General features: G+C 37.2%; 6 protein-coding genes, 2 non-coding genes and 1 pseudogene across 16 annotated transcripts; 5 read left to right on the forward strand and 4 right to left on the reverse strand.

Moving 5' to 3' along the window:
* Nucleotides 1-17,161: 17,161 nt before the first annotated feature.
* BBS5 (Bardet-Biedl syndrome 5) lies at nt 17,162-42,503 on the forward strand. Of its 5 annotated transcripts, none has more exons than XM_044242282.1 (12): nt 17,162-17,335; nt 19,463-19,545; nt 23,623-23,688; nt 24,552-24,601; nt 24,731-24,858; nt 28,765-28,900; nt 31,685-31,780; nt 34,442-34,504; nt 36,624-36,758; nt 40,694-40,777; nt 41,917-41,940; nt 42,092-42,503. In XM_044242282.1, exons 1-12 carry the CDS (start codon nt 17,277-17,279, stop codon nt 42,191-42,193), a joined length of 1,026 nt encoding a protein of 341 aa, XP_044098217.1. In that variant the 5' UTR covers nt 17,162-17,276; the 3' UTR covers nt 42,194-42,503. The 5 variants fall into 5 exon arrangements, with proteins under 5 accessions (XP_044098217.1, XP_044098219.1, XP_044098220.1 ...); XM_044242284.1 differs by having other exon boundaries at nt 17,253-17,335; nt 19,413-19,545; XM_044242285.1 differs by lacking the exon at nt 17,162-17,335 and adding an exon at nt 17,408-17,577.
* Nucleotides 25,956-26,060, reverse strand: LOC122903849. Its single transcript, XR_006384061.1, has one exon. It is a non-coding gene; the product is annotated as a U6 spliceosomal RNA (small nuclear RNA).
* A 3,218-nt stretch (nt 42,504-45,721) lies between the features above and the next one.
* KLHL41 (kelch like family member 41) lies at nt 45,722-62,165 on the forward strand. Its single transcript, XM_044242280.1, has 6 exons — nt 45,722-46,831; nt 50,267-50,424; nt 50,548-50,655; nt 55,284-55,469; nt 57,303-57,449; nt 61,941-62,165. The coding sequence occupies exons 1-6, from the start codon at nt 45,722-45,724 to the stop codon at nt 62,050-62,052; spliced, it is 1,821 nt and encodes a 606-aa protein (XP_044098215.1). The 3' UTR covers nt 62,053-62,165.
* Nucleotides 62,166-67,477: 5,312 nt separating this feature from the next.
* FASTKD1 (FAST kinase domains 1) lies at nt 67,478-117,490 on the reverse strand. Of its 2 annotated transcripts, none has more exons than XM_044242288.1 (15): nt 117,417-117,490; nt 114,837-115,347; nt 112,324-112,389; nt 98,385-98,510; nt 96,037-96,435; nt 93,363-93,473; nt 92,353-92,484; nt 81,705-82,191; nt 80,194-80,308; nt 77,257-77,385; nt 76,129-76,260; nt 75,604-75,717; nt 69,853-69,991; nt 68,905-69,019; nt 67,478-67,751 (listed from the first exon to the last, which is right to left on the reverse strand). In XM_044242288.1, exons 2-15 carry the CDS (start codon nt 115,169-115,171, stop codon nt 67,656-67,658), a joined length of 2,496 nt encoding a protein of 831 aa, XP_044098223.1. In that variant the 5' UTR covers nt 115,172-115,347; nt 117,417-117,490; the 3' UTR covers nt 67,478-67,655. The 2 variants fall into 2 exon arrangements, with proteins under 2 accessions (XP_044098223.1, XP_044098222.1); XM_044242287.1 differs by lacking the exon at nt 117,417-117,490 and adding an exon at nt 117,385-117,405.
* On the reverse strand, nt 108,553-110,380 carry LOC122902078 (annotated as a pseudogene).
* An 8,896-nt stretch (nt 117,491-126,386) lies between the features above and the next one.
* PPIG (peptidylprolyl isomerase G) lies at nt 126,387-179,574 on the forward strand. Of its 2 annotated transcripts, none has more exons than XM_044242289.1 (14): nt 126,387-126,513; nt 143,988-144,035; nt 144,333-144,410; nt 144,502-144,576; nt 145,578-145,685; nt 146,491-146,535; nt 147,551-147,638; nt 153,800-153,829; nt 153,917-154,056; nt 171,082-171,295; nt 172,128-172,295; nt 174,804-174,891; nt 177,908-178,044; nt 178,249-179,574. In XM_044242289.1, exons 3-14 carry the CDS (start codon nt 144,350-144,352, stop codon nt 179,354-179,356), a joined length of 2,262 nt encoding a protein of 753 aa, XP_044098224.1. In that variant the 5' UTR covers nt 126,387-126,513; nt 143,988-144,035; nt 144,333-144,349; the 3' UTR covers nt 179,357-179,574. The 2 variants fall into 2 exon arrangements, with proteins under 2 accessions (XP_044098224.1, XP_044098225.1); XM_044242290.1 differs by lacking the exon at nt 126,387-126,513 and adding an exon at nt 126,831-126,925.
* LOC122903791 lies at nt 175,409-175,512 on the forward strand. The gene has a single exon (XR_006384019.1). It is a non-coding gene; the product is annotated as a U6 spliceosomal RNA (small nuclear RNA).
* Nucleotides 179,575-186,028: 6,454 nt separating the features above from the next.
* CFAP210 (cilia and flagella associated protein 210) lies at nt 186,029-222,327 on the reverse strand. The gene is made up of 9 exons (XM_044242291.1): nt 222,179-222,327; nt 216,100-216,326; nt 212,864-213,037; nt 212,573-212,766; nt 203,249-203,405; nt 197,655-197,794; nt 193,764-193,956; nt 192,881-193,045; nt 186,029-186,389 (listed from the first exon to the last, which is right to left on the reverse strand). The coding sequence occupies exons 1-9, from the start codon at nt 222,225-222,227 to the stop codon at nt 186,045-186,047; spliced, it is 1,644 nt and encodes a 547-aa protein (XP_044098226.1). The 5' UTR covers nt 222,228-222,327; the 3' UTR covers nt 186,029-186,044.
* An 80-nt stretch (nt 222,328-222,407) lies between these two features.
* PHOSPHO2 (phosphatase, orphan 2) lies at nt 222,408-228,448 on the forward strand. Of its 3 annotated transcripts, XM_044242293.1 has the most exons (4): nt 222,408-222,656; nt 223,162-223,195; nt 224,907-225,081; nt 227,687-228,448. In XM_044242293.1, exon 4 carries the CDS (start codon nt 227,713-227,715, stop codon nt 228,436-228,438), a length of 726 nt encoding a protein of 241 aa, XP_044098228.1. In that variant the 5' UTR covers nt 222,408-222,656; nt 223,162-223,195; nt 224,907-225,081; nt 227,687-227,712; the 3' UTR covers nt 228,439-228,448. The 3 variants fall into 3 exon arrangements, with proteins under 3 accessions (XP_044098228.1, XP_044098227.1, XP_044098229.1); XM_044242292.1 differs by lacking the exon at nt 224,907-225,081; XM_044242294.1 differs by lacking the exon at nt 224,907-225,081 and having other exon boundaries at nt 222,408-222,540.
* Nucleotides 228,449-243,793: the final 15,345 nt, after the last annotated feature.

Here is a 243,793-nt window from a genome sequence, read left to right on the forward strand (position 1 = left end):
GTGCAATTTAGGAAACAAAACAGATGAACATGAGTTTAACAAAGAGGGAGAGAGGAAAACCTAGAAACACTCTTACTTACAGAGAAAAAGGGTTTCTGGAGGGGAAGTGGCCAAGGGGATGGGCTAAATGGGTGATGGGTATTAAGGAGGATACTTGTTGTGATGAGCTCTGGGTGTTGTATGTAAGTGATGAATCACTAAGTTCTACATCTGAAAATAATACTACAGTTTGTTAAATAATTGGAATTTAAATAAAAACTTGGAAGAAAAAATAAAATAATAAAAAATAAAATAAAATACTTTTTTAATTTTTTAACTTCAAAATATCAAAACTCACCCAAATGAAATAGATAAACTAAATTGCTTTATAACTAACAAAAGAATTGAAACTATAGTCAAAGTCTTCTGAAAAAAGATTTCCAGATGCAGATGGTTTTACTGGGGAATTCTGCCAAACATTTAAAAAAGATATTACACAAATTTTACACGATCTCTTCCAGAAAACAGAAGAGGAGGGAACACTTCTCAACTAATTTTTTATGAAGTTAGCATGACCTTGATGATAAAACCAGACAAAGACAGTATAAGAAAGCTATAGACTAATACCAAAATTAAAACCCAATACCACTTACAATAGCTCCAAAAAATGAAATATCAAGGTATACACCTAAGGAAACTTTTACAGGAACTGTATACTATAAACCTCAAAACCCGTTCTCTTGCTTTTTGTTTTCTTTGCCTTTCTTGCCTTTTCTCTTTAAGTTTTTTTTAACCTATGGTAAAAATGGTTTGCCAGAAGAGATGGTAACTTCCAGAGAAAAAGAGATTGATATAGCTGGTCCAAAGGTTATCAACAATGGTACTGATAGGGACATACTCTAGGGCACCTGGGTACTCAGTCCTTTAAGCATCTGTCTTCCACTAAGGTCATGATCCCAGGGTTCTGGAATTGAGATCTGCCTCATGCTCCCTGCTCAGTGGGGAGCCTGCTTCTCTCTCTTCCTCCCCGACCCCCACAGGCTTGTGCTCTTTCTCTCTCTTGCTCACTTTCTCTTTCTCTCAAATAAAAAAATAAAACCTTAAAAAAAAAAAAAGAAGGAAAGAAACATGCTCTAAGGTATCAGTGTTAAGTGTTGTGGAAGCTAAGGGCTCATTTCTCTAGAAATACACATAAACATATTTTGCTTACAACTTTAGGTATTCTGGATGCCATTGATGCTTTATGACATAGGTATAATTATTTTAGCACCTGGTCGTCTGGGAGACATATAAAATAACACAAATAAATAACAACTAGGATAGTTCTTGTGCATAGTAGGCACTCAATAAATTCTCATTTAATCTGAAGTCCGATTAATTTGGTTAATAGTACTTTTTGCCTTCAAATAGGGAATCTATACCCACTCGATTTAAAATAGTCTATTATAAGAATTTGCCACAGGGTGTCACTATTGTTCTAGAGAAAAAATTAAGAGCTTGCAAACCCCCTCCTCCTCGCACCTCCCATGCTGTGCCCCCACCCCCAACCTCCTTAATTTAAAAAACTAAGTAATTCCTTATGGAGTATTGTGCTTCCATCAGAAAGGATGAATACCCAACTTTTGTATCAACATGGACAGGACTGGAGATTATGCTGAGTGAAATAAAGCAAGCAGAGAGAGTCAATTCTATGGTTTCACTTCCTTGTGAAGCATAAGGAATAACACGGAGGACAATGGGAGATGGAGAGAAGTGAGCTGGGGGAAATCGGAGGGAAAGACAAACCAAGAGAGACTGTGGACTCAGAGATACAAACTGATGGTTTTGGAGGGGAGGGGAGTGGAGATTGGGTGAGGCTGGTGGTAGGTATTAAGGAGGGCACGTATTGCTTGGAGTACGGGGGTGGTGCATAAACAATGAATGCTGGAACACTGAAAAGATATAAAATAAAATGAAATGAAAAAAAATAAACAAAGTAATTTCTGTGTGGTGAGGAGGGGGTGGGGAAGGGCATTATTTTTGTATTCTAATAGCTTTTTAAAAATTTAATCTTAACATAATTCATTGAATTTGAATGTCATTATAAAAATGTTGCATTAACATATTTTGGGTTACTGGGCAGTTGTCCAGTGTGTAAAAAAAAATTAAAAAGCACTATTTGGGTTCAGAAAGTTTACTCCAACCCAGAGGATCCATGGAAAGTCTCAATCACTCATTTATTCATTCATTAAAGATTTATTACCAGCTATGTGATATGCATCATGTAATCATAATATGTCAAGAGGTTTGGGCATATCTGATCACTTTTACAATAGCTCGGGGTGATTAGACCCCTGCTTAGGGTAACGATAGGATAGGGATTTGGTTCAGGACACCTATAGAGAATTTGGTCACCCCAAACAGCCTCTCATAGTTACTCAACCTGAAATATGTCATAATAGTCCTACATCCTATAGTGCTTAGGGATAACATCCATCCATCACTGCTAAAATGAGCAGAGACACCAGAAAAATAACCACGTGACCCGTGCCTTCCTCCCTCTGGGCACCACTGACAGCACAAGAAACAAAGACACAACATTCTAATGAGCGGTTTTGTTTTGTTTGTTTTTTTAAGTAGGCTCCACACCCAACATAGGGCTTGAACTCAGGACCCTAAGATTGAGAGTGACTCAAGTCATGGTCCCAGGATCCTGGGATGGTGCCCCACATTGGGCTCCCTGCTCAGTGGGGAGCCTGCTTCTCCCTTTCCCTCTGCTGCTTCACCTGCTGCACCCTCTCTCTCTCTCAAATAAATAAATAAAATCTTCAAAAGGAAAAAGAAGATTCTCATGGCCTACTGACTGAGCCAGTCAGGCACCCTAAATTTTAAGCTTTCTTAATAAAATGTGTTATAGGGGCGCCTGGGTGGCTCAGTGGGTTAAGCCGCTGCCTTCGGCTCAGGTCATGATCTCAGGGTCCTGGGATCGAGTCCCACATGGGGCTCTCTGCTCAGCGGGGAGCCTGCTTCCTCCTCTCTCTGCCTGCCTGCCTCTCTGCCTGCTTGTGATCTCTGTCTGTCAAATAAATAAATAAAATCTTAAAATAAAATAAAATAAAATAAAATAAAATGTGTTATATCTTTATCTGTATATTTATTCTGCTTGCCTCTCTGGAATTTTTTTTTTTTGAGGTTGACTCTCTTAATTTTTTATTTTTTATAAACATATAATATATTTTTATCCCCAGGGGTACAGGTATGTGAATCGCCAGGTTTATACACTTCACAGCACTCACCATAGCACATACCCTCCCCAATGTCCATAATCCCACCCCCCTTCTCCCAACCCCCTCCCTTCAGCAACCCTCAGTTTGTTTTGTGAGATTAAGAGTCACTTATGGTTTGTCTCCCTCCCAATCCCATCTTGTTTCATTTATTCTTCTCCTACCCCCTTAAGCCCCCATGTTGCATCACCACTTCCTCATATCAGGGAGATCATATGATAGTTGTCTTTCTCCACTTAACTTATTTCACTAAGCATGATACCCTCTAGTTCCATCCATGTCATCGCAAATGGCAAGATTTCATTTCTTTTGATGGCTGTATAGTATTCCATTGTATATATATACCACATCTTCTTTTTTTTTTTTTTAAGATTTTATTTATTTATTTGACAGAGAGAAATCACAAGTAGATGGAGAGGCAGGCAGAGAGAGAGAGGGAAGCAGGCTCCCTGCCGAGCAGAGAGCCCGATGCGGGACTCGATCCCAGGACCCTGAGATCATGACCTGAGCTGAAGGCAGCGGCTTAACCCACTGAGCCACCCAGGCGCCCCATATACCACATCTTCTTTATCCATTCATCTGTTGATGGACATCTAGGTTCTTTCCATAGTTTGACTACTGTGGACATTGCTGCTATAAACACTCGGGTGCACACGCCCCTTTGGATCACTACGTTTGTATCTTTAGGTTCCTCAAAATGTTGAAAATAGAACTACCCTATGACCCAGCAATTGCACTCTCTGGAATCATTTTAAAGAAGATTTAATTGTCAGTAAATAAATAATTCCCTGCTGTTTGTAAACCAGGTTCTGCCTAGTGTGATCAAATGATAAAATTTCATTTCTTTTTTAAAAATTTTGTTACAGTAGAGATGCCTGGGTGGCTCAGTCAGTTAAGTATCTGCCTTTCCCTCAGTTCATGATCCCAAGGTCCTGAGATTGAGTCCTGTGTTGGGCTCCTTGGTGGGCCAGAATCCTGCTTCTCCCTCTGCTGCTCTGCCTGCCATTCCCCCTGCTTGTGCTCTCTCTGTCAGATAGATAGATAGATACTTTTATAATAGAAATGATAATCTACTTTTTAAAGTAGATTAAAGTATATTTAAAATGGTATTTTTTAATCAAAACTTGAAGATTCTTTTTTAGTCAATTCAACTTATTTTTCATTTTCATACAAACTGGTAAAATCTTATAGCTCGCTCACTAGTTACTTGGGTCCAGCCGTTGAGAGAAGCAGCTTTGATAAACTAGTTCCAGTTTATTCTGGGAACCCGGTTAAGTTATTTCTGGGACTTGGGATCAGGAATGGACAATACTAAAGAGTCAAAAAATCACTCGTATCATCTATAATAGGTGTTTGGTGTGGGCTGGCGAGGTACATGTAGAGCTCCAACTAATTACCCCAATTCCACCTTCACTGAGCTTAGACTGTGCCTCATACACAGCTCATCGCCCACCTGACTTTCATTTCATCAGAAGGCTGACATTAAAAACCAGTGACTCAGTGAGAGAGGAATGAGCAAGAAGCCAAAAACATAAATAGAATCCTATTACGCTTGCTCCTCTTTCACAGATGTCTCTCGAGTATATGAGTGAGTGAGTGAGTGAGTGAGTGAAAAAGCATTTGAACTTGAGTAACAAAATAATTAACTATAGTACTGTATTATAACTCAGAGTAAGTTAAATACCCATGAGTTCATACTGACTTGAATAAATGATTGAAAAAATAAATACATGGCAGAAAAGGGAAAACCTTTCTTACAGAATTCCAAATAATAAACATAGATATTTTCCCCCTTCAGGATATGTAGCCTAATCTTCCTACACTTAAGTGTAGGCTGGACTTAGTGGCTTCCAAAAATTGAGCAGGGAAAGAGAAAACAGTAACTTGACTGTGGAGAAACCTGGTGCAGACACCACCTTAACCAGGTGATCAAGGCTGGCATTATCCATGATGTCATGTTGATATCATCTACCCCTCCGATTTGATCCCTATATCACAGAACTCTCTAAATATATAATGAAATTTAATCTTAAAAATATATTTAAAATCTCTTTTGTTTCTTTACACACTTACCTCAATTTAGGGATAGGTATGTGTGTATGAGTATATTCAGGAATATACAAAAGTGGTTTGAGAGGAAATAGATAAAACTGTTAACAATGGCAACTTCCAGGGAGAAAAGTGTTCTTGGAGGAAAAGGGACAGATGAAGGAGCACTTTCACTCTTTATTCTACACATTTCTGTATGGTTTTAAAATTTTTCAAAATCACTTAATTAATTTTATGAATTTTAAAAAATAGAAATGGTCTAAAAGAAGAGCTCTAGGGAGAAATTTGCAATTTTACACTCCATAGCTCTGGTCTCCTTCCAGACACAAAGAAGTGTTGTCTTAAAGTATCTTATGAAGATCTTTTCTGATTTGTCCTTCTCTACTTTCATTTATTTTCAAAATACTTAATTCACAATAATATAATTAAATGCTACTCTTAAATTTGAACTCTCCTTTCTCAACACCAGACTTTAGTGTCTTTTCCAGCAGGAGTGTTAAGGCTTAGTTAGATGGTGAGTGCCTATATGTTTCTCGGTGTTTTATGTAAGTAATGAATCACTGAATTCTACTCCAGAAACCAATATTGCACTGTATGTTAACTACCCCAAATTTAAACTTAAAAAGAGTAGCTCCCAGGACTACTAATCTTTGCCCATTCCCAGCTAAGGCAAGTGGCAAGTGTATGAATAAGAGAATGCATGTTTTACACACCAAAGGATCACTGGAGTTAGAATATGAAGCCTATGAGAATGACTATAAGGAGGGGTAAGGGCAGGGTGCCCAGGTGGCTCAGTTGGTTGAGCTACTGCATTTGGCTCAAGTCATGACTCTGCAGTCCCAGGATCAAGTCCTGCCTTGGGCTCCCTACTCAGTGGGAAGTCTGCTTCTCCCTCTGCTCCTCCTCCCTCTCATGTTCTCTCTTTCTCAAATAAATAAAGAAGGGCAAAGAACATTACATCTTCATTGAATTCCCAAGATATCATTATTTTCATATGTTAAAACAGGCATTAATCAACATGAACCTCAGTTGTCAGCACTATCATCTTGATTCTAAGTAAGTAAGTTGATTGGGTAAAAAGTTGATTGGGTAAAACATCCACTCCACCTTCTACACAATATCCAAGATGTCTGATATCTCAAAGGGTTTGTCTTCTCATAGATACCTATAGCTCCAAGCTTTAACTTCCTCAGAATTAATTGGTTAAGATAACGGATGATCCCTTCTTCACAAACTTCCTGTCCCTGTTCTGAGCCATGAAATTTGACATCACTTTCTGATTTCTACTGTGGAAGAAATACTCACACAAAGCTTTGTGTTTTGTGAGATGAATGGGGTTTACACCACAATTCTACAGATAACTTAAAATCCAGAGTTAGATGTCCATGCCATTCAAATGACCTGCCATTATGTTGAAATTGCAATTTCTACTTCAGCCTCCCTCCAGGCTTCTCACTTTCTCTCCCGCTCATTCCTCCCCCCCACAATGTGAGTATCCTAAAGGTAAATAAGCTGACAGCCTTCTGGAAAGCATTTTTCATACTGTTAACTTTTTTATTGGTATAGATAATAGTATAGCTTACAAAAAGGATTTTTCTCAACTTCACTGGTTGTTATAATCAGCAGATAATAGAAATTCTAAGAAATAGGCAATGACTTTTTTCTTCATTCTATACCTTCTTTAATCGTTAAAATTAACCTGCTGTTTAATGTACTGTAAATAGCCCCAACGTCATCAGATTGTTTTTGTGTTTTGGATTTGCACGATAGAACAGTAACAATTAAACCCATTCCATTCATAACATTTATGTTTAATGCTGTGAGGAATTGCTATGTTATCAGTCCATTGAGCACTGAAGTTCAATTTGAGTGTACAGATCATATTGTAAAACAAAATAATAGCCTTCTAAATGTGTTACTATGTACTACTAATGGCATGCTATTAAAATAACTTTGGGTACCATAGTAAATCTACCTTGGAAGTATGAGTTTACAATGTTTGTAAAATGTTTTATAAATATGATCAATAACAAAATATAAATAATTAGACATTTTCCTTGTTCTTTTTTTTTTTTTTTTATTTGAGAGAGAGACAGTGAGAGAGAGAATGAGCGAGGAGAAGGTCAGAGAGTGAAGCAGACTCCCCATGGAGCTGGGAGCCTGATGCGGGACTCGATCCCGGGACTCCAGGATCACACCCTGAGCCGGAGGCAGTCGTCCAACCAACTGCGCCACCCAGGCGTCCCTTTCCTTGTTCTTTTTTATACAGAAGACAGGAATTATGATGTTGACCAACTGAGATCAAAGCCATGTATGTCTAATACAATTGTACTATTGAATGGTTATAAATGACTACTTAGTTTTGGTAAGGTGGCTGCCAAAGAAATGTCTATCATTTTGGCAATAATGGTCAATATATAGCGTTTTACCCAGTTTTTAGGGGAGGTTGTGGTAATATAAATAAATGAATTTTGGAGTATAACTTGATAGTCTGATAGATTTATTTTAGGAAGGACAGTGTAGGTGGGAAACAGCATAAAGAAAGTACAGGCACATACTGGTAATCAGTTCAGTGGTTCAGAATTCCTGGTCATCCGTAAATAATGAGATGTAATGCTAGAATTTGGGGGTAATCTGGCTTAATAACGATAATGATAAAGAACTCATCCTATTAAAGTTTAGGGAAAACACACTGAAGTACAGTAAATGGAAATAGAGGGATTCACTTCAGAATCACTGGTTTGTTTAAAATTTGACCAGATCAATGGGGCTGTTGACACTGGGAAGAGAAAAGGCCGGATACCTATTACTGGTAGCATCGAAATAGAGCGACTGTAACTATTACCATGAGAACTAGGTAGGAAGACACAAGATGAGGAGTACATAGCCTTCCTCTCTTCCCTACCCTACCATTTGTTGTCCCCATTAAAGCTGAGATTTGCCTCCTCTGCATAATCCATTGCCAACTTTTTACACTAAACTCAACTCAATCTACCTGGGCAAGAATACATCTACTTTGGATGCAATACGTTAAGAAAATGAACAAGTTTGGGGGTGCCTGGGTGGCTCACTCAGTTAAGTGCCTGCCTTCAGCTCAGGTCATGATCCCGGTGTCCTAGGATCTAGCCCCGCATCAGGCTCCCTGCTCAGAAGGAATCTGCTTCTCTCTCTCCCTCTGCTTCTCCCCCTGCTTGTGTGCACACTCTCTCTCTCTTGCTCACATGTTTTTGAGCATGGCATACTGTTCTTGACAGCATATACTAACTGCTGATAAATATTCACAAACTAAGAATTTTTGTGTTTCACCCAGTTGCTAAGCAGTTCTTTCATTCCTTTTCAGTGATATAAGGAAACCTCATTTCTTAATGCATCCCCTATGATGTCCATGCATTCCATAGACCATCTTATAAATAAACCATAATGTTTCATTTTATTTTGCATAAGCTTAAAATCTTTAAATGGATTCCACAACTTCTTTATAGTAAGAACATCTTTTTTCAACAAAAGAACAAAGGATTCCATAAATTCAACATTTCAGTATATACATTAATTCAAAATAAAAATTTATGGGAATATTAAAACCATCTAGTAACTCTTCTACATTTTAAAAGAGCTTACAGTAAATGCTACTCAGGGACTTGTGACATGTATTTAATGATTATCTTCACATAAAAGCTAAGGAATAGATCAGAGTTAAAGAACAGATCAAACACTTGGAAAAGCACGGATATAATTACATCTTCCTCTAAAGGCTTTTTGCTTAGTACCCATTTTCTACTAGTTAGACTTGGAAATTTGTTTCTAGGTGCAATAATTTTATTTTGATAGAAATATGTTTCAATCAATATTGATTGCCACCTAATTGAACAGAGTAACATATTTGTACTAATGCATAGTTAATGCTATATACATTCAAGTTTTCATATTTTTTAAATATTAAGATCATAAAATATTTTTGGCTTACTGAATGTCTTCCTAGTAAAATGTGTCTTCTTTTTTTTTTTTTTAAGATTTTATTTATTTATTTGACAGACAGAGATTACAAGTAGGCAGAGAGGCAGGCAGAGAGAGGAGGAAGCATGTTCCCTGCTGAGCAGAGAGCCCGACATGGGGCTCGATCCCAGGACCCTGGGATCATGACCTGAGCTGAAGGCAGAGGCTTTAACCCACTAAGCCACCCAGGTGCCCCGTAAAATGTGTCTTCTTGCCAGAAAGAATACTAACCACTGGGATATCCAATGTATTATGAACACACAATAAAAAGTAGAAGCTGGATTTAAGGTGCTCTGGGGGAAGGGCAAGATGGCAGATCAGTAGAGGCCTCCATTTCAACCGGTCCCCTGAATTTAGCTGGATATTTACCAAGCCAGTCTGAACAACCATGAAGTCTGCCTGAAATGTGAGATTATATATCTGGATCTTTACAGGGGCAGAGGCTCTTCAGTTCAAAGGCACAAAGGATGGAGTTGTAATTGCCAGGACAGATATCGGAGGCTAAACAGAAGAGGGAAGGGCCCACCAGAAGCTACCCTCTGGGAAGTAAAATAATACCCCAGTGCAAAAACGTCCTGCACTTGGGGACCAGCGATAGATGGGAAGCACCTGATAACAGCCATCAAACAGAATCCATGAGCTTAAGGGGCAAACACTGGACCCACTGGGCCCCTTGCATGGACTTGTGCCTGTGGGCCTTAAGGGTTGGCTGGTACCAGATCCTTCACAGTTTTGGAGGCACAGGGGTCAGACACAAGCAGGGGCCTGGGTAGACCACTGAGACAATTGATGGGGGCATGCAGTGCCTGTGGGAGGCTGCAGTTTTCAGTGGCGCTCACAGAGGGGGAGACTGTTCTGGAGGATTCAGAGAGAAGCAGATTGTGCCTTCTCCCCTCTGGGACAGAGGTCTGGCGCAACATTTTCCTTTGTCCTGACCCTCTGAAAAGGCACAAAAAGCCACTGAGGACAAAAGTCTAAAATACCAGTTTCCACTGAACCCAGCCCCTTGATAGGGGGCCGGCCAACTCCAAAGAAGCAAGGTTGCCTGAAAAACAGTGTGGCAGGCTCCACCGCAGAAGACAAGCTGGACGAACAAGAGGACAACAACCTGAGGGTCCCCATAAAACTGTAAAACCCCAACAACAGGGGAAAATAGTATACTGAACTCCTGGTATTGCCTCACAGCCTGTGTATTTCTTAGATATAACTTTTTTATGCTTTCTCATGCTTCTTCTCAGCTTTTTCTTTTTACCTACTTAGCATTTCAACTAGATGCTTAATACAACATATTCCATAGTAACTTTTTAACTTCTATTGTTTCACACACATACTTTTTTCTCTTTTTCTTTTTATACATATATAGATATAGATATAAGCTTCAATGCAGTCCTTTTTTACCTAATCAATACTATCTTTATATACACACCAGTTTTAATTTCCTATAACTCTGGGAAACAGTGTTCCCTAACAAAGAGACCAAAATACACACAGGAAGAACGAAAACGCCCAACCTCACCCACATTAAGAGTTTATAGCCCCCTCCCCTTGCCTCAACCCCTCTTTTTTCCCTAACTTTACAAATCTTATTCTTGGGTTTCATGTTGGCTGGATTTTTTTGGTGGTGGCCTCTGATCGCTCTGAACATTCCCAGGGTGCACCTTGCCTGGATTGTGGTTGATATTTTTGACATAAGCTACAGTAGGAGACCTCAACACTCCACTCCCAGCAATAGACGGAGGATTTAAGCAGAAAATCAGCAAAGAAACAAGAGCTTTGAATGACATACAGATGGACCTCATAGGTATACACAGAACATTCCACCTAAAACAACAGAATACTCATTCTCCTTGAGTACACATGGAACTTTCTCCAAAATAGACCACATACTGGGTCACAAATCAGGGCTCAACTGATATGATATTCTCAGACCACAATGCTTTGAACTGGAACTCAATCACAAGAAAAATTTGGAAGAAATTCAAACATTTGGAAGCTACCGACCATCCTGCTTAAGAATGTTTGGGTCGGGGCGCCTGGGTGGCTCAGTGGGTTAAACCGCTGCCTTCGGCTCAGGTCATGATCTCAGGGTCCTGGGATCGAGTCCCGCATCGGGCTCTCTGCTCAGCAGGGAGCCTGCTTCCCTCTCTTTCTCTCTCTCTCTCTGCCTGCCTCTCTGTCTACTTGTAATCTCTCTCTGTCAAATAAATAAATAAAATCTTTAAAAAAAAGAATGTTTGGGTCAACCAGGAAATCAAAGAAGAACTTAAACAATTCATGGAAAGCAACAAGAATGAAAACACATCTGTCCAAAATCTATGAGATACTGCAAAGATGGTCCTACGGAGAAATACAAAGCCATCCAAGACTCACTCAAAAAAACTGAAAAATCCTGAATACCACCAACTCTCTTCACACCTTAAAGAACTGGAAAATCAACAACAAATTAAGCCAACCACATGCACAAGAAGGGACATAATTAAGATTAGAGAGGAGATCAATGAGTTAGAAACTAGAGATACAGTAGAACACATCAGTGAAACTAGAAGGTGATTCTGAAAGAATTAATAAGATTAATAAACTACTGCCAAAACTAATCCAAAAGAAGAGAGGACCCAAATTTAATAAAATTATGAATGAAAGGGGAGAGATCATGACTAACACCAAAGTAATAGAAACAATCATCAGAAATTATTATCAACAGTTATATGCCAATAAGTTAAGCAATGTAGAAGAAATGGATACATTCCTGGAAACCTATAAACTTCCAAGACTGAAACAGAAAGAAATTGACAACTTGAATAGACCAATACCTAGTAACGAGATTGAAGCAGTGATCAAAAACCTCCCAAAAAACAAGAGTCAAGGACCTGATGGATTCCCTGAGGAATTCTACCAAACATTCAAAGAAGAAATAATACCTATTCTCCTGAAGCTGTTTCAAAAAATAGAAACAGAAGGAAAACTACCAGATTCTTTCTATAAAGTCAACATTATCTTGATCCCCAAACCAGGCACAAACCCCAGCAAAAAGGAGAACTTCAGACCAATATACCTGATGAATATGGATGCCAAGAATCTCAATAAGATCCTAGCTAATAGGATCCAACAGTACCTTAAAAGGATTATACACCACAACCAGGTGGGATTTATCCCTGGGATTCAAGGGTGGCTCAACATTACAAATCAATCAATGTGACAGGACACAATAAGAGGAGAGAGACGAACCATATGGTGTTGTGTCTCAATTGATGCAGAAAAAGCATCTGATAAAATATGGTATCATTTCCTGATTAAAACTCTTCAGAGTGTCTAGATAGAGGGAACATTCCTCAATTTCACAAAAACCATCTATGAAAATCCCACAGCAAATATCACTCACAATGGGAAAAGCTGAGAGCATTTCCCTTAAGATCAGGAGCATGACAAGGATAGGCACTCTCGCCATTATTGTTCAACATATTATTAGAAGTCCTAGTAACAGCAATCAGACAACAAAAAGAAATAAAAGGTATTCAAATTGGCAAAGAAGAAGTCAAACTCTCTCTCTTCACAGATGACATGAAACTTTATGTGGAAAATCCAAAAGACTCCACCCCTAAATTACTAGAACTCATACAGCAATCCAGTAATTTGACAAGATACAAAATCAATGCACAGAAATCAGTTGCTTTCCTATACACTAATAATGTAACTGTAGAAAGAGAGATTAGGGAATTGATTCTATTTACAGTAGCACCAAAAACCATAATCAAACCTAACCAAAGAGGTGAAGGATCTATACTCTAGAAACCACAGAACACTCATGAAAGAAACTGAAGAAGACACAGAAACATGGAAAAACATTCCACGGTCATAGATTGGAAAAATAAACATCATTAAAATGTCTATGCTTCCCAGAGCAATCAATACTTTCAATGCCCTCTTGATCAAAATACCAATGGCATTTTTCAAAGTGCTGGAACAAACAATCCTAAAATTTGTACATAATGAGAAAAGACCCCAAATCACCAAGGAAATGTTGAAAAAGAAAAACAAACCTGGGGGCATCACGTTGTCTGATTTTGAGCTATATTACAAAGCTGTGATCACCAAGACAGTTTGGTATTGGTACAAAAACAGACACATAGATCAATGGAACAGAACAGAGAGCCCAGATATGGACCTTCAACTGTATGGTCAAATAATCTTCCACAAAGCAGAAAAAAAAATATCCAATGAAGAAAAGACAGTCTCTTCAATAAATGGTGCTGGGGAAATTGGACAGTTATAAGTATGTCTTCATTTCAGTCTTCATTACAAAAATCTTACTGTAATTTCAGTGTATTAATTTAATATTGCTTCACAACAAATTTTCACAATCTTCAAAATTTAAAACAACACAAATTTATTGTCTCGGTTTCCATGGGTCAGGAGTCTGGGCTGAGTTCATTGCTTAGGGTCTTACCTGAAATCAAGGTGTCAGCAAGACATGATCCCATCTGAGGCTTGGGGTTCTCTTCCAGGCTCATTTGGGTTGGCAGAATTAGGTTCCTCATAATTAGATGGCTGCAGTTTGTTTTCTTGTTGGCTCTCTCAGCTCCTAGAGGCTATCCTCCGTTCCTAGCCATGTGGCTTTCTCATAACTTGGCTACTATTTCAACAAATCCTGCAGAAAAAAAATCCCCTTTAACAGTTCACCTGATAAGGTCAGGCCTACTACAGATAGCCTCCCTTCTTTTTTTTTTTTTTAAAGATTTTATTTATTTGACGGAGAGAGAGGAATCACAAGTAGGCAGAGAGGCAGGCAGAGAGAGAGAGGGGAGGAAGCAGGCTTCCCGCGGAGCAGAGAGCCCGATGCAGGGCTCGATCCCAGGACCCTGGGATCATGACCTGAGCCGAAGGCAGATGCTTTAACCCACTGAGCCACCCAGGCGCCCCAGATAGCCTCCCTTTTTGATGAATTTGAAGGACATTAATCACATCTGCAAAATCTCATTTTTGCCACATAACATAATTTCATGACAGGGCTGATATCTTCTTATTAATAGTCATAGATTCTTCCATGCTCGAGGGAAAGTGACTAGATAAGGTATGCACGTAAGGAGAACAAGAATCTTAGGGGTCATTCAGAATTCTGTCTCCATAGTCTGCACTTTGGCACTCAACAATTCATGCTCCACCCAAAGGAAAAAAATACTATTCGCTCCCTCCCAAGGTTCCTTTCGCAGCTCAAAATCCATCATCTCATCATCTAAATCATCTATATGTGGTGCAAATAATGTTCCGGGCTATAAACCATTAAGCACACTTCCTCGAAGCACAATTCCTCTTGACAGACTTGGGAAACTAAAGAGACCAGTTGTCTGTCCCCCACATTTCCATCACACAATGGTGGGCTAAGCACAGAAGAATAGTTAGAGATATTTCAGTTCGAAACTTCCATCCTTGCCTTTTCATGAAAGGTAAAACATACGTACAGGTATGAAATTTTATCAGCCTGCTTCCTACCGGAATTTTGCTGGGTCTTAGCCTCTGCTGTTTGTTCGAATAGCACCACCCTTGATTCTACAACCTGTCTTAGTTCTCTGTTGTTGCATATATCAAATTACCACCAATTCAGCAGCTTAAAACAACAGACATGTATTATCTCTCTGTTCTGTAGATCAGAACTACAAGCATGGTTTTTCTAGGTTTTCTGCTTATGGTCAAGCCAGGCTGCAAGCTAAATACTCCTGGAGCAAAGGGCTTATCAGAAGTTTTACTGGAGAAAGATCTGCTTCCAACCTCATTCAGGTTGCAAGCAAAGTCCCATTCCTTGCGCTTATATAACTGAGGCTACTGGCCCTAAAGGCCGCATCATAGCAACTGGCTTCTTCTTCTTCTTTTTTTTTTTAAGATTTTATTTATTCATTTGACACAGAGAGAGAGATCACAAGTACACAGAGAGGCAGGCAGAGAGAGAGAAGGAAGCAGGCTCCCCGCTGAGCAGAGAGCCCAATGCAGGGCTCGATCCCAGGACCTTGAGATCATGACCTGAGTCGAAGGCAGAAGCTTTAACCCACTGAGCCACCCAGGCGCCCCGCAACTGGCTTCTTTAAGGCAAGCAGGAGAGTCTTACTGCATTCAGCTAAGATCAAGTCTTACATAACAACATAATCATGGAAATGATACCCCACCACTTTCACATCCCATTACTTTTGCCATAGTCTATTGGCTAGAAGCAAGTCACAGGTTCTGCCCACACCCACAGTGAGAGGATTATTCAAGGGCCTGACTCATTGGGGGCCACTTAAGTATGTTCCTTTGTCTTCATTATTTTCTTCAACCTGAGAAAAACTCCTGTGGTCTTTCACATTTCTAGTATTTGGCACAGAGCCTACCACAGAGGTGCTCTAGATAATTTAAAACTGCAGTTATCAAACCTATGACTTCAGGATCCCTTTATATTCTTGTAAACATTATTGAGATTTAAAAAAAAAAATTACTGAGGACCTGAAAGAACTTTTGTTTATATGGGTTATATGTATTGATTTTTAGTAAGACATTTAAAATGTCGGGCGCCTGGGTGGCTCAGTGGGTTAAGCCGCTGCCTTCGGCTCAGGTCATGATCTCAGGGTCCTGGGATCGAGTCCCACATTGGGCTCTCTGCTCAGCAGGGAGCCTGCTTCCTCCTCTCTCTCTCTCTGCTTGCCTCTCTGTCAAATAAATAAATAAATAAATAAAAATCTTAAAAAAAAAAAAAAGACATTTAAAATGTCATTTACTGAGTCATTAAAGAGTAGTAAATTCATTATATGTTAACATACATAACATCTTTTAAAGATTTTATTTACTTACTTCAGAGAGAGAGGAGAGAGAGAGAATGTGCATAAGGGAAGAGAAGGAGACTCCCTGTTGAGCAGGGAGCCTGATGCAGGACTCAATCCCAGGATTCTGGGACCACAACTAGAGCAGAAGGCAGACACCCCAACCACAGAGCCACCCAGGTGCCCAAAGTGGATAACATTTTTTAAAAAATTATATTGCCCTCCCCCCCAAAATGTGAGAAGAGTAGCACTGTCTTACATTTTTGCAAGTCTTCTTCGTCTGGCTAATGGAAGACACCTGGACTCTCACACCTGCTTCCACATACAATTACACATCATATGGCTTCTGGAAAACTACACTGCACATTCAATGAATAAATAAGTTACAAAGGCAAAGAATGTCTTTGTATTATTGTGCATATAGTTTGACCTTCTAGGTGGCCTGAAAGGATCTTAAGAAACTCCAGAGATCCCCAGATCACACTTTAAAAACCACTACTTTAAAGAATTGTCATAAGTTGAGGGAAGGAAGGCATTTTAATTCATTCGAAAAGTTTTCCAGTGCCTACTCTGCGCCAGCTACTGTTCAAAGCAAACTAGATAGATCAAGTCCTGCCCTCCGGGTGCTCGGCGTATGTATGGGTGAAAGAAAGATCAGGGACAGCCTCTGTCGACATCTGAGCTGAGACTTAAGTGACAGAGGCCAGGCCATGCAGAGATCTGAGGAAAGAGAATTCCTGGCAGAGAACACCCACCCCCCCCACCCCCCCGCTCCCGCCCCGCGCCTCGCTGGAATGTACACAGAAAGACTGGGTTAGCAAGAGGTCGGACAGGTGGGCAGGACCAGATCCGGCGGGGCCAGGTAAAGAATTAAGAGTTCTTAAGTTTAAATTTCTTGACTGTAGCAAAATGGGGGAAGAGGGTGGAATGGCTTAAGAATGTCTGTTTGGAGGCCCGGAAAGTCATTCAGAGGTCAAGCACAAGCTCCTGGGCCGGGACCGCCCAACTCCGCCTGGAGCCTCAAATCCGCTTAACGACGCGACGCGGCGGAGGGGCGGGGCGGAGAGCGCGCACTCTACCTCAGGAAGCTTGGATCTCGGCGGCCGCCGTAGACGTTGTGACAGAGGTGGTCCGTTGCCTGGGAACCAGTGAGACGCCACTCGGCCTCCACCGCTGTGGAGAGTTCCCGTGTTGGGCCTCGGTCACCATGTCGGTGCTGGACGCGCTTTGGGAGGACCGGGATGTCCGCTTCGACGTCTCCTCGCAGTGAGTGGCTCCTGAGGCCTATAGAGGGCGCCGCGGCGCGGTTTCTGGAGGAGGCTGCGCCCCCACAGCTCACGGCCCTCGCGAGAGCGGGAAGAGGTTTAAGCCTGTGGTCCCCGGGAGACCCCAGATTGGCTTGGCCATTGAGGGAATTCATCTCAATGAAACCGTTTCAGAGATCTGGGGAAAGAGAATTCCTGGCAGAGAAAGGGGGTCCCGGGCACCGAGCGGGAAACTGAGCCCAAGTACGTCCGGGACCGTCTAGGACTTGGGCGTTCAGTACACCCAAGTGAGCTTGGGAGTGCTCCTCTTCTGTGATGGGGGACGTTTGGAAGGGACTCGGGAGACCAGGGTTCTGAAACTAGGTCTGGAATAGCGACACATATTGTAGACCCTTAGGCTTCGCCATTTTAAGCTCGAGTCTCTTTGTAAAACAAAGAAGGTGGGAATAAGCATTTTCCATAATGGCTAACCTCTTGAGAACTTGGTTTTCATGATAAGCTTCCATCTTGCCATTCATTTAAATCGCCAGTGGGAGGAAGGAGCTACTTTTTGGAACCTCTCAACAGAAACCCTGTTCTTTTTTTTTGTTTTTGTTTTTTAATGTCATACTTTAAAGAAAAAATACTTAAAACCTTCCTACCCAAAGACCAGGGGCGAAATGCCCATTGAGAAATTAACTGTTGGAAGACTGTGATGCTTCTCGGGTTAATGGTATGAAGCTTCTTAGCCACTTCCTATGATTCCCTATCATGACCAAAACCTTAGAAAATGAAATAATTTCCCAGGCTTAGTTGTGGCTTGGTATCTAATACTAACAGGGTCTTAGATCCTTTAAGAAGTTGTGAGGGAAGGGAATTTATAAACAATGGTTACAGACTGCACACATTCTATGAATTTTTCTATTATTCTCGGAGGGTTCTTAAACCAAGCAAAGGTCCATTTCATGAACATTTCCATTTTCTTGAATATTTATCAAATGCTTATTATGTTCTAGGTACTATGCTGATAGCTAGAGATAACAAAAATAATAGAAAATGATTACCTGCCACCCATTTTAGTGCAGGAGATACACATAGACAACTATTTTTTTAAATGTGGTAAATATCCATCCTGAAAAAAAATGAACAAAAAGCTGGGGTATCATAGGAACAGAATGGTCCATTTTGTCTGGAGAATGCCTTGAAGAAGAAATAATATTTGTGTTCAGCCCTGAAGACTAGGCAGGGCCTTGTCATGGTAGACAGGAGAGTATTCCAGAAAAAAAGAAAACAAAACACTGGGAGCAAAGTCTTGGAAGTACAAACGGCATTGGCTAGACGGCAAAGTCTGCAAGTGGAGGATGGAGGAACAAACAGGTAGATTAGCCAGATTATAAAATGTTTAGCTGAGGATTTTGGACATAATTTTTGAGGCAGTGGGATGACATGGAAGATTCTTAGGCAGAAAAGTTATATTATGATCATATCTGTATTTTGAGTAGGTAATTGGGTCAGCTGTATGGAGAATGTGTTAGAAGTTCCTACCACATATTCTACTAGGTTCTAGTTTGTTTGGGGACACTCTGGAATGCATTCTGTCTGACAGCAAACTATTCTTGCCTCTTTATTTCCTTTTATTCCCTGTATCTAATTGTTTACCGATTCCTAATGATGCTTTAACTTGCTCCTTCCATAACTGCCTAACCTCCTTTCCTCTACTCAGAAACCTCTGAGGGTTTTCCATTGTCCACAGGAGAAGGCCCATACCTATCTGACTAAGCATTCAGAGGTAGTGGCATGTATTTCTCACTACCTCTTAACATGGATCTTCTTCCCTAGCTAGGCCCATCTTTCCACATTCCACATATTATTTCTTTTTTCTGGTCTTTAATCACTCTCCTCCCTCTCTCTCTCATTTCTCCAAATCCTACCTCTCCTAGTTCTGGCTTTTCTACATGTCCCTGATTACTCCAGGCTCCATGGGTCTCCAGACTCTTAAAGTTCTTAAGCCCCTATTTTCAAATGCATGAGCATTTGGTACTGTATCATTTATACTGATGGTTGTTTTATATGCATATGTCTCTTCTCTCCCTAACTAGATTGTAAGTGGGGATAGTTGTAGCTATTAAAGCCTCGATATTTATTTTAGACAAATGAAAACAAGACCTGGAGAAGTCCTTATTGATTGTTTAGATTCAATTGAAGACACCAAAGGAAATAATGGGGATAGAGGTGAGTATATTTCCTAATATGTTTTATATTTCTGGTTTGATTTCCAAATGTTAAATCATATTAACTGGAGAGAAAGATATAAAAGAAATGTAATTGTGACAGTAAAAGAGTTAAATCCACATAAGAATTTTCTCAGACTTAAACAGGAGAAAGATGGCTATTAAACCTTTAGCCAGGGCCGCCTGGGTGGCTCAGTGGGTTAAGCTTCTACCTTTGGCTCAGGTCATGATCCCATGGTCATGGGATCAAGCTCCACATGAGGCAGGGGAGCCTGCTTCTCCCTCCCTCTTTGCCTGCCTCTCTGCCTACTTGTGATCTCTCTCTCTGTGTCAAATAAGTAAATAAAATCTTTAAAAAAAAAAAAAAAAAACCTTTAGCCAGGGAATACAGGTTCTTCCTCAGAAGTTTGGTCCCTTCAGTAAGTCTCAGTTTTGATATCAGCTTTCTCCAACATAACTGTTAAAACTCCAGGATCCCTGTTTGTAAGGGGCATGGGATAGTTCTGACTTTTGAATCTGCCTTCCCATGAAAAGAATGTGAGGTCGTGGAATATAAGTAGGTCATAGCTGTGCTATCTGGAGCCATGCTTCCTTTTAAGAAATCCAAGAGTAATTCATGATCCCTTGAGACTGACACCTGGAGATGGACATGTGGAGAGCAAATTTAGTGCTGTACTGTTAAGTCTAGTGTAGGTTAAGCAGTGAAAAGTCTTGTGAGACATCTGTGTATGTCACTGAGGAACAGCCAGAGTTGGACTCTAGAGTGCCCCCAAATCAAATTCCCCAAAGGCTAGAACTTTGAAAAGTCCAGGCTGCATACAACAGCTGTACATAAAACTAGCATCCAGTGACCAGTTCTTGTAAGCATCACTACTGTTGTTTTGGGTGTAAAAAAATAGGGGATGAGTGGGCAGTCTAGTATCTCTGAAAAGGTCTTTTAGAGAAAGGGAGGTTTAGGAGGATGGGTCATAAACCTATTATTGAAGAGAAGAGTAAATAGTAAAAAAGTAAGAGAGTAAATAGTAAGAGTAATTAGTAAAAAACCTCTTTCAGGTAAGAAGGATCAGTAAATCCTAGAGGCTACACAGTAAACTTTATTGGGAGTAAAGACCAGATTAAAGACCAGAAAGGCACTGCAGCCTTTCAAGCAGCCACTTGCTCTCTGGGTCTTTCCTCTGGTCTGCTCTGGGGTAGAATGTAAGCAGCACTTAGTTGCGGTCCTTTCTTCCCTGTGAAGGGCACCTATCATCACCACCAGCAATAGGCAGATCCTGTCAATGGTAAGGGTCCATCCTTAAAAGAATGCTTAGATCACATTTATGAAGTAATTCCTAGTATCAGGCCCAGGTGAGAGTGAGGTATGAAGGTTTAGCAGCAAACAAGAAGTCTTAGCTTGTGCCTTTGAGCCTTCGAGGGTGGAATAATCATCTCTAGGTACCTGGATCTTGACAAACCTAAATTAACTTAAGGAAGCCAAGAGAAAATTTGGTGGTTCTCATATAGACTGGCAGGAACTCTTATGTGACAGTCCATCTGTCATTCGAGACAGAGACTGTGAGTAATAGAACATTTTTTGGTTCATTGGGTATTCATTGAGTGCAGAATCTTATATTAGCACTTTGGAATAGAGAGGGCAAAACACCTCCCTGGCCAGAAGTGTCCATCACAGTGAGTGCCTGAAATCTTCCTATTCATAAAAATAACTGTATGTATACTCGCCTCAGAAACATTCCTCAGAAAATGAAATGTTACAGGTGGGTATAGAGCTTCTGGTAAATAAGAAGGTAGAAAAAAGAAGGGGAGTCCTGCCTTTTAGCCTTCTTCCTCTCCTTTGCAGCAGTTTGAAAATTGCTGAATTAAGGCATTCATTAAGTTCAGGAGACCAATGTTAAAACTATAAATACCCCCAAAAGATTAGCACTTTTAATCCACTTCAACTTTAAGCACCCTGACACGAAATTATCAGATTAGCTTTGCACTGAAGCTGTACGGGAAAGAAACAGCCATATTTCAGTGTACGAGATTAGGAAAAATAGAGACAATTATATTTTGGTGTTTGAAAACACAGAGAGAGACAAGTCCATGCCTAGGACACTGGGTTTGTAGCAATAGGATGGGGCCTTTCAGCAAGAAAGAGGCAACCTAAGAATGCTAGAGATTTATAGGAAATGTACCAAGATCAGAAAAATAGGTCATTAGAGTTGGTCAGTGGCTTTATTTACCACTCCATAATTTTTTCTGGAATCTTCTAATAGACAAATATCAAAAAGAATCAAAAGATATCCTAGGCTTATAGCCCAGTTGTGGAGACATAATGTTAGTTACATGAAATGTTGTAAGGAAAATATAAATCAATGTATCTATAATAACAGAATAGTTTGTCCATAATCTTTCTTGCTTGTGCCACTGGTTTACATTTGTCCCTCCAGGTCCAGCACCCATCACCCTTTCCCCCTTGCCCAGGGAAAATGAGTTGTATAGACCATGTCGAGGGGCTACTTGTGCACTCTAGCTTTGGGTTGGAAAAGCCAAGCCAGAAGATCAAAGGGAGTCAGGAGAGTTTGGTCTGGATATTTATTCCCCCAGTTCTTTCTTCTCAAGGTATTTAGCCATGCAGGACTTCCACATTTGCTTAACTGTTCCCTATCCTTGTCCCACTGGGCCTGGGGTGGTAACAGGTTTGCAGCACTCACTTACGGTTCCTGACACCCTACCCACACCTTTCTAATAAGTGACTTATTTATAAGTCCTTTTATAAATAAACCTCAGTTATTCTTATTTGAATGTGCCATCTGTTGTCCATTTGACCCCAACTGATAGATTCCGCGTCTACTCTTCTATGTCTTGAGTGAATCTTATAGTCTTGAAATGCTGGGTTATTTACTTTTTGTTAAACATACTATGGTCTACAGTTTCTCTTGAGAACACCTTCCTTTATTTTGGTATCCCATCTTACCCTAGCATTCATACAAGCTTAGTTTCTCTGATTTTGGATATTCTCAGGGTTTTCAGCGAGGAAGAAGTATTACCTGGCTATAGATGACTCATCAGTAGAATTCGCTGGGGAACGCCTGGGTGGATCAGTCATTAAGCATCTGCTTCAACTCAGGTCATGATACCAGAGTTCTGGGATCGAGCCCCATATGGAGCTCCAGTCCCGCATCAGGCTCCCTGCTCAGCAGGAAGCCTGCTTCTCCCTCTCCCCCTGCTTGTATGTCATCTCTTGTCTGTCTCTTTCTATCAAATAAATACATAAAATCTTTTAAAAAAAATTCTATGGTTATAATTTGTTGAAGAAATGTTAAAGTTAAGTGAATTTTATTCAGGATTATCACAAAACTATGCTAATATGTTAATTATATCATAATTCTGTAAGACACATAGTTTACCATACTCAGATTTACTTGACTTTTTTTTTCTAGAGCATTTATAGGTACTACTGTTTCATAAGATACACTTTGAGAAATGAAGTTTATCTAGCTCTGTATGTCAGTGTAAGAACATCAGTCTGAGGTTAGGAATGAAAAACATAAGGCCTTAAGGAGACTTCAGCTTGGCCATAACTTAATATGAGCAAAAAATTTTTTGCTTATTGCAAAAAAAGAGAAAAAGTATTTATAAGTGTGGCTCATATAAATGAGAACTGTTAAGAGATTAGTATATATATGAAAGTCCTTTGAGTAGTGTGATTTCACCAAATGGCTTTGTGATTATACCATCCCATACTCATTCTCAGTTGTGCACATATGACCTGCCAGAATTCCAGAACAGCTTCCACCAAGACAAAAATCCAGTACACAGTTCTCTCTATTAATTTGCGTCAAACTACGCTATTGGCATTGAAGACATGTATCCCGTCTGTAACTATCAGATTTTGTTTCTCTGGGATTCTGAGTCGTGCATTATATGCCTTATACTGGATATATAAGAGCAGTAAACATGTTCAGTTGATAAATGTCTGAGAACATCTGTGGGGATTACTGCTCTTCCTGAGCTAGAGGTTTCATGCCTGTCTCTCTCTACTGCAAAAATGGGTCCTTACTTAAGGTAACCTACTTTTTTGTCTGTTTGCTTTTAGGTAGACTCTTAGTAACAAATTTAAGAATTATCTGGCATTCTTTGGCATTACCCAGAGTCAATCTTTGTAAGTATCTTTGTTAGAGAACACTAAAGAAAAAAAAATACTTTGTCAGATGAACTTGCACAGTGGCTTTTGATAACCAAAAAAGCTGTACCATGAAATATGAAGAAAAATTGATAAAAAAAAATTTTATTTAGCAATCCTAGACTAACCACAGACTGTACCATTTTGCAAAGAAAGGTTTATCAGTCTATTTTGTCTCTTGGACACACACGAGATTAGTGCTTTTACACTGAATGGTTTTGTTCTTTGCATATCTTTGACAACTTCCTGTGTTTCAACTAATCCAGTAGAAGGGAGATCTAAATTCTAATATAAGTGCAACCTTCTGGGATGTGTGGGTGGCTCAGTTGGTTGGACAACTGCCTTCGGCTCAGGTCATGATCCCAGAGTCCTGAGATCGAGTCCCGCATCGGGCCCCCAGCTCCATGGGGAGTCTGCTTATCCCTCTGACCTTCTCCTTGCTCATGCTCACTCTCACTGTCTCTCTCTCAAATAAATAAATAAAATCTTAAAAAAAAAAAAGTGCAAACTTCCATTGTGTTAAATTTTGTTTTACTTATTTTTAAAAATTATTTTAGATTGTCCTGCTTATTGGTGCTAAGATGTTAGTAAATAATAATATATAGGTTTTAGAGAAGCAAACTTCCTTTCTTTCTTTCTTAGAGAAGCTAAGAATGTTTGCAAAGAAGCAGAATTTACTTGTTCTTTTAATTATTTAACTTAAATTTGTAGTAATATATTAAAATGTTTTAAAGTTTTACTTTATATTTAATTTTTAAAAAACTTAAAGTTCTACATATAGAGGTTTTTATCTTTCAGTTTATTATATCATGTTCTTGAAATTCTTTGCTTTTGAATTTTAGCTATCGGTTACAACTGCATATTGAGCATTACAACAAGGACTGCTAACTCTGTAAGTCTGAAAAATGTTATTGAAATATATATAGTGAAGAAGCATTAGATATTTGAGATTGGACTTATTTTCACTGTAAATGAGAAATTGCTCTTGAAATCTGAACTTTAAATAAATTTGTCCTTACAGAAATTACGAGGCCAAACTGAAGCTCTTTATATACTAACAAAATGTAACAGTACTCGTTTTGAGTTTATATTTACAAATTTGGTTCCTGGAAGTCCTAGACTTTTTACTTCTGTGATTGCAGTACACAGGTATGATAATACTTTATGGAATATTGAATAATTTTAAGGCCAATCTATGATTTAGAAGTTTGTAGAGTAAAGTGTATAAGTATGGTACCATCTTCCTCCAAGCTCAGAAAATTGGAGTATCCTGAAGATATATAGAAGAACATATTGCATTATCATTTAATAAGCACTTTTAAAGTATTTCTAAAACACATAAGACTACTGAAGATTCATAAAAATTTCTACTTGAAGATTCTATTAAATTAGCTACCAAGCTAGTTATAGTGAAACAGAGAGTTCATTCAATATAGATAATGAAGTTGGATAATTCAGTTAATGAATTAAAAAAGATTATTTTAGGGGAACCTGGGTGGCTCAGTTAGTTAAGCCTCCAGCTCTTGATTCTGGCGCAGGTCACGATCTCAGGATTATAAAATGAGCTCTAGCTAGGGCTCTGTGCTCAGTGCAGAGTCAGTGTGAGTTTCTCACTCCCTTTCCCTTCCTCCCCCACTCTGCTCTCTCTCTTTCTCTCTCTAAAATAAATAAGTAAATCTTAGGAAAAAAAAAAAAGGTTATTTTACAAGCAGTTGAAGGCATGTCTGGGTGTTTTCCCTTAAGAGTTTTGTTTTCTTTTGTGGCGGTTTGTTCATTTGTTTGCTAAATTCTTTACACTACCTTAGCCTTTTTTTTTGAAATTTATTTGTTTACTTGGGAGAGAGTGAGAGCACAGAGGACAGAAAGAGAGAGAGAAGCAGACTCCTTGCTGAATGAGGAGCCCAACACAGGGCTCTATCTCAGGACCCCGGGGTCATGACCTGAGCCAAAGGCAGCTACTTAAGTAACTGAGCCACCCAGGTGCCCTGCTCTTTTTTTTTTTTTTTAATTCTATAAGGAAATGCAAGTTGACATTTTCTCATTTCCAAGATATGTAGAAACAACATATTTGCACATAATTTTTCGGGTGAAACTCGGCCTTAATCCACATATCATAAATTGCTTTGAAGGAATATTTTTCTAATAAAACATCACAATTTAATTATTTAGTGCTGCACATTGTGCTCATATCATTTCCCCCCCCCCGAGTGAATCTACAAAGGGTGGCAATTAGTTGGGGAACTGCAGAAAATATGGAACACTTCACAAATTTGCATGTCATTGTTGTGTGGCGTCTATGCTAATCTCCGTTATCATTCCAGTTTTAGTATATGTGCTGCTGAAGTGAGCACCTTAGCTCTCTGTTTTTAACTAGCCTTAAATACAATGATCTTTTAAAAGCTTGGCTAAGATGACAGGCTATTATACATATACACAAATTTATGCTCACGCAGAGAAGTATATATACTTTTTTAAATTTGCATTTCTTTATTACTAGTGATGTAGACATTTTTCTCCCTTTTTTTGGTTATTTAGAGTTTTCTATTATAAATTTCTTAATTATGCCCTCATCTGTCATATATGTTGAAATTTATTTCTTAGTTTCCTAGTTACTTGATTTTTCATTTTATTGATGATTTCTAATCTATATAATCATATACATTTTTTGAGATGTAATTCATATAGTATAAAATACTATTTTATTTTATTTTATTTAAGATTTTATTTATTTATTTGATAGAGAGAGATTACAAGTAGGCAGAGAGGCAGGCAGAGAGAGAGAGGAGGAAGCAGGCTCCCTGCTGAGCAGAAAGCCCGATGCGGGACTCGATCCCAGGACCCTGAGATCATGACCTGAGCCGAAAGCAGCGGCTTAACCCACTGAGCCACCCAGGCGCCCCTAAAATACTATTTTAATGTTTACAGTTTGAGGGGTACCTGGGTGGCTCAGGTTAAGTGTCTGCCTTTGGCTCGTGATCCCAGAGTCCTGGGATCGAGTCCGGCATCTGGCTGCCTGTTGAGTGGAGAGCCTGCTTCTCCATCTGCCCCTCTCACCACACCCCTCCCACTCATGTGCTCTCTCTCTCTCTCTCTCTGCTCTCTCTCAAATAAATCTTTTTAAAAAATAAATAAGGTTTACAGTTTGATAGTTTTAGTTTTCACAAGATTGTGTAGCTGTCATTACTACCAATTCTGGAATATTTCTGTCACCCCAAAATGAAACCCTTGTAGCCCTGTAGTCCCCATAGTCCTTCCCTATCCTGTCCTCTTCATAGCTCCTGGCAACTGCTGATTTTCTTTCTTTCTGTATGGATCTGCCTATGTGGGACTTATAATATAAATGGAATCATACAATATAGTGACCTTTTATAGCTGACTTATTTCACTTACATAGTGTTTTCACTGATCATCTATGTTGTAGCATCTATCAGTACTTCATTCTTTCTATAAATGGTATTACATTGTGTAAACATATTTTGTTTTCTTACTAGTTGTTGATACACATTTGGATTGTTTCCACTTTTTAGCTACTATGAATGTTTTTCATTTGTGTTGGACATATTTCTAAACCTTAGCTCTTTATTTTACTTTACTTAGAAATATAATATGAAGAGGAGTATGAAAGGAGCTTATAAGCTGCTTTTCTTCAATAGAATAAAAATAAATGTTCCCCACAAGTAACTCACAGCATAAATAGTTTCCATTTTGTCCACTGGTTAAATGATGATTATAGCACTAAAGGAAATTAAGATTTATAGGCAAATGCTCAAATCTTCTTCTTTTACAATTTATATATTAGCTCAATTAAAGTTAAAATGACAGGTTTAACAATGAATATTATGATTTATGTAAATGACATTTAAAGTTATTCAGGCTAAGAAAATTCTTTAGTCTTATTAAATGAGTAAATGAGCCTATAATTTTGTGGGGTAAAATAATCATCAATCAAATGTTATAATAAAACTAATCCAAAAACTTATAATAAAACTAATCAGGGGCACCTGGGTGGCTCAGTTAAGCATCCTGAGTCTTGATTTTGGCTCAGGGTTGTGAGATTGAGCCCCATGATGGGGCTTCATACTCATCAGGAAATCTGCTTGAGATTCTCTCTATTCCTCTCCTTCTTCCTCTCCCTCTGCCCCTCTCCTGCTTGTGTGTGCTCTCTCTCAAATAAGTAAATCTTTAAAAAAAACTAATCAAAACTAATAATAAATACTGAAGAAAGTTTTGAATACAGAACTTTCTTCAGTATTTATTATTTATCAATAGGAAGACATGGAGAGAAAACAAAGAGGGATTTTATATATATTTAAAATATATATATAAATGTAAACACACACACACACAAACACTTGCACATGCATACACACTGTTCTAGGGTCCCTTTTGTGATTGGTACAGATTTATTCCAATTTTCTGTATAGAGGTAACTATGAGCATGTTTGCGGTTGCAATGAGAAAATTAATTGGACTCCCAATTGTGCCTTTGACTAAAAGGTGCCTTTGACTAAAACAGAAATGGAGAGAAGGATTTTAATAGGGAAAAATAATTTCCCAAGTCTATTATATGCAAGCATTGTTTTTCAGCTTAAAGAGAAAATGTTTCCTCTCATATGTGCTATATGATACATGTTGTCTTAAAAATTAGACCTCTAGGGGCACCTGGGTGGCTCAGTTGTTAAGCATCTGCCTTCAGCTCAGGTCATGATCCCAGGGTTCTGGGATTGAGTCCCACATAGGGCTCCGTGCTTGGCGGGAGGCCTGCTTCTCCCTTTTCTACTCCTTCTCTCGCTGTGTCTCTCTCTGTCAAATAAATAAAATCTTTAAAAAAAATTAGACCTCTAAAAACAGGTACTGAGATAAAATATGTAAATACTCCACTAAAATGATAGTCTATAAAAGACTGTGACACCAAAATTTATTGAAAAGTAAATTTGTTAAAATTATTTGAATGATATACATAAGTATTAACAGTTGTATATTTTGGTAGATAAGTAAACATAACCTAGGAAAACCACATTTTCAGTTTGGGTTGGTCTTTGTTCTTTTTTATAGAGCATATGAAACTTCTAAAATGTATCGTGATTTTAAATTGAGAAGTGCACTAATTCAAAATAAGCAACTACGATTATTACCACAAGAACATGTATATGATAAAGTCAATGGAGTATGGAATTTATCCAGTGATCAGGTATTGTGCAAAAAGCTAATGAACCTTTTGGGTCAGTGCTTTGGTAATCATTTTCCTATTTGTCATTGAGTTTGAATATTCACTTAATTCTATTAAAATATAGCATTATATCTCCTGATAAATTAGTATTGAAGCTCTTCATATAAAATAATTTTCTGATTTTCATATTTTTATGTTCTTTTTAGCAACATTTGTTGTACATAGAACTTATAGCTAGAGTGGTCTTTAGAGATTATCTAGTTCAGTTTCCATTCACTTATCGACTAAAAACTCAGGCCCCAAAGAATTAAGTGACTTCACACATCTAGTTCATCTGAGAGCTATGTTCTTCTCCTCATGCCACACTACTCTCATCATCTTGATAACTTACACTGATGGAGGATAGTCATGAGGTGGACAGTCAAGGAAGACTTTTAATCTGGTCTTTTGGGGATGCCTGGCTGGCTGGTTGGAAGAGCATGCAACCCAGGGTTGTTGTTAGTTCAAACCCCTTGTTTGGGTGTAGAGATTACTTAAAAATAAAATCTTTAGGGGTACCTGGGTGGGTCAGTGTGTTAAGCCTCTGCCTTCGGCTCAGGTCATGATCTCGGGGTCCTGGGATCGAGCCCCTCATCGGGCTCTCTGCTCGGCAGGGAGCCTGCTTCCCTCTCTCTCTCTGCCTGCCTCTCTGCCTACTTGTGATCTCTCTCTCTCTCTGTCAAATAAATAAAATTTTTAAAAATAATAATAATAAAAAAATAAAATCTTCAAAAAAAAGAAAATCTGATCCTTATGGAATTAAATGTATAACTCATTTGGTGATTCCTATATCCATTATCATGACTTCTCATTTGCTCTTGAAGTTATGACCATTTAAAACATCTATGTTGGAGTAAGTAACACATCAATTTCTAAAGAAAAATTTTCTCTTACATAAGAATAGTTTCTTTGGTTAGACCGATAACCACTGGGTAAATTTAGCATTTGAATGAAGAACTTCTTGCTAAACATTTTATCATAAACTTAAGTTGTAAATAAATTTTGCTCATTTGAAAAGTTCTAGTTTTAAACTCTGATGATGGTTCTGTAGTAAATAGCCAGCTCTACATCTGAATAAGTCCTCATCAGGAATCAGCAAGCTTTTTACTCTGACGGGCCAGATGGTGAATATTTTAGGCTTTGCAGGTCATACCATTTCTGTCATAACTTCTCAGACTTGCCATTGTAGTGTGAAGCCAGCCATAGACAACAAATGAGCATAGCTATGTTTCAAAAACACTTTGTTATGGATCCTGAAATTTGAATTTCATACAGTATTCACGTATCATGAGTTATTATTCTTTTGATTTTTTTCTAGCTATTTAAAAATCTAAAATTTGGTTTGTGGGGCCAAGAAACTTGGCTTCCTGGCTCATGGGCCATACAAAATGAGGCGAGAGGCCAGATTTGTCCCACAAACCATAGTTTACAGATCCCTACTTTAGGTCATAGCTTAGAAGTCACTTTCTATAAGGCTCCCTTCTGTGTGTTGCTTATGCAGTCTGTACTTAATTACTACTTTAAATTGTTCCTGATCTAAAATACAGAGCTTGTCTGTTCCCCAGCATTAGACTGTAGGCTTTATAAGGGTAGGAGTGGAATCACTCTGTTCATATTTAAATCTTTGCCATCTAGCACCGCACCTGGCATTTTAAATTGATTAATTAAGATCTCAGGATTATCAGAAATATTTTACTGAAAATAGGAATGTTATTGTTAACCTAACTTCTGTTTATTAAATATAAAATATGCCTTCCTATTCTTTTATTTAAAAAATCCTTAGGAGTTTTGCAAGTTGCTCTCTTCTAAAATAAGAGGAAAGAATGACATAAATAATTATTCTTTATAAAGTTAGACTTAGTACTGTTTAATGGGATGTTGGCCAGGAATAAGGGGGCTAAAATTCTTTGTATAACAATTTTTTGCAAGATGAGAGTAGAGGAGGGAAATCTATATACTTACATATGTTTATTAACTTAATTATAATTAAGAAATAGTTGGTCTTTTCTGTTGTTTCAAACCTGGTCATCCCAGGTTTTGGGTTTGTAAGTTAATATTTTATGCCCAACCTCAACATATAAAATAAATTCCTCTGGGAGTATTTGGTGGGGAGGAGGTAGAAATGGAGGTAGATAATGATATAGATAAATAGTAGAGGTGGCTAATTTGGGTGTCATGTACTAGGTATTAAAGTTTTTTTAGACCATTTAGTTACCATACTGGAGTAATTATGAGTAAATGTTGAGGGGCCATATAATTGGAAAACAGTTTTGATTCATAGTTAGTGTTGAAGAGCCATAAAGCATCTCTTGTGGACCAATGGATGTTATCACATATGTTTTGTCTTTCTCTTACCACAACTTCCTTGTCTTAACTTAATCCCACATTTTGAACAATAGCTGTAATAAGATCTAACACTTGCAGCATGCTTACTATGTGTCAGGCATTGTGATAAGGGCTTTATTTATAGGGGTTATTTAATCAAATTTCCACTTTACATTTGACACAATGCACCAAGAACAAATTTTCGCCCGTGGTCAGGCAACTGGTAAGTACTGATGGCATAATGATTATAGTCTAACTTCAGAATCCAGGCCCTCAGTCAGCTAATTGTTCTTCGATCCAGTGAATAATGAAGTCATTGATTCTCCATGATACTCAATTCTGGTATTCTCTGCTACTGTGATAATTAGAATTATCCCAGTGTTTAGAAAATAAAGAGTAAGTATTCAAACAAATGGTCACTCATGTATCTGTCTTTTACAGGGAAATTTAGGAACCTTTTTTATTACCAACGTGAGAATCGTGTGGCATGCAAATATGAATGAGAGTTTTAACGTCAGCATACCATATCTGCAAATTGTAAGTGCATGCATTTTGGTGATCTTATTTTAATGCAGAATAAATAATTTCTATTCATTCGTTAATGGAACTTTCAAGATCTGCAAATTGTAAGTGCATGCATTTTGGTGATCTTATTTTAATGCAGAATAAATAATTTCTATTCATTCGTTAATGGAACTTTCAAGATCTGCAAATTGTAAGTGCATGCATTTTGGTGATCTTATTTTAATGCAGAATAAATAATTTCTGTTCATTCGTTAATGGAACTTTCAAGACTAGATGAATTGTCTCCCTCTTTTTCAGTGGCGGCAGTATAGCTGACAACAGACTTTTAAAATGTTGATAATTTACAGTTTCAACATAGAAAAGACCCAACAGTACTTACATTCAAGGGATGCCCCACCATTATAAACTTACTATTAAGAGAAAAATATACTGGACTTAAAAATTTTAAATAGTTACCATACAGGGGCACTTGGGTGGCTAAGTCAGTTAAGCTTCTGCCTTCAGCACAGGTCATAGTCCTGGGGTCTTGGGATCGAGCCTCGCATTGGGCTCTCTGCTTAATGCAGATCCTGTTTCTCCCTCTCCCTCTGCTGCCTCTTGCTTGTTTTCTCTCTCACTGTCCATTAAATAAATAAAATCTTTAAAAAAAAATTCGCTATGCAGATTAAAATGTATCTTTCTTCTTCCTTTTCCTTTTCTTTTTTTCTTTCGTTTCTTTATTTCTTTCTCTCTTTCTTTTTTTTTAAGATGCGTCCTTCTTAGATTCCAGTCAGAGGACATTAGCTACTACAGTTTTCCATAATATTTTCATGAGGCATGTATACAGCGGTTCTTTCCTTGGCTTCAGCGCACTGATGCACACACATTGTTTTGGCTCTCTTGACACTTTGCTTTTTTTTTTTAAAGATTTTTTATTTATTTATTTGACAGAGAGAGATCACAGGTAGGTAGAGAGGCTGGCAGAGAGAGAGAGAGAGAGAAGCAGGCTCTCTGCTAAGCAGAGAGCCCGATGTGGGACTCGATCCCAGGACCCCGAGACCATGACCTGAGCCGAAGGCAGCGGCTTAACCCACTGAGCCACCCAGGCGCCCCGACACTTTGCTTTTAAAGCCAGAGGAATTCTTTTATTCTGTGAATGAATTGTTTTCACTGTATTCAGATACAGCATGTAATATAAGCTGGATTCATACTACAGTTTTGGTGAAAGGAATTAAGATGGTTTTTAGTAATAATGATTTTTTTTAAAAGATTTTATTTATTTATTTATTTGACACAGAAACTCAAAAATCAAACAATTGATTCTAAAGAAACTCAAAAATCAAACAATTCAGCAAACAATTGGCTTGGGAATAGTTAGCAAAGAATCATCCTTCTTGTAAACCAGGAAATCTTTTTAAAAATGACATCTTCCAGAGAGCGCATACATTGTGTCTATTCAATAAATATTTGTTAATGAAACTGCTCAGTATTAAGACTACTCATATCCCGCAATAAGTGTAATTATCATAGGAAAATCACACAGGATTATCTTTTCTTTTTTTTTTTTTTAAGATTTTATTTATTTGACAGGCAGAGATCACAAGTAGGCAGAGAGGCAGGCAGAGAGAGAGGAAGAAGCAGGCTCCCTGCTGAGCAGATAGCCCGATGCGGGGCTCGATCCCAGGACCCCGGGATCATGACCTGAGCCAAAGGCGGCTTTAACCCACTGAGCCACCCAGGCGCCCCCACACAGGATTTTCATTAACTATTTTTATGTTCCATCTAATTTGCACTAGAGTCCTATAAGTAATTTCCTTATGTAAACCGAAATACTTCAGTTTATTGGAGTTTATTATTTGTTTCACTGAATCACATAGTAGCAGCAGCAGAAGAGGTAAAAAGAACCACCTTTATTCTCAAAACAAATTGGTCTCAGATGCAGTTAGTTCCTGTTCTGGATTTTAACAGCTTTAGTTGAACTTAAGCTAAAATCATTATTACTGGGCACCTGGGTGGCTCAGTGGGTTAAGCCTCTGCCTTCGGCTTAGGTCATGATCTCAAGGTCCTGGGATCGAGCCCCGCATTATTGGGCTCTCTGCTTGGCAGGGAGCCTACTTCCTCCTCTCTCTCTCTGCCTGCCTCTCTGACTACTTGTGATCTCTCTCTGTCAAATAAATAAATAAAATCTTTAAAAAAAAAAAAAAAAAAAGAATACAGTTCCCAAGTATGGCCTCTGGAATGAATTCAGCTTTGTCCAAACAACTTGCAATCTGATATCATCACAGTCTGTCACTAGGACAGTCATATTCATGTGACTTTTAAAAACTAACCCAGCCTTGGGAACCACTCAAAACACTGGCTCTCTAGTACTAAAAGATTGCTGGCCCTTGGTTTAAAATACTCAGAAAATTTGTATACTCCCTGATTGTGGGGGATATTTGAGTCAGATAATTTGTGCATACTTCAGATACATCTCCTTCGTATTTCCTTACAAGTCTGATGGCTATTTCTAGTAAGAACATTTTCATTTACTTGATCTCTCTGGGAATATAATGAAGGAAAGAGGGAGAATTCTGTTCTTTAGATTATGAAAAGCAGTTACTGTGTAGAAGTTGAAAAATTTGTTTGTGCTAAAGAATCACTACTATCAGGTAATAAAAATATGCATTTTCTTCTTTTCCATTTTACATCTAGCGTTCCATAAAGATTAGAGATTCAAAATTTGGTTTAGCTCTTGTCATAGAAAGTTCTCAGCAGGTAAGATATTATATATCCATATTAATCTTTAATAGATTTTTTAAACTATGTGACAGTCTATATTTTTTGTTTTATTTATAAAGTAACCTGTGTACATTCAAGAATAATATTAGCTATAACATGTTGAATAGAGTTTAAAGTTGTATAGTAATTGTACTCATAGGAAAAATTGTTTCATGTTTCCTTGTTGGACAGACATAACCATTATTATCATTATGATTATTATTTTTAGTGACAGAGTTAAGTCACTGTATTTTTTATGCATTCCTGCAATCTTTACACAACCCTATGATACAGTTACTATTTTTCCCCATTTTACATTCAAGGAAACTGAGGCTTGGAGAAGTTAGGAACCTTGCCCACAGTCTCTCAACTGGTAACTGGTGGGGATAGGTTTTGATTCAGGTCTGACTGACTCACAAGAATATCAATGAGAAACACAGATATATACAAATATACACACACATGCAGGTTATACTGTATCTAATTATAATTCCTATGCCCCATTAGGCCAGATCTTTGCAGAAATACATTTAAATAAAACATATACTTATTTGTAAAATCAGTGCTCTTCTAAATTCTAACTGTAAATATGAATGTCTACTCATTCCTTTCCCCTGGCCTGCAGATTTGTAGCTTCCATTTACTGAGTGCTTACTATGTTCCAGGAACTGTACAAATATCATGTGTACATTATTTTATTTAATATAACAAGTTGATAACTGTTTCATGGTTAGAAAATTGAGGCTTGGATGGGGTGGCCAGGTGATGGGTATGAAGGAGGACATGTGGTGTGATGAGCACTGGGTATTATACACAACTAATGGATCATTGAATACTACATCAGAAACTAATGATGTATATGATCCCTCTGATGTGGGGAATTTCAGAGGCAGGGCAGGGAGTTGTTGGAGGTAGGGAGGGAAAAAGTGAAACAAGATGGAATTGGGAGGGAGACAAACCATAAGAGACTCTTAATCTCAGGAAACAAACTGAGGGTTGTTGAGGGGTGGGGAGGCTGGGTTATGAACATTGGAGAGGGTATGTGCTATAGTGAATGCTGTGAATTGTGTTAAGACTGATGATTCACAGACCTGTACCCTTGAAGCAAATAATGCATTATATGTTAATTTAAAAAAAAAAGGAAGGAAGGAAACACACAGAAGACCATTAAAAAAAGAACTAATGATGTACTATGTGTCAGCTAACTGAACATAAATGAATAAATTTATTTTAAAAAAAGAAAATTGAGGGGGTGGGAGGTTGGGGTACCAGGTGGTGGGTATTATAGAGGGCACGGCTTGCATGGAGCACTGGGTGTGGTGAAAAAATAATGAATACTGTTTTTCTGAAAATAAATAAATTGGAGAAAAAAAAATGAACACGTTACACTAAAAAAAAAAAAAAAGAAAGAAAGAAAATTGAGGCTTAAAAGACTAAGAAAAGTATGTTTCCCAGCATCATATAGCTGGCAAATTTGTTGTAAAACCTGAATTTAAACTCAAAAGTATATGCTGTCAACCTAAAGCATATGCTTTCACCATTTACAGTATGCTACTTAATTTTTTTTTTTTTGCTACTTAATGTTTTAACAGTTTTCAACAACAACCTGTCGTGTTAAGGTTTCTTTCCTAATTCTTCAAGGAATTAGCCTCAGTTGGACAATTCCCTTTCTTCTGATATATGGTCTTTTCCTTTTCAAGGTCTAGCTCAAGAAAAACTTAGTTCCATTGGCCTTCACAATCAATAGTGTATTTTCTTAAATCTTAAAATCTCATCTTTGATATTTATATATAGAAATGATGTGATATCTGGGTATGCTTCAAAATAATCCTAAGTGGGTGAGGGGAGGAGATTTGGGGAAAGGGGAGGTTAAAGATGGAAGAGAGTTGGCCATATATTGCTACTTATTGAAGCTGGTTGATGGCTACATGGACATTTACTGTACTTTTTTTTCCCTATTTTTGTATATTCTTTAAGTTTTTTATTACAAAAATTTTTAAAAAATCTATGTATGGAGCTGTGAGATAACAATAGACAATGGGGTATAGTTTATCATATAGTATAAATACCCATTCCTCAGGCTTGTTTTTTGTTTTTTCATTATTTTTTCTTACAGAGTGGAGGATATGTTCTTGGCTTTAAAATAGATCCTGTGGAAAAACTACAAGAATCAGTTAAGGAAATCAATTCACTTCACAAAGTCTATTCTGCCAGTCCTATATTTGGAGTGGATTATGAGATGGAAGAAAAGGTAATTTGTTCACTATGTAAAATACAGTTTGCTGAATTGCTTTCACACAGTCTATAAAATAAGGATATAAACACATTGTGAACAATTTAAGTTTGAACTATGTTTAAAATGATGGATATACAGACTCTGCTCAGAGAACATGATCCCTTGGCCATCACTAATTTGTTCCATCTACCTATCTTCTCACTGGTTGCTTCGTCATTCATTCCTGCCCTTTTAGGTGAGCAGTTTATCCAGAGAAGTGTCTATGTGCAAGGCTCCTGTGATGTGGACAGACTTCAGTCTCTCACTGTTTTTTTTTTATTCCACTTCTGCCTCCCATTAGCATTTGGGCAAACCTTACAGGCCTCACAGACACCAAACCCACCCTGTTTTCCAAGTCCCTCAGCTCTCCTTTGACTTTACTCTTCAGCCTCTCCAGCTGGAACACTTGTCATCTGGTGTGTCACTGGTGTCCTCACCAGCCACTCCACTCTATCTGCTCTATCAGCGGTACTCTGGCCAGAGGCTCTATCTCGGGTAGCCTCACCGACCACTCTTACCTCAGGTTCCCTTGCTGTCTATTCTTTTGCCGGCACCCTCACTGTACGCTATGATGGTGCCCTTGCCACCCACCCTTTAAACAGTGTCCCTGCTGGTGCTCAGCATGTTGAGCCCTATCACACAGCACATATATTATCTGTATCTCTTCTGCTCTTGGACTGCAGCATGTGACCCGAGAAGATCAGGAAGTAGGGCTGGACAGCTAAGTTCAAATTCACACCCTCTGACTTAAAACAGACCCTTGTTGCCTGGTAGCACTCCTTGCTAGTTTTTTTCTCTTCCTGCAATATTCTCTGTATATCCCCCTTCCCTTCAAGCTGAAACATCTCTTTGGGTTGCTGATACTGTATTAGACATACACTCATGTTTTTCACATCTTTAATCATCCTTTTCTGTTTTCCTCCCAACTTGCATTTCTTTCAACACTCTCCCTTTCATTCTGCCTTCTCTGTATATTCTTCAGGAATATCAGCTCTCTTCCAGTTTCCTCAACCTATACTTTTTTTTTTTTAAGATTTTATTTATTTATTTGACAGAGAGAGACATAGTGAGAGGGGAAACACAAGCAGGGGAAGAAGGAGAGGGAGAAGCAGGCTTCCTGCAGAGCAGGGAGTCCGATGCGGGTCTCGATCCCAGGACTCCAGGATCATGACCCAAGCTGAAGGCAGACGCTTAATGACTGAGCCCCCAGGAGCCCCTCAACTTAAACTTCTGTAGATGACTCCCACTTTAATTTGATCTTGACACATTCTCTCAGATGACCATGGTTCTAAATATTCTTGAATATCTTCACATAAATGAGCATTCCAAACAACATAAATTGAATTTCTCATTTAAAAGTTTGGCCTAGTAATTTAATTAAGTAAATAATTTTCCAAATCTGTAAGATACACTGGGACTTGAGTATCTCAAACGTGGCATACTTAAAATGCTATCATTTTGCTCAAAAGCACCTACTGATAGATTTATTTATTTTCTACTTACTTATTTTTAGCATTGGCAAAGTTAGCTGTGCTCAGAACCTCAGAGATTTCATTTTTTATTTTCCTGATTGTCTTATTTCATACATTCAATCATGAATGTCTCCTCCCTTTTCCTATCCCTTTCTTTTCACTCAAACCACAATTACCATTATTACTCTTGCTTGCATAATAATATTGTAGAACATACCTGGTTCTTGGAACCTGGCAAACCTGACTTTAGTCCCAATTTCACCATTTATTTGTGATTCTAGGTAGATTTGAGCTTCAATTTTCTCATTATAAAATAAAGATAATCTGGGTGTCCAGGTGGTTCAGTTGATTAAGCGTCTGCCTTCAGCTCAGATCATGATCCCAGGGCCCTGGGATCGAGACATGTGTTGGGCTCCCTGCTCAGCAAGGAGTCTATTTCTCCCTCTCCCTCTGTCCTTACCCCTGCTCATGCTCTCTCACTCCCTCTCTCTCTCACTCAAATAAAGAAATAAAACCTTTAAAAACATTTTTTTTTAATGAAGATCATCTGCCTCACAAACTTATTAATCATATCCATGAAATTCCTGGCACATGAGATACTTAGTATGTTAGTTCTCCTACCCATTCTCTCTCTATCTTTCATTTCTTTTCTTTTTTGGCCCCTAGTATGTAATAATAGTGGCCATAATAACCCACTCTGTCATCTCATGTAAGTCCCTATGCCAAGCCACCTCTTCAGGGAGGTCTTCCCTGAGCACCATCTAAAACAGCAGCCTCCATCATTTTATTGTTCCTTATCCCTGTTTGCTTGTTTGCTTTGTTTTTGATAACACTCATAAGTCTTCTCCACTATAAATAATCTCCATAAAGTCAGGGATTTTCATCTACTATCTTTAAACCCTGTATTTCCAGCAATTAGAACTAGCACATAATAGGTGCTTTAGTGAATATTCATAGATGTTGAATGACTGCATTGAACACCTGTTGTTCCCATTCACTGCTCTAAGAGCTTCATATGCATCATCCATCTCATTTAGTCCTCCCAACAGTACTATGAAGTATAACATTATTATTATTATCCTTATCTCACAGTTATGGAGACGGAGGCTTAGCTAGGGTAAGTTACTTGTACACAAAAGTTGTCACACAACTCTGAATGCAGTTGAAACACTTGAGGCTATCCTCAGATTAGCGGATCAGGTCACTTTTGTTGAGCACTATACTTCTACCCTATACACCCTCCCACCAGTTACCTATAGATAAAGTCTGAATTCTTTGGGCTGGTATTAAAGAATTTCAGTGGACACCAGCCTACATTTTCTACCTTATCTGCACAGCCACAGTGTCTGGTTGTTGTGCAGGCTGTGCACTGCTCAGCTATGAGAACATAGTAAACACAGACTTCAGTGTGAATGATGCTCCTTGGGATTGTTCAGTACAGTAGCCCTGCATAGCTTCTTCTATCTCATGGGACTCTCCTCTTCTGACCATACTGCATTATTCATCATTCTTCAGCCACATTCTGTGGTTTCTCTCCTTTGCTGATGCTGGTCCCCTCTGGCAGAAATACCTTTTCCCTTAGTCCTACCTATGGAAGTCATCGTCATTCTAAAAGGCCTAGATTACATGCCATTCTTTTCTTCATGAAAGTTTCTGGGATTTACAATCCAGAAGTTGTGCTGTCTCTAAACCTTTCTCTTATAATGGATAGTACATTCGTTAAAACTGCTATTCATAGGTTGAACCATATGATACTAATATTGATCATTTTTTACTAACAAAAATAGTAATTTCATATGTTCCAACCTAATATTTAGTTATCTGTAATTGTGTTTTATTCTTTCTCCACCCGCACTAGATTACAAACATTTTGTGGGTAGAGACAGGGAGTTTTTACTTGGTAGTGTTAGCATAGTGCCTAACACACCAAAAATACTAAAGCATTTGAATAAAGAATTAATATTGGTACCACATTTTATTCTGCTTTATCATTGGAATATTCTGTGCAACTCTTAGTTCTTTTACTTTTCACAAGTTCTATTTAATGACTGTTTTGAAGAAAATTGAAAATTTGCTATATCCAAACTTAGTTTTTTTAAACTGTGTGAAAGAAAATCAGATTAAGTCCATTGAGAGTTTTTCTTTAAGGATATCTCTAAGTATCATATTAAGTTTTTATAAATTTGTCATATTAATACTTTTGATGATACTTCAGATTTAAAAGCTTAGGTTTAACTGATTTATTACTCAGGTTAGTTTTAGTAGAATATAGATTATACAATGATTTTTCTAAGACTTGAATAGTTTTCAGTTGTTTTACCCATTTACAAGTATTTACAATTCTCACAGCATATTTTATTAAAACTATTTGTTTAATTAATATTGTCTCCTCGATGCATTTTTTTTCCTTGATGCATTTTAATATCTACTGATTTTTAGCCACAGCCCCTTGAAGCTCTAACAGTTGAACAGATTCAAGATGATGTAGAAATAGACTCTGATGATCACACGGACGCTTTTGTGGTGAGCATGACAAAGAAGAGCTACTAAATTTCTTATGATTTTTAAAAAATCTCAGTCATGTTTAAGTAATGGCTTAAGTGTATAAAACACCATAGAACTTGAGAGTTATCTTAAACATGAGTTATAAAGTAATTTTTTTTTAAGTTAAGGATTTTTTTCTTTGTTTGAAATTACTTTTAAATTACCAAACTGGGAGGGGCGCCTGGGTGGCTCAGTGGGTTAAGCCGCTGCCTTCGGCTCAGGTCATGATCTCGGGGTCCTGGGATCGAGTCCCGCATCAGGCTCTCTGCTCAGCAGGGAGCCTGCTTCCCTCTCTCTCTCTCTGCCTGCCTCTCCATCTACTTGTGATTTCTCTCTGTCAAATAAATTTTAAAAATCTTTAAAAAAAAAATAATAAATTACCAAACTGGGAAATAGTTTGAGAACATTATTTTTCAGAGGATTTCAGATCTGAAAAATTTTTCATACCTTAGAATAATAGAACAGGTTAAATAATTAATTAAATTAATGTAAAGTATATTTTTCATTATTAATCTTTACAAGATTACTTCCTTTCAACTTATTGGTATATTATATTAAAAACTGTATTTGAACTATGAGCTTTCCTATTTCCAAATTTGTATGATTTCATAGCCAAAATAATACTAATTCTTTATATATAGTGTAATGTATGGATCTGACCAGCATACCGCTCTGGGAATAAATATTTTTAAACAAGTGTGAAATTAGTATAAAATATTTAATTATAAACTACAGCATTTGCTGACACATTGAAGCACTGATTGCTTTGTTTTGTTTTGCCAGCACCTTCTCCTAAACCAAAAGTAGGGATGAAATTTCATAGCTTCTAAGTCATTCTTTTAATCTCCTTTCAAGTTAACAATGCTAATTGTATACTAAATTACAAAATACATTTTTTGGAGCTCAAAACATAACTCTTATAGTTGTTACTAATGATTAACAGAAGTGAAATCTGCTACTACCATAGTAAAGATAGGTGAGAAGACCATTAGACATACAGTAACAGAATGTAAAATACATTTAGTTACACAATTGTTCTGTAAATTAATTACTTGTTCCTTAGTTCACTGACCTGTTACATGTCCAGTATGTGAAATAGAATTTTCTTTGTCTTCTAGGCTTATTTTGCTGATGGCAATAAGGTAAGGACATTTTATCTATAGTATTTGAAAAAAAACTTTCTATATTCTAACATTTAGTATTCACAAAACTTATGTGAAACCTATTTTTTGTTTTTTCCTCTTCCTTGCCCACCTTCTCTATTCCCATCTTATCCTCTTATCTCCCAAAAAGCAACAAGATCGTGAACCTGTATTTTCAGAAGAACTGGGGCTTGCAATAGAGAAATTGAAGGATGGATTCACCCTACAGGGACTTTGGGAAGTAATGAGTTGATCTTGAGTTGAGCTGGATTTCTATTTAAAGATATCTCAAGATTAAAGATACTAGTTGCCTGCTATAAGGCATGGAATAGTTTTTACTTTTACAGAAAAAGCTTTTAAAAAAGAGTTTTTTAATGATTAAGGAAAAACTCATTATCTAAGATTTTATTGCCACTTTTCTAAAAATTGTATTTAAAATTGTAATCAAAATGTATCTGGTTTGTAAATATGTTTATTTTGTACCTAATGCTTGTAAATTACTAGTCTGCAGATGTTAAATGACTGTATCATGTTGGGTTTAATAAAGAATTTATGCAGCACCATTTAATGTTTGAAAGTATTATTTGAAAGAATAAGACTATTCTTATGGAGGGGTGCCTGGGTGGCTCAGTGGGTTAAAGCCTCTGCCTTCGGCTCAGGTTATGATCCCAGGGTCCTGGGATCGAGCCCCACATCGGGCTCTCTGCTCCGCAGGGAGCCTGCTTCCTCCTCTCTCTCTGCCTGCCTCTCTGCCTACTTGTGATCTCTGTCTGTCAAGTAAATAAATAACATCTTAAAAAAAAAAAGACTATTCTTATGGAGTAATCAAAGTACTGCCTTTTTGATTGTAAAAGTCTGGTTTAAATAAATTATCAAATAGCTCCAAATGTAAGCCAACTCTAATATAAATCATAACCCTTAAACTTGTCATGTGTAAGTGACCATTTCTATAAAACCTAAAAATTATAGTTAACTGTAGAGGATATCAACCCCTATGTAATGTTTTGGGCACTATCTTATAAGTAATTTCAATATAGTATTGGCAAGAATACATTTATTTTTTAAGGAAATAGTTTTAAATAGTTTGTAAATTGTTCTTTTATTGACTTTCTCCTTGTTTGTACTCAATGAGAAACCTCTTTGAAATTTTCAAATAGGATATTCTCCGATTTTTTTGGTTAGCTACAATTTGGCAACTTCTCTGGCATCCCTGCGTTTTGCTACTGCTTTGATATTAAAAAAAAAAAAAATTGTAAGGAGCCTTTGTCAAATCATTGAAATTAACCAAAGGAGCCCTCTTTCTCTAGAGGGAAAGGAGTGAGTGTGTAAAAACTTACAAAATAAGATGCAACTGTATGTACAACCATAAACACATAGTAACCAAATGCTAACTAAATGCTAACCTGAATTTAATTAAAGTCAAAGAATAAAAGCTATACATTGTTTTCTTTATTTTAAAAGGAAAGGAGTTGTACATTTTTAAGAGATAGAGTTATAATAAACAGCCTACATTAAGGGGGAAAAGGGGCTGTTCGAAATTTTTACACAGGTCACAAAATGCTGCCAGGAATATGTTTAAATAGTTTTTGAAGCAAAACAGACTTTATAATTGCTGACTAGTAAGGAATCTCAAATGTCATATCATGGTGTTCACATCTGACTCACTAATCTTTTCAAATGTTAGTTGTTAACAGAGTAGAGAAATGAGTCATTTATTGTTTAATCAAGGGAGCAGCTGTTAGTTTCTTCTAGTGTGTTAAAACCCTTAGTGACATCTATAAATGGAAAAAAGAGTCAATGAGCTCTTCTTTCAGCTGTTGTTTTAGCAGCTGACAGTACCTTTGACTTCACTGTGATGTAAAATAAAAGAAAAAAACCTTTACTCATAGAGACCTTGAAGTTTAAAAATACACAATTCACTGATCTAGGGACATTTATTCATTTGACAAGTATTTACAGAGAACATGAGGTCCTGGGGCTATAGCATTGAACAAAGCAAATTAAAAAAAAAAAAAAATTCCTGTCTTCAGGGAGATTATATTCTTTTGAGCAGGTTTAAGAATACCAGACTTTGAAGGGTGCCTGGGTAGCTCAGTGGGATATAGCCTCTGCCTTCAGCTCAGGTAATGATCCCAGCGTCCTGGGATTGAGCCCCGCATCAGGCGCTCTGCTCAGCAGGGAGCCTGCTTCTTCCTCTCTCTCTGCCTGCCTCTCTGCCTACTTGTGATCTCTGTCTGTCAAATAAATAAATAATCTTTAAAAAAAAAAAAAAACAGACTTTGAAATTATACAGTATTTTCTGCAGTCCCATTGAGTTCAGAAAATGTGACAATAAAAATTTTATAATAATTCATGAAGAGGTATATATGATGTCTATATGATGTCATCTGCATATAAACAAAAATAGATTTTTTTTTTCAAATCATGACTTCTGCATTCCGTAATTAATAGGGTGTTCTATTACAATCAACAATTTAGATTTCAGTTACTCTTTTTTTTCCCTTGAATAGGCTTGTTTTCCAAATTATGCCAGTGATACAGCACTTCTTCCTGATTTTGCTGTGTTCTGTTGACAACATTGTTTTGTTTGTTTGCTTAAGACTTTATTTATTTATTTGACAGAGAGATATACAGCAAGAGAGGGAACACAGGCAGGGGGAGTGGGAAAGGGAGAAGCAGGCTTCCCGCCAAGCAGGGAGCCTGATGTAGGGCTCAATCCCAGCACCCTGGGATCATGACCTGAGCCCAAGGCAGACGCTTAATGACTGAGCCACCCAGGCGCCCTTGTTGATAGCATTATTTTCGTGGAGTTAACACCTGTTCTGTATTTTTAACTTTTTATTTTTTTATTTTCAACACTTAAATCACAGAATATCTTTAGTAATCATATGTGATTTTTTTCTTTACCTAGTATTGACTGTTAACTATTCCTATATCTTTCTGAACTTGCTTCATTTTAACCTTATGCATTTATCCTACTTGTGTTATAATTGTTTGCCACATCAGATCCTTTGTAGAGAAAAGCAGGGTCTGAATAACAAATAATTTTGTAATGTAATTCAATACTAATTACAGTTTTTCCACTTAAAAGGGTAATTTAGAATGTTAGAAAAGTAGCAGTTTCCCTGTGTTTATTACTTCAATTATGATGAGATATTGTTATTAAAGGTTTTTAAAATTATATTACTAGTATATAAATAGAAGTCTTTAAGTTTCCTACTTCGAAAAGAAAATTATAAATACCACTGTTTTGACTAGAAAATAAAAATTTTTATGTGACAGTAATTGGAAAAGGGATTTTGCTTATGAGTATTCAAATGAACTCACCTCATATTCTTGACCTTTGCATCATTCATTCAGACAGCCAAGGAGTTTGCCACTAGACCATTTTTAGCGGACTGACTCATTTTTATGATTCAGTTTTCTGTCAGTTCAATAAACACTTTCTTTAAACATGTCTTTATTGGCCTATGTTCTAAAGCTTTATGTAAAAGCTTCCCACTTCATTTAAACGGCTTGTTTCTTAGCTGTTTCCTTAGTGATTGAAAGTTCCAGTTGTTCCCTTCAATCTATAACAGCTGCAGGAACAACTCTTCTTTCCAAACTAGCTCTCCTGAATTCCCGTTGTTAGAGTTGGTATCTATATTTAGCTGGTGGGATTAAATTGCAAAGGCTTCAAGCTGGGCAAAGCACACCGATCTGCCTTTTTACAGCTAGACCTGTGTGCTGCAAGGAGCTAAGGCCTTCAGTGTCCCCTTCCTTACCCCAGGTTACTCACAAAATGGATTCTCAGCGGGAACTCACAGAGGAACTGCGGCTTTACCAATCCACCCTTCTTCAGGACGGTCTAAAAGATCTCCTGGAAGAAAAAAAATTCATCGATTGCACCCTAAAAGCAGGTGACAAAAGTCTTCCTTGCCACAGGTTGATTTTGTCAGCTTGTAGTCCTTACTTCCGTGAGTATTTTTTATCTGAAATTGATGAGGGGAAAAAAAAGGAAGTAGTGTTAGATAATGTGGATCCTGCTGTGCTGGATTTGATCATCAAGTACCTGTACTCTGCCAGTATCGACCTCAACGATGGAAACGTGCAGGATATTTTTGCCCTGGCTAGCCGCTTTCAGATCCCTTCGGTGTTCACTGTCTGTGTTTCTTATCTTCAGAAGAGACTTGCTCCTGGTAACTGTCTAGCCATCTTAAGGTTAGGACTTCTTCTCGACTGCCCAAGACTCGCCATCTCTGCCCGTGAATTTGTGTCTGATCGCTTTGTACAGATTTGCAAGGAAGAGGACTTTATGCAGCTATCTCCACAGGAACTGATCTCAGTAATTTCAAATGACAGCCTAAATGTAGAAAAGGAAGAAGCAGTATTTGAGGCAGTGATGAAATGGGTGCGAACGGACAAAGAAAACAGGGTTAAGAACCTTAGTGAAGTGTTTGATTGTATTCGTTTTCGTCTTATGACAGAAAAATATTTTAAAGATCATGTTGAGAAAGATGAGATAATTAAAAGCAACCCAGAACTCCAGAAAAAAATCAAAGTTCTCAAAGATGCCTTCGCAGGCAAACTCCCCGAACCTAGCAAAAATGCAGAGAAGGCTGGGACTGGTGAGGTGAATGGTGATGTTGGTGATGAAGACTTACTTCCTGGTTACCTGAATGACATTCCCAGGCACGGGATGTTTGTCAAAGACCTCATCCTCTTGGTTAATGACACAGCTGCAGTGGCTTATGATCCCACAGAAAATGAGTGCTACCTTACTGCACTGGCTGAGCAGATTCCCAGAAATCATTCTAGCATTGTTACCCAACAAAATCAGGTGTATGTGGTAGGAGGACTATATGTGGATGAAGAAAATAAAGATCAGCCTCTACAGTCTTACTTCTTCCAGGTAAGAAGTGCTATTTTTATAAAAGTAGAGGCATAAAAGAAACTGCGATTCACCGTTCCTTTAGCTGGTGTGTGAATTATTCAGGCTGCTTGTGTTCTATCCTGCTTAATGTCCTACTCCAGCCCCTTGCACTTTTGCTACTTCGAGAGCTGACAGAAATATTTAAATCAGTTAATTTAATGGCTTGTCAACATCTTAGAAAAAGTTTGGTGAAGAATGAGGTCCTAATTAATATGTAAGTGATGACTCAAGATTTTCTTTATACTCTTACCCAAAATGTCAAGTTTTTAGCTGATCATGACTAGGCTCTCTCAAAACCCAGTGTTTTAGTAAAACTTAATTTATTCTTGTATCTCTTCTGAAAAATAGGTTAGGTTATGACTTAGGGAACCTAAGATTTAGTACTTTACACATTACAAAAATGAAAATTGATCAGATTTTCAGCCTTTTTCCAGGTTTTCTTGAACTGATCTGAAGTTCTTAAAGGTAGCATTTTATCTGTTATTTATGTTTACTGACAAAAATATAATTTTGTCGTAAATGAGAACTTACGTACTTAATTTACACACTTTGGGTTACTTTTGGGGAAAAAGTATCTATACCAGTGTGACTAACTTGAATTCATTAATTATATTTAGAAATTTTTATTTATGATAATTTTTTTTTAAGTAGGCTCCATACCTAGTATGGAGCCTAACACTAGGCTTGAACTCACAACTCTGAGATCAAGACCTGAGCTGAGATCAAGACTCAGATGCTTAACAGACTGAAACACCCAGGCGCCCCATTAATTTTTATTTATGACACATGTATTTGGATCAGAGTTGTACTTAGACATTATTGCAAGTTAATCTGTTTTGTGAAACCCCAGAAGTATCCAGGAAAACAAATCCTCCAAACTAATAAATTCTTTGCGGTTTATTTGAAGGGAGTTTATTTCATATTATCAACATGATATCTTTTTATCAGTTTATGAAGGAATCAGTGGCTTAACCTTTATCTTGAATAATGCCAATACCAGTACTTTGTAGCTTACAGCTAGCTCGGAAGAGTTTGTTTAGGTCATAGCTACCCAGAGCCTGAGGTTTATGGGCACTTGAGTTGGAAAGGCCAAAGATAAGTATAGAATGTCATAGTCACTATGTGCTCTCAGAGTGTGTGACATGCTATGCATTCACAAAATACTACTTTTAACCAGCTTTTTCTAATCTTGAAAAATCTAATAATACATGTTGCTCACATTAATCATGATTCTTAATATTCAAAGTTCTGTCAAAAAGTGTTAACTACAAAATATAAAACACAATCGAAGCCATAATCATAAGTATTTGAATGCATGCCAGAAAATTTCCTAAGCCCTAATTTCAAATTCACTGAAATTTCAGAAAAGCTAAATTCTATTTAAAAGTTAATAATTATACCTAGGAAGTAAAAATGCCATCAAAACACAGATGGACAAATACAAAAAAATACAGATGAACAGATACCTAGAAATCATAGATCCAAGAAATACTTATAGTCTTATCTTTATTCTCTTCCATCTTGTTACTCTTCTTACTTTTATTGGCACAGCTTCTCATTTCTGTTTCAAGAAATCTGTTTGATGTTCTTTATAGTTATTAAAAGTCACACAAAGTTGAAAAGATCGACTCTTGTCATTGCATATGCCTTGCTCCTTTTAAAAGGCACAATAGTGCAACAAGGTACCAGGATAAAACACCCGACTATAAAAAAGGTTTTTTATGACTCACAAGAAAAAGTACATATGAGAATATCAGGTTTTATATTGTATTTTTCTGCTTGGTCACATCTGTTTAAAATGTCTTAAGTTAGGAGTAGTATGATCTTTGATTGTATGTTATAAATAGATGATGAGAATTCTTTACCTGGGTAAGAGAGGGGATTTTTTTCCTTAGAATTAATAGATTCACCAAATCTTTGAATAGCACCCCATCTTAAAGTACTCTAGGTCCAAACCTTGATCGGAAACTAGAGCCAGAAAGGTTAAATAGCTTGACAGCTCATCTATGAAAGTGCCTGGTAGGCAGTCTCCTATTACATTTGCTGTAGTAAGTGCCCTAACTGGGGGTCGTGTGGGGCTGTAGGCAGTACTGTCCAGCGTGGGCAGTGCGCCCTCCAGTCTGGGATTACAGCAGCTACTGTTCCCATTTAGAAAACAGTGGATTTATATAGCTTCTATTTGAATATCACTTAAAAGCTCTGTGAGCATTTAGTACAAAACCTGTCACAGAGCCAAACTTCATAAATGTTCATTATTTCTAGTGAAGCACACACCACTTTCTTGATCAAAGGATTTGTTTTCAAGAAGGGAAACATTAGAGCTCACTATCTAGATGTTAAAATTTGTGACTGCAGAGCTAACAATATATATGTGAAGAATAAACTGATCATCATATCTAGTCTTAATTAGTGCTTTACTTTAACCAGAGTTATGAGGCAAGATATATACAGACTTCTACAGAGATCCCTCCCTGGCCTGCAGCCTTTAATATCTGCACCTGCTCTTGGTATCCAGTTATTCTGGGGTTTATTCCTTTTTCTTCTGCTACACAGAAGTAGCACGACAGAGAACAATCTGTAACTGCATTCCCTCGTGAAGATGTGTTCTCATGCCTTGGTGTCCTTAAATGCAAACTGGAAAATCTTATAAGTGACCAATAGTAAGTGCTAAAACCAATGCCAGCCATACCAGAATGACCCATGAGAGCATGGGCACTTCGAGAGCTGGCTTAGGCTTGCAGAAGTCACAGTCGCAAAAACAGGCAAGTTGCTTCTATTACTAATAGGTTTTTTTTTTTAATAGAGACAAGGGTATTTCAAATGACTTCCAATGAAAGGGTTGGAGGTTATAGCTGTTAATACCTGCCTATGTCAGAAGTAATAAAGTGAAACAGAGAGAACCTAAACAATTTTGAAAACTAGAAAAAAGATGTTGCCTAACATCCCAGTTGTCTGTGGACTGAGCGACAGGTCCAGCTGTCCTGGGTGCTGGCTTGGGGAGTGTGTTAAATATAGCATTCTGGGGTCACTCACATACTGTGGCCCTCCCTACAGTGACAACCTCTCTTTCCTCAATGCCCTGAAAGTATTATGATATCTTTTTTGAACCTGAAGAAGGCAACTTGGGAAGAAACTTTGACAAGGAACCTCACAGTTCTAACTGACCACTAGTGACTCTATTCTCTCCCTCCTTTCTGCAGATTTTGGCATTTTAAGTAAGCCAAGTAGGTGTTCTCATTTTTCTTGGTATTCCAGTGGTAAAATATGATACTTTTGGATTGCAGTTTTATTTTACCTGCAACATCTTTCATTATGTCAATGCATTCAACACAGCATGTAAAATATAGCATATTGCTTGGTGCAACTAACTTTTTTCTAACAAGTTCCAAAATTCCTCATATGTTTTTCTTTCAGCTTGATAACATAACATCTGAGTGGGTTGGACTTCCACCTCTGCCTTCAGCCAGGTGTCTCTTTGGTCTGGGAGAGGTAGATGACAAAATCTATGTAGTGGCAGGCAAGGACCTTCAAACAGAGGCTTCGCTGGATTCAGTATTATGCTATGATCCCGTGTAAGTTGACATGACATTCCTGTTTTCTAAGCATTTGGGTATATGAGTACCTATTACATATTCGTAACCTTACACCCTGGTGTTAACTGAAAGCACAGAAGTTCTACCATCTTTTCATTGCAGGGCTGCAAAGTGGAATGAAGTTAAAAAACTGCCTATCAAAGTCTATGGCCACAGTGTGATTTCACATAAGGGGATGATATATTGTCTAGGAGGAAAGACAGATGACAAGTAAGTACCCTAAAATCTCCTTATGGTTTACATCCAAATGATTTTTTTTTAAACCTTTGGGTTTTTTAAAAGTAAGCTCTAGCCCCAGGGTGGGGCTTGAACTCACAACCCTGAGATCAAGAGTTGCATGTTCTGTTGACTGAACCAGCCAGGCACCCCTCCAAATGATTTTTATTGCAAGAGTTCTTTCCTCCTTTCATTTGAAACCTATGTACTGAAATGGGACTTGGTTCTCATCCATAATATTTTGGAAGTTAAAGTTTCAAAATAAAATTTTGAAAAGCTATTAGAGGATATTATAAATGATTTCTAAGGGAAACTGAAGGGCAATTTAAATAAAATTGAAAAATTGCTAACCTGGGGCACCTGGGTGGCTCAGTTGGAGAAGCATCTGACTCTTGATTTCGGCTCAGGTCATGATCTCAGGTTTGTGAGAGGGACCCCTGCATTGGGCTCCGTGCTTAGCATAGACCCTGCTTGAAATTCTCTCCTCCTCCTCCTACCTCTCCCCATCTCTCTTTCTCTAAAATAAGTAAAAGCTTTTTTAAAAAAAAAAAAAGGTTGCTTAAGTAAACTTGTAGATTCCAGCATATTGCTAGGCACTAGCATGATATTGCCATCATAAGCATTCTTACAGTGAGAAAGCAGCATTTAGGAGCATAATCAAGTCTTTAATTGGGCTAATTTTTAAAAAAGATTTTATTTATTTATTTGACAGAGATCACAAGGAGGCAGAGAAGCAAGCAGAGAGAGAGGAGGAAGCAGGCTCCCCGCTGAGCAGAGAGCCCGATGTGGGGCTTGATCCCAGGACCCTGGGATCATGACCTGAGCTGAAGGCAGAGGTTAAAGCCTCTGAGCCACCCAGGTGCCCCAGGGCTAATTTTTAATTATATCTTACTACATTAAAACCAATAGGCTTTGGGGGCACCTGGAAGGCACAGTAGGTTAACCTTTGGACTCTTGGTTTCGACTTAGGTTGTGATCTCCAGGTCCTGAGATCAAGTCCCTAGTGGGGTACCCCTAGTTGGGCTCCCCAAGTTGGGCTCGCCATTAGATGTAGTCTGCTTGAGATTGTCTCTCCCTCTCCTTCTGCCCCTCCCACTTGTGCTTTTGCACTCTCCCTCCCTCTCTAAAATAAATTGATAAATCATTAAAAAAAAAACCCAGTGGGCTTTCTTATTCTTTTGACCATAAATAAATAAAAATTAAGTCTACCTCTGTAATGTAATACTTAAAATATAACTGCTAAAGGGATAGTGCATAAAAATACTATAGATTTGTACTTTCTATTCATAAAAGAGAATTTAGATAGGTGAGTTTGAAACTGAAAAGCATGGGGACTGAAAAGAGTGCAGTTGTTTCCCAAGCAATGTTTCACTGACTTACTCCTGGACAGAGGGGATATTAAAAACATTTAACAATGGGTCACAAAGAGGCACTGATCAGGGTGCCTGGGTGGCTCAGTAGGTTAAGCCGCTGCCTTTGGCTCAGGTCATGATCTCAGGGTCCTGGGATCAAGTCCCGCATCGGGCTCTCTGCTCAGCAGGGAGCCTGCTTCCTCCTCTCTCTCTCTGCTTGCCTCTCTGCCTACTTGTAATCTCTCTCTGTCAAATAAATAAATAAAATCTTAAAAAAAAAAGATTTAAAGAGGCACTGATCAAACAGAACTATTGCACCTGGTTCACCCACTAGTGTCCAGTGTCTTGTGAGGAAAACAGGATGAAAATCATAGAACTTGATTTCTAGGCACTTCTCAAGGGATAGTTCATTAGGAAAAAGATTTTGTAACTCAAGGGGAGAAGTGAGTTCAGAGTGCTCTAGAAATCAGTTAATTAAATGAGTAGTCCATCTGGTAAAATGAAGATTTTCAGTTTAAATAGTAAGAATTAATTTCTTGGCTCTGAAAACTCTGCCTAATTTGGCTTTTGCCCAGGTTGCTTAATAAATAAAGATGTCAATCCTGGAAAGGGAACCAGAATTAAGAATTAAAGGGACAAAGGAGGAAAGGAGAGTAAAATATGGAAATATAGAAATGTGCTAGGAATAAAGAACTCTATATTCATAGTGAATAATTAATGGTCATTATTAAATTAAAATGACATATAATAGAAGAAATATGGTTTTTAAAAAATATTTTATTTATTTGACAGAGAGACAGCAAGAGTGGGAGAGGAAAAAGTTGGCTCCCTGCTGAACAGGGAGCCCAATGTCAGGCTCATCCTAAGACCCCCAAATCCTGACCTGAGCCAAAGGCAGACACTTAAAACTGAGCCCCCCAGGCACCCCAAAAAATGTGATTTTAAAAAGCAGTGGGAACCTGGGGCGCCTGGGTGGCCCAGTAGGGCCCAATGTGCCTCTGCCTTCGGCTCAGGTCATGATCCCAGGGTTCTAGCATCGAGCCCCACATCCTGCTTCCTCCTCTCTCTCTCCGCCTGCCTGCCTACTTGTGATCTGTGTCTGTCAAATAAATAAAATCTTAAAAAAAAAAAAGGCAGTGGAAACCTGGAAAAAAAAGAAAAAGAAAAAGAAAAAACAAAACAGAAATAGACTCATGGATATATGAAACAAACTGATGGTTACCAGAGTGGGGTAGGGTTGAGGATGGGTGGATAATATTGTAATAACTTTGTATGGTAACTAGACTCACCATGGGGGATCATTTCATAATGTATAAAAATATCAAATCACTGTGATACACACCTGAAATGAATATGATATGGTATGTCAATTATATCTCAATTAAAAAAATAAAATAAAAATAAATGACTAATTGTTTTAAAAGGGGCTTTTATACAGTCTATCCTGTTCAAAGATAACATATACTGAAATTTTTATATTTTCCTTAATCTAAGCTATTCTCATCAAATAAATATTTATAGGAAAGCCATATTACAAACTTACTCAGTGAAAAATCTTATTTTGGGTATTTTTCCTGACTAAATGGCATGGAAAATGTGCATTAAGCAGTGTCCTGACTTTGGAAATGTAGTGACCCTGCCAAATGATTTGAATTGTTTCCTTCAAGTGGTGTTAGTAACTAGGAAATTGATATGTCAGTGAAAAGCATACAGGTCTTGTCAGTAAGAATATATTAATCTTGAGAATATGATTAACCAAGACAACATTGCTTGACTACTGCCAAAGTCAAGAACTTTGAAATGAGTCATTATCTAAAAGTAAGCACTGAATCGCACTAGATTAACCACTAGATTTGAAGAACATGATTTTGTAATCATGCCCTTGTCAAGAAGTTTTAAAGTAATACTTACAGTCAAATACTAGCAGAAGTTCTTCTACATGGTTTTTCATAAGACTAAAGAAAAAAAGTTGTCCTCACAAAAAGTTGGGGATTTTGTTTGTTTGCTTTTTGACTTTACCAAATACATTCAGGGGTGCCTGGCTGGCTCAGTTGGTAGAGCATGTGATTCTTAATCTTGGGGTTGTGAGTTCAAGCTGCACTGGGCATAAAGCTTACTTTAAAAAAGTGAAAACAGGGGTGCCCTGGTGGCTCAGTCCTTCAGCGTCCGCCTTCCACTCAAGTCATGATCCCAGGGTCCTGGAATGAAGCCCTGCATCAGGCTCCCTGCTTAGCGGGAAGCCTGCTTCTCCCTCTCCACTCTGCCTTCTTGTGTTCCCTTTCCTGCTGTGTCTCTCTCTGTCAAATAAATAAAATCTTTAAAACAATATACATAAAATATATATATTTTTAAAAAAGTAAAAACAGGAATGCCTGGGTGGTTCAGATGGTTAAGCATCTGCCTTTGGCTCAGGTCATGTTCTCCAGGTCCTGGGATCGAGCCCTGAGTTAGGCTCCCGGCTCAGCAAAAAGTCTGCCTCTCCTTCTCCTTCTTCTCCTACCCCTGCCCCCCAACTCCACATTTGCGCAGGTGTACACACACACACACCACACACTCTCTCTCTCTCTCAAATGAATAAATAAAATCTTTTTTAAAGCAAAAACAAAACAAAAAATGCACAAATATATCCAGCTAACCAATTATTGTTTAGCATTTTGAACTCCCATCAGTAAATTACGGATAACTTCAAGGAAGATACTAGCTCAGATAAGTACAGGTTTTCTTGGTAGCATTTAGCGTATAAAACTGTTCTCATTACTCATCTACTCCCATGACTGATTGCCTATAGTCCCAGATTTCTTAAAAATGCATTGGTGTATTAATGCTATACTAAAATGAAATAAGCCATCATATTAAATTTAAAATAGGTACTTCCATACCTAATTTTTTGAAATTAACTGATCCATTCCTAGGAGATTCAAATAATAAGATCAGCTTAACATTTTTATTACTTAGCACAGTAAAAGATTTGTGAAGTTTTTTTTTTTTTTTTAGCTCTATTCCTGTCTTCCATTGAATTTAGCAACAGAAAGGATTAAAATCTACTCTGTCTGGGCAGTTGCCAAAAGGAAAGTTACCTTACCTTCCAGTAGTATAATTAAGTTCCCCACATTTGGAATTGTTATATATTCAGATTAAGAATACTTTGAGTTTTTCTAATTCTGTTTTATGTATTTCAGATGGGAAGCAAAGCTAAATGATTAGTGAAATTGCTTCCTTCAGAAAAGAAAGTTTCTAAAAGGACCATTTTGTTGTCTTTTATGTTTACAGAAAGTGTACAAACAGGGTGTTTATCTACAACCCCAAAAAAGGAGACTGGAAGGATCTGGCTCCAATGAAAATCCCTCGTTCCATGTTCGGAGTGGCAGTGCATAAAGGCAAAATTGTGATTGCGGGAGGTGTCACTGAAGATGGTCTTTCAGCTTCAGTGGAAGCTTTTGACCTCACAACCAATAAGTGAGTTGCTATATCTTACTACAGCGTATGAATCACTCTACTTTCCAACTTTGGATGAAAATTAAACTTTCTAATTAGGGCATGGGGAGAGAAAGGCGGGAGGCAAGGATTAAAAGGAAACATCTGGATCTGGGTTTCTTCCGCTGTTACTGGGTGTGAAATGCCTAACATTCTGATGCATTAAGTGGTTTGCAACTTGGGATACATAAACCTCAAGTTAATGCCAGAATGTTCCATTTATCCTTTTTATTAACTTTGTGAGTTTAGTCATGCAAAGGTAATGCTAATGAATGAGATGCATGTGGATGGATATACATATCTCCATATGGTTATTTGATTTGAAATATGTAGTTTGTTTAAGGACGGAAAGACCTCCACTTAGCTTGTGATGTTTGTAAAGTATGAATGCTTCAGAAATTTTTTTACGCTCTTTATAATTTTCTTAAAATGTTCATATATAAGCTTTTACTGGCTTAAAGTTAATGTGAAAAGATATTTGACAGATATTCTTTGTGTAAAATTAGTCTTTTTCAAATTTTTGAGCTCACTCATCTGGATAAGTATATAGTTTTTATACTCCTAGTTTAGCAATGAAGAAAAAATTAGAGTACCGTCATTACTTTTTTAAGGAACCATGTAATGTCTGATTACAAAATAGACTTTAGTATCTGAAAATCACCAAGGAATTTTTATGGGAGAGGATTTAAATTATCCTGAAAAATCATCTTTTTTGAAAACTGTGTATTATGAGTAAACACTCATAAGAAGTTAAAAGGCAAGTCACAGAATTGTAAATACTCTATGCTCTTAGTTTTTTTCATATGTGTGTATAGATATTTGTATTTAAATTTGTATGCTTTTTGAGAAATAACAAAATTACACTAAAATGTTCCTTATGATTACTCTGGAGGCTATGATTATGGGTGATAGTTGTTTTCTTCTATTCCTTTCTATATTTCCAGATTTTCTCCAATGTACATATACTATTTTTATAGTTAGCAAAACAGATAATAGGGACGCCTGGGTGGCGCAGTTGGTTGGACGACTGCCTCCGGCTCAGGGCGTGATCCTGGAGTCCCGGGGTCGAGTCCCACATCAGGCTCCCAGCTCCATGGGGAGTCAGTTTCGCTCTCTGACCTTCTCCTCGCTCATTCTCTCTCTCACTGTCTCTCTCTCTCAAAATAAAAAAAAAAAAACCAGATAATATATTTCGAGTAAAGGTCCACTTTTAATGCCAGAGTAATCAAATAGAGAATTTCAAAATGATTAACTCATTTTAGATTCTTGATCCTGCCAACTAATTTGATTGATTTTATAGTTATGTGTCTTATTTCATATGGCTGTTAACATTAAAAAGTCCCCTTAAACCCTTTATTTAAAAAGATGTAGTATAAGTCATCAAAAAGTTTCTAAACTAGGATAATATAAAGTTAGTCACATGCCTTTATTGGAAAGGATTTGAAGATTTCTTGAGAAATGATGGAAATCAGAGTTTCTAAAAATGTGTATTAGCATTTCAAATGAATTTCAACACCGTAGGACCTAGGAGGCCTAGAACTGCCACAAAACGCCCACTGTTTATATCACCATTGCTGAACATGCGAACTGATGAAGGAAATATTCTGGGATTGACATATTGAGAGCTTTATAGTTAATCTGGTTACATCTTTCAAATAAAGGAATATGTCAATATTTTTCAGTAACAAACTTAACCTTCTAGTGTAGATGCCTTTGCTAGTTGAATTTTTAAATTAAATTTTTATATAATTGTTCAGTAAACACATGTAACATTTCCTTAGGTTTTACATTGACTCTATTTTCAAAAATTCCTAGATGGGAAGTAATGACTGAATTTCCCCAAGAAAGAAGCTCCATCAGTTTGGTCGGCCTGGCTGGATCCCTATATGCCATCGGTGGTTTTGCCATGATTCAACTGGAGTCCAAAGAGTTTGCCCCCACTGAAGTCAATGACATATGGAAGTAAGTTTTTTTGACTCCCAGTTTTCAGGACGAAATAGCAAATCAAATAACTGATAACAGATAAGACAAACAATTTTGCAGTAAAGAGTAAGCCAGACTTTCCCAACATGGATGCTTCTTCTTGGTAGTAGACTAAACACTTTTTGAACCTAACTGGACTTCTGCACATGCCACTTACTTGAGCATCAAGTACTGCTTCTCATTGTGCCTGGGGAAGGAGTCTTCTGGGCCTGTGAATGGGAAAATGAGAGTTGGACTGGTGATCCCATGACCTCCATTCTGGCTGTAAAAGTGTACTGCTCTAGGCATCTAGCAGAGCAAAGGCTACTTCCAACACTTTCTACCAATGAGTACTTGATATCTTCAGAAAACAGAGTTCTGAAGAAACACATAACTTCTTGAGTTTCCGTGAATTCATTAATTCTATTTTGAATCTAATGTAAGTGGTTTTCCAGTTTTTGAGGATTCAGTTACAAAAGCTATTTAAAAAGAAGAAGTGAAAAGTAGCGATCCATTTTACTGGTCAGATAGGAGCTGGTCAGATGTCCCAAATATGACACTTGCAGTTGTTACACATTTGAGTATTTTAACTTAGGCTTAAAATGAAGGTAGTGTTTATACAGCATGTGTGGGATGGAGAATTCTACCATATTTTCTGATGCTGTGAACACCCCCTGGAGAACAGGGTGTATACAAGAAGTCTTGGGAGACGGGTAGATGGTGTCATGCATAGAGAGTCACGTAGTTGGGCAGGGCATACACTATGCAGATATCTGGTTACCATTAGGCACCTCATGGGTCTGCCAAATGATGCTTGCTGCCTTCATCCCAGGAACTGTGCTTGCTGAGAAAAATTCATAGTAGGTAGATTTCAGTTTTCCGCGGTGAGTATTACTGAATTCATCCCGTACACTTACCCAAAAATTGCCAAACTCATGCTTTCCCTCTTAGCTTAAAGGCCAGCCCCCACTCTCAAGGATGGAGGCCCTTCCCTGGTCTGTGACCAGATTGTTCAGAACCTTGGACACACTCAAGGGATGGCCTATGGACTAGCAGTGGTGGCATCTCCTGAGAGTCTCTTAGAAATGCAGAATCCCAGGCCCCACCCCAAACTCACTCAATCAGAATCTTCATTTTAACAAGATTCCCAGGTGATTTGCATGCACATTTAAATTTGTAGGGACAGCTCTGGAAGAGGGATCAGTGAAGGCATACCACCAAGGCTGAGAGTAGAAAGTGTATGTTACTGGTTCTATACCTGACCCAGCACATGCCTCATTCCCTGGGGAATGGGAAGGCTGAAAGGCCCATGGCTTAACCAAGCAATTATTTTGTGCATCAAACATCATTTCCTTGTGTTGTTGTGATAGTAACTAGCTGTGGAGAGGGCAAGAAAGAAAATGGCTATAAAGGCTATAAACTATTCCTCATCTCCCCCGCAAAAAGGAGGAAGAAAGAAAAGTGGAAATTTCCAGGGAAGGAAGAGGCTAGACTCAGGAAGAGGTTGAGATGGAAAAAGACTGGAAGCAGTAGGGAAAAAAAAAAAGAATGAAATAATGGGAGGGCTGAGAAGGCCAGGGTTTTTGGAAAACAGGGATGAATACCAACAGTGAGATGGGCAGTGATTCTTAACACTCGCCACACATTTAAATAACCTCGGATGTTTTTTAAAATATACCAGTGCTCGGACTTCCATGCAGGCCATTTATATCAGGATTTCTGCCATCAGGTCCTAAAACCTTCTCAGGTGATTCTACCAGACAGCCAGGGTTGAGAAACAGTGATGTTGGGAAATGGTGCCATCAGTCAGCTGAATCCCATCTGAGCCTCTCTGCTCCCTACCGGTGACCAAAAGCCAAGTTGCTTCAGTGGGAGGATGCTGTAGGCAGGAAAGGGGAGCATCTCCGCTAAAAGTAGCCCTTACCCTGCTGAGGGGGGCTTGAAAGAGGGACCCTCTCTGATGATGGTGTATTTTGCGATTAGGACGGTGGTTCCCAAGGCTCACCTAGGGAGCTTCAGGAAGTATTGACACCTCTGTCCTACCACCACTGACTAGGATTTAATCAGTCCAGGGTATGGTCTGGGCTTTGAAACTTTCAAAAGACCTCTGGTCTTTTGATTCTCATGTGCAGACAAGTTTGGGAACCACCCGACTGGGGAAAGGCAAGAATACATTCATCACTGTCTGCTTAGCTGTAAAACTTTAAATTTAGGTACTAGGGTTTCCACTCGGGTGATAAAATCTAGAGCAATAATTCTCAAATCTTGCTGCATATTAGAATCCTTTAGGGAACTTTATTTATTTTTTTTTAAAGATTTTTATTTATTTATTTGACAGACAGAGATCACAAGTAGGCAGAGAGGCAGGCAGAGAGAGAGAGAGGAGGAAGCAGGCTCCCCGCTGAGCAGAGAGCCCGATGTGGGACTCAATCCCGGGACCCCGAGATCATGACCCGAGCCGAAGGCAGCAGCTTAACCCACTGAGCCACCCAGGCACCCCCTTAGGGAACTTTAAAAAAAATCCTCATGCCCAGGCCATACTCCATACCAGTTAAGTCAATCTCTGGGGGTGAGAGCCAGGCATCAATATTTTTAATGTCTCTAGGTGGGTTCTAAATGTGCAAGTCAGGGGCGCCTGGGTGGCTCAGTGGGTTAAGCTGCTGCCTTCGGCTCAGGTCATGATCTCAGGGTCCTGGGATCGAGCCCCACATCGGGCTCTCTGCTCTGCGGGGAGCCTGCTTCCTCCTCTCTGCCTGCCTCTCTGCCTACTTGTGATCTCTGTCTGTCAAATAAATAAATAAAATCTTTAAAATAAATAAATAAATAAATGTGCAAGTCATGTTAGAGAACCAATGATCTGTTGTGGTTCCCAAGGCAGCATCAGCACCACCTGGGTACTTGATAAATATGCAAATTCTCAGGCCTTACCTCAGATCTACAGAAACACTGGGGATGGAGTCCAGCAAACTGTGCTCTAACAAGCCCTCCAGGTGACTCACATGTGTGCTAACACTGGCAGCAACTCACCTGCAGAAAGGTGGCTGCCACTTGTCCTCAACTTCCTAGTGAATCTACCAACACATGCAGATAAAATTTAGAGACGAAAACTATCGGTAATACCGGTATACCACATTCTAAACCTACACACCGTCTTAGTGTGATGTGTAAAAAAAATTTTTTTCCATTCTTAATTTTTTTATTGAAATCTTTCCATTATTTAGGATTGACCAAGCTGAAAGTAAAAATATAACTGCCAAGAAGCAAATGCTTCTAAGACTCATTTACCCTCCTACTGCTTATATGTGCTCACTTTCTCATTTAAAACTATTCCTTATCTTTTAGTGTGTTGCCCCAAATTTTGCAGAGATAATTAAGGTTTTCCCCTTTATTAGTTGTAAAATATTTTTTTCTACTTAGCATAAAAAAACACTTGGTGCACAGTACAAATGTTAAGATTAAATTTAGACCACTGATGATATTAAGTCAGATACCACACAGCTTACATAGGCATTAGCCAATCTTAAAAATTATTACTTTAAATCTTATTCATCATTATAGGATGATTTAGGGGTACTTCTTATGTGTCAACTATTGATAGCTTCTGGAGAAGGGGAGGACACTAAGAGGAGTAAGATGTTATTTGCCCTCAAGTACCCTTGAGCTTGTTGAGAACATAAATATAGGGAAAAAAATTAAAAGAATTATAACTGCTATAATAGATACTATACAAACGACAATGTGAAAAATGAAGAGAAACTGCAAACTCTGCTTGAGGAAGGCAAGAAAGGCTTCAGAAAGAAGGCAGCATTTCAGAATTTCTCATGGAGAAAAAGCATTCCAGGCACAAGGCAGAGTAGAGGCACACATATTTCAAAGCAATTCGAGTTGCCTGTATCTTTATAACCGTGACTCTTCTCCCCAGGGAACAACCTAATGTTAGTTCTTACCTAACATCAAGTGCAAAATCTAAGAGGAGTACTCGCACAAGACATTAATGGGGAAGGGAAATAGGTTCTTCTGGAGTGATCACTAGGGTCAGGTGGCATGCTGGGCACAAGTATATTGGAAAAACTGAAATTATAATCAAGGCATCTAGCCACCCCTGTTCTTCCCAGTTCTTACTCTTAAGGTAGAGTCAGCTGACCTTGACTCATAGAGACTGGCCATCATTATTGGTCCAAAGGTGAACAACTGATTGCTTTAACTGTTGATTACTCTTAGTCTCTGAACAGTCTTTGATTCCCAGAAAAGGCTTAACTGCCTAAGCATCCTGATTAAATACCATGGCAGTGGTTCAGGAGTTCAGACACTCACTCATTCAGGGAAAGCATATTTGGGGAGGAATGTATTCCACCACCAGTCAGGTGCATCCTCCTCTAGACAAAAGCCAATAGGATTTTCTCAAAAACCCATATTTGTATACTGAATACTAGGAAACCTATAGAGCTATTAAAAAATGCTTATTGATTACTTTTCTTTTTTCTCCATCAGGTATGAAGATGATAAAAAAGAATGGGCCGGGATGTTGAAGGAAATACGTTATGCTTCAGGAGCTAGTTGCCTAGCAACACGTTTAAACCTCTTCAAACTGTCTAAACTATAAATGGGGAGGCGGAAAAAAAAACAATAGAATGGGATGTGTTTTGTTTGGAAATAGGGCTTTAATTTATTCTGTTTTTCAAAAGCCTACGCAGAGATTCATGTAGAAATTATTCACTAAATTACTGTCCATGAGGTTAGCAGCGAGCATCATAACCTCAAGTCATTGAAATCCTAGGTGTAATGATCGTTGTTTAAAACCATTTTCTAGTAAGAAATTAAATATTAAGTTGAATGGATTATTTCTTTTGTTACTCTGTCTCAATCAGCTGTAAAGATTTCGAAATTTGTTTACGAATTCTTTCACTTGCATTGTTACGGTAACTTTACACTCATTTTCTATTATATATTAAATTGGAATGAAATAGGTACACCTACATTTTTTTAATGTTTAAAGTATCAAATATCACCTTCCCTTGTGCTTCAAGATATGACAAGAATCCTATGCATTATGTTAAAGATTACATACCATAAGAAAACTTTGGAAATGCCTTTTAAGAAGTGTAATAAATGGGTTTCATTTGAAGGGAAAAAATCTCTTAAGTAGTCAAATTCAAGTGGTCTTCCTTTTTTTCTCCATTCCTTTTGTGATACTAGTATATTGTTATTTAAATCATATTAAATTTTTTTTTAATTAAACACCAGTAAACCACAGTCTTCAAGCTCCTAACTACAGTATCTATGGTAGAAGGGTTAAGGATTGTTCTCAGGAAATGAATTGACTCTAAATTGCCAGGCATTAGTTGGAGCCAGTGAGTGTACTGGAGGAGGGTATGTATTTGTTGGTTTAAGCTTTATCTATATTTTCCATGGAAGAACTACCTATTCATAAATTTCTGATAGAAAGGTGACTGTATTATTGCATTTTCTGAGATGTGAAACACCATATTCAATATGTTGTTCTTAATGTACACACTAAGTTGACATCTCAGTCTGTCCACAACCACTGATGCATCCACAGATACGTTTGCCTTCTACCTTACACATCTTATTTTCTGAATAACCTGACTTGGAGCTAATTTGGAATGTTCCACTATTACTTGTCAAGCAATTTCATGAAGAAAAGGTGAGCCTTCATACAGGATTATTGTCTCTACCATAAATATGGGAACTTCCAACAAAACCCAGCTTTACTTTGGATCTCTGATGTAGAATCCTGGGTACTTTTCTGTATTAACAAATACTGCCCTAGACTATACCACCATTATACAATCCACAAATCCTGAGGATGGGAAACTCCACAGGTTTTTCAGCAGATAACTGTTTGGAAGAGAATGTGGGAGATGGGGGCACCTGGGTGGCTCAGTGGGTTAAGCCTCTGCCTTTGGCTCAGGTCATGATCTCAGGGGTCTTGGGATTAAGCCCTGCATCGGGCTCTTTGCTCAGCAGGGAGCCTGCTTACCCCCTGTCTCTTCCTGCCTCTCTGCCTACATGTGATCTCTCTCTCTGTCAAATAAATAATTTTTTTTAATCTTAAAAAAAAAAAAAGAGAATGTGGGAGATGCTTATAAATTAAGACACACTTAAAGGGGGTGAGGTGCAAATTATGGTCTCTATAGAGATGCAAACCTGAATGATAAAACTGTTAGAGGAAGTGCTTACTATAAAAGCAAGATAGTGGTTACTTCGGGGGACCCAGGGGATCCTGGGATCATGACCTGAGCAAAGGAAGACACTTAACTCACTGAGCCACCCAGGCGTCCAGCTAAGTAACGATATTTTAAACAAGGTACTTCAACTAAACCTAAATCAAATATCAACAGACCAAAACTTAACGCAGGACCCATGTTTTATAGCTATGCTTAAGACTCAAGGCGCTCTGGCTACCAACTTATTTAGGGACAGAATGAACTTAGAGGGTCATTAAGTCAGAAGACAGTAAGTTTTAGATGCTAATTACCTGCACTCCCACCAGGTGGCCTGAGGATAATTACTACACAGTTTTCTGCCCAGCACAAATAAATCATTCTTGGAAGAAGGGATAGGGGTTATATCACATAGTAGGCCTTTAGTAACTATCTTATTGGATAAATGTGTTGTAAAACAAGAGAAAATCATTATTTCCTCATCATGGGTAGGAGCAGGCCAGGTCAAGATTGGTCCATTTCCCACTCCCATCTCTTTATTTCTGTTTATTTAAAAAAAAAAAAAGTCTCCTCCCACTTTCTATTAAACCAGTCAGGTTTCCACACACACCCCTTCCCCAAAACTCCTCCTCACAAGGTTACCAATGATTTTTATGTTGCTCAGTTTAATGGATATTTCCCAATCCTCGTTTTACCTGAGCCATCAGCAGCATCTGATACAACTGCTCACCCCCTCTTCCTCCTCCTTGAAATGCTGCTTTCTTGACCTGGATTCTAGGAAGTATCACTACCTATGACTGTCCCTCCTACCTCAATGGCCATCTCTGCCCAGCCTCCTTTGCTCATTTCTCTTCTCCTTGACCTCATGTTGGGGCACCTGGAGCTGAGTCCTCAGACTTCTCCTCTGTTTACTCTCCTCTAATCATATTATAATGATTTCACCTACTTCCATAACTTTATTTTTTTTTTAAGATTTTATTTATTTATCTGACAGACAGATCACAGGTAGGCAGAGAGGCACGGAGAGAGAAAGAGGAAGCAAGCTCCCCGTGAGCAGAAAGCCCGATGTGGGGCTGATCCCAGGACCCTGAGACCATGACCCGAGTCAAAGGCAGAGGCTTTTTTTTTTTTTTTTTTTTTCAGCTCAGTGCTTAGTATATTAGCAGGGATGCTTTCCGCTGCAGATCAGAAATATCCAAGTCAAAATAGCTCGAACAATGAGCGGGAGCTTGTTATCGAACATGTAAGGGGTTTGGAAGCAGGGATATTTTTTTTTTCCAATTTATTTATTTTCAGAAAAACAGTATTCATTATTTTTTCACCACACCCAGTGCTCCATGCAAGCTGTGCCCTCTATAATACCCACCACCTGGTACCCCAACCTCCCACCCCTCCGCCACTTCAAACCCCTCAGATTATTTTTCAGAGTCCATAGTCTCTCATGGTTCACCACCCCTTCCAATTTACCCAAAAGCACATACCCTCCCCAATGTCCATAACCTTCCCCCCTTCTCTCAACCCTCCTCCCCCCAGCAACCCACAGTTTGTTTCGTGAGATTAAGAGTCACTTATGGTTTGTCTCCCTCCCTATCCCATCTTGTTTCATGGACTCTTCTCCTACCCACTTAAGCCCCCATGTTGCATCACTACTTCCTCATATCAGGGAGGATCATATGATAGTTGTCTTTCTCCGCTTGACTTATTTTGCTAAGCATGATACGCTCTAGTTCCATCCATGTTGTTGCAAATGGCAAGATTTCGTTTCTTTTGATGGCTGCATAGTATTCCATTGTGTATATATACCACATCTTCTTGATCCATTCATCTGTTGATGGACATCTAGGTTCTTTCCATAGTTTGGCTATTGTGGACATTGCTGCTATAAACATTCGGGTGCACGTGCCCCTTTGGATTACTACGTTTGTATCTTTAGGGTAAATACCCAGTAGTGCAATTGCTGGGTCATAGGGCAGTTCTATTTTCAACATTTTGAGGAACCTCCATGCTGTTTTCCAGAGTGGTTGCACCAACTTGCATTCCCACCAACAGTGTAGGAGGGTTCCCCTTTCTCCGCATCCTCGCCAGCATGTGTCATTTCCTGACTTGTTGATTTTAGCCATTCTGACTGGTGTGAGGTGATATCTCATTGTGGTTTTGATTTGTATTTCCCTGATGCCGAGTGATATGGAGCACTTTTTCATGTGTCTGTTGGCCATCTGGATGTCTTCTTTGCAGAAACGTCTGTTCATGTCCTCTGAAAGGCAGAGGCTTTAACCCCCTAAGCCATCCAGGTGCCCCTTCATGACTTTAAATACTGCAGACAACTTCCAAATTTGTATCTGACATCTGGACCTCTGCCTTCACCTCCAAACTCATTAAAATACCTATTTGGTAACTCCACTTAAGATGTTTAAAAGGCATCACAGGGATGCCTGGGTGGCTCAGTCAGTTAAGCATTTACCTTCAGCTCAGGTCATGATCCCAGGGTCCTAGGATTGAGGCCCACGTTGAGCTCCCTGCTCGGAAGAAGCAAGGGGCCTGCTTCTTCCTCTGCCTGCTGCTCCCCCTGCTTGACTGCTTTCTCACTCTGACAAATTTTTAAAATCTTTCAAAAAATTTAAAGAAAAATTTTTAAAAAGGCATCAAAAACTCAACATTTCTAAAACCAAACTCATGATCTTCACACCCACTGCACCCCCTATTTCTTCCTCCAGTAGACTTTCCCATCTCAGTCAACAGCATTAACATCCTTTTAGTTGCTCAAGACAAAGACTTACAAGTATCTTTGACTTCTTTCCCTCATACTTCTTTTCCAGTGAGTGAGCAAATTTTGTTGCCTCAGCTTCCAAATACATCACAAAATCTGACCACTTCTCATTACTTCCACAGCTACCACTCTAAGCTGACCACCTATTTTTTATTTATTTTAAGTAGGCTCCACACCCATTGTGGGGCTTGAACTCATGACCCTGAGATCAAGAGCTTCCTGTTCTACAGACTGAACCAGCCAGGTGCCTCACCAACCAACATTTGTCTCATTGCAGTCTTCTCCCATCTCACTGAACAGAGTAGCCAAAGAGATTCACTCCTTTATAGAAACTCTCCAATCGCTGCTTATCTCACTCACTATAGCCAAGAGGTTGGGCATTATGTATTTATCTGTGTTACCTTTTCTCGTATTATATACTTCTACCCTCAACCTCCCATTTGTTCTGCTCCAGCCACAGGGGATTCCATGGTATTCTCAAATATGTCAGGCATATTCCTACATCAGAATCTTGGTCTCTCACCAAGAATACTCTACTGCCAGGTAGCCTCACCTCCTCAAATCTTAATGCAAATATCACCTTAGTGAGTCCACCTCAGATCACCCCATATAAAATCATACCTACCCAAAATATTCCTATCCCCTACCCTCCCAATTTTTCTCCATATCATCTAATATCATCTATGGCACAGTATATTTTATTCATTTTGTTTGACTCTACCCACAGCAGATATGCTACATTCACTGCTGAATCCCCAGCATCTAAAACACTTCCTGGCACTTAGGCACTCAAAAAACAAATTGTAAACTAGGTTTCTTAAGAGCTACAAGTTCCTTATATTAAGAATTTTTATACCATTTCCCAACCAGATAATAAAGAAATATTGGAAAAAGGAAAATGTTAATTTTATTTTAAGTTTTTTTTAAAAGATTTTATTTATTTATTTGAAAGAGAGAATGAGAGAGACAGAACATGAGGGGGCAAAGTCAGAGGGAGAAGCAGACTCCCCGCTGAGCAGGGAGCCTGATGTGGGACTCGATCCTGGGGCTCCAGGATCATGACTGGAGCTGAAAGCAGCTGCTTAACCAGCTGAGCCATCCACGCGCCCTTGTTTGTTTATTTTAATAGGTATTCAGCTGACCTTGAAATCCATCAACTCTGAACTATTAGTTTTTCATTGAGTCAGGAAACATAATTAAAAATAAGTTCCACTGGGACACACCATCATCACTAATTTTAAATAAAAACTACAGTCATGATTTGCCTTCCCCAAATATACATTCTCTCAGGTAGTTCATCCGAGCTTCCTTTGTTGACAGTGCCATAGAGTTCCATTCAAAGTGCGGGATCTGTAAAATATGCCAAAGCAAGAACAAAGAGACATCAGGAAAGACTTGTAAGCACCACTAAGCCGAGCTGTAGGAACCTGCAAAATTAGTTTACAAAAGCATAAGCCATTTTTAGAAGCCGAGTTGATCCTTCTTCCTGATAAAGCCCAGACACCTACTTCTTCCTCCCAGCTTTTATCCTCCTATTCCTACAATACCAACAGCAGACCATTTTTCCTACGTACCTTTCCAACACACATAAACCAGCCTTTTTCTCTTGTATCCCTACCGATCTGCATAGTGCCTCTCTCGTAAGAGAAATAAAAAAAAAAAACAATAGATCTTCCAAAGACAATAAAATGATTTTTATTTACCATTCAAGAAAAAAATGGAGGATGTTCTGTTTGAGACATTTTAATATAACATTTTTTTAATATTTAAAAAAGGTAATTCAGGGGCGCCTGGGTGGCTCAGTGGGGTAAGCCTCTTCCTTCGGCTCAGGTCATGATCTCAGGGTCTTGGGATCGAGTCCCACATCAGGCTCTCTGCTTGGCAGGGAGCCGGCTTCCTCCTCTCTCTCTGTCTGCCTCTCTGCCTACTTGTGATCTCTCTCTGTCAAATAAATAAATAAAATCTTAAAAAAAAAAAAAAAAGGTAATTCTAGAACTTTCACGTTAAAAGGGAACATATACTGGATGGACCTAGACAGTATAATGCTAAGTTAAATAAGTCAGACAGAGAAAGACAAATACCATATGATTTCACTCATATGTGATTAAGAAACAAAACAAATTAACAAAGAAAAAGAGAGACCAAAAAACAGACTCTTAATACAGAAAACAGACGTGGCCGTCCAGCAGGGGGTGGGAGGGAGAAATAGATAAGGGGATTAAGAGGTACAAAGTTCCACTTGCTAAATAATAAATCACAGAGATGAAAATAGAGCACAGAGAATATAGTCCATAAGACTGAAAAAATGTTTGATGAGAGATGATCACTATATTGAATCGTGGCGAACACTGAGTAATGTAGAGTACTGTTGAACCATTATGCTGTATAGCTGAAATGCATAAACACGGTATGTTAATTTATACTCCAATTTTTAAAAAAGGAAACACATGTACAGCCAGTTTTCTGGGTTTTTTAGAGACTGAACTACATGAGTATTTCATACCTGAATTACACGATAGCCCAAAATTTCCAACTGTCGTTTCTGCATAGCGGATTTTCCTTTTAAGTGAGGCATGTTTCTACAGAAAGCTCTTGAATCCAAAAATTCCAGAGAAATCCTACAGAAGATAAAAAAAAATTTACTTCTGAATCAAAATGAGAAACAATAATTATAAGCCTTTCAGGTACAAAGTTGCATCTTTACAAATTAACAAAAGCCAAATGAATACAAATGAATATGCTATTTTTCTACTTAAAGTAGTAATTGATGGGGGTGCCTGGGTGGCTCAGTGGGTTAAATCCTCTGCCTTCAGCTCAGAACATGATCTCAGGGTCAGGAGCCTGCTTCCCTTCCTCTCTCTCTGCCTGCCTCTCTGCCTACTTGTGATCTCTGTCTGTCAAATGAATAAAATCTTAAAAAAAATAAATTAGTAATTGATTTTTAATTGATTAGTAATTGATAAAAGTAAGCTTATTCATTAGAATTTACACCAAATTACAGTGAAAATCTCCATGCTTTCATTCATTTGTTTCCTTGTCCAATATATATTTATTATGCAACTACCATACGGAAGGCACTGTGAGGATCCAAACCTAAAGAGACAGCTTACAGTTTAACAATATGTGATACATCTTAAGTCACTGCAGTACAGTGTAGGAAGAGGTTAAGTGCTACTGGGTAAGTGGAGAGGTAGCAGAGCTCCAAAGAAAATACTATTTGCTTCCAGTGAGGATAACAAGAAGCTCAGCACTTTAGAGACACGGCCAGGAACTGGAAAGCAAAGGACAGACATAAAGGGTGAAGGTAAAGAAAAGCAAAGGCACAGAGGCAGAATGCAGGAGATAAATGAGGAGCAGATTCTCCTGCAATCTATCCTTGATAACCAAGTTCATTAAATTATGCCAAACTTAACGTTTAACTAACAAAATCTGAAACTAAGAAGTAAGTTACCTTTCAGCTCCTGGTGGCAATCTTGATCCAGTTATTTGGGTATTTGATTCCCAGTGCTTTTCTGGCAGACTCCCCAAAGTTATACTGTGGCTTCCAAATGGAAGAGCTTTTTTTCTTTTATCCAAGATACACTCAAAATCTGTAAGTACAATAATCAACAGTATGAATTAAGTAAATTCTTACAGGTAAAAGTTTAAGATACATTTTAAATTTGTATACATATAGCACTATACATGTATATACACACACATATGGCAGAATGATGTACACCTCCCTAATTATTCAACTTGTTTTATAAGATGTGATCCAGTGGCACCTCTCTTTGAAAATCAATCAATAGGAGTGCCTAGGTGGCTCAGTGGGTTAAGCCGCTGCCTTCGGCTCAGGTCATGATCTCAGGGGCCTGGGATCGAGTCCCGCATCGGGCTCTCTGCTCAGCAGGGAGCCTGCTTCCCTCTCTCTCTCTGCCTGCCTCTCCATCTACTTGTGATTTCTCTCTGTCAAATAAATACATAAAATCTTTAAAAAAAAATGAAAATCAATCAATAAAAATCAACCAGCAAGTATTACTAAACTATATTTAGCATGGAGTTATATTTGGTGCTGGTATAGGCCAAGTCACATTAAGAGTTTTATTTTAATCCTCTTAAATCTCTTGGTAGCATTTGGAAGAAGCTAAACCTAGTCATCTGAAAACTAGTAAGGGCAAAGATTCAAACAAAGATTCCTGTATGAACTATACATAAGAGTAACTAAATAGTTGATATGGGAAAAAGGTCTCTTTAGACAAATTCCAGCTAATCCAGAAGAAATGGTAGCTGTTGAATATCACTACTTTACCACCCCTAATGAGTAATCAATTTAGACAATAATTAGACTGATAAAATCTGTACATGAAAAACTCATAGAACTTTCTAATGGATGAGATGATGAATCTTTAATAGAACAAAAGACAACCAACACGATGTGTCTTCTGATAGGATGCAATAAGAAGTACATACCACCTATGAAATTGTCTGGGCAAAACAAACAGACAAAAAACCCCAACCTGAATTTAACCTGAATCTATTCAAGGCACTAGATCTAGGAAGTGACTTACAGGAAAACAAGGGATGCAGGAGCAGGTTAAGAGATACAACAGAGGTATAACTGAGAAGTCTAGAATGTGAAAAAAAAATTTTTTTTTCAATAAATAAATAGGAAGGGGAAAAGAGAAAGGGAGAAGTTACAAAGGCCTATCAACCAAATATGATGTCTGGATCCCAATTTTAACAAATAAACAGTAAAATGAAACATATAAAAGACAACTGAGACATTCGAACACTGACAAGCTACGTGACATTAAGAACTTATTATGAGGGATGCCTGGGTGGCTCAGTTGGTTAAGCGGCTGCCTTCGGCTCAGGTCATGATCCCAGTGTCCTGGGATCGAGTCCCACATCGGGCTCCTTGCTTGGCGGGGAGCCTGCTTCTCCCTCTGCCTCTGCCTGCCACTCTGTCTGCCTGTGCTTGCTCTCGCTTCTCTCTCTATGACAAATAAATAAATAAAAAGTCTTTAAAAAAAAAAATACTGAAATGCCTTTAAAAAAAAAAAAGAACTTATTATGAATGGTGGTAGGGGTGACAATGATGGTACTGAAGTCATTTATCTTTTTAGATACACATTTTAAGATGGTATGTGTGATTTGCTTGAAAAGGATCAGGTGGGACTGTGGTGAGTGAGTGCTGAATGGGGGCTCATCATACTGTTCTATTTTCTGTGTATGTTTGAGATTTTTCTGCAATAAACACAATTGTAAAAGTATTTAAACCAAGAGAAAAAGAAAGGACAAATGAAAAAAGAAACAACAGATGAAAAGAAAAAAGTAGGTTTGATTATCTGCTTTTTATATAGAAGGGAAACTGGGGCACTGAAGCAGCTTCCAGCTAATTATCAAACAAGAAATATAGTTCTCTCACTGAGAGAATGAATTTTGGAGCTAGAATGCCTAGGTCAAATACTGGCTCTGCCATTTGCCAGATATAACCTTGGGCAAACAATAATGTCTCAGCCTCAATTTTCTTATCTATGAAATAGAATAATTTATGTACCTGGTAGGGGCATAATAAATTTATTATGTATAAAACACCTTAAACATAATAAAAATATGTAGGTATATCATTTGCTATTGCTGTTATTATATGAAATTGCAGCACTGTTTAACAGATGCATGTCCCAACAAAAAACCCTAAGGATTAAATAAACCATGACTTACTCAATTCAACAAAATATGTATGCAGTCACTAAAAATAATGTATATATTTGGGCACAGAAAAATATTTGCAATATATAAACATAGCTACAAACATTATAGAATAAGCCATTTTTGGTTTTAAAGAAGTCAGTTACAAAAAAAGACAGCAAAAGTAAACAATGGTTGTATCATGGTAATTTCTCTTTTTTTTGTTATCTGTGCTTTCTGGTTTTTCTGTGAGTAGGTATCCTGTGATTTTTTTTTTTTAAGCAAGTGCTGTTTTTTTAAACCTTAAGCACTGCTTCTAATCCATAGTTATTAATCATACTATTACATTGTCTTAAATATGCTATATCCTTATATATAAATATTACCAATTAAATATTTTAATGATTTTATATAGATTTCAAATTAAAATAAGCCTCTTGACAACAGGAGGTACAAATATGAATTGGAAAAACAATAGTCTTGGGATAGAATAATCCTGGTTTCACTACTAATTACGTTATGCACGACTTGTAAGGCGTGATTTTTTTCTTTTCTGTATTTTCCAAATGTTTTATATAGATATGACTATTTATGGTTTGAAAGAAACATTAACAAAAGCAAATCAAAAAGAATAAAATGAAGTAACAGGAATAAAGAGCTGCTACAGTGCCTGTCACAAAGTCAATGCTCAATAATTTTAAATTACAAGATGGAATTACAGACCATTTTCATATTCATATTGTAGTGCATTTCCTTCTGAGTATTATTTTTACAGGAGTATATTTTAAAATACAGATATAGTTTAAGTAGTACAAATTAACAGTACACAGATGGTCCCCAACCTATGATTTTTCAACTTTACAATGGTACAAAAGTGATATGCATTCAATATAGAAACCATACTTCAGATTTTGAATTTGGATCTCTTTGGTGCTCTGCAGCAATAGTGAGGAGAAACAGAACGATTTTGTTTTTCATTTTCAGTAAAGTTTTTGATAAACTACATGAGATATTCAACACCTTATTGTAAAACAAGTTTTGTGGTAGATGATTTTGCCCAACTATAGGCTAATGTGAGTGTTCTGGGCACATTTAAGTAGGCTAGTCTAAGCTACGAAGTTCAGCATGTTAGGTGCATTAAAGGCATTTTTTTCTTTTTCCTTTTTTTAGAGAGGTTGTGTGTGCAAGAGACGGTGCAAGTGGAGGATGGAGGAGAGCAGAGAGAAGGGGTGAGTAAGGATCTCAAGCAGACTCCACACCCAGCACAGAGCCCCAGGAGGGGCTCGATCTCACAACACTGAGAACATGACCTGAGACAAAATCAAGAGTCGGACATTTAACTGACTGAATCACCCAGGTGCCCATAAATGCATTTTGACTTAAAATATTTTCAACTTACAACCCCATGATAAGCCAAGGAAGATCTCTATTCTTAGCTGGGTACATGGCCACCCAGAATGAAAACATTTCCTAAACTCATTCATAGCCAAGTGTGACCATAGGGTATAATTTAAAAATGGTATGTGCAACTTCAAGGAACTGAGCTCAGAGGCACACCCTTCCTTTTCCTTCCCTCCCTCCACCTTCTGCTTAGATTGTTGATATGTTGGCTAAAGCAGAAGGAGCCATTTTGGACCATAAAATGGAAGCTACATGTTGAGGTTGTAGTTTAGAATAAAATAGATGGATCTTGGGACGCCTGGGTGGCTCAGTTGGTTAAGTGTCTGTCTTTTGCTCAGGTCATGATCCCACAGTCCTGGGATCCAGCCCCACATCAGGCTCCCTCCTCAGTAGGGAGCCCGCTTCTCTGTCTCCCTCTGCCTGCCCCTCTCTGGGCTTGTGTGCATTCTTTAAATAAAATCTTTAAAAAATAAAATAAAATAGAAGGATCTTGATCTTTTAAGATTTGTAGAGCTGGCATCCCAGCCCTGGATACCCTATGCACGTGGAAGAAGGAAATAAACTGGGTTAAGTTCCTGTTACTTGTGGATTTTTGTCACTCATAGGCAAATGTAAGCCTAACAAAAAACCAAACAACTGAGAAAATGTGTTTTGTAGTGCAAGATGAGAGTACAAATGATGAATTTGGTTCAGTCTTCTGAACACTCAGTCTGATCATCCAGATTCTGCCCAAACATTTCTTCTTCACAAGGCACCCCATTATTTCAGATTTTGACAAAACTTTCATAAAATTCTTTTACTGACTTAAAATATTTTTTAAAGTATTTATATTTAAAATATAATAATACATAAAATATTTTTAAAGTATTTTTATCCTCAAAATAGATATCTTTTTCTTCTTTCACATAACAATCCTTCAAATATTGTTATGCTCGCCACAACTTTTCCTGGTTTCAGATTAAACATTTCAGTTTAAACATTCAGATTAAACATTATATTATATTTGTAGTTTTTTAGTAAAACTTATTGAGCACTCACTATGTTCCAAGGGCAGTGCTAAATATTTTTCATACAATAAATCAGCTAACCCTGTTAAGAGGGCGTTATTATCCCCATTTACAGATGAAGAAACTAATAAGGTTCCAAGATTGAAGAACTTGCTAAGGAATTTAAATCTGTGCAGTCCCCGTCCTCTCTAGTTCTAAGACAGGATTTCTAGACTCTTTCCAGGTCCCATTTGTCACTGTCTCTCACAAAATGCAACACTCAAAAAAGAATACAGTACTAAGACATGTCTGAAGAATATTCTTATTATTAATAATATAGTTTAAAATAGTATTTGATTTTTGACAATCATTTATAGAATTAGTTAATATCAGGCGAATAATTCTTTTTTTTTTTTTAAGTTTTACTTATTTATTTGACATCTGACAGAGAGAGATCACAAGTAGATAGAGAGGCAGGCAGAGAGAGACAAGGAAGCAGGCCTCCCTGCTGAGCAGAGAGCCTGATGTGGGGCTCAATCCCAGGACCCTGGGATTATGACCTGAGCCGAAGGCAGAGGCTTTAACCCACTGAGCCACCCAGGCACCCCAATCAGGCTTATAGTTCTATATAACAACCTATATGTATGCAAGATGTTTTCTAAATCTAAATTTACAAAGTTTATGTTAATTCTCTTAAAATTTCATCTTTAAGTCCACCACTTGAATTTAGCTATTTTTTAAAAAAATCTTATGTTGCCATCCAATTTATCAGCTAGTCTACTAACTTTATGTCCTCCCTGACAAATCAAAATGCCCTCTACAACTAGATAACTGAGAAAGTCAACGAGTTTAGAGTTGGGCACAAGTCTGCAGAAATCTTCATCCAGGTAGATAATACAACCTGAAGATCTAGAAATGTTCAGTGAATCTGAATCTGGGTTTTATTTAGAATTGGGAAAGGCTGGTTTTTAAAAAAAATTATTTTTTTAAAACAAAATGCTGATGGTTATCAAAGCTGGCCATGGGAATCACTGTACCCTTCTTTCTATCTTAGTCTGTTTGGAGATTTCCATTTGATGAGGTGATTGTACTTTAATTAGTTTAGTCTTCTGAGAGTACCTGATAACCTACCACACACTCACCTATTCTGTGGTAATAAGGTGTAAGAACTGAGGCTTTTACACAATTGGTTCCTCCCAGCACTTCTGCTAACATTTTATAAATCTGCTGCTGTGCTCCACTCAAGCTGCCAATATCTTTAAGAAAATAAAAATAATTAGTGCACTTAAAATAAGTTAATCAGTTTCACATGAAAATCAACCGAATTGTACTAACCAAAAAATCAAGATTAATATTTTCAACAAGAGCTTAGATATAATACCATATGCAATGACATTTAATTCAGAACGATACAATTTCTGTGTTCTCTACTAGAGAGGTTTAGTGTCCTAAATATTAAGAAAGTCTTATAACATAAATCTCACCTATAAAATGGTTCTATCAAACAGGTCATGGCACTCTTGTTAACTCTGGTGTCATGGTTGGGCTTAACAAAATGCTGCTACTTATGAATTCACCTTGGAATTACACTTGATCTTAGCCAAAAGGCCGAGAAGCGATTCACCTTGGAATTAAAATTTGCTGTTTGACCCAAAGATAACTCAAACCTTTATTATACTGCTGTTGACAGAAGCGGTCATGAAACCATGGAATCTGATACTCAGGGCACTCCAAGCAGACTGCTCTATTTAATTCCATAAGCCGTAACTGGACCCTCCTATTTAGAGATGAACATAAAACTGAAATCAAAAACAAAATATTAATGGATTTTGACAGGTGGGACGTAACAAAGGCAATCCATTTTTTCACATTCATTTATCCTCATTATTTGTTAGTATTTTTTCCCTCATATTATAAAATCATTTCACTTGCACACACATGCTTTACATTTTTTAAATTATTCAGTGGCATGATTAGGACCAACTCCTATGTCGTTTTCACTAATCATGAATATGACAACTACATTTTGAAAAATACTACCAAAGAATTTTCATTGACCTAATATTCCACATTTAGGTGTCTATCCTAAATAAACAAAGATGAGGTCAATGATTTATGTATAATTAGCATTATTTATAATGAAGAATTGGAAATGACCTACATGATAATAAATGTTATTACATACCTATCATAGCAGATTATATAGACACTAAAACAATCATGACATCAGAAAATATTCAATGGCACACAAAATTGTTCAAAATATAGTTCAATGACAAGAGGCAACATAGAAAAATGAATATACTAATAATCCAAACTTTGTTTTAAAATACATATAGATATATAAACATATATATAAGAATAGGAGGAAGACAGAAAGAAAGATATACTCTAAAATATTATTAAAGCTGGTAGTTTCACTTGGTAGTAAAATTATGAGTTAGCTTTTATTTCCTATTTTATACTTTTCTGTTTTCCAAATTTTCTCCAGAAAGTAGGAAATACTTTCATTAAAAAATACATATTTACATTTAAATGCTTTAGTGTAGATAGAGATGAAATTTGAATATAAAGTATAGGTAATAGTTTACTAAATTGTAGATACTGCCTTCAGCTCCGGTCAGATGCCAGGGTCCTGGGATGGAGCCCCACATCAGGCTCCCTGCTCAGCGGGGAGCCTTCTCCTTCTCCCTCTCCCTCTGCCCCTCCCTCTGCTTGTGCTTTCTCTTTCTCTCTAAAATGAATAAATAAAATCCTTATAAAAAATAAAAATCAAAAAAAATGTAGATACACACATTCAAGTTGAGAATCCATTTTGGCTAAGAATTTGATGTTAAAAATTGCCTTCAGCAAATCTTCTGGAAAATACCCAAGAATGGCCAAAGAATAACCAAGAAACACTAACATGAGAGGATTCAACCCATCTGAAACAAAATTAAGATAAAAAAATTATAATGTACAGCCATCTCACATATACATAAGCACACACTTTATTCAGGTCAACCCAGGTTTTAAAAAACTGATACAAACACAGCCTTGACAAAGCTAATCTATACAGTTAACAGTCAGAATAGTGGTGAAGTGCTTACCTTTGCAGGGGAGCAGAGTAGGAAAGGGGGACAGGAGAGAAGACACTGTGGTAATGCTCTGTTTCTTAACCTGGGTACTAATTCCTTGGGCGATTCAATTTGTGTAAATTCATACTATATGCTAAGGATATGTAAATATTCCTATACTATTATTTGACTTCCATAAAAAGTTTTAAAAATTGGCTTTGTAAAGAGAAAGAATTCAAAACAAAAAGGTCAGTAGTATATGTGGTTAAGTGGTCCAAGTCTCTATGTATTGATGATAACAATATCACAGGTGCTCAGAATGTGTTAGGTATCATTCTAAGCACTTTACATATATTAACGTATTGAAATCTCATTTCAATATACAGTAGAAACAATTATTATCTCCCCTTTGTAAATATATGCAGAGAGGCACAGAGAAGTTAAATGATTTGCCTACAGTCACATGGTTAGCAAGTGGACAGTGAGGTTTAACCCTGAGAGCCCAGCTCCGGAGCCTGGACTATTATTCTGTATTGCTGTTAGGAATCTCAAATATCCAGGCTGAGTGTAGACGCATACGAAGCTCAGGTTTCCAAGAGCACCTCCTCCCTTATCTGTCACCCAACAGCAAAGGCACTTTGAGGTTATTCACCCAAGAGACATTTCTGATGAGAAGGAAAGGGTTCCTACTGGCAGCAATATTCTTAGAAAGGACAAAAAAGACATTACATCTTTGCTTTCAGATTTTTGCTGAGTTTATTTCATAAATCAAGATCAAATCACAAATGAGGTTAATAGTGACCTGTCAGTAAAAACGTTAGATTGGCAGTGGACCTATCCACAGAGACCTGGCAGGTCAGAAAGAACTAGCATGATATATTCAGAGCACTAAACGAGAAAAACATGCAGCCAAGAATATTATATCCAGCTAGGCTATCATTGAAAATAGAAGGAGAGATAAAAAGCTTCCAGGACAAACAAAAACTGAAAGAATTTGCAAACACCAAACCAGCTCTACAGGAAATACTGAAAGCGGTCCTCTAAGCAAAGAGACACCTTAAAAGTAGTAGATCAGAAAGTAACAGAGACAATATACAGTAACAGTCACCTTACAGGCAATACAATGGCACTAAATTCATGTCTCTCAGTAGTTACCCTGAATGTTAATGGGCTAAATGCCCCAATCAAAAGACACAGGGTATCAGAATGGATAAAAAAACAAAACCCATCAATATGCTGCCTACAAGAAATTCATTTTAGACCCAAAGACACTTCCAAATTTAAAGTGAGGGGGTGGGAAACAATGTACCATGCTAATGGACATCAGAAGAAAGCTGGGGTGGCAATCCTTATATCAGAGAAAGGAAAACCCTCCTACACTCTTGGTGGGAATGCCCCAAAGACACTAAAGATACTAAAGGCACCCCAAACTATTTATTTTATTTTATTTTTTTAAAAGGATGTGCTTTCACTTCCTTCCGGCTATTGGCACAAGACTGAACAACCAGGAAAGCACAATAAGCTTCAGTTTAAAGTCTGCTCTTTCTACATAATTGTGTTACTTAAAAAGAGGTATATATGGGGGCGCCTGGGTGGCTCAGTGGGTTAAGGCCTCTGCCTTCGGCTCGGGTCATGATCCCAGGGTCCTGGGATCGAGTCCCGCATCGGGCTGTCTGCTCAGCGGGAAGCCTGCTTCCTCCTCTCTCTCTGCCTATTTGTGATCTCTGTCAAATAAATAAATAAAATCTTAAAAAAAAAAAAAAGAGGTATATATGAACGCCAAACAGGCCTACGCCCATTCATGACTAAATATAAACCTATCACAGCAACCCATTTTACTTGTCTATTCACAAAGTAGTATCAGACATGGCTGTCATATCACAGTGCCAGTCAATGGCAGGGGAAAGGAATAAAAAAACAATATCTAGATTATAAGAGACTAAAGAGGTATCAACCTAATGCAATGAGTGGATGTTGGGCCCAAAATAACCACCCTAAGAGGTATTTTGAGACTAATAAGGGAGATTTAAACATGGACTGTATATTAGATATTAGGGACTATTAATTTTCTTAGGTGTCATAGTAATGTTGTAGTGATAGAAGAAGTCATGATTCTTAGGAGACGTATGCCTGAGCAATTAGGGGTGAAAGGTCATGATGCCTACAACTTACTGCGAAATGGTTCCAAAAAAATAAGAGAGCAAGAGAAACAAACAGTAAAGCAAATAATGATAAAATGTTAACAATTACTAAGTCTGCCCAGTGAGAATATAGGCACTCTTTGATTTTTTCCATTTCTTCTTTAAGCTTTATATTTTTCATAATAAAAATGGATAAATTGGGACGCCTGGGTGGCTCAGTCAGTTAAGCTGCTGCCTTCGGCTCAGGTCATGATCCCAGGGCCCTGGGATTGAGTCCGGCATCGGGCTCCTTGCTCAGCAGGGAGCCTGCTTCTCTCTCTGCTTCTGCCTGCCACTCTGTCTGCTTGTGTGTGTTCTCTCTCTCTCTGACAAATAAATAAATAAGATCTTAAAAAAAAATGGATAACAAACTTTTTTTTAGGTCTAGAACTCACGGCTATTATGGTTACCCCCTAAATAAGAAGTATTTCTTACCACAGTGGCAATAGTATCCTCCAACATACTTACTCAATATATTACCAAACAATATACCTACTTAAGTAAGAATTCAGGTATTGAATGCAAATCCTGAAAAATTCATCATTTTGAGGTGGATCATAGTTCATGATGCTAAATGGAAGAATAATACCAAGGATCACAAAAGGGTGGATCTGTATAAACACAACAAAAAGTTATAGTTTAAACTTCAGTAAAATGAAACAACAATTTAACCTAATTATTATTCTGGGTAGAAATCTTTTTCTAACTTGCCTAGAATAAAAGGATAAATGCATCACTACTTACTACTTTTTCCAATTGTTATAATCTACTTAGTATCACCAGTAGTTTCTAGTACCTCTAAGTTATCAGTGCAGAAAAAATTAATCAGATAATCTGCAAATTAATTTTGTTAGGTGTAAAATCCTGTTGCAGAATTCATTAGACATTAAAATGAACAGGAAATAGAATTCTGTGGTTATCAGTCCATTTTATAGACTCATCATATAATATAATTAAGGAAGTTAGTTTATAATCATTTTTCTTTCATTCATTCATTTTTAAAATATCATTATTCCCTCACTCAACGAAAACTTATTGACTGCCAGGTACTATGCTAAACAAATAAGACAGATTTTTATTTTATTTTGGGAGAAATACTGTCTCCTAAGTAAAAGCCTTATCCTGATATAGATTTTTTAAGTGAGCTGCTTCTCACATAATCCAAAAGGCAACAATTTACGAATAAGTTCCAGAAATAAATTTGTAAGAAGACACACTGACAATTTAAGAATACGGAAGTCAGTGCACACCCTACATTTCCCTCATTCTTTTTTTTTTTTTTTTAAGATTTTATTTATTTATTTGACAGAAATCACAAGTAGGCAGAGAGGCAGGCAGAGAGTGGGGAAACAGGCTCCCTGCTGGGCAGAGAATCTGATTCAGGGCTGGATCCCAGGATCCTGGGATCATGACCTAAGCTGAAGACAGAGGCTTTAACCCACTGAGCCATCCAGGCGCCCCTTCCCTCATTCTTCACACTTATCTCACACTTCATTTTCTCATACTTCATTTTCTTAAAACAATTAGTATTGTTTTAAGCATTTCTTTCTAGACAATGAGTTTTGATTACAGTCTTTAAAATATAGTAGTGAACCAAAAGATGACTGCTATACTCCCCAGATCTACACTGCCGGAGGAAAAAACTTGAGAGGAGAAACAAACTGCTGAACCAGATACTAGAACTTAACTTTTAAAATTCAAATTCCAGGAGTGCCTGGGTAGCTCAGTCAGTTAAGTATCTGCCCTCAGCTCAGGTCATGCATGATCTCAGAGTCCTGGGATCCAGCCCAGTGTTGGGCTCCCTGCTCAGCAGGGAGTCTGCTGGTCCCTCTCCCTCTGCCCTTACCCCACCCACCACTGCTCCAGTTTGCATGCGCTCTCTCTCTAATAAAAAGGTCTTAAAAAAAAAAAAAAAGCTAATAAAATTCCAATTCTAATTAAGTTCTCAAAGTACTTATAAACATTTATGCTTTTAGAAGTTGACAACTATTTAAAACTCATTATCACCTTTTCAATCTGCTGAACGACCACTGAGGCAATCCTATCAAGTAGCGAAGTACTAAGGTAGTTAGTTCTAGAAATAAAAGTTGCAATCTCTGCAACATTTTTGTAATTAATTTCATCCATCAAGCGCTGTAAAGTAGCAACTGTTTCTTCAAGAAGTGACTCGGCAAACCAGTCTCCTTTTAAAGATTTAAGTTCTTCCCATAATAGATTCAAATTGTTGAATTTTTGTAATCTCTGAAGACCATAGTGATCTAGTTTTTGAAGCAGTTTCAGTTGTTTCCCAGTGGTATTATCCAGATATTTGCGATCATAATGAATCCATCTTAAAACAGATGTAGCTAAACCATTCAGGTCATTTAGGTCACAATGCGGTAAAACAGCTTCAATTCGAGACATTCCCACTTCATCTAGGTGAGGAGATGGAAGAATGGAAAGAGTATAGACCAGGACGGAAATCTCACTAGGTATAAAACTAATTTTCAAATAACTATAAAGGAAGGAGAAGAAAATGAAAAGAACAAAATTAATAAATTGGCAATAAAAAATGAAAATTATTTAAAGTCCAAGTACATTATTATTATTATTAACAACAGGTGTGATAGGTTTAAAATACAAGTTAATTTAAGAAGGGTTAGATAAATGTAATGACAGGTCCACAAAGGACTACCACGAGAAGTCTTAAGATTTTCTAAGGCACATCTCAAATCTTTTACTCAAAAATGAAACCATAGACCCCAGCATACCGAAGATCAGGGTCAAAACAATGTTTCTAGTGCTGTTGCTAGAGACAAATTTGGGGCTAAATGTTTGATATGATCTGTTAGGAGCTGGTATGACTTGCCATACACTGATCACTCAGTAACACGGATTCCCTTCTCATGCCTCTTTTCCCAAATTCCCATGGTAACAGTCCCACCCCCAAAGTAAGAGAACAGCCACCAGGGCAGCAGTTGTTAAATTACAAATTTTAAACTGGAGACTTTAAAGACTCTTTTGGGGGGCGCCTGGGTGGCTCAGTGGGTTAAAGTCTCTGACTTTGGCTCAGGTTGTAATCTCAGGGTCCTGGGATCGAGCCCCGCATTGGGCTCTCTGCTCAGTGGTGAACCAACCAGCTTCCTCCTCTCTCCCTCTCTGCCTGCCTCTCTGCCAACTTGTGATCTCTGTCTGTCAAATAAATAAATAAAATCCTTAAAAAAAAAAAAAGACTCTTTTGACTTAGAAGTACTAGAAGAAAAGATCATGTAAATTAAAGTTGAGTTACTTTTTAAAATATTAGTGTATTAAAAAAATCATAGCAGCAATGCTAGCAAGGGTCCATCAACACAGGCATTCCCCTTCACTTATTAAACTGAAAAGTAATTATGTTATTTGACATGGTCAATCCCTGTCTAGGAAACTAGCCTAAGAAAGTAATCTAAAGGGTGTCTGGGTAGCTCAGTTGGTTAAGCGCCTGCCTTTGTCATGATCCCAGGGTCCTGGGACAGAGTCCCACATCGGGTTCCCTGCTCTGTCTGCCTTTGCCATTCTCTCTCATGAATAAATAAGTAAAATCTTTTCCTAAAAAAAAGAGATTTCCTAAAAATCTCTTCCTAAAAAGAGAAAAGAATCTAAAATATGAGCAAATGGCAACTACACTTCAATTAAAAAAATTTTTTAATACACAGAATTACAAATAGATAAAATGCTAGCAAAGATTTGTGTTATGTATCATATTTTTACATGGCTAAAATTTGAAAATTGAATGTTCAATGAGAGAACACTTAAATAAATTATGGTACAGTCATATGATGGGTAATTTCCAGTCATTAAAAAGATACACAAATAGTTCTAAATGATGTGAGAAAATGCTAAGTGGGTAAGGTTAAGTGGGGGGAAAAAAGTACAAAACTGTATTCTCAACTAGGAGGGAAAAAAATTTTACACACATGTTAAATACATATCACAAGTAAATAAACCAAATTGTTGTCAGTGGACGAATGAGTTTAGGAATGATCTTTGTTTTCCTTTTTATACTTTTTTCTATTTCCCCAAATTTTCAAAATGATTTTTTGAAATATAATTTTATTTTTTCAGTGTTCCTAGATTCATTGTTTATGCACCATACCCAGTGCTGCATGAGATACGTGTCCTACTTAAGGCCCACCACCAGGCTCACTCTTTCCACCCCCCCCACCCTCCACAACCCTCAGTTTGTTTCTCAGAGTCCACAGTCTCTCATGCTTTGTCTCCCCCTCCGATTTACCCCAACTCACTTTTCCTTTCCTTCTCTTAATGTCCTCCATATTATTCCCTATGCTCCTTAAGTGAAACCATATGATAATGAACTTTCTCTGCTTGACTTACTTCACTCAGCATAATCTCTTCCAGACCGATCCAAGTTGATACAAAAGTTGGGTATTCATCCTGATAGCTGCGTAATACTCCTGTGTGTGTGTGTGTGTGTGTGTGTGTGTGTGTGTGTGTGTGGCGTGTGTGTACACCATATCTGCTTTATCCATTTGTCTGTTGAAGGGCATCTTGGCTCTTTCCACAGTTTGGCGATTGTGGCCACTACTGCTATGAACATTGGGGTACGGGTGGCCCTTCTTTTCACTATATCTGTATCTTTGGGGTAAATATCCAGTAGTGCAATTGCAGAATCATAGGGTAGCTCTATTTTTAATTTTTTGAGTAATCTCCACACTGTTTTCCAAAGTGGCTGCACCAACTTGCATTCCCACCAACAATGTAAGAGTGTTCCCCTTTCTCCACATCCTCTCCAACACTTGTTGTTTCCTGTCCTGTTAATTTTGGCCATTGTAACTGGGATAAGGTGGTATCTCAATGTGGTTTTGATTTGAATTCCCTTGATGGCTAATGATGATTAACATTTCTTCAAGTGTCTATTAGCTATTTGTATGTCTTCTTTGGAGAATTGTCTGTTCATGTCTTCTGCCCATTTTTTTGACGTGATTATCTGTTTTTTGAGTGTCGAGTTTGAGGAGTTCTTTATAGATCTTGGATATCAGCCCTTTGTCTGTAGTGTCATTTGCAAATATCTTCTCCCATTCCATGGGTTGCCTCTTTGTTCTGTTGACTGTTTCCTCTGCCATGCAGAAGCTTTTTATCTTGAGGGAGTCTTAAAAGTTCATTTTCGCTTTTGTTTCCTTTGCCTTTGGAGACATGTCTTGAAAAAAGTTGCTGTGGCTAATGTTGAAGAAGTTACTGCCTATGTTCTCCTCTAGGATTTTGATAGATTCCTGCCTCAGGTTGAGGTCTTTTATCCATTTCAAGTTTATCTTTGTGTATGGTGTAAAAAGAATGGTTGAGTTTCATTCTTCCATACATAGCTGTCCAATTTTCCCAGCACCATTTATTGAAGAGACCATCCTTTTTCCACTGTATATTTTTTCCTGCTTTGTTGAAGATTATTGACCACAGAGTTGAGAGTCCATATCTTGGACTCTCTACTCTGTTCCACTGGTCTGTGTGTCTACTTTTGTGTCAATACCATGCTGTCTTGGTCATCACAACCTTTGTAGTAAAGCTTAAAATCAGCCGATGTGATGCCCCCAGCTTTGTTTTTCTATTTTTCAACATTTCCTTAGCGATTCGGGGTCTTTTCTGGTTCCATACAAATTTTAGGATTGTTTGTTTCAGCACTCTGAGAAATGCCAGTGGAATTTTGATCGGGATGACATTGAAAGTATAGATTGCTCTGGGCAGTATAGACATTTTAACAATGTTTATTCTTCCAGTTCATGAGCATGGAATGCTCTTCCATGTTTTTGTGTCTTCTTCAATTTCTTTCATGAGTGTTCTGTAGATCCTCGAGTACAGATCTTTTAGCTTTTTGGTTAGGTTTATTCCCAGGTATCTTATGGTTCTTGGTGTTATGATAAATGAAATCGATTCTCTAATTTCCCTTTCTATATTTTCATTGTTAGTGTATAAGAAAGCAATTGATTTCTTTTTTTTATTTTATTTTTTTTTAAAGATTTTAAAAGAGAGAGATCACAAGTAGGCAGAGAGGCAGGCAGAGAGAGAAAGGAGGAAGCAGGCTCCCTGATGAGCAGAGAGCCCAATGCGGGACTCGATCCCAGGACCCCGAGATCACAACCCGAGCCGAAGGCAGCGGCTTAACCCACTGAGCCACCCAGGCGCCCCGAAAGCAATTGATTTCTGCATATTGATTTTGTATCCTGCCACATTACTGAATTGCTGTATGAGTTCTAGTAGTTTGGGGGTGGAGTCTTTTGGACTTTCCATATAAAGTATCATGTCATCTGCGAAGAGAGAGAGTTAGACTTCTTTTTTGCCAGTTTGAATACCTTTTATTTTTTTTGTTGTTGTTGTCTGATTGCTGTTACTAGGACTTTTAGTACTATGTTGAACAACAGTGGCAAAAGTGGGCATCCTTGTGGTGTTCCTGATCTCAACGGGAAGGCTGTCAGTTTTTCCCCATTGAAAATGATATTCACTGTGGGTTTTTCATAGATAGATTTTATGAAGTTGAGAAACGTTCCCTCTATCCCTATACTTTGAAGAGCTTTAATCAGGAATGAATGCTGTATTTGGTCAAACACTTTTTCTGCATCAATTGAGAGGACCATATGGTTCTTGTCTCTTCTATTATTGATTTGTTCTATCACATTGATTGATTGGCAAATGTTAAACCACCCTTGAATCCCAGGGATAAATCCCACCTGGTCATAATGGATTATCTTTTTAATGTACTGTTGGATCCCATTAGCTAGGATCCTGTTGAGAATCTTGGCATCCATATTCATCAGGGATATTGGTCTGAAATTCTTTTTGTTTTTTTAAGATTTTATTTATTTATTGGACAGACAGAGATCACAAGTAGGCAGAGAGTCAGGCAGAAAGAGAGGAGGAAGCAGGCTCCTGGCTAAGCAGGGAGCCCGATGCGGGACTCGATCCCAGCACCTGGGATCATGACCTGAGCCGAAGGCAGAGGCTTAACCCACTGAGCCACCCAGGCGCCCCTGAAATTCTCCTTTTTGATGGGATCTTTGCCTGGTTTGGCAATCAGGGTAATGCTAGCTTCATAGGAAGAGTCTGGAAGTTTCCCCTCTGTTTCTATTTTTCGAAACAGCTTCAGGAGAATAGGTATTATTTCTTCTTTGAATGTTTGGTAGAATTCCTCAGGGAATCCGTCAGGTTCTGGACTCTTGTTTTTTCAGAGTTTTTTGATCACTGCTTCAATCTCCTTACTAGATATTGGTCTATTCAGGTTGTCTATTTCTTCCTGTTTCAGTCTCGGAAGTTTATAGGTTTCCAGGAATGCATCCACTTCTTCTAGGTTGCTTAACTTATTGGCATATAACTACTGATAATAATTTCTGATGATCGTTTCTATTTCTTTGAAGTTAGTCGTGATCTCTCCCCTCTCGTTCATAATTTTATTAATTTGGGTCCTCGCTCTTTCCTTTTGGATTAGTTTGTCCAGTGGTTTATCGATCTTATTAATTCTTTCAAAGAAACAGGTTCTAGTTTCATTGATGTGTTCTACCATATCTATAGTTTCTAACTCACTGATCTCTGCTCTAATCTTAGTAATTTCCCCTTCTTGTGCATGGAGTTGTCTTAATTTATTGTTGATTTTCTAGTTCTATAAGGTGTAAAGAGAGCTGGTATATTCGGGATTTTTCCATTTTTTTGAGTGAGGCTTGGATGGCTATGTATATCCCTCTTAGGACCATCTTTGCAGTAACCCATAGGTTTTAGACTGATGTGTCTTCATTCTCATTGGTTTCCATGAATTGTTTAAGTTCTTCTTTGATTTCCTGGTTGATCCAAACATTCTTAAGAAGGATGGCCTTTAGTTTCCAAGTATTTGAATTCCTTCCAAATTTTTCCTTGTGGTTGAGTTCCAGATTTAAAGCATTGTGGTCTGAGAATATGCAGAGAATAACCTAAATCTTTTGGTATTGGTTGAGCCCCGGTTTGTGACCGAGTATCTGGTCTATTTTGGAGAAAGTTTCATGTGCGCTGAAGAAGAATGAGTATTGTTTTAAGGTGAATGTTCTATATAAATCTATGACCCATCTGGTCAAATGTGTCATTCAAAGCTCTTGTTTCTTTGTTGATTTTCTGCTTAGATGATCTGTCTATTGCTGAGAGTGGTGTGTTATGATCCCCTATAATTATTGTTTTCTTATCAATAGGACTCTTTATTTTGGTTAACAGTTGGCTTATGTAGTTGGCTGCTCCCATGTTGGGGATATAAATATTTACAACTGTTAGATCTTCTTGGTGGATAGACCCTTTAAGAATGAAATAGTGTTCTTCTGTATCTCTGACTACAGTCTTTAGCTTAAAATCTAATTTATCTGATACAAGAATCACTACTCCAGCTTTCTTTTGAGGCCTGTTGGCATGAAAGATGGTTCTCTGTCCTTTCACTTTCAATATCTTTAGGTCCAAAGTGTATCTCTTGTAGACAGCATATGGACGGATACTGTTGTTTTATCCAGTCTGCAACCCTGTACCACTTTATGGGACCATTTACGCCATTCACATTGAGAGTGATTATTGAAAGATAACTTTTTATTGACATCATGTTGCCTGTGAAGTCTTTGTTTCTACAGATTGTCTCTGCAAATTTCTGCTCTATGTCACTCCTGGGTTCTTTCTTCTTTTATAAAACACCCCCCTTAATATTTCTTGTAGTGCAGGCTTGGTGGTCACATAATTTTTTAAACCTTGCTGGTCTTGGAAGCTCTTTATCTCTGCATCCATTCTGAATGTCAGACTTGCTGGATCAAGTATTCTTGGCTGCATGTTCTTCTCCTTTAGTGCCCTCATTACGACTTGCCAGCCCTTTGTGGCTTCCCAGGTTTCTGTGGATAGGTCTGACGTTATTCTGATGGTCCTACCTCTGTATGAAAGGAATCTCTTCCCCTTAGCTTCCCTTAAGACATCCTCTCCAAATTTAAGACTCATGAATTTCACAATTATGTGCCTAGAGGTCTTTCTACACTCGTTGATCTTGGAGGGAGTATCCTCTCTGCCTCTGGGACATAAACACTTGTTCCAGTCCCCAGATTAGGAAAATTTTCATCCAGTATTTGTTCAATTATATCTTCTAGTCTTCTCTCTCCACTCCCTCCGGGATCCCAATAATTCTGACATTGGAACGTTTCATGGTGTCATTTATTTCCCCAATTCTGTTTTCATGGCTTTTAAGCTGTTTGTCCAGGCCTTCTCCTGATCCTTCTTTTCTATCAGTTTGTCTTCTAGATCACTAATTTGATCTTCTGCCTCACTTATCCTGGCTGTTAGAGTATTTAGATTAGATTAGATCTCATTGACAGCATTTTTAAGTTCTGCCAGATTAGCTCTTACTTCCGCCCTTACAGATTCTATGTTGCCACTAATGGCCTTCTCCAAACTAGCCATTGCCTGGATGATTGTTACCCTGACTTCCATTTCCAACATGTTTTATGTTCATATCCAGTCGTTCTGTGGCAGAGGTCAGAGTCTCTGAATTTTCCCTCTGTTGGGTGTTCCTCCTAGTCATTTTGGTGAAAGGTGGTTGAGGGGAAGTATAGCTGAATATATCAACCACGATCCAGTCAGGGTGCACGTGGCACACAAGGGCCGTTTTGCCTCCTCAGAGGTCATGCCATTACCACCACACATTACACATCCATGACCCTGTGGCAGCTGAGCACCCTGATCTTCAGGCACAACCCAGGCAAGGACGGCCAGCATAGAATGTTCAGCATAAGAAGTTTAGACATGGAGCTGCTCCATCACATGAGTAGGGTACAAGATAACAGCTGCAGCCACAGGTGGTTGGGTCAGGACAGCCAGGCAGTCAACAGCAGTGCCCTCCAAGTTGGGGTTTGCTCATTCCTTAGTATAGGGTGCTGTTCAAATTTGCCAATCAAAGTTTTAGTTCTGACATGTAAAGAGCTTGGAAATCACCACCACACAATATAGACATCTTGTTGCAAAGGTTGGCAAGCTTAGCAGAAGGCATGACACACAGGGCAAATGATATGTCAGAGATCCAAAAATAGCTGTTTGTGAATTTCAGAGAAGATCTTTGAAGTATTATGACTGCTGCAATGAGCTATTCAAACGTGTTCATAAAGAGGGACCAAAATGGTAAGCCATCTCGAACTCTTAAGAAAATGGACTAATTTAATCTGATGCTCTCTTGCAAACCATGGATCTCTTGAGCATCTTTAGAGCACATTAAAATGTAGCTTATGACTTTCTTTGTTCAAATTATTGATGATCGCAGCTGCCCAGTGTCTGCTGGGGGTGACAGTGCAGGGCTGTGAAGACATACCCGCAAAGGCGGCAGTGGTGGAAGGCCCAGGCTCCATGTATAAGTGCTACAAAATGATTTTTATATAGTATTTGGCCCACTGCCTGGCACAAAGTAGGTACCCAATTTGTACTAAATGAATATTTTATCCTTATAACCACGAAAAATAGATATACCTATATATATATAAAAAAAAGGACAGAACATGAACAGACATGAACAGAAGCTTTATCTGTTTGCAGAATTGACCTAAAGGGTAGAGCTCTCAATATGTATCAACCTTGTGGTATCTGTCTAAAAATACACCCCCAACAGATACATTCTCTCCAACCTCCGCTTGATGTTTTTCCTGGAAACACTTCCTCAAATTCCAAAACTTACATGTGCATGAGAGTTTATTTATAATACCACCACATACCCACCAGCATAACTAAAAATAGAAAATAAAAATATGGCAAGTGTTGGCAGGGATGTCGAGCAACAGGAATGCTCAGCTCACATTCTGCTGGTGGGAATAAAAACTGGCACAGCCACACTAGAAAACCATTTACCAGATCTACTGAGGAAGAACATATGTATAACCTATGAACCCACAATTATACTCCCTGGTAAATATCTACAGAAATGCATACATATATTTACTAAAAGATATGTAAGAGGATATTCATAATAGCCAAAAACTGGAAATAAATAAAATATTCATCAATAGTAAAATGGATTTATAGTAAAATATTGTTGTTATATCCTTACAAAGAAAATACAACATAGCAAAAACATGGGTAAATCTCATAAACATAATTATTGAGCAAAAGAAGAGAGACACACCAGACATACAAACTAATAATCCACACAGTTGGAACTAGGGGTAGTAGCTAACCTGGGGGATGAGAGAAGCAGAGTAATGAGGAGGAGAAAAGTGTACTGTATGTAGATTACATTTCAATATGGTCTTTAAAAAAAGGCCACATTATTCTAGTAAATGAATTCCCTGTGTTCCCTGAATGGTTTCAGGAGCTATTTATAGGAGTAGTTATGTGAATAGTTTAATTAGACTGTGTTCCCCCTAAAAGTCTACTTGATACTACCTGCACTGAAATAGGAGAAACTGAGTACCTATGATTTCCATACAACATCCCCCAACTAACTTTTTGATATTTTAAACCCCAGAGACATATAAGGGCCCTCACTAACTCAGAATTTCTAGATTTTAACATTATCATATTGCTTTAAGTCATTTTACAAAGGAAATAAAACATCACGGGTAAATTAGAATTTCCTTTGACACACCCACTTCTGCTCTTATTTTTCTGTTAGCATACCTATAGGCAAACAATACTGTGTAATTTCAAACTTTTAAATAACATTGTGTAGACCAAAGAAACCATGTCCCTGGGCCAGTTTGATACTTAATAGAGAACATAAAATTCTTCATTCAGAGGCTATATGAAAATCTATGCTAAATATGAAAAGGGTGAAGAAACAGTAATCCTGCATATAATCACCTTGGTAAGAAGAAAGTTATTTCTTCAAGAGAAGGGTGAACTTTTTACTAACTTATCTAATAAGCTAAATTTTCACCTCATAAAGTGCCATCTCTTATTTTTCAATTCAAATCCCTCTTAACCTTAACGGCATATCATTTTATTATAATAAAAATCATTTTCAACTCTATGCCAATCTTTTGATTACGGCATAGGGTCCCACGCCTTACCTTCCAGGAATCAAAATAAGAAATCAAACTAGTATAGAAAAACAGAGAAGAAAAAGATTAATCTAATTAATTAATTAATCTAATTTTAGTTTCATTCAAGTCATTATATTTTTCAAGGAAAACTCTATTTGAGTCCATTTCTATAAACATCCTTGGAAAACTGAGTAACTTCCCGTTAAAATATGAATGTTATAGTCATGGAGAAACAGAAAATGTTAAATTATAAACATAAAAATACTTTTTCAGTAACATTGCTCTTAAATATCTTATTTTTAAAATTACAAATCAAAAGGTTTAATATGCTTTAAAACAATTAACATGCCTTAAAATAGGCAAGTAAGCAGACTGAAGGCCCCTAAATATGAGTGTTCCCAAATGGAGTTTTGCCTTGTTGGGCAGCTCCAGTCTTCATAGTTACTGTATTCCTGAAGGAAAGGAAAATGCCTTGGTTTTTTTAATGTTGTTCATCGCCGGGAAACTCATTGCCTTACTGGCTTCAACTGGCAGAACGTGCACGGGGAAAGAGAAGTGTATTAACATTTTAAGTAATATGCCACTTAATTCTAACTCCAAAAGTTCCAACAACTCTCCACATAATTAAACAGAACAAATATTGAGTCTAGATTATAAAATAAACACTTTGATTTTAACCTTACCTACGCAGTAATTCTCTGAGTTTCACAAAAAGCTCTTTACTTTGAAAATGTAGAAAAATCATTGCTTGAGTTATCTTCAATAACTCTACTGGTTTATAGTTATCCAAATGTTTACACAGGACGGAAGCAATTCTATAAAGAATGAGAAAACATGTATTACAATCAATTCATTCATTTAGGTCTTAAATATTTACTGAAGAGTTCTTTCATGCCAGACATGCTCTGTGCTGAAGAAACAGCAATGAATGAAATAAGTTTTCCTGCTCTTGAAGATCAGTCTCAAAATGGTGACAGACATGTAAACAATTAAAATAGAATGATACAAGAGCTACCAATAAAGTGTGAATAAAATAATATTTAATTATTAATAGCAAGAGGGGAGAAAAGCATGAAGTTTCACTTTCTAAATTAAAAAAAATTCAGAAGAGCCATCAAATTCCACATTTTCCCTGCAAAGAAATCTTTACCAAGAGTTATTAACAATTATCAAAACTGATTTTCTTCCTTAATTCACTTGCTCTCTAATGGAATGGATTAAAAGCAATGAGAAATGCTAAGAGAGAGTATGCTGGAATAAATGGGGCAGAATGAATACCTTTAAAAGAATCATATAATAGATAATAAAACATTAAGTATATATAATCTTAACTATGTATTTTTCTTCTTAAATTTCTTTTTAAAAAAGACAATATATGGCAGTATGATTTCAAGGAAACTGTGGTGTGAACCAATTCAAGTTCACATAGATGCTCTCCACTTCCCTAGATTATGATGCTGTACATGAAAATAACAGCAGCAGCAAATGAAATGAAAAATGTTATAAATGATTTAAAAACCTTTATTTTAAAAAATGAACTATATAGATAATAAAAAAATGCTCTAAGTGTTAATTCCTCATTTCTTCAAAACCAACAGATAGATTATAGAAAAAAACATAATGCATCCCCAAGAAAAATAGTTACTTATGGATGACAAGCAAAGGTAACACCATGAATTTCAGGAAAGACTACTTTTTATTCAGATGTGAATTTCGGCTTTCCATCTCTTCCATTGCTCCCATGACTGCTAGGGCCTGCTGGCTGGTTAGCTCCTCTGACATCAATAATAGAGTTGATTTAAGTCTAGAAGTAAAGAAAAATGTTTTTATGTTGAAAAACTGATGACTAGCTTATAAAAAGTTCTTTTTTAAAACAAGTTCGTAGGTAGGGTGCCTGGGTGGCTCAGTAGGTTAAGCAGCTGCCTTTGGCTCAGGTCATAATTCCGGGGGTCCTGGGATAAAGCCTCATGTGGGGTTCCCTGCTCAGCAGGGAGCCTTCATCTCCCTTTCCCTCTGCCTCTGCCAATCCCCTTGATCATTCTATCTCTAAAAAAAAAAAATAAAATAAGTTATTAGGTAATGAAAAGAAAAGAAGTACAAACAAAAACTGAATTCAATATGCAGTATCAATTTTCTCCCCACGTAATAGGGGATAATATCAATGATTGAATAAAGAAAAATATACCACTTTTATCAAAGGAATTAAGGCTTCAGTATGCTCTAATCTTAAACTGTCTTTTAAAAAAATATAGACAAAAGGTTTTTTTTTTTTAAGGATTTTATTTATTTATTTGACAGAGAGAGATCAAAAGTAGGCAGAGAGGCAGGCAGAGAGAGAGAGGAGGAAGCAGGCTCCCTGCTGAGCAGAGAGCCCGATGCGGGACTCGATCCCAGGACCCTGAGATCATGACCTGAGCCGAAGGCAGCGGCTTAACCCACTGAGCCACCAAGGCGCCCTAGACAAAAGGTTTTTATTTTTTTATTTTTATTTTTTATTTAAAGATTTTATTTATTTACTTGACAGAGAGAAATCACAAGTAGACAGAGAGGCAGGCAGAGAGAGAGAGAGGGAAGCAGGCTCCCTGCTGAGCAGAGAGCCCGATGCGGGACTCGATCCCAGGACTCTAAGATCATGACCTGAGCCGAAGGCAGCGGCTTAACCCACTGAGCCACCCAGGCGCCCCGACATAATGATTATAAAATACAATTCAGTGAAATTATTCAGTACTACAGAGCTAAAGAACTAAAAACTAACATTCTAACGATATCCCAATTATCTTAAATTGAGTAAGATCTAATCAGAAAGTCAATATACCTGCATATTAACAGAAATTTCATACACTAAATACTTGCTCTGGCACTATAAAATGAAAATTTAAAAAGACAATCCATTTTTAAACCACCCAAAGTAGTGCATACACTAATACAAGTAACTATATTTAATTTTATTTTTTAGAATAATTTCTTTTTTAATATTTTATTTATTTGAGACAAAGAGAGAGCACACAACCATGGGGAGCAGCAGAGGGAGGAGGAGAAGCAGGCTCCCACTGAACAGGGAGCCCAGTGCAGGTGAGGCTCCACCCCAGGACCCCAGGATCACAATGGGAGTCGAAGGCAGACACTTAAACAACTGCCACCCAGGTGCCCCTATACAGTAATTTAGAAAACAAGCCCAAAACATGAAATCTGAAGGTAATAGGATAAATTAATTTTCTGTTCATACTGGATAGCTCTACACCATCATTTTCAACAACCTTATCAAACATTTCAAACCCAGCTTCTACTCAAAGCTTTTCCCAGTCATTTATGTCCACATTTTTCTCTCATATTCCTATCTACTATTTCTATCACTAATTTGAGTACCTATTTGTAACGGTATTGCAATATCATGGTATTTACACATTTTAATTATATATACATTTCTATCCTCCTGGTTGGAATATAAATTCCTTGAAGGCAGGGAGCCAGTTAAATTCAACTTTTGTACTGCTTTAGCATATGAGATTCCAACAGTACTTGGTGGCAATAAATAAATAAGTAAATAAATTCAATAAAACCTCTTTAAGTAGTCATCTTGTTCCCATCTTGATACAATATCTTAAAATGTATCCTTAAATATCTTTATATAACTCAAAGGACACTTAAAAATTAAACTCTCCGTGAATCTTTGGTAAGAGAGTAATGATGTAGATAACTTCTATTATACAACGTTTGGAACCCCTGCTTAACTGAATCTACCAATCATACTTATTTCTTTACTCATACTTAGGAATCATACATTAATTTAATGTTAGCCCATCTTTATATCCCAAACAATTCTATCTACATCAATATCTGGTAAAACTGGGAATTTTTAAAAGATAGGGAAAAGAAGAAATTCACTCCAACCCGATAAGGGAACATTTACCAAGGTGCTTAAGCAATCAATGACTCTGATGACGAATATGAAGACAACAAAGAACAGAACGGTCCATTGTTAGGACTATTATAATTCTGAATATTCTACACCCCATACTAGAGGTAGGAAAGTCTTATATCTGTGTGTAATGTCAGTCATCTGGCCCAGGAAGGGAGAATAAAAACACTTAAATGGCATTCTCTAGAGAGAATATCCATCTCCCTATCCTTTCTTATGTTGGCCACCACCATGGAGTTATTGATCCTTTCTCAGAATTTAACAGTAAATTGAGTTTGAGATGTAAATTAAAACAATCAGAAGGGATCAAAGAGCAGACATAAGAGATTATTCTCCCTTTCAGAGCTGCATGGGGTAATAAGTGTGCCTTCCAGAACTTCAAGGTCTAAGCTTGCGAGGTTCCATTCAATTACAACAAGAAAAGTAAAGCAATTTTAGCTGAACTTACTGTTTCTTTTCCTCAGGTCCTGCAATGGGTCCCAGTGCTACAAACAGTTTTACAAAGCCATCAGGGTGATCAAACAGAGGAATCATTTCAGTTAGCCTCTTTTTGGCCATTTTAATAAATTCAAAACTATGAAACTGTAAAGAGTGATATAGACTAAGTATTTTACTGATGGAATCCAAATCAAGGTCGTTCATATTGCTTAAAAACACTTCATTACACTTTTCTAATAGTGGGTAATAACTATATCTAATATTTCGAAGAAATATTACTATTCTTCTTGCAACGTTGACCTGAGAAGAATCTATGGTATCAAAAAGATGTTCTGTTTTGTTCACTAATTGTTCCCGAAAATGCTGTGATATTAAAGAAGATATGCTGACCATCAATACAGACAAGGACCTAAAAAGGAAAAAGATGCAAAGATTTCACCTTATTTAAGAATAAAGAACAATCCTAAGACTAAATGATTCGATATGGAAAAGAACTAGTTAAAATATTACAGGTTTTATACCACAGAATTTTGCCTTTAAATATTCTTATAGGGCCTCCTAGTAATCAAATGTAGATTTTTAAAAATTTGCAATAACATCTTTTGTTAAGTGTACATAATATCTCATTCTATAGATAACTGCCTTGAAGGAAAATATTTTAGTGAAATTCACTCAGAAATCACTTTGGACCAATAGCCCATGAATGCAACATTAAAAATCTCAATTTTTATTTTTGGCAATAGACTTCACTTTGTTTGTTACTCCTTTCTCTTTGTATCTGTAACTTACTAATAAAAATCTTGGCAAAATATTTCTCACTAATAAATGATTTCATATTTTTTAATGTCTTATGCTAGGCAGATAGTAATATATGACAGTAAGTACTGAATATAACATAGCATTTAATATTTCTTCACTAAAAAATACTTTTAGGAAACATAAATCACTCCTCCAGGCATTGAGGGAGACATCAAAATTACAAAGGTGAGGTCCCTGCTTTCAAAACACAGATCTTACATAATACAAAAATCAGAAAACCACAAATATAAGAATGTTCCCATAATGGATAAGAAATGCAAAATGGAAAAGGTATATAACAAATGCTCAAAAATGATAATTATAAAACATCTACAGAAAAAATGTAAACTATCTCAACCCTTACGACAAGGGGACTGTTTGCATTTATTTTTGTTTCCAAATTTCTTCAACCTTTTCAATAAAACAAATATATTTTTAAAACCCAGTTGTATAATACTTTGACTTCTCGACTCAAGTGTTTCATGTTAATATTAAGCAACATTAATTGGTAACTTAGTATTGCTATTTCATTTAACCATTAAGCCTCTGAAATGATTTTTTAAATTTTATGTATATTTGTAATTGCAGTTTAGAATAGGGAAATATCCAAAGATTTTATTAGATTCTCAAAGGGGCCTACAAGAGTTTTTTAAAGTTAAAAAAATTTACACTGATTTTTATTTTCTCTGCTTTTACAAGCTACATTGCTCTATGTTTATAAAAATATATCTATAACATAAAACTTACATTTTAAGAATTTTAAGTATACAGTTCAGTGGTATTAAGTATATTCACATTATTCTACAATCATTACTACTATCCACCTGCCGAACTTCCTCATCTTCTCCAACTAAAACTCCTTATCCATTTAAACAGTAACTCTCAATTCTTCACCCCTGTTAGCCCCTAGCAATAACCATTCTACTTTCTGCTTTTATGAATGTGACTACTCTGGGAGCTCATTTAAGTGGAATCATACAATATTTGTCCTTTTGTGTTTGGCTTAGCATAATGTCACCTATGTTGTAGCATGCATCAGAATTTCCTTCCTTTTTAAGGCTGGATAATATCCCGTTGTAGCTATATATCACATTTTGGTTATTCATTCATCTATCAGTGAACATTTAGGTTATTTCCACCTTTTGACTATTACAACTAAAGCTGCTATGAACACTGAAGTATGCTACAGACTAAACTGTCCCCTCACAAAACTCCATATATTAAAGTCCTAGCCCTCGATGTGACTATATTTAGAGACAGGGTCTTTAGGATGGTAATTCAAGTTAAATGAGGTCACTGGGAGCAGCAAACTTTTTATCTTTTACAGTAAAGTAAAATCTCAAATATTTCACAGATTTCAACAATATTATGTTCTGTTTTAATACTTTATCTCTAATTCCCACAGCAACATTGCAAAGGAGATTCCAAAGTAGTACTCTTTTATAGATAACAATACTAAAGTTTCAAGAGATTAAAGTCACATAGGAAGTAAGTGGTAAATCTAAGTGTATATGTATCCAAAGCCCAGATCTATCATATATTCACCTTAAGTACATTTACCTTAAGTCCTCTATGGTTTCCAGGTTCTTATGTACAATACCGGCTATTTTTCCCATTAGTGGACTGAAATACAAATGTTGACTTGCTAGGCAAGAGGAAAATTTTGACAGTACATTAATATCAAACCTATTAAAGGAAATATACAAAGGATATCATTACTATTTACTTTCACTTAAAACATAATATACAATTATAAATTAATTTATATAATTATAAATTATAAATTAATTAAACACAATACAATTATAAAATAAAGTCATCAGAAGTATTAATATACTAATACATTACTAACATAAAAGGAATATTTTTTAAATGTTAATTTTTTTTTACTATTATAAAAGTATAAAAGCTAACAATTAAAAAGTCAGATACTATTGGAAGATTTTTTAAAGGGAAAAATCACTTCAAACTATTTGAATCATTAGTCTATTTATTTTTTGAGGTGACAGATCAATTTCAACGTAAGATTCTACATTAACAAAACAACCACTACTATAACAAGACTGTGAATTTTTCTATAGGAAAAATGATCCCATTTCTTCAACAAGAAAATGGCAAGACAAAAGAGAAGGAAGGAGAATTGTTATAGATTAAAAAAAAAAAGAAAAAAAGAACTCAGAATTCACTAAAACAGGCATAAAGGAGTCCACAGGAGCACAATATGTTAATAGCAAAAAACTCGAAACAATCTAAATATCTATAAAAAATACACTGGATAAATTGTACTTATTCATAAAATGCCACACAACAATAAAAAAAATAACAGCTGAATCATTCAAATCATGGAGGAATCTTTAAAACAAATACATGCCAATTACCCTTCCTAGAGTCCTTAATATAGTGTTAACCCATAATGTGTCCTAGTTGAATCATTACAAATTATGTTTACATAACATTTATAAACATTTTAACAAAATCATTGGTTAATAGCTAATGTAGTAACAAAAAATTAACATAATAGGCCACAGCGACCAAAAAAACCATAAGTTAATGTTATTTTATGATACTACTAAAAATTCTACATAGGAAATACAATTAGAGTTTAAAAAATTTTTAAATATTATCAATATGAAAAAATGAAAGTATCACTAAATATTTAAAAAATCATATATAATAAAATAAAAAAAATCATATAGAATAAAATCTTCTAAGCTATTTTGAAATGAAAAAGTAAAGAGAAATGCCTGGTTGACTGGAAAGTACAACTGTAATTTGAAATTGAACTATTTAACAGAACTATTTAACTATTTTACAACTGATTTGTTCATGCAGCATAATATACAGAACAATGCTGCTTTAAAGAACAATTTTAAAAATTTGAGCTATTGGCAACAATGACCAAATTTAACCCAAAAATCCAGTTTGGACTGCTCACAAAAGAAATAAGGTATCTCTCCTTGCTGCTGACAAAAGAAATAAGATATTTCTCCTTACTCTCAAAAAAAGTTAGTTACAGATAAAGAGAATGCAAAAATGGTGAAGAGAAGACAGATGGGTTTAGGTCACGAGACTTATTAAAATCATAATTCAGGGGTGCCTGGGTGGCACAGTGGGTTGGGGCCTCTGCCTTCAGCTCGGGTCATGGTCTCAGGGTCCTGGGATCAAGCCCCGCATCGGGCTCTCTGCTCAGCAGGGAGCCTGCTTCCTCCTCTCTCTCTCTCTGCCTGACTCTCTGACTACTTCTGATCTTCAAATAAATAAAATTTAAAAATCTAAAAATAAATAAATAATAAAATAAAATCATAATTCAGGGGGCGCCTGGGTGGCTCAGTGGGTTAAGCTGATGCCTTCGGCTCAGGTCATGATCTCAGGGTCCTGGGATCGAGTCCCACATTGGGCTCTCTGCTCAGCAGGGAGCCTACTTCTCTCTCTCTCTCTGCCTGCCTCTCCATCTACTTGTGATTTCTCTCTGTCAAATAAATACATAAAATCTTTTAAAAAAAATCATAATTCAGTAAACGTAGAATTTCTCAAGACAGAGAACTGTTTGATCCTATTTAATTTAATCCAGCACATAACAACAAAGGCCTAAAGAACTCACCCATATATAACTACAGTTTTAAGAATGTGTCATGGTTTATACTTTAAGAAGCAATATGTTGAAAGGCTTAAGATGGAGTAATAATAACCAGTGTTGAGCCTGCTCCTCTCTGTCTACAGGTAAAATCCTGTTGTTTCTTCTGCACCTTAGTCAATCCTTTCCTTTCTGCCCTAGGTTTCTACGTGGTTTAGGAGAGATGTTCTATGTTTTGTTGGTTTTGTTTTTTCACTTTTTAATCCCCATTTCCTACTTTGGCCACTCCCCCCCCACACACACTCACTTCCCTTGTGGTAACCATCTGTTTGTTCTCCATAACTAACAGTCTGTTTCTTGGTTTGTCTCTCCTTTCTTTCTTTTCCCTTTGCTCATTTGTTTTGTTTCTTAAATTCCACATATGAGTGAGAGTATATGTTATTTGTCTTTCTCTTATTTCACTTAGCATTATACTTCTTAGCTTCATCCATGTTGTTGCAAATGGTAAGATTTCATTCTTTTTTAAAAACTGAATAATATTCTATCGTATAAAGGTACTATATCTTCTTCAGCCACCCACCTATTGCACAGCTTCCATAGTTTGACTATTATAAGTAAAGGGGCTATAAACATTGGAGTGTATGTATCCCTTTGAATTGGTGATCTTACATTTTGGGGGTAAATACCCAGTAGTGCCAATACTGGATCATGGGGTAGCTCTATTTTTAACTTTTTGAGGAAACTCCATACTGTTTTCCACAGTAACTGCACCAGTGTACATTCCCACCAACAGGGCAAGAGGGCGCCTCATTCTCCAAATCCTCAACAACATCTGTTTCTTTTGTTGTTGATTTTAGCCATTCTGACAGGTGTGAGGAATTATATCATTGTAGATTTGATTTGCATTTCCACAATGATGAGTGATGTTGAGCATCTTTTCATGTGTCTGTTAGCCATCTGGATGTCTTCTTTGAAGAAATGTCTGGGGCACCTGGGTGGCTCAGTTGGTTAAGCCGCTGCCTTCGGCTCGGGTCATGATCTCAGGGTCCTGGGATCGAGTCCCACATGGGCTCTCTGCTCAGCAGGGAGCCTGCTTCCTCCTCTCTCTCTCTCTGCCTGCCTCTCTGCCTACTTGTGATCTCTCTCTGTCAAATAAATAAATAAAATCTTTAAAAAAAATAAATTAAAAAAAAGAGAAATGTCTGTTCATGTCTTTGCCCATTTTTAATTAGGTTATTTGTTTTTGGTGTGTTCAATTGTATCAGTTCTTTATTTTGGATACTAACCCTTTATCTGATATGTCCTTTGCAAATATCTTCTCCCACTCAGTAAGCTGCCTTTTAGTTTTGGTGATTATTTCCTTTAATATGCAAAAGATTTTTTAAAAAGAATTTATTTATTTATTCGACAGAGAGAAATCACAGGTAGGCAGAGAGGCAGGCAGAGAGAAGACGGAAGCAGGCTCCCCACTGAGCAGAAAGCTCGATGTGGGGCTCGATCCCAGGACCCTGAGATCATGACCTGAGCCGAAGGCAGAGACTTTAACCCACTGAGCCACCCAGGCGCCCCTATGCAAAAGTTTTTATTTTGATATAGTCCCAATAGTTTATTTTTGCTTTTATTTTCCCTGACTCAGGAGATGTATCTAGAAAAATGTTGGTATGACCAATGTCAGAGAAATTACTGGCTGTGCTCTCTTCAAGGATTTATATGGTTTCAGGTTTCACATTTAGGTCTTTAATCCATCTTGAGTTAATTTTGGTGTGTGGTGAAAAAAAGGTGTTTCTGTCTGTTGGACAGACTGTCTTTTGTCCATTTGATATTGATTCCTCCTTTGTCAAATATTAATTGGCCATGTAACTGTGGGCTTATTTCTGGGTTTTCTGTTATATTCCATTGATCTGTCTAGTTTTATGCCAGTACCATATTGTTTTAATTACTACTGCTTTGTCATATAACTTGAAATCTGAAATTGTGATACCTTCAGTTTTGTTTTTCTTTTTCAAGATTGCTTTGGCTATTAGAGGTCTTCTGTAGCTCCATACAAATTTTAGGATTGTGTGTTCTGGTTCTGTGAAAAATGCTGTTGATATCTGATAGGGATTGCATTAAGTCTGTAGACTGCTTTGGCTAGTACAGACATTTTTACCAATATTTGTTCTTCCAATCCATGAACATGAATGTCTTTCCTTTTTTTTTACATTATTGATGGAGTCTTTTTTTTTTAATATTTCACTTTTTTATTTGACAGAGAGAGAGAGAGATCACAAGTAGGCAGAGAGGCAGGCAGAGAGAGAGGGGGGAAGCAGGCTCCCTGCTGAGGGGCTCAATCCCAGGACCCTGAGATCACGACCTGAGCCAAAGGCAGAGGCCCAACCCACTGAGCCACCCAGGCACCCCACATTATTGATGGAGTCTTTAAGGTTTTTCTATATTTAGTATCATGTCATCTGCAAATTTTGAGAGTTTTACTGCTTCCTTTAAAATTGGAAGCTTTTTATTTCTTTATGTTGGCTAACTGCTGTAGCTAGGACTTCCAGTAGTATGTTGAATAAAGGTGGTGTTGTCTTGTCCTGACCTTAGGGGAAAAGATCTGTTTTTCACTCTTGAGAATGATGTTGGCTATGGGTTTTTCATATAAAGTTTTTTTGATGTTGGGCTTTGTTGCCTCTAGACCTAATTTGCAGAGGATTTTGATTATGAATGGATGTTGTACCTTGTCAAATGCTTTTTCTAAATCTAATGAAGTGGCCAGTTTTTATCCTCTCTTCTACTGGTGATGTATCACATTGATTATTTTGTGAATATTAAACCACCCTTGCATCCCTAGAATAAATCCCACTTGATTATGACATATTATTTTTTAATGTATTATTGATCCAATTTGCTAATATTTCATTGAGGATTTTTGCATTTATATGCATTAGAGATACTGGCCTGTAGTTCCCTTTTTTGGTGGTGTCTTTATCTGACTTGGGTATCAGTGTTGACACTGGCCTCATGGAATGAATTTGGAAGTTTTCCTTCCTCTTCTATTTTTTGAAATAGTTTGGGAATAATAGATATTAACTCTACTTTAAATGTTTAGTGGAATTCGCTTGTGAAGGCATTTGGTCCTGGACTTCTGATTTTTATTTTTTTGATTAACTGATTCAGTTTCATTGCTGGTAATCGGTCTGTTCAAATTTTTTATTTCCTCCTGCTTTAGTTTTGGTAAGTTATATGTTTCTAAGAATTTATTCATTTCTTCTAAGTTGTCCAATTTGTTGACATATAGGCTTTCATATGATAGTTGTTTGTATTTCTGTGGTGTTGGTACTCTTTTTAAAACACTTTATTCATTTTACAGAGAGACAGAGAGCATGAGCAGTGGGATGGCAGAGGGAAAGGGAGAGAGAGAATCCTAAACAGATTCCCTGCTAATCACGGAGTCTGACACAGAGCTCAATCCAAGAACCATGATATCTTGACCTAAGCCAAAAACCCAAGACTTGGACACTTAAGTGACTGAGCCACCCAAACGCCACCTGTGGTGTTGGTTGTTATTTCTTCTTTTTCATTAGTGATTTTATTTGGGTTCTCTCTCTTTTGCTTGCTCTCTCTCTCTGATAACTCCAGCTAGAGGTTTATCAATATTATCAATCTTTCCAAAGAACACATTCCTGGTTTCATTGACCTTTCTATTGTATATTTTGTTTCTATATCATTTATTTCTGATCTAACCTTCATTATTTCCTTCCTTTTGCTCAGTATGGGTTTTGTTTGTTCTTCTTTTTCTAACTCCTTTAGGTGTAAGGTTACATTGTTTGAGATTTTTCTTGCTTCTTGATGTCAGCCTGTATTACTATAAACTTCCCTCAAGACTTCTGCTGCATCCCAAAGATCTTGGAAACTTGGCTTTTTAATTTTCATTTGTCTCAATGTTATTTTTGATTTGTTTGACTTCTTGGTTCATCAATTCATTATTTAGCTCTTTGTGTTGATGTATTTTGCGTTCCATGGTTTTCATTTTATTTTTTATTGAGGTATAATTGACATTTGACATTACATTAGTTTCAGTATGAATTTATATTTATTGATATTTGTATATGAATTAATATTTATATACACTGTGAAATGATTACCCCAGTAAGTCCAGTTTACTCTTGTTATCATATAAAGTTACATAATATGTAACATAATATCATTGACTAAGGTCACCATGCTGTACATTGCAACCCTATGACTTGTGACTGGAAATTTGTACCTCCTGCCCACCACCTTCTCTTATTTTGCCCATCTTCCAACTACACTCCCCTCTGGCAACCATCAATCTATTCTCTGCCTTTGTAAGTTTTCTTTTGTTCACTCATTTGTTTTTAATTTCCATATATAAATGAAATCATATTGTCTTTGTCTGATTTATTTTACTTGGCCTAATATCCACAATGTCCCTCCATGTGTTTACAAATGGCAAGATTTCATTCTTTATTATGGCTGGGTAATATTATATGTGTGTGTTCATGTATGCACACACACCACATCTTTATCCATTCATCCACTAGTGGACATTCTGGTTGTTTCCATATCTTGAATATTATAAATGATGCTGCCATGAACATACATCTTTGTTTAGTATTTTTATTTACTTTGGATAAATACCCGGAAGTGGACTTGTTGGATCATATGGTGATTCTGTTTTTAGTTTTTGTGGTAACTCCATAATGTCTTCCATAGTGACTCTACCAATTTATATTCCCACCAATAGTGCAAGACGGCTCCCTTTTCCTCAAATCCTCACCAACACTTGTTACTTCTTGTCTTTTTGATAATGGCCATTCTAACAATAGTGAGATGATACCTCACAGTGGTTCTGATTTGCAATTCCAATATTAGTGATGTTAGGAATATTTTTATGTGCCCATTGGCCATCTGTGTCTTCTTTGGAAGATGATCTATTCAGGTTCTCTATCCATGTTAATTAATTAATCAGATTGTTGTTGTTATTGAGTTGGAGGAGTTCTCCATATATTTTGGATATTAACCCCTATTCAGATATATGATTTGCAAAGATCTCTTCCCATTCAGTAGGTTGCCTTTTTACTTTGTTGATGATTTTCTTCACTGTGCAAAAGTTTTTTAGTTTAATGTAGTCTACTAGGCTTATTTTTGCTTTTGTTGACATTGCCCTTGGCCTTTATGATGATGAGGGGGATTCCCTATCTACCAACTTTGTAGAGAGTTTGCTTTCTTTTTTTTTATAATAGTTGTTAAATTGTGTCAAATGCTTTTTCTGCATCTATTGAGATGTTCATATAATTTTTATCCTCCATTTCATTAATGTGGTGTATCACATTGATTGATTTGTGGATGTTCAACCATCCTTGCATCCTTGGAATAAATCTCACTTGACAATGGTATCTGATCTTTTTAATGTATTATTAAATTTGGCCTGCTAATATTTTGTTCAGGAATTTTACATCTATTTCATTAGGAATACTGACTTGTAATTTTCTTTTTCTATGGTGTCCTTGTCTGCTTTTGGTATCGGAGTAATGCTGGTCTTGTAAAAATGAGTTTGGAAGGGTTCCCTCCTCTTCAGATTTCTGGGAGAGTTTGAGAAGAATAGGAATTAAATCCTCTTTGAAAGTTTGGTAGAATTCACCACTGAAACTGTCTTCTCCTGGACTCCTGCTTGTTGGGAGTTTTCAAAATTCATTCATTAATTCATTGATTTATTTTATTTATTTTTATTGTGTTATGTTAGTGACCATACAGTATATCATTGCTTTTTGATGTAGTGTTCCAGGATTCACTGTTTGCATATAACATCCAGTGCTCCATACAATCCATGCCCTCCTTAATACCCATCATGAGGCTTACCCATCTCCCTAGTCCCCTCCCTTCTAAAACCTTCAGTTTGTTTTCCTGAGTCCATAGTCTCTCATGGTTCATCTCCCACTCTGTTGGGAGTTTTTTGATTGCTGATTCAATCTCCTTGCTAGTAACTGGTCTATCCAGACTATTTCTTCATTATTTAGTCTTGGAAGACTATTTGTTTCTAGGAACTTACCATTTCTTCTAAGTTGTCCAATTTATTGGCCTCTCACTAGCCTTTGTATTATTTTGGTAACAGTTATAATGTTCCCTCTTTCATTTCAGATTTCATTTATTTAAGTTCTTTTTCCTAGTAAATAGTTAAAGGTTTATCAACTGTTTACTTTTTCAAAAAACCAGCTTAGTTTCATTGATCTTTTCCTTTTTTTCTTTTTAAGATTTTATTTATTTGAGAGACAGAGAGTGCACAAGTGGGCCACGCTGGGGGAAAAGGAGAGGGAGGCTTCCCACTGAGTGGGGAGCCCGACATGGGGCTCAATCCCAGGACACCAAGATCATGACCTGAGTCAAAGGCAGATGCTTAACCACCTGAACCACCTAGGTGACCCTCACTTTTCTATTTTCTCTCTAGTCTATTTTTTTATTTGAGAGAGAGAGAGAGGGCAAGCATGCGTACAAGTTGGGGGAGGGGCAGGGAAGGAGGGAGCGAAAAAGAATCTCAAACTGACTCCATGCTGAGAGCAAAGCCCAATTGGGACTCAATCTCATAACCCTGAGATCACGACCTGAGCTGAAACCAAGAGTCAAACACTTAACCGACCAAGCCACACAGGTGCCCCTTTTTAGTCTCTACATCATTTATTTCTTCTCTGACCTTTGTTATTTCCTTCCTTCTACTAACTTTGGGCTTCCTTTGCTCTTTGATTTCTAGTTCCTTTAGGTAGAAAGTTGGATTTCAGATTTTACTGGGTTCCTGAAGTAGGTCTCTATCACTACAAACTTCCCTGTTAGAAATGCTTTTGCTGCAGATTTTGGAAAGCTATATTTTCATTTTCATCTATCAAGGTATTTTTTAAATTTCTCCTTCAATTTCTTTTTTTTAAAAGATTTTATTTATTTATTTGACAGACAGAGATCACAAGTAGGCAGAGAGGCAGGCAGAGAGAGGGGAGGAAGCAGGCTTCCCGCTGAGCAGAGAGCCTGATGCGGGGCTCAATCCCAGGACCCTGAGATCATGATCTGAGCCAAAAGCAGAGGCCCTAACCCACTGAGCCACCCAGGCACCCTTCTCCTTCAATTTCTTAATTGATCCATTGGTTGTCTGGTGGCATGTTGTTAAATATCTACATATTTTTAAGTTTTCCAGGTTTTTTAGTGATTGATTTCCACTGTCATATCACTGTGGTCTTAAAAGATGCTTGAGAGGGTTTTAATCTTCCAAAATTTCTTGAGACTTGTTTTGTAGCCAAACATATTATTAATCCTGGAGAATGTTCCACTTGAGAGGAATATGTATTCTGCTGCTTTTTGGTAGAATGTTCCGCATATACCTAAATTCATCTGGCCTGACGTGTTTTAAGGCTGATGTTTCCTTATTATTTCTGTATGCACTGATGTAAGTGGGATATTGAAGGCCCTTATTATCATTGAATTGCTGTCAATTTCTCTCTTTAGATCTGTTAATATTGCTTTATACTTTTAGGTGCCCCTATGTTGGATGCATAAATATTTACAAATGTTGTATCTTCTTGCTAGATTGAGTCCTTTATCATTATGTGATGCCCACCTTTTTCTTTTATTACAGTCTATTTTAAGTCTACTTTGTCTGATGTAAGAATAGCTACCCCTGCTTACTTTTGGTTTCCATTTGCATGAAACAACTTTTTCCATTTCTTCACTTTTAACCTGTATGTGTCAATACATCTGAGGGAGCCTCTTATAGGCAGCATATAGATGGATCTTCCTTTTTTTTTTTTTTTTTTTTAAAATCCATTCAGCCACTCTATATCTTTTGATTGAAGAATTTAGTCCATTTTGGGGGGCTGGGGGTTTGCTCTTTTCATCAAAACATTATTAAATGAATAACCGTATGTGGCCCGAGCTGTATATGAGCCACTGAAGGCTTAAGTCCTTAGCTAAAACCAGGAAAACTGCTTCCCCTTCTTTATGTTCACAGAGCAGCTAGTGTTCATAGTTGCGCAGCCTTATGGCCTGCAAAAGGGGTAGGTATCCAAAAGCAAGATTCTGCTGAACTGGAATGAAGCCAGGGATGAGGGCACTGAGACAACCCCTCTAGGCGGTGATCTTGTGCTCTGAAGACAGATGGGGAACATGAAGGTTCCTTTCTGGCTAGGATGTGGCACGTAATTGATGGGAAAAAAAAGGCAGAGAGGCTGGGGAAGAGAGATCGAAATTGCTCTTTATTGGCCTAGTAGTAGGTTCTGCAGTCGAGCCCCTTCAGGTTTAAGGGCATTTTTTCTTTTTCTTCTTTCTACAACTTCTCCTACGGCTTAAGCTGCCATGCCTGCAATCTAGCATCCATTTCCCCTGACAGCAGTACAATTCATCTTGCAAACTTCTCCCTTTGGGCTTTTCTTTGAACCTAGCCTTTCACTGGAAGTGCAGGGCAGCCATCTGTCTAGGACCAGTTTGGGAACTCAAGGAGCCTATAGCCAGAAGGGTTGGCAGCCAGGCTCTGCCTGGGTGGAAAAAGAGTCTGGTGAGGATTCAGCCCAGCCTCCAGTCCCCCAGTTCTCCCTAGACTGGCACTCAATGGAGTTGTCACTGGCTGCCCACCAGAGCCACCACTCTGCCATGCAGTTCAGGACACTTAAAGCAACTCTGCTGAGGCCACAGAGCTAGAAGTGGGCGTCAGTCCATTTATGTTTAAAATAATTATAAATGGGTATCTACTCATTGTCATTTTGTTATCTGTTTTCTGGCTGTAGTTCTTTACTTTCATATGTTTCTTGTTACCAATTGGCCTTTCTTTTCAACCTGAAGTACCTTTAATGTCTTATAAGTCTAGTTGAGTAGTGGTGAACTTGTTCAGTTTTTGTTTGTCTGGAAAACTTTCTCTCCTTCAATTGTGAATGATAACCTTCTCAGGTATAGTTTTGGTTAGAAGTTTTTTTTGCTTTCAGCACTTTGAATATATCACATGACTCCCCTCTGACCTGCAAAGTTTCTGCTGAAAAACCTGATAAGAATCTTGGGCTGGGGAGGAAGAGGGAGGGTCCCTTGTACAAAACAAGCTGTTTTTCTCTTGCTACTTTTAAGATTCTCTAACTTTTGATGTTTTAATTATAATGTGTCTTGGTGTGAATCTCTTGGGTTCACCTTATTTGGAACTCTTTGGGACTCCTAGATCTAAATGTCTGTTTCCTTCCCCAGGTTACTGAAGTTTTCAGCTATTATTTCTTCAAATAAGTGTTCTATCCCTCTCTCCTCTCTTTCTGGGCCACCTATGATGAGAACATTATTTCACATGATATTGTCCCATGGCCCCCATGAGCTAATTCGATTTTTTTTTTTCTTGCTGCTGTTTGAGTGAGTTCCACTCCCCTCGTCTCAGCCACTAATCCTTTCTTCTGGTTCATCTAGTCTGCTGTTGAACCTGTTTTATGTCTTTCAGTTAGGTTATTATATTCTTCAGTTCCATGACTTCTGTTTGTATTTTCTTATGTTTTCCATTTCTTTTTTAAAGTTTTGTGTTTATCCATGCTTCTCCTGAGATCAGTGAGCATCTTTATGACCATGACCTTGAACTCTTTGTCAGGTAAATTACTTACTTGTGTTTCATTAAGGTTTTTTCAGGGGTTTTATCTTCTTTCATTTAGAACATATTCCTTTGTTTTCTCATTTTTCTTTGGCTTTTGGTGTCTGTTCCTATGTATTAGACAACACACCTATCTCTTCAGTCTTGAAGGAGTGGTCACAGGAAGACTGGGACATTACAGTCTGCTTATCTGTATAGTGCTTTGTGGGTATTAAAATGCCTGCCAAGAACTCTCTGATTTTTTCAGTCCCATGGGTCCCAGAAACATAAGCCTGCCTGGACACTAAAGGCAGGTGTTTAAAGGGTCTTCCCTCTATGGACTGCCATACTTGCCAGCCTTGGCAGGGCCAAGGAGGAGCACCAGGCCAAGACAAAGCTGCCTACCATCTTTAGCAGTGTGGGGCTGCGGGGAGCCCTGAGTCAGGGCAAGTTGGTCCAATAGGTTTGGTGGGGTAGAGTCACAGAAGAACAAAAGACAGGGCAAACAGCTTTTATAAGGTAGAGGGAGAATGCAAAAATAGCACATGCCAGTTCTGGTGCTAGCAAGGTACAAGAGTGGAGAAATGGTGCCCACCAGTGCCTCTAGACACAGGGAGAATTCCAATAGACCCCTGTCCTTCTAGCAGGCACTTAAAGCTTACCCAGTGAATCCATCACATATGGCTGAGGTACTTCCAAACTGCTATTCTTGTGCTGGGTCCCAGGACAAGTAAGTCTGTGTGTGAGCACTTTCAGAGCAGAGTCCCCACAACCCTTGGGTCTCCTCGATGTAAGCTCCATTGGTTTTCAAAGCCATACATTTGAGAGCTCATCTCTGTGGTACAGGTCCCAAGAGTTGGGATTCCTGATGTGTGGCACAAACCCCTCACTCCTCAGGGATAGATCCCTCCCTCTTTCGAATCACTGAGTAGGGAGTGGGGTTCTTGGTGAGAATAGGCTCCACTTCTCCTACCTATCTCAAGGTGGCCTTGGATCATTTGTTGTGGAAGAGTTGTTCAGCCAGTCCTCAGGTCCTTTCTGAGACAGTTGTTCCCTAGGTATCTGGAGATTTGGTGTGTACTTGGTAGAGTGAGTAGGGTCTTTCTGTGCCACCATCTTGAACCACCTCTCTTTTCTGTAGTTTTTAAATCTTCCTTTCTCTTTCCCACTTTGATTTTCCCTTTTTTCACTAACATTTGTTATACTCCACTAATAATGATATAGGCTATGCTGAATCACTATGTTAAAAAGGGATTAGGCTATGCAAAATTTTCAGAAATAGCTAAACATTTTCCAAAATAAGGTCTGTTATTATCTCCCCCCCTTTTTTTTTAATAAATGGGAGTTTCTCACATATTCTTATATAGTATAAATAAGAAAATTTTGAATAGAATAGACTTCTCTATACTCATAAGAACACCCTGGGCAAATTTTACATTTTCTAGTTCATTACTGATTATGGCAACATGTTACAAATATAGCTATGTACAGGAAAGAGATCTGATCATATTCACAGCAGTAGACTTGAAAACTTCTAAGTCACCTATGAGCCATGTCCATTGTCTCTCCATAAAGAAGAAGTAATAAATAAGCACGTGCAAATGCTGCTAAACAATGTTAAATAGTTTTCCTTTCTAGTAAACTGGTGTCTTCTTTTCTTGCTTATCACTCAGAGAATCTTTTCTTTTTTTTTTGTTTTTAAGTGAACTCTACTCCCAATCTACACTCAAACTCACAATGCCAAGATCAAGAATTTCATGCTCTACCAATTAAGTCAGCCAAGCACCTTGAATCTTTTTTTCTGAAGCAGAATCTTCCAGAAAAGAAGATTCAAAAAGTCAAATAGCTGTTACTGCACCTTACTTATATTTTGATTAATTATATATGTGGGGGCGCCTGGGTGGCTCAATGGGTTAAGCCGCTGCCTTCGGCTCAGGTCGATCTCAGGGTCCTGGGATCGAGTCCCGCATGGGGCTCTCTGCTCAGCAGGGAGCCTGCTTCCTCCTCTCTCTCTGCCTGCCTCTCTGCCTACTTGTGAACTCTCTCTGTCAAATAAATAAATAAAATCTTAAAAAATAAAAAAATAAAATAAAATTATATATGTGGAAAAGCACATTGTTCCCACTCTTAAAGAGCAAATATTCATGTTTTCTTTCTCTCTTTAGGAAAATACACATTCCTTATTATTTTCCTTTACACAATCAAAAAATCCTCAACCTAAATGGGTTTACTTTTTTTTTTTCCAGTGAAGCTTAACAGGTAGGCAGCAGCACCCCATTCTTTATAAGATTTTACTGAGCTAACCTTGAATAGGATAACTGTCATCTAAGATGATGAAATAGAGTACTTGCCTTTCCAGTCTTCTCCATGCTTCTGTAACTAGCGCTGCAACCAGGTCATGGGCCTCAGTAGCACACCTTGATAAAATCAAGAGAAAATCATTTTCCATACATAAACACTTTTAAATTATTTAAAACAATTACGCAAGTAAGAACGCAAAAGTGAACCTCCAGTTATTGTACTCTTATGCAGTCCTTATTTATGGTTCACTTCCATTTTTTTTCATTCATTCATTTTTTTCATTCATTCATTTTTCATTTCATTTTTTTCATTTTTCATTCTTTTTAATATTTTGTTTCATTGATACAATATAATAAACATCTACATTTTATCCCATGCCTCTCTCATTCTTTTGTCTGTTCAGTGCCTTCCACTGAACAATGAAAATGCTCAATGATACATATTATGTTAAAAGTATATATAATGTATATATTAATTTGCTGATTGCAAAAATATTTTTATAGGAGAGAGTTCATAAAATAAAGAAAAACGTGAATAGGGTACTAAAAATCATTTATAGATCTGTACTCATTAATAGCCACCATCATTAATTTGGAACATTTCATTCCAGTTATCTTTCTTTTTTGTTTTTTTTTTTTTTTAAAGATTTTATTTATTTATTTGACAGAGAGAGATTACAAGTAGGCAGAGAGGCAGGCAGAGAGAGAGGAGGAAGCAGGCTCCCCGCTGAGCAGAGAGCCCGATGCGGGACTCGATCCCAGGACCCTGAGATCATGACCTGAGCCGAAGGCAGCGGCCTAACCCACTGAGCCACCCAGGCGCCCCTCCAGTTATCTTTCTTACACATATATGAAATACACATATTTCTTTTTCACTTTTATATCCTGCCTTTTCAATAAGTTAACATTATATTACGGACATTTGCTCATGACATATTGTTCACAACAATTTTTAAACATTGTATGCTATTCCCTTATGTGAATATATCATTTAAACACACAACTACTTTTAGAATTTTCGTTTTTCGGGCGCCTGGGTGGCTCGGTGGGTTAAGCCACTGCCTTCGGCTTGGGTCATGATCTCAGGGTCCTGGGATCGAGTCCCACATCGGGCTCTCTGCTCAGCGGGGGGCCTGCTTTCCTTCCTCTCTATCTGCCTGCTTCTCTGCCTACTTGTGATCTCTGTCAAATAAATAAATAAAATCTTTAAAAAAAAAAAAGAATTTTCGTTTTTCAATATTATAAATAATGCTGAGGTGAGTATCAATGTACAATAACCTTTACATATATCTCAGATTACTTTCTTAGGATAAATCCTAGGAGCAAAATTATTGGATCCAGGATATTTTTATAGTTTTTGATATATATTATACCACCACAACATATAAGAGTCCCTCTTCCAGTATATCTTCATTAACAATGAATACTTTCTATATACATATACTGTATTTTGTAGGTATAAAAATCTTTTTTTTTTCAATATCTTTATAATGTTAAGGTTATATAAGTTTGTCTCCTAAAAATCAAGGACTTTCAAGTTGAGTCATAAAGCAAAACTAAACTACATATTGTTTCTAAAACTCAAAAACAAAAAATATATTCTATTTTTGAAATCCTTCCATTATTAATATATGACCTAGGAGGGAAACATAGAAATATAGTTTTTAGACAAATCATCACCAAGCAGCATTTCTCCAACTGCCTAATAGACACGAGTCCTTTGAGGTATTTTACACAATGTTTTATGGTTAAGTAAGTCTGGAAACTGACCTTATTTATAATATAATGTATTTATAATATATATTAATATATTAAAGGCTCTGAAAAGTCCTGCAAAAAAAAAAGACTTGTTTAATTTTGTCTTATTCATCATTTTCCAAGTTAACATGACCACTGAGAAAACAAATGTATACTGATATACAGGTTGGATAATTCTGTGAGGAAACTAGGGCGCCTGGGTGGCTCAGTGGGTTAAGCCGCTGCCTTTGGCTCGGGTCATGATCTCAGGGTCCTGGGATCGAGTCCTACATCGGGCTCTCTGCTTAGCAGGGAGCCTGCTTCCTCCTCTCTCTCTCTGCCTGCCTCTCTGCCTACTTGTGATCTCTCTCTGTCAAATAAATAAATAAAATTTAAAAAAAAAAATTCTGTGAGGAAACTGCTGTTTTTCCATGAATAAGGCTAAGAAACAGACTTATTGCAACTTCTGTGTGTTATTTTTGTCTTACACATCTGCCAAATACTTTATTTAGAAAATCCAGTTCTTCTAAAGGCTGGATTCCCTTGCAAACAATGTAAAATTTCTTTTTTTGTTGTTAATGTTTTCCCAGCTTTCCTGAATTTGATTAACAAATAAAAATTGTACATATTTAGGTTGCACAACAGGATATTTGTTATACATATATCATATAAAATCAAAGAATATCTTCTAAACATCTTAAAAGTATTAGATGATCAGGAAAACTATCTATAGAAAAAAAGCACTGTTTTTCATTTCAAAGAGATTTTTAGAAAATTAAAATATAAACTACAGTGATTTCTATAAAATCTAAAAGCACATTACTTACTGTTGTGTGATATACAACACATTCACTAGCGTATCATCATTCATGAATTCCATTTCACTTGTAGCTAAACTATGAAGAGTAAGAAATTGGGGATGGTCTCTGATACATTCAGCATTTTTTAAAAAGCTGGTCTTCTGCTTTTGAAACCGCCAAAGTATATTCAGTGCACATTCCACTTGTTTTTCTGAAAGTATGGCTTTGTTTTTTCCAATAAGGTTGAATACTTGCTCTTCATCTGTACATGTAATCATCTGGCTAATTAGTGGTTTACAACTGCAGGTTCGAAATTGAAACACTCTCCGAGAGAACGGAAAAATTGCTCTTAGACGAAGCATATTTACAAACAACCAGTCTAAAAGAAAGGTAATTTTTCATTTACATCACAAATTTTCTTAGGTCACGAAAACCATCTGCGACTAGTAGTCAGGTGCATATGCTGATTAGAAGGTAACTATTTTTCCTTCATGTATTTTGCTTCCGTTATGACAACTCCCATTCCAACATGCAGTTTCTGTAAAAGGATTGGTTTAACATGGTTATGCTAGTATTATTAATACCAAACTAGTTCCAAAATTCAAATTAAAGTCATAAGCTTTTTCTGCTTTAACTAGAGACTTTGTTCTAGTCTGAGGCAAACAGCAGGATTTGGTCTGAAACTAAGTGTCCATGAAAAGGGACTTCTTTCTGCACTCCATTTAAAAAAATATTTGTTAAATCTAACATATATATATAAAGCTATATATATCTAGATATATGTATATCTAGATATAGTTTATATATTTATATCTAGATATATCTATCGATATAGATATATTTAGATATCTTTTTGCTATACTCAGAAACATCTTTTTAAACAAATAAGTCAAACTATTTGCAATAAATAATCACCTTTAACATTTTTACAAGGAACAGCCATTAATTCAGAGCCATACACTTTTTGAAAAAAATTTTATTTTTTTCAGATGGCTCAGTCAGTCAAGCATCTGCCTTTGGCTTGAGTCATGATTACAGGGTACCGGGATGAAGTCCTGCATCTGCCTCCCAACTCAGTAGAGAGTCCACTTCTCCCTCTCCCCCTACCCCTCAACTCACATACTCACTTGCTCTACCTCAAATAAATAAACTTTTTACAAAAATAAATGAATAAATAAATAAATCTTTTTAGGGGCAACTGGGTGACTCAGTCGGTTAAGGGACCAACTCAGTTTCTCCTCAGGTCATGATCTCAGAGTGGGATCCATCCCAGCACTGGGTTCTGCCGTTAGCACCCAGTCTGCCTGAGATTCTCTCCCTCTCTCTCTCCCCATTTCTCCCTCCATTTGCATGTGTGCACTCTCTTTCTGTTAAATAAATAAAATTTTTTAAAAAAATTTTTTTTCAGAAAGATAGTTTCTGGTTTATTTACTTTAAGGATAATTTCTTGCTCCTTTCTCTGGTACTCTAAAAGAACTCAAATGGTTTGGTCACTACTGACCTTAGATCAGTATAAATCAGTAAGTAAGAAGATTAAAGCTCCAGTCAGGAAATACAGAGAAATCAAGAAATGTATCAAGACATGATGAAGCAATATAAGAAGATAATTATGAAAAAGGACTATTTGTTTTAAATATATATTATAAATGTTTATATTTCTAATTGAGAAACAAAAGAAAAGCTGGGACTAAAATCTTAGCATCTAACAGTTCTGCAATATTTCACAAAGGACTTCTAAAATATACTATCCCGTTAAATTCTCTCAACTAACCTATCAAGTAGATATTATCATCTGCATTTTACAGATAAAAGCTATTTTCAAAAAGGTTAAAAAACAGTCACTCAATTATTTCAACTCTTTCAACTTGGAACACCTCCTTAGATCAAGAAAACCAACACTGAAAGATTGGCTCAGATTCCTCTCTATGGCTATGCTAGGCTGTCCACAAGAAAAACAAAAACAAGACAGTATTGGTACTTTGTGTCTATCAGTAAGCACGCTGACCTAAGCCAACCTGGGTACACACGTACACAAAAACCCGGTACACAGCAAGGGTATCCTCAAGTTGCTCCTGTCTGCCTACAACAGCGAATGGAACCAGCTCAATGGCTAGAAAACCAACGTGTTAAGTTTCCAGTTCTACCCCCAGATAAATGACCTTGGGGAAGTCATTTAACTAAAGGAGAGGCCTTGGGACTATCAGTGCAGGGTCAACAGTGACACCCTGTGTAAATGACAAGCATTCTCCACGCGGGGCGCACAGTAAGTCCTGTACCAATGAAAGTGATCTCCCCCGTCCTCACTAGGAGTGGGCTCACGCCTGCCCTCCTCCAAGCACTGGAAAAATCCAATACCCTGCATCTCGGACAGAAATCGTGCTGGGCGGAAGAAAACCGGCCGCCGCTACCGGCCCGGACTTGCAGATTAAGCTCTTCCCTCAACAATCTCCCAACATTTCTGGAGGATTCCGGGGAAGGCTCGTCACGATGGCTCCTAAGTCAAGGCTATTTCTGGTCCCCAACAAGTGATGTAACAGGCTCGGTTGTGTCACTCCCTCCCGTCCCCCGATATTACATAGTTTGCAGCCTTTCCTCGGGAGACATCACCTCTCCTCTGATGATCCAGTCCCCCAAACAGGAAAAAATGCCGGGACAGCACAGCATGCTCAGCGGAAGGCACGTACTACATGCCCCAGGGGACGTAGCGGCGAGGCCAGCGGAACGGACGTCGCCTACGCATTCGCGGGGCATTCTGGGCATAGTAGTTCCTCCTTGAGAGCCTCTGCGACAACACCGTTTAAACTCTTAAGTTACATTAGTTCAGTGTTTCTCAACTATCTGAGGTTTTCTCCCAGCCCATGGAAGACTGATTTTTAAATAATATATAATAAGACATGAATATTTAGAAAATGAAATTTGAAACGGCAAACGGAAAAAAACACGTGGATTTTTGTTTCTTACAATATTCAACATACATAAAACTGTCAAATGGCTATAAGAGCAAATTCTTACTTTCAATTTCTGCCTTTGTGTCATGGTGAGGCCAGTCTTTGGAACCATACTTTTTTTTTCTAACAGCTTTATTGAGAAATTAGTTACACACCAAGCAATTTATGCATTTCCAGTGTATACTTCAATGCTTTTCCTAATTTAGCGTTGTGGAGCATCACTACAACTCATTTTAGAACATTTTTACAAGTCCAAAAAGACACCAGCTAACCAATAGCCGTCACTTTCCATCTCCCACCTCCAACACCATAGACAACCACTAATGGCCAGCACACTTTGAGTAGCACTTATTTAGATTGTTTGGAAGCAGATCAGCTGATAACAAATTTGAAGATTGAGGTTACCCTTAATGCACAAAATAGATAGAGTTTCAGAACAAACATTAGAAAAAGCATAAGGATGAAACTGGGCATAACCTGTGTCAATACCCTACAGTTAGAGACCCATAGTTAAAGTTGGGGTTGCTGATCAGTTGCAATGAAACAGAACATACCCCAAGGAATGTCAAATTAAGAAGGTGTTAGAAAGAACTCACTATGGCATTCAGCCCTGTGTTAAGTGATTTGGGGGAGGTTAACAGGGCTTTTCTCTTGTCTGAATGCTGTGGAGGAAGCAGAGATAATTCCATTATTGGGTATCTTAATAAACTTTGTCTGTAAGGCAGGAGGAATGAAGTGAGGTTACAGCTGTATTTGACAAAAAAGAGCAGTCACTCATAATAGCCAGGATAGGTAGATGTTCAGTCATTTTTTGTGCTTTGGACAATGTTTTTATTTTGATCTCACCTCTGTATGATTATGGAATGGCCTTGTCTTTGTCTTGTTCCATCATAGTCAGACAGTGGCCTTGTCTCATGTTGGTGTTCTCTGCAACTGTTCACCAGAATACCGACACTGAGCTATGAGCGCCAGACCAGCTCTGGCAACGATAAGGCCTAAACGATAGTGCCGGGACAGTTTCTTCACTGTTGGGACCTGTTCATCTCCTTCTCACCAGTTTTCAGAATTGTAAGGAGACTGGCCTAAGACACAAATACCAGAAGCTTGCCTTCCTTTGGAATCTTGTTTAGGTAAGGAAAGGAAACCCTTTTTGTTTAGTCACTGTTAGTAACTTTTTCTTTACTTGCAGTCTAGTGCATTCATAAGATACATATTTATATATAAATCACACCTAAGTACAAAATTAAGGTAATAATAATTTAAGTCCATAGCTATAAAATTGTATTCTGGCTAATGACTTAAATCATGAAGAAGCATCTTTTATAAATGTTAAAAAGTGGTTAACAAAGTGTGGCTTTTAATTTCCTCCTAGTAAGTGTCAATGCCCTTTAGCCAAAAATCACAAGAAACCTGAAGATGAGATTTATTACTTGTTGGAGCTAAGGAAAATGCACACTGCAGGGAATCATTTAGCTGCACAGTAAAAGAGTATTAGAAAGAAACTATTATAGGATTTGGCTGGGTAATTTGGGGGAAGGTCTAAAGAGGAAAAGTTTGCTCTATCTTGGGTGCTCTAAGGAAGCAGGGCAATTCTATGATTGGGCATCTAATACATCTAACTATAGGTGTTAGGTAGTTGGATAGAAAAGCAGACCAATGTGGGGATAAAGCTGAAACTAGTAAACAAGTAGCATTTACTCATTTAATGAGAGGGGAATCCTTGGTATTTTGTGTGGCACAGTAACCTTGTCTAATGTCAATGTTCTGTGAGATTGCTTATGTCCAACAGGAGGATAATATGCTTTAAGCCCTGTCAGATTAGCTTGAAATAATATTGAGTCTTAACAATGAATATTAGACCAATTTCTCCAACATCAGAGACTGTTTTTTCCCCCTCACAAATTAGCTTGAATGCTTTTTCTTCTGGAGTAATTCTGCCAGTAAAATTGTGTTTGTTGTATATAACACCAACAGCACTGGCAAGAAGAGAAAAAACTAAGTAAATTGGACTTAATAAAAAAAATTTATTTAAATATTTTGTTTATTTATTTGCCAGAGAGAGAGAAAGAGAGCACAAGCAGGGCAAGCAGCCGGCAAATGGAAAAGCAAACTCCCTGCTGAACAAGAAGACTGATACGGGACTCCATCCCAGGACCCTGGGATTATGATTTCAGCCAAAGACAGACACTTCACCAACTGAGCCAGCCAGGCATCCCTGACTTCATCAAAATTTAAAACATTCATTCATCAAAGAACACTGTCAACAGAGTGAAAAGGCAACCAACAGAATGGGAGAAAATATTTGCAAATGATATATCGGATAAGAGATTAATATCCAGAATATATGAAAAATTCATACAAATCAGTAACAAAAACTCTTTTCAATGGGCAAAGGACTTCAACAAACATCTCTCCATGGTCACAGGCACATGAAAAAATGTTCAACAGCACTTATCAATATGGAAATGCAAATCAAAGTGCAATAAAAGCCACTTCACACCCAATAGGACAGCTATTATCAAAATATCAGAAAATAACAAGTGTTGGCAAGGACATGGAAAAACTGGAACTCTTCTGTATTACTGGTGGGAATGTAAAATGGTGCAACTGCTGTGAGAAAAACAGTATGGTGTTTCCTCAAAAAATTAAACAGAATTATCATGTAATCTAGTAATTTTATTTCTGAATACTCAAAAGAATTAAAAGCAGGAACTTGAGCAAATATTTATACGGCAATGTTCTTAGCAGCATTATTTATAAGAGCCAAAGTATAGAAGCAATCCAAGTGTCCATTGACAGATAAATGGATAAAGAAAATGTCATATATACTTATAGTGGAATTTTATTCAGCCTTAAAAAGAAAGGAAATTCTGACACAGGTTACAACATGGTTTAATCTTGAAGACCCTAGGTTCAAGGAAATAAGCCAGACACAAAAGAACAAATATTGTATGATTCCAGTTTTATGAAGTACCTAGAGTAGTCAAATCCATAGAAACAAAAAGTAGAAGAGCGGTTGCTAAGGGATGCCAAGAAAGGGTAATGGGGAGTTGTTCAGTGAGTATAAAGCTACAGTTTTGCAAGACAAAAGGTTCTGAAGATTGGTTGCACAATGTGAACATACTTAAAACTACTGAACAGTACACATAAAAATGGCTAAGATTGGGGCACCTGGGTGGCTCAGTAGGTTAAGCCTCTGCCTTCAGCTAAGGTCATGATCCTGGAGTCCCAGCTCACATCAGGCTCCCCACTCAGCGGGAAGTCTGCTTCTTCCTCTGCTCTTCATGCCCCCCACCACTGTGCTTGCTCTCTCTCAAATAAATATATAATTGTTTAAATGGCTAAGATTGTGCTTTACTACAATTTTTAAAAAGGTATTCAATTTTGGGGGTACCTGGGTGGCTCAGTGGGTTAAAGCCTCTGCCTTTGGCTCAGGTCATGATCCCAGGGTCCCTGCTCCATGGGGAGCCTGCTTCCTCCTTGCTCTCTGCCTGCTTCTCTGCCTACTTGTGATCTCTGTCAAATAAATAAATAAAATCTGTAAAAAAATTTTAAAGGTATTCAATTTTTTAAAAAAAGGGCAACCTCACTGGCAGTCTGGAAATTAGAAAATAAGATGATACCATTCTTTCACCCATTAAATTGGCAAAAACTAAAAAAATTGGAAACAACCTCCAAGAAGGAAAAGAGCCACTTTTATACAACCTTAAAGTGCTTCAACCTTTCAGGATACTAATCTGGTACTATACATCACATTGAAACGTGTACAGATTCTGAGATGCATTAATCTCATTTCTGGCTATCTTTCCTAAAGATTTATAAGCATCAATACATAAAGATATATGTAAAAGATGTTTATTACAGTATTTTTTGTATTAACCAAAACTTGAAACAACTGAAATGTCCAAAAGAACAATGTCTGGATATTTTGTAGTATATCCATACTGTGGAATGGTATATAGATATCAAAAAATGCTCCTAATATATTTTTTTGTAAACAAAAGCAATTGAGAAGTAATATGTTTGATGGGATCTCATTTTTGTTGAAGGAAGGGAGAGAAAGTGTTTTTTTTTTTAAAGATTTTATTTATTTATTTGACAGAGAGAAATCACAAGTAGACGGAGAGGCAGGCAGAGAGAGAGAGAGGGAGGCAGGCTCCCTGCTGAGCAGAGAGCCCGATGCGGGACTCGATCCCAGGACCCTGAGATCATGACCTGAGCTGAAGGCAGCGGCTTAACCCACTGAGCCACCCAGGCACCCAGGGAGAGAAAGTTTTAAAGGTTAGTACAGGAATAGAAAAGAATATTAATGGATATCTCGCGGGAAAGGAATTGGAAAAGGTTAGGGGGAATTATTTTTGAACCTCTATGGAATTTTCAAAATTTTACAATATCTTATATTATTGTAAATATATGTGACAACAAGCATGTGTTTTTGAAAAGTTTGACTTTTTATGATATGATTGGTGATATAGAAGAAAATAAACAATAACTTTTCATTTTTCTTTTTCTTTAAGATTTTATTTATTTGGGGCACCTGGGTGGCTCAGTGGGTTAAGCCTCTGCCTTTGGCTCAGGTCATGATCTCAGGGTCCTGAGATAGAGCCCGGCATCGGGCTCTCTGCTCAGCAGGGAGCCTGCTTCCCCTTCTCTCTGTCTACTTGTGATCCCTATCTGTCAAATAAATTTTAAAAATCTTTTAAAAAAAAGATTTTATTTATTTATTTGACAGAGAGAGGCAGGCGGAAAGAGAACAGAGCACGGGGAGTAGGAGAGGGAGTAGCAGGCTCGCTGCTGAGCAGGGAGACCTACATGGAACTCGATCCCAGGACCCTGGGATCACGACCAAGCCTAAGGCAGACACTTAATGACTGAGCCACCCAGGTGCCCTACTTGGTCATTTTTCTGTGGGTAGAAAGAAAATTTTTCATTCTTCTAAAAAATGGTAAGTTGGGGTGGGCTCAATCAGTGGAGATTGTGACTCTTTTTATTTTAAGATTTTATTTATTTGAAAAAGAGAGACAGGGAGAGAGCACCCAAGCAGGGGAAGAGGCAGAGGGAGAGCGAAAGGGAAAATCAGGCTTAGGAGGGAGCCTGACGCTGGTCTCCACCCAAGGACCCCGGATCATGACCTGAGCCGAAGGCAGAGGCCCAGCCACATTGAGCCACCCAGATGCCCTGAGACTATGACTCTTGATCTCAGAGTTTAAGCCCCATGTTGGGTACAGACATTACTTAAAACTAAAGTGTTTAAAAAAATAAATTGAGGCACCTGGGTGGCTCAGTAGGTTAAGTGTCTGACTTTTGATTTTGGCTCAGGTCATGATCTTGGTGTCCAGAAATTGAGCCCCACATAAGGCTCAACCCTTAGAAGGGAATCTGCTCAAGATTCTTTCTCTTCCTCTCCCTCTGTCCCTTTCCCCAACCACATTATCTCTCTGAAAATTAAATAAATAAATCTCTAAAAATAATAAAATAATGGTAAGTTAATTGTAGTAGCCCAGCCCACCAACTTCCTCTCTTTTGGTATCAGACTCCACTCTTTATACTCTAAAGACTGAAATGACTTAATCTAGGTTGGACCAAATCTACTTCAGGCCCTTGGCCTACTAGATGGATAATCCTATCTTTTGTGATAAATAAAGTCAAATGTCAGTGATTTAACCAACATAATTTATTTCTTTTTTTTATTCGATTAGCTAACATTTAGTACATCATCAGTTTCAAACATAGAGTTCAAAAATTCGTCAGTTGCTTATAACCTCCCGTGCTATGCAGGTTACATGCCCTCCTTAATGCCCATCACCCAATATCCCCATCCTCCCACCCACCTCCCCTACAGCAACCCTCAGTGTGTTTCCTATAGCTAAGAGTCTCTCGGGTTTTTTCTCTCTCTCTGATGACTTCCATTCAGTTTTCCCTCCTTCCCCTATGGCCCTCTGTGCTGTTTCTTATATTCCATATAATGAGTGAAATCATATGACAACTGTCTTTCTCTGAGTGACTTATTTTGCTCAGCATAATATCCTCCAGTTCTATCCATGTGGATGTAAATGGTAAGTATTCATCCTTTCTGATGACTGAGTGACATTCCACTCTTTAATATCACATCTTCTTTACCCATTCATCTGTCTATGGACATCTTGCCTCTTTCCACAATTTGGTTATTGTGGACATTGCTGCTATAAACACTGGGGTGCAGGTTCCCTTTGAGATCAACATAATTTGATATATTGATCATATCACATTCTAACATGGATATCCCTAGTCAGTGGAAGAATTTTCTCTATATGGAGATTCACAAAACTATACTTCTTTTATATTCTCCCAGGACCTTAAAACTCTCTGGATCCAGATAACAAAAATAGGAAGAAAGAACATGGAGAAGACATAGTACTTTATAAACATCTTGGCCCGGATGTAATATATATAATTTTCACTTATTTTCCACTGATAGAAAGTATTCACCTATCCTCACTTAGATGCAAGGGGACATAAAAACAAAATGTAGGCATGTCAGACACTTCCCAGCAACACCCTTAATTATGTAAGTGGGAGCATAAATTTTGGGTCTGTCACTACAGTAGTAATCAAAGACTTCTCTGGAGTTTTATAATTGGAGCTGGCAGGGACTTAGACTATTAAAATATGAGGTAACCTCTTCAGTCTAGAGAATGGAGTCAAAAAACACATAAATCGAGTAGACAAGAGATAGGTTCCCTGATATTCAATCTATTCTTTCTTCTCTGTATTAGTTATCCATTGCTATTGTAATAAATCTTGCCAAGACATAGAGACCTAAAACAACATTTATCATCCTGCCGTTTCTGTGGGCCAGAAATTCAGAAGTAGTTTAAGTGAATGGTTCTGGCTCACAATTTCTTGTGTGATTAAAGTCAGATATCAACAAGGACTATAGTTATCTGAAGCCTTAAGGAAGACTGGAGGTTTGCTTCCAAATGGCTCACTCACATGATTTTTGGCAGGAGGACTCAGTTCCTGACTTTTGCCAAGAAGCTTTTCTTGTCACGTGGGCTTCTTCATAGTCTGCTTAAGTGTCTTCTTGACATGGCAGTTGATTTCCCCTTGGGTGAGTGATCCAAGAGACACAGCAAGGAGGAAATTAAAATGCCTTTTATGATCTAGTCTCCAAAATCACAGTCACTCTGCCTTTTACTATTCATTAAAAGAAAGTTACATTAGAGGGGGAAAAAAAGAAAGTTACATTAGAGAATTTATAGATATTTTAAAGCCACCAAACTGTGCAACAGTTTTCATTCTCAATTTTACCTAAATCAGCTCAAGCTGGGTTCATTTGCAAATGAGAGCTCTCACCAATACTGGAATCCCAAGGCATATGCAGTAAGAATATTGTACAACCACTTCAGAAAATTCTTTGGCAGTATCTACCAAAACTGATCCTATCCATATCCTGAAATCTAGCAATTCCATTCCTAGGTATATTTCCAACATATAAATGAAATATATGTTCTCTAATATACCAGATACAAGAATGTTCACAGAAGCTTTATTCAATAAGAGATAAAACTCAAAAACAAAACAAATATCCATCTAAAGTAGAATAGATAAATAAACTGTGCAACACCCGTTGTGATGCTTAATTTTGTATCAACTTGACTGGGCCAAGGGCTACCTAGATTAAATATTTATTTATGGGTGTGTCTGTTAGGGTGTTTCTGGGTGAGATTAGCGTTTGAATTGGTGTGCTGTGACTCTCCAGCAATATAAGTGAAGCCTAAAGGGGGGGGTGGTTGTGGGGAATATGGAGGGGGATAGTCCTCTCAGTCTTAGAGCTACTAAAATTGGTCAAGACCCTTACATATATCACATGGTCAGCTGTTGTTGATAATTCACCTACCCTAAAAAACTTAAATAACAGTAACTTACCGTTTTTTCTATACAATAACAAAATCTAAGTTCCTTTAGCTAGTTCCGCTAAAACTCACCCCACGTCCCCACAACGATTGTTGCCAGCCCGCTTCCCTACAAATATCAGAGGCATTTATTTCTAACACATTCTAGGGACTTGCTTGCCTCTTAAAATAATTAAATCGCAATATATGTCCTATTTTCTCTAGATACCCCTGGATTTGGAATCAAAGATTTGCTTTGGTATTTAGGAACAGTGTATTTAGGGGGAAGGAGGCACTTCTCATCCCTGAGCCTCGATTTCCTTATCTGTAAAATACGCATTAATAACCTGTATCATGGTGTTGCTGTGAGAATCTTAAAGCAGAGAGTCAATACCTTAGGTAATTTCCTCTTTTCCTAAGCTAGCACTTTGTTCGTTTCTGTTTTTTAAAATTTGTGTCACAGCGTTAACTGGAAGCTAAACTGGAAGTTCCTTAATGGTAGATCTTCCTTCCCAATACTCTTGGCAGAGGATAAATAAATGTTTATTGGATGAAGCACTTCGTTTCACGAAGAATATGGCATTTTGTCGGTTACAAACGTTCCCAATCAACTCACACCAAAAGCATTTATACCTATGACTTAGTTATTTAACAGGTATCCAAATCCTAGAACTCCAGGGAGGGCCTAGGTGACGCAAGCAAGAGAATACCAGGAGATGCGGTCAACCCGTGACGTACTTCCTGCGCGACGCTTTCCCTCCACGCCGGGACTGGGTTGTGGGGGAGGGAGGCGGTTAGTGGGCTTTAGCGCCTTTTCTGGCGGCGGTAGATTTGAAGCGCTTTAAAGGACCGGACCCCGGGAAGTGAAGACAACAGGAGCAGGTAGGTGGCGCGAAGCCCGTGTTGTTTCGGTGGCGTCCTTTGCAGCAGTCCCAGGGTATGCGAGCGGGAAGAGCCCGAGGAGAGGGGCGGAGCCGACGCGTTAGGCCCGGCGGAGCCAACCGTCTTCGCCTCGAGGTGTCTGGGCTGCCTGGTCCCTGAACGAGCCCCCCAAGGGCCGTGGCTCTCGCTTTGCAGCTGTTGCAGCTGGAGAAGGCCTCCAGCCGTGCCTCCCAGGCGTGGGAAACGATCCTCCCCCTGCCAGCCCCCGCCCTCTCACTTGGGCGCACACCTCCCTCCCTGACGCATTTTGCCGCACAAGCTGTAATATGGCGGCAGCGGCGGCGGCCTGAACTCTAGGGAACAAGGGTGATTTTTGATGCTTCAGAATCGTAAGACTAATCGCTGATGCGGGGTAGGTGGCAGAATTGGTGGGGAAGAAGTAACCTGACGTCTTGTCAGGTGAGGGTCGGAGACTTGCGGGCGAGGAGCCTGGATCATAGGGGTGAAGATTAGACTGAAAACGGGCTTTCCTCCTACTCCGACCTTTTTCCTCTCACAGACAGCGTCTGTCGTACCTAGTTAAGTGTTACAGGCCTTTGGACTAAAACTGAAATCCAGGCTCTTCCCTTTTCATCCCAGGGCTGTCTCGAAGTTCACCCACGTTTCCGAGGAGCTGTGAGCAGCGCAGGCCTTTTAGGAGAAGATAATTACTCTTTAGGAGGAAGGCGATGGCTTCAGAGCTCCATATGCCTTAGGGGAAGTGTGCGAATTTGGCTCATCTTTAGTCTTTTAAGGAGCTAAGTCGAGGTCTGTGGGAACGGAGAACTCCCAGTCATTTTGGAAATGTTTTAAAAACACCATTTTGTACGTTGATTGAATTTATTCCTACAACAGTATTTTCTTTTCGGGTCCAAGCTTTTGCAGTAGTGATGACAAATACGTCCAAGAAACAAAATGTTCTGGACTCTGGGGGTCCGTTAACTTTTAGTAGCTAAAACCGGATAGAAGGGGAAATATGTGTGAGTGTCGGTATAAAAAAAAAAAGTCAGTAATTTGCCGGTTCTTAAAAAATGGGTGAGGAGGTGTATGAACATTTTCGAAATAGTACCGTAAAACCCAGAAAAGGCTCGGGTTTCTAGAATGGCTGCTTCTCTCATCATATTTTTTAGGTATCCGAAAATTTACCCGTTTTAGCATTTCCCCCCTTTTTTATTTTAACCATTTTAAATACGGCTATTTCTATAACAAATGACTTCTCTCTTAATTAGAGTTCATTTTACGTCATTTAAGGTTTTATTATTTAGTATTAATAGGTGCTCTGAAATCCCATTGGGTCTTGTAGTAGGCCTCTGCTATGCTTTTTTTTTTTTTTTTTTTTTTTTTTTGGAATTGTGTTTGCTTTTTAAGATTTTTTTTTTTTTTTGGTCTTTGCAGGCTGTTGTCAGGGTTGCCTTCCCCTGCTGTCAGCAGTGTACAAGTATGCAAGCTTCCTAGTTTAGAAAATTTGGATTTGTTTCTGGCTCACCCATCTTTTGAACCTCAGTTTCTTCATCTATAAAATATTTTGATTTCAGGCTGTCATCAGCTGTGGGCTTCAAATATAAATAATCAGGTTTGTTAAAATTCTCTGTAAAATTGGTTTTCAGTAAGAAGTCAGTGATTCTATGAGTGAAGTAAAGAACATACATTACATTTATTGTGGCTTATTAAAGGCCTTTCTTTTTTGGTGCTTATTGTGGCCTTGCAGGTATCAGTGGTCTCTGAGTAAAGTTTTTATCTTTTTGATATTTTGCATATTTTATTTTATTTTTTGATATTTTGCATATTTTAAATTGGGTTTTCTGTCAGGCAACATCCATTCTACATGCAAAGGAAAATTGGTAGCCATTCATAATAATGTGAACTAGTTATCAGTGGTATGAATCAGGGTGCCTGGGTGGCTTATTGGTTAAGCGGCTGCCTTTGGCTCAAGTTAGGATCCCAGTGTCCTAGGATCAAGTCCCGCATCGGGCTCCCACTCCCCCTGCTTGTGTTCTCTCTCACACTCTCTGCAAAATAAGTAAAATCTTTAAAAAAAAAGGTATGAACCATTAGCAATTAATTATTCCAGTGTTGTTCAATTAAGAAATAGATGTTGATGTTTTCCTTTTCTTTTTTTTTTTTTTAAATACTATTCGGGTTTTTCAATAGAATTATAATGTATTAGTTTTAGTATTCTAATATACTAAGATTAATTGAATTAATTAGGTAATTCAAGTGATTTGAAGAGTTTGTTGCAGATTTCTGCTACATTGTGTTACTTCGTTTTCTTTTTTTTCTTTAATATTAGCACCAAGCTTTAGTTTCTGTTTAAGTGTCAGTGGTTTTACCCTGGTTTAATGCATATACTGTCTCTGTAAGAACTCTGTATTTGTATTTCTGTGGGGCAAATCTTCCATTTTGAAATTTACTACAGGCAGTATTGTATAAATACTCAGAGAAAACTTCCATAACTGAGGACTTTGTACTTTCAGTACCATACAGCATATCTTTTGCACTTTTAAGAGGTGTCATAAAGCAAACACTAACCTCTTCTTGAAAGAGATTGTACCTATAAATATAGACATCAGTTTTTTAAATATTAAAATGGTTGTTTTTAAAACATGAATGATACCTTAAATCATTGATTTTTTTTTTAAGATTTTATTTATTTATTTGACAGAGATCACAAGTAGGCAGAGAGGCAGGGAGAGAGAGAGAGGAGGAAGCAGGCTCCCCGCCGAGCAGAGAGCCCCATGCGGGGCTCGATCCCAGGACCCTGAGATCATGACCTGAGCCGAAGGCAGAGGTTTAACCCACTGAGCCACCCAGACGCCCCAAGTCATTGATTTTTTTTAAAATGAAGCCTCCTTATATATCAGGTACTCTTAATTATGTATAAACTTTAGCTTAATATTTATTCATAATTATATCATTGCATTATAGTCATAACGTAGAAAGTAAAATTAAATAAGCCATTATCTGTAATATTTATGAATAAGGTATTTTCTACAGTGAAGCTGTTAAAGTAAACCAGAAAACTCTTGCTTTTTCAACTCATGACCTTGCTTCAGTCACTTTAGTCCTCTTATTGTCAAACCTATAAAATCAGAAGACTGATTAGATTAAGTTTCCTCCAAACTTCAAAAGTCTTTAGTTTATAAGAGAATTATCACATTGGCTAGCATGTTGCTATTGTATGGTGTAGGTATGAGAGAGTGATAATTTATCACTGTAAAAACTTAAATAACTGCAGGTGCAGTATGAAGAGTATTGTCAGGGATTTCCCAGTTAGTATATGCTTTTGAGTTCAGTACTAACAAAGCATAGTTTATGCTCTCATATTTTATGTTTTGAAAGTATGTAATACCCTATTTAACACCAAACTTGGCAACATTACAGCTATTTTTATGTTTTCTAAAGGATTTGAGAATTTAGGAAGTGCATGTACACTGTTATTCATGATTCTACCAGCCTAGTGGTTTGTGACTATCAGACACCAGGTGAGGGGGGATCATATGGAAGAGCATAGTTGCCTTTTCTGATGCCTCAGAATGTTAATTTGTTTGTGCTTAAGTAATTAATTAACAATATGATACTCAAATGCATTAAAATGTTTTTGGAACAGTCTGTTTTCATTTCTCATTTGATCTCTAAATTGTATTGGGGGTAGGCTGAAGATACTGGTGTGAATGTCACATTGCCTTTGAAAGTAATTTTAAAGATCTGTGGTTTTAATTAGTTTAATGTAATATGCTTGCACTTAGAGGTGGAAATGGTGTGTGAAAATTGTTACCTGTTTTACTAAACTTAAGCAGTTGAGAACTTTCCATCTTTATTTTTTGAAAGATTTTATTTATTTATTTGGCAGAGATCACAAACAGGCAGAGAGAGAGGAGGAAACAGGCTCCCTGCTGAACAGAGAGCCCGATGCGGGTCTCGATCCGAGGACCCTGAGATCATGACCTGAGCCGAAGGCAGAGGCTTTAACCCACTGAGCCACCCAGGCGCCCCTATTTATTTTTTTAAAGATTTTTATTTATTTGAGAGAGCAAGGACAAGCAAGGGAAGGGACAGTGGGAGAGGGAGAAACAGACTCCCTGCTAAGCAGGGAGCCTGATATGGGGCTGATGCCAGGAGTCTGGGATCATGACCTGAGCCAAAGGCAGATGGTTAACTGACTGGGCCACCCAGGCATTCCTGCATCTTTATTTCCTCATCCTGAACTGAAGATGCTCCCTCTTATAATGGAATCTGTTTACTAAGAAAGAAAAAACATTTTATTAGTAAAATGCAACTCATTTAGGCAGATCTAGGGAATAGGTTCTGTTTCAATTATGGAAAACACTCAGAGGATGGTTACTGACTTAGTAGGCTCTGGGAGAATTTACTAACTACAGATGTTAGTATTCCATGTGAGAAGCAGTACATAGAGGAGAAAGTACTGAAGTTCAGGCAGACCCTGGTTCTGCATGTGCCTTGATAAACTAGTATTAGTTCCATTTGATAATGTAGTCCTGGGCCAGGCCTTGTGCATGTTTGAAGATAGAAGGGTTCTGAATTTGTGGAGTCTACAAACAAGTTTATGATAATGAAAATAAGATTCAGCAAAGGAGGATCATTTAAGCTTTAGAGAGTCAAGGTGAAGTTCCCAGGGTGTACTCTTTGAATCTTTAAGGACACAGAGAAATTAGCCAGGGGAATCAGAAAGGGCAAAGACCAGCTAATCTTAATAGTTTAAAAGATTTACTGTCTCCTTTTTGAAGACTGAGTACTTTGTTGACTTTTTCATACTGCGTGAAACTTCTAAATCTTTGAATGTCATGAATCACTGCAGTATTTATTGCCTAACTGCAAATACCGTGTCCTTTACCATATATTTTAGTAATTAGTTGTCTGTGTTCTTGTCCTGGCCCCTTTCCCCATCCTTCATGTTACTCTAGGATGAATATCAAAATTATTTTACGTACGAAACTACAAGATTATAATCTTTTTACATATGAATTTTTTACCTCTTATTTTTATGAAATGTATTTGTTACAGAAGTTTACATATTCTGGTATTTACTATTTTAAAATACTACATATTATTGACATACAAAACGATATTGTTGGTAGACAATACAGTTGAAAACAACTGTATTTCTCTCTGCTTAGAAAAAAGAATATACATGAACATTTTAAAAGTTATAGCCTAAGTGTCAGGATTTCATGCGTTTTTATATGATCTAACTTTTTGCAGTGATTCTGTTAGCTTTATTATGTAAAAAGTATTTCATTATAAAAAAATAGGCGTGGTTAAGTATCACTCGAATTTCTGAAGGAGTCAAGCAGGTGAAATGAGTTCATGGAGTCAAGTAGATAGTAAATAGTAAAAATTAATAGGCTGTAGTTGGAGGCAGACCATGTTGATTGCTGGCTGTACAGGAATGGAGCACATTAATTTTGTTTGCTTTTCAATAAAAATTAATGTCTGGATTTTATGGAAATAGCTGCAACTCACTTAGGTTTAACAAATTTGCAACAAAGGAGGCTACTCTTCTGAAACCTTTCATTATATAAGGAAAGATGTGAATTATTTTATTGAAAATTGCATAGACTTGATTTTTCCCTGAATTGTCTCTTTGGTATCTCTCAGTATTATTTCTGTTTACTTTTTCTTGAAAATGTAAAAAATTGATCAGATGTTTATCTCATGTTTGATTTTAGGTATTATTAAGTAATACCAGAGGTATTATTGAGTAATACCTCTATGAAAATATTGATTAATTTCACAGAGGAAATTCTATGTCCTATATTTCTGATTAGGTAAAATCTGATTTCAGTAAATTAGAGACATAGTATTGAGCCATCTTTTTTTGTCATCATTGTTCTTCATTAGCTATAACAACATTTACATACTTGAGATTTCTGTAGTGCTTTTAATAATTGCTGTCATCTTTCTTGAATTTAAGGCTTTTTTAAATTTACTTAAGGAAAACTAACTTTAATCTATTTCTATGAAAAATGTTCTTATATGGGATAACCTAAATATATATATTATAATCACTTACAGCCATGTACATTATAATCTTAGAAGATTATATATACATTTTTTATTATGAATTTTTCTTTATAATACCAATTATATTTATTAAAGAAAGTAGAATGAAGTACAGGAAGGCAGAAAACTGTCTTGGTCTTACAGCCAACACAATAATGATTTTCCAATTTTTTTTTCTTTTTATAAATCTTTAGGAGTAGTTGATTATAATGCTTTTGTATATACTGTTTTGTATCTTATTTTTTAACAAATTATAAGTATTTTCCAAATTACTAATGTTTATAGCATTACTTTAACAACTATGATATCTCATTCAATTAGAGACCATGATTTAACCATTTTTTATAATATTGACTAGGTTGCTTCTGATTATATATTCCTAAAAAGAACACTAAGATAGCTAACTTTATACATGAAGGCTTTCTAAAAGGGTAGTTTCTTGTAAGAGATTCCTAGTTATGTGAATTTTACTGGTTTAAAGTGAAAATCAGTTTAAGGTGTAAACAGTTTTAAGAGTTGCACATATTATTTCCGGAGGAGCTGTGTCTTGTTTTGGGAATTAGTCTTCTAAAAACTCTTTACTATTTTTTTTTTAATTTTTTAAAGATTTTATTCATTTATTTGACAGACAGAGATCACAAGTAGGCAGAGAGGCAGGCAGAGAGAGAGAGAGAGGAGGAAGCAGACTCCCCGCCAAGCAGGGAGCCCGATGCGGGACTCGATCCCAGGACCCCGAGATCATGACCTGAGCTGAAGGCAGCGGCTTAACCCACCGAGCCACCCAGGCGCCCTCTTTACTATTTTAATAGGCAAAACATTATCTCATTTTATTAGTGTTTTTTAAAAATTATTTTAAAGATTTTATTTATTTATTAGAAAGCACACACAAGCAAGGGGAGCGGCAGGCAGAGGGAGAAGCAGACTCCCCGCTGAGCAAGGATCCTGATACCGGACTCTATCCCAGGACCCTGGGATCATGAGCCAAGTCTGAAGGCAGATGCTTAACCAGCTGAGCCACTCATGTGTCCCTGTTTCTTTTTTTTTTTTTTTTTTTAAAGATTTTATTTATTTATTTGACAGAGAGAGATCACAAGCAGACAGAGAGGCAGGCAGAGAGAGAGGAGGAAGCAGGCTCCCTGCTGAGCAGAGAGCCCGATGCGGGACTCGATCCCAGGACCCTGAGATCATGACCTGAGCCGAAGGCAGCGGCTTAACCCACTGAGCCACCCAGGCGCCCCCCTGACTGTTTCTTTAAAAATATTCATGACTGTAAACTTAGTACCTGTCGAAGAAAATTTGGAAAACAAATATGTAAAAATTATCCTTAAACCCATTGCCTAACTATAATCAATGTTAATATTTTGGCGTAAATCTTTGGGGGTGACTTCTTTTATTTATTCTTTTTTGGGGCTATAATTGATATTAGCTTCAGGTACAACATAATGATTTGATATTTGTATATGTTGCAAAATGATCACATTAAATCTAGTTAATCATCTCCTTACATAGGTGCAAATATTTTCTTGTGATGAGAGCTTTTAAGATCTTTTCTCTTAGCAAATTTCAAATATACAGTATAGTGCTCTTAAATATAGTCATCATGCTGTACATTACTCCCCAGGACCTCAAATGAATTTAGGTTTTGTTTAGTTGGGTTTTTTTTTTTAAGGTTATGTATGTATATAAGTGAGATTATATGGTATTTGTCTTTCTCTTAACTTATTTCACTTAGTATAATGTCCTCAAGATTCATACATGTCACAAGTGATAGGATTTCCTTTTTTTTTTTCTTAAAGATTTTACTTATTTTATAGAGGTAGGGGCAGAAAGGAAGAGGAAAAGAATCTCAAGAGAGTGGAACCCAACCTGGGGCTCCATCTCATGATCCTGAGACCATGACCTGAGCCGAAGGCAGGAGTCAGACACCCAACTGACTGAGCCGCCCAGGCACTGCAGGATTTCCTTCTTTTTTGTGGCTGAATGATATTCCTGTGTATTTGTCTGTGCACATATCACATTTTCTTTATTCATTCATCCACCAGGGGACACTTGGGTTGTTTTCATGTCTTGGCTATTGCAAATAATGCTGCATAATTTATAATCAGTGTCAGTATTTTGGTGTAAATCTAGTCTTTCACTTACATTGAAATGTAATTGACATATTGCACAGTATAAATTTAAAGTGTACAGCATATGACGTAACATATATTGAAAAATGATTACCACAATAAGTTTTGTTAACATCCACCGTCTGATACAGGTGCAAGGAAGAAAGTTTTTTTTTCTTTTGATGACATTTTAAGGATTTATTCTCTTAGCAGCTTTCTAATATATCATACAGCAGTTAACTATGGCCATCTATGTTTTTATTATATCCCCAGTACATACTTATAACTGGAAGTTTATATCTTTTGATCATCTTCATTTGATTCTTCTACCCTCTCTCCACAGCTCTGGTAACTAAGAATCTGATTTCTTTTTCTGTGAGTTTGGGCAGGGTGTGTGTGTGTGTGTGTGTGTGTGTGTATGTATGTGTGTGTGTGTGTGTGTGTGTGTATGTATTTTTTTTAATTTATCTTTTTTTCTTGGATTCTACATATAAGTGGGATCATACAGTATTCATGTTGTAGCAAATTGCCAGATTTCCTTGTTTTTTAATGGCTGAATAGTATCCTTTTGTATATGTAAATACACTACATTTTCTTAATCCATTCATCTGTTGTTGGACACTTAGGTTGTCTCCATGTCTTGGCTGTTGTAAATAATGCTGCACTGAACATGGTGGTACAGTTAAGTCTTCAGCATAATGGTTTCATCTCTTTTTAATGTATATCTCTTATGTGTAAAGTTGGAAATCTTTACTAACCTGCCTTTTTCACTTAATATATCGTGAATATCTCCTCATCCCTGAGTAGTCTTCGATAACTTTTCCTTTCCATTTTATTTTTTGTAGTAACTTTTTTTTTTTTAAGATTTTATTTATTTGACAGCTAGAGAGAGAGCACAAGTAGGCTGAGCAGCAAGCAAGAGGGAGAGGGAGAAGCAGGCTCCCTGCTGAGCAGGGAGTGCAACCTGGAGCTCCCTCCCAGGAGCCTGGGATCATGACCTGAACCGAAGGCAGATGCTTAACTAACTGAGCCACCCAGGCTTCCCTGTATTAACTTTTAATAACAATATGTTCATATGGTATAAAACTGAAAAGGTATAAACGGTTGGTTATACAGTTAAAAAAAAAATCTTACCATCTTCCTCTACCACCAGCTGCCTCTGTATTAGATAAGCAAACATATATACATATTTTTTTTACTTCGAGAAATATACAGAGAAAGCAAAGCATTGCCATACACATATCTGTATCTTTTTATTTTTTTAAACTTAAAGTTTAAACTTAAAGCAGTACATAAACTGCTTTCTCATTCCTTTTTATAGCCTTGTACATTGTATGGATATAGTAAGACTTATGTAATCTGTCCTTCTTTATGGACATTTATATTTACAGCCTTTTCACCACAGAAACAGTGTGCCTTGAATCACCTTGTACATAACCTTATTTTGCAATTGTGTGGGATTTGTATAAAATATCTAAAGTGGGTTACTGAGTCAAAGGTATTTAATGTGCTAGTAATATTGGCTAGCAGTATTGTGCTAATATGGCTAGTAATATTGTATATTGTCAAATTGGCAATGGATTGTATCAATTTACCCCTTTACTATTGACAACAATGTATGAGGTCATTATTTTTTTTTTAAGATTTTATTTATTTATTTCACAGACAGAGATCACAAGTAGGCAGAGAGGCAGAGAGAGGGGAGGAAGCAGGCTCCCCGCTGAGCAGAGAGTCCAATGGTGGGCTGGATCCAAGGACTCTGGGATCATGACCTGAGCTGAAGGCAGAGGCTTTTAACCTACTGAGCCACCCAGGCACCCCTGTATTGTTTATTTTTGTTAGGTGAAAATGTTATCTCTGATTTTAACATGTAAGAATATGATTTCTAGTGACTAAATGAATATCATCCATTTCATGAGCGAATCATTTATTTAACCAATTTCTATCACTGCACAACTGGCTTTTTAAAATTTTTTATTATAAAAAGCACTTTAGCGACTGCGTATGAATTTTTTTAAGGTAAAGGGTAGATGTGAGGGTTTTTTTTTAAAGTTTATGTTTTTAATAACACATGGGACTCAAACTCATGACGCCCAAGATCAAGAGACACATGCTCTTCTTCTGACTGAGTCAGCCACGGGCCGCCAATTTTTGTTTTTTTTTTTTTAAATTTACTTATTTGATAGAGATCAGTAGGCAGAGAGGCAGGCAGAGAGAGATGGAGAAGCAGGCTCCCTGCTTGTTTAGCAGAGAGCCCGATGCGGGGCTTGATCCCAGGACCCTGAGATCATGACCTGAGCTGAAGGCAGAGGCTTTAACCCACTGAGCCACCCAGGTGCCCGCCCCCAATTTTTTTATACTTAAAATCTTTCTAACCATTTAATGTTAGAACCATATAATGTTTTTTGTTTAACATTTTCTCCATATTTTTAAAAATTGCATTTTCATAGGCAGTGTAATAGATCATTATATGAGTATTTCTTAATTTAGTTAACTGATATGTTGGACATGTAGGTTGTTTTAATTACTGTTAAACCAAAATCGAAGAATATTTCATTTAAAATGATTGCCTTCAGAGAGATTCCAAGATACTAAATTATGAAAGTGTTAAATGTTTAATATGAATATATTCAAAGTTGGTCTGTAATGCCAAGTTGCTTAGCAAAATTGTTAATGTTTATATTTTCCATTTCACTTTTTATAAATTGCTTATGTTCCCTTGGGTGGGTTTTGTGCTTTTAACTGTATGGTGCATTGTCCCATACAGGACGATGGGCAGAAGGACATGAACACAGAGAGTGCTTTTTGGTTGTCGCATGTGCTGATATTTAAATAGGGATATGGGTGATTAACATTCTGCAGTGAGTTAGGATGGTTTTGGTTAGCGAAGAATTGTTCTAGCACCCCATTCCTAAGCACTGTTCTACAGTAAAAAATTAACCATCATGTTTGCTGAAAATATTTTCCTGTTTTTTACTTACTTTTTAAAGACTTAAAAATTTTTTTTTCTATTTCTTTATTAAGATTTTATTATTTATCAGAGAGAGAGCATAAGCAGGCAGAGTGGCAGGTAGAGGCAGAGAGAGAGGAGCAGGCTCCCCGCTGAGCAAGAAGCCTTAAGCGGAACTTGATCACAGGACCCTGGGATCTGACCTGAGCCAAAGGCAGCAGCTTAACCAACTGAGCTACTAGGTGTCCCATTACTTACTTACTTTAAAAAAGATTTATTTATTTGAGAGAAAGTGTGTGCGAGTGAACCCAGGGATGGAGGGGCAGAGGAAGAGGGAGAAAGAGAATCTCAAGCAGACTCCCTGCTGAGCACAGGGACCCACATGGGGCTTGATGTCATGACCCTGAGAATGACCTGAGCCAAAACCAAGTTAGAGGTTTAGTGGACTGAGCCACTCATGTGCCTATTTTCTACTTTCTAATTTCCTTTTGAAAAATAGGAATAATAAATATCTTCATGAAGTCAAATCTGTTTATTTCCTTTATTTATTCATGAACCCGAACAATTATTTAATATCCAGTTTGGATAAATATTCGCATGTGCTTTTCCTAGTTTCCATTGGGGGAGGAGTACACAATTTCATGGAAAAAGAAAAATAATTTCTTAAGGTCTTCTAGATTTAAATGTTAAACAACAGTAATCATGAAATTGAGACACTTAAAAAGTACATTAAAACTTGAGTGCTCTTTTGAAGAGTTTTATTTATTTATTTATTTATAAATAAAGATTTTTGTTTATTTGACAGACAGATCACAAGTAGTCAGAGAGGCAGGCAGAGAGAGAGAGGAGGAAGCAGGCTCCCCACTGAGCAGAGAGCCCGATGCGGGGCTTAATCCCAGGACCCTGAGACCATGACCCGAACCGAAGGCAGAGGCTTTAACCCACTGAGCCACCCAGGTGCCCCTTGAAGAGTTTTAGAGTTGTGTAGAAAACTTCGGAAATGAGAAACTAAAAAAAAATTGTGTATGACCCTTTCATTTAGAGATAGGCTTTTAGTATTTTTATTTCCTACTGTTATATTTTATTATGCAGATATAGCTTTACATTTTATTAATTTTTAATTGGGCAACGAATACATGAATATATTCTCATTGCAAAAATTCAAACTTTATAGTTAAAGCTAAAGACTCCATTGACCTCCATCCCTACTCCCAGTCCCTTCTGCAGAGTGCTATCAGTTTTGCTATGTAACTCTGTAGAAATTGAGTATTATTTAGAGCATTATTTAGCATTATTTACAGTATTTATTTTAGAGTGTAAACACAATACTGATATACAAATAGCTTTTTTTTCTTTTCAGCTAAGTCATAGTATTTTTGGATAGAGTATGTAGACTTTTAAAACTGCTATATAGGGGCGCCTGGGTGGCTCAGTGGGTTAAAGCCTCTACCTTCAGCTCCGGTCATGATCCTGGATCCTGGGATCAAGCCCCACATTGGGCTCTCTGCCCAGCAGGGAACCTGCTTCCTGCCCTCTCTCTGCCTGCCTCTCTGCCTACTTGTGATCTCTGTCTGTCAAATAAATAAATAAAATCTTTTAAAAAAAAAAAAAACTGCTATATAATATTAAATAGCATGTTTATACCAGAATTTATTCAGCTGTTCTCTCATTGTGGGTATTTTGGATGTTTCCTTTTTGTTGTTGTTACAGTGTTAGAAAACTGTGTTCTCACATATGTCTATCCTTTCATGTATATTCATGTATTTATAAGTACTGATTTCTTACCATAGCCAAATACTGTTTAAGGCACTAAGAAATAAGAGAGGAGCAAACCTAAAAAGGTTTATCACATCATGGAGCTTATATTCTAGTGAGAAGAACAGATAGAAAAACTTGAATTTATAATAAAAAAATTAACAATGAAGGCATGGAAGAAAAATAAATCAGGTAAGGGGATATAAAGTGTTGGAGGACAGGGGCTGTTTCTTTGAATATACTGGTCAGGGATGGTTTCTTTGTGGAGGGGATACTTCAGCAATGACTTAAAATAAGTGAGGGAATGAACCACGTGGCAGTCTGGGATAAGAGCATCCCACAGGGAGGAAACAACAAATGGGGAAGACCTGATGGACTAGGCCTTGGGATGTTTGTTTTGTTTTAAAGATTTTATTTATTTATTTGACAGAGAGAGCACAAACAGGGAGGAGGGACAGAGGGAGAGGGAGAAGCAGGCTCCCTGCTGAGCCGGGAGCCCAATGTAGGGCTTGATTCCCAGACCCTGGGATCATGGCCTGAGCTGAAGGGAAATGCTTAACCAACTGACTACCCAGGCACCCCAGGATATATGAAGAAGGAACATGTGTTTCTAAAGCAAAGTTGAGAAGAATGTTAGATAAAGTTATCGAGGTCAGTAGGGGCTAAAATATTTAGAGCTGTGCTGTCCAGTACAGTAGCTGTGAGCCACATGCACACATTGAGCACTTGAAATACGGTAATTTTGAGTTGATGAACACTGGATTTTTAAGACTTAGTATTCCAGAAAGAATGGGAAAGATCTCACAATCCCATTTTATTTATTTATTTTTTAAATTATTATTATTTTTAATTAATTATTTTTTAAATTTTAACGAATCTTTTTTTTTTTTAAGTTTTTATTTATATGGCAGACAGAGATCACAAATAGGCAGAGAGGCAGGCAGAGAGAGAGGGGGGAAGCAGGCTCCCCGCTGAGCAGAGATCCCGACATGGGGCTAGATCCCAGGACCCTGAGATCATGACCTGAGCTGAAGGCAGAGGCTTTAATCCACTGAGCCACCCAGGCGCCCCTCACAATCACATTTTTATGTCGATTATATGTTGAGGTAATATTTTGGACATACTGAGTTAAATAAAATATTTAAATTAACCAGTTTCTTTTTACTTTTTAAAATGTGGCTACTAAAAATTTTAAAAACTATGAATGTGGCTTATGTTTCTGTTGAACAGTGCTGGTTTAGGTTCTTAAAATCCATGGAAAGACATTCTGATTAAATATGATGTATGTTGGGCACCTGGGTGGCTCAGTTGGTTAAGCGACTGCCTTCAGCTCAGGTCATGATCCCAGAGTCCCTGCTCCATGGGGAGTCTGCTTCTCCCTCTGACCTTCTCACCTTTCATGCGCTCTCTCACGGTCTCTCAAATAAATAAATCTTTAAAAAAAAATAAATGTGATGTATGTTAGAAAATATTAGGTAGAGGAATGAAATGGTAAATTGTGCTTTTAAAGATGGCTACATTCAGGTTATTCTAAGGACAATAGATAATACAGGACTAAGTAAAAACAGGGAAGCCAGTTAGGAGTCTATTGCAATAGTCCATGTAAGAAATGATAATAATGGTATAAAGATGATGAGAGCATTTTTTTAAAGATTTTTATTTATTTATTTGACAGATCACAAGTAGGCAGAGAGGCAGACAGAGAGAGGGAGAGGAGGAAGCAGGCTCCCCACTGAGCAGAGAGCCCGGTGTGGGGCTCGATCCCAGGACCCTGGGATCATGACCTGAGCCGAAGGCAGGGGCTTTAACCCACTGAGCCACCCAGGTGCCCCAATGAGACTACTTTTTAAGCTAAAATTAAGTCAGTGCCAAACTGAATTACTAATGATTTGGATAATGGCTATGAAGGAGAGTGTAGTCACAGATGATTCCAGTTTTTCAGCTTTGGCTGATTTGGACAGTGATAACATTTACTAAATTTTGAGAGAAGTGGGTGTAGAGAAGTAAAGTTTTGTTTTAGATTTATTATTTTAATTTTTCATATATAAAAATATATACAGTGTATTCGGTATAGTGTACCGAAACCTACGTAAAATCTAAGTGTAGCTCAGTTTTCCCAAGGTGAACTAACTCATCCAGGTAAGCAGCTCTCAGATTAAAAAAAAAAAAAACAAGGGGGGGGGGCGCCTGGGTGGCTCAGTGGGTTAAGCCGCTGCCTTCGGCTCAGGTCATGATCTCAGGGTCCTGGGATCGAGTCCCGCATCGGGCTCTCTGCTCAGCGGGGAGCCTGCTTCCCTCTCTCTCTCTCTGCCTGCCTCTCCATCTACTTGTGATTTCTCTCTGTCAAATAAATAAATAAAATCTTTAAAAAAAAAAAAGAAAAAGAAAAAAGAAAACAAGGGGCCCCTGAGTGTCTCAGTGGTTTGACTATCTGCCTTTGGCTCAGTCACGATCCCACTCTCCTGGGACCCAGTCCCACATTGTGCTCCCTGCTCAGCTGGTAGCCTGCTTCTTCCTCTCCCACGCCCCCGGCTTGTGCTTTCTCTCTTTTCTGTCAAATGAGTAAATAAAATCTTTAAAACAAAACAAAACAAACACTATCCTGATAGCTCCCACTTGTGCTTATAACTCTGTAAATTAGTAGTGGTATTCATTACATTTCAGAGTACCAGAGCTGTAGACTTTTTTTACATTGTGCCCTAGAATTGAGAAACTCAGACAATTATCAAAAATTGTGTCTAAAAGGTTATGGGTAATTAGGGGTTTTTCTGACTTACCATAAATTATGCCTACTTTTGTTTTAAGATTTCGTTAGAGAGAAAGAGGGATTACCATAAGTTATGCCTACTTTTGTTTTAAGATTTCGTTAGAGAGAAAGAGGGATTATAAGCAGACTCCCCACTGAGCAGGAAGCTCCATGCGGGACTTGATCTTAGAACACTCACTAAGCCACCCAGGCACCCAAATTAGGACTGGTTTCAAATTGGGAGTTTGTTTTCAAGAACACAGTACTGCATGTAGGAAATTAACTGTAATTATAAACAATCTGATACATTTGGGACAAATTATCTATACTATTAGTACTCATTGTAAGAATAGTAGAGTATTGTACTTGTAAGAATAGAACTCTCTACTTGGGGTATAGTGGTTAAATAAGTAGCTATATAGGTTTTTTCGGGGAAAAATAAGTCATTGAACTTTGTCTTCTCTTCCTCTACCTGCAAAAGTAGAGAATTTAAGAAGGCCTATAAAAATTACTTAGAAGATAAGGATAATCAGGTACTAAGATTTTTAAGAAAATTTCCTCAGCTTTATGGATTCAGCATATTCTCAATTTCAAGTGTGCAGGAATTGAGATTCTGTACAACTAAAAACAATGCAACAAACTTGGCAAGATTATAAAATTGCTAAGTTCTTTTGTTTTCAGGAAGTCTGGGTTACTGGAGGACTGAAAATTTAGCTTTTTTGCTTGTGTTTCATGTTTCAAATTGTAGTATCCATTATATCTATTAGAAATAAAAAATGAAGAAATCATGAAAAATGCAGTCCTTCCGCTTCTCATACAATAATGCCAAAAGTGAATATACCAACACTTGGCCTGATTTTGAATGCTATAATACGTCTTTTATATAATTTTATACCTAATTCACATAATCAACGTTAAACGAATGAATACATATCTGCATTTTTCAAATTGCTGGTGATTTGGGCAATATTGAGTATTCTGATTTATAGTTTGTGGGTTGTGTAAAATTGATGAGAGATGGTGATACATAAACCTACACATATGATGAAATTGTGTAGAACTAAATAAATAGACAAGCATGCAAATGAGTGCCAGTGAGACAAATGTGAACAGGGATAAAGGATTGTATCAACATTGTTCTGCTTTATGCTACAGTGGCAGTATTATATAACAGTTTTCTAAAATACTACCATTGGAAGAAATTGGTAAAGTAATACTATGATATTATTTCTTACAATCTATGGTGAATCTACAGATATCTATACAAATTGATAAAGACAGGAATCTATTTGGGATGGAGAATATAGATTTTTCACAGCTTTGCTGGACCTAAAATATCCTACAGTGCTTGTAGAACTACCAGCTTAGATATGATAATTTTCAGAAAAGCATATACATTACAGTTTCTATTCTGAGCAGATGCAGCTATTTTTATAGTCCATAATTTTGGATGCTATTTAAACTACCTACCTTTGTTTCTTCTGCTCTTCACTTTACCCTGTCATATCCTACCACATATCATGGCTGAAATATCCTTCAAATAAATGTCTCATTAAAGAATGTTAAATAATAGTGATCTGCTATGTAGATAGAAGTGTTTACAGAGTATCTCACCTATTGGTATTTTTTTGTGTCTACACTAGCATATCAGTAAAGTCTCTTGCTTATGATCAGAAAATAGCCTCATATGTTGTAATGTTGTGATTTTACTCAGAGTGGAAAGATACCATATATTACTATTGTTAAAATATCCCATTTTCTTCCTTGATAATTTATTTTTGTTGCATTTTAGGAATTTTAATGTTTTTCTTTTTAAAGCACCATTTTAATCAAAACTCTCCTTTTTGTTTTCAAGGAGCAAAAGGATTGGATTAGTCTGCCCTTGATTTTTCTCTGTTTAAAGGTAATCTGATTGAGTTCACTAATCATACAGACTTAGTACAATTTTCTGTGTGGGTGGCAATCTATATTCAGTGGTTAAAATAGAATTTTATAATATTATGGCTGAGGTTTTGTTATTTGTTTTTTGTTTTTGTCTTTAATGTTTCACAAAGTGCAGTCTAATCTCTTAAAAAAAAATGTCGATTTAAGTTCAAACTACATTTTTAGTTTGTGTTCCAGGATTTTTTTTTCCCCTAGAAATTTATAAGAAATTTTTGCTGTTTTGGTCTGTTTGCCTGAAACTGTATTTTATTCATAGATTGAAGTATTGGAGCCATGGGAATAAAGGTTCAGCGTCCTCGATGTTTTTTTGACATTGCGATTAATAATCAACCTGGTAAGAAAATTAATCTTCCCATGTAACATTTATAAATGAATATTTAATATTAAAAATTAGTAAAGTATAAACGAGCTTTCTTCTTTTTCAGCTGGAAGAGTTGTCTTTGAATTATTTTCTGATGTGTGCCCAAAAACATGCGAGAACTTTCGTTGTCTTTGTACAGGTTTGTTGACATTTTTTTTCTTTTTTCTTTTTAAGAGTTTTTTTTTTTTTTTTAATTCTATTTATTTATTTATTTATTTAGTCAGAGAGAGAGAGAGTGCAAGCACAAGCAGGCAAGGTGTTAGGCAGAGGCAGAGAGAGAAGCAGGCTCCCTGCTGAGCAAGGATCCCGAGGCAGGTCTCAGTCTCAGGACCCTGGGATCATGACCTAAGCTGAAGGCAGTAGCTTAACCTACTGAGCCACCCAGGTGTCCCATTTGTTGACATTTTTGGTTGGCCTAAAAGTAGTACCATTTGACTATAGTTTTAATTTTTTTATTTAACATATTTTAATTTTCTTTATGCAGATTATGTACCATTGACCAAGATATGAAAGTAATATATTTTTCTTCATTTAGAGTGAGGGAGAGAACCTTAAGCAGCAGAGCCCAATCGGGTGCGGGGGTGGGGGGGTCAGTCCCATGACCCTAAGATCACAGTCTGAGCTAAAACCAAGAGTCGGATACTTTAACCGACTGAGCTATTCCAGATACCCCATGAAAGTAAATTTTAGAAAATACCACTTGTAATGGGATTTTATTTTTAAAGATTTTATTTTTTTATTTGACTGAAGAGCTCACAAGTAGGCAGAGCAGCAGGCAGAGAGGGGGGGGGGACCAGGCTTCCCACTGAGCAGAGAGCCCGATGCTGGCCTCAATCCCAGGGCCCTGAGATCGTGACCCAAGTCAAAGGCAGAGGCTTAACCCACTGAGCCACCCAGGCACCCTTCTAATCAATCTGAGATTGATTTCTATATTTCTATACTCTGCAGGAAAAACATGGATGATTTTTAAATGAATTAAAAAAAGAATTCCTAAGGGGAGAGGAAATTTTATAGTTTAGAAACATCTACATAGTTTAAGAGATGTGTATATTACAGGGAAAAGTTTTCATCATTTTACTTTAATACTGCTTCCTTAACTTCCTTTCTACTAAATGGCCAACTAATTTTTCTTCTCTGTAGGTGAAAAGGGGACAGGGAAATCAACTCAGAAGCCATTACATTATAAGAGTTGTCTTTTTCACAGAGTTGTCAAAGATTTTATGGTTCAAGGTGGTGACTTCAGTGAAGGTAAGACTGAAAATCATGTATACTTTGTTAAGTATCATAGATTTTAAAGTTAGACAAGTCTGTGAAATACTCAAATAGACAAAAAGAAGGAAGCAGGTAGGAATAATTTTACTTTTGATGAATGAAGTAATTTCAGAAATTTGCTTCTGGATAAAAAATAATTCTGTATTCATCTCTTAGTAACCTATCAGTATGTGTGTTTGGTCTTGTCAAAACTAGTAATCCTTAACTACAGTATAGTTTATACCTATACTTTTATTTATGTTTTATTTTTTTAAGGATTTGTTCTTATTTATCAGAGAGCATAAGCAGGAGAAGCGGCACACAGAGGGAGAAGTAGGCTCTCTGCTGAGCAAGGAGCCTAGTGCAGGGCAGGATCCCAGGATCCTGGGATCATACCTGAGCCAAGGGCAGATGCTTAATCAGTTGAGCCACCCAAGCACCCCTAGTTTTTACCTATACTTTTAAATTGTAAAAACAAACTATTTTTAAAGATGCTTTGGAAAAAATCTAATTTTTGTTCAAAGGTCTACATAATCATTAGAATCTGAATGTTCTTTTTTTCCCACATATCTTAATAGGCCTTGTCACATTTTTGCTCTTGTATCGAAGGGGAAAGAAAGTAATTTGGGATCTTGTCAGTATTGAATTTAAATTAGTATCTTTCAGGATATCCTGTGAGCCTTTGAGTATTTTTGATTTGAAGTCATTTGAGCACCTACTTTGTAGGAAGTATTTTCTTTAGGCGACATCTTCAAAAAGATTATTGTTTTGAGAGTTTGAGTCTTGTATTTTTCATCCTTAGGAAATGGACGAGGAGGGGAATCCATTTATGGAGGATTTTTTGAAGGTAAAGATGTTTACATTTAAATTTTATCTTTAATGTTTTCTGTGTTAATTTTCTCTATTGAATCAGTTAATTTTCTTGTGAAAAATTTATGTGATAGATTTTCTTATAGAGATAGGAATTTTTGTGTGTTGAGGATATTAATGCACCATGTTATTTGAAGCGTTTCAATGGTCTGTAATAAAATTTTGGAAGTATAGTGCTAGAATGGGAACTTCCATAGCTTAATCTTAATTTTTTTTTTAAATCTTAATTTTTATTAAAAGATTTAGCAGTATTTCATAGTAACAGTATCCACATGCTTAGTGGGTAAACTTTCCTATGCACTTTTAAAAAATCTCTTTAACTTATTAAACTTCGGCTATAATGTTTTTTCTCAACTTTTTAAGTTTTCTCTTATTTTTTTTTGATGTGAAGATCATTTGAAAGAAATATAAACATGAAGTTGGAAATAATTTCATATTTCCCATCTTTCACATTAGGGATTAAGTGACATTTTGTTTCACATTCCACTTGCATTGTTCCCATATTCTAATCCAAGATTGGAAGGCAAGCTGCTCTACAATAAATGATGCTGTGGCAGAGATTAAGTTAATGAGTGCCTCTCTGTGTTTAAAATAGTATATGTGCCTTTTTGTGCTCAAAAATGAAACAGATGAAATGTAAAAGATTTCTGTCTGGTTTCTTTCTCTTGCTTTTTAAGGAACATTTTATTTTTTGCTTGAATAATCAAAGCTGTGTTGTTTTTTTCAAAAAAAAATAGACATGCAAATGGAAAGGAAGGGGGTTGATAATAGTATTTGGAATTTTAGCAAAGGATTGAAAATTAGAAATATTTTTATCTAAAAAGATGGGAGAGGGAGCTAGTTAATATTTGATTCTCTCTTATTTTAACCTGACTTGTCTAAATTTTATCTGGTGCTAAAGAGCACATATGAACAAAAGAAATGAAGCATGAAAATGAAATTTTTCTGGAGGTTCTATCAGTAATGTAACTGAAAACTTTGTTTTTCTGTAGATGAGAGTTTTGCTGTTAAACACAACAAAGAATTTCTCTTGTCTATGGCCAACAGAGGGAAGGATACAAATGGTTCACAGTTCTTCATGTAAGTATCGGTGCCATGATCATTTAAAATATCCCTTCTTATGGTGTGTCATTTCTCATTGATCACTAATAAAGGGATCCATAATGGGGAAATTTTTTGAAATGAGGAGAACAATGAATTGTTGAAGAGAGTTGAAGAGAGTGGGTTAAGCCTCTGCCTTCGGCTCAGGTCATAATCTCAGGGTCCTGGGATGGAGCTCCGCATCGAGCTTTCTATTCAGCAGCGAGCCTGCTTCCCCCTCTCTCTGCCTACTTGTGATCTTTCTCTGTCAAATAAATAAATAAAATTAAAAAAAAAAAAAAAAAGGAAAGAAAAAGCTGTTCCTTAGAATGGCAGCTAATAAAGGTAAAAGGAATGATAGAAAATTTGCCATTTTGCATTCATCTCAGTAATAATTGATTAAGAGTTATCTATTTAGAGGGTAAATTTAATAATAGGATATTTATAGAGTATCTCTTTATAAATTACATGATTACAAAGAGTAGAATACAGTTGATCCTTATTAGTCAGAGATTTTGTATTTGTGAATTCACGTACTCACTAAAATTTGTTTATAACCTCAAAGTCAGTATTCTTGATGCTCTCCAATTGTGACCCCCCCCAAAATTTTGACCAGCGCTCTTGTCAACAATATGTGTTTTTTTATTATGTCCTGTGGATACAGATTTATTCTCCTCTTCAGTAGCCTTGAACTCTCCTACTCTCAGAGGAACTTAATCTGTAAGCACCATATGGATTATTCCAGGGTTTTACTATTCCATATTTATAACTCCCTTCAACAGTGAGAAACTTGGCTCCCGTTATTTCAGAATTTGTACCCATTTGCTGAGTCCTAGACTAGAAAATCACAATTCTATACTACTGTGAAAAGTAACCTATTCACTAGCGTTTCTGTTTATTTATAGCTATTTTTAGTTTTAGATTGAGAGTATGTAGTTAAAATAATTGTTTAAAAGTGACTTGCATTAGTGCATTTTGGTGTGATTCTGTGATTTTGTGACTCAAAATATGTTAGGTTCATTTGTTTATGAGTATATTTTGTTCTCTCACCTGGTTTTGATTTTTTTGTTTTTTTGTTTGTGTTTGTTTGTAAAACAGTATGTGATTCAAAAAGAATGCCTCTGAAACTGTCATTCCCACCTAACTCTTCACCCCATTGTCATTCCCCATTTTTTCACCCTCTGTTCCCACCCATCCATTTTAGTAACCAGCCTCATTAGATTCTGGTTTATCTTCCTGTACTTTTTTTCTTTTAAGATTTTATTTATTTATTTGGAAGAGAGAGAACGAGTGGTGGTGAGGGATGGGGCGGGGAGAGAAAGAAAGAGAAGCAGACTCACTGCTGAACAGGGAGCCTCATGAGGGGCTTGATCCCAGGACCTGGAGATCATAACCTGAGCTGAAAGCAGACGCTTAACTGACAGCCACACAGGCACCCCTTCCTATTTTTTTTTTTTAATAAAGATAAGCACAGATACATATATATTATTTTCCTCTTTTTCTTACACGATAGATAGCATATACTATATACCGTGTTTTGCTCTTTTCACTTACCACTATATCCTGGAAATCATTCCATGTCATTACATAGAGATCCTGTTCATTTGTTTTTGCAGCTGCATAATATTGTGTGAATATACTCTGGTTGATTAAACCAGTTGTTGGGGATTTTTCTGATTTTTTAAATGAAAACAATTTATATTGTGTTGGTTGTAGAAAAAATTAGAACACAGGTAATAAGAACATTCCCATCCCCAGGGTATCTTTCTCTGCATTTGAAATGAAAGTAAATGTGGCATACAGGGATGTCTGAGTGGCTCAGTCGGTTAAGTGTCTGCCTTTGGCTCAGGTCATGATTCCAGGGTCCTGGGATAGAGTTCTGCATTGGGCTTCTTGCTCAGTGGGGAGCTTGCTTCTTCCTCAGCCTGCTGCTCCCCCTGCTTATGTACTCTCTCTCTTTCCCTGACAGATAAATAAAATCCTAAATAAGTAAATGTTGCATATATTCTATAATCAACTTTTGGATACGGTATAAATTCTGCACAGCACTAAGTATTAACATTTTTAATAACTATATGTGACTCCATTGTTTGGATGTATTATGCTTTATTTACCTAATTTTTAAACATTTGACTCGCTTCTTTGTTTTCGAACTGTTGCAGTGAACATTGTTATACCTGTTTGATGCATTTTTAATTATTTTACATAAACTGCTAGGAGTTTACTTAGTGAAATGTTTACACTTTTTTTTTTTTAAGATTTTATTTATCTGAGAGAGAGAACACAACCAGAGAGGAGGGACAGAAGTAGAGGGAGAAGGGGGCTTGATCCCAGAATCCTGGGATCATGACCCGAGCCAGTCAGATGGTTAACCATTTAAGCCACCCAGGCACCCCTGTTTGTGCATTTTTAAGCCTTTGCAGGTTTATTGCTACTGGACTCTGGTATCAGCAGTATGCAAAGTTCCACTGTCACCAGATTCTCAACAACACTTAGTATTATCATTTGTTTTCCTTTTTCTTTTCTTTTTAAGAAAAATCCTTTCTGTGCTAACCAAAACCTCTCTGTTAAGTTTATATAATCTTTCATGTATATTTTCAGAACCTTCCCTCTATATGTTGATTTTTCCTTATCTCTTAATTTCCAGGTAGCCCTTCTTTAATTTGTGTGTTATTGTTTGTTTTTTGTTTTTTGTGTTTTTTTTTTAATATTTCATTTATTTATTTGTCAGAGAGAGGGAGAGAGAGAGCACACAAGCAGGCAGAGAGGCTGGCAGAGGCAGAGAGAGAAGCAGGCTCCCTGCCGAGCAAGGAGCCCATGTGGGACTCGATCCCAGGACTCTGGGATCATGACCCAAGCCGAAGGCAGTGGCTTAACCCACTGAGCCACCCAGGCGTCCCTGTGTGTTATTGTTTTTAAAGGAGAAAAACATCAGTTTTTAATCTTAAATTATTTTTTATTGTGGCAATGCATATGATATAAAATTTGCCATTTTAACCATTTTTAAGTGTATAGTTATATTAATTATATTCACAATACTGGAGCTGTTACCACTGTATCCAAAACTATTTCATTGTCCCAGAAATTAACCCATTTCTTTTTACCCTCAGCCCCTGGTAACCTCTATTTTCTATCTATGTGCATTTCCCTATTCTAGAGAAACAAGCAGAACTGTACAATATTTGTCCTTATGTGTCAAGCTTATTTCATTTAGCATGTTTTCAAGGTTCAACCATGTTGTTGCATGTATCAGAACTTTTTCCTTTTTATGGCTGAATATCACTCCATTGTGTGTACATACCATGTTTAGTTTATCCATATGCATCTGTTGGTGGACATTTGGGTTGTTTCCACCTATTGGCTATTACGAAGAGTGCTGCAGCAAACATTGGCATACCCATATTTGTGTGAGTCCCTTCTCAATTTTAGGTGTATACCAAGAAGTGGAATTGCTGAATCTTATGGTAATTCTGTAGTTAGTTTTGTGAGGAGCCACTGAACCGTTTTCCACATCATTTCACATTCTTACCAACACTCTACAAGAGTTGTAGTTTTTGTACTCCTCGTCAATACTTTTTTTTTTAAATAACCAATCTGGGAATGACCATGAAAATAAGAGTATTGGTTTAGGGGTTACAGGTAAATTCTGGAGAGCAGGTGAACTTGGCAAATGTATCTCTGAAGCAAAGGTTGACTAAATGTAAATGTGAATTGTATATATACATTGAATGTAAATATGTAATACAAATACATATATACACATAGGTTTTTATATCTCTAGATGGTTTAAGCAGGTTCAGTTGAGCATAGCTGTTAGAGTCAGAAAACAATAATAGGTTGGTTGTAAAAGTAAGATGATCTTTCAAAAATACATTGATATGTTTGAATTTTTTTCATTAGTATTGTGTGGACTTTAACCAAAGCTTAGCTTAAATTGTGTTCCTTCTTCCAAACTTCTAATGCCTTTCTTGATGATTCTTTAAAATAATAAATGAGGGGCTCCTAGGTGGCTCAGTGGGTTAAAGCCTCTGCCTTTGGCTCAGGTCATGATTCCAGGGTCCTGGGTTTGAGCCCCACATCAGGCTCTCTGCTCAGCAGGGAGCCTGCTTCCCTTCCTCTCTCTGCCTGCCTCTCTGCCTGCCTACTTGTGGTCTCTGTCAAAAAATAAATAAAATATTTAAAAAATAATAATAATAAATGATATACAATGCTCATCTTCAGTTGTTATAGCAGTATGTCTTCATAGCTACTCAAATACCAGTCTTTTTTTTTTTTTTTAATTTTTTATTTGACAGAGAGAGATCACAAGTAGGCAGAGAGGCAAGCAGAGAGAGAGGAGGAAGCAGGCTCCCTGCTGAGCAGAGAGCCCGATGTGGGACTCGATCCCAGGACCCTGAGATCATGACCTGAGCCGAAGGCAGCGGCTTAACCCACTGAGCCACCCAGGCGCCCTCAAATACCAGTCTTAACTATAGAGCTTTAAGCAATATATAGAGTGGAAAAAAGAATTTTAAAATATTATTTATTTGTTGGACTTTTTGCTTACTTTGAGTTTGGTCCAAAGTTTTCTGTTTTTTTTTTTTTTTTTAAAGATTTTATTTGTTTGACAGGGAGAGAGAGAGAGTGCGCCACAAGCAGGGAGAATGACAGTGCGGGAGAAGCAGGACCCTGGGATCATGACCTGAGCCAAAGGCAGGTGCTTAACCAGCTGAGCCATCCAGGCATCCCAAGTTTTGTCCAAAGTTTTAATCCAGATCTCTTTCTTCATTGTGAAGTTTCCTTGTTTATCAGGGCTAAAAAATTCAAAAGTCCTCAGGTCTTAGGCAAGTAAAATAAGCAAATAAAGCCTGCTGGGAAAAGAACCTAAACTATTAATCCATGTATTAAAAAGACAAGGATAATCAACCTGACCCATTATTGCCACATGCCAGGTGCCCCACCTTCCAGCTTTCCAAAAAAGGTCTGAAATCTGGACTTTTATGTGAAAGTATCCAAAATTTTGAATCTTGGCAACTAATTGAAAATTTTATAAACACTGTAAGGACTCTTTCTTTTCTGGTCCCAACAGAACATGTGTGAGGACCTTCTAAATATTATCCATAGGGAGTACGTTTCAAGACCCCCCTAGTGGATGCTTGAAACTGCAAATAAAGTTTAGGTTATAAGTTAGGGATAGTAAGAGATTAACAACAAAAGTAATAAAATAAAGTAGTTATACTAATACACTGTAACAAAGGTTACATATTAAGGTGGTCACTGTAAAAATATCTTACTGTACTCATCCTTCTTGTGATGATGTGAGATGATAAAATGCCTACCTGATGAAATGAAGTGAGGTGAAGGGTGCCTATGTGGCGCAGTTGATTAAGCATCTGCTTTCAGCTCGAGTCATGATTCTGGGGTCCAGGGATTGAGCCCCATGTCAGGCTCCCTGCTAAGCGGGACACCTGCTTCTCCCTCTCCCTCAGCCTGCTGCTCCCCCTGCATGGGCTCTTTCTATCTGTCAAATAAATAAAATCTTTAGAAAAAATGAGATGAGGTGACTAACAGGCATTGTGACATAGTATTAGGCTACTATTGAACTGACAGTATGTGAAGAGGATTGTCTGCTTCTGGACTGCGATTGACAGCAGTTGACTATAGGTGACTGAAACAGTGGAAAGCAAAACCCATGGATAAGGGGGTGACCTATGCTTTAACTGTTTAAAATGTTAAGGTTGAAAAGCACTATAATTTACATTTAAACCTATAAGCTGGTAGAATCTTTTGATAAATTATGGTCTGTCCATACAATAGAACATTATAGAACTGTAGAACTTCGTACACCTATGAATATTCAGTAAGAATCCAGTCACATGCAAGAAACATAGATGGATAGAAATGACAGCAAAATGTCAACTTTAATTACATGTAAGTTTTCAGCAATGAGTAGGTATTCATTTTATTATCAGAATAAGTTTTTGAAAACAGATTATGTAAAAGCCATCTTGCATTATTTGTTATACTTAAGGTTAATGTAATAAGATTCTATTATGTTAAAATATCATATGATTTCTTTGCAACTTTGTTTCCAATGCAGTTATTTTCTTTTCCTTTTTAGAGATGCTAACTTTGTTTTTCTCTGACTTTGTTTTTATTCTTCTATCTGATGACTTCCAAAGAACAACGAAGCCAACTCCTCATTTAGATGGGTAAAGATTATTTTTATTTTTTGACCATTTTAAATTAATGTTAAAATTAAAAGCTGTTATTTGATCATCTTACAATTGACTGTTTAGGCATCATGTTGTTTTTGGGCAAGTGATATCTGGTCAAGAAGTTGTGAGAGAGATAGAAAACCAGAAAACAGATGCAGCCAGCAAACCATTTGCTGAGGTGCGGATACTCAGTTGTGGAGAGCTAATTCCCAAATCTAAAGGTAAGAAAACAAGTATATACTTCTGGTAATTCTTATACATGCAAAATGAACAGAGACATTCTAAATAGTTGGCATGAAATTTATGCTAATATGAATATAATTATCAGGCATTTTTGTTTTTTAAATGTATTTTATCTTTATACTTTGTTCATTTACCATGGAATCACTTAATTTTCTCAGTACTTGCTGTAATTTATCCTTCCACTTTGTTTTGGTTTTTTGACGGTAGTTGTCTAAATAGCATGATAAATAAATACTCTTCTAGAGAAAGACAAAGTGAAGGGGAAGATAACAGTTGAAGAGAATAACATAGACTACGAAACTGGGGAATAAATTATTTTCCCTTCATGCATTCCTGAGATTTGAGAAGCACCTGGCATTTTTGAGAAACTTCTTAGACCAGAACTTTTGAAGTTAACATGACCAGTAGTTTGATATGATATTATCTGAATGGTAAGAACTTTGTTTTAAGTGAGTATTTTAAGTGCTTATATTTGTGAAATATATAACTGCTACCATTTATTACAGATACTTGGTCTCTTATTCTAAAAATACAGGGTGAGATTACCTGTGGAGAAAGCAATAAAATAATAAATGGATTCTATTCTGCCCATTCTAACTAGTCTAGGAAGTAATAATACCAGTACTTAGTTTTTCATGTTTAACAAATGTGAGAGTCTTCTATAATTTTTTATGATCCTCACATCAACCCGGTAGTATTACCCCCATTTTACAGGTGAAGATGATTGGAAGGTTAAGTAGTTTACCACATCAGGGAGCTAAGCTTCAAACCTAAGGTTGCTGGCTCCAGATTTAGAACTTTTTTCTGTTATGTATTGCTAATGCAGTAAAGTCTTCAACAAATCCCTTTCAGAATTGCTGTAAGTAGAACATTCTGTTCTCAAGTTTTAGGTATACTAATTTCTTTGTGTCATTTAGAAATGTACACATTTGTTTTAATTAATTAATTAATTGATTGATTAATTTGACAGACAGAGATTACAAGTAGGCGGAGGGGCAGGCAGAGACAGAGAGGGAGAAGCAGGCTCCCCGCTGAGCAGAGAGCCCATGCGGGGCTGGATCCCAGGACCTGGGATCATGACCTGAGCTGAAGGCAGAGGCTTTAACCCACTGAGCCACCCAGGTGACCCCATTTGTTTTAATTTAAAAAGACCGGAGGTTGTCATAGAGAAGACTTATTTTTAGTTTTCTGTTTCTGTATTCCACTTTGGTTCAGATGATTTCATTCTCTGTCATATCAAGTATGTACCTTGTAAACCATTGCAGGAGTATGCTGCAGCTCATAATGGGAGTGTTTATATAACTTCTTGGTGTTCATGAGCCTGGCTATCTGTCTATATGTACAAACAACATGTATAATGTATGCCTTGTGTTTGTGAGGATCCAGTAAAGAATGAGGTATTACTGAATAACTTATTTTATTAGAAAACTAAAAACTAAAAAGCAATCTGTGATGTTTGCAAGTTTTGGACCCTGGTACAGATACTTATTTCTTCAGAGTGTTGTTAGTATAATTGGAACATTTTTGTTTAAGGCATTACTTCTTCCCATATCATCTAGGAAGTCTTTATCTTTTATTCTTTTTTTTTCTTGTAGTTTGTAGTCTGTAAGATCTCTTGTGCTAGGATCTATTCTCTGCTTATAAAAGTTAAGGATACTGTCGTTTATATATTTAGAAAGAAGTTGAGGTAATTAAAAAATATACCTTTTAAACCATAAGCAGTTATCATAGATTCTCTAATGAATTTGGTGTAAAGATTCTTTTGATAATAAAATGTCAGCACAATTTGAATATGTGCTGAAAGAGGAGGTGAATGACGGTCATTCTTTATATGTTGTTATTTATGTCTCATGTCTTTTTGATGTATTTTCACTTAATAGAGATAAATGCTAATTTTGCCTGTGCCATTATGACCAGGAAGTTGTGCCGAAAGTTGATGTAGTATCCTGCTGTGCTAAGGAAGCATACCTTGCCCTTATCATTCTCAGCAGTTGGGGGGGGCATACATTTGGCCCTTTATTAGTGTCTGCCCAGGAGTTCCTGAAAAGGTCAGATTTGTTTTGAGCCATAGCTTCCATTCCTGCTCTGTTCTGGACCATACTGTGGAAATATGAAAAGATTTTTATATTCGAGGCCACACAGTTTGGAGCCCGTTACCCTACAGTCCTTTAGTTACCATTCAGAATATTGGTTAGAATCGATTTTGTCATGCCTCTATATAATCTTTTTTTTTTTTGGTAGAGCCGTATCTCTCATCCAGTTTATAAACTGACGGCCTCTTTACAGTTTTAAATTGGAAACAGTTTCATGCAACACGGTGGTGTTCATCATCATTACATTTAAAACCTTGTTTGAGAGATTTACACCCCAGTTTAAAAAGAAATAAATACAGAATCTTTCTTTTCTTTTTCTAACTTCCTGAAAGAAAACAAAAAGACTTCTGAAGAATTCTGACTGTCTGGGCCCACCTGTATATTGTCTTGGTGAGTCTGGGCAATCTTCTTGGGCCTTTCTCCCTTTGCTATTGCAAGATTGGAAGTTCTGCTTTTTGTAGCTAGTTGGATGTGCCTGAGAAGGTTCACAGTCAAGAAGAACCTTCCCAAAGATGCAGAAATGGAACACTGAAGCTAATAAAAACTGTGTTTTTGTAGAGACTGTCATGGGGGAGAGTGGAGGATAGAACACAGACCACCAAAGAATGAAACCACTACCTCAGTCAAGGTACTTACTGGTTTTTCACAAGTTGGCAGGACCTCAGGTCATGGTCTTTTGAGAGCTTGCTGGAGTTGTTTAAATAGAGGTCTGTCTACCTTGACCATGCAACAAGAGAGGGGGACGTTGCTACATTACAGAAACACAAGTGCTGAGTTGGGGCAACATGACAATAAATAGTTATATGAGCAGAAATTCTGCATATATGTGGTAGGAAACATTGCCTGAGAATATACAAAGAACAGAGCAAGGGAAGCAGCTAGTGAATCTTGTACTCAGTAGATGGTAAAGAATACAGAGACTTATTTGTATAGCAACAAAATCCCTCCCATTCATTGCCCTTAATGTGGAATTGGGGGCAGTGGTGATGGCCCTTTTACTGAAAAATAATGAGATATTAAACTTAGCAAGTGTTAGATGAGACCAGTAATATGAAATGAAAATATCTACTGGAGACCTATTTTAGTAGTTCTGTTCTTTAATTTCTGTTCTGTTCTTGAACTGTATTTTGATAGTACCTTAGAAATGTACTTGAATACAAAGGTTTCACATGAAATTCATTGACGAAAAATCTATAGATCTTAAATAAAAATGAATAAGGCAGCATTTTTTTTTTTTTTTAACTTGAGACTTTTAGAAGCAAAATGTTCTGGAGCTTGTTTTATTTGTTTTTGTTCTTGTTTTACCTTAATACCATACTAATAGAGTCAAGACCTAATTAATAAGATTACACTACACCCTACCCTCACCCCCAAAATGGTCTGTGAATAGGTTTGGGAAGTTCTTTTTCCTGATGATAAGAAAACTACATAATCTAAAAAAATTATCCGGATGTGGCCCCGAAGTTGAAAGTGTTATTACTCTTTGTAATTCCTTTTCATCTATTGTGATTTTTAACTTGCCTTGTCATTTTGCTTCGAGCAGTGTTTAATTTGACCTTAAGAATACTTACATGTTTGTTACAGATACTTTGGAACAGATTGTTAAGTGGTTAGGCAAGTATAGGAGGATTTTCTGCAGGATCAAAACCTTGTTGTCCAACTTGAAAGTTTTAAAATATCTATAATTTTTAACTTTTTATTATTATTTTTTAAGATTTTATTTGAGAGAGAGTGAGCAAGAGTGAACACGAGTCAGGGGCAATGGGAGAGGGAGAAGCGGACTCTCCATTAAGCAGGGACCCTAACTCTGGGCTTGATCCCAGGACCTCAGGATCATGAACTCAGCTGAAGGAATCTGCTTAACCAACTGAGCCACCCAGACACCCCATTGTCTACAATGTTTTAAATTTTTATTTATTTATTTTTAAAGATTTTATTTATTTATTTGACAGACAGAAATCGCAAGTAGGCGGAGAGGCAGGCAGAGAGAGAGGAGGAAGCAGGCTCGCCACTGAACAGAGAGCCTGATGTGGGGCTTGATCCCAGGACCCTGGGATCATGACCTGAGCCGAAGGCAGACGCTTAACTGTCTGAATCACCCAGGTGCCCCAGTTAGTTGTCTTTTAGTTTTGTTGATTGTTTCTTTTCTGTGCAGGGCCTTTATATTTTGATGGAGTCTCAATAGTTTTTGCTTTTGTTCTCCTTGCCTCCAGAGACCTATCTAGAAAAAACATGCTATGGCTGATGTTAGAGAAATGACTGCTTATGCTCTCTTCTAGGATTTGTATGGCTTCAAAACTCATATTTAGATCCTTAATCCATTTTGAGTTTATTTTTGTGTACGGTGTTAGAAAGTGGTCTGGTTTCATTCTCTTCCATGTAGCTGTCCAGTTTTCCCAGTGCCATTTGCTGAAGACACTGTCTTTTTCCTGTTGTATATTCTTGCCTCCTTTGGCATAGGTTAATTGATCATATATAACTGCGGGTTTATTTCTGAACTGTATGTTCTGTACTTTTGATTTCTGTGTCTGTTTGGGGGCTACTACTATATTGTTTTGATTACTATAGCTTTGAAAATCTTGAAATTTGGGATTGTGATGCCTTCAGTTTGTCCTTTTTCAAGATTGTTTTGACTATTTAGGGTCTTTTCTGGTTCCATACCGATTTTAGGATTGTTTTTCCAGTTCTGTGAAAAAAATTACAAGTAGGCAGAGAGAGAGGAGGAAGCAGGCTCCCCACTGAGCAGAGAGCCCGACGTGGGGCTCGATCCCAGGACCCTGGGATCATGACCTGAGCCGAAGGCAGAGGCTTTAACCCACTGAGCCACCCAGGCGCCCCTATCATTGAAGTTTTTGAGTTTGCACCCCTTTCCCCATTTTTCCCATAAGCCATGTAGTTTTTATTGTGTAATTTTTCATACACAGCATAATGATTTATAGGAATATATAAGTTGTGTAACAGCGGAACTGACTTTACTTCTTGAAAGCCTTTCTGCTTTACTCTTGTGTTCCTTATACAATTTATAGTCAAGAGTTTCTAGAAAATTTACTACTTAAGTGTATATTTTCTGATGCTATTTGCTATTGAATGCACAACTTGTTGGTCTGATGTTCCAAATAGATCCTAAACTCTTTGAGGAAAAGTGCATGCCTTATAAGTTTACTATGGAACTTACCATGTACTCTACAGTCTTCATTCCTGCCATCATATTACATACCTATCTATATACTATTCAGTTAAACATACAGTTGACCTTTGAGCCACATTGGTTTGAACTCCATGAATCCATTTATACGTGGATTTTTTTTTTAATAAACATATAATGTATTATTAGCCCCAGGGGTACAGGTCTGTGAATCACCAGGTTTACACACTTCACAGCACTCACCATATCACACACCCTCCCCAATGTCCACAACCCCCCCACCCTCTCCCTACCCCCCTCCCCCCGGTCACCCTCAGTTTGTTTTGTGACAGTAAGAGTCTCTTATGGTTTGTCTCCCTCCCGATCCTATCCTGTTTTATTTATTCTTTTCCTACCCCCCACACCCCCAATGTTGCATCTCCACTTCAATTATCATATGATAATTGTCTTTCTCTGATTGACTTATTTCGCTAAGCATAATATCCTCTAGATCCATCCACATAGTCACAAATGGCAAGATTTCATTTCTTTTGATGGCTGCATAGTATTCCACATCTTCTTTATCCATTCATCTGTTGATGGACGTCTGTGTTCTTTCCATAGTTTGGCTATTGTGGACATTGCTGCTATAAACATTCGGGTGCATGTGCTCCTTCGGATCACTACATTTGTATCTTTAGGGTAAATACCCAATAGTGCAATTGCTGGGTCGTAAGGTAGCTCTATTTTCAACTTTTTGAGGAACCTCCATGCTGTTTTCTGGAGTGGTTGCACCAGCTTGCATTCCCACGAACAGTGTAGGAGGATTCCCCTTTCTCTGCATCCTCGCCTGCATCTGTCATTTCCTGACTTGTTAATTTTAGCCATTCTGACTGGTGTGAGGTGGTATCTCATTGTGGTTTTGATTTGTACATCACTAATGCCGAGTGATTTGGAGCACTTTTTCATGTGTGTGTTGGCCATCTAGATGTCTTCTTTGCAGAAATGTCTGTTCATGTCCTTTGGCCATTTCTTGATTGGATTATTTGTTCTTTGGGTGTTGAGTTTGATAAGTTCTTTTTAGACTTTGGATACTAGCCCTTTATCTGATATGTCGTTTGCAAATATCTTCTCCCATTCTGTCAGTTGTCTTTGGTTTTGTTAACTGTTTCCTTTGCTTTGCAAAAGCTTTTGATCTTGAGAAGTCCCAGTAGTTCATTTTTGCCCTTGCTTCCCTTGCCTTTGGTGATGTTCGGCCTTTTGGCTAAGATCAAGTGTGGTGATGTTCCTAAGAAGAAGTTGCTGTGACTGAAGTCGAAGAGGTTGCTGCCTGTGTTCTCCTCAAGGATTTTGATGGATTTCCTTTCTCACATTGAGGTCTTTCATCCATTTTCAGTCTATTTTCGTGTGTAGTGTGAGGAAATGGTCCAATATCACTTTTCTGCATGTGGCTGTCCAATTTTCCCAACACCATTTGTTGAAGAGACTGTCTTTTTTCCATTGAACATTGTTTCCTGCTTTGTTGTAGATTGGTTGAACATAGAGTTGAGGGTCTATTTCTGGGCTCTCTATTCTATTCCATTGATCTATGTGTCTGTTTTTGTGCCAGTACCATACTGTCTTGATGACGACAGCTTTGTAGTAGAGCTTGAAGTCTAGAATTGTGATGCCACCAACTTTGGCTTTCTTTTTCAATATTCCGTTGGCTATTAGAAGTCTTTTCTGGTTTCATATAAATTTTAGGATTATTTGTTCCATTTCTTCGAAAAAAAATGGATGGGATTTTGATAGAGATTGCATTAAATGTGTAGATTGATTTGGGTAGCATAGACATTTTCACAATAGTTGTTCTTCCGATCCATGAGCATGGAACATTTTTCCATTTCTTTGTGTCTTCCTCAGTTTCTTTCATGAGTACTTTATAGTTTTCTGAGTATAGATTCTTTGCCTCTTTGGTTAGGTTTATTCCTAGGTATCTTATGGTTTTGCATGCAATTGTAAATGGGATTGACTCCTTAATTTCTTTCTTCTGTCTTGTTGTTGTTGTAAAGAAATGCAACTGATTTCTGTGCACTGACTTTATATCCTGACACTTTACTGAATTCCTTTACAAGTTCCAGCAGATTTGGAGAGGAGTCTTTTGGGTTTTCCACATATAGTATCATATCATCTGCAAAGCGTGAGAGTTTGACTTCTTCTTTGCCGATTTGGATGCCTTTAATTTCTTTTAGTTGTCTGATTGCTGAGGCTAGGACTTCTAGTACTATGTTGAATAGCAGTGGTGATAATGGACATCCCTGCCATGTTCCTGACCTTAGCAGAAAAGCTTTCAGTTTTTCTCCATTGAGAACGATATTTGCAGTGGGTTTTTCATAGATGGCTTTGATAATATTGAAGTATATGCCCTCTATCCCTACACTTTGAAGAGTTTTGATCAGGAAGGGATGCTGTACTTTGTCAAATGCTTTTTCATTTGATATGATACTCTATTGATAACATATGATACTCTATTGAGAGTATCATATGGTTGTTGTTCCTTCTTTTATTAATGTATTGTATCACATTGATTGATTTGCGGATGTTGAACCAACCTTGCAGGCCTGGAATAAATCCCACTTGGTCATGGTGAATAATCCTTTTAATGTACTGTTGGATCCTACTGGCTAGTATTTTGGTGAGAATTTTCGCATCTGTGTTCATCAAGGATACTGGTCTGTAATTCTCTTTTTTGATGGGATCCTTGTCTGGTTTGGGGATTAAAACCAGATGCTGGCCTCATAAAATGAGTTTGAGGTTTTCCTTCTATTTCTATTTTTTGGAACAGTTTCAGGAGAATAGGAATTAATTCTTCTTTAAATGTTTGGTAGAGGGCTCCTGGGTGGCTCAGTGGGTTAGAACCTCGGCCTTTGGCTCAGGTCATGATCCCAAAGTCCTGGGATCGAGCCCCACATCGGGCTCTCTGCTCGTCAGGAAGCCTGCTTCCTCCTCTCTCTCTCTCCCTACCTGCCTCTCTGCCTACTTGTTATCTCTGTCAAATAAATAAATAAAATCTTAACAACAACAAAAAATGTTTGGTAGAATTCCCCTGGGAAGCCGTCTGGCCCTGGGCTTTTGTTTGTTTGGAGATTTTTGATGACTGTTTCAATCTCCTTACTGGTTATGGGTCTGTTCAGGTTTTCTATTTCTTCCAGTTCAGTTGTGGCAGTTTGTATGTCTCTAGGAATGTATCCATTTCTTCCAGATTGTCAAATTTGTTGGCGTGGAGTTCCTCATAATATGTTCTTACAATTGTTTGTATTTCTTCGTTGTTGGTTGTCATCTCTCCTCTTTCATTCATGAATTTATTTATTTGGGTCCTTTCTCTTTTCTTTTTTTTAAGTCTGGCCAGGGGTTTATCAATCTTATTAATTTTTTCAAAGAACTAGCTCCTAGTTTTGTTGATTTGTTCTGTTGGTTTTTTTGGTTTCTATTTCACTGATTTCTTCTCTGATCTTTATTATTTCTCTTCTGCTGGGCTTAGGCTTTCTTTGTTCTTTCTTCAGCTCCGTTAGGTGTACGGTTAGGTTGTATATTTGAGACCTTTCTTGTTTCTTGAGAAAGGCTTGTATCGCTATATATTTTCCTCTCAGGACTGCCTTTGCTGTGTCCCACAGATTTTGAACCATTGCGTTTTCATTAAATCATTCTTTGATTTCCTGGTTGACCCATTCATTCTTTAGAAGGATGCTGTTTAGTCTCCATGTATTTGGGTTCTTTCCAGATTTCCTCTTGTGATTGAGTTCTAGCTTCAGAGCATTGTGGTCTGAAAATACTCAGGGAATGATCCTAATCTTTTGATACCAGTTGAGACCTGGTTTATGACCCAGGATGTGATCTGTTCTGGAGAATGTTCCATGTGCACTAGAGAAGAATGTGTATTCTTTTGCTTTGGGATGGAATGTTCTGAGTATATCTGTGATGTCCATCTGGTCCATTGTGTTATTTAAGGCCTTTATTTCCTTGATGATCTTTTGCTTTGATGATCTGTCCATTTCAGTGAGGGGAGTGTTAAAGTCCCCTACTATTATTGTATTATTGTCAATGTCTTTCTTTGATTTTGTTATTAAATGGTTTATATAGTTGGCTGCCCCCACGTTAGGGGCATAGATATTTAAAATTGTTAGATTTTCTTGTTGGGCAGACCCTTTGAGTATGATATAGTGTCCTTCCTCATCTCTTATTATAGTCTTTGGCTTAAAATCTAATTGATCTGATATAAGGATTGCCACCCCAGCTTTCTTTTGATGTCCGTTAGCCTGGTAAATTGTTTTCTACCCCCTTACTTTAAATCTGGAGGTGTCTTTTGGTCTAAAATGAGTTTCTTGTAGGCAGCATATTAATGGCTTTTGTTTTTTTATCCATTCTGATACCCTGTGTCTTTTGATTGGGGCATTTAGCCCATTAACATTCAGGGTAACTATTGAGAGATATGAATTTAGTGCCATTGTATTGCCTGTAAGGTGACTGTTACTGTATATTGTCTCTGTTACTTTCTGATCTGCTACTTTTAGAGTGTTACTTTGCTTAGAGGACCCCTTTCAGTATTTCCTGTAGAGCTGATTTGGTGTTTGCAAATTCTTTCAGTTTTTGTTTGTCCTGGAAGCTTTTTATCTCTCCTTCTATTTTCAACAATAGCCTAGCTGGATATAGTATTCTTGGCTGCATGTTTTTCTCGTTTAGTGCTCTGAATATATCATGCCAGTTCTTTCTGGCCTGCCAGGTCTCTGTGGATAAGTCTGCTGCCAGTCTAATATTTTTACCATTGTATGTTGCAGACTTCTTGTCCTGGGCTGCTTTCAGGATTTTCTCTTTGTTGCTAAGACTTGTAAATTTTACTATTAGGTGATGGGGTGTGGACCTATTCTTACTGATTTTGCAGGGGTTCTCTGCACCTCCTGGATTTTGATGCTTGTTCTCTTTGCCATATTAGGGAAATTCTCTACAATAATTCTTTCCAATATACTTTCTACTCCCTTCTCTCTTCTGGAATCCCAATTATTCTAATGTTGTTTTGTCTTATGGTGTCACTTATTTCTTGAATTCTCCCCTCGTGGTCCTGTAGTTGTTTGTCTCTCTTTTGCTCAGCTGCTTTATTCTCTGTCATTTGGCCTTCTCTATCACTAATTATTTCTTCTGCCTCATTTATCCTAGCAGTAAGAGCCTCCATTTTTTTATTGCACCTTATTAATAGCTTTTTTTATTTCAACTTGGTTAGATTTTAGTTCTCTTATTTCTCCAAAAGGGGCTTTTATTTCTCTGGACAGTTTTTCTCTAATACCTTCCATGCCTTTTTCGAGCCCGGCTAGAACCTTGAGAATTGTCATTCTGAACTCTAGATCATTCTGAACTCATGACCTATTACCCATGTCTGTATTGATTAGGTCCCTAGCCTTCGGTACTGCCTCTTGTTCTTTTTTTTGTGGTGAGTTTTTCCACCTTGTCATTTTGTCCAGATAAGAATATATGAAGGAGCAAATAAAATACTTAAAGGGTGGCAAGGACCCCAGGAAAATGTGCTTTAACCAAATAAGAAGAGACCCCAAATCATGGGGGGGAGAAAGGGAGTAAAAAGAAGTTCAAAAAAGATAAAAAAAACCCAACAACAACAAAGAAAAAATATAAAAAAGAAAAAAGAAATATATATATATATATTAGACTGGTGCCTAGAACAGGGTCACCCACTTACTTTTGGGAGTATTTTGGTCTCCTAGAAGAAACTACCTCCCAAAATTTTAAAGAATGAAAAACGTATATAAGGGTAAACACAATGAAGGGATGGAATATGACTATAAAGATGAAAAAAATATATATTTTAAAAAATTTCTTAAAAAGGGAGTTGATAAGGTAAGTTGGTTGGGAGAATAGAGAAAAAGAAGGTGGAGAGAATTTTCTCGGGCTGGAGACTAGAAGAAGCGCAGTTCCAGATTTAGGGTGTATTTTGATCTATTAGAAGAAGTTGTACCCCAAATTTTTTAGAAGAAAAAATTCTATGTGTATACAAAAAATAAAGTTAGATACAATGAAGCATAAAATATGACTATAATAATGACGTTTCAAAAAAGATTAGTTTTTTTTTATGGAAGGTATTGTTAAGATAAACTAGTTAAAAATTTTAAAAGAGGAAAGGGTAAAAGTTTTTAAAAATTTAGCATAAGAAAAAAAATAAAATTAAAAAAAAATTAACCAACTTTGCCAGATTAAAGAATCATGGGGAGAAAGCCATAAATTCCATGCTTTGCTTTCTCCTTCTCTGGAATTCCGCTGTTCCTCTTGGTAAGTGAACTTGGTCTTAGCTGGATTTCCTGTTGGTCTTCTGGGGAAGGTTCCTGTTCTAGTGATTCTCAAGTGTCTTTGCCCGAGGCAGAATTGTACCGCCTACCAGGGGCCGGGCTAAGTAATCCCCTTGGGTTCGCTTTTGGGAGCTTTTGTTTTCTGAACGCTTTAGGTAGAGTTCCAGAGGTCAGGAATGAAAATGGCAGCCTCCCAATCTCCAGCCCGGAGGAGCTGAGAGTTTGGGGCCCCATTCCTCAGTGTGCCCTCAGAGAAAAGCACTTCATCACTCCCATCTCCCTGGCCACAGCTGCACTCTGAGCTCACCCAGCCTGTGACCAAGCATCTCTGTCTCTGGCACACAGCTCCGCCTGGAGTCTCTGAACCCTGCAGATCCCTGAGCTCTTCTGGGAACCCCACTCACAGAGCAGTGGCCTGTGCCACGGATTACGATTCAAGGTGACCCCGAGCTGAGAGCTCACTACTCAACTCTGTCTCTGTAGCCAGCTTCCCCGCTTTAATAACCTGCGAGCTCTGCGACACTCAGACACCCCCCATTTTTCTGTGACCCTGCGTGACCTGAGGCCACGCTGTCCCCATGTGGGCTTCATCCTGGCTTAGCCTCTGGAACAATGTCCCTCAGTGGAGCAGACTTTTAAAAGTCTTGATTTTGTGCTCCCTTGCTCTGCTGCTTGCCGGGAGCCGGCCCCTCCCCCCGAAGTCTATCTTTCCGTGGCTTTGTATTCACTTCTCTGCCGGTCCTACCTTTCAGAAAGTGGTTGTTTTTCTGTTTCTAGAATTGTTGCTCTTCTCTTCCATCTCCTGTTGTATTTGTAGGTGTTCTGAATGGTTTGATAAGCCATCTAGCTGATCTCCTGCTACCTGATGTCGTCTCAGCCTGCTACTTCACCATCTTGACTCCTTCCTCCTATACATGGATTTTTAAAAATATATAAATACAGTATAATACTGGTAAATGTGTTTTTCTTCCTTATGATTTTCTTAATATTTTTTCTCTCACTTATTTTTTTTAAAGATTTTATTTATTTATCTGACAGAGATCACAAGTAGGCAGAGAGGCAGGCAGAGAGAGAGAAAGGAATAAACAGGATCCCTGTTGAGCAGAGAGCCTGATGTGAGGCTCGATCCCAGGACCCTGGGATCATGACCTGAGCCGAAGGCAGAGGCTTTAACCCACTGAGCCACCCAGGCGCCCCTCTCTCGCTTATTTTAAGAATACAGTATACAGGGGTGTCTGGGTGGCTCAGTTGGTTAATCAGCTCTTCATTTTGGCTCAGGGTTGAGAGGTCAAGCCCCATATCAGACTCCATGCTGGGTGTGGAGCCTGCTAGAGTTTCTCTCTCTCTCTCCATCCCTCTGCTCCAACTTCTCTCTCTCCTCTTTTCCTTCTCTAAAAAGGTACAATAAAATAAAATATAGCATATAATCCATATAACCTACAAAATGTTTGTTGCTCAGCTATTTATATTATTGATAATGTTTCTGGTCAATAGTAGGCTATTGGCAATTAAGTTTCTGTGGAGTCAAAAATTGCACACGGAGTTTTGACTATACAGGGGTTTGGTCATCCATCTGGAAAGTATAAAGTTTCAGTCAGATTCACAATATGCCTAAATCATAGTTTTAAATTTAATTTAACACAGATTTGGAGACTCAGGATATATTCTGTTAGAACTAATACTGATTTTGGCATGTCCCTATATTTTGCCTTTTCACTCTTTTGTTCTTTAACTGCCATTTCTTTCTGAATCATTTTTTCTTCTTTTTTTTCTGAGCACATAATAGGAAAAGGACACAAAAACTAAATTTCACTTGTAAAATAATGACAACATTAGAAGTGGGAATTTTCATCAGGCTCTCTGCTCTGCAGGGAGCCTACTTCCTCCCCTCTCTCTCTCTCTGCGAGGCTCTCTGCCTACTTGTGATCTCTCTCTCTCTCTCTCTGTCAAATAAATAAATAAATAATCTTAAAAAAAAAAAAAAAGTGGGGGGCGCCTGGGTGTCTCAGTGGGTTAAGCCGCTGCCTTCGGCTTAGGTCATGATCTCAGGGTCCTGGGATCGAGTCCCGCATCGGGCTCTCTGCTCAGCAGGGAGCCTGCTTCCTCCTCTCTCTCTCTGCCTGCCTCTCTGCCTACTTGTGATCTATCTCTCTCTCTCTCTCTCTCTGTCAAATAAATAAATAAATAATCTTTAAAAAAAAAAAAAGAAGAAGAAGTGGGAATTTTTTTCCCAACCTTGGAGCTTTCTAAGCTTCCTTCCAAGGCATTTTTCCTAAAACATAGTTTATTTATAGTAGATGTCATCTGATATTCAGGCAGATTGTATTACCATTAAAAATAGTCATAAATCACTCTCTGGCATTTCATGTTATTGTGATAAGTTGCTTCATTCAGATGTTTTCTTGAAAAGTGATGTAGCTTAGTCAGTTCAGTGATTGCCTTCAGCTCGGATCATGATCCCCCAGGGCCCTGGTATTGAGTATTCATCAGGCTCCCTACTTGGCAGGGAGTCTGCTCCACCCTCTCTCTTTTACCCTGCTTGTGTGCTCGTGCGTGCTCTCTCTCTCTCTCTATCTCACTCTGTTGCTTGCTCTCAAATAAGTAAAATTTAAGGAAAAAAGTGGTATATGAACTAAATAATGGTCATTTGAAATACATTTAATACAGTGGGGAGATTAGGCTTATTTGTCAAACCTACTGCAATGTATTTATCATGGGAAAGAATCTCATTGCAAAAAAATGTAAGTTGGAACTGATAAATAAAGCTTTGTTAATCTGGTAAATCATGGTAATCAAAGTATTACTATGTTTATGTGAAATTTTACTTGCCTATTATGTGATCTCATGTTTAGAGTTACTCATTATGAATTTATTCCTTCAGTTTAAGTTTGATTACCTCCTACCCACCCACCCATCTCAGGTTTGTACTATATATAAGTAGGTGTTGCAGTTTGTTTATGTTTACATACCCATTCTGTGCTTCAGCCGGCAATAGTAGTCTTGGGTTCAGATTAACAGTTGGACTCATGAGACAAAATAGACTTTACTCAGCACTGACTTTATTTTCCTTTATAAAAGGATACAGGACAGGAACAGCATAGCTTGTACAACAGTATAGTAGAGATCTCATGATTTCCATGCAGAGCTTGCATATGTCCCAGGTATCTCATACTTGTTATATTCATGATCCTGAGGAACATGACTGTGTGATGAAGCCTTTACCTCAGGTCCCTTCACCTTCCCGCCTCCTCCCCCTTCACCTTTTATACCTTATTCCCATTCTCCAGTGCAACAGCATCTTAACTGGTACTGGAAAAACAATCTTGGCAGTGAACTGCAAATCCTGGATAAAGTACATAGTAACTTCAGCCAGACTGTCATTTATCTTATAATTAGTACACTCCTATAAATGCTGAGGTAAGAGTTTCAAGAATGATTTGGCCAACTGCTAGGTCCTCAGGTGCTCCTTCGGCTAAAGGAAAGGCTATAAACCAATTGTTAACCCTTTGAGTTAAGGTCTGCAATCAACCAGCAGTCAGTACAAAGACGGATGTTCTATGTCCTCTGATTTTTTTCTTTAATCCTGGAAAATACTAATATATTATACAGAAGTGGTTGAAGTTGTATAACCAAACAAGTGTTCATTACGCAGCTTCAACAAGTAAGTCATGGCCAGTCTCATTCTACCTAAGCCCTGGCCTGTTCTCCCTTTCTTGTAATTTTGAAGGATATTCTAGGCATAACATTTTATTGATAAATATTTCATTATTGGTCTGTAAAAAAATGATTCTTAAAAAAATCATAATCATAATGTACACAAACATATATTCCTAAATGTTCCTGTCACTGTTAAAATTTCTACTTGTTTCATTAATGTTGTTATTTTAATGATTTAATTTGAATCCATTGGGGTTGTGTGATTTTTTGTTTGTTTTAAATAAATTTCTGCTGCCATCTCTTTTGTTAGTTTAGATTTATTTGTTGAACAAGCTAGGTCATTTGTCCTGTAGTATTTTCCATTATTGCACACATTAGATTATACTGATTGCATCTTTGTTACATAATTTGTTCTTTCTTGTCTCTATTTCATATGACTTTGTAGTTAAGTCTAGAAAGTGGATCAGATGCAGCTTGGATGGATTTATATATTTATTTATTTAGTGTTTTTTAAAGATTTTATTTATTTATTTACTTATTTGACAGAGAGAGAGAGATCACAAGTAGGCAGAGAGGCAGGAAGAGTGGGAAGGGGATGCAGGCTTCCTGGGACCCTGAGATCATGACCTGAGCTGAAGGCAGAGGCTTAATAACCCACTGAGCACCCAGGCAACCTGGATGTATTTTTTTGACAGGAGCAAGTGTCACGTATGAAAGGTAGTTTTTGTGCTCTGTAGCTCCTCTTGGTGTCAGTGCCTCATTATGAGTTACAAAATGATGATATCCTAACCTTAATTTCTACTTCATTTATTCCTGTAATACTTTTGATAAAAGAGCATATTCCTTTCATTTACTGTTTGGTTAGCTTGTATGGGGTACAGTTTGTATAAAGAAAAGTGTGTAAATTCTTCATATTTTATTTACAAATATCATGAACTGATGGATTCGGATATATTTGATGTGTTCCAATTTATTATACTTATCCGTATATCAGTGTCCCATCTTTGGCTTGATTTCACTTTAACTCCACCATAGTTTGATTTTGAATACCTTTTGATGAGTCAGGCTCCATTCAGTTCATCTTATCTTTCCCCAGTTCCTGTTGTATAATACCTGGTTAATTTCACTTAAATATATTAGTTGCCTAGTCCTTAAAGCATTTGAGTTTTGGGATCCCTTTAAAAATTATTACCTACTTAGCCCAAAATAAAATTTCAGTTTGAAGTTACTTTTTGTAGCATAGTTTTGTAACATAGTTATTAACCATTAGCAAATAACTGCCCTCTTTGGTAATTTTGCTCTTCAACTAAGCTAAATTTTTAATCATTAGAGGAATGCTCAGGTATTGAAACAAGCCAGTGCCAGTGCCAGTCATGTTTCTTATTTTCCAGATTCACGCCGAGTATTGTGTATGTGTGTTACTTCTCTGCCACAGTTCTCCCTCTATTCTTGATAATAGAAAAAGTCAAAAACCGCAAGATTTGATCTGGGACTCTTAAAATTCTCTCCTTCTTAGAAACTGTCATTTAAAATGTTTCCTAAAATCAGTTTAGTACTTTAGACTTACCTGTTACTTTTCCAGAATTCTTTGGCATAATAGATACAACTTTGATCCATTAATTCAGAGATCTGGATTCTGATCCTAAGTCTTGACTCCTTCCCTGTACCCCTCAGTTCAGATAGCTGGATGAGCAAGTGTTAAATACTGGACTTAGTGAGAATCTGCTGCAAACCTAAATTTCCACTTACAAAGTTTATCTGAAAAGTCCTGACCATAACCTTTTTTGTTTCTTATTAAAGCTAAGAAAGAAGAAAAGAAAAGACATAAGTCATCATCATCATCTTCCTCCTCATCCAGTGACTCAGATAGCTCAAGTGATTCTCAGTCCTCTTCTGATACTTCTGACTCAGAAAGTGCTTCTGAAGAGAAATCAAAAAAAAGAAAAAAGAAACATAGGAAAAATTCCCGAAAACACAAGAAAGAAAAGAAGAAGCGAAAGAAAAGCAAGAAAAGGTCTTAATTTTAAATTCTTTTATAGTACTAGCTTTATATCCTAATTCTCTTTAGTTTATAAGTAAATCTTTTGGGATTTTGGATCAACTGTATGGCAATATTAAAATAGTGAGAAAAATTTCCTATCAATAAGTATAAGACCATTTTGTTTCTAGAGTCTATAGATTAAATTTAGGTACATTTCATTTCCATTTTCAACAAAGCCATTCAGTTCTTTTTGTCTGAACTCATTGAAATGATGCTTTTGTTTTTATAGGTTTATGTTTCATAGAAGGAATATATAGGATTAATGAGGGTTATAGGAAACCAGCTACTGTTTTCCTTATTTTTTATAGCAGTCTCTCTCGCTTTTTTTTTGTCCTTTATTCCCTTTGTTGTTATGAAAGTACAAGGGTAAAAGTAAATGCTGTCAAAAAAAAAAAAAAAAAAAAGTAAATGCTGTCAGTATATTTACTTTTCTGTTTTGTCTGAAATAATCTTTGTACTAGAACTTCATGCCTATTGCCTTTAAAGCAACTAATTTCTTTGCCTACATTTTAAAATATTTTAAATTTATTTGAGTATATTGCCTATGGAGTTCATATTTTAGATCCATTTAATTGGAAAATACTTTCTGAGAATGTGATCATGGAAACGATTGGTTTTGGTTTGGGGTTGGTGGCTGGTTTACCAGAAGAATGAAGGAGGATTTTCTGTATATTATCGCATCCTTGAAGGGGGTGGGCAGGATGGCTCATATATTGTGACATCTTACAAAGAAAAGAAATAGCAGCAGTTGGTTGAGGTAGGCACATAATAACCAAGTGGAATTTTTTTTATGTTTTCTGTTAAGTGCATCTAGTGAAAGTGAGACTGAAAATCTTGAAGCACAACCCCAGTCTACTGTCCGTCCAGAAGAGATCCCTCCTATACCTGAAAATAGATTCCTAATGAGAAAAAGCCCTCCTAAAGCTGATGAAAAAGAAAGGAAAAACAGAGAGAGAGAGAGAGACAGAGAGTGGTATGTTAACGTCTCTATCTTGTATAGTGCCCTACATTCTTTAAAATAGAACTTTTTTTTTTTTAAGTCTTCCCATCCAAGTACTAACCAGGCCCTACCCTGCTTAGCTTCCAAGATCAGACGAGATCGGGCGCGTTCAGGGTGGTATGGCCGTAGACTTTTTTTAAGTCTTTAAGCAAGATTTAATTAGTGACCTCGTCCTAAGACTGAAATCTTTTTTTTTGGTAGGATAATGTTAGCAAAGCTCCTTTTTCTTAACTACATAGCTAAAAAGATACACTGACTTAATTCAAACAGATTTGAGTTAAAGTTACTTTTTTGAAAAATAAGCACTGCAAAAAGATGTGTTGTGGCATTTCAGACCAATTCCATTTAAAACAAGCTATCTTACTGTGTAATCTGTATGTATTAAACTTTTAAGTTTAAAAGTTTAAACTTAAAACTTTAAAAACCCTTATTTTTCAGTTATCTAATAGAGCAAAATGCTATTTTTCAAAAATGCCTAATTCATAGTATTGTTATGAAAATTGATATTGTGTTCAAGGTCTTTGAAAATTTTTCTACATAAATTCATATAAGTAGTATTAGTAGGCTATTGGTTCTTTTTTTTTTTTTTTTTTTAAGATTTTATTTATTGGGGTGGCTGGGTGGCTCAGTGGGTTAAAGCCTCTGCCTTCGGCTAAGGTCATGATCCCAGGGTCCTGGGATCAAGCCTCACTCACATCAGGCTCTCTGCTCAGCAGGGATACTGTTGATTCCTTTCTCTCTGCCTGCCTCTCTGCCTACTTGTGATCTCTGTCTGTCAAGTAAATAAATAAATATTTATTTATTTAATAGAGATCGGTAGGCAGAGAGGCAGGCCAAGAGACGGGGGAAGCAGGCTCCTTGCTTGTGGAGCAGAGAACCCGATGCGGGGCTTGATCCCAGGACCCTGGGATCATGACCTGAGCTGAAGGCAGAGGCTTTAACCCACTGAGCCACACAGGTGCCCCGGCTACTGGTTCTTCATAAATCATTTTAATAATTATGTCCAAAAACAAAAAAATTTTGAAGTCATTTTCTTATTTATGTTTAAAATGTTATAAAAGTAATAAAATTCTGAGTATCTCCCCTACACTTTCACAATACAGTAAAAATATAAAAATAAGTCTTAGTTTTAAAAAAAAATAGTTACTTGAATTGTGGGGTAATATCAATGGATTGGATTGAGTTCATTTTTCCTCAAGTATTAGGAAAGGATATTTTTAAGGAAATAAATATTACAGAGAAAATGTTTAAACTACTTTAGAATGAACTTTTCAAACATAATTTACATGGATATTGTTTGTGCTAATTAAATATTAACTGGTTATTTTTAGAAAATTTTCCCTTTTTGGTGTAGACCAGGATATAAATGTTTTTGCTAATTCACACCTGCTTGTGTCTACTTTATTATCATTAATTACTCTTTCCTGTAGTTGTTTTAACAGTGAACAGTTGCTTATAGGATTATAAGATACTTTGGAATATGATACAGTTTTTTTGTTTTGTTCTTTAAAGATTTTATTTATTTTAGAGAAAGTGTTGTGCAAGTAGGGGAAGGGGCAGAGAGAGAGAATCTCAAGCAGATTCCCCTTGGAGCACAGAGCCTGACAAGGGGTTATTCCCAGGACCCTAAGATCATGACCTGAGCTGAAATCAAGAGTCAGAGGCTCAACCCTACTGAGCCACCAAGGTGCCCCGGAATAAGATAGTTTTAAAATTATTCTCTTAGTGGCATACAGCCTATGCTGAGCTACATGAGCTCTTCTATGTTGATTTTCCTTAACACTGTCAAGTTAATTTCATCTTAAGAATGGTTACTTAACAGTGTTTCTCAGCACACAGCTGGCATTTGGGGGCAGAATAGTTCTTCAGTCTCATGCATAACAAGATTTTAGCATTCCTAACTCATGGTTCTAAGTACCAGTAGCATTTGCTAGTCATTAACGGTTGAAAAATGCTCCTATACTTTCCCAGATACTACTAGGAGTTGATAACATTGAAAACTACTGATTATATATAGGCCTTAAATTTATTAGTTTAGATCAGTAAAGCTGTATTCTCCAGATTTGTTTTAATGAAGTTGTTTTAATTTAAATTTAATTCATTAATATATAGTATATTTTATTAGTTTCAGAGGTAGAGTCTACTGATTCATCGTTGGCATACAACACCCAATGCTCATGACATCAAACGCCCTCCTTAAGTCCATCACCCAGTTGCCTCATCCCTCCAATAACCCTCATACTTTGTCTCCCTCTCTGATTTCGTCTGATTTTATTCTTCTCTCTCCCCCAGTCTGGTCATCTGTCTTGTTTCTTAACCTCCATGCATGAGTGATATCATGTAATTGTCTTTCTCTGACTGACTTATTTCATTTAGCATAATCTAGTTCCATTGTTAAAAATGGAAAATTTCATATTTTTTGATGACTGAGTGTGTGTGTGTGTGTATGTTTGTTTTAATTTTCCCTTTGCTTCCTTCTAGTAATCCACCTAACTCTCAGCCTGCTTCATACCAGAGGCGACTTTTAGTTACTAGGTCTGGCAGGAAGATTAAAGGAAGAGGACCAAGGGTAGGTGATTCTTTTCCTAGAAATCTTAATAATACTTTATTTATTGTAAATAATTTTAGAGTGTTTCTTAAATATTGTTTTATACGTAAGTAACTAAAATTTAGAGTAGATATGGGTATTGAATTATACGTTCTCTTTATAGTAACTTCTTAGTGTTGGTACTTCAAAACTGAAGATACATAGGATGTTAATATATTTTAAATGTACATGGTGTAAAATGAGATCATTGTCTTTCTTGTGCCTCCTTGTTAATTCCTGACCACTATATCTCTAATCTTGCTAAAAATTAATAAAAATTAAACCTGTTCTATATTTTATCCTCTTTATCTCTACTGGATTCTCCCCATCAGAATATCTTCTTGTGTTTTTCAAAACTCTTTAGAAATGTGGCTATACTTGGTATATTATTTCTTTACTTCATACTCCTTTCTAAACCATTTCAGTTCGTCTTCTACTGTTCTGCTGAAAACAGCACTTGCTGTATCGTTTGCTACATGTCACAAAATCCAGTGGGTCCGTGCTCGCTTTGGCCGCACATATACTGAAATTGGAATGATACAGAGATTAGCATGGCCCCTGCACAAGGATGACATGCAAATTTGAGAAGCATTCCATATTTTAAAAAAAAAAAGTCCAGGGGCTCCTTTCAGTCTTTGTCTTAATTGCCTCCTTGTAATGCTCTTTCCACTTGCTTTTGTCCTACTTTCTTTATGTCTCTAGCCAGTCTATTTTGAGTGGCTCTTGCCAGTTCACACTCTTACCTGGCATTTAATATAGTAGTACCTCGGGGTTCCAACACTTCTCACTCTGCATATGGTCCTTCAGCAGTCTGATCACTCCCACAGCTTCAGTGGCTTATCTGTGTGTTGGTAAATATCAAATGCTCATTTGCTTTTCTGGTGCCAAGTCTTAGTTGATAACCAGTTAGCTGCTTAACAGACACCTCAAACTCAGTGTATATAATGTTGAACATAACCACTTCCTCTTCAGACCTGATCCTCCTTTAAGTTCCTGCTTTTACCAATAAGACACTATCACCTGTGCAGTTACTTAAAGCCTAAGAATCATTTTACTTCCCTCCTTTCCTAACTTGCATATCTTATCCAACACCAAATCCTGTCATTTCAACATTCTAAATACTTTGAAATCCATCTACTTCTCAAGTTCCACTCCCACCACCTTATTTCAATTTACCTTTGTATGTTCTCTGAACTATCAATGGCCTTTTAACTGTTCTCACAGCAGTTCTCGAACTTTTTTGTCTTAGAATCTCTCTTTATACACTCACACTTTTTTTTTTTTTTTCTTTTTAAATGCGGGGCTTGAACTCACAACCTTGAGATCAAGATCTGAGTTGAAATCAAGAGTAGGATGCTTAGCTGAGCCCCCGGGTGCCCCAGAATCTCTTTATACTCTTAAAAATTATTGAGGATCCAAAGGAACTTTGGGTTATCCATCGCTATTTATAGTTTTAGAAATTAAAACCAAGAACTATTTAAGATACAAGAATATGAAAGCAAAAATACTAAAACATCATGTAGTCTGAAAGACTCTATTGTACAATTATGAAAGTGAAAAAGGCAAATAATATAGTGCAATGAAAATAGTTTTGACTTCACAGATCCCCTGAGTCTTGGGATCCCTAGATGACATTTTGAGAATCACTGATAGGATTTGTTCTACAAACAGCATCCAGAATGGTGATTTTTTTTTTTTTTTTAAGATTCATTTATTCATTTGACAGAAAAAGAGCATGAGCGGGGGGCAGAGCAGATGCTAAGCTCAGAGCCAGATGAGAATAGTCATCTTAAAATGAAAATGTCACTCCTTTGCCATCAATTATAGGATAGATCCAAAATTGTTATCATGGCCTGTGAGTCCTTACAAAATCTAGGCCTTGCTTACCTCATCAGTATATCTAGTATTACTTTCCCAGGCACCTTTTTTTTTTTAAGATTTTATTTACTTATTTGGATAGAGATTACAAGTAGGTAGAGAGGCAGGTAGAGAGAGAGGAGGGGGGAAGCAGGCTCCTTGCTGAGCAGAGAGCCTGATGTGGGGCTCGATCTCAGGACCCTGAGATCATGACCTGAGCCAAAGGCAGAGACTTTTTAACCCACTGAGCCACCCAGGCGCCCCTCCCTGGCACCATTTATCTTTAGCCATACTCATCTATCTTGTGGTCATGTCTAAAAATTGCAATGTTTTTTCCTGTCTCGGGGCCTTCAAATAAGATATTTCTTACACTTCACTTATTCTTCCTTGCCCATCCTTCCTCACTCTTCTACCTTCTTTTCCTTATCCTTGTCTATGTAACTCTCCATACATGTTTGTTAGATGTTAGCTTTTAGTTATCGTTCAGCTTGCTGGATGACTGTAATGTATTCTCTGAGCACCTTGTACTTCTTTTACACTGATTATAATTGTAACTGATTTGTGTTTATGAATATCTGTGATTATAGATCTGAGGGTTCTCCTAGCCTTGTAGAATTCAAGTTCGCAAAGAGCAAAATTGAGATACGTCTTGGCCCACTGATACTGCTGCAACACATGGTAGAATGGTTGGCCATTCCAGGGGCTGAGTAAATATTGGCTGAATGGATGAACATTACACATTTTTTTAACATTATGCATTTATTCAGTTTTTCTCCTAATATGGGATATTTGCTTTGGAACATCAAGAATACAGATTTCCAAATTGAGACGTGGCAACTTGTTAAGGGTACCTGTATCTGTTATGCTCTAGTAGCATCACTTAAATAGGACAGTTCTGTGAAGAGGACATGGGTGGCTAGAGATTGTGTGGTTAATGCTTTTTATTTGGAATTTATAGTATGACTGAGTGTTTTCGCCTCACTGGTTTCATACCTGAAAATTAGGAAATTTTATTTATTTTAGAGGTTATAGAAATATCAGATATTTTATTTGAACCTAGAGATGTATAAGCTTACAGCTATGATAGTAATGCTTTTATATTTTCAGGAGGCTAATGTTTTTCCCATTTTATTCTTTTAAGCGTTACCGAACTCCTTCTAGATCCAGATCAAGGGATCGTTTCAGACGTAGTGAGACTCCTCCACATTGGAGGCAAGAGATGCAGAGAGCACAAAGAATGAGGGTATCAAGTGGTGAAAGATGGATCAAAGGGGATAAGTAAGATTTACCTATATTTCGAATGTAGTAACATGTATTTTTGTTTTTACTTTTATACATAAAGTTGTTCTATTTATACTCATTTCACTTGTTTCTGAATATTTAAAAAAACATACAGAATACCATTTCGGCTACTAATGGACATCATCCTTTTTTTATAAAATTTCCAAAAAGCTTTTTTCTCCTTTTTTTTTTTTTTTTTAGGAGTGAGTTAAATGAAATAAAAGAAAATCAAAGAAGTCCAGTTAGAATAAAAGAGAAAAAAGTAACTGATCACAGGCATGTGTCTGAGAGTCCAAACAGGAAAAATGAAAAGGAAAAGAAAGTTAAAGACCACAAATCTAACAGCAAAGAGAGAGACATCAGAAGAAACTCAGAAAAAGATGAGAAGTATAATAAAAACAAAGTGAAGAAAAGGGCCAAATCTAAAAGTAGGAGTAAGAGCAAAGAGAAATCAAAGAGTAAAGAAAGAGATACAAAGCATAATAGACATGAAGAAAAGAGGGTGAGGTCAAGGAGTAAAGAAAGGGATCATGAGATTGTTAAAGAAAAAGAAAAGTCTGATTCTAAAGGAAAAGATCAAGAAAGGAGTAGAAGTAAAGAGAAGTCTAAACAGTTAGAATCAAAAAGTAATGAGCATGATCATAATAAAGGTAAGGAAAAGGATAGACGTGCACAGTCTAGAAGTAGAGAACGTGATATAACTAAAGGCAAACACAGTTACAATAGTAGAACAAGGGAACGAAGCAGAAGTAGGGACAGGAGCAGAAGAGTGCGATCTAGAAGCCATGACCGAGATCGCAGCAGAAGCAAGGAGTACCATAGATACAGAGAACAGGAGTACAGGAGAAGAGGAAGGTCACGAAGCCGAGAGAGAAGAGCAACACCAGGAAGATCAAGAAGTAAAGATAGGAGGAGGAGGAGGAGAGATTCACGGAGCTCAGAGAGAGAAGAAAGTCAAAGCAGAAACAAAGAAAAATACAGAAACCAAGAAAGTAAGAGTTCACACAGAAAAGAAAATTCTGAGGGTGAGAAGAGAATGTACTCTAAAAATCGTGATCATAATAGCTCAAATAATAGGGAAAAAAAGTCTGATAGAGATCAAAGTCCATTCTCAAAAATAAAACAAAGTAGTCAGGACAATGAATTAAAGTTCTCCACATTGAAAAATAAGGAGGATGAGAAGACCAGATCCTCTGTGGAAAAAGAAAACCAAAAATCAAAGGGTCAAGAAAATGACCACATACATGATAAAAATAAAAAATTTGATCATGAATCAAGCCCTGGAACAGATGAAGACAAAAGTGGATGAGTTGTGTAAACTTCTTATTTCCATTCTGCTCAAATTTTAAGTTTTAGAGACTTGCTGATGAATCTCCTTTATGTTGTTTTCCTCTTTTCATTGTTTTTGGGTTTTATGTTTGTCATTTTTTTTTTTAATGTGGACTTTATTGAGTTGATCTTTTGATAATCTGCAACCTGGATAATTTGTACTGCTAAAGTTTTAATAAACTTGAAATGAGAAAAACATTTTGGTGTAATACTGTGTGCTGTGTTTAACTATTTCATGTATGCATTTTTGTGTTGCAACAATCAGCCAATAGCAAATGTGCTATTCTACATCCCAGTTTGTGTGATCAGCCAGTTCAAAACAACCGTAACTGATTGTTGGAATACATTGTTAGAGAAGCTTGTGTTTCTCATGATTGAAGTAACTTTAGAAGCCACTAGATAGAAGAAATCTTGTATAGATTTTCTGATTGCATTTAAATAGAGGCTTGCAGCAGCAGCTTTTAATTAACATAGAAAAGCAGGATCCTAATAACTTGAGATCTTAAGTCATCACTTTTGATTTTATAGTAATTTGTGCTTTAAAATAGTTATTTATATGGCACTGCTTATGTTACTCTTTATAATTCCACTCATAGCTTGATTCATACTAATATTTTTCCTGCCTAGTTTTGTTTACAAAAATAGTTGAGTACTTTTTTCAGTTGATGTACTTACTTAGTTTGATTTGCTGTTATACAGCAGCTGACAGGAACTATACCTTGGAAGATCAGATTGTAATTCTCAATTCTATGTTGCTTTTGGTCTGAAGAGATAAACTTTTTGCTTTGGTGAACATTGTTTTATAATTACTGTTATTACCTTTCTCTAAAATGAAAATGTTTTTCTCACTAAAACATATCACTTGTGCAGGTCTTTAAGTTAGATTATAATAATTGATAGTATTGACATACTGATTTCCAAGATTTCTCTTTTGGCCACTGATCTATACAGAGTTGAGTGTTAATTCTGCATGGTTCTTGTTTTGGTTTTATTTTTTTAACTTGAGCTGACTTCTTTAACTCTCATAGTTGCGAGTTTCAAATGGCAAGAAAATGCATCTTTTCTATATATGTATCACAGTAGGGTATAGCATGTTTATGACTCCGGTTTCTTTCTATTCAGATGGCTTTATACCATTACTGTTAACATTATTTTAGCTTGGCATGCGCAACATTGCCACATAGAAGTAGAAGGTTCAAAATTTGATAGCTTACAGAGGTAAACAGTAAAAGATACCCAACGTCCATTTAGAATTTTATGTGTTGTATATTGCTATTTTTGTGATGTGTGGCCTTTTCTTTTCTGTAATTTCTCTTCTAAATAAAATATTGAACATCCAGCAAACACAAAACCTGCCTCATTTGAGAAGAAATTTCAGAATTCCAATTAATAGTAGCCTTTAGAGTGTTTTGTATTTCATATTTGTCAAGGTAGTGTCAACTCTTACCAAGGTAGGTTCTTGGTAAACCCAGTAACTATTCAGTGCTGTTTGTACTGAGCAAAGCAGTGCTTAACATAATACTTCCTATTATTGATTAATATAGTAATGAACATTTGGCATTGTGGTAGCTGTTTGGATAACAAATAATAGGTAATGATTATAAGATTGTTTGGAATATCTTGGAGCAAATAATCCACAATGAAGTCTTTCTAAATTATTCTTGATGATAAAAGTGATAGATGTTTATGATAATCTGGGGTGATTGATTCCTTAGGGACTTTGACCACAAACCTACTTTAGGGATGATTGAGTCTTGAGTTCCCAAGCTGTATAATCTATTAACCTTTACATATTTTAAGTTAATCATTGTCTTTAAATTCAGTAAATTGCATTTTAAAAATATCTGCTAAAACTATTTGAGTTTTAAGAAAGGTGCTATTTAAGAAAGGTTTTCTAATAATTTTAAAAAACCCATTCTAAGTGAAAATGCTTACATGTTGTCTGATCATAGAGCTGTATCTAATAAGAATTACAGACAACTGTAGGAAAAAAATGTTAGCAGTTTCTATAAGTAGTATTCTCCTGTTCTGGTTATTAAGAGAGCAACTCCATGCGAAGCATTTATAGACATTTAAAAACTTAGTTCTTACAGTAGAACAGATAATGGTGAAGAAATTAAGATGAAGGATGACAATCAGTTAGATGTTACTTTCAGAATAAAAAAATTTAGAAAATAAACAGCATTAACTGTACCTCGTCTGTCTTTGCATTTGAAGTAGCACATAGCTCACACAGTTCTTTTACTGCATTTTTAAAGTTGTTGTGCTGCCTTTAGCTTTTTACTTTGAATATACTCTTTCCTGAAAGCTGGCTCTTTCCTGTAAAATTGATTTTATAGTTAAGTCTGAGCATATGGTTTACCTCAAACTATCTTTGACTTAATATCCTCTAAAGATATTTAGTTGGTTTATTGTTTGCCAATATCTGAGATTTTTTTTTTCATGATTATTTCATTCTTTTTGGGGGATAAACCATCTGCCACAGAAATTGACACTACAGAAAGATTAATGTTGATGAGTCGTAGAGAATCCACTGGGTTGCTTTAAAATATTTTAAAATTACGATTAATGAGTTCATAGAGCATTGTAATTTCTAATAGAGTTCCTTAAAGCCCTCACAGAAGTTTCAAAGAATTTGCACAAGTGTGATACTGATTATTATCAGCTTTGCTGAATGGCCTTTGATTCTTATACCCAGTGAAAGGTATGAAACTGAGAAGTAAACATTTCTTAATGTTATGGACAGGAACACATTGGGTTTCTGGTATTTTGAGTAGTGATACTAAAGGAAAATTCTAGTTCATTTTCAAGTTAGTATTTTTTTTAATAGCTCACTGTGCCTAGTCCAGGTGGCAGTTGTTTTTATCACACTTTGAATCTTTTATAGTAAATTTCTATAGAAACTTGTTCCCTTTATCTTCACCAGAAGGTACTTTAAATATATACCACATATAGTTGATTGTTACAAAGAAACATAAAATGGGTATTTTCCTGTCTTCTTTTGGTCATGTTTATTATAATCACTCAGCTTAGTATTCATACATTTACAGCTGAATAAACTCCAAGGATTGTAGATTTATAACCTGTTTATTTTGTAAAGATGTTTTTACCATACTTGTTTTAAAAATTGATGAACTCCAGGTACAGCTTTGGCTGACACCTGCCCATAGTGGGTTTCCCAGCTACCTTTAAAGGATTCAGACAAATGTAAACTCTGGCCTGTGGTGTGATTCAAGAAGTGAATATTAAGAGAAAAACAACATAAATAAAAATCAATCAGCGAGGTTGGAGAAGGGAGCTGTTGAGGGGTTTGGTTTTTAAGTATAGGAGGAAGTCATGGGATTAAGTTGTGTTTCTGCTTTTTTTTTTTTTTTTCTTTAATACAAATTTCTATGTTACCAAAAGCCCATGCTGTAGATTTTTTGTTTTGTGTGTTTCTAGTACTTTGAAGGATTGATAAATGAATTGGTTATTTGTATGTGGGGATGTTAAAAGTTGTGGCTGCTCTCTGTGGAAGGGAAAAATCCAAATGAAGTTAATGGACTTCTTTTCCTAGCTCAAAAGTCACTGTGATGTATATTTTTTTAACGAACTTTAGGAATAAAGCTGTTGTCACAATTGTATAATTAGTTTCAAAATGCTGCTTCTCTTATCATTAGTCTAGTAACTGTTAAAACTGTTTTCTGCAAACTGCATTTTACAGAATTTAAACTCTGAAACTATCAACTTTTATAGTTAAACATTGTATTAAATAAACTATAACAGTTTGTTTTGTATTTTTAAAATTACTGTTGTATTAGTTATTCAACGTTTATTTTTATTAAAAGCTAAATAATGAAGATAAATCAACTAAAATATACTTTTATTTTACCCTTGGGGATATAGAATTTGTATTAGGAAAAACTGAGCAAAGAGTTTAACAGTACTGAACTTCTTTAGGAATTTAGTCAGCAGTGATGATTTCCAGAAGGTTTGGAGATAAATTCTAGTGTAAATGTTAAATCATAATGTTTCAGATTACAATGTGTTTTTTGCCTCAGCAAACCTAAGGTTAGATTTGGAATTTGCATTACTGTCTACTGGGATGCTACCATTTGCTTTTTAGTTCCTCCAAATTTCTCAGCATTGGGAACACTGTATTATATCCTGTGCCTGCCAGTTTTAATACAACACTGAACATTGTAAAGCCATATAGATGTTAATTGACTCGTAAAACAAATTGTCTAGTTTTTGGTTTCTTGTTTGGTTTTATTTTTATTTAAATTAAATTTAGATATATTTAGGGAAAATGCACCAACTTGAAAGTTAGTCACTGAAAATATATATGGTTAGATAAAGATGTTCTGACCATTCAGTGGTTTGTATGTGTTAAGAGGTGATACTAAATTCTCAAATTCTGGTGTGTTTTTAAATGCTTTATTTAGCCAGGAGAATATGTAAAATGTGAGTGCTTCATATGGACTGTGTAAATTAAATGTGTATTAAAATACTTTTAGTATCAATTTGCTTTTTCTATTTTCATTGCTTTTTAGGCTTCCTTCTTAAAACATACTTCCCAACCTAATACTGTTACTTCCTTTTTAAAGTGCTGATTGATAATTGTTATACATTTCCCCCCTCAATAACAAAATATGTATCTTAGCCACATACTTTATTTAATTTTTAAAGGAATTCTTTTATTTTTAAAAGATTTTATTTATTTGAGAGAACACGAGCAAGCTGGAGGATGGTAGAGGGAGAAACAGACTTTCCACTGACCAGGAAGCCCAATGTGGGGCTCAATCCCAGGATCCTGGGATCATGACCTGAGTTGAACACAGGTGCTTATCCGATTTAGCCACACATTTTATTTTATTTTATATTTTTAAAAGATTTTATTTATTTACTTGACAGAGACACAGTGAGAGAGGGAGCAGAAGCTGGGGGAGCGGGAGAGGGAGAAGCAGGTTTCCTGCCGAGTGGGGAGCCCAATGCAGGGCTCCATCCCAGGACACTGGGATCATGACCTGAGCCACCCAGGTTTTTAGCTGTGGATTACTTATATTGGCAGATTACGACAGTTGTGTTTCCACTGTTCTGATTGCCTTGCAAGTTGTTCCTTTTCACTCAATTGTTTTGTGATTTTTAAAACTTTGCATAGCACTTTTTTCTCCCAAAGATTTGTTTGTTTGTTCGACAGAGGGAGACACAGAGAGAAGGGAGAAACAGGCTTCCCACGGAGCAGGGAGCCCAGTGCCTGGCTCCATCCTAGGACTGGGATCATGACCTGAGCCAAAGGCAGACACTTAACTAAGCCACTTCAGCGCCCCAGCTCTTTTGTTTTTAATGTGCTTAACTCTCGTAGAAAGACCAGCCCAAGTGCAGGGGTTAAGCCTCTGCCCGGGGTTAAGCCTCTGCCCTCAGCTCATGTCATGGTTACGGGGTCCTGGAATCGATGGAATCGAGCCCTGAGTCGGGCTCTCTGCTCAGCAGGGAGCCTTGCTTCTCTGCCTACTTGTGATCTCTCTGTGTCAAATAAAATCTTTTTTTTAAAAAAAGTAATACAATGAAACTTAACATAAGGGAAGAAAACTAGTAAACTTGTTTTATGTTCTTCACTCAGATTAGGTTGGTTATAAAACATTTATGAGATTAGCCATTTTGTAGAAACATGTTTCCTGTTTTGTAATGTGAAGCTAGTTTTATCCAAAACTAGAAATGTATAGTACTTTCTATAACAATTTAAAGAAACTGATACATGGCAGAGGTTCCCTGAGTTTATTAGTTCATTGAGCCTTTGCATCTGGGTAATTTTTAATATGGTGGCAACCATAGGCCAAAAGAACTACCAAACAATTTTATAGCCCTGTGAAAAAGGAAAATAACCTGTATTTCACTCTTAAACACATTCACCAATGGAATGTGTGAAACTTAGTTATTGTACAACTCAAACCTTTGAGTCAGATTGATGCACGGTCACCTGTATCAAATTGCTCATATAACTACTTGTAGAAAAATTCAAGTAACTCAAAAACAGTGATTTGCACATGTCTAGTGAGATACACTCTGCAAAACAAGCCACAGTCATAAACTCTGTAATCCTATTGTTAGTAATAATATTGGTAGTGTTTGAAACTAAAAAGTACTGAAGGATAAATAAATTTTGGCTGAAGAGAATAATGCCTCCAATGGAATATTATTTAGCTATGAAAAGGACCAAAGTATTGATAATGGTAAAACTTGGATGAAACCTGAAAAAAATGCCAGACACTAAAGGCCACAGTGTGATTCCATATAATTACATGAAATATCCAAAATAGGCAAATCCATAGAGACGAAGTGGTTGCCAGAGACTGGAGAGAAGGGAAGTGGGAGGTGACTGCTTAGGTACAGGGTTTCCCTTTGGAGGAATAAAACATTCTGGAACTCGGTATGGTAATGGTTGTACAATATTAAAGTTCTACTTAGTGCTACTGAATACATATTTTTAAAGGCTAAAATTACACTGTTGCATATGCATTATCAAAGGGATCTGTTAAACTTTGGTAGTGAAGGATATTAAACAGACATAATTGCACTTTGATGAAGAGCAGCTTTATTAATAAATTACAAGCATAAAATTCACTTATTTGTAGCTCATAATAAATATTAGCTACAACTTAGTCTTCTCAATCAAAAATAAATTTTTTCTACCATGTAAAACCTAGCCTTCCCTTAGACTTTTGAAAATTACTATATTTTGATCCCTGAGAGTTATAAAAAGGGAGCTGGACTCCAGTGACATCATTTGCCTGATAACTGGGTCTTAATCCACCTCTGTCCACAAACACTGGTCCACGGCCACCTCCATGTCCTTCCCGTACAGCTTTTACAAGAGGATAGATATACTTATTTGTTGATTCAGACTCAAGCTCAATTACTTCTCTGGCATAATCCTGAAATTCCTTCTCCTTTTCAGCCACAAGAGCTTCAGTAAGTCTGTAATACTCTAATTCTGCTTGTTTTTCTTGCTTTGCATTAAATTTATTTTGTGCCTATATGGGAAAGAAAAAAAAAGCAATTTCATATTGGTAGAGATCAATTTTCTAAGTATCCATAGCATTTGAAGTTGTAGATGGAATTTTCTAAACTCACTGATGGAAAACTACATGTGAAAAAAAAAACCTACATGTGACCCTTAAACAACATGGGTATTAGGGACACCAACTCCTGGTACAGTAAAGAATTCATGTATAACTTTTGACTCCAAAAGACTTCTAAAAGTTTATGATTGACAAGAAGCCTTACTGATAACATAAAGTTGACACATTTTGTATGCACATATGTATTATATGCTGCGTTCTCAAAATAATACCTTTTTCTTAATTTGGGGAGTTCATATTTCTAGGCTATGTGATTCATCTCCAAGTTTTTTCAGATGGTAACAAATCAATCTCAATGAAATAACCTTATGCAGTAACATATCTTCAAACAATACAACAAAGTAGTTAAAAGCATGAATTTTAGGTAAAAAATAACTGAGTTTAGAATCCTGTTTCTAAAATGAAAGAAGATGGGATCAGGAGGGAGACAAACTGTAAGAGACCCTTAATCTCACAAAACAAACTGCAGGTTGCTGGGGGGAGGGGAAGAGGGAGAGGGTGGTTGGGTTATGGACATTGGGGAGGGTATGTGCTATGGTGAGTGCTGTGAAGTGTGTAAGCCTGATGATTCACAGACCTGTACCCCTGGGGCTAATAATACATTATATGTTTAAAAAAGAATCCTGTTTCTACCATTTATAAAAATGTGTACTTTGGCAGGTATAGAAGACCTACCAATCACTGCCTCCAACCTATCCATTATCCTTTTTTTTTCTTAATCTCTACACAATGTGGGGCTCAAACACATGATCCTGAGATGAAGAGTTGCATGTTCTTCCAACTGAGCCAGATAGGTGCCCTTCCCGCCATCTGCTATTCTGGAGGAACTCACTGAAATCCACCATTCTGAGTCAGTCCAATATACCATGTATATTGGTTAAATCAGCCAAATAAGGTTAGTGTGTGTGTGTGTGTGTGTGTGTGTGTGCGTGTGTGTGTGTATATATATGTATGTATGTGTGTGTAAATGTATATACATATATACACACATACATACATATATATACATATACATATATAAATACTGGTTAAACCAGCCAAATAAGGCTAAATCAGGAGTGAATATCTGAACCAAATTAAACCTATATATACATATACACATATATGTATATATATAAAAACCAATATATATGTATCACATACAAGTGTTATATATGATACATATATATACTATATATTTATATATATATATACATTTATTGTATGTGTATATTGGTTAAACCAGTCAAATAAGGTTAAATCATGAGTGAATATCTAAACCAAATTAAACCAATTACATTTTATTTTCCCAGGAACTTGCAGTTGTAACAAGTGACATTTACCAATGTACATTGGTTGATCTGGAACTGAGTGGAGTAAGTACTCTAAACGATATACCAAAAGCCAATTTATATCTAAAAAACTCTTCATGTTTGCAAAAATATTGTTCTTTTAACTGATTATATGAGGTGATTTTAATGAAGTTTGATTGACAACTTTTTGTCTTAGCAGGATTTTAAGAAATGCTGAATTTGAGTTTGTCAAAAATTGAATGATTTTATCTACATATGAATATCTTTAATATTTATGAAAATATTTTCCTCAATCAGTAACCAACACTTTAGTATAAAAGAGCCCAAACCTGATAACTACTGTACACTGAAATTTATAAGCAAATAGAGCAATAATAATGTATTAAACACCAATTTTTTGGAATTTAACTCAAATTCAAATTAATTCAAATACAATTTGAAATTAAGGTTTATGTGCTGAAAAAAAAAAATGCTTATGTGGTATTTGTTGAATTGGTGATAAAATACCAGGAGTTTGAAAAAGTAAGAAAATGACCTTCAAAAAGACAGAAATCAGAAAAAGCTAAAACCACTCATAAAAAGTAAAATGCTATAATTTAGTAACTTCCAGAGCAACTAGGATATGTTTGATAGCAATTTGTGGAAAGATATTAAGGAAGCAAGGAGAAACATCTGAAGTACAGAAACGAAGTGACAAGGGAAGGGAAGGATTATCATAATGGATCATATGATTGATACCTCAATTTTTATTACATTAAGCATAAATAGGTTTATAAAGAAACTTTTAAAACATCATTTTAAATTCCTAAAAATTACAACAGCTGGGGGTAAAGTAACAAGCATCTTAGAAGATGCTAGAGGGCTAATTATTTTGAATACTGGAAAATAAAGGGAAGGGATCAAGTATTCTGTCTTTTCTTTAAAAACTCTACCTTAGGGAAACCAACTTGTTGATCATGGAAAGTTCTTTGAAGACTTGAGCAAGTGAGTAAGAAAAAATGAGAGAATAATAGTATCTTGCCACCTCATGAACTAAGAGATCGAGGCAATAATCATCAAAGGCTGTTCCATGTGCCTTCTGATGGAAGTATACAACACCACATAAGAGGAGTTTTCACCAAAAGATTTGAACCTGAATCTGACCAACTAGATTTTACCTGAAATGCAGGAAACATAATAAACTACACAACAGGGGTTCATCCATAAAAATGCAGGCTGTAGTAATTCAAAAAGACAATCCCTGTAAACCAGTAAAAACCCTCAACAAGTAAGTTGTAAAAGAAACAATAAAGACAGAAAAAGAGAACTTAAGAACTTAAAAGTGGATAGGGGTGGATAAGGAATGTTAGATAAGAGACTTGAAAGACATATCAACCAAATAGAATATATGAACCTTATTTGATCCTGATTAAAAAAAACTAAGGGGTGCCTGGCTGGGTTAGTCTGTAAAGCATGTGACTTGATCTTAGGGTCTTGAGTTCAAAACCCCACACTGCACATGGAGTCTACTTTGAAAAAAAAAAAATTAAAAACCAACAAGCTAAAAAAATACAAGGCAATTTTTTTTTAAAGATTTTATTTATTTATTTGACAGAGAGAGATCACAAGTAGGCAGAGAGGCAGACAGAGAGAGAGAGGAGGAAGCAGGCTCCCTGCTGAGCAGAGAGCCCCATGTGGGACTCGATCCCAGAACCCCGAGATCATGACCTGAGCCGAAGGCAGCGGCTTAACCCACTGAGCCACCCAGGCGCCCCAATACAAGGCAATTTAAAGGAAATTTAAAAACTGATTATTAATTGGTTTAGATGTAATAATGGAATTGTGATTATGTAAATTTGTAAAGAGTCCCTGAGTTTGAGAGATATATACTTAAATATACATTGATAAAATGATATCTGGGATTTGCTTAAAAATAATATGGCAGATCCTACTTCTGTCAATTGCTACATGAAGAGGTAGGCCATTTTCCCTCTATAAAAAACAAGCTTATTATTTAATTATTGAAATTCCCATTTCAAAGCACTGTTAAATGACCATGTATAAGCAACTACTTGAGAAATGTTTTTTCATGAAAAACTGCTACTAAATCAGGCAAGAAATGCAAGATTGGGGACACCTGGGTGGTTCAGTTGGTTAATCGGCTGCCCTTAGCTCAGGTCATGATCCCAGAGTCCTGTGATCGAGTCCCACATCTGTCTCCTTGCTCGGCGGGGAGCCTGCTTCTCCCTCTGCCTCCTCCTGCCACTCTGCCTGTGCTCGCTCTCTCTCGCTCTCTCTCTCTCTCTAATAAATAAATAAAATCTTTAAAAAATCCTTCTAAAAAAAAAAAAAGAAATGCAAGATTGCCTGGGGGATATTGCTATCCCTCCAGCTCAGGTGGTGAAAACGCAGATTTGCTGGACAATGATGGCAGATTCCATTTGGATTGACTAGAAAAGCAGCTAGAAATTGAAGGGAAAGATTCTGGAAGTGAGATGAGCATAGAAAGGCTGAAGACATCCTTGTCTCATTGATAAACTACACATTCACACAAGGGACCCCAAAGAGTTTAGCAAAACTTAGAAGCCTGGGGGAAATTGTGAATTTGCTGTTCTTAGGAATAACATCCTCAACCCACACGTCACTTGTGCGCCAGGGTTAAAATCATTTCATTAATGAACTGAACATAAGCTCCACCCACATTATTGGATGACTGTCAAGCAAACTGTCAATTTACTAAAAGCCAAAAATATAAAGAGGAATTTTTTAAACCAGCAAGAGATAAATGATGCATCACATTTAGGGCACCAACAATATGATTAACAGCAGATTACTAATGATAAACAATGAAGGTCAGAAGATGATGGAACAATATACTCAAAGGGCTGGGAAAGAATGATACCCAGTAATTTCATACCCAATGAAATGAAGACAAAGGCATTTCCACAAATACATAAACTGAAATGATTGATTGCTAACCCACCTGTGCTATAAAACATGCTACAGGAAGTCTTCAGGCTGAACCAAAATGGTTAATAAACAGAAGAAAATGCTCAATACCACTCCACTCATCATTAGGGAAATGCACATGAAAACCACAAGTGAAATCCACTTCAAACCTATTATGATAGTTATCATAAACAACAAAACCATCAACAACAAACCCAGACCACAACAAATGTTGAGTATTCAGAGAAATTAAAGCCCTTGAATATTGCTGGTGGTAATGTTAAGTGGTATAGCTTTATAGAAAACAATATAGTCATTCAAGAGGCACCTGAGTGGCTCAGTCAGCACCTGTCTGACTCTTGATTTCAGCCCAGGTCATGATCTCAGGGCTGTAAGACTGAGCCCTGGGTAGGGCTCCAAATCCAGCATGGAGTCTGGGATTCACTCACTCCCTCTGCCACTCCCCCTACTTGCACACTCTCTTTCTTTCTCTCAAAATAAATAAAATCTTAAAAAAAAAAAAAGGAAATAGAACAGTGGTTCTTAAAAAAGTTACACCTAGGATTACCATATGACCTGGCAATTCTATTTCTGTATATATTGACAAAAGAATTGAAAGCAGGACTCAGACACCTGCGTGGCTCAGTCGGTTAAGCAGCTGCCTTTGGCTCAGGTCATGATCACAGGGTCCTGGGATTGAGTCCCGCATCGGACTCCCTGCTCCAGAGGAGGAGCCTGCTTCTCCTCCTCCCTCTGCCTGCCCCTCTGCCTACTTGTGCTCTCTCTCTCTGTCAAATAAATAAATCTTAAAAAAAAAAAAAAAGAATTCAAAGCAGGACTCAACAGATAGGTGAATACCCTATCCACAGAAGGATTATTCACAATAGCCAAAAGACGGAAACAACCCAAATGTCTACTGATGGATGGATGTATAAATAAAATAAGGTCTATATGTACAATAGGATATTATTCAGCCTTAATAAAAAAAGGAAATTCTGACACATGCTAAAACATGGATGGGTCTTGAAGATATTATGCTAAGTAAAATAATACAGATACAAAAGGGCAGATATGATGCCACTAATATGAGGTACCTGGAATATTCAAATTTACCAGGACAGAAAGTAGAATAGTGGTCACCAGGGACTGGTGGAAAGGGGGAATGAAAAGGTACAGAATTTCAGTGTAGGATGATGAAAAAGTTGTGGAGATGGGCAGTGGTGACAGTAAATGCACTAAATGGCCTTGAACTGGTACACTGAAAAATGGTTAAAATGGCAAATTTTATGTTATATATATTCTACCACATTTTAAAAAAATGTTAAAACAATAATAAGGAAACATCCCAGGGGTGCTTGGGGTTCAGTTGCCTTTGGCTCAGGTCATGACCCGAGGGTTCTGGGATGGAGTCTGCTGTTACCCCATGCTTGTGCATTCTCTCTCAAATAAATAATTTATTTTGAAAACTCCACAAACAACCCAATTGAATAATTGGCAAAAGATTTGAATACACACTTCATAAAAGAAGGCACACAAATGTCTATAAAGGACATGAACATATGTTCAAAATCTTTATTCTTTAGGGAAATGCAGAACAACACCAAGACATATCACTGCACTAGAAATCATTTAGGATAACAAAAACAAGTGTTGATGAGGGTGTGGAACAATTGGTCCTCGCATATGTTGCTGATAGGAATGGAAAATGGTATAGCCATCTTGGAAAACAGTTTTAAGTCATAAATGATGAAATGCCACATCCTCCTTGTGTGTTCTAAAATTTCTGGTACCCCTAGCACCACAACTCTGAAACCTATGAGCTCGCAAAGAGAATAATCTCTAGGCTATTGTTATAAAGAGGGAAGAAAAAGTAAAATAGAAGATAAGCATCATGGTCTGCCATATGAATTTGCATTTTCTTTAGTATGTACAGTAATAGAAGGAAAAATATCTGCGCAAAGGATATACACCTACTATGGGAACTTCAATACTGTTAAAAAGAGAAATTAACTCCACATTTTTTATATATTTTATTGTGTCATAACCATAATGGTCATTTGGTCTTATTTGACAGATGAAACCACCTGGGAAACAGAAAACTAGCATCAATTCTACATTATATATTTATTGTTAAAATAAGTATAAACATTTAAGAATAATTACCATTTGCTGAATATGGGCATCTCGAAGTTCTTGACGTTCTTTATCAGCTTTGCGTTTTTTCTCCTTTTCATGCTCTTGGAAAATCTGATCTGCTTTCATGATAGCCAGCAATTGTTCTTTAGCATCTAGTTTCCTCTGTCTTTCTTCTTCCTCTTTATTTTTCATCTAGATGTTAAAAGGCAAAGAGAAAAAACATTTTTTAAAAAATCAACCAGTGGGAAGCTCCAAGCAGAAAGCCAGGAGCAATGAAAGGGCAAAAGTTATATGAATCTGGGCTGATTCCTACATGGTTGGTTTACTTTGGTTTTGTTCTGTTTCTCAAATAACACACAATGAAAGCTTGAATGATACTGGTTTAAAAAATAAAATACAGGCACAGAATAGCAAGATCTTCCCAAGGTAGAGGAATATTTGTAGGTAAAAAATTAATTGCTATAATGTTTATAAACTAAATTAAATATTACAACAGTCAATTATGTAGGACTTAAGGATTATCTGAAGGATTAAGAAATACAGAAATGCAATAGGGTAATTTGTATTTTATTAGTCTGAAAAACACTCAAATGTATATTAAGTGAATAACAATGTTTGCATTTCAGATGGTTCTGAAACAAAATAGATTATTATTTTGTGTCTATGAATATCTTATTTATAATTAATTATCATGTGAGCTTCCATTAAAAATTAAACATGGCCTGACTTCAAGAATATAGGAAGATAACTCATACATTATTTTTCAATCTTTGCTAGTTTTTTGTCAGAGAGGCTGAAGGAGTGAAAACTACAGTGGAAAGGACTTAATTTTTTAGTATAAGTGCTGCCAAAGCAAGGACAGGACTTAATTTTTTTAAAAAGTTTTATTTGTCATAATTGAATTGCTTACCACAACAGCTCTATATTCTGCAATTGCTTTTAATTCTGCTTTGTTTTTTTCATATTTTTCTTTTTCTCTTTTTTCCCATTCAGCCTCAGCTTCTGCAGTATCTCTAGCAATAATCAAATCTTCATTGTCAAGTTTCTCTTTCATTAGTTCACTCAGAAAGTTATTTATTCTTTCTCTCCTTTCTTCCATTAGCCTATAACAAAATAACCATTATTTGTTAAATCTTCATGAGTAGATTTGTTATGAGCCAAAATAGTTTCATTAGAAATCAGATATTTTATAGTTTTTTACAAAACTGAAAGGAGCCTCATTGTTCCTTATATATGTACTGATTATTTTAAGTGAAGACTATTTTTAATAATTTATTTTTAGAATGAAGTATACTTTAAAAATCTAAAGGGAGTAATACATATATCTTGTGTAAGTACATGTTGTGTGCGTGTGTGTGTGTAATAAAGTATTAAAATTCTCACAATGAAAAATTCTCAAAATACTTAATCAGACACCCTGTTCCCTCTAACGTTGGAGGCTTAGGTTATAAAATAAAGGCCTTTCTCTAAATGAAACCTCAAAAATATCTAGTAAAAGTTGTCAAAACCTTAATAAATCCATCCTCTTACTATATAGTCTGTTTATAATTTATTCATAGCACTTTACTGACTTCATCTAGTATTTATTTATTTATTTGACAGAGAGAGAGAGACACACAGCAAGAGAGGGAACACAAGCAGAGGGAGCGGGAGAGGGAGAAGCAGGCTTCCTGCCACAGGGGAGCCTGATGTGGGGCTTGATCCTAGGACCCTGGGATCACGACCCAAGCCAAAGGCAGCCGCTTAATAACTGAGCCACCAGATGCCCCCTGACTTCATCTATTTTTTTTTTACGATTTTATTTATTTATTTGACAGAGATCACAAGTAGAGAGAGAGGCAGGCAGAGAGAGAGAGAGAAGGAAGCAGGCTCCCTGCTGAGCAGAGAGCCCGACATGGGGCTGAATCCCAGGATTCATGACCCGAGCCGAAGGCAGAGGCTTGAACCCACTGAGCCACCCAGGTGCCCCAACTTCATCTATTTATATGAAGATAGATAACTGTCCTTTTACACGATGAGATTCCTGAGGTCGGAGAATGGGTAAGTCCTCTCTCTAGTTCAGAGCTGAGAATGGTGACAGGCATGTCATTAACAATAACTAGGTATTTGCTAAAGGAATAGGGGCGTTTTCATATGGGATTGGGTGAAAAATACTTTTTAATTTAGATGTGACAGAATCACTAATGTATTGAGTGAATTTGCAAAGCTGTGAAGGAGAAGTGAGAAGAAAGAACACAGTGCATATCCCAAGGAAATTATAGTCTAAAATGGAGAAAAGACATTTATGCAAATAACAATACATAGCAAAGGGTGATTCACACCATGAGAAAGCTAGAAAGTGACATAGGCAGATGAGAAAAAAGGAAGGCTTCATGAGAAAGGTGATACTGCATCTAGACTTTCAACATCAATATTCTAAACACTTTTATTTATTTTTTAAAAAGATTTATTTATTTGACAGAGAGAGAGAGATCACAAGTAGGCAGAGAGGCAGGCAGGGTCGGGGGGCGGGGGGTGACAGGCTCCCTGCTGATCAGAGAGCCTCATGCGAAGCTTGATCCCAGGACCCCGGATCATGACCTGAGCCGAAGGCAGAGGCTTTAACCCACTGAGCCTCCCAGGTGCCCTCTGAACACTTTTAGTGATTGCCTACCATGTTCCAGAAACTATTCCAGGTGCTGGGAATACAATGGTAAACAAAAGCATTAAATCTCTGTTCTAGAATTTTCATTACAGCTGGGGTAGAGGGATAGTTAACAAAGTAAATAATTGGAATGAGGAAAAAGTAAACAATTAAACAGATGAACAATGTGGGGTAAGACTGAATCTTCTGCTGTCCACGAGCCATATCAGGGCCGGGACAGTCTTGCGTAGGAGAGACCGCGCAGCACAAGAGGGCCGGGGGAGGTGACCGCAGGGAGAATAAGGGGAGAGCGCCCAGCACCAGATAAACAATGTGGGGTAATTTTAATTAAGGTGGTCAGGGAAGGCCTCATTGAGAAGGTGACATCTGAATGATTCTTTTGAAAGAGTTTAGAGAGGTCAGAATTCCCCAGAGAAGATATAGGAGAAGTCCAGTGTGAGTGATGAGGAGGCAAAGAAGGAGAGAATAATAGTACACGATAAAGTCCAAGAGATGAGGCTGGGTTCACCTGGGAATTAAGATGGTGGAGAGCCTTATGGGCCTTAGTAAATACTACACATGAGATATAAAGCATTGGAACATTTTGCACAAGGCAAAAGTGGGATGTAGACAGAAACACAAGGTACTGCAACCGGCCTCCTCTCTCTTACTTCATCCTAAACTTCTCACTAAAGTAAGCAATGGCCTCCATATCTGAAGAACATTTCCTTTTTAAAATCTCATTTAGGGGGGCGCCTGGGTGGCTCAGTGGGTTAATGCCTCTGCCTTCGGCTCGGGTCATGATCCCAGCGTCCTGGGATTGAGCCCCGCATCGGGCTCTCTGTTCAGCAGGGAGCCTGCTTCCCTTCCTCTCTCGGCCTGTCTCTCTGCCTACTTGTGATCTGTCAAATAAATAAATTAAAAAAAAAAAAAGATTAAAAAAAATCTCATTTAGGGGCGTCTGGGTAGCACAATCAGTTAAGTGTCCACCTCTTGGTTTCCGCTCTAGTTGTGATCTCAGGGTTGTGAGATCAAGCTCCCTGTTGGGCTCCACATTCAGTGCACAGTCTGCTTAAGACTCTCCCTCCCTATGCCCACTCCCACTCTCTCTCTAGAATAAATACATAAATCTTTTTTAAAATCTCATTTAATCCCTCTATTGACCTAACATCAAAGACTGCTCTCTTCTTCTTTTTTTTTTTTTTTCCTTAAGATTTATTTATTTGACAGACAGAGATCACAAGTAGGCAGAGAGGCAGACAGGGCGGTGAGAGGGAAGCAGGCTCCCCGACAAGCAGAGAGCCCGATGCAGGGCTGATCCCAGGACCCTGGGATCATGACCTGAGTCAAAGGCAGAGGCTTAACCAACTGAGCCACCCAGACGCCCTGAGACTGCTCTCTTCTTATGGAAACTCTCTTGGTTGTTTCTCTGATTTTCTTCCAATTTCTGGAAACTATTCTTTGGTCTTTACATGATCTTCTTTGTCCATTTGACCCTTAAATGTGGACTTCCCAAGGGACTACGCCACCTTCATTTCTTACTACTCACCATAGGTGAACTCACCTGTATCCCCAGTTCCAATGGCTCACAAAGCCATTTCTAGCTCATATCCCTCCCCTACTGCAGAGATTTCACTATTTCCAACCATCTACCAGAGAAATGTCCTTGATAGTCCAAGGGAACCCTAACTCTGAGACCATCATGTCACTAAATGCCCTAGTTATATATAATGACTTACTCTTTAAAAAATTTTATTTAATGACTTTATTTGTTTATTTGTCAGAGAGAGAGCACACAAGCAGGGGGAGCGGCAGGCAGAGGGAGAAGCAGGCTCCCCACTGAACAAGAAGCCCAGTGTGGTTCTCAATCCTGTGACCCTGGGATCATGACCTGAGCTGAAGGCAGACGCTTAACAGACCAAGCCACCCAGTATCCCAAAAGATTTTATTTATTTATTTATGAATGGCAGAGACAGAAAGAGAGAGAGGCAGAGGGAGAAGCAGTCTTCCCAGTCCCCTGGGATCACCTGAGCTGAAGGCAGACGCTTAATCGACTGAGCCACTGAGGACCCTCCAATGACTTATTCTTAAAAATTACTCTCATATATCACAACTTCTGATTTATAATAATTTCAGATAGTACTTCATTAATTACATGAATTACTTTTAAAACCTTACCTGTGTGTTTCAGCTTCTTTTTCTTTCCCCATTTGCGTAAGACGCTTTTTAGCTTTGATAAATTTTCTAATCTTTTCATCTTCCTCCTCTTGCTGCTGCCGTTCTACAGCTTTGATGATATTTTTGTCATTCATATTTTCCTTGGGGGAAAAATTATGTATTATTCTATTGCAAAGAAAAATATCTTTCAACATATGAATATCTAACAAGAACCTATTAAATGGTCAGAGCTTCTGAGTCAACGTCTCTCTTGGAAATTTATCCCAAAGAAAGAATCAGAGATATGCATTAAGCTTTACGTACCATGTACTTTATCCCAAAGTCATTTATAAGAGTGAAAAACTGGAAACGACCTCTAAATCTTTAATAATGAAAAAACAGTTAAATAAATTATATTCTCAATGATATGGGAAGATACAAATAATGAGTAAGTGGGGTGAAAGGAGAATATAAAATACATAGCATATTTCAGTTTTGCAAACATATAAAGGTACAAGTTTATAATGATATACAAGTTTATAATGATATACAAGTTTATAATGATATAATGAGAAATGTATCAAATCTTAACAGTTAATCTCTGGGGTATGAGATTATATATGTGACTTTTTGTCTTAATGCTTTTCTGTATTTACTTTCAAATATCTCATTTCTTTAAAATATGTAATTAAATAAAAAATAAATAAATAAAATTAAAAATAATTCTAGGGGAGGCTCGGTGGCTCAGTCGGTTAGGCAGCCAACTCTTGGTTTCGTCGGCCGGGGTCATGATCTCAGGCTTGTGAGATCGAGCCTCACATTGGGCTCTATACTCAGAGAGGAGTCTGCCTGAAATTCTCTTCCTCTCCCTTTGCTTCCCCCAACCCGTGTTTTCACTCTCTCTATCAAATAGTTGAATAACGGGTGAATGGATGGCTCAGTCAGTTAACCATCTGCCTTTGGCTCAGCTCAGGATCTCAGGGTCCTAGGATCAAGCCCATGTCAGGCTCCCTGCTCAGCAGGGAGTGTGCTTCTCCCTTGGCCCTCCCCTCGTTCTCTCTCTCTCTTATAAATAAATAAAATCTTTAAAAAAATCTTTAAAAAACTTTATAATCAGAAAATATACATTAAATATTTTCATTTAATGTTTAAATAGCTAATATAGTTATATGGTACACAAATTAAAAATATTTAATAGATACACAGTATAAAGTGTCTTTCTTTCCCCATCCGCTGTCTATCTCCCTATATTCCTAATTCCCCCACCAGACATGATCACTGTGAAACTAGTTTCTTGTCCAGACCTTCTTTTCCCACATACACAAGATACAGATATATATTCCTACAAAACATTTTAATATAGGTCATTATGTTTCAAAACAAAAAATATAAATCTGTTCATATCAGCATATATTCTACCACTCCAGCCTGAATTAGATATCACAAAAATAGAGGACTTTGAACACAATAGCCTGGATATATAGATATGTTAGTGTATTTAGTTACTATAAGTAGAAACCAATTGAAGTGAAAGATGCAACATTTAATCTTCCAATATATTTTTAACCCAGGGTCTATTATGCTTACCATTTTTAAGTACTCTCCTATCTTATGGCTATTACTTTTAAAAGCCCATAATCTGGTTAGGAGAAGCATTAGTCAACATGAGAAGCTAATAACAATATCAAACTGTTAAAGGTGGTTGTTCTAAATGATTTCTTAAAAGTTATATTTTGCTGTTTTTTTCTAAGTTTATTATAATATTCATACAGATTTTTTAAAAATGGTAAAGAATAGAGTTAATTAACACAAAGTTAATTCTCATTTTTAAAAGTTGAAAGCCTCAGCTCAAGGTTACATAGTTACTTAGTGGTAGCATTGGCATTTAAAAGTCTGTCCCATTCCAAAGTGTCTTGGAGAGATAAAAATATTGCACCCATGGAACAAGAATAAGATTTTATGCAAAAGGAACAATAGCATTACAGGTAAAACTCTTTTAGAAATTAAAACTTTAGTGGCTAATTGGTAGCTTAATTTGGTAGCTTATTTTATTTTGTTAAGATTTATTTATTTGAGAGAGAGAGAGAGCAAGCAAGAAGGAGGAGCAGAGAGAAAGGGAGAGAGAGAATCTCAAACAAACTCTTAGCTGAGCATGGAGCCCAACTTGGGGCTTAATTCCACGACCCTGAGATCATGAACTGAACTGAAATCCAGAGCTGGGGAAAAAAAAAATATCAAGAGCTGGAACCTTACTTAACTGGATAAGCTACCCAGGTGCCCCTTGGTAACTAAATTTAAAATTCAATAGAAAGCTTAAAAGACAAATTTGGGAATAACTCTCAAACGAAAACCAAAAATGGCAGGAATAATTAATTGTCTACCTAAGCTTGTTTTTTTTTCTGCATTAGAAGCAGGACCCAGATTTTGTTCAGAGTGGCAACATGCTAGTCTAAAAAGACTGTATTTCCAAGCTTTCTCTTCAGCTAAGTGTGACTAATTATGACCAATGAGATTTAGTAGAAATCATTAATGACTTCTGGAAATGTTCCTTAAAAGGAGAATAGATGGTTGGGCATTCTTTTTTGTCCCATCTTCTCTTCCTTCTTGCTGCCTGGAATGTGGATATGAGAGCAAGAGCTCCTACAGCCATTCAGGGCCATGGGGCAACTGTGATGACAGAAGCCATTTAGGTTTCAAGAATAGCAAAGCAAAAAAAAAAAAGAGAGAGAGAGAGAGAGAGAGGGAGAGAAGTTGTTTCAGTCCCTGTTGATTCTGGAGTTGCCATATCAGCCTTGGAATGACTACCTCTGCACTTTAAAATTTAAGGGACTATTACTTTTGAGACTTCCCCTAACTAAAAAAGTTAGAAAACTGTTTTTTTTTTTTAATTACAACATCAATTCAGAAAGTCCAATGTATATCAAAAGGGTTCTAGAACAGAAGAGACAAAATGGAAGATTATACAAGAAATAAAATACGAAGAGTTTCAGGATGAAGAGGATGTGGAGAAAGGGGAACCCTCTTACACTGTTGGTGGGAATGCAAGTTGGTGCAGCCACTTTGGAGAACAGTGTGGAGATTCCCCAAGAAATTAAAAATAGAACTTCCCTATGACCCTGCCATTGCACTCCTGGGCATTTACCCCAAAGATACAGATGTTGTGAAAAGAAGGGCCATCTGTACCCCAACGTTTATAGCAGCAATGGCCACGGTCGCCAAACTGTGGAAAGAACCAAGATGCCCTTCAACGGATGAATGGATAAGGAAGATGTGGTCCATATACACTATGGAGTATTATGCCTCCATCAGAAAGGACGAATACCCAACTTTTGTAGCAACATGGATGGGACTGGAAGAGATTATGCTGAGTGAAATAAGTCAAGCAGAGAGAGTCAATTATCATATGTTTTCACTTATTTGTGGTGCATAACAAAAAGCATGGAGGACATGGGGAGTTAGAGAGAAGGGGGTTGGGGTAAATTGGAAGGGGAGGTGAACCATGAGAGACTATGGACTCTGAAAAACAATTTGAGGGGTTTGAGGTGGCAGGGGGTTGGGAGGTCGGGGTACCAGGTGGTGGGTATTATAGAGGGCACAGATTGCATGGAGCACTGGGTGTGGTGAAAAAATAATGAACTGTTATGCTGAAAACAAATAAATTTTTTAAAAAAAGGAAAAAAAATCAAAACAATAAAAAAAAAAGAGTTTCCAGGATGAAAGGAATATATGTTTTCAGATTGAAAGCATCAACTGAGAGCTCAGCAAAATAATAAAAAAGAACTACACTGGGCGCCTGGGTGGCTCCGTGGGTTAAGCCGCTGCCTTCGGCTCAGGTCATGATCTCAGGGTCCTGGGATCGAGTCCCGCATCGGGCTCTCTGCTCAGCAGGGAGCCTGCTTCCTCCTCTCTCTCTCTCTGCCTCTCTGCCTACTTGTGATCTCTCTCTCTGTCAAATAAATAAATAAATAATCTTTAAAAAAAAAAAAAAAAGAACTACACCAAAGTATTTCACTGTGAAGTAAAAATGACCCAGAAATCTTTCAGAAAGAGAGAGAGAAAAATAAAATACAAAATGCCATATAAAATGTCATCATACTTCTAAATAGCAATACTGGAAGTCAGATGATCATGAAACCATGAATACAAAATTCTGAATTCTGAACCAGAATTCTATGTCCAGTCAAAAATAAAGCAAATATGGCTTTAAATGATAACCTTTTCAGATGAGAATTTAAAAAATTGACCTGTATATCCTTTCTTAGGAAGTTACCCGAAGATGTATTTCAGTAAGATAAAAAAGTAAGCTAAGAAAAAGGAGGGCATGGAATTGAGGAAATGGGAACTGTAGCCCAGGAAAGTGACTCAGGGAAGTCAGAATGATAGCTGGGCAGGCGGCCTAGAGAAGGGCAGAGGACTTGCATGAGGGAACTCTAAGAAAATCAAGAACAGAGATAATTTAATATTACTTAGATGAATATTTGAACACTAATATCAATGACAGAACTTAAAGAACATATGGAAAAAAACTGAACATATCAACATACATTTGACGGAACTTAAAGAACATATGGGAAAAAACTGAGGTGTACAGTCATCAAAGCAAATACACAATTATTTTAATCTTGGAAAAACATTTTTGCAAACAAGGAAATATAATCATGGTATATTAGTTGGCTCCTCAGAGAACAATATTTTATAATAATAATGATTTAGCTAAAATTGTGACATAATTATTTCAGGGGAAGGGGAGAATGGGAAAGGGACAGCATTAGAAAGAGGTAAATCCTCAGCTACAAGGCCAGACAGAAAATGTCTAAAATTGATAAATCAATATGCATATCTTTAGAACTAGATATATATTTTTTAAATATACAGATTATTTAAATATAATTTCATATCAGAACAAACAAGTAAAAGAACCTGGAAGTGGTTGTCTCCATGAAGCAGAAGGGGTAAAGCAAAGAACTGCTACTCTTATTTTAAGCTTTTTGGTGGTGTTTCATGTTTTAATTCTGTGCATCTATTAGTTAAGAATAAAAATGAATTTTAGAGAAAAGAACGTAAAAAATCACAAAATAAAGTGAGTTGCAATAGGCACAAAACAACTACTACATTTACTGAGTACTTCTAAACAGTGACACAGACACGGGACACATATTACCCCATTCATTCCTCACAACTTTCATTTAAAGGACAAGAAGATGTGGGGTGCCTGGGTGGCTCAGTTGGTGAAGCATCTACCTTCAGTTCAAGTCATGATCCTGGAGCCTTGGGATTGAGCTCTGCATGATTTCCCTGCTTAGTGGGGAGGCTGCTTTTCCCTCTGCCCCTCACCCTGCTTGTGATCTCTTTCTCAAATAAGTAAATAAAATCTCTTTTAAAAAAGACAAGAAAATGTATTCACTTGGAAAAAAGTCTCATTCTTTTCTCTCTCGTTCATGCATGAGAGCACGTTCACATAAATCCATAGCAAATACAGCTCCCTCAAAGTATACTTAGAAACCCAACTTGATGACAACTTCTTTTCTACTCCACAATTTTTTATAAAAAATATATTAAAAGTCATGTGCTGGACTCTATACATTTTTTGAAGAAATGATGTATTTTTTACTTACAAAAAACAGTTTTCTGCTTTCATTTCTCTCTTCTTTTTTCTTTTCTAGTTTTTTCCTCATTTCTATTTCATATAATGCATTCTGTCGCTTTATTTCCTTAGCATCCCTTTCTTCATGTTTTCTCCTTCTTTCTTCTTCCTCTTTATGTTCCTTGATTCTAAAGTAAAAGCATAACTAAAATTGAGAGCAAGGCAGAAAAATAAGTTATAGTTTAAAGAAATGAATTAGATTCTAACCTGGGATGATTTGAAGCTGTGGGGAAACTTATGGATTTCTTTGGGGACAAGAACAGATATATAAAAAGCAGTTATTAAAGCAAATCTAATTTTGGTTAGCCCAGAATTGTCAATATTTTCCTTTCTCCAACATTTGTTTCATTCCTGACCAAAACTAAATCCTATGCTAGATTCAAACGTTACTTTACTTTAGAAAGAACTAGCTAACTGAAGGACATTATAGTGGAATGGTGACATTATTTTACAGGAAAGTCCTTGATCCCTAGTGTTTCTCAACTTCGGCACTACAGTTCTAGCCTCTTAGGAAATGGGCTAGCCACTTTGACTGTCATTCTTTCTCTAGCCAGCATTCACTAGCTATTGACGCCTTCTGCGTGGTAAGCCACACAGGGCTTATGAGTGAGTGCTTCAGAGATCCCTGAGCACCCTCCTTACTGCAGGGCTGTGTTCTGGGAGATGTAGCTCCAGCTCTTCAGCCCACCTCTTCAGCCCACCTTCCCAGCCCCATCACCATCACTACCATGAGCTTCCACCATCAGTACTTTATTGCAAACTCTGAGTGCCTCATCTGGCGATCAATCCTCTGCATACTGGCAAGGCAGCTCAGCCTGAGATGCCTACTGGCCCATGCATCCTTGTCAGCCAATCGAGTGTGCAGGTTGCTCCACTGCCATTCTCTATCTGCTGCTGTCTCTAATTTTTTTTCTTCCTGAACAGATAGACACAGGTAGCTCAACAACAAACTTAGATGAAAAGACTGGGGAATAAACATTTCTTTCATATGCACCCAATCCAAAACAATGTTTTCTTGGAGACTCATCACTAAAGCTTCAGAGGGGAAAATTCCTTTTCCCTGTGCCATGGAGAACTACACAGTAAAGTGAGCCAGTAAGTTCACTTTGGTATTATGAAGCCAATGCAGGACAGGTGATTCCCAGCTGATGCATCTGTACAGAGTAAGCAGCTTTAGAGCCACAGTCACTGTCTGTGGGAGGAGCTAAGAAAAAAGTCACTGCAGCTTACAGCTAAACCAGGTTTATGATTGCCCTAAAAATACTAGATTTTCAAAAAATTTTTATTGTCTATTTAGTTTGTTAGAATTATTAGACGCAAAGAAGATTCTTTGAGCTGGTGAGATACCCACTGATGAAGAATGGGAGAGCAAAATTCCGCACAGAGGGAAAAACCTGGGAGAAAGCCCTGAGGCAAGCAAAGGTTTGACAGGTGCTCAAAGGCTTGGAGATCGGTATGATAGAAGTAGGATAAGTGGGGCACCTGGGTGGCTCAGTGTGTTAAAGCCTCTGCTTTCCGCTCAGGTCATGATCCCAGGGTTCTGGGATCGAGCCCTGCATCAGGAGCTCTGCTCAGCAGGGAGCCTGCTTCCACCTTCTCTCTCTCTCTCTCTTTCTCTCTCTCTGCCTACTTGTGATCTCTGCCTGTCAAATACATAAATAAAATCTTTAAAAAAAAAAAGAAGTAGAATAAGTGAAGGGAATGAGTGGTAGGAAAGGAGGTTGAGAAGATGAGGCCAAATCATACAAGGGTTTGCAGGAGATTGTCATTTCCATTTTCTTTTAAATGAACAGAAAACCACCAAAAAGTTTTGTGGGAGAATAATATGACCAATTTTTATTTTAATAAAATCTCTCTGGATGATGAAAGGAAAAGTACTTAGGAAGAGAGAATAGGAGGCCAGTTAAGGAGTTGAGGCAGTAATCCACGGGACATGAGGGTGTCTGGACTAAGATGACAGCAGTAATTTTAAGATTCATTTTGGAGAAAAAATTCAATATCAGCTGCTGATAGATTTGGTGCAGAAAATAAAGGCACATGAAGAACTGAGGTGTATTCCTAGGTTTCTGATTTGAACAACTGAGTGGATAAAGATGCAACTTTTAGAAAGTCCACTGTGAGGGTGGAGAATCAAAATTTTATTTCATATTAGACATTTAAGATTTTTTACATCTTTGAGACTTCCAAATGGAGATGTCTTAAAGGCAGTTGGATATGTAAAGCTGGGACTCAAAGGAGTGGTCTGAACAAGAGTTAAAAAAAAATGTGGAAGTTCTTAGATTTAAGATGGGTTGCTAATCATTAGGAATGGATGATGATCACTTAAGCCCTCATCTCTCTGCTTTTTCTCTAGATGATCTGATCCGGTGAAAGTAATGCAACTATCCTATGATGATTTTTCCTTCTCTGAGAAGCTGATGAGATAGATAAACAGTAACTGAGTTATTCTTAAGCAAGGTCTATTGGCTTCTTCCCAGAGAAAGGCTTACCTATCAATAGAAGGAAATAGAATTATATGCAGTATCTATAGATATTATTAAATTTCTTTTCAATAATTATGGTTAAGCTTCTTGATCAAAACCCCTCCATTTGGGGATTTTGGTGTCAGTATGGTCCCTCATTTGCCCCATCCTCATTACGTCCACTGGGCTGTGAGCCCCAGGCAGATTCTTAGACTGCTGAGAGCCCAACAATGGAATAGACTGCCCAGGTCTGCAGCTTAGAGATTGTTTTAAAAATGTAGGAAATCTCTCTTTCAGGCCCAGGACCAGCAATCATACAGTGTGTTTTAGTTATCCATTGCTGAGTAGTAACCCCTAAATTTAATGGATTAAAATAATAAACATTTATTGTTTCTCACCATTTCTGAGATTCAGGAATCTGGGAGTAAGTTAGCTGGGTGGTTCTCCAGAGATTGCAGTCAAGATATTAGTTGGAGTAATAGATACCTGAAGGCTTGATTGAGGCTGGAGAACTATTTTTAAATATCTCTTGGCAGGAAGCCTCAGCTTCTTGCCACATGGACCTCTACATAGAGCTGCCCGAGTGTCCTTATGCCATGGCATCCTCAAGAATGAGTGATCCAAGATAGCAAGAAGGAAGTCACAATGCCTTTTTAAAAAAATTTTTCAATGTAACAGTATTATTGTTTTTTGCACCACACCCAGTGCTCCATGCAATACGTGCCCTCCCCAATACTCACCACGTGCCCTCCCCAATACTCACCACGTGGTTCCCCGAACCTCCCACCCCCCGCCCCTTCAAAACCCTCAGGTTGTTTTTCAGTGTCCATAGTCTCTCATGGTTCTCCTCCCCTTCCAATTTCCCAAAATGCCCTTTATATCCTAATCTCTCTCAGGATGTTACACCTCATGACTTCTACTCATTCTCTTCACTGGAAATGAGTTACTCTATAGCCAGCACTCAAGGGAGGGAGGAATTAGACTCCACCCTCTGAAGGGAGGAGTATCAAAGAATGTGTGGACATATTTTAAATCACCACCACGTAATATCTGAATAGCACTTGGTCGCACAATTAACAGGGCATGGAAAAGAGTGTTGCCTGCCTCTTGGTATCCTGTAATTTCCATTTCTTTGTGATTAAAATACGGTCTTTGCTCAAAGTGGAAAGTCATTCCAAATTTTGGCATGCCGTATACACCCAGCCTACAAGGCACATCATGACCTGGCCCTTGCCTCTCCCCAATCTCATCTTTAACACTGCTCTCTTAGGCCTCTTATTATAGTCCTCTTGCCTACTTGTAGTTACCTAAACCCATCATACTTTAACTCACTTCTGGGACTTCACCCCTGCTATTTCCTCTGCTTAAAATACTTCTACATCTGCACTATGCATGACTTACGCCTGCTCAGTTTTCACACTTTGTTGCTAGAACTGATCTTTTCTAAAAATTAGCCCCTTCTCTAGACTGGATCAGATGTCCATTTTATATACTTCCACATATCCTGTATGTATATTTGCCAAAATATCTACTATCATACCCTAATTATCTGTTCCATATTTATACCCTCCTCTCCAGATTGTAAACTTCTTAAAGAAAAAAGATAATTGTATTCATTTTTGCATTTGCAGTTACTAGAACAGTGGCTGGCAAATGGAGATTGTCCAATAAATGTTTATAACAATGCATGGATGATTGGATGAATGAATTTATTAATGAATGAAAAAATAGCCTATCTTAAAGTTTTTCCCCCCAATAGACTCTTATTTAAATTTTTTTCCTTTTCTATTTTAAATAGGGCACAACACCCAAAATGCAGCTCTAATTCACAACCCTCAGATGAGGAGTCCCATGCTCTAACAACTGAGCTAAACAGGTGCCCCTGAATAGACTCTTATTATTCAAGAAAGTGGGGGAAAAAACTCTTCTCCTCTCTCTTCTACCACATGGTCTTCTGTATCTATTCAGGTTAATACCAGTGTTAGTATTCCAGTTCTATTGTTCACTTCAAGCCTTCACTTCAAGGCTTTTTAAGGGCTAATTACCATTCCTACAGTATCTTAAGTGACATACATTCTGAATTGTATAAAACTGACACATGAATCAACATCCAACACAATTGTACTTGGTGATAATTCTGTAAATTCATATACCTAAAAAAATTTATAATAATAGATTTGCATTTTCCTTTGTTGTCCTCAATTACAGAATTGAATGTTTCTTAATAAATTTAAGATATAGGAATTATGGAAATTTGCAAATTTCCCAAACCCACATGTCAAATAGCCTTCTCTTCCTAAGTCCCCATAATGCAATAAATAGAAAGGAAGAAATTCTATACCACTACTAGAAACTAAATAAAACAAAGTCTTACCTTATACTTGAATTTTCAAGAAATTTCAGCAAAAAACAGGGCACTCAGCAAAAAACAGTGCAATCAAGTTAAGTAATATTTGGACGTCATTCACAAAGACAAAGCCCACCAGGAAAAAGAAAGGAATTTAAGGTGAGCTCAGAGCCCAGTCAACATCTCCTAGACTACACTGAAGATAAGCCAAAGAAAAAACAAGCCTTATACCTGCTGGAACCTCTAACAGCACATGGAAAGACCCCCATGGAAAGGGATCCTGTTGGCCTGATCACAGCCTACATGCAAAGGTTATAGGTAGGTAGATGGCCTGTGAAGGTGTTACCACTTGCCAGGTAATTTCCTGGAGATCAGTCTGCTACCTGCAATTATCTCAGAGCCACAACAGCCAACATAAGAGATTTCTCAAAGATGACACATTGCTCAAATATTTGCCTCCGTCTGCCAATGGCGCTGTCCCTAACTTGTATAAACCCTTGGGCATTGACACTGACAAAGAAAACATTACCAAAAATCCAGGGGCTTCCCCTTCTCTTTTTACTAAGGATTAGAAGAAATGAAGACTACACAATATGGCAATACATGTATCCTGAGAATCGATATCTATGTCACTCAGACATTTGTGACCATGAGAAAACACACACACACACACACACACACACACCCCTCAAAACCATAATAAAAAAAAAGAGACAGATTTAAGTACATACAAATTAGTATCTTCTTGGAGCACCTGGGTGGCTCAGATGGTTAAGCATCTCCCTTCAGCTTGGGTCATGATACCAGGGCCCTGGGATCGAGCCCCAAGTTGGACTTCTTGCTCAGTGGGGAGCCTGCTTCTCCTTCTCCCTCTGCCTGCTGTTCCCCCTGCTTGCTCTCTTTCTCCCTATCAAATAAATAAAAATATTTTAAAAAAATTAGTATCTTCTAAATACTAAAACCACTCAGGGGTGCCTGCTTGACTCAGTTGGTAGAGCACATGACTTTCAGTCTCAGGGTTGTATGTTCGGGCCCCATGCTGGGTCTTGAGATTACTTAAAAATAGAATCTTTAAAAAGAAAATACTAAAAACATTCAGAAATGATGACAAAAATCTGCAATATGTCTAATAAAGATTAATATCCAACATATATAAAACTGCTTTTTAATCAGTTTTTAATCAATGAAAAACGTACACATCAATATGAAACAACCTACATAAGAGAACAATGGAGTAACCAATTTATAACAAAAACCAAAACAGTTGGGACGCCTGGGTGGCTCAGTTGGTTAAGCAGCTGCCTTCAGCTCAGGTCATGATCCCAGGGTCCTGGGATCGAGTCCCACATCGGGCTCCTTGCTCGGCAGGGAGCCTGCTTCTCCCTCTGCCTCTGCCTGCCTCTTTGTCTGCCTGTGCTTGCTCGCTTTCTCTCCCTCTGTCTCTGACAAATAAATAAATAAAATCTTTAAAAAAAAAAAACAAACCCAAAACAGATGAATATTTACATATGAAAAAATAACCTGCCACACTAGAAATTGAGAGAAATATAAATTAAGAGATAATACTTTTTGGTCCATTAAATTATTTTTTTTAAGATTTTATTTACTTGACAGAGAGACAAGTGAGAGAGCGAACATAAGCAAGGGGAGTGGGAGAGGGAGAGGCAGGCTTCCTGCAGAGCAGAGAGCCCAATGCAGGGCTTGGTCCCAGGACCTTCAGATCATACTGAGCCGAAGGCAGATGCCTAATGACTGAGTCATCCAGGCACCCTGGTCCATTAAATTCTGAAAAAATTACTGCCCAGCATTGATTATAACATAAAAAGGGTACCAGAGATCAGTGATGATTACATATTTAAAGCCTTCTCAAAGGCAGTATCTCTCCACATGTAAAATCCAAGCTCAGTTAAAAAAAACTACTCTATATAACTACATCTTTGGACAAAAGTCACAAAATACATAAGGTCAGGGATGTTCACTACAGCATTGTTAGAAAAGGAGGAGGGAAAAATCCAAACTTCCCTCAATAATAACACAGTTAAACAAATAATGGTACATCCTTAATGTACAATAAGATTATTTTAAAAGATGTGACAGATCCATATATTTTAGTGAAAAAGATATTCAAGGTCTATTTTTGATTGAAAAAAATGAAGTCACAGAAAAATACATTGTAAAACATTCATGGTTAAAAATATATACACACTTATATATGCCCTGTATACAGATATGAGTAATAGCAACAGAACATTCTGAAGGGGTAGTCACAAACTTTTTTTTCTATTTATTTATTTATTTTTGTCACAAACTATTTATAATGCTGTTTGGGAAAAGGAAAATGGGACTTAAAGAGACACTGAAAGGGTGAATATGAAGATGGGTTTTTCAATTTTATTCCAAATTTTGCTGTATCAAATTTGAACAAGTATATATTCATTTCCTATTAGCAAAATTTTAAAAAAACTTTGAAAAGTAGACAAATATATGCCCAAATGTTAACAGTGCCTGCTTTGTTTTTTTGTTTTTTGCGGGTTTTTTTTGGATCACAGTTTCTAGTATTTTATTTTTATTATTTTTATTTTTAAAAGATTTTTATTTATTTATTTATTTGATAGATAGAGATCACAACTAGGCAGAGAGGCAGGCAGAGAGAAAGAAGGAAGCAGGCTCCCCACCAAGCAGGGAGCCTGATGTGGGGCTTGATCCCAGGAGCCTGGGATCATGACCCGAGCTGAAGGCAGAACTTTAACCCACTGAGCCATGCAGGTGCCCCAGTTTCTACTGATTTTAATTTTCATCTTGTTTTATTGTATTTTGTAATTCTATAATGATCATATATTAATAATATGTTTAAGTACAAAAATAATTTTTCTTCAAAAGCATAATATTGTTTAAAGTGTTTATTGTTTGAAATTTAAAATGATCCATGCACATTTAAACTATGATGTAAAGAAACTGGTAAGTCTCACATTGGAAAAACAAGGTGGCCAGCAGATGAGGAACAGACTTTTTACTGAATCCCCTTTGTGCCTTTTCCTATTTGTATGTATCAGCTGTTTAGAAAAGTAAGTAAAATTATACACAAATACAATTCCCTCTCCTGACATATATAGTAGCTACTTCTTTGAAAGAGTTCAGGTTTGATTTCTATTTACTGACATAGCAAAAGCTCATAATATACTAGTAAGTGAAAAAATATCCAATGATACTATTGATCTGATTCCATTTTATAAAATATGAGTATATATGCTCAGAAAAAAAGTTTGTAGCAGTGGCTCAAAGATTGTCAGGGCCTGAGGGTGAAGAATAGAACTTAGTGCAAAGGCGCATGAGGGAAATTTTGGGGTGCTGTAAGTATTCTATATCTTGACCTACGGGTAGTTATATAGCTATATGCTTTTTAAAAGGTGAATTTTATTAGTAAATGTAAATTACAGCTCAATGAATCTGACCCCCTCCACCACCACCAAAAAATATCTATATGGCTATATACCAACATGCCAAAAAAATTACAGATTATTGCAGTAGATTAGATTATTGGTCAAAAAGACTCACTCTCTCACTTCCCATTTCCATTGGAGTCTAGTGTCGACAGCACATATACTAAAATTGGAGTCTATTTCTCTATTACATGCTTGTTAGACTTGGCCATATGATTTGCTTTAGCCTTATGGTAGATCAAGTGCACTTCCTTGACTTTGCCTTTGAGTTTAGCCACATTTTTAAAAAATTAATTTATTTATTTCCAGAAAAACAGTATTCATTATTTTTTCACCACACCCAGTGCTCCATGCAATCCGTGCCCTCTATAATACCCACCACCTGGTACCCCAACCTCCCACCCCCTCGCCACTTCAAACCCCTCAGATTGTTTTTCAGAGTCCATAGTCTCTCATGATTCACCTCCCCTTCCAATTTCCCCCAACTCCCTTCTCCTCTCTAACTCCCCATGTTCATGTTATTTGTTATGCTCCACAAATAAGTGAAACCATATGATAATTGACTCTCTCTGCTTGACTTATTTCACTCAGCATAATCTCTTCTTTTAAGCTCAGGCTCATTCTCTTGCATCTCTGTCAATACCATGAGAAAAGTTTCCCCAAGTGGCTACTGTCCCTTCATCCTGGATCTTAAAAATGAACGTACATGGAACAGATCAGAGCCCTCTCCACAGCAACCAGCAAACCCAACCAGTTCTGTAGTGTGCAGAAAAGCTGTACAGCCAGGCCAAAACAACCCACAGATGCATGAGAAATCAATGGTTGTTGCTGAATGCCACTGGATTGTGTGACTGTTATGCCGCATTATTGTGACAATAGTAACTAATATATTATCTCTGGGTAAGAGTAATAGAGATTTTATAACCCTTCTTTGTATTTTTTCTACTTACTAGGTATTTCAGCATGTATTACTTTTATTTTCTGGAAAAAAAAAAAGCTTTTGTGAGAAAGATAAGATACAAAAAAGGTAATTCATATATACATACTGTTTTAAATGATCATTGGCAAGAGCCATTCTATCTCTGCGTTGTTTTTCTGCTTTTTCTTTTTCTTCCTTAAAAGATTTTTCAATGCTGAGTTTCAATTGTTCTTCCCATTTTTCATCTGATTTTATTTTATTCTTTTGGAATTCAATCTGTGCATCACGTTCTTTCATAACTCTACTAAGAAGAAGTCCTGACTACAAAAAAAAATTGTGGCATTTTAAGAAAATAAAATCTAATTATGTATAGATAACATTAAATATAGAGAGAAATACAAGAAAACCCAAGTAGTACATGAAAGCGTTTCACTCTTTCTGTCTGGTACAATTGGTATTGCTTTGCAAATTCAATAGCCTTTTTTCTTTCTCCTTGTTTGTGTATTTCTTCTTCTATATCAAGAATTCGTCTTTCTGCCTCTACTTCTTCATCACGCTTCTTTTTGGCTTCAAGTTTCTGTTCTTTCATCCCCTAAAAAAAGAAAAAAATCAGTCTTCTGTTTTCATTTTTCAACTCAATTTCATAAAATTTAACATTACATATAACAAAATAATTTGAGCTTTCATTATGAGCTATTGTATTTGCATATATCATTAATAAATAAAATAAGATGTTACACTTATAAGCTAATATTTTAATTGAACTTTTGGGTAGGTAACATGTTTAATATTTTAAATATTAATATTTTTGGTTCAAACCCCCAAAATATTGTAAAGATATATAGTGATGTTCTCCCTCTAATCCTAGCTTCCACCAGCAATCTCTAAGATAACCACTATTATTAGTTTCTTATATTCACTTCCAAAGTTCCTTTCCATATTCATATAAATATATATTACTATTTTTATTCCTTTAAAAAATCAACAGTAGCATATTTAATGCTCTTCTACATCTATGAGGAGTCTATCCAATGTGTCATGTCAGATGGAGTCCTTCTTCTCCTCTATGGGTCATACTTCATATGTCTTAAGAAAACCTTACTTTACCCTAAAATCCTGAAGATAATCTATTATTTATTTTAAATTCTTACTGTTTTACCTTTCACATCTGGGTTTTCATCCAGCTGAAATTCATTTTTGTATATTCTATGCCATAAGGATATAATTTCATCTTTCCATATGCCAATTATCTCAGTATTAGTTACAGAATACCCAGTCCTTTCCCTTCTGACTTGACTGACATTTCTGTCATATGTCAAGTTCCCATATATAACATGTGAGTTTTTCTAAGCTCTCTCTTCTGGTCTATTATTTTGTCAATCTCTGTGCCTATAAAACAGTTTTTACTACTACATTTCTACCACATTTACTATATTTCTTCTTATTCTTTAACATCCATGGAGATACAAAGCATTATATATAGTGTGCTACTTCGATTTATTCATATGGTATATTCCACTCCCCCATCCCTTTATGGATCAGGGACTTCTTTAAAATCAAGTTTTTAGGAACACAATTTACATACCCCCTTTTAGTATAGTTTTACAAATGCATAGTCACTTATAGAACAGTTCTATCCTCATGGAACTCATGCCCTGGTATACCAACCACTCCCCCCATCTGCAATCCCTGGCAACCACAGATCTGTTTTCTTTCCCTGTAGTTTTGCATTTTTTAGAACGTAACATATATATGTAATATATAATGTAATATATATATTGTAATATACATAATATGTAACGTAATATATGTTGTAATATATATAATACGTGATATAATATATTATAAAATATGCACTATTACACATATGTAATATATATGTAATGTGTATCTTACATATAGTACATATATTACATGTAACATATGTAATACATGATATCAGCCATGACATTTTTCCCTCTTCTAGAAAAAAAGAATAAATTATGAACACTATTCCTAAAGCAAGGTACTATAAGCTTTCTATGTCCCTTCCCACAGCTGGGAGAAAATATTTTTGAATCAAATATCTAATAAAGGATGTATTCAGAATATATTTTTAAAATTCCCTAAACTTAATAATAAAAATTAGAAAACAAACCCCACTTATTTTTTAAAATATTTAATTATTTATTTTAAAGAGAGACAGACCGAGTGAGAGAATCTCAAGCAGATTCTGCGGTGAGCACAGAACCTGACTCGGGTCTTGATCCCAGGACCCTGAAATCATGGCCTGAGATGAAACCAAGAGTCAAATGCTCAATTAACTGAGCCACCTATGTGCATGCCAAAACAAACCCCATTTAAGCATGTGCAGAAGATTTCAATAAACACTTCACCAAAGAAGATATACAATAGAAAATAAGTTTATAAAAAGATGTTAAGCATCATTATAATCAGAGGAATTCAAATTCAAATTATAATTCAAATTAAAACTACTTCACACCTATTAGAATGTCTATAATTAAAAAGATAGACCATAGAAAGTTGGCAAGAATGTGGAGAAAATAGAACACTTATACTCTTATGGGAGTGTAAAATTAAAGCTACTTCTGAAAACAGTTCAGAAGTTTCTTACAAAATTAAATATGCAACCATCATATTATCCAGCCATTCTACCCAGATATTTACCCTAGAGAAGTAAAAGTGTATGTCCACAAATAAACTTACACATGAAGGTTCATATGCAGCTTTATTTATAATAGCCCCAAACTGGAAACAGCTCATATATCAACATTTGGTTGATGCCAAAACCATCAACCATTGAACAGATAAACAAACTGTGTTATGTCCATACAAGGGAATACTACTACTCAGCAATAAAAATGAATGAATGATTAATATACACAACAACATGAAAGAATTTCAAAACAATTGCATTGAATGAAATTTATAATAGAAAGCAGCTGAGGGCAAGAGCGCCTGGCTGGCTTAGTCAGTTAAGTGATGGACTCTTGATTTCAGCTCAAGTCATGATCTCAGGATAGTGAGATGGAGCCCTGCATTCGGCTCTGTGCTTAGCGGAGTGTCTGCTTGAGATTCTCTCTCCCTCTGCCCTCCCCCAACTGCTGCTTGCACAAGTGTGCGCGCTCTCTCTCTCTTAAATAAATACACAAATCTTTAAAGAAAGAAAGAAAGAAAGGAAGAAAGGAAGGAAGAAAAGAAAGCAGATCAGGGCTGCCTGGCCGGCTTAGTCAAAGGAGCATGCGCCTTTTGATATCAGGTTTGTGAGTTCAACCCCCACACTGGGTGTAGAGATTACTTAAAAATAAAATCTTGAAAAAAAAAAAAGAAAGGAATCAAGCAGATCAGTTGTCTGAAAAAGAGTGAGGAGGAATGAGAAGCAATAAACTGAGCACGAGGAAACTTTGGGTGATGAGTATGTTCATTATCTTAATTATAACGGTTTCAGGGGTATATAATTATACCAAAACTTATCAAATTGTACACTTTAAATATGTCTACTTTATTGTGTCACTTCTCCTAAATAAAGCTGTTGAGAATGTGTTTCAAAGTATTTTTTATGGTATTTTACATGTAAAAAAAACATATAGAAGAGTACTAAGAAAAGAGAGTGAGTCTTCAGTGCATGTGTACTCCCGGGTGATTAATACTTACCGCATATGTGTTAGTCCAATGTTTTACCACTTCTTGGGATCGGAAATGCATTTCTTTCTTTGCCTTTCTTTCTGCACGAAGACATGCTGCTTCTCTTGTCAAACTATCAAGGCTATCTTGAATCCTTTTCCACTCATTCTGTGGAATTATGGTAACCTCCCGGAGATCTACCTTGCTAGGTAGAAGAGGTGGATAGAGAGCATGATCTTCTTCAGAGTTCTTTATTTCTAATAAATTTTAAAGAATGAATGTTAAAGACTTTGAAGAGTTTAAATGTTTTTTTCTCAGACATTTCTATATTGTCATGATATCTGGAAATTATTTTAAATAATTTTATTCTTGTTAGTTTAAGAACACTGAGATTAAGCACAAAATATATAAGAACTTGGAATCAAAAGACAGATTTGAGTCTTCCCTTGGTCATTTCCTTACTCTGTAAACTGAGATAAGTCATTCAACTTTTTGGAGACTCAGTATCAACATCTTTAAAGTTGAGATCAATACCTACCCCAACAGGCTGTTATTAAAACATTTTTTCAAAACTGACCAAGTAGCAGTCTATAAATGGATAATTTGGGGGAATGTTCATCATTAGAAGTTGTGGACATCATCATTGACTCTATTCAACCCCTTCCTAATTGAGTAGCAGCAATGTAATTTGGAAAACTATGGTCTCAGGGTAAGCCTCATTAGTTTGCCAATAATTATTTCTGTAATAAGCAAACGAAAGGAAAAGAGATTTATTTGTGACTTTTAGAAAGGTTCTTTCTTGTTCTTCTGGAAGAGACATCTGAGAGTGACTCTTAAACTAGATATGACCAAGGAAGCATAAAGAACAGACAGACAACCATCCTATGACCACAAAAGGAAGCAGCCTTACAGCGAAGCTATTACTGTGAACCACAAAGGAGGAATGTGGGGCAATGAGTGTCTCATTATAATGCCAAATCAATCGGACCTGAAGCCTGGCGTTCCTGTTACATGGGCAAATAAATTTCCTTATTTTTAAATATGATTGAGTTGGATATTCTATGTATGACTTAAAAAGCATCATAAAGGAACATATCACATATGAACTATGTAAATCTAGATAAAATTGTTTAACTCTCGAGTTCCTTAACTGCAAAATGGAGATATTAATAGGGCCTACTTTATGTGGTTGATGTGAGAATTAAATGAAATTATATATGTAAAAAAATTAGAATAGGATGTGGCACACAGTATGTTCTCAATATATGTTAGTTATTATGTTTACTATTTTTATTATACGATGAATGAAACAGATGTAGGGAGAAAAGCAGAAGCCAGAAATCACATGACTTCAGAAACAGATAAAGACACTGAGAGAAAAGCTGCAAGGATCAACTCGAGTCTCCTTGGGGATTGATGAGATTGAGAAATTGGTTGCTAAAGTGTGAGTGAGTTTAGAACCACAGGTACCATCTTGCCTATCACATACCAAGTCTCCGCCCGCATAATAAGCTAACAAAGCTGGGAAGTAGAATAGTGTCCTGGATCAAGTTATACCTAAATTTCCAGCTATATGGGGGACCTGGGTGGCTCAGTGGGTTAAGCCTCTGCCTTCAGCTCAGGTCATGATCTCAGGATCCTGGGATCGAGGCCTGCATCCCGCTCTCTGCTCAGCGGGGAGCCGGCTACCCCCCCTCCACCTGTCTCTATGCCTACTTGTGATCTCTGTCAAACAAATAAATAAAATCTTTAAAAAAAAAATAAATCCCCAGCTATGTGAGCCAAAATAGTCCTTTGTTTTAACTATCATGAGTTTGATTAGTCACTTGTAACCAGAGTCCTGACAAATACATCCTTGTAACAAATTTCCTTTGTTTTGCCTAAACTGACTCAACTTGATTTGTGCTACTTGCAATTAAAGGCTAACTAAACAAAAGTTACTATGTTAAACCATCTACCTTTTGATTAACACATTGTTAAGCATATTAGTATCTTTTTCTTGTGACAAGAACTTTAAAGATCTACTGTCTTACTTAGCAAGTTTCAATTATGCTATATAGTACTAACTATAGTCCCGATGCTATACATTACATCTCTAGGACTTATTTATTTTATAATAACTTCAATTTTGTACCTTTTGACCTTCACCATTTCTCCCACTGCCCATCTCCTGCCTCTGGCAACCACCAGTCTGTTCTCTATGAATCTGGTTTTGGGGAAGGTTTTATGGAGTTTGTTTGTTTGTTTGTTTTTTATATTCCACATATATAAATGGCATCATACAGTGTTTGTCTTTCTCTGTCTGACTTATTCCCCTCAAAGTCCATGTTATTGCAATGGCAAGATTTTCTTCTTTTCTGGGTCTAAATAATATTCTATTGTACATATAAACCGTATTTTCTTAACCTATTCACCCATTAGTAGACACTTAAGGTTGTTTCCATATTCTAACATATGTAAATAATATTGCAATGAACATGGGGGTGCAGATATCTCTCTGAATTAGTGTCCTCATTTTCTTTGGATAACTACCCAGAAGTGGAACTTCTGAATCCTATGGTTATTCTATTTGTAATTTTTGAGGAACCTGCATACTGTTTTCAATAGTGTCTGCACTAATTTACATTTTCAACAAGAGCGCACAAGGCCTCTCTTTTCTCCACATCCTCACCAACATTTGTTATTTCTTATCTTTTTGATAATAGCCATTCTAACAACCACCATTTTTAAATTATGTTATGTTAGTCATCATACTGCCACCATTTATTTTGTTTTTGATTTGCATGGTTTCTTCTTTGACCCATTTTTTTTTAAAGATTTTATTTATTTATTTGACAGACAGATCACAAGTAGGCAGAGAGGCAGGCAGAGAAAGGAAGGGAAGCAGGCTCCCCGCTGAGCAGAGAACCAGATGCAGGGCTCCATCCCAGGACCCTGGGACCATGACCTGAGCCGAAAGCAGAGGCCTCAACCCACTGAGCCACCCAGGTGCCCTCTTTGACCCATTTTTTAAAACCTAAAAGCATTTAATTTCTTCATACTTGTGAATTCCCCAAATTTCTATTATTGATTTCTAAGTCATTCCACTGTGTTTGTATAATATATTTTGTATTATTTCTATCCTTTTAAATGTATAAAGGCTTGTTTTATAACCTGTCATATGGTCTATCCTGAAGAATGTTCTAGGTGCATTTGAAAGGAATATATATTCTGCTATTGCTTTTGTCTTCTAATAGTTTCATCAAGCTATGTCTGGTTCTGGATCTGTTTTAATTTATTCTATTCAGACAATGAGCTCTTCAATATGTAATGTTTTTCATCAAATTTATGAAGTCTATAGTCATTATTTCTTCAAATGTTTTCTTCTACCCTTTTCCCTCTTCTCCTCCTAAGACTCAAATTTCACGCATGTTGGTATACTTGTGTCCTACATTTATTTCTCTGAGGATCTGCTCATTTTTATTCATTCTTTTTTCCCCCTATTTCTTAGATGGGATAACCTCAATCAATATATGTTCAAGTTCATGTAATTTTTCTTCTCCACAGTTACCTGCTATTGATATCCTGTAGTGAATTTTTCATTTAAACCATTGTGCCTTTCAACTTGAAAATTTCTACTTGGTTTCTGTTTATAATTTCTATCTCTTTATTGATATGGTCTATTTTGTGAGATAGCATTCTTAATATTTTCCTTTAGTTTCTCTGACATTTAGTTCTTTGAACATATTTATAATAGCTATAAATCTACACAAGAATATTGCTTAGAAGTCTAACATCTGGCTTCCTCAGGAACAATTTCTTTTAAAACTTTTTTCCTGTTTGGGACATAATTTTTTATTTCTTTGCATGCCTTGTCATTTTAAATAATATAGGTAAGTCTATATGTTAGATACCCCTCACACAGCAAGATTTTTTGTTCTGTTTTTGCTGTTGTGGTTTGTTTAGTGCTTTTCCGGAACTAAACCTGTAAAGTCTGTATTCTTTATTGTATGTAGCTATTGGAATTTCAGCTTGGTTAATTTAGTTGTCAGCTAATAACCTGACAGAGTTTCCTTAAATTAAATTTTATTTCCTTAAATAAGTTTCCCAGACTTAGCTAAGAAATGTTCTGTGAGGGGCGCAGCATGACTTCAATGCTCAGGCAGATAGTTTACAACTCTGTCTTAGCCTTTACTTTTTCTTGCATAGAGCCTCAAATTCAGCCAGAGGTGAAAGTTTCATTCTCAGGTATTTCCTGGGCATGTGCACAGCACGATGCATGCATTTGTCCTTATGGATTCCCAGGAATAAGTAGGATCTTCAGCCCCCTATGGACATCTCATTTCCCAGGTATTCTTCTTAAGTTTTTTGGTTAGTTTGTTGTTTGTACCAACAGTTACCACTACATCAGACAGCTGTGATGTTAAAAAAAAAAAATTGCTACTGATCATTTTAACAAGTATACCCAGTGAGCTCTGAGTCAGGTCAAATAAAGTCAAGCCTTGTGAGTGGGATTTTCCAGTGAGACAGGTCAAATAACAGTTCTTAAAAAGGGGGGAGATTTGGAGAGGATCCAATCCTGTTCCGCCCCCTCCATATTACTAAGCCACTGGATTTCACTGTGGTAGCAATGGTTTTCTAGACCTCCATGGGACTAGGAAAAAAATATGGGATTAGAGCAGGTTAAAATGGCAAGAAACATACTGTTGTTATCAAGATTTTGCTATTTTTCCTGATAAACACTCTCCAGTTATTGCAAGCCTTTGGTTAATTTCCTGAGTTCTCAAAAGAATGTTGGTTCTGACAGGTGTTTTGTTTTGTTTTTTGTTGTTTTTTTTTTGTCAGTGTTCTTTTTCATTTAATAAAGAGGAGGACTTTTGGAGATTGTTATCTCCAAAATGGATTTCTGGCTGATGTCACCCTACTAAATCTTTAGATAATCATTTTACTGGCTGATATCACCCCACTAAATCTTTAGATAATAATTTTACAGATAGCTGTCTACATATCTGAGCCCCTCTCCTACATCACTACTTCAATGGAGATTATAATTTAGTAGTAAGGCTCAGATAGTACCTTTTTTTTTGTTTACTTATTTGTAATCTCCACACCCAACATGCCGTTCACACTCACGACCTGGAGATCAAGAGTCACATGCTCTACCGACTGAGCCAGTCAGGTAACCCTCGGATGGTAACTTTTGGACTGAATGACACAAAACATTATTTAACATCTATCAGATAAATCAAAGTACTTTTACTGTAGTACTTTGTATATGAGACAGTGAGTATGTGAGACTAATTGTGTTTTTCAATACATGTCATATGGGTACTTTCTCTCTCCAACCAGTCAGGACCTTCTGCTGCTACTTCATGGTCCTTCACTGCAGAAATACCCATTAATGTCCACTGGTGAGTTAATGGCTGGTCTTCACTCTACATCTAGCATAAAGAGGCGCTATTGCTACAGAAGTTCAGGCAATGACATGAAGAAAGTCCAAATTCCCAAGGTTCAAGTGGTCACGATGACAACATTAATTGGGAATTTACAGACTTAATAAAATCATTGGAATTGCTAAAGAGTTCTTTAGATGCCCCCCCTAGGCTACTTCTATTCAAAAATCAGATTTTTATAACAGATCATCTAGATTACACTAAGTAGAATTATTTTTTACACTTCTTCACTCTAGAGATGAGGAAATTGAGACACTGCCATTAGAGACTTTGCTAAGAGCACTCATAGGTTCACAGCACAGCCAAGACTCTATGAGGTCACTGATATTTCCAAAAGATATTCCAATTCACTCAGTGAATAACAAAAGCTTAAGGGAATTCAGCAAACACCAGACTCTTGGAGCTGCTACTTCACTGTTTGAGGATCAGGCCAGATGGTCAACTGGGAGTCTATGACTTATCCTTTCTCCGCTTTTATTTCTGTAAACTTTTCCCACCCACCTATTCATCTGAAGGCAAAACCGTCCGTTTACACAGAGCCCAATGATGCCCTGTGGGGATGCTTTCGAGTTGGTTGAGCCCTTTTCAAAAAGTAACCAAACTTTCATTTGCCACCCTTACTCAATGCCTGGAGGCCAGAAACAATCCCTGTGCCTAGATAGGCCAGTTTGCCTCACCTGTATCTTCCTTCGCCCGTCCACAGCGCCTTCCAAACCGCACCAGCATCTCTAACGAGGTAGGTGCCTTTGGCTCTTTGTGACTTGGAAAGATGACTCCGATGCTGGGCGAGTAGCACTCCAGCCCGCCGAATGTTTGCCAAACTGCACAGTTGCTTAGCAACGCCGCCGGAAGTGACGGCGGACCGGCGAGCGTGCTGCCACGGGCCATTGGGCTGGGAAACAGGGACTGCGCCTGCGCGGGAAGTCGTGGCCCAGCGTGCCTGTTGGGTTACTCTCACTGACAGGCACAGGAATGAGGTCGGAGGGCAGAGTCCGCGGGAGCGGCGCGGAGGAAAGGCTGCTGCTGGCACCTGGTCTAGGTCAGTGAGGATCTCTGGGGACCCGCTCCGGCGCTCCCATCCTCATCCAGCGCGCTTCTCACAGGGGATGACCCCCAGCAAGGTGCCTGCGCCTACGTTCAGTGCGGACCCTGCAGGTGTGTGGCAGAACGAGGCCTGGGCTCGGTGTGCGCGGTCCGCAGACCTCCGCGGGTGGAAGGTGGAGGGCAGAGGCCTCCCTTCCGTAGATACCCAGAGAGTCATGGACAGAAAATCTGTTTTTAAATACTTCGGTTTCTATATATATATATATATATATTTTTTTTTTTTAAAGAGAAATGTTAAAACTTGGATATCGTCCCAGAACATTCCTGTTAGGACCTTTAAGACATTTTAATTTGCTCGGTAAATACAGTATAGTAAAATTAAATGTATCTGTGGGACTAGTCAGACCTCGAAGGACGCAAAAAACTGTTGAGAGTGGATGCAGGCTAGGTTTCAGAAGATCCTTTTCTGACACATCGAAGTACAAATGATTTCATTATAAGCTAGTCGGCTAGGACACCTACACATTAGGCGTCAAGCTAGAGTCGCTCAAAATGAAAGAAGGTGAGATTTTTAATCACTAAAGTTCTAACACGTAGTTGTACTGTTTTTCTTTAGGTTTTCTATCAGATGTTCCACCGTAATAATGCTGGTAAGTATGAAAGGATTAATAAAATACTTGTTGACAGAAATTAGCTTTTGCACATATAGTAACGATGGTTTTGTTTGATTTTTGAAAGCATGGTTGTAAAAATGTCAAAAGCTGGGAAGGGTCAGAGATTTTTATCCCACTTGCAGGCTAACAACTTAGCCTGCCACAGTTCTGTAGAAGACACAGACTCCTAGGCAGAGATGGATTACCTTCATACAGCATTAGCAGTAGACGGACTATGAGCAGTTTTGCTCCACGTCCCACAGGGTGATGCAAAGAGGCCCAGAAGTCACCTGCAAGTGGAGTGTGTTGCCTTACAGGACAGGAACCCTGAGCTTAGGGGACCATATTTATTATACTGAACAATAAACATGCCTTTCAAGACTGTTCACTATACATACATTTTTGAGACAATAGGCGGGAGCATAGAGCAGTGAATGTCTTGCTTGTAAGGCATGTAGAGCCAGTAGAGACCCATGAAGAATTACCTCCTAACAAAAATTCTCTGGAATTTTAACTAAATAGGTTACAGAAAGTATTGAATCATAAAATTCAGTGTCAACAATTTGCCAATTTAACATGATAGTCCAGTATCATTCAACTTCCAACACCTGGTTCACCGAACCCATGGATGTTTACAGCTAAGTCTATCTAGAGTTAGTTATCTCTCTGACTCCATCTCTGTGCTTTATTTTGTTGTGAAATTAAGGTAGTATTTGCATTTCTTTTCTTTTTTTTTAAAGATTTTTTTAAAATTTATTTGACAGGCAGAAATTACAAGTAGGCTGAGAGGCAGGCCTCCTCAGAAAGGAGGAAGCAGGCTCCCTGCTGAGCAGAGAGGGGGAGCTCGATCCCAGGACCCTGGGATCATGACCTGAGCTGAAGGCAGAGGCTTTAACCCACTGAGCCACCCAGGCGCCCCAGTATTTGCATTTCGATCTGAAACAGAGTTTATTCTGGGGAAAAATTATTACAAAATCAGTGTAGAAAAAGAATGCACTGCAATTGAAGCACCCATGATCTTGTCACTGTAAACACAGACATCTTTTTAAAACCAAAATGCGATTATGCTGTACACACTATTTAGTGACTTAATTTGTACTAAACATCTTAGCTTTTATTGGCTACATAAATATTCATTATCTGCTTATCATATACATTATCTTATTTAACCAGTCCCCAATCCTTGGATGTCTATGTAGTTTCAAATTTTCAGTATTGTAAAAAACACTTAGACTATTATTAATGCAGGAAACATTGCATAGATACCAAATGTATACTGCTCATTCTTTTGGAGAGAATAGTTAATAACTGCTTTTGGAATTTTAACAAATTGGATTAAAATAGATTCACATTCTTACCACTAATTTTTGTGCACATCCTTGAGTTTTGAAGACTTTTTAAAAAAAATATAGCACTAATCTTTGAAAGTTTATGGACAACAGAATGTAGTACTTGTGTATTATTTAACAAGTAAAAGAAGAAAATGGAATCTGGAAATCTCAGCATCATCAGCCTAACGCTTGTGATTTTATCCCATGGATAAAAATGTAGATTCATATAACATTCCCTGTTTTATAATTAAGACCTTTGTTTAATCAAGATTTTGTTTCTCCTATTGCCAACATGTCCCTCTCTGATGTGAGAGAAAACAACATAATTAGAAAACATAAATTTAAAAAAATACCTTAAATACTTTTATTAATTTTAGGAGTTAAGACGTCTCCATTTCTTTGTTCCAAACCAGAAGACTTTGTTCTCTGCATATAGAGTAGGAATAATGTTGGTTAGAAACTGGCTGGTGTTTAAAACTGAAGATTGTCATGACTGTTTAACTTAAACCCTATTCTGAAGTAAAAATAATTGCCTTGGAAATACTAAGTTGGGTAAGTATTTTTTAATAAAGGTCTATGTTGAGTGGTGACCAAAAAAACTAACAAAATGATCTAAAATTAAAATTAAAATTAAGAAAAGTACACTTTTAGATAGAAATTTATAGTCCATTGCAGAACTATGTTAACTTCAGGCTTATGATATATCTTATTATTTTGAGGTTAATAGTTCAGGAATTTGGATAACTTGTGGCTCATTAAATCTAGGCTTGAGACAGTTTTCAACCAATGAATTACATTTGAAAAATTTTTTTAAATTATGTATAAAGTTCAGAATGCTTGAAAAGTGTGTTTAATTTAAAGTGTGCCCAGAGTGTAGTGCTAATGTGTATGCCTTATTCTTACATATTACAATTGTTTCTATGACAGTGAATTCTGCACTTAAATCTCTAGGAATCAGCCATAGACACCTGGATTAGGTATTTAGAGATACAAGGATCCAGAGTATCAGAGTATTACATACTGTCTAAATTCACACAACAAAAGATACCCTTCTGCGTTAGTTATTCTCCAGATATTCTAAATTGAGAGACATAGAATACTTACTCTTTTTTTTTTAAAGATTTTATTTATTTATTTGACAGAGAGAGATCACAAGTAGGCAGAGAGGCAGGCAGAGAGAGAGAGAGAGGAGGAAGCAGGCTCCCTGCTGAGCAGAGAGCCCGATGTGGGACTCGATCCTGGGACCCCAAGATCATGACCTGAGCCGAAGGCAGCGGCTTAACCCACTGAGCCACCCAGGTGCCCTAGAATACTTACTCTTATATTAAGAGTCTGTAAACTCTATTCTCAGTTTTACCGACTATATATGGTTAAATGCCATGTTTTCCATTTTTAATTGATCTCTTCTTTTTCTTATTGGTGAGGTTCTTCATTTTTCTTTTTAGGATTTCTTGTTAAAACTTCAGAATGGTTATAAGTAAGTCACAGATGTGGTATTATGATTAGTGTGTACTTTGGGACTAATGAATGTTTTCATGTATTAAACATCTTTTTGTCAAAATGACCACCTAATATTTATTTTTAAGCTGATTAATAAGTGGGGCACCTGGTTCCATCATTTGGAGGACCATGTGACTCTTGATCTTGGGGTTGTAAGTTTCAGCCCCATGTTGGATGTAGAGATTACAAAAAAATAAACTTAAAAAATAAACTAATTAATAATCTTTAAATATTCTGTTTCTTAGCCACTAGAGTACTGTACTTTAAGCATGAATTTTGGAGTCAGGTGGACCTGAGTCCAAATTTCAGCTCTTCAACTTAACTAAAATTTAATCAACTTAACAAATATTTAATCTTTAGTTTATATATCTTTAAGATGAGGATAATAATTTCTACTTAATAGGGTTATGAAATTAAGTAGGTGATGAGATTGTAAAGTTCTTAGCCTAGTGTATTGTGATATCTTTAAAAGTATTAGTTACTCTTGGGGTGCCTGGGTGGCTCAGTGGGTTAAGCCACTGCCTTCGGCTCAGGTCATGATCTCAGAGTCCTGGGATTGAGTCCCGCATCGGGCTCTCTGCTCAGCAGGGAGCCTGCTTCCTCCTCTCTCTCTGCCTGCCTCTCCATCTACTTGTGATTTCTCTCTGTCAAATAAATAAATAAAATCTTTAAAAAAAAAAAATATTAGTTACTCTTTAAAAAAAGATTTTTTTGTTGTTCATATGCAGTAATTGTAGCTTCTCATGGGTATTCTTTATAACTGTCTTTTTTTACATAATTTTTATCCATACTATCTGTTGGCCAGTTTAGTTTTTCCTTTTCTCAAGATTTATAATTAATGACCTTCATTATCATTTAATGAAAACTAAGAATTAAGTAATCGTCATATCATAAACAATGAGATTTTTCACACATTCCCAGATTATTTGGTACTCCAGAGCTAAACTGTCTAAGGAAAATACAAATAAATGTGAAAATTGTTAACAAAAGTTACTTCTAGTTTAGAAGAATGGAATTGACTCCCAGCTTTAATTTGTTTAGGATTTCAAGTACAACATCAAGCAACCATTTAGTTATAACACTGGCATTAATGATTTTAAGCTAAATGCCTTTTTTAGGAAAGTTGTTCAAATTTTGCAAGATGTCATGGTGTTAAAATTTGGTCAGAATTTAGGATAGTATACAGAGGATTTATATTATATGTGAGTTATTATTTAATATTTGGATTATTATAAATATTTTAAACTAATAAATTTATGATTGATAATTTAAAGACAATAAGAGTGATTAGCCTACTTTTCTCTGTCTTTTTTATAATTTTTCTAAATTAGGCTGTAAGAATTATTTCATTACTCCTGTCATTAGCTTACTTTGTAGTTTAATTCTGAGTGTCAAAGAATCATACCCTCCAGAACACAATAATACTGTGAATATCCTTTTAGATATTTTGTTTCCATTTACTTGAAGTACTCAAATATGAACTTTGCTTCTTAAGAAAAAAATGCTTAAGTGGTAGCCTTAAATGCTTAATCATTTGAGTTTTTTTATATTAACCCTTTGTTTTAGCAGATTAACACTCAGTAATGTTTGTTAAATAACTGTAATAGCTAGACATGTAAAACAGTATGTTTAGGAAACAATATTTCTTGTTTTTCAGGGTAACCCACATTTGCTTTTGGAACCATGAAAATTTTGCTCGTTTTTGACTTCGACAATACAATCATAGATGATAATAGTGACACCTGGATTGTACAGTGTGCTCCAGAGAAAAAGCTTCCTATTGAACTACAAGATTCTTATGAAAAAGGATTTTGGACAGAATTTATGGGCAGAGTCTTTAAGTATTTGGGAGATGAAGGTGTAAGAGAAGATGAAATGAAAAGAGCAGTGACATCAATGCCTTTCACTCTAGGGATGGTGGAGCTTTTGAACTTTATAAGAAAGAACAAGGATAAATTTGACTGCATCATTATTTCAGATTCAAATTCAGTCTTCATAGATTGGGTTTTAGAAGCTACTAGTTTTCATGATGTGTTTGATAAAGTGTTTACAAATCCAGCAGCTTTTGATAGCAATGGTCATCTCACCGTGGAAAGTTACCATGCCCATTCTTGCAACAGGTGCCCCAAAAATCTTTGCAAAAATGTAGTTTTGGTAGAATTTGTAGATAAACAGTTACAACAGGGAGTGAATTATACACGAATTGTTTATATAGGTGATGGTGGAAACGATGTCTGTCCAGTAACTTTTTTAAAGAAGAATGATGTTGCCATGCCACGGAAAGGATATACTTTACAGAAAACTCTTTCTAGAATGTCTCAAAATCTTGAACCTATGGAATCATCTGTTATAGTTTGGTCTTCAGGTGTCGAAATAATTTCTCATTTACAATTTCTAATAAAGGAGTAATATGCCAACAGCTGCAGTGTGTATTGGTTAAGGTTACTACGGCAGCATGAAACTAAAACCCCAAATACAAGTGGCTTTAAAAAAAGAAAGGCTTTTTTCCCCTCACTTAACAGGGTTTCAGAGGTAAGTATCACAAGGCTGCTGTGGTGCTCTAGCAACCTCAGCATTTGGCTTCTCTCTCACATTCCAAGATTGCTGTTCAAAGTCTTTCCCTCACGTCAACACTAACCAGCAAAGCAGAGGGCAGTTGAGTGAGAAGGTTGCACCCTCACTTAATTTTCTTGGCCAAGACTTAGTCACGGTCCCCCCACCTGACTGCGAGGAAGGATGAAAATACAGCTTTTATTCCAGATGACCATATGCCTGGGAAAAATTGGGGGAAGAAAAGAGTACAGGATTAAGGTAGGTGCAATTAGTGTCTGCCAAAGGTGGTTGATAGGTAGATAATATTTTAAAATTTATTCCCGGATAGAGTGGTCATATATTTTACTTTCTTAGATGCTTACTTCAAAAGCATGTCTCGTAGTTACAGATCTTAAGAATAAGCCTGTTACTTTATTCAAGTAACAATACAAGGTTCCCAAATGTATATAATGTCCTACTCCCAAGTCGATATTTTATTTATTTGAGAGAGAGAGCATGAACAGGGGGAGGGTCAGAGAGAAAATCCACAAGCAGATTCTGCTGAGTGTGGAGCCTGACACAGGTGATCCCAGGACCTTGAGATCATGCCCTCAGCCAAAACCAAGAGTCAGCTGCTCAACCGAGCCAGCCAGGTGTCCCCCAAATCAGCTTTTAAGATACAGATGCAATATCTATTGCACAAGTTTATACAAATTTCAGATTTTCTTTTTTTTTAATGAAGTAAATTAATGTTCTTCAAATGTTTTAAATTTATATCAGCACCACAGGCTATAATTCCAGTATGCTGGTTTCATCAGTATGTTAATTTCTATTTAGGAACGAAGTCTTTTATTTTTTTAAGTACACTTCATGGAGCCCAACATGGGGCTTGAACTCCCAACCCTGATATTGAGACCTGAGCTGAGATCAAGAATCAAATTCTTAACCGATGGAGCCACACACATGCCCCATTTTTTATTGTGGTTTTTCTTTCTTTTTATTCTTTAATTAAGTTTAGTTGATACCATGTTACAGCATGTTGTTTGTACAGGTGTACAGCATGGTGTTTGGATAAGTTTATATTTTACATGTTTATGCATCATGCTATGTTCACCTCAGGTGTGACTCCCTCATCTGTCACTGTGGAAGGCTGTAACAATACCGGTGACTATATGCCCTATTCTGTATCTCTCATCCTGTGACTCACTCATTCCATGACGGGGAGCCTATATCTCCTACTCTTCTTCCTCACTTTTCCCTTCCCTCCACTCTGCACATGTCTGGCAACTGTGGGTTTATTCTCTATATTTATGGGTCTGTTTCTGCTTGTTTTATTTTTCAAACTACACATACAAGTGAAATCGTATGGTATATCTCTTTCCCTGACTTATTTCACTTAGCATAATGTCCTCTAGGCCCATCCAAGTTGTTGCAAATGGCAAACTCCCATCCTTTTTGTGGCTGAGTAATATTCCTGTGTGTGTGTGTGTGTGTGTGTGTGTGTGTGTACATCACATCTTTACTATGATAGACACAGATTTCTTCCATGTCTGGGCTATTATACATAATGCTGCAATAAACATAGGGTTGCATATATCTTTTTAAAGATTTTATTTATTTATTTGACAGAGATCACAAGTAAGCAGAGAGGCAGACAGAGAGAGGAAGGGAGAAGCAGGCGCCCCTCTGAGCAGAGAGTCAGATGTGGGGCTCGATCCCAGGACCCTGGGATCATGACCTGAGCTGAAGGCAGAGGCTTTAACCCACTGAGCCACCCAGATGCCCCAGGGTTGCATATATCTTTTTGAATTCGTGTTTTTGTATTCTTTCAGTAAATACCCCTAGTGGAATTACTGGATCATATAGTATTTACACTTTTTTAACGATTTTTTTAAAAAAGATATTATTTATTTATTTGACAGAGACACAGAGAGAGAGGGAATACAAGCAGGGGCAGCAGGAGCGGGAGAAGCAGGCTTCCCACCCAGCAGGGAGCCTGATGTGGGCCTCTATCCTAGGACCCTGGGATCATGACCTGAGCCAAAGGCAGTTGCTTAATGACTGAGGTGCCCCATTAAAAAAAAGATAAATAAATAAACCTCAGGGCACCTGGGTGGCTCAGTTAAAGCCTCTGCCTTTGGCTCAGGTCATGATCCCAGGGTCCTGGGATCAAGCCCCGCATCGGGCTTTCTGCTCCACGGAGAGCCTGCTTCCTCCTCTCTCTCTCTGCCTTCCTCTCTGTCTACTTGTGATTTCTGTCTGTCAAATAAATAAATAAAAATCTTAAAAAAAAAAAAAAACAAACCTCCATACTGTTTTCCATGGTGGCTGCATCAACTTACATTCCCACTGGCAGTGCCTGAAGTTTCCTTTTTTCCCACATCCTTGTCAACACTTAACCATTTCTTGTCTTTGTGTTACTAGCCATTCTGATAGGTGTAAGGTATTATCTCACTGTAGTTTTGATTTGCATTTCCCTGATGATGAGTGATGTTCAGCAGCTTTTCATGTGTCTCTTAGCCATCTATATGTCTTCTTTGGAGAAATGGTTCTCTGCTCATATTTTTTGCCCATTTTAAAAATTGGATCATTTCTTTGGTGTTGAATTGTGTAAGTTCTTTATACTTGTTGGATATTAACCCCTTATTGGATATATCATTTACAAATATCTTCTCCCATTCAGTAGTTTGCTTTTTTGTTCTATTGATATTTCCTTTTGCTGTGCAAAAGCTTTTTATTTTGGTGTAGAACTAGTAGTTTATTTTTGGTTTTGTTTCCTTTGCCTACAGGAAATATATCTGGAAAAGTATTGCTGAGGCCAATGTCAAAGAGATTACTGCCTATATTTTCTTCTAGGAGTTTTATGGTTTCAAGTCTCACATTTAGATCTTTAGTCACTTTGAATTTATGCTTGTGTATGGTGTAAGAAAGAGTCTGGTTTTATTCTTTTGCATGTAGTTTTCGAGTTTTCCCAGCACCATTATTATTATTATTATTACTTTTAAATATGAGACATTTTTTCTTTTTTTTAAATATATATTTGTATTGTTTTATTTTGTTTCCTAAAAGAAAGAGAGAGTAGGGAGGGGCAGAGGAATAGGAGAATGCCAAGCAGCCTTCATACCTGGTGCAGAGCCGAATGCGGGGCTGGATCTTACAATCCTGGATCATGACTTAAGCCAAAATCAAGAATCGGACACTTAACTGACTGAGCCACCCAGGCACCCTTTTCTGCACCATTTATGAAAGAGACTGTCTTTTCCTCATTGTATATTTTTGCCTCTTTTATTGTAGATAAATTGGGCACATAATTTAGGTTTATTTCTGGACTCTATTCTGTTCCACTGATCTGTGTGTCTATTTTTGTATTATTACAGCTTTGTAACATATACTGAAATCTGGGATTGTGATACTTCAGCTTTGTTCTTCTTTCTCAAGATGAGCGATGCGTATTTGAGCGATAAAATATATAATAGTAGGAATACTCAACATTTAAGAGACTGTTTCACATGAGGGTATTAGCAAAACACCAACTACCTTGAAAATTTTATAATTCTATGCTAACTTCTAGACTCTCGTGTTTTAGGCATAAATTTCCATTATGTAACAATATAATTTTCTTTTCATTATGAGAAGCTCCAAAAGCAGATTTTCAACATAATTTAATGGGAAAAATTTGTACCATCTGTTTTTTCTAGGCTAAAAATGTAATTCTTCATTTGAATCTTTGTTTTTCTGTGAATTAATAAACTAGATTATGTTGAAACACATTTAGGTAACTGAGTAAGGAAATGAGATTACCTAGGATATTTAGACCTCCCAGGTGCTTGGCAGAAGCAAATCTAAATTCCCTCAAGAGGAAATTAATATCCAAGTGTGGTGGACAGACTCTAAGGTGGCCCCCCATGATCCCTCTATCCTGGTATTGTGTGTGTGTGTGTGTGTGACTTACGATTTGCTTCTAATCAATGGAATACCACAAAGATGATGGGATGTATGTGATAATGTGACATGATTACATTATATCAGATTATAATTATCTTGTTAATGAATTCTCTCCCTTTATTTTATTTTGTTCTTTCAGATTTATTTATTAGGGAGAGTACGTGCATGTGAGCAGGAGGGAGGAGCACAGAGAATCCCAGACAGACTCCCTGCTGAGCTATGCAGCCCGAGGTGAGGCTCAGTCTCACAACCCTGAGATCCTGACCTGAGCCAAAACCAAGAGTCCAAGGCTTAACCAACTGAGCCACGCAAGCACCCCTATTATTATTATTGTTGTTATTATTATTATTATTTTCTGTCTCTCGATTTCAAAGAAGCAAGCTGCTCTGTTGTGAACAGGACTTTAGAGGGCCACATGGCAAGCAATTGAGGGTGGCCTCTAGCCAACAGCAAAGAGTAGGTCCCTGGTGCAGTAGCCCTTAGGGAACTGCATGCTACAACTATGTGAGCTTGCAAGTGGATCCCTTCCTAGTGGGACCTCGGCTGAGATAGCTCAGCCTGACACCTTGGTTTGGATTTGTGAGACCCTGAAACAGAAGATTCAGTGGAGGTGTGTTTGGACTCATGATCCCCGGAACCTATGAGATAAGAAATGTCTGTTGTTTTATGATGCTAAATTTGTGGTAATACTGTTATGCAGCAGTAGAAAAATTAATGCAGTAGGCCTCAAAATAAATTCTATAAATAGTTTTGCAAGTACCTTTTGGAGCATACAATAAAAAGTAGCCACACCAAAAGACATGAATGAATACCAAAAGAAGCAGAAGCTCCATTTAAATAGATATTAGCATTTTCAGACACAAATGAAACTTATGAGAATTTTGGCAAAAAAACTGAAAATTACATAAACAATATGGAAATACTAGAACTGAAAATTACCATGACCGAAATTAGAATCTTGGTGGATGGATTTGATGGCAGAACAGGCCCAGCTGAAGAGTTAGAGAATGAGCACAAGTTAGAAGGAAACAACCAGAATGATGTGGAGAGAGACAAAATAGTGAAAATACAGAAGAAAAGAAACATGGAAGTTATGTAAGGTCTAACATGGAAACATAGGAGAGGAGGAAAAAAATTAAACATGCAGTGTTTTAAAAGATAATAACAGAGAACTTTACAACATTGATGTACAACAGCAAAATAAATTCAAGAGTCTTTACAAACCCCAAACAGGATAAATAAAAAGGAAAAAAAACACATAGAATCACATCACCCTTAAACCACTGATAACCAAAGATGGAAAAAAGCAGTCAGAGGAAAAAACGACATTGAAAAGAAAAAAATTAATTTAATAACTGGCATTCTTTCTTTCTTAAATGTTGATACAATTCAACAGTGAAGCCATCCAGGCCTGGAGTTTTCTTTGTTGGCAGAATTTTACCTACTAATTCAATTTCCTCAATAGACATAGGACAATAGATTGGTCGTATGTTGGGTCTATTTATCTATTGCTGCATAGCAAATTACCTCGGAATTTAACAGCTTAAAGCTAAGCGGTATCTCACAGTTTCTGTAGATGAGGAATTCAGGAGCACTTTACTGGGTTGTTCAGGATCTTTAACGGGTCAAGATGTCAACTAGGTGGGTGCCCGCGTGGCTCAGTCATTAATCGTCTTCCTTCCACTTGGGTCATGATCCCACAGTCCTAGGATCAAGATCGCATTGGGCTCCCTGCTCAGCAGGAAGCCTGCTTCTCCCTCTCCCACTGCCCCTGCTTGTGTTCCCTTTCTCGCTGTCCCTCTCTTTGGGATAAATAAATAAAATCTTAAAAAAAAAAATGTCAGCTAGGCTTGTAGCCATGAAAGTCCCATTAAGGCTGGAGGCTTTGCTTGCAAGGTGGCTTCCTCACATGGCTTCTGGCAGAAGGCTGCAATTCCTCACGGCTTATCAGGAAGTCTCAATTCATTGCTAGTTTTTGGCAAGAGGCTTCAATTTCCAACCACTTGGGCCTTTCCAAAGAACTGCTTGAGTGTCCCAAAAGACTTGGTTTCCTGCCAAGTGAGTGATCTAAGAGATAGGGCAGAGAGGAAACCACAATGCCTTTTGTGACCTAGTCTCAGGTGCCAAACACCATAAGTTCTGCCATATTCTATTTATTGAAACAGAACACTTAATTAAGCCCACACTCAAATGGACGGGAACTAGACTCCACTCTTGAAGAGGAAGTTAAAGAATGTTGAATATACTTTAAAACCACCACAGTGTCTCTCAAGGACTTCACCTCATGTAACTTGAGAAATTCAGGGACACACAGCTTTTTGTAATATTCCTTTATTAACCTTTTAATTTTATAATGAACACATGTGTACCTATTATTTAAATTTTACCATTAACATTTAGCTCTGCTTGTTTTTTCACATATCTATACATCCTTCTATCTAGCCATCTTTTTTTTTCTTTTGCCTTTTTTTTTTTTTAGAAACTTTATTTGAGACAGAGATACACAGAGAGAGAGCATGAATGGGGGGAGGGACAGAGGGAGAGGGAGTAACAGACTCCCTGGTGAGCAGAGCCTGATGTGGATAGGGCTCCATCCCAGGACCCCGAGATCGTGACCTGAGCAGAAACCAATTTCAGATGTTTAACTGACTGAGCCACCCAGGCGCCCCTGATATGCCCACGTATTGATTTGCTTTCATAGCATTTTACTTTTTTAGCTCCTGGTTTATACTAGCCCTGAAAGAGAGTTAGAAAAGACTTTTTTTTTTTACAGTCTCATAAGCTCCTTCAAGGGATAACTGATGTGTCAGTAAGACAACTGCAGGCAGGGACCAAATGGGGTAGAGTAGCTCTGTTAATAGTGTGAGTGGGATTAATGTTTATAGCCACTTACCCACCCCTATAATCAGATATGCTCTTTTACAGAAGATGAGAATGATGTAATAACCGAACAACACATCTTCAGATGAGACTAACTGTAAGAAATGTATAAACTGTAATTGATTAAATTCCTTGACTAATACATTACCATATTGTGTATTCTATTTGATTTCTTTCTTAGGTGGACAATATGATAGTTCTGTTGTACACAGATTTTTTTGATGTTCTCTATAAGGGCTCATGGAATAGTCTAGGCCAAAAACTATATCTATCCTTGTTTATGTCATACAAACTAATGTCTGTATGATTGTTCAAATAGAAACGAAATATTAACTTAGATGTTTCCTAACACAGAAATTCTTAGAAAGTCCCATTGTTTATGGAAAACATGACTGAGTAAAAAAAATTAGTTTGTCATGTATTTAAATAATAAAATGTCATTTGTGTATCTAAACAACTAGTACATATTTATTTATAATTAAACCAAATATTGTTTACCTCCTAAGATTTTTATAGTCATTGCAAAATGGAAATCTTCCTCATTCACATTTTTTTAAGAGATTTATTTATTTTGGAGAGAGAGCACGAGCTTAGGCAGTGGGGCAGAGGGAGAGGCAGAGAGAGAGAGAGAGAGCCCAGACTCCCGAATGAGCACAGAGCCCATTGCGGGGGTCTATCTCATGACACTGAGATCATCACCTGAGCCAAAATCAAGAGTCTGATGCTTAACTGACTAGTCACTTAGGTGCTCCTCATTCACATTTTTCCTGCCATTTAGTCATTTCCTGGATTAAGTTACATACAAAAATCACAACTCTTTTCACAAGTTTGTCCAAAAGATATTTTATTATCGTCAGTTCAGTATGAAATAACATTCTTTCATGGATCTATTAACAACTTAGCCCTTCTTACACTTACATCTAGAAAATCCTTTTGTGCAATTTTGGAGGCTAAAAATCATTCAACAAATATTTTTTTGCCACCTACTGTGTGCAAACAAATCAAAAATCTCTGCAAGTATAGAACTATCTCTTCCAAGGAAAGACACCCTTCTAAGAAGTTATAATTTGACTGAAGGGGTGGTACACTTACTTTCGTAATTCATAATACCAAAGTATGCTTCATGGGGTGCCTGGGTGGCTCAGTGGGTTAAGCCTCTGCCTTTGGCTCAGGTCATGATCTCAGGGTCCTGGGATCAAGCCCTGCACTGGGCTCTCTGCTCAGCAGGGAGCCTGCTTCCTCCTCTCTCTCTGCCTGCCTCTCTGCCTACTTTGATCTCTGTCTCTCAAATAAATAAATAAAATCTTTAAAAAAACAAAAAACAAAGTATGCTTCATGAGGCATCTTAGTAATTAGCATAAGCTAAAAGTACTTAGACCAAGAAAGGACTGATTGACCATATAGTGCAGTGTTTTGCTCTCCATCATTTGATTTTTTAAAAAAGATTTTATTTATTTAATTGACAGAGAGAGATCACAAGTAGGCAGAGAGGCAGGCAGAGAGAGAGAGAGGAGGAAGCAGGCTCCCCGCTGAGCAGAGAGCCTGATGCGGGACTCGATCCTAGGACCCTGAGATCACGACCTGAGCCGAGGGCAGCAGCTTAACCCATGAGCCACCCAGGTGCCCAATTGATTAATTGTGATATAAGAGAAGCTTTATGAAAGCGGTCAACTGTGATGCACACCTTAAAAAATGGAAAGTAAGGTCACTTGGCTGGCTGCATCAGGAGAACATACAGCTCTGGATCTCGGGGTCATGTGTTCAAACCCCATGCTGGGCATGGAGATTACTTTTTAAAAAATGGAAAGGATTTGGAGAGATGGAAAGGATAGAGCTTTCCAGATGAAGGGAATAATTTGAACCAAGATGGAGTGAGCACAGCATACTCATGAGGCTGTGATGAGGTTATGAAGTCAAGGGTTTAAACTGGGGTGTAATGGAATCAGTTTTGTAAGTGGGATTTGGCCAATTTATGGACAGGTTTGAAAGCTAACCAGTGGAGTTTGAATTTTTTCTGCAAAGCTCTCAGGAGTAAGCTAATGGGAGTGATGTGCAGGAAGTGGTATTTCGGGACATTGAAAGGTTATGTACAACTTGGGAGGAAAGGGAAGAGATAACACAGGAAAGTCTTCCTGTAAGTGAGAAGTGACAAAGACCCCATAAGAGAATTAAAACGAAGGGATGGGGCACCTGGGTGGCTCAGTCATTAAGCATCTGTCTTCGGCTCAGGTCATGATCCCAGGGTCCTGGGATGGAGCCCTATCAGGCTGCCTGCTCAGTAGGAAGCCTACTTCTCCCTCTCCCACTCCCCCTGCTTGTATTCCCCCTCTCGCTGTCTCTCTCTCTCTCTCTGTCAAATAAATGAATAAAATCTTTTTTAAAAAATGAAGGGATAAACCAGATGGTTTAAATTTGAAAATTCTATTTATTTATTTATTTAAAAGATTTTATTTATTTATTTGACAGAGAGAGATCACAAGTAGGCAGAGAGGCAGGCAGAGAGAGAGAGGAGGAAGCAGGCTCCCTGCTGAGCAGAGAGCCCAATGCGGGACTCGATCTCAGGACCCTGAGATCATGACCTGAGCTGAAGGCAGCGGCTTAACCCACTGAGCCACCCAGGCGCCCCAAATTTGAAAATTTTAAAAAGTCAAACCTTTTAGACCATATGCTAATCCATCCTACTGTGGATTAAGTCACTTACGTCACTTCCTAGAGAACTATGGACCTTGAGCATGTTTTTTAACAAAATTCCAGAAGTCTTCCTGTTAATACATTCATGTTTCCATTTATATAACAAATATTTATTGAGCACCTGTTAAATGCAGACATTGTTCTAAAAATACAGAGTTGAATTAGCGATAGCAACTATGAACAGACAAAAATCAGTGCTTTCATGGAGCTTACATTCTAGTGGGAGAAATGATACAATAATCTGATAAATAAGCAAATATATATGATTTTCTAGATGGTAATAAGAACTATGGGTTAAAATAAATCCAGTAAGAGGGATAGGAAATAGCTGGCAAGGGCAGGGAGACAATTTTAAATGGGTTCGTAGGAGAAGGCCTCACTGAGAAGTTGATCCTTGAGTAAAAACCTGACAGGGAGCCATGAGTGGGTCACAAAGCAGTAGCTGCAAAAAGCAGTTGTAGGAAAAGGAAGAGCCGTTAGGGAGGACAGAAGCAGTGCTGTTCCTAGTGAGAGCAGAAAGCACAGCTGGTGTGGGGGTCCAGGAAGCCATTATAAGTAATTTGGCTTTTCCTTAATGAGACACAGAGTCATTAAAGAGCTCTAATCGCTGATTTATTTTTTATTTTTTTTAAAGATTTTATTTATTTATTTGACAGAGAGAAATCACAAGTAGGCAGAGAGGCAGGCAGAGAGAGAGAGAGAGGGAAGCAGGCTCCCTGCTGAGCAGAGAGCCCGATGCGGGACTCGATCCCAGGACTCTGAGATCACGACCTGAGCCGAAGGCAGCGGCTTAACCCACTGAGCCACCCAGGCGCCCCTCGCTGATTTATTTTAAAGTATCTGTTTGTCTTGGTTTATTTGAGCCAATACTCTTACTTTTTTTTTTTTTTTCTGTTCATAAGAACTGGGTTTCTGTCGCTTGTAATTGAAAAAGTTTCTAGTTTATTATACTCTGTCTTCCATTAATTTTATCTGGAATTTAGCTTTAATGGTGGCACCAAAACCATATTTTCAATAAACTGCTATCTTCTAAGTGACCCTCCCCCGCAAAGCAGACTAGTTCCTGTTTTGAGGCTTTCTTAAGTTTTTTGAACAAGTGCTCCCAAACAACTGAAAAATTACATACTCACTTCCACGTCTTCAGACTGATACTGAAGGCATTTCAACATAGGTTTCAACATTTGCTAAGACTGTGGCTTCTTTTTTCTTAAAGATTTTATTTATTTATTTTTGGAAAGCTACAGAGAGAGAGAAAATGAGTAAGGGGAAGGGCAAAGGGAGAGAATCTCAAGCAAACTCCACACTGAGCATGGAGACTGACCCAGGGCTCCATCCCATGACCCCAAGATTATGACCTGAACCAAAATCAAGATTTGGACACTCAACTGACTGAGCCACCGAGGCGTACCCCCCCCGCCACGCCCCAGGTTGTGATTTCTAATATATTATATTATAAAGTAGGACTTTGTTTTAAAGATTTTTTTAAAAAGATTGTATTTATTTATTTGATAGACAGAGATCACAGGTAGGCAGAGAGGCAGGCAGAGAGAGAGGGGGAAACGGGCTCTCTGCTCAGCAGGGGAACTTGATCCCAGCATCCTGGGATCATGACCTGAGCCAAAGGCAGAGGCTTTAACCCACTGAGCCACCCAGGCGTCACTAAAAATTTTATTTTTAAGTAATCTCTACACTGAACATGGGGCTCGAATCCACAATCCCGAGATCAAGTTATGCTCTCCACTGACTGAGCAAGTGTGGCAATCCAGGGATGACTTTTTAAATAGGAGTTTAAATAACTTTTAAGTCTATTTAATAAAACCTGTCTATAGTAACTTGAAACCTGCCATCATTCATTTAAAAATACATAAACAGGGGGTACCTGGCTGTCTTGGTCAGTGGAGTATGCAAGTCTTTATCTTGGGGTTGTGGATTTGAGTCCCATGTTGTGTATAGAAATTACTTAATATCATAAAAAAAAAAAGACCTAAATGGGGGTGCCTGGGTGGCTCAGTGGGTTAAGCCTCTGCCTTCAGCTCAGGTTATGATCTCAGGATCCTGGGATAGAGCCCCGCATTGGGCTCTCTGCTCAGCTTCTCCACCCTCTCTCTCTACCTGCCTCTCTGCCTTACTTGTAATCTCTGTCTGTCAAATAAATAAATAAAAATCTTAAAAAATAAATAAATTCTTTTTTAAAAAACCCTAAATAAATTGTTCTTTAACAGTGTGAATTTTTTTCCTTTTTTATTGAAAAAAATATGCATAGTAATTGTATATTGGCATACAATGTTACATTTGTTTCAGGCATACAACATAGTGATTGTTGATTGTTTATACAATCTTATACATTATGCTATGCTCACCACAAAGCTACCATCTGTCACCTAGCAACCTATTGCAATACCATCAACTACATTTCCTATGCTGTGCCTTTTATTCAACAGTGGAAAATTTTTAAGCTCATTCTTTTTTCTTCTTGAGCCTATATTTCTGTTCCACTTCTCCCGGAAAATGTTGTCTGCCTGAAAATACAGGCAGTCCTCATTTTACACAGTAGTGCAGGAGCATAAAAATGACCACACAAGATCACTGTACAAAAAGTAATGTTAATAATTAGTGGGAAATATTTTAATTGTCTTGTGACCTTTACACTTTTTTTTTTGTGACCTTTACACTTTTTTGCAGGAACATTAAAAACTGTCTTACTATTAGTTACAAAAAAAATAAGAAAAAGGAAAAACATAGCAAGATCAGTATTTACTTAGTACACTGCAGTTAGAAACACTGAGGATGAAAGTAGTTCTTTGTAAAAAATTTTTACTGAGTAGTTTGAACAGTTCTTGCCTTCATTTTGTCATACTGCTTACATACTGCTTAACAATACAGAGAGACCAGAATCTATGCCCTAGTGAGTTGTCATACTTTTTTCTAAGTTTGGATCTGCTTGCAACATTTTATCCTTTGCATTTTCAATGTTGTGAAGAATCTCCACGAGTTCTTTTAATATGAAATTTTTTGCTAACGTCACTTCTTCTGGGACATCTTCATTCTTTTTTGTCAACAGCCTGTTTCCTCACTGAAGTCACTAAGTTGGCCTGCGGCAATTTCCACCGACTGCATGGCCCGACTCTCTCGAGTGGTGGCACTGTCAACATTCCCACGGTCAGTTGTTTCTTCTAGAATTTCATTATATTCGACTCAAATTTCACTTGTGGCATGCTCCCTCAATTCTTTGCTGTGCTTTCATTTTTGTTGGCCAATGTCCCCTTTCAATGATCTATTTTTGTAAAATATTACATACATTTCTCACAGGCAGACGAGGAGATAAGACAACTCCAAGCTCTGCTGTCCACATGTGAACTGAATCACACATGCAGTGACCAATCACCAATGATTTTGAGAGAAGAAATATGTTTAGTCACTGACCACGACGTTCATCTTTATTTATGTTGTGATTCATGGATTGAAGAGCTAGGGGTGAAATTTGTATTTTGTACAATTACAGTTAATATACCATAGTAATTGAAATTCGAACCCAGTTTAGGGGATTGGTGTTAACTAAACCACAGTAACTGAAATTCGTACGTGTTGGAACCATTCAAAGAAAGGATTGTCTGTATATGTTTATACGTTTTGTTAATCACCTCTATAAATTTGCTACAAAAATGTACATAAATTAAAATTTAAACTATTTGATGTCTTTGATTCTTAAGTAGTAAAAAGAATTCTGGGCTAATTAACATTACAATTACTATAATTGATCAAACAACATAAATATGTCTAAATTAAAAGTAAAAATTTTAGGGGCGCCTGGGTGGCTCAGTGGGTTAAGCCGCTGCCTTCGGCTCAGGTCATGATCTCAGGGTCCTGGGATCGAGTCCCGCATCGGGCTCTCTGCTCAGCAGGGAGCCTGCTTCCTCCTCTCTCTCTCTGCCTGCCTCTCTGCCTACTTGTAATCTCTCTCTGTCAAATAAATAAATAAAATCTTTAAAAAAAAAAAAAAGTAAAAATTTTATTTCAGTCAGATGAATTGGGCTATTTTCTTTTCACTTAAGCCATACGTTTTAGGCTAAGTATTGCTTACTGTTGGAATGAGACAGAGTTTAGGTCAATGATATTCCTGTTTTTCATTTCTGTTGATAAAATCCATGAAAAAATGTGTTCACATAGACAAGTTGATGGGAATGAGAGGAATTTTATTATAGCAGTACCACTCATTTTGTGGATTCTTTCCAAGTTATTTGTCAAAAATATTCTTTTATTCTTGCTAAAAATAAGGAATTTTAAAACTTCTTACTTTCAAAAGTATTTGTTACCCAGTCATTAGACTGCTAACTTTCTTATTTTCTAAAAAGCGTACCAAACAAGCTTTGCCAGATGTTATCAGCTCCAAAGTGGCTATAATACGTCTGTGCTAGTTGTGTACTAAATACAACTCCTAAGGTCAGTGTTCATATTGTACTCTACTTGAGGGGAACGAGCTGGAATTGGGCAGTGCACAACTTACACAGCTGTATGTGGTGGCCTTATAAATATCCTTACTATTTTATACTTAGCAGCAACTTATTTAATCCAGTATGTAAATGAAATATACAAAAGTTCCTATATATATCTGTCATTTACACACATTGCTAATGACATCACCATCAACATATCAAACAGTTGATGACACAGCAATACTTAGTGGAAAGATGTACTAATACAGTTAAAACAGTAAATAAAATAGTTATTTTTAGAAACTAAGAGTCTTTTGAAAAGCGAAGCGTGATGTCAAAAGGCATCTAACTCCATGCCAAGCTCAATATCAGCCAAGAGTCATTTATAGCTCATCTCCACGGTGGCTCTTTATTTCCTCAAGACTTGAATTCACAGATGGCACATTTGTTTTCTTGAACAGTGTCATTACTTTATTTAACTTATGAATGCTAATTATATGTTTCCGAGTGCATCAAATCTATTAGCATTTGCAGTGATCTCTTTGACAAAGCATGTGGTAAAGAGGAACTGCTCTGGCAGCCCCCTACAGGCCCTGCTCTTCCCTTGGCAAGTTGAGGCAGTCTAATATATATTCATAGACACTTTTTTTTTTCCTTTTAAAAAGTTGAGATATAATTGATGTGTAACATATACACTTTTAAGTAATAATTCACAACCAGGGAACAACATCAGGCAATGGAAGCAAAAGGTTTTGTTTCTTTTTTTTTTTTTTTTAAGATTTTATTTATTTATTTGAGAGAAAAAGAGAGGGCACAAACAGTGGGGGGGCAGGTGGAGGGAGAAGCAGACTCCCCACTGAGCAGGGCACCCAATGCCAGGACCCTGAGACCATGACCTGAGTTGAAGGCAGCTGCTTAACGGACTGAGCCATCCAGGTGCCCCAGAAACAAAAGTGTTAATTGATCTATCCAGCAATCTGAAAACAAACAAACAAACAAACAAACAAAAACTGTGCCAATGACACTATAGTGAATTCTATTATTTAGTAATAACTTATTACATGCCATCTTGATTCTAGAAGCCCCTGCTCTTAGTTAGGTAGAGTCTATAATATTTTCTTTACATCAGACTTGGCACCATAGCCACAAACAGCCATCTGTGACACTTCAGTGACAAACATGGAAAGAATGCCCCATCTTTAATCAGTCACAATCACAGCCTTGGATGACAGCCCCAACAATAACATCATTATCAGTCACGAAGGACAAGCTGTCTATAATCA

This window comes from Neovison vison, chromosome 3, assembly GCF_020171115.1.
Source record: "Neovison vison isolate M4711 chromosome 3, ASM_NN_V1, whole genome shotgun sequence".
NCBI classification, from domain to species: Eukaryota; Metazoa; Chordata; class Mammalia; order Carnivora; family Mustelidae; genus Neogale; species Neogale vison.

Excerpts from the sequence above, each read along its gene's own strand:
- BBS5 (XM_044242281.1), top strand. The coding sequence starts at position 18,569 with ATGGTAGACAGGAGAGTATTCCAGAAAAAAAGAAAACAAAACACTGGG. Across the intron at positions 24,602-24,730 it reads CAACAAGGACTGCTAACTCT|AAATTACGAGGCCAAACTGA; the intron begins GTAAGTCTGAAA and ends TTGTCCTTACAG. Across the intron at positions 40,778-41,916 it reads ATCACACGGACGCTTTTGTG|GCTTATTTTGCTGATGGCAA; the intron begins GTGAGCATGACA and ends TTTGTCTTCTAG.
- PPIG (XM_044242289.1), top strand. The coding sequence starts at position 144,350 with ATGGGAATAAAGGTTCAGCGTCCTCGATGTTTTTTTGACATTGCGATT. Across the intron at positions 145,686-146,490 it reads AGGTGGTGACTTCAGTGAAG|GAAATGGACGAGGAGGGGAA; the intron begins GTAAGACTGAAA and ends TTTCATCCTTAG. Across the intron at positions 153,830-153,916 it reads CCAACTCCTCATTTAGATGG|GCATCATGTTGTTTTTGGGC; the intron begins GTAAAGATTATT and ends TTGACTGTTTAG.
- KLHL41 (XM_044242280.1), top strand. The coding sequence starts at position 45,722 with ATGGATTCTCAGCGGGAACTCACAGAGGAACTGCGGCTTTACCAATCC. Across the intron at positions 50,656-55,283 it reads GGAGGAAAGACAGATGACAA|AAAGTGTACAAACAGGGTGT; the intron begins GTAAGTACCCTA and ends TTATGTTTACAG. Across the intron at positions 57,450-61,940 it reads GAAGTCAATGACATATGGAA|GTATGAAGATGATAAAAAAG; the intron begins GTAAGTTTTTTT and ends TTTCTCCATCAG.
- PHOSPHO2 (XM_044242293.1), top strand. The coding sequence starts at position 227,713 with ATGAAAATTTTGCTCGTTTTTGACTTCGACAATACAATCATAGATGAT.
- CFAP210 (XM_044242291.1), bottom strand. The coding sequence starts at position 222,227 with ATGCTGGTGCGGTTTGGAAGGCGCTGTGGACGGGCGAAGGAAGATACA. Across the intron at positions 212,767-212,863 it reads AAAGAGTGAAACGCTTTCAT|TCAGGACTTCTTCTTAGTAG; the intron begins GTACTACTTGGG and ends TTTTTTTTGTAG. Across the intron at positions 197,795-203,248 it reads AAAGCAGAAAACTGTTTTTT|GAAAATATGAATGACAAAAA; the intron begins GTAAGTAAAAAA and ends TTTTCCCCCAAG.
- FASTKD1 (XM_044242288.1), bottom strand. The coding sequence starts at position 115,171 with ATGCTTCGTCTAAGAGCAATTTTTCCGTTCTCTCGGAGAGTGTTTCAA. Across the intron at positions 112,390-114,836 it reads GTGTTGTATATCACACAACA|GTGTGCTACTGAGGCCCATG; the intron begins GTAAGTAATGTG and ends GATTTTATCAAG. Across the intron at positions 82,192-92,352 it reads CTCAGAGAATTACTGCGTAG|TTATTTGAAAATTAGTTTTA; the intron begins GTAAGGTTAAAA and ends CTTCCTTTATAG.